This window comes from Mytilus galloprovincialis, chromosome 1 (genome assembly GCF_965363235.1).
Source record: "Mytilus galloprovincialis chromosome 1, xbMytGall1.hap1.1, whole genome shotgun sequence".
In the NCBI taxonomy this organism is placed as follows: domain Eukaryota; kingdom Metazoa; phylum Mollusca; class Bivalvia; order Mytilida; family Mytilidae; genus Mytilus; species Mytilus galloprovincialis.
The window spans coordinates 60247033-60532758 of record NC_134838.1 but is presented as its reverse complement, the minus strand read 5'-3'; the positions used below and the strand labels follow the sequence as shown (position 1 = coordinate 60532758).

General features: G+C 32.3%; 10 protein-coding genes and 2 long non-coding RNA genes across 12 annotated transcripts; 4 read left to right on the top strand and 8 right to left on the bottom strand.

Annotated features, from left to right (window-relative positions):
* The first annotated feature begins 15467 nt into the window (after positions 1-15467).
* On the top strand, positions 15468-19162 carry LOC143083534 (uncharacterized). The gene is made up of 3 exons (XM_076259815.1): positions 15468-16778; positions 17182-17343; positions 17805-19162. The coding sequence occupies exons 1-3, from the start codon at positions 15536-15538 to the stop codon at positions 19085-19087; spliced, it is 2688 nt and encodes an 895-aa protein (XP_076115930.1). The 5' UTR covers positions 15468-15535; the 3' UTR covers positions 19088-19162.
* A 1347-nt stretch (positions 19163-20509) lies between these two features.
* Positions 20510-22981, bottom strand: LOC143083436 (uncharacterized). The gene is made up of 2 exons (XM_076259731.1): positions 22368-22981; positions 20510-21749 (listed from the first exon to the last, which is right to left on the bottom strand). Exons 1-2 carry the CDS (start codon positions 22804-22806, stop codon positions 21277-21279), a joined length of 912 nt encoding a protein of 303 aa, XP_076115846.1. The 5' UTR covers positions 22807-22981; the 3' UTR covers positions 20510-21276.
* A 20150-nt stretch (positions 22982-43131) lies between these two features.
* LOC143080343 (uncharacterized) lies at positions 43132-215515 on the top strand. Its single transcript, XR_012979700.1, has 3 exons — positions 43132-43303; positions 214453-214540; positions 215357-215515. It is a non-coding gene; the product is annotated as an uncharacterized LOC143080343 (long non-coding RNA).
* LOC143080325 (mycocerosic acid synthase-like) lies at positions 72767-94755 on the bottom strand. Its single transcript, XM_076256112.1, has 8 exons — positions 94512-94755; positions 93009-93169; positions 90979-91182; positions 90331-90512; positions 89718-89892; positions 75518-82441; positions 74602-74763; positions 72767-73593 (listed from the first exon to the last, which is right to left on the bottom strand). Exons 1-8 carry the CDS (start codon positions 94709-94711, stop codon positions 73433-73435), a joined length of 8169 nt encoding a protein of 2722 aa, XP_076112227.1. The 5' UTR covers positions 94712-94755; the 3' UTR covers positions 72767-73432.
* On the top strand, positions 108414-127640 carry LOC143080315 (patched domain-containing protein 3-like). Its single transcript, XM_076256102.1, has 5 exons — positions 108414-108640; positions 109390-109602; positions 117082-117853; positions 121557-121757; positions 123480-127640. Exons 1-5 carry the CDS (start codon positions 108635-108637, stop codon positions 124907-124909), a joined length of 2622 nt encoding a protein of 873 aa, XP_076112217.1. The 5' UTR covers positions 108414-108634; the 3' UTR covers positions 124910-127640.
* Positions 149893-159742, top strand: LOC143080311 (uncharacterized). Its single transcript, XM_076256089.1, has 8 exons — positions 149893-150023; positions 153810-153825; positions 154609-154714; positions 155375-155526; positions 156098-156218; positions 156517-156810; positions 158235-158377; positions 159427-159742. Exons 1-8 carry the CDS (start codon positions 149967-149969, stop codon positions 159690-159692), a joined length of 1155 nt encoding a protein of 384 aa, XP_076112204.1. The 5' UTR covers positions 149893-149966; the 3' UTR covers positions 159693-159742.
* Positions 160852-166478, bottom strand: LOC143080307 (uncharacterized). The gene is made up of 6 exons (XM_076256072.1): positions 165471-166478; positions 164496-164637; positions 163877-164016; positions 162772-162964; positions 162111-162228; positions 160852-161343 (listed from the first exon to the last, which is right to left on the bottom strand). Exons 1-6 carry the CDS (start codon positions 166348-166350, stop codon positions 160981-160983), a joined length of 1836 nt encoding a protein of 611 aa, XP_076112187.1. The 5' UTR covers positions 166351-166478; the 3' UTR covers positions 160852-160980.
* Positions 172342-182587, bottom strand: LOC143080304 (uncharacterized). The gene is made up of 6 exons (XM_076256058.1): positions 181116-182587; positions 176271-176412; positions 175374-175513; positions 174603-174822; positions 174145-174265; positions 172342-172965 (listed from the first exon to the last, which is right to left on the bottom strand). The coding sequence occupies exons 1-6, from the start codon at positions 182494-182496 to the stop codon at positions 172546-172548; spliced, it is 2424 nt and encodes an 807-aa protein (XP_076112173.1). The 5' UTR covers positions 182497-182587; the 3' UTR covers positions 172342-172545.
* On the bottom strand, positions 188251-198797 carry LOC143080337 (uncharacterized). The gene is made up of 5 exons (XM_076256138.1): positions 198659-198797; positions 192905-193024; positions 190655-190814; positions 189861-189951; positions 188251-189257 (listed from the first exon to the last, which is right to left on the bottom strand). Exons 1-5 carry the CDS (start codon positions 198669-198671, stop codon positions 188379-188381), a joined length of 1263 nt encoding a protein of 420 aa, XP_076112253.1. The 5' UTR covers positions 198672-198797; the 3' UTR covers positions 188251-188378.
* Positions 215516-236498: 20983 nt separating the features above from the next.
* On the bottom strand, positions 236499-240193 carry LOC143080328 (tyrosinase-like protein 2). The gene is made up of 3 exons (XM_076256127.1): positions 239819-240193; positions 239144-239256; positions 236499-237567 (listed from the first exon to the last, which is right to left on the bottom strand). The coding sequence occupies exons 1-3, from the start codon at positions 240113-240115 to the stop codon at positions 236703-236705; spliced, it is 1275 nt and encodes a 424-aa protein (XP_076112242.1). The 5' UTR covers positions 240116-240193; the 3' UTR covers positions 236499-236702.
* Positions 240194-245324: 5131 nt separating this feature from the next.
* On the bottom strand, positions 245325-252617 carry LOC143080294 (glutathione S-transferase 3-like). Its single transcript, XM_076256046.1, has 5 exons — positions 252264-252617; positions 250640-250732; positions 249467-249582; positions 247799-247909; positions 245325-245979 (listed from the first exon to the last, which is right to left on the bottom strand). Exons 1-5 carry the CDS (start codon positions 252394-252396, stop codon positions 245812-245814), a joined length of 621 nt encoding a protein of 206 aa, XP_076112161.1. The 5' UTR covers positions 252397-252617; the 3' UTR covers positions 245325-245811.
* Positions 252618-262216: 9599 nt separating this feature from the next.
* On the bottom strand, positions 262217-263892 carry LOC143080290 (uncharacterized). The gene is made up of 2 exons (XR_012979693.1): positions 263757-263892; positions 262217-263219 (listed from the first exon to the last, which is right to left on the bottom strand). It is a non-coding gene; the product is annotated as an uncharacterized LOC143080290 (long non-coding RNA).
* Between the last annotated feature and the right edge of the window lie 21834 nt (positions 263893-285726).

The window sequence follows — 285726 nt, the reverse complement described above, 5'->3', positions numbered from 1 at the left end:
AGTTGAAAAACTATCCAAATGTGATATTCAATTAACAAAAATACCATCATTAGCAAATGGCTATCTACATATAATACATTGTAATATTTACAATGAACCATTTAAAATAATTAGAAAACAGAACCTACAATGTACATGTATACTATAGCTGCTGATTTAAAAAAAATATAATGGATAAATGATTGACTGTGTTACAATAAAACCAAGATACAAATGTAACTCAGTGAAGCTATTTATGAACATTTAAAGAGTTTGTGTTGACTGCAACAAAAATCTAGAATAAGGGATAGTAATCTTGCTGTGTTAACATCCATTTAATTAGCAATTGATCCAAAAGCTAAATGTTTCAGAAAAAAGACCTGGATACTACATGTACAAACATTGTTAATAAATGCCATTTGTAGAGCAGGATCTGCTTACCAATCCGGAGCACCTGAGATCACCTGTTTTGGTGGGGTTCGTGTTGCTCAGTCTTTAGTTTTCTATGTTGTTTCTAGTGTACTTTTATTTGTATGCATGTATTTTTCAGTTTTAGTCATGGAATTGTAAGTTTATTTTCCATTTATGAGTTTGCTGTTCATCTGGTATCTTTAGCCCCAGGGTTTCCCCTGGGTCAATTATTTTTTTCGCCACCTCTTTCGCCAAAACAATATATTTTTCCCCACTTTATTTTTTAATTAGCCACAATATTACAATTTATCTGTTTTGATATGATTGTCTTGAACCTCTTTTTCATAGTTCAGTGAGTGACTATATAGCTACTCGAAGAATTGTTTGCTATGTTGATTCTCTATCATAAGTTATATGTTAGCGATTTTTGTATGTGTGCAACTATATGGTCATAATGCCAATCTAACAGTTCTCATTTGACCTAGTAATCATTGATAATTCACAAAGTTAAGTTTCCTAGTTCAAGTCAGTATCTCAGATATGATAGCAAATTATATTTAATATTTGTACTATATTGTATGGTGAACATATCTGTCTGGTAGGTATAATATAAACACCTGTCATTTATTAATAATTCAACACAACTTGAGGTCCTCTGATGTTCAGTACTTCAGTACTTTGATTTTATTCTCCTACAAATTTAGATTACAAAAAACTACCGTATTAGGGATTTCTTAGTAGAGGGGGGAAATGTTTCCATAAGTTTAGAATTCGCAAAGGGTATGAATCAGTAGCAGCAACCATACAAAACATGTTGGTATACCGTTATTAGTGTTTAGTAGCTACATATCTAGTCTACTGTATGAGTTGAAAAAAGATTAAAAGATCATACAGGAATTTATTTATAATTACCGTTTCCTGGGTTGCCTCAACTTTAGCTACACCAGTGATTTGTGTTGGACTATTGGGGTGTCGGACGAATGTGGTGTCGAACTGAATAGCGGGGCGACTGCCTAAGAAAACTACGACTTCAGTTATATTATCTTGTCTATACGTGGCAAAGAAGACTCGAGTAACTTGTATACTTCCCTTGAATTTGTATCACACACGGGCTATTTTCAAAAAGTCTTTCCATCTTAACTTAAATGCATGTATTATATAAAAAAAAAGATGCGGTATGATTGCCAATGAGACATCTCTACACAGGAGACTAAATGACACATACATTAACAACTCATAGGTCACAACATGAACAAAGCCCATACCTTATAGTCAGCTATAAAAGTGACTCTATCCAAATTTATACTTGACCTGAGTTTTGTGGTAATATGTATATTGTGTATAAGTTTCATAAAATTTGGTTGAGGCAAATTTAAGGTAGAGATCAGAAACGAACAAATCAGCAATCTTTCTATTTGTTAAGGGGCATAACTCTAGAAAATAAAAATGACACCCCCAAAATTCAAACTTGATCTGTATCTTGTGGTAATATGCAATTTGTCCATTTGTGAAGGGGCATACTAGTAACATTGAACGGTTAAAGTGACAACACAAAAATTTTAAATTGATCTATATTTTGTGGTAATTAACATAGAACATGAAATTCATAACATTTGGTTGAGGTTAACTTAGGTTAAGAGAACGGAAACGAAAAATTCAGCAATTTTTCAATTTGTATTGGGACATACATGTAACTCTAGAATAGTTACAGTGACACCACCAAAATGTAATCTTGATCTGTTTGTTATGGTAACTAGATATCATTGAGATGGGAGCCATCTCTGTGGGCCCCGCTGTGAATAATGTGCATTAAAAAATTGTATCTTTACCATAAGACATGGGTTTGTCAACTGAAATCAAAGTTTTTGACCTTGACCTTTGACCTAGGAAGTTGTAAATAAATTATGACACACCCTTTGGTGTTGGTTTATAAACATGTCAAGTATAAACTTTGAAATGATAACGGTTCTCAAGATATAGAGCGGACACGATCTTTACCATAGGACATGGGGTTGTCAACTGAAACCAAAGTTTTTGACCTTGAACTTTGCCCTAGGCAGTCGTTCATAAATTATGACACACCCTCTGGTGTTGGTTCATATACATGTCAAGTATAAACTTTGAAATCATAACGGTTCTCAAGATATAGAGCGGACACGATCTTCACCACAGGACACAGGGTTGTCAACTGAAACCAAAGTTTTTTTACCTTGACCTTTGACCTAGGAAGTTGTACATACATCATGACACGCCCTCTGGTGGTGGTTAATAAACATGTAAAGTATAAAGTATGAAATCATAATGGTTCTCTAGATATGGAGCGGACACAAAGTGTTACGGACGGACGGACGGACAGACTGATCACTATAGGGCGACCCGCCTTTGGCGGGGCCCTAATGAACATTGTGTACAAGTTTCATAACATTTGAATGAGACAAACTAAAGTTAGAGAACGGAAACCAACTTTGGGATCTACGGACGGATGTACAGACGGACAACGATTAAACTGTATGCCCCATCCACTACGGCGGGGAATACAAATGAACAAAAAAAAATATGTAACACATCAACAAACGACAATCACTGAATCACAGACTCCTGACTTGGGACAGGCACATACATACAGAATGTGTCGGGGTTAAACATGTTAACGGGATCCCAACCCTCCCCTAACTTGGACAGTGGTGTAACAGTACAACATAAGAACGAACTATAAAAATCAGCTGAAATAGGCTTAATTATCTCATCAGATGGATACAAATAAAAATACATATAACAAAAACACAGAGTGGACGTGGCCGGGTACTTGTATATCCCTTCAACAAAAAGACACTAAGAACAGATCTTTGAGTACTCGCAGTTACTGACAGCTAGCTCAAAGCCACTAACAACTAATCAAAATAAATCATGCATCTAAGACTAAAAAGTATATTATTATAACCTTATTTGTTCATAGACTTAAAATTAAAAAAATAAAAATTGCTTCACTTTTGTTGCTTTTTGTCGAGCCTGCGACTTTTGTTGAAGATAGCTCGGGATGGTGGACCGAAGTCGGCGGCTTTAACTAACTTCTTAAAAAGCTTATTTCAGATAATATAGATCTAAGCAATAGGTCAAGACGTTATGCTCGATGTTGGTGACGCTATCTGATTTCATGTACCTCTGACCAATAATTGGCTTAAAATATGAAAAATACCGGGGAGATTAACTGGTTTTTTGTGTTTAAATCTTCGGAGCACTTAAAACATTATTTTGACGGTAGCTTATTAGTTTTTATTCACTTTTGTCAATAAGCATTCCAAAAACAATCGAGACAAATGGTATGTTTTTGCGTGTAGACGGGTAGCATACTTATATTGTTTTTGAGGGTTCCTCCTAATTTCGGATACCCACAAGTAAATAAGATATAAAAATTGTATACCATTTGGAAGAGGAACGTTAGGGCTTTGTGATGTCATATTTGTATAAGGTAATCGACGCCATTTTCGAATCGAGTAGATCTTGGAAGAAGCCGTTTCAGCTTGTAGACACTGAAGGAAAAATAGAAGCCCTTTGCGGCATAACAGGTGTGAATCCATGATTGATAGCAAGATTATTTGTCATCGAAGTCCTTATATCAAATATCATAATGTAAAAACAAACTTGGAAAATACTTTATAAACATTGATTCCCAATTTAAAAGAATGAATTCAATGAGAACTTGACATCACAATCAAAAGCAAAGCCCCGAAAAACTCTGTCACAACAACGTTTAAAAAACCATACTCTACTTTAAATTATCAATATCGAGAAAAAATATGTCAAGCATATTATCTAGTCAGAAAATACTACATGTCCGTTAATCTGGATCATCTGAACGGCATTTATTCATATATCTGTTTCTTTTTTAGCATTACATACAATCATATTTTGTATATATGAGTCCCCACAGGGCTCCTGTCACAAAACTTTTAACTTAAATGAGTAACGTTTACATTAGTAATTTCGATGGTTTTTAAAGAAAACGATAAATTAAAAAAAGGATTGTGCATTTCAGAACGGGAAAATGAAGCCAATATAATAAATTCCTAATAAAAGAGAAACGAAAGAAATGCATTTGTTTATATTTTTGTCAATTTATTTCGATTAATGATGCGATGGAAGGGTGTCTACCAAAATGTCACAAAATTTTAAATGGCATCTTCATTTTTTTCCTAAAATACTAAAAACAAGTTGTTACAAATTTTTAGAAATAAGTTAAAACTGTATAATTGTTAAAAAAAAATCAGCGATCATCGGAAATGCTCAAACCGAAGGAACATTTCAATATAAATAGAATACAGATTAATGTACAAATTCTCAAAATAGATTGCATGGTCATATGGTGGTCTACCAAAATGTCACAGCATCGCTAATTTGACGTTATTGACGTTCAAATTACATGTAACTTTTTTTGTGTTATGGCGTTTTTTAAACGTATTTAATTTGTTATAAAAACATCTAAAACTTTAATTCAGAGTATACTTTTTCTTTCAAAATGCTCTTTCTTTCGTGTCATGTTTTGTTATGCTAATGAAACAGAAACTCAACAACAACAAAATTATACATGTATATATAAAATTAATGAATTAATATCTTCAGTGGAGATCATTATTATCGTCTAAACTACAACTAGCATCATACATATGGATATTCGTATCAATTAAAGTATTGAATAAGACGGACACATATCGATATGTAAACAATCAAATACGGAGACATTTTTATACGTACAGCTAATTGGGTATTAATATTTCCAAACATAAGTTGAAATTTCTCCGTTTTATCATTAATATTTTAAAAGAATATATCATGTATCAAATAAAAATCATCGATACTTTATGTTGCCTTACATAGATATTGACGAAGAAACTTTTGGACATTAAATCAACATGTTGGGTATTTAGGTTGGCATGTCAAATATTCACCTCAACATGTCTGATATTTTCAGGTTGACTTGTTAGATAATTATACTGACTTGTCAGATATTGAAGTCGATATAGTAGATAATTGCGTCACCATACTAAACAATGTGACTTAAATACAACAAAAACCGCAACGCAAGCTCTTTAATGCACTGTACTTAATAGTAGAACAATAATACTACTAGAAATAATCTGTATAGTGTCAAAATATAAATAAATAAAGAGATGTGGTGTGGTTGCCAATGAGACATCTATCCACTAGTAGACTTAAGTTCTAATGACGAAGGCACGTGCAGATGCAATTATAGTTCCAGGCGCGGATCCAGAGGGGGGGTTCCGGGGGTTGGAACCCCCTTTTTTTGGACGATCAATGCATTTGAATGGGGACATGTAATTGGAACCCCCCCTTTGTCCTGGGTTAGGAACCCCCCTTTTTTAAAATGGCTGGATCCGCCCCTGAGTTCATTGCATTGGTAGCCTAGCAGAATTCGTAGACGAATTTGGAAATAAAAAAATAATTAGGAACTATTTCGAAAGTTGTCATGGAAAGGGTCCACAGGGCGCCGCTGGTGGACTTTTAAGGTTAAGTTTTTTTTTATACTATAGCAATAGGTCAATTATATTTAATGCTTAGAATGATTGAACATGTAAACTTCTGCTTTGACTGGTTCATCTGAACTTGACATCATGTTCATGGCTCATTGGTCAATGTTTAGTTTTCTTGTTTAAGTTTGTTTCTTAGAAACTATGTAAGCAATATGTCAACTATATTCAGTGTAATGATTGTAAAGTGTACATGTACATTTCTTTGTCAATTTTATGTATTTCTCGTTTGGGTTATCTAACCATGGCCTCTTTCTTGGATCATATTAAGTGTATGTGATAGTTGTAGTAAAGCTTTATATTTAAAGTATTAACATAATATCAACAGTTAGTAAAGAAGGCGAGACATTTCTTCGTGTGCACTCTTGTTTTATATCTGTAAACGTATTATGTTCATGCCTTCATAGTTAAGTACTTTCAATTAAAAATTCAAAAGATAATAATGATGGAACATCCAGTATGATAATTTAAATAGAACATTTTTAAGAAGATGATAGAGCAGACTGGTACCCCTCGAAAAATATTATCAACCTTAACTGACAATGCTTTCTAGGGGTAACAATCTGCTCTATAACCCTCTCAGCTAAGGGGTATTTATATATTACAGTAGCTGGGGTGTAGAAGATAGATTTAACTTATATACAGGATTTCTGTCAATGTCCATTCAAACTTCAATCTAAAAACTAGGGATAATGGATCGTGTGTTTTTCCTCTTATGAAAATATATTGAAATTAACGCAATTACGGCTATTCTATGTGGGTTAATTCTGGGAAACTTATTTTTCTTTATTGAGGGAAATTTAGAGTTAAAATCAGTCAAATTCCAAGAGAGAATTGCTTTTTATAAATACTAGTACTTAATAAATCTCATAGAGAAGTATGGGCCACATTCTTGCAAAATTATAAAATAAAAGTCCTGTCTACTTCTATATATGATAATCTCTAAATTTAGAATAACCTAACGACACTTATTCAACTAACGCTTTTTCAATATCCTTCGTATAACCGCCTTATGTCTTCTACGTCAAAGGAGTGTCTGAATCCAACACTACTATACAGATAAATTGTGTCGCAGGTTTCAGAATATTGATATTTGGCATAAGGTCAGAATTATGAGAGAAACACAAATTCATGCAGACTAGGTAAAATATTTTTTTTATGAGGGGATGGTCGTCATGAAGATTTTGGAAAATAATCTGCTAGCCTAGCCAGAGCTTATAAAATAATCTTTCCGATTACAGAATGAAATGTATATTATTTTCCAAAAATTGCAGGAAATAGTTATTTACAAAATGGAGATAAACTAATCAAGCAACAGGTGAAAAAGAATGTTATGTTCGCAAAAATTCCAAGCACTCTTCCACAGAAATTGAAAATATCGTCGCCTTAATGAGTGAAATCCTCATTCTTTTGAAAATTAAAATTAAATTATAACAGCATCGATTCTATAATTTTCTTGATCTTGTATGCTATTGCAAAAAAGTTTGTTTATTATTATTTTTTCAACAAAAAGTCTGTTTTGAGAAAATACTAAATTCATACAACAGATATATATTGATTGTGTCATAAAAGGATTGCAACTCGAATAAATCGCAAGTGAGGTTAAAAATATTTTGAGTTGTCGGTGCAGTGGTTTTTGATTTGTTTTCATTGTCCAGAACTAAAAAAGAATATATATTTCAGTTTATCTTGTCACTAGAAATATCATTTGCATAAAAGTTATCATTCATAGCTATAACTTTAATCATAATTCACATTTGCTTATACATTACATCATTGGCATCGGAATTATCATGCGAATCCAAAAGACAAAATTTTATCCTAATGTGGTTCCAAAAGAGAAAACAATCATTTACTAAAACGACCGTAACATAATTTGATTGATTGTCTGTTTGCTTAATGCTCAGTGGCAGATATGTGATGGGTATTCAGACCGAGAATATATCAACAAAAGATCCAATACTATTGGTTTTGAATGTGTCGGTCGACAGTGATCGGAAATGATAATGAGACATTTGACTTAGTTTTAAATAACTTGGAAAGAAGAATAGTTTTCCTTGCAATATAACCTTTGGGTTTTCCCGGAATTGAACCGCTTCATTTCTCGCGTAAAGTTCCCTAGCTATCACTAGTCTATCAAATAATCATGAAATATACTTTTAATGTTACGGATAAATGAACAAATAACACTACCAAGACGCAGTGTATTAGTTGTTTGTTTGTAGCAAATTTTATTGGCATAAATTCGAGAAAAAATTATCATCATCGTCCGTTCACATTGTTATGATAAAAATGATACATTCTATGTTTTTAATGTATTATCCATTTGGTTTATAAACCAATTAAAACTTTCGACACTTAAATTACGTCTTATTTGCATACTAACGCATCCGTTAATAGAGCACCCGTTATCACAATGTTAACGCAAACGTTTGTGAATACCACGTTAAATTTTAACGGACGTACCCGTTAACGTCTCCGTTAAGTTAACGGGTCCGTTAATTAACGGATGCTTCGTGAATAAGCAGGTTGAATATTAATTTTCATTAAAATTTCGTAGTTACAGCTGTAACAAAAAACCCACAATGATATTGTTGACAAGGGACATTGGACACGTTGATGAAACAATGAGGGACAATTTGAGTTACATCGAAGATGCACTTTTTATGTTTAACAACTTTTCGGAATCACTGTACTACATTTCTTTCGGAAATACGATTTTATCTAATTCAGGAATAATACTAAATATTATTTTATGCGTTTTATTGTTCCGAGTGCAGCATTTTCAGAGGAAAGTTTTGATTCAAATTTTATGTATTGTTAATGGACTAGGTGCAGCCTGTGCAAATGGACTATTGACATTTTCGAACTTCAAGGAATCAACAGATGGCTATTTTACAGAATTCTATCTATTTTCCAGAATTTTACATAATCCTTGCAAAACATTTATATATATATCTGAAGTACAAGGTATATTTCATTTAATTTCACTTCTTTTGGCGTTGATATACTTGGCATCAATGCTTTATTTTCTATTTATCATGTGCGGTACCGATTTCATATAACCGGTATAAAGTTTGTTTTATTAGCTGGATTTTCGTTCCTAATGATGTGTTTTATTAAGTGCCATAAATTCTCATCTCTTCGCATGACAACTGTCTACTACGATTTTAATTCTGTAAAATGTATTCTGTGTCAATCGCGATATGATTCTCCGATTGTGATGACTAAATATGTAATATCGCTTTACCATGTTCTTATAATAGATCTGTTATTACCCATGAGTCTTTGGGTCCTGATGGTTTTATCAGTAATTATGATTTCCAAAAAACTGTCTTGGAAAGAAGATGTGGCTATCAGTGGGAGAAAAGAAAACTGTTACTACTCACAGAAGTTGATATTATTAGTTTTGACTAGATGGTTTTATCAGTAATTATGATTTCCAAAAAACTGTCTTGGAAAGAAGATGTGGCTATCAGTGGGAGAAAAGAAAACTGTTACTACTCACAGAAGTTGATATTATTAGTTTTGACTAGAACACAGTCACCCGCGAAATCTCGGGCATTCAGAGCGTAGTTTAAAGTATGTAAAGTGTCGTTGGAAGAATTTTGTAAAATATTGAATGAAAGGAGAATTTCAGCAAAAGTATCATAAGTCATAGGTTATTGGGGACAAGAAAATGTTTTTTTTTATCCCTCCTTCTTTATTTCCAAAATTCCGAATTTTTGGTTTTCTATCAATTTCAATATGAACATACATTTAGTATATATTATGACAATTTAAGTAAGGAGCCCCTGGGCCCAGTTTCACGAAGCTGTCTTAGGACTAAGACATGTCTTATGATGGTCTTACGACATATCTTAGTCTTAAGTGGGTTTCACAAAGCGGTCCTAAATTAGGACATCTCTTAAAGTTGGTCATAAAGTTAGGACAACGCGAGAGGTGTCTTATGATGGTCTTGGGATAGTTATACGTTTATTTATATAAATTACACTCATTTTTTATATTAATTTTGAAAAAAAAATATCTTATTATTATCTAATTATCTATTCTCCTGTTCCTGCTTAAAACATATATACATTGACGGATTATCAGGATTTGTCAACAATGAAAATTCGATGTATTGATATAAAAATTGCACGATTTTATCTCTTAACCTTTAATAATCAATAAAGTCGAAATTGAATTCAACTCACTTGTACCAAAGCAATGTCATCATTATATATTTTTTTTTTCTTAATTTTGCATTGAAAATTTCATATTTATAATGATGTATTGTTTAAAGATAATTTATATATAAATTACTTTTATTTTTTTATATTTATTTTGCAAATTATGTCATCATATTAATCAATACGTTTAGAATAATTTATGGTAAGACACTACATTTACATGATTTTTTCCGTAGATCATATTTATATTTGAAAATTTAAAAAACTTGCGACAGGTTTAGGATGTCTTAGCTAAGATGGTCCTAAGACAGCTTCGAGACGAGGTCTGAGATATGTCCTAGGATAGTCATAAGAGGATCATAAGACATGTCCTAAGATATGTCTTATGACATGTCTTAGGATAGCTTCGTGAAACCGGCCCCTGTAATTCAGTGGTTGTCGTTTGTTTTAATTATATCGGTTACATACTTGATTTTCGTTCATTTTTGGTACATAAATAAGGCTGCTAGTTTTCTCGTTTGAATTGATTTACATTGTCATTTCGGGGCCTTTTAAAGCTGAGTATGCGGTATGGGCTTTGATCGTTGTTGAAGGCCGTACGGTGACCTATAGTTGTTAATTTCTGTGTCATTTTGGTCTCTTGTGGAGAGTTGTCTCAACATGGCAAGCATACCACATCTTCTTTTTTTTGTAATTAATGAATTTTGTAAAAGATTAAATGATTGGAAAATTTCAGAAAAGGTATCAAAAATTCACATGAATAATTTTAGCGCTTATCTGTATATTATGAACATTCATTACTATATAAATAAAGTGTATTTACTTTCAATTCTAAGTTTACTAATCGATCCATGGTGGTCATTGATATAGTATACAGACCCTTTATTTAATAAACTATGTGACCGCCATGGATAGTAAACTTGAAAATGATAGCAGATAGAATTCTGAAAATACACTATATTCGTAGAATATGTATGTTCAAAGTATACAGAAAAACGTAAACCGGAAGTCTAATCTGACTTAAAATTTTGTCCAATGACGGGACAATATCCTGATACCTTTTTTCTCGTTATTCTCCCAAAATAACTCAATCTGAATAATCATATGAATGGATGACAAATGCGACTATGCACTGTACTTATAGGACACAGAGGCGTGTTGATTAATGTATTGTGGAAAGAAGAGAAGCGACACACAAAATGAGGTCTTCTCGTTTAATAGTATAGATAATATGTTCAATATGCGAACTGCCTTCACTTCTCATGCAAGGACTACGTGTTCTAGGAAATAACCAAACATTTCCGAGTGACATTTATCCAGATCGGACACTTTCTGTTTTTGTGGATTACAGAACTAATGTTCAATACTCATTCTCTACTTCAATATCAGGGAAGCCATTCCTGGAGGATTGTGGGAAATATGTGTTTTTGTTTTTTATAACTGAAATAACACAAAATGTTATGCTTTTTACTAGTTATATGTCTACTTTTGTACTTTATAGGTTAATATATTGATGATATTAAGTTAAAAATGAAGAAATTTGATTTCGTTTTCAGGTGACAAAATTTTGTTAACTTGAGCAAACAGTTACTGTATATCATAATTTGTCTATTAGTAAGTTGGTTCAAAATTTTTAAAAACTTTTAACTTGTGTTCGTGCTATTTTTTCTAAGATGAAATTACTTAGAAATATTGGTTTTGATGCTGAAAATTGAGTAAAGCCGTGATGGTGTGCCATGGTAGTTTTTGTGCGTGTGTGTGGGTTTTTTTTTCTTCTTACTAGCTTGTTGGTACCTATTTAAAAATTTGACATAACGAGAAAAATAAAGATACAAACATGTTAAAAGAAATCGTTTGAACTAATTATATCATTCATGTTCACAAACAATGGTTCATTTATATAAAAATTGTTATTTCAAATTGAATGAAGTTATGCAACACACAATGAGACAAGACTGTACACGTTTATTAAAACAAACCCATTGAATGTGCCAATTATCTGGGCTGAATTATCCAATTTAATATATAAAATATATCATGATTTTGATGTTTGATGCAATGATTAAAGCAAAATGATCATATAAAAAAAAAAAAAAAAAAAAAAAAAAAAAATATTTTCGCCATGATATTTAATGGCAAACAGTATCAAGTGAGTAACACATGTCATGCAACATCAATGAACCCGATACTATGATTCAACTCATAACATTGACCTCGTAGATTTAATGGTGATTATTGTCCCGATGATGATTGTTATTACCTTTCAAGATTCTCTTTATCTAATCAAATTATAAAATAGAGTTTAAAAAAAAAATCAGTAGATAAGCCTTTCAAGGGTAAGTATTTCTCTCTCTCGCTCTGAGTGGAAAAAAAGAAAATGACTATTTCATGGAGAATAACGTCTTTATCTATACTATAGACCTGGGGCCTTGTCAATGAAAGTATCCTAGGATATGTCCTAAGATATGTCTTAGGACATTATTTAGGATGGTCTTAGGACGTGTCTAAAACATGTCTTAGGATGTAAAACAAAGCTGTCTTAGGACAGTCCTAACTACGATGGTCCTAGGACCATCCTAATACTTATATTTAATTGAAAAATATGTAGAGATTTCTATGTCATAGATTTAATGGTATGTTAGTATCTACTCTTAACGCAAAATAAAAGTTATAGTGTTAACGTAATACTAATAAATACGTTATTAAATATGATAAAAGATATGAATGAATTTGATACGAAAACAAAAGTAAATAGTCACAAAACTTTGTTAAATGCGATATTCGTGCTGCAATTTTAGTACATTAACTAGTTTTGTACTTAGGTGTACTCGATTTCATTACATGTATCGAATCAGAATTAGTTAAAAAAAAAAAAAAAGAAGTCAACGTTTTACCATATTTACATTAAAATTGCACCGTTTTGATTAGTCGCAAAATATGTTGCTTATAATGATAGTATTATTTAGGCTTCAAAATAAACAGCACGAAATAATTTAATGTAATACAATTGAATCTTTAACAAATATTCAAAATATTTTGATTTATTAATTCAATTCTAATAACAGTATGATAGTTTAATATTGTATTAGTATTCTTAGTATTGAGTTTGTGCTATATTTGTTGTTTTTAATACATTTAAGGACATTGTAACCTTTAGGACTATCCTAAGACACCTATTTGTATATCCTAACTTTAGGACCAAATTTAGGACATATCTTATTTTAGGAGACTTTCGTTAACCTGACGTAGGACTAAGACGTGTCCTAAGACCATCCTAGTCCTAGGACAGCTTCGTTGACACGGCCCCTGGAACTGTTCATCATTGTTATCGTTCATTCAATTTCTTACACTTTATTAAAAATGACTAAAATTTCAATTGCATAAATTTTTAAAAATCTTCATTCAAGGATAATAGCTAACGGTTTTATCAAAACGACCGGAAATAGATCTTAGGAGCACTGTCAGGGTGAATTGAAAACGAATTCCTGCCTTGGAAAAACCTAACGGTTAAATAACTAAAGCATACTAGCAAGGAATTGTATATTTAAAAGGAATGGAAACGCGGCTCGAGATCAATCGGGATACCCGCAGCGCACCCGCAGAGCTATAAACCATGTCTGGCTCAGGCGGAAGTATGATGAATAATATAAAAAATCATGACGGAGTTCCATTTCCTGTCATATAAATCGGTCTTTTAATTCACGGGGTCATCTTGCTTGAGACGATATAAATGAGAGAGAAACCCGAAATCAAGAATAAACTTTTATTCCTAGCAAAAGGTAAGGCCTTAGGCATCATTTTTATACCTCATCAAACATACGTTTGTAATATTGTATTGAGTAAATTCTCATTAGAATAGACCTCGGTCTTGAAAATTGAGGGAGTTTCATCCGGATTACAAAACAAAAAATACTGTGTTGTGATTTTTTTCTAAAAACTTGAAAACCACGAAGTGCAAAACAAAACAGTTGATATCATTATGAAGCTGAAACCTTATTCTATCGCTTACGCTCTTTTTGGAGTTTCTTGTAACTTTTAAGAATTTTCTGCGATTTTTCGAAATTTCAGTTTTGAGTTTCAATATTCTGTCAAAATATGTCTATCAATCTGGGAGTGCACTACGATTTCTTTATTATATTGGAAAGTAGAAAGAAAAAAGTGAGAAAATGAGATATCATTTTAAAGAAGGAATATTTTCCTACAGTTTGGTCTAAATTACGAATGCTAAATGTAATTGGTACAATATATATGATTTTATTTCGAAACATGTTGAAAATTTAAAGTTGTGCGTCAACAAATACATCGACACTTTGAATTTTGGTATAAGTTAAATAAGTACTTGAAATAGATGCGACATTGACATATTATTTAAAAGCTTAGTCTTTTTTCTATCGCATAGTGTTGGTTTTATGAAAATGGTGATAAAAACGAATTAGCTATGATTTTTCAAAATCCCATGTCTATAGTTCACATTGACGCCATTTTGTTCAGTCAAGTTCGACACCGACGAAGTTGAAAATAACAGACAAGAAATATAATATACAAGACTTGCGATTGGGATTGATTGTGCCTTTTTATATACGATGTTTATTCATTTATTTGTTTGTCAAATAGATTTTTTAGGTACTAAATCCTTGTTTGGTAATGTAGATTGCCATTATTAAGCGTTGTCGCACCTTCCTTTTTTTCGCAAAGCAGTAGTCTATAAGTCACAAAAGTATTCCTTTCGTATTAAAATAAATCAAATGCGAATGTGGCAAAGTTTTAATCGCTAAGTTATTTCATCTTGCATAATTTAGCATTAATTAACAGGTGAGCTCGGCGTGATTAATTTTTAAAATCTTAAGTATGTAAGACACAAATTAGCTTATCATTGATACATGTATTATTTACCTGCCAATTGGAACATCCCATGCCATTGTTTATTATAGCACCTGTAATCTAAGTTCTTTTATCTAGATAATATACGTCTACTTTTTTTCTACCTTCATATTGATTTTTTTTTTTACTTTTTTCGTTATCAGTCATTTTTCGCAATTGAAAAGTCATTTAGTTACATTTATAAAATTATCATTCTTTTGCATAAAAAATATTTAAAACTCGTGAAATGTCCGATATCATCTCATTGTGACATACCTTCATAAAATATCAAGATGAAAAACTAGAATAAAAAGCTTTTTTATAAGTAACTTTGCAAGTGGTTGTATTGTTATATTTATTTTTGGGGTTATTAACTTATTTTTGTTTTCATGATTTATCACCTACTATACCAGGTTCGTACTGCACAATACAAGTACCATTTCTCTTCAATAAAATATGTATTTCGAATTATTTTCTAAAATATACCAATTATGATTTATTTCTCACCAAGCAAATTGAAACAGCCCCTCAGAAGGATTTTAGTTCATTATTTTATATTACAGAAACATGCCGAAGAAGAAAAAAATATCATTGTCATCTAACAAGAAATATCACTATAGAAAAAACAAGACTGATACTAAACCATTACAAACAGGGCTCCTATACGGTAACGATTCAGCTCATGAAGAACAAGTTTCAACTTCAAAAACCGCAAGTTCTGCTTCACACATTAGCCATGACCATTGCTATTCTAAGCCAGTCCAAGAATACGACAGTGACAAAATGGAAACCGTCGACTTGTCAAACGGAAGTCAAAATGAAGAGATACCTGAGCAAATTGAAATTTTTGATGTTGATCATGTGGAAGAAATCTTAACGGCATTTCAACAATTGAAAAAAAATGTTGAACGCTTGTACTGGGGCAGTTTCGAAGTAAGAGTTTCTCAAGATACAATACGTTTTTATGAGTTATATGAGTCAAATTTCACATCTGTTAAACTTTCAGTCGAACTGCTAGATGACTTTGTACCCAGAGTACATGTACATAATAAACTGCTACCGAATGACCATGACATATGGAAATCTATGCCTCATACTTTGCAATCTGTTGAACAAATTGAAGGCTTTCTGCAAAATTTAAGCAAATATGAGGTATGCCCAGGCAATTTTGACCCAGAATTTCAAGATATTACACCTGTATGCTCTGGGATAACGCATCCAAAATCGCTTGAGATTGCTGCTTTACGAGAATCCGACATTGGTGCTTCACATGAAACTTTCAGATATACCTCAACAATAAGATCTGTTAATTGTCAACTTCTTTGCTTAAAATCATCTAACCAATGTCCGCCAAGATGCAAAGCATGCGGTATGTTTCGAGGTAACTTACGGAGAATCATATCGAGACGGGAGCAATTAAAAAACCGTAAAAGCACACAGATTCTTGTTTCTAGGAAGCCACTTTCTTGTATGTCCAAGACTGAATTAAAAGAAAAATGTCAAGGATACAAATTGCAATGCAACAGACTTAAATTGCGCGTTGAAAAACTAAAATCACAGTTGAGAACAGAAATAAATACTGTTGGCGAGGAACTTCAAGAAAAGGACAATTCAGATTTTGTCGATATGATTAATGAATGTGACAATGAAATCATAAAAGCATATCCAGACGAGAATAGCTTCCAACGATTGTTTTGGGAAGAGCAGAAAAAATACAACAAACTCTGTGACAAACGGCAGATGAAATGGCACCCAATGATTATAAAGTGGTGTTTGTTCCTACGACACAAGTCAGCAACAACTTATACAGGTACTATGAAGTAAATTTGTATAGTCACTTGAGAAAAAAGGTTTTGAAATTTAATTTACAAAGTACACAAACATTTTTTACATTCTACGGTTTACGTATTTAGCACTTTGATTTCGATCTATTAATCTATGTTGACATGTCAGCTAAGCCTGTCACATCAATGAATTATTGTTAAATGAAATATACCTGATAAATTTAATTTACACCAAGCATATACTACGCTTATAAATGATACATGTATAGACTTTTTACATTTAATTGGAAGTATCCCCCCTTTTTTCAAAACCCTGGAACAGCACTTCTTTTATTGTATATACTTTTAACCGACGGACTGGCGTTGTTTTTTTCTATGGTTTCTATATACCGGTTATCATATTTTTCTTGTATTTCTTATTTTGCACAGCTCTTAAAGACATGGGATTTATCAATCTTCCCAGCACAAGAACACTGTACGACTATTCTCATTACGTCAAGAGTGGATGTGGATTTTTACCTGATGTTACAAAACAGCTGATGAAAGAGGTGCAGGACAAAAAACTAACTGAAAACTGGCAGACCTTTGTTGGTAAGCAAACCATATTTAGATTGATTCTATGCAGGGGAATGGCCTAGTAATTGTTTGTTTTGTAAGTGTTTAGGTATTTATTGTAATGGGGTTAATTTTCTAATTGATTGTCAGTTCTCTACCCTTATTGTACATGTAATAATATTAATATCATATATGTATCTTTCAAACTTATTAAATTATGTCCTGGATTCTTCTTAGTCATGTTAATTTATTCCTTTATTTTATTAATTTACGATATCTAAGTCACTAGGTTATAAATTCATAATGATATGAAATTCCTCATGGTTCACATGTACTTTTATGAGAAACATCATTACATGACACAATTGTTTACTTTTCACACCACTCTGACATTCTTTTTTTAAAATAAATATATGAGACAGTAATCCAACAACACCAACTCCAAAATAATAACCTTACCAGTTCATACTCCAATATTATTTTTTCATTTTCTACAGGACTATTGTTTGATGAGATAAGAATAAAGTCAGACTTGGTGTACAACAAACATACAGGAGAACTTATTGGATTTATGAATCTGGATGAAGTTGGAAATGCTATTGTTGACTTAGAAAGACAGATGAAAAATGCAAAAGGACACACACTAGCAAGATATGTATTGGTCATATATGTCCGTGGAGTAGCTACAAATCTGAAGTTCCCTCTTGCCCATTTTGCCACAGGGGGTATAACAGCAGACATCTTATATCCCCTCATATGGGAAGCACTTGAAATTTTGGAAGTAACTGTTGGCTTAAAAGTGTTGTTTATTACATGTGATGGAGCCTCACCAAATAGGAAGTATTTCAAACTACATCACCCGCCAGTTAATGTAAATGATGCAACTGTTTATTGCACTGAAAATCCATATGCTTTGGATGAAAACAGATACTTGCATTTTATATCAGATGTGCCACATTTGCTTAAAACTTCAAGAAATTGTTTCGCTAACTCAAATTCCCACAGGAAAACCAGAAAGCTGTGGTTCAACACAGACATAAGTTGGATGCATATTGTTGATCTTTATGAAGAGTGTATGCAAGGAATATACAACTTTTGTCCGAAGCTTACACGTGCACATATAGACCTGACTCCCTTTGGCTGTATGAAAGTTAAATTAGCAGCGCAAGTTTTGAGTGATACCGTTGCTCTTGCATTGTGCCATACACGGGGAGACGGAGTTGGTGGAACTGTTAGGTTCATCCGCAATATGAACAAATTTTTTGACTGTTTGAACTCCAGACATCTTTATGAAGGCCAAAATAAAAGAAATTCAAATCTCAAACCATATACCTGTCAAAATGACGAACGATTGAGGTGGCTATCTGAAGACTTTTTAACATACTTTGAAGAATGGAGATTTGCAGTAGAAACCCGACAAGGTAATTTTACTAAACAACAGAGGTCTGCAATGATGATATCATATCAAACTTTAGAAGGCATCAAGATTAGTGTGAAATCTATTGTTTCTTGCATCAAATACATGTTAAGTTTGGGTACACCGTTCATCTTAACAGAAGTTTTCAATCAGGATATTCTTGAACAACATTTTGGACACCATCGTGGGCGCTGTGGGTCAAACACAAATCCAACCCTTGCAGAATTGGATAATAACATGATTCATCTACGAGTCATAGGTTCACAGGCCATTTCTTCTATTTCAGGTAATACAATAAAAAGACAAAATGACAGAATTGTTGATGGTACACCATTGCCAAAGCGTAAGCTTCCGAGAGTTTAAAATGGTTGTAAACTATATTGGCATTGTATGTACAATACATGTATGATAAAGAACATTGAATTTATATCTGTTAATTTTCACACTGAAATGTTTTAATTATTATCATAAAGTTAATGAGGTAATTGTTACACTTTTTAATGTGAATGATTTATACATGTTATATGTATTTAAAACAGAAATAATAGAAATATTTGATACAATATAAATTAATAAAATTTAATATTTTTTAACTAGGCAAGATTTGTTTCATTTGATCTTGATATTAAAACACACAGTTCAAAAATTGCTACCCCAGTATAGACTCAAAGTTGCAAATGTTTCTAACTTTTGGTCACTTGATGCTTCATCCTAGGCCTGTGTCAGTTACTATGTGTACAAAAAAAAACAGAACTTTACATAGGACAACAACTCACCAAAAGACAAAGATAAAATAATACATCCCGAACTAGTTGCATTGTAACACCTTCTTCAAGAAATATTTCGGCATAGCATAACATTTTTTTGTACTTCTGATACATGTATGTATGTTGTTGATTGAACATGTTGAAGGGTCTATTTGGTTATGTTTTTTTTGTTTCAATAAATACAAATAAAAACTATGAGATGTTGTATGGCAAATGTATGGTTGTCAATGAAACAATAAAACACACAAGTTCAAACAATGAATTTATATACAACGTACATACTGATACATGACATATAAAAAAGAAGATGTGGTATGATTGCCAATGAGACAACTACATGTATCCACAAAAGACCAAAATGACACAAACATTTACAATATAGGTCACCGTACGGCCTTCAACAATGAGCAAAGCCCATACCGCAAAGTCAGCTATAAAAGACCCCAATAAGACAATGTAAAACAATTCAAACTAGAAAACTAACGGCCTTATTTAAGTAAAAATAATGAACGAAAAACAAATGTGTAACACATAAACAAACGACAACCACTGAATTACAGGCTACTGACTTGGGACAGGCACATACATTAATAATGTGGCAGGGTTTAACATGTTAGAGGGATCATGTTACATGTATATCAATTGTATATATACAACTCGTCTAAACATCAACCAAACAATGTAAGATCTGTAAATTTGCTTTCACAAATTTTTTATTCTTCCCTCGCTGGGATTCGAACCCATGCTATAAAATCATTTACACTATTTACTACGTCACTGTTTGGTCTTCAACAATGAGAAAAACCCATACCTTATAGCAATTTTAGTTATACAATGAACCTGAAAAATTTCAAACCAAATATAAAGAAGGGATAGAATGGTAACACCAAGTCAACTGTACACATGTAATGAAAGCTAGATCAGAGCCAACCACAACTGTAAACATTGTGTAAATGTAAAAAAAAACATCTTTATATGTAAAAATGAAAAACTTAGCATGGTAATAAAAGTAAAATAGTTTTGACAACATAGAATTTTAATCAACTATATAAACATACATGTCAAAGATGTACCAAAGAGACACAAATTGACACATTATCAATAAAATGACATTACACAGCAATGACTCAGTGACATTGTCCATAATACATTTACATGTATATTGCAAAGTTTAAACATGTTATAATATATTATAGTTCCAAGACATTCACAGATTTTTCCTTCAATACCTTTCGTAGTGATTTCTCCCCTCTGTTTGATCCCTGCTCTTGCTCATACTTAGCTTTCACATGTTTCAAAAGTGCAAAAGAGCGAATAGTGAGAAACAAATTGATTATAAGCTCAAGAACAAACAGTTTTACAAAGTCTTCTGATTCTGCACAAAGACTATCCCAATAGTAGTGAACCATGAAGGAAGCACTGATATGTTCAGTCATTACACTTTTACTAAGTGAATTGAATGACAGTTTTTTCATGTTAATATTCTTTCTCATTATTATTTCCATCTCTTTAATTAATAAAAAGAAATCATCTGCTGGGTATATAAGTCCACCTCTATTAATCTTCTCTAACCAGTTGGAGTGTCTCACAACATATTGTTTGGAACAAGAATTGTTTGTCTTAATTAAGGACTTCAACAAAGCAATGGCATTCTTGTATTTATCATTTTTATACCTGGAACATTTTTTTTTCAAAGCAAAGAGAATATATCCAGCCACTAAATATAACACCTTGCTATCATTATCACTCAACTGCAAGGATTCAGGTTTTCCTTCAGAATTATCCTCATCTTGAAGTTGTGTTATCTTTTTCTCGATAATTTCTTTTCAAAACCTCTACAGAAAATTGTCTGATAAAACACGATATAAAAAGTTTAGTGAATCTTTTGAAACCGTCAACAATACATTCTGCATCATCCAAAACTGACTGAAATGATGATAGAAAAGACGCGTCCATTCTAATTTCATCAAAACTTTTAAAAAGTGTCTCTCTCACCCCTCCATTCAAAAGTGATTTTACTGAAGTAGCCTTGATGAACTCTGCAAGATATCTGTCTTTAAGGATTGGAGATAACACGGCTATAATGTTACTGTTTTCTGCAACACATTTAGCTACTGCCACAACTTGGTTTCCATAAGCTGAACCTTTGATAGATAGATGTTTATTATTTTGCATTTCCTGGAGAGTATGATGAATGACTGTTGACATATTTTCCCACACTTCCTCTGTCGATATATCTGCATGTACATGTTTAGCCCCTGTAAAAAAATAATGAAAAACATTTGTCAATTAAATGTACAACTTGAATATAAAAATATGAAAACGCATAACATTTTCTAGCAACAACAAGTTGAACGAGGAAATGAAAATAAATCAAATATAAATCTAGAAAGACAAAGAAGATATTTCTTGGTAGCATTAATAAAAGACACAATGTTTACATGTACTTAAATTTATTTCATTAAATATAATATAAAAAACATTTAAAAGTTGTAAAAACATGTAATAGTCCTCGTGGTTTTAGAAAACAAAAAATATTTCTTTAGATACTGCAAGGCTAGATAATATTTTTTTATTGTTTGATGATTGCTTTACACCGCATAAAGCCATAAGCACAATAAGGCTAAAACCAAGCGTTCTAAAATATAATAGCAAGAGGATTACTTCTTCTTTAGGTTTCATAGTGATCCTTCAATTATTGAAGATTATTCGCCGGGTGTTGACTATAAGATTTATAATTTACTGATTTGTCCATTCGACAAGTTCTAAATTACAGTCATAATCAAAACATTGTAATACTATAACCAATGGTATGCACTTTATCTGCAATGTTTTATGAAAATATCATTTGTGAGAACTAGAAGTAAAAATATTACCATGTGATATTATAGACGTAGTGATCAGTCCATTATCATCTTCGGTCCCTTTGGCCTTGTTATGAACGGGTTTATCTCGGTCATTATGTACATTTTTTTCATGGCGAGTACGACCTGAAAGAGTTTTGTAAACTTTGACACAGTATGAGCATGTATATGAGTTACTGCCAACTTTCTTTTCCTTCTCTTTCTGTTCCGTTGCGATAGACTTTTCTTCATCAATGACACCATGTTCATTGACATTGTGACTTTCTTCGTCGGAATAAGCATCAACACTGTGTAGGTTTTCACATTGAGTTTCGTCATCATTGAAATGTTCATTCTCCTCCATTTCGAAAGCTAAATCGTCAAACAAATCATCTCCGTCAAATACAAAGTCTTCTATAGCTACAAAGTCATTTGGCACAGTTTTCTTTTTTCTAATCCTGGAGGAAGCCATCGCCGTGAATTATTTAATTACCTTCTTTATCGGAGAGCGCTTATAAAGTGAGATAACTAGTGTCAGATTAAATGACCACGTTCGATAACTCCTACCAGATAAGTAATGAGCCAGTAAGAGCGACGGGGTGTAATCAACACCCAGTCAAAGCAAGAGATGCATCATAATATTTTCTTTGAAGTCGGCCGCGTTTCCATTCCAAGGAATTGTATATTTAAAAGGAATGGAAACGCGGCCGACTTCAAAGAAAATATTATGATGCATCTCTTGCTTTGACCGGGTGTTAATTACACCCCATCGCTCTAACTGGCTCATTACTTATCTGGTAGAAGTTATCGAACGTGGTCATTTAATCTGACACTAGTTATCTAACTTGACAATGATATTTTTTTCTTCTTAGGCATGTTTCTGTAATAAAAAATAATGACTAAAACATCATTCTAAGGGGCATTCTGTTTCAATTTGCTTCTTGGCGTAAAATAAATCATATTATTGTTATTTTTAAAGATAATTCGAAATATAAGTGATAAATCATGAAACGAAAAATAAATTAATCCAAGAAAAAAAAATATAACAATACAACCACATGCAAAGTTAGTAATAAAAAACTTATTATTCAATTTTTTTTTATCGTATTATTTCATGAAGGTATGTCATAATCAGATGATATAGGACATTTTACGAGTGTTAAAAAGTTTTCATGCAAAATAAAGAACATTTTAAAAATGTAACTAAATGACTGTTAAAGAAAGAAGTTAATAAATTATTACGAAGGAAGGAAAATTTTAACAACTGCAGTATATTATCTAGATAAAAAAAACTCAGATTACAGGTGTTATAGTAAACAACGGCATGCAGGATGTTCCAATTTGCAGGTATAATATATCATGTATCAATGATAAGCTAATTTGTCTCTGGTCTTACATACTTTTAAGATGTTAAAAATTAATAATGTCGAGCTCACCTGTTAATTAATGCTAAATTAGGCAGAGATGCAATAAATTTTCTAATTAGAAACAGTTCAAACTTTCCCACATTCGCATTTTATTTATTTAAACACCAAAGGAAAACTTTTGCGGCCTATAGACTACTGCTCTGGGAGAAAAAGGAAGGAACAGTTTTGCAGTTTCATATGGTAATTTGCGGCAACGCTTTATAATGGCAAACTGCAGTGGCGGATCCAGGGGGGGGGGGGGGGTTCCGGGGGTGCGCACCCCCCCTTTATTTTTGCCGATCAATGCATTTGTATCGGGACATATGTTTTGCACCCCCCCCCCCTTTGCCTTGGGTGCCCTGGGTTAGCACCCCCCTTTCGAAAATTCCTGCATCCGCCCCTGAACTGCATTCTAAATAACGATTTAGTATCTAAAGCAGCATTTGACAAAAAAACTTGAAATGCATAACATCGTACATGGTATATTAAGGCACAATAAATCCCAATCGTGTGTCTTTTATATATATCTTGTCTGTTATTTCAAACAAAATGGCGTCAATGTGAAATATAAACATGGGATTTTGAAAAATCATAGCTAATTCGTTTTTATCACCATTTTCATAAAACCAACACTATGCGATAGAAAAAAGACTAAGCTTTTAAATTATATGTCAATGTCACATCTATTTCAAGTAGTTATTTAACTTATACCAAAATACAAAGTGTCGATGTATTTGTTGACGGACAACTTCAAATTTTCAACATGTTTCGAAATAAAATCATATATATTGTACCAATTACATTTAGCATTCGTAATTTAGATCAAACTGTAGAAAAATATTCCTTCTTTAAAATGATATCTCATTTTCTCACTTTTTTCTTTCTACTTTCCAATATAATAAAGAAATCGTAGTGCACTCCCAGATTGATAGACATATTTTGACAGAATATTGAAACTCAAAACTGAAATTTCGAAAAATCGTAGAAAATTCTTAAAAGTTACAAGAAACTTCAAAAAGAGCCTAAGCGATAGAATAAGGTTTCAGCTTCATAATGATATCAACTGTTTTGTTTTGCACTTCGCAGTTTTCAAGTTTTTAGAAAAAAATCAAAACACAGTATTTTTTTGTTTAGTAATCCGGATGAAACTCCCTCAATTTTCAAGACCGAGGTCTATTCTAATGAGAATTTACTCAATACAATATCACAAACGTATGTTTGATGAGGCATTAAAATGATACCTAAGGCCTTACTTTTTGCTAGGAATAAAAGTTTATTCTTGATTTCGGGTTTCTCTCTCATTTATATCGTCTCAAGCAAGATGACCCCGTGAATTAAAAGACCGATTTATATGACAGGAAATGGAACTCCGTCATGATTTTTTATATTATTCATCATACTTCCGCCTGAGCCAGACATGGTTTATAACTCTGCGGGTGCGCTGTTGGTATCCCGATTGATCTCGAACCGCGTTTCCATTCCTTTTAAATATACAATTCCTTGATACTAGACATGATGATAAATAAATTTTCTGCAAATAAAATGTATGCATTTTTTTACAAAAGTCGGGTCACAGGGGAAAACAAAGATCCTTGCGTTGCTGATGAAAATAAATAAACAATCCACGAAAATAATCCTTTTGCCTTACCCACTGGAAAATCAAATGATCGTTCTCTTAATGAACTTTTCAAATCGCCGACCAGTTTTAACAAGACGACAGACACAGTTTACTCATCTAGTCAAAGGGAGGCAAATCAAATCAAAATCTTAACATTAAAGTGTCACAACCACCCGAGAATTCTACGACGAAAACGTGAGAGAAATATTATATCACAATAATCATATTTTTCATAAAAAAAAAAAGTAACGACTGCAAAATATTGGAAAATGAACATTGGTCCTGTGACTAGCAGAATTAGGAGTTCAATGAAAATTACAATTTATTTTGCCTCTTTAATAAATTGAAATAAACACGAAGAACCTGCAGAACTTTTACAGTAAAGGTTGCAGTCTTGTAATTGACTGCTCCATAGGCTTAGTTACATGTTAAACAGCTGATCTTTGAAATAAAAAAAATAGAAATGCTAGAGTTGGGCGCTAATATTCGCCGTGGACACAATTTCGCCGTTTTATGATTTTGAGGTGTAAAAACTTCAAAGGATGGTTGAAATGGAAGAAATATGCCGTTTAATTATATTTTTATAACAAATATGATTATTTTTGAAAATGAGACTAAATTTCGGCACTTACGGCAAAGGACCGAAAAATGAACAACGATTTTCAGCCAATTTCCTGAATGAAAAAAAAAAACATTTCAAAGACGCATTCCTTGGTAATTCTTTGACTGATTGCCCTAAATTTCAGTTTTTTTTACACCTTTCAAATGTCTGCTATTCGTCTATAATGAAATTGATTTGATAAATATTGTTTAAAGCTGCAGTTATTTGGTTTTAAATAGATATGTAAAAACGGCTAATATGTGTCCCCCGTTGACAAAAAAATTAGGAAATTTCAAACACCCTTTAATCCAACTTTTCAGGTGATTTTACTCAAAACAAACACGTTTTCAAGCTAAGAATATTTTGTATTTGAAGTTATCTTCATATAGAAATATCAGTATACTTCAAAAACATAAAGACCTGAACATAAACTGAAGAAATATGGAATGATATGGTGAAAATGATCACCCCACTCTACATATAAAAAAAAATTCATGTTCATATCATGTACGTACGAATGTGACATTGTGATTTAATCGAGAGAAAAAAGTGGGTCTTGCCACGAAGAATAAAAAGTTACGTAACCCTGAAGTCAAAACATTATTTTTCTACTTTCTGTTTGCTGTTTTTAATAGGCCGCACCACTTCCAATAAACATGATATCCTTCCACTTTCCTGGATTGATATCCCCCAAAAGATGCAAGATTTTTTTCAATATAAAAAAAAAGATGTGGTATGATTGCTAATGAGACAACTATCCACAAAAGACCAAAATGACACAGACACTAACAAAAAGTCTGTATATGAGTTCAGAAAAAAATCAGAAAAAGGCACTATTTTGTTTCCCTCCATATGTTTTGAGAGTAATACAAGACTGTTACCTTAAGTATTATGAACATGGAAAGTAGCCTTTATTTGAACATGGTAAGTATCCTTTATTTAAACTATATGCAATGATTGATAAAAGACTTCTTTACTATATGATTCTTTTGCAAACTAACGAATATTGCAAACTAAGAAAATGTGTGTCTGGCATAATAATAACAAACTACCCAAATATTATTTTAGGACTTAATTGCCTTTTGTAGTTTCGTTGCTGCCTCTTCTTTTTAACAATTAAACGTAATATCTACTTTGTGTCACCTGTTCGCGTAGGGTATTACTAGTACTTGAAATGGATATTAACAGTCTTAAATGCCCTTAAATTCGATTTTATGCTGATTTTTTATGCGTGTATATCAAAAAAGAAATCGATTTGTTTTTAAAACTATGAATCTGATTTTCTTATATGTTATCTACCAAACTTGTGAGTTCTGAGAAGTTCTGCGCCAAATATAGATATCTGTTAACGTCTAAGTTCTGTAACAGACATATAACTGTACGTAATCTTCTTGCATTTACATCCAGCAAATGATGAGGTATGATATTTCAAATCTTCGTTGCCTGGTTGATAGATTTGATATATAATTTACATGACGGGTGCCACATGTGAAGCAGGATCTGCTTACCCTTACGGAGCACCTGATAACACCCCCAGTTTTTGGTAGGGTTCGTGTTGTTTAGTCTTTAGTTTTCTATATTGTGTCGTGCACTATTATTTGTCTGTCTTTTTTATATTTTAGCCATGGCGTTGTCAGTGTATTTTCAATCTATGAGTTTGACTGTTCCTCTGGTATCTTTCGTCCCTCTTTTACACACGTGGCTATTGTTGAAAACCGTATGTTGACCACGTTGATGACATACATTTTTACTTGTGTATACTAGCAACCTTGTATTTATGTTTTAATTACATGTATCAACACCGTATGAGTTGTTTTTTTTTATTTATTTGTAATGATTTGTCCACGTATGAATCTATCTAAACATAAAATATTAAACCATCAAATAAGCTTGACTGAAGCACATGTTTACGATTGACATACAACACGCAATAACTGATAATTTGAAAGCCACGAGACCTGAATTATCAAATAATATTATTTAATCATTGTACAGCCTGCATATAGTTCAAGTCTTTGAAGGTCAAGTGGTCTTCGTCAAATACTCAAGTATACTCATTATGTGTAAATTTGTGTTACTTCGTTTTTTGATTGAGTTAAGCTTTCTAATTGATATTTTATAGTGTGTGTTTCTATGTTGTGGTGTTATACTATTGTTTCAGAAAAGGGAGAAGGTTTGGCACCATTAAAACGTTTAATCCCGTTTGAATATGTCCTAAGTAAAGAATCTGATGTTCAGTGGTTGTCGTCTGTTTATGAGGTACATAGGTGTTTCTCGTTTTTCGTTTTTATATAGATAAGACCGTTGGTTTTCCCGTTTGAATGGTTTTACACTAGTAATTTTGGGGCCCTTAAAAGCTTGCTGTTCGTTGTTAGCCAAGGCTCTGCGTTGAATATATCGTACCTTGGCCTATATCATTACTTTACTTTCACAAAGTTTATATAACCATTGGGGTCCTCTTTGTTCAGCTCTTGCAAGTCTCTCATACTTTTGATTTTGCCATTTGATTAGTGACTTTACGTTTTAAATTTTTTATCAGAGTTCAGTATTTTTGTGATTAGTATTTATACTGCCCACACAGTGGTCGCCTTTTCAGCCACTGCATTATCTAGATTTTCGGCGCCCATTGCTGCCTACCCCTTATTGTTTGTTTTCTACGCTCTCTTCAAGCTCCATCACAACTATTAACCTGTCTATCTAAGCTCTAACTACCTTGCCAAACAATCCAACTGCTTTATTTCCATATAGATATTTTAAATGCATAATTTTACTCAGACTTTCTGTGAACTACTGAATCTAACTAGATAAACGGGGATCGTGTCCATTGGACACAGATAATGTCCATCCTTGTATATATAACGTTATAAAGAGTCATTACTCAAGAACGGCAAAAGTGAAACTGCCCAAATTCGCTCTTGATCGGTGTTTTGTGGTATTGCGTTTCATAAAATTTGGTTGAGGCAAAATAAATTTAGAGGACGGAAACTAATTGTTGGGACGTACGTATACGTACTTACAGACGGACAAGGGACACACTTAATGCCTCCTCCGCTGCAACGGTTGATATATAAAAAAAACTCAGATGTTACTGAAATTGTACATACCCAACCAATACCTGACTCTCACTTCGACCCCTATACGATCAGGTTGATCTGGTCTTGCAGAGATCAGGCTGAGATCGAGTATAGTTGATTTGTTTTAGCTAGTCGAGTAAAGATCGTGTAGAGATCGTGAATTGGTCGGAATTATCGAATATGTATTCAATTAGATGTCGGGTTTGAGTCGTGATGAAGTCGTGAATGGTCGTGTAAAGGTCGTGTACAGTCAGTCGGGTAGAAGTCGTAAACAGGCCCGATCAAGAATTTGGTCACGCTTGGTCGTGGAAATTTGGACAATCGGAAACATCGAGTTGATCTGATCGGCAGTGTGAACCTAGCTTTAGGCACTATATTACTTTCAAATCTCAACAGTGTTGTCACCAAGATAAAAATGATTCCCCCATTGTTAAACTCTTTTATTCCCTAATACCTCAGTCCCACGAGCGCACTAAGTGTGAAAAAAATTTTGATGATCGTAGTACGATCGTGTAGATCGCAGTAAGGTCGTATCACGGTCGTGGTAAGGTCTTCAAGATCATGATGAGCTTGGCCAACTTTGAACATGTGCAAAACAATCGTGGTGCGATCGTGGCGAAATCAGGTCGTAGTAGAAGCGTAGTGAGAGCGCACTTAGGTCGTAGTGAGATTGCAAAAGTCTCTGTACCATCGTAGCGAAAGCGTGGTTCTATTAGGAGATACTGCACTACGATCTCACAGCGACGTTGTTACGACCTCACTACGACCATTACGTTCTCACCGCGACCCAACTACGCTTCCACTACGACGATGCCACGTTTACATCACGCTGTTCAAGACCAAAGTACGATTCTAGCACTAGCAGGGGCTGGCGTCCTCATCACGCTCTTCTTATGGCCTGACTACGTTCATACTACGACCATCATTCTCATTGTCATTTTCACATAAAATATGTTATATATCTCCAGGTTTTGTTTGTCGGTATGTAGTTCTTGTCCATTTTCTCTAACGGCTCTGCCATGCTTCTCGTTTATATAGATTGGACCGTTAGTTTTCCCGTTTAAATGGTTTTACACTAGTAATTTTTGGGGCCCTTTATAGCTTGCTGTTTGTTGTGAGCCAAGGCTCCGTGTTGAAGGTCGTACCTTGGCCTATAATGGTTTACTTTTATAAATTGTTTCTTGGATGGAGTGTTGTCTCATTGGCACTCATACCACATCCTAATATATCTATTGACACATCTGTGTCATCTCTGCTATCGTTCACTAAAATATCGCCATTTGAGCTTTATGGACCAGCAAAAGGTTGTAATTTAGGTTGGATTGGTCGGTCCGAAATCTCTGCTTGATAAGTATTCGTTACTATCAGGGCTCCCTCTGCATCTACATCAACCCATACCACCATGCCCACGTGTTCTAGAAGGTTTTCGTGGCATGACTGTATTGTTTCCGAGAAATCTATGTATTAAGCAGAAATAGAAAGAATGGAATTGTATGAAACACCATGTTGACGTTATTACTGATTATCAAGATCGCGGTATGAACGTAGTATAATCGTGGTAAGAACGTACTATTATCACATTAGAAGCGTGGTAAGATCGTGTTGCAATCGGATAACTCATGGTATGGTCGTTGTGAGAACGTCATGAGCGTCATAAGCGTAGAGAGGTCGCAGAATAAGCGCGATGAGAACGTGGTATAATCGTAGCGGGATCGCTGTAGAAGCGTAATGAGGATGTAGTAGCATCGTGAAAGCAACGAAAATTTACATTTTCAATCCACTCATACCGCGACCTCACCACGATCTGAATTTATTTTAGATCGCGGTGAGCGTCAGTGCGATAGTGGTCCAGTAGGACTGGGGCTTTACATTATTTCATGCATCTAATAATTACTATATGTTTTATTGAGTATTGTCTTAACTTCTACAGTAATACATAAACTCATCATAGATACAAGGATTAAAATTTTGTACATGAACAGGTTGCACGTTTCGTCTACAAAAGACTCACCCGTGACGCTCGAATAAAAAAAAAAGTTGAAAAGGACAAATAAAGTACGAAGTTGAAGAGCATTGAGGACCAACAAATAATAAAATTTGATTAGAAATGATGTTGAGCATATTAACAAATTTAAAAAAAAACATATTGTGATTGTGAACACTTTACAACTCAAGTAGATAAAAAAAAAAATTCGAAAATTCCTTAATTGTAAGCTTTTAAAGAAGTTTTGATCGTTTCCAATGTGTTCCATTACTTTCAAATCGATGCTGCTTCGTCTTTGTTATACGTTTTGAAAACATGTTGTCTGTCATTGGCTTTTATAACTTTAACTGCCATCCCTGAAATATAACATGACTATAAATTTAAAGACACAATGATAAATAAAAAATTAGGTATACCCGAATGCTTTACACGTACATGTATCTATTCATATTAATTGATACACAATTCATGTTTTTCCCTTTTTTTACACATTAATTCACGTGTTATTGTGTATTTCTTTAAAACACAAAAGTCATATACTGTAACATTGGTTTGAATTAACTCTTTTTTATTTTTATTTTTAATAACATTTTCAAATCGTTAAACTTTGGAAGTTCAATTTTCAGTGCGCCCTCTCTCCCTGTTTCTTTATTATTTGAACATTTGTGCAATATTTTTCATCTAGATACTACAATATAGTGTTCGTGATAATATTCCTAATCTGCATGTGTATTCGCTAAAAAAAATATATAGTAAATTTGATTAATTAGCGTGAAAAGCATTCCATTCTTACAAGGCTGTTTTGCTATACTAGTACTTTTTGTTTTGGATTATCAGATGAAATTCATTACCTGCATTTATCGGTAACTAGTAAATATACTCTCAAACTTAACTTCCAGATTGGTTTTCACACGGTTACCATTTTATTATTTTATATTATGAAAAAGTACATATTAATAAACACTTACACTTTTAAAACCGTGAACAAACTAAGATGCTCTTAAAGAATAAACTCTCAACATAGAGTATTATCAAAGGGTTATTAGTAGCGTAAAAGTTTTTATTGAATATGTATACCGAACATTTATTTAGTAAATTATGTGTTCTTACCTTCATATATAATGTCGATGTTTTCATATTTGACACTTTGCTGCGCATGACCTTCTTCAACGGATGCATTGATATGCACATTTTTCATCCCCTTTGGAAGTTTCTGCAGCTTGAGAATACATGTAGCTGGACATATTGCTTTTATTTGTTTTATACATGTAGTAACAGTGTCCATGTTAAGGTCAAGTAACAGTAAATGAACGCCGTCTAGCGGATTCCGCGAAATATTGCGACGTTTTGTACGAATTACGTCCCTTTGACCAGATTTTGCAATGTTAAAATTGCACCCGGCGACTTTTCGATGGGACAACGTCAACGGTAAATTTGACGGAAAGTATGTTACTTCTAGGAGAATGAACTTGTTTTTCTAAAATTAAAAATTGAAAATGAATATGAAAACAGTCCTGAAGACGATCTTCAAAATGAAAATCAGGACGTAGGGTGGTAGAGTTTGTATATCTGCCGACCAGTAAAAACAAGTGTGAAAACTATTGCTCACTACTATTTCTACATAATTGTGATGAGAAAAAACAGTGGTCTCGGAAGTATTCTTAGATATGTAGTATGTCAAAACTGTCCTTTCAAAAACCCTATATTCACTGGGAAAAGACATCGTCTAGCAGAAAATAAGCAGAAGGGGTGCAAGTTTGGGACATTAATACTAAAGTTAAAACTTAGTATTGTACGGTAAGACTATAATATCTCCCATATTTTGAAAATTATCACACCAGTCGGAACAAGAAAAAATATTTTCAAATTAGAGAAAAGGAAATGAACCACATAAACTAATACTGGTCATAAATTCGCTGCTGCTGTCAGTCAGTCATAGATGGCACTAAACTAAACACAAATAAGCAAAAATGATGTTTCACGATCATTAATCCATCGCTACATTTTGTAATCTAACGTTGTTTTTTTGTTTTTGTAATGGTGCTTTCTTTCACGTCCGCAATTTCGATGTTAAAAATAGAACACAAATCTTTAAATAGATACATGTATAAATAGTATATGGTTTGAAGATTTATACAGGGCTTAGTATCCTAATAGTATTGATTCGTATGGTTGTCTCCTCAAAGGAAATTGTTATATATATATGGGTAAAAATTAACCGAATTAATAAAATGTACCCTAGCTGAAAGTAGCATCTCAAATATACAATAGAACTGTTCTCAATTCTATTTCACTGATAAAACTTGAAGGTTGAGAACGAGATTATATCGATCACCTCTATATCATAGTACTACTATATATACCGACTGAAAAATATGCACAGTGTCACAGTGCCTAAAGTTAAATGTAAACCCCGTAAGTAGTCAGTACTTCAATAAGACAGCAACCAGACAACAACACAAGGCCAAAAGAAAATTAAAAAGGAAAAGACATCTTATGATATGCATTTGACGGGGGTGGGGGGTTGCAGGGGTCCTGATCCCGAAATCCCGGACTTAAAAACATGAAATCCCGAGGTCCTGAATTTATAGAAATTTCAAGCCCGCCATACCGAAATTCGAAAAAAGAATAGCCGGATCCGTAAAGGACCAATCCCGAAATCCCGTGCTGAAAAACACCCGATCCCGGAGTCCCGTTTAAGGTCGAGATCCCCCTCATTTGTGTAGATGGACTAAATAACAAAACACAATATTACCAGTCATGTCTCAGCCTGTGTGCGATTGTTTTTTTTTTTTTTTGTTTTTTTTTCGGTTGGGGGGGGGGGGGGGGAGGGGGGTTGTAGACATATCAAACATAAATATGTACATCTGTTTTTATGCCATATGTCTCAACCTCCGTTAATTTGGTTTCCTCGGAAATGTTTTTACACGATGTATTTTCTGGAAAATACACTGTACTACAAAGACTACAAATGTCTTGAGAGAAAGCGAAATTCAGAGAGAGAACCACAATAATTTATTGTCACATATAATTAGATCTCAAAGGGAGTTGCAGAATAAGAAATACTGGCGAATGTCAAAATTGAACAAAAAAGTTTGCAAAATTATAAAGAATGACAACGGAAAATAAAATAATTATTTAATATAATAGTGTAGACCATGTACAGAATTTTACAAAATCTTTAATTGAAGATTTTACAGAATAAGCGTTATATCTAAAGATAAAGAACATTTAGGTCCACACTTCATATGGACCCTTAAAAATCGTTGGATTATCTCGGTGTTGCTGGTCAGTAATGAATAAAAAATCACTGGTCAATTTAAAGGTTGTTGTAAGTAATATAATATATTCTTATTTTCCTGTTCCCCTTGTGTAACTTCCAGTTTTATTCAAGTTTACATTCATCAAAGCCTTAGTTTAATTTAGTTTCCTGTCATTACTACCCCCCCCTGTATATGTCGCATGTTGTGTATCATGTACTGATACTATATATACTTCGAGCATACATATGTACACTTATGGAACAATAACCATTTAGTAAACTTTTTAAAACGTTTTTGTAGACTTATATACAATAAATTTTATACAGAACAAAAAAGATATTAACAAAGATGTCAGTTTGTCTGCGTGTTTTACTTGTTAACTTGAAGATGTATAAATAACCACACGACACTCTTTCAAGAATTTGTAGAATCATTGATATAATGTTTGTTTATATATGCGATGTTAAGCAGCAGTATATGGACAGAACACGTTCTGTCGTGATATAGTACCAAAACACAAGCTTTTACATGTTCCGCTGCTAAAAAAAAGTAATGTTGTTTTTTTTTTCAAAAGTGGCCAAATCATATATCGGAACGGAGAAAAAGTGTAAACAGATGACTTACAAGATAGTCTAAGAGATTTATGAATTGGTTACCCAAAAATGAGAAAGTTCAACTACAATGTATTTCTCATTAGAGCAAATATTAATAAAGATCAAAACCACATGCAAACAGACAGCAAAGTACGTTCTAGGATTCAAACTGTAGATGTTTTGCGGAATAACTATAAAGGGGGACTGACGGACGGAAGGACGGGCGGCCAGACGGAATGACGGACGGACAGACGTACAGGGGTAGTTGAGGGGGCATAAAAAAAATATAGCTTCAATTACATCTTTTAAAATGTATTGCGTCAACTTGTAGACAGTAACCCTGATGATTTCTTTTTTTAAGATTTTACCATTTTTGCGTTCATGTACTTACTAACATTTATTGTAAATAAAAGATTTTTTGGCTGGAATTTCCGATAATATTGATTTTATTAATGCCATGTGTGTAGAAGGCATTTCTTTGTTTAAGTATATCAACATGAGGTCAAGGACTACATCATGTTCAATGCATGATCGTCTAATTACATTATCTGATTGGTCAGTTCTTAAAATCGGTAATTAATATCAAATTTCTACATGTGCTTGGACATGCGGTCATTCGCCTTTGTTTTGGGAGAAAGAAAAGATCGTGTTGAATTTATCTGAAAAACCGAATAAACTGTAGAAAGGCATTCATCGAAGAATCCACAGATTAGAAGGTAAAAGCGAACCTTAACTATTATTTTATATTTTTTAATAACTTAATTTTTAATTTATTATTATTTATTTTTGAATTGTTTGTTGCTTTTGAACCATGGTCCGGCGTGCCTTAATTTTTGGTAATTCTTATATTCGTCGTTTAGAAACTTTTACTCATGAAAACTGTGATCGAGGTTGGTTAAATTTAGGTTTAGACGAAACCGACATCCAGGTGGAATTTTTTGGTTTGGGGGGAGGGACTCTTCGCCCCGGTAATAAATGTGTTCAAAAGCAACAATATATGCATATAATTGAAGAATACATGCCACATTCGGTTTTTCTTCAGGTTGGAGGCAACGATTTGTCCTCTGAAAATGAGCCCGTGAAAATAGCAAGAGATATCAGTGTTTTTGCCGATTACATAATAAATTGCTATCATGTTAACCACGTGGTTATTGGTCAACTTCTCCCGAGGTATTCCGAAAGACCGGAAGCTTATTATAACAACAAGGTTTACATTGTAAACAAAGAACTTAGTCATTTAGTAAAAGAAAGAGACAATGCGACTTTCTGGCATCATAGGGGGTTGTGGAAGAACACCCCAGATTTATTATTAAAAGATAAAGTTCATCTTAATGATGAAGGTATGGAAATATACGCTAGAAGTGTCCGTGCTGCTGTTGGTAGCCTTTCACGAACATGTAATGTCGAGCAAACATGCGTTGCAAATTACCGTTTATGATTGTTATAAACTTATTGTCCCTATTTGGACATATGAAGAAAAGAAGCATACACTACAATTATGTAGTTATCTATGAATTATTTGCATATTATTACTCTATCACCTTTTGTAACGATTTATAATCTAAATTATCTCTGAGTGGTTGTGCTTAGTATGCACGTGGTTGTGCTTATATGCACATGTTCCAACAGCAAATGACATTGCTGATGCTTTATTCCGAAAGTTTGAAAGTTCCGGCGTGCAACTGGTAAAAGACAATACAGCAGTTCCAATTAATGACTTAACTGGTATGTTGTCGTCATCATCCACACAACCAGAAAATTCATCAAATAATGACTCTCAGGGACAAATGTTAGCTGTCTTCCAACCGCCATTGTCTTCAGATCCTAATATTAACACGTCTTCTGATGGTGAGCTGTTAAACTCTAACTCGTATGCCGAGAATCCTTATGCTTGTGACATGTTGAGACATTCTATACCTTTAGACTATCATGTCAGCAGTAAGGTTAAATCTGATGTTTGGTGTGATAACTATGTAAATTTTGCTTTATTATTACCTTCTAACATTGATGATACATGTAATGAATCAACATTATTTGAGAATTTGAATATAACAATTTCAAATAGGAAGTCTAACAAAGAGCTTTTGTCCATTCACCAATGGACAAATGCTTTTGACATATTTATGTCTATATATCTTGAAAAGAATTTGAGGTCGGCTAGAGCATTGATTAAATATGGTTTTAATGTACGGTCATTATGCAAGTCCTTGGGTTTCCAAGCCGCTAAAGTATATGATGAGAAATTTAGAAAGATAAGAAAAATTTTAGGGTTACAATGGGATCAAATCAATGATGAACTTTGGAATTTTGGATCCTCTATGCTCTTCAACTTTGTATTGTTTGGCTTTTTAACTATTTTGATATGAGCGTCACTGATGAGTCTTATGTAGACGAAACGCGCGTCTGGCGTACTAAATTATAATCCTGGTACTTTTGATAACTATTTGGCGATCTGCTGCTTTATATGAAAGACAATCTGATTTTTCAGGTCAAAATAAGAAGTCGTATGCTAAAACCTCAAACTCAGCCCCAAATTCTTTTCAAAGGAGGGCCCAGCATCAGTATCAATTCCCAAATGGCTATTGCTGGGCCTTCTGTAAATCAGGGGAATGCACAGCAAAGTTTTGTAAACTCAAACACCAATGTGTACACTGCAGCAAGAAACACTGTACCCTTACATGTCCAGAGCAAAAAGGAAAACAGGCAAACTTTGTCAAAACTTCCAACACCAATAAAGGTTGAAAATTTGGAACATTTTTTAGTAGGTTATGAAACCCAGTTGAAAGATAAATTGATTCATGGTTTTTCTTTTGGATTTTCAATTAATTCTTGTTTTTCTACATCTCTTAATAAGAAGATTTTCCCTCCAAATCATAAAAGTGCAAGGGAAAATTATCATGTTGTGCAATCGAAACTGAATAAAGAGATTGAAGCAGGCAGAGTTAAGGGTCCATTTACAAAGCCCCCTTTCCCTCTTTTTGTATGCTCCCCTTTGGGTTTAGTTCCAAAAAAGGAACCCAATTCTTATCGATTAATACATGATTTGTCGTATCCTAAGGGTGACTCTGTAAACTCTGGTATTTCCCCAGAATTTTCGGCAGTACAATACCAAAACATTGAAACAGTCATAGATTTAGTCCAATCTTATGAATCAAACTGTCTAATGTCCAAAACCGATATTGAGCATGCATTTCGCTTAATTCCAATAGCTAAAAAAGATCTTCATCTGTTAGGTTTTCATTGGGACAAACAGTTTTATTATGATGTATCCCTCCCCATGGGGGCTTCGTCCTCGTGTCAGCTATTTGAGGCTTTTTCTACAGCCCTCCACTGGATTTTAAATGCTAAATTTCAAATATATGGGGTATCACACCTGTTAGATGATTTTTTCTTTGTCGGAAAAGCTGGCTCAAATGAATGTTATAGTGCATTACAAACTTTTCTTTGTCTTGCTGATAAATTGGGGGTACCCATCAAATCAGAAAAAACACAACTCCCTACTACTTGCATTACTATCTACGGTATTGAAATTGATTCTACTCAGATGGTAGCTCGATTACCTATGGAGAAAATAGAAAAAAATTTGCAATTATTAAGTAAATACAAATGTAAACGCAGTATCTCACTCAGAGAATTGCAATCCTTATTGGGTCTTTTAAATTTTGCATGTGGAGTTATCATACCTGGGAGAGCCTTTTTACGTAGGCTTTTTGATCTGACTATAGGTCATACATCTCCTCATTATAGAATCAATCTGAATTCTGATGCAAGATTAGATCTTAAGTTATGGTACAGTTTTATTGAAAATTACAATGGTAAATCTTGTTTTTTATTCAAAGAATGGGTTTCATCAGATTTTTTAAAACTGTTTTCTGATGCTGCAGGTACTTATGGTGGTTTTGCTGCAGTTTTTGGCAGCAAATGGTTTTCAGGGAAATGGCCACCGGAGTTAATTGATTTACACATTACAGTGAAAGAACTTTTCCCGATTGTGTTAGCTATTGATATATGGGGCCCTCTATTAGCAAATCATAAAATACTGTTTTTAACAGATAATTCAGCTGTTGCTGAAATTATAAATAAGACATCATCTCGGGAAAAGAATATTATGAGACTGATCTGAAGATTAGTGTTAGCTGCATTAAAGTACAATATCTATTTTAGAGCCAAACATATTCCTGGGAAAACAAACGTTATTTGTGACTTGTTGTCTCGTTTTTCATTTCAGGTAGCTCATCAGATTGCTCCTTGGTTAAGTCCAACTCCTGTGGCCATTCCACCTCAATTTTTGCATCTATGACTGATAAGCTTGTTAGTGCATCATTATCTGCTGCTACTCAGTCATCATATAATAGAATGCTAAGTGTGTATTCAAATTTTTGTCAGAAATATTTTCCAGGAGTTAATGTACTTCCATCTACTCATGTCATGGTTGCTCATTTTATTTCACATTTATTTATTCAAAATTATCAACCATCTACAATTGCGTCTTACATATCAGCCATCAGTTTTATGCATAAAATTAAGTTCTTACAGGATCCAACAGACACATTTTTTATTAAAAAAATGTTAAAAGGTACAAAACAGTTGAGACATTCTGTTGATACACGGCTGCCAATAACCTATGACATTCTTGTAAAATTGGTTAAGGCTTTACCAAAAGTAATAGTAGGCATTTATAATCAAGTTTTGTTAAAAGCTATGATGTCTACAGCTTATTTTTGTTTCTTAAGGATTGGAGAAATTGCAGTTAAAACTGAGTCTGAAATCTATAGAGTAATTCAAAGGGAAGATATAAAGTTTGAAAGCGTAAATGGTCATGTGAGCAATATGACAATTACTATGAAGTTCTACAAACATAGTAATCTACAGAGTAAGACATTATCAATAGCTAGACGTCCTGAAAATTATTTATGTCCTGTTAAAGCTATTGAGGAATATCTAAGGTTACAAAATTGTCCACATGGTCCTTTATTTCGATTTAAATGTGGAAAACCTGTTTCGGGTTTTTATTTCAATTCTTCACTAAAAAGTTTGCTTAATTTCGTAGGATTAGACACTAATTTTTATAAAGGCCACAGTTTCCGAATTGGAGCTGCGACATCTGCAGCTGCCAGAGGTGTGCCGTTAGCCTGGGTAGATGGAAGTCGAACGCTTTTCAACATTATATTCGACTTGATAATTTTCACACTTAGATTTAATATAATCTCAGTCGCTTATTAAGTACTTTGGTAGAGGTCAACATGGCTTGCTTTACCTTATTGTGATTTTTTGTATTTACTTTTAGAGAGGTCAACATGGTTTGCTCTGCAAATTTAAGTTTTTTTTTTTTTTTTATTTCAGTCATTTACTATATGTAATGGTATTTATTGGGTTGGTAGAGGTCAACATGGCTTGCTTTACCTTTCCTTACAAGTTTAATTATCAATGATTATTTTGTATACTTATATATCATTTCTTTTTTGTTTTGTTTTGTTTATAATATGTGTTATTATTTTTGTAGAGGTCAACATGGTTTGCTCTACACTTTTACTGAAATGCTAAAGTTAAAAAGAGTATATTTTATTCAATTTTGGGTGTTTTTTATTGAGGTCAACATGGCTTGCTCAATTTTCTAATTCTGGAGTTCCTAAGTTGAATACAGAGTCCTCGGTTGGGGATCCCTCTTGGGATTTGTGGCACTTTTTCAACCCCACCTTTGCTTATTAAAGTCATTGTCATTTATGCAGTACTATTATAATTGTTAAGATGTAAGTTGCATTTTAAATTAATTTCTGAATAAATGACATTTTACTCATTTTGTATTTTATTAACAGCAAACATAGCTCAGACTCTTTGATCTTGGTCATTTATACAAGGTTTTCTCGTTGTTATCTGTGTCAAGGAACATTAGCTGACAAAATAACATTTATTGTAAATAAAAGATTTTTTGGCTGGAATTTCCGATAATATTGATTTTATTAATGCCATGTGTGTAGAAGGCATGATTTCTTTGTTTAAGTATATCAACATGAGGTCAAGGACTACATCATGTTCAATGCATGATCGTCTAATTACATTATCTGATTGGTCAGTTCTTAAAATCGGTAATTAATATCAAATTTCTACATGTGCTTGGACATGCGGTCATTCGCCTTTGTTTTGGGAGAAAGAAAAGATCGTGTTGAATTTATCTGAAAACCCTCCCATTTCCCTCCCTTTTAAGTGTTATTATATAGGACATTTATTTTTTTCTTTAAACATGAATTAATTACAATATTCATGTATACTTGTTTATATAATTTGTATATACATATGTTGGTGAGTTAATTTTTCAACTCACTTTTATTTTTGTCATTTTTATGATGTTTATTTTGTTACGGTGTGGCACTTTTTCAACCCCACCTTTGCTTATTAAAGTCATTGTCATTTATGCAGTACTATTATAATTGTTAAGATGTAAGTTGCATTTTAAATTAATTTCTGAATAAATGACATTTTACTCATTTTGTATTTTATTAACAGCAAACATAGCTCAGACTCTTTGATCTTGGTCATTTATACAAGGTTTTCTCGTTGTTATCTGTGTCAAGGAACATTAGCTGACAAAAAACGTATTTTTGTCTGAATTAGTAATTGTTTTAGATATGTATATTGATAATGAACATACATGTATCACATTTTTTACAACGTATAATTTCTTTTTAAAATGTTCCATAAAAGAGGGTCTGATTGGGGTTTACGGAATACAGAATAATGGGTAAAAATTGCAGAATAAAATGCAAAAAAGAAAAAAAAGAAAAAGAAAAAGTTTATAATGAGGTGCTAAAATATAAAGAATAAAGAATATTGGTAATACTAAATAAAAATTTATGATAATTATCCAGACTCTTATGATAAAAAGAATCTATCAATACGAAACACATAATCATCGTGCATAATCAACACGAAGAACGTTGGAAATTATTAGCATGATAACTTGACGTTATATAATAAAAAATACGACGTCACGAATTTTGATGTTTTTTTTTTTGTCAAAATGTTGGGTTTGCGTCGCTTCTACAGGGAAAACGAAGTCGGAGACCATATTTTTTTTAATATCATCTAATTCGTAAGACAAAGAGGAAAAAAATATTAAAATTTAAAAAAAAATTCTATGGAGCGGTTCTTATACCAGAAACCGAAAATTGTAGAAGAAAAATATAGATTTAACCTATATATTCAATGTACACTCTCGGACCAATTTAAAAATGGATTTTTCTTGAAAACGAAGTCGGTGACATATACTTTTTTTACATTTTCTGATGTATATTTTCAATATCTAATTGAGTTCTAAGTTTTAAAAAAATCTATGGACTAGTTTATTTACTGATCCTTGACCTTAATCCTTGCCCAGTCGCCAAATTCGTCATCTATTTTTTTTTCCATTTTGTATCAAAGAGAAATTACTGTGTCATTTTACATTACAAATAGGGAACCCATTATCAGCAGTAGAAAAGATTCCAGGCCATTTGAAGGATTTCATATCTGATGAATTCGTGTGTTTTAAATATGGCTTGAAGTATCCTTCCCTCAAAGCCAATACTTCCAAGAGCGCGCACCATATAAAAGGAATTCAGGAAAATCTCTTGTCCAGAAACATTCGATCGATTTTAATTTTTCTGGTTGCAGTATAACATTTTTAGATTCAAATCTTCTTTGAGCACATCTATTGTTGCGACATGTTGAATCATCATCTTTAATTATATAAATATTAAATTATTAATAACACTGTTTTCAGTTTAAAAACTGCACGTACAATGAGAACAAAACCCTCTATGACTATAATAGTCAACAATATCATAACGTTAACGATGGGAGATCCAACCAAAGCGAGATGAACCAACTTCTCAGTAGACTTATTGAACTTGCACGATAATTCAGTTATAAATCATTAAAGAGAAAAAAGCCATATAGTACAGTACATTTAGCCATACTATAGTGTATTAATGTACGTTTTTTGATTGAGTTACGCCTGCCAATTGATATTTTATCGTGTTTTTTTCTATGTCGTGATGTTATGCTATTGTTTCAGAAAAAGGGAAAAGGTTTTCATCCATTAAAATGTTTAATCCCGCTGCAAATGTTTGTACCTGTCCTCAAGTCAGGAATCTGATGTACAGTAGTTGTCGTTTGTTTATGTATTAGATAAAATACAAAGGTAACAAAGAAACAGGCCGGTAACAACCGTTGCCGGATAGTTTTTCTGCACGAGTAGTCAGGTCAAGGTCCGAGGCGATAGCCGAGGACCTTGACCTGACTACAAGTGTAGAAAAACTATTCGGCTGGTTGTAACCGGCCTGTTTCTTTTGTTACTTTTGTTTTTTATCTGACTTGTACGACGTTTCAAGTAATAATACTTTAAGCAAGACTAAACATTTGAGAAACTTGGATAGCCATAAAGCAGTAAATGTAAGTTATAGTATAAACACATTTTTTTTTCTTCATTTCCCTTCAACCAAGATTTTTTCTCAAAAAAAATCAGGAATCTAAAAATTTAATAAAAAAAAAGAACCATTTCAAGTAAAAGATAAATGTTGTAGTACACATTTAAGTCTTTTTAAAATGCAACTTCGTAAAAAAGTAATATATTAAGGAATATTTTAGTTGTAAGTAAGATAACGTTTGATTTTTATGAATACAACGGAAAGCGGGGAGGTGGAGGGGGGATGCTAATTCATATTAAAATACACAGGCTGTGATCTTTATTTTTGATGAAAAATTCAGGATGAGCCATTCAATCCCCTCATTCCCCCTTAAAAAAAATCGTAAAAATCGCGCGTTTGTTGCCAAATACATGAATTTAACATGCAGTGGTGGGGGTCCCGGGGGTTGGAACAACCCTTTTTTTGAAGATCAATGCATTTAAATGAGGACATAAAGTTGGACCCCCCCCCCCCTGTTTTGTTCTGGATTTAGACATGGATCCGCCACTGATATAAATTCGATAACAATATAAAGTTATCAAAAGAATGAATTTCCTACTTCATTAGTGAATGAAATATTTATGAAAAAAATGGATTTTGTCTTAATATTATATATATTCAGGAATATACTTTGATTTTTTTTTTTAAATTCATGCTCGTCTCTAGATCTACAAGTGTTGATCGGGATTAAACACGTGTTACTATATGATCCAATCGCAGCTTACCGCCCAAAATTGATGACATAAGTTGAATGATTTTCTTCTAGATTTGCTTCTTATTTGGACGTGTATTACATGAACACTTTTTGTTTATAGGATCAATCGTGCATTGGTGAGTTGATAGGGATTTTATCTTTTGATATTAGATTTGATTTTTATTTACTTATTTCCTGTATAATTTTTATTGAAATGTTCACGTCAGTATCATCCTTTCTTTACTTTCAGCATTGTCCAAAATACAATTCATGTCCATATATAAAAGAAAACATTTATTGACCGAATATTTTGCTTCATAAAGGGGGCGGTATGTTCTTTTTTTAGTATATTAACTATTTACTTTTCAACGCCATCACCAAAATGTTTTTGTATAAATTAGCACCAGGGGCGGATCCAGTCATTTTAAAAAGGGAGGTTCCAACTATATGTCCCCATTCAAATGCATTGATCGGCCAACAAAAAAGTTGGGTTCCAACCCCCCAACCCCCCAACCCCCCCCCCCCCCCTGGATTCGCCAATGAGCACTATTAACGGTATTTGAAAAATCAGGAATCATTCAAAACATTAATTTGTCATCTGCTTGACCATAATAATTTTTTTCTCATAAAATTTGGGATCAAAATATCTATTTTAGGAGAAAACCATACCCCCCACTATTGAAGTTAAAGAGTGTACTGATGTGAATAGTATTTAACTGGAAATGTTTGAAAAAAGATATTAATGCTAACGTAAATATTTTGTTCAATAAAAAGACAGGAAATAAGTCGATGAACCAAAAAGTTCAAATCTAATTGAAAGTTAAAGTGCCCATGAACTCACTGATCATGCACGAGTGATTCTATTCATAAAAAGTGTCCGTGTAACAACTAAAAAGAGTCCGTGTATCGTCTAAAAAGAGTCCGTGTAACACCCGTTAATGTACTGTTTTTCTATAGCTCTGCGGGGGGCAAAGTCGTACAAGTAATTTATACGTGTTCCTCGTTTCTCGTTTTTTAAAATTTTATATAGATTAGACCGTTGGTTTTCCCGTTTGAATGGTTTTACACTAGTAATTTTGGGTCCCTTTATAGCTTGTTGTTCGGTGTGAGCAAATGCTCCGTGTTGAAGGCCGTACATTGACCTATAATGGTTTACTTTTTTTTAATTGTTATTTGGATGGAGAGTTGTCTCATTGGCACTCACACCACATCTTCCTATATCTATTAAGTTATACTTTGATTATGGCCAATTGGAATAATAAGAATTTATTATAGTTGTTATTACTTTTATTTTTGTACAAAAATCAATCACAATAGTATGTTTCATTTTATTTAAGTTGCTTGAAAATGTCATTAATAACATATATATTGTATTATACACTTTTTAAAAGTATATGGTTACTATATAGTTTAGGCACTATTACATACATATTGCTAACAATGTTTATAAAACATGAAATTAGCATACATTTCAAGAAACAAAAATTTAGAATTTCTACCCTTGTTCCATGTTTGAATCTCATTTTAGTGTTTCAAGTTAAAGTAAAAGAAACCAAAAAGATCTTAATAGTAATAATGATTGAGTTATTTCCCTTTCCCCATGTCCTTTGTAAATAGATAGATTTTTGACTTGCTATATGAATATTGCCTATTGGAATATTCATGGTTTAAATGAAGATAAATTTCAGGATGATTTGTTTAATGAAAATGTTTGTAAATATGATATAGTTTGTTTTGCAGAAACAATGTTGAGAGAGTCTCCAGGAAATCTTCCAGGTTTTACATCTTCCTATATAGTTAAGCCTATTAAGGCAAAACAAAAGGGGGAGACCATCAGGTGGCATGCTTATATTTATATAAGCCAAATTTAAAAATGTAATTTCTGAAATAAAACAGAACAACTTCTCAATATGGTTGAAAATAGATGGAACTTTTCTCAATTTGGAGAGAAATATTTTTCTTTGTTTTACCTACATCAAACCATATATTAATAGGGATATTTCTGAACTGATATTCACAAAAATAGAAAATGATATTTCTTTTTTCTTATCGAAAGGTGAAGTGATTTTAAGTGGTGATTTTAACGCACGCACAGGAGGGTTAAATGACTTTATTCAAAATGATGGTGTCAATGTCAATTTTACAGACTGTCCAGTACCGGAAGATTATACACCTGGTTTACCCTTAGAAAGGAATCAATTAGATAAAAAAAAAAACCAATTTACATGGGAATTTACTAGTAAATATCTGTAAGTCCTCTCAAATGAGAATTGTGAATGGAAGATTCCTTGGTGATTCACTTGGCTACTTTACATTTATAATAGTAATACTAGTAGTAAGAGCACAGTAGATTATATGTTGACATAACAGAATTTATTTTATAACATCAAACTTTATGGTAAAACCACCTACTGAATTATTAGAAGAAAACAGTGTAGAAGACATTCTATCTTTAAAAAAACTAATTGATGATAATAATTTTAATGATATTGACTTCTTTCTGACCAACACTAATGAAATATATTTAGAAGCTGCAAAAAAATCAGTTTCATTTAAAGCAAATTTAAAAAAAAATCATAATGCAAAGACATACAAAAAGGCAAAACCTAAAAAAGTATGGATGTCAAAATGATTGCTTACTCCGTTGAACATCCGTTAGTCGTCCGTTCTGTACGGTACTCGTCCGTTTCGTTTCCGTTTTGTATCTGTTACTTGTCCGTTATACATCCGTTGGAGGTCTGGAAGATAAATTCACCAACGGACTTCTACCGGACGTTTAACGAATAAAACGGATGAGAAACGGACTTCTACCGGACGTATAACGTGATCACAGATCTAATTTATTATCTTTAAATCAAGGTGGTTTTAGAAAAAATTACAGAACTGTAGATCATGTCTTTATAATAAAACCAATAATAAACTAAGGGTGCAATCAACAGTTTTTTTCTATGACGTCATAGTTTGAGGGACCATGTATAAGTGACCATTAGTGGTGGACTGATTAATAAAGATACTTGTATAAAACTAGATATCACTGGAATCAGAATGTTCTCTAGTTTATAATGGAATAAAAAAAAAGTGTACTTTTAATGGTATAAAAAAGTTTTATCCAGAGAAACTGGGAAAAACATTGCCTAATATAAGCTTAAAAAACCTGAAATCAGGTCATGTGCACACCCCTGAAGACATGATACCTGCACATTTTTCATAATCAAAATTGTATGAATTTCATAGATTTTTACCCGGTCTTTCAAAAAATTCATGCTTCAGGGTACGTTCGCCTGCTCCGAAAAGAGCTACAGTGGCTGCAAATAAGTTTTCAATTTTCACTGCCAAAAAAACAGACTGTTTACAGTGTTGTCTCCCCTCAAAACATGTATATTTAATCTAATTTTTTAAATTAGTTTAATCATTCAACCTGCTTTAGTTGAAGTTAATTAACATAATTATCTTTACAACCAAATACAAAAAACATGATACTTTTTCACCAATTAGGTTGATAAAAAGGGACTTCCCTCCATGTCTATTTATAGTTGGGGAATAACCCCTAGCTTTTTATACGAAACTGTTTATAGCACCCTAATATTTGTTTAAATGTAAAAAGAAACTATATGTGTGTTTTGTAGATTTTAAAAAGGCTTTTGACAGTGTCTGGAGATCAGCTCTATTCTTAAAATTACAAAATAAAGGAATACAAGGCAAATTTTATAATATACTGTATGACATGTACTCTAATACCTTATATTCATGTAAATATGTTTACTAAGCCTTTACTTGCTTGTCAGGGAGCCAAACAAGGAGACGGTTTAAGTCCAACTTTATTTAATATATTTGTTGATGACATAGGGAAATACTTCGATACAAACTTAACTAGTGCAGTTAATTTAAACGGTCAAAAAGTGAACCATTTATTGTATGCTGATGATTTATTATTGATATCGGAATCTGCAGATTGTCTCCAGAACTCTCTTGATTCTTTACAAAAATGTAGTACTGAATGGAAACTGGACGTGAACCTTAAGAAAACAAAAATTATAATTTTCTCTAAAAATAAAGTAAATAAAGAAAACTTTTACTTTTATTACAGTTCTAATGCAATTGAAATTGTTGATTGTTATAAATACTTAGGAGTTGATTTTCATAGCTCTGGAAAATTTATACAGGCAGTGGCAAGCCTCTCAGATAAAGCTAAAAAAGCATATTTTGCATTGAAGTCAAAACTACCATATTATAGTGAAAATTTGTCTGTTAAGACATGGCTCCAGCTTTTTAATTCAATGATAATTCCTATTTTAACGTATGGATCAGAAGTATGGATATCAAAATTCAAAACCAAATTTTGAAGCATTAGACAAAAGTAAATTAGAAAAAAACACAAAAATTTAAAAACATACTTGGGGTTCATGGAAAGTCTTCCAATCTAGCAGTGCGGTGTGAATTGGACACTTTACAGATTAGCATTTAATGTTATCAACTTATGTATAAATACTATGTGCGTCTCAGTGATATTGGTGAACGGTCTGGTGGTCCGCATGAAATTCTCAAGGCTGCTTTTGAAGTGGACAAAACTCTTATAAAAAGAGAAAATTCATGGTCTAATAAACTATCTGAATTAATGAAATATATTGGAATACCCTTAAACAAGCACTATAATAGTAATTTCAAATTTGGTGACTATGTGGAACGCATCTATCCAATCGAGCTAGAGATAAAGGATACCACAGATACAGTTAAGTCGGCCTCATATCTTGACCAACATCTAGAAATTGACAATGAGGGTCGGTTGAAAACAAAACTTTACGACAAAAGAGATGATTTCAGCTTTCCAATTGTGAACTTTCCATTTCTAAGTAGCAACATTCCAGCAGAACCTGCATACGGGGTATATATCTCCCAATTGATACGATATTCCCGTGCTTGCATTTCCTATCATGATTTTCTTGATAGAGGGTTGCTGCTCACAAGGAAGCTATTAAACCAAGAGTTCCAAATTGTGAAGTTGAAATCATCCCATCGTAAATTTTATGAACGCCATCACGAGTTGGTTGACCGTTATTGAATAACCGTTTAACAAATGATATCGGATATGTTCCTTACGTCGTAACTACAATCCCCTTCCCTTTTATGAATGTGACCTACCGAATTAGACTATTTACCGGATTTGTTATCACATAAGCAACACGACGGGTGCCACATGTGGAGCAGGATCTGCTTACCCTTCCGGAGCACCTGAGATCACCCCTAGTTTTTGGGGGGTTCGTGTTGTTTATTCTTTAGTTTTCTATGTTGTGACGTGTGCTGTGTTTTGTTTGTCTTTTTCGTTTTAGCCATGGCGTTGTCAGTTTGTTTTAGATTTATGAGTTTGACTGTCCATTTGGTATCTTTCGTCCCTCTTTTTCAAACAGAAACTAGAAGATTTCTACAAAAATAAAATTATATTTGAACTATCTAAGATAAAAGATGGAAACTGTGGTAAACTTTTATTTTTTAATAAAATTGATACTAAATTTAAACAACAAGAATATTTAAACTAAATATTCCTAAATATCTTAGAAAAAAAACTTACTAAATTAAGAATAAGTGCACACTCATTAGCAATAGAAACTGGTAGGTATGCAAGACCAAAAGTACTCTCTAATGAGAGATTTTGTAAATTTTGCACAGGAAAAATTGAAAATGAGATACATTTCTTAATTGAATGTCCGCAATATAACAAAATTGGATCTAAATATAAAGTTAATGATATTAATTCAAATAATTTGGATGAAAACTTTACCAAAATGTTAAATCCTATGTCTGAAAAAGAATTAAAATCTATTTGTATGTATATTGAAGTCAAGAAGCTCTTGATTTGCGAGACCACCATACCGTTTCATCAGGTAATAATCTTTCACAGTAGTTCGTGCATATACATATATATCTTATATTGTGTGTATTAAGTAAATTTATGAAAATCTATAATAATACTGATGTATAAGTTTATGGTATCAATATCAGTTTATAATGTAATGACTTATGACTTGTTGTAACATGCATCTTTATTTCATTTATATGTTGTTTTATTATTATAATTGTCTATATTTGGATCACGCCTCTATTGTGCTCTTTCCAATAAAATATTGAATTGAATTGAATTGAAAAAAAGGTGCCTGCCGAATTGTTTTTAAGTGGGTATAATCATTCATTACAGTCAGCTCACGTCTATTTGCTTCTTGCTCTAAGACAGCTACGATTGGAATTTTACAAATGAAATATTTATAGATATTATTAATTAATGGCATTCCTTTCATTGAGTATATTCCAAGGTCAACAAAAAAAGTCATTTCATGTATGTCCGAAAGTTCAATGGCAAAGGCATCTGCTACTATCTACCCCAGAGCTTCAGCGGTTTTGGCATGTTTTTTTTTCTTTCTGGAAGTTTTAAAATCTCATCTACATCAACATTTATCTTATTACTTCTTGATTACGGTCATCGAAATTCACGATAGAAATTTTGTCACTTACACCTGGTGTTTTATCAATTATACAACTCTTAGACAAGAATGACCTTAATGCTTTTACCAATTTACCAAGCCGTGGTTCGCTCATAATTTCATCATCGTTAATTATACAAATTTCACTGTTAGCAAGGCTACATGTATGTCTCAAAACCCTTTCTTTTTTTGACTTATTAATAAAATTTGATAAAGCAATTATCTTAGAATTGACGTCACAAAGTTTTGAAATGCACTTAGATATGCAGGTCATATTGTCTACAAACAGACCTATTTGGCAATCTTCGTTCAGGTCACATTTGTCCGGGAAATCGACAACATTTAGGAAAAACACTTCCTTGTATTGAGCCATTTTAAGGAATGATTTTAAAATATGAATATCTAAACCTAAGCTTTCGTCATATAGTATCCCTATCGGACTTTTTTCTTTTAATTCTTCTAAAACAGAGAGGTATAATATGCATTCGTGTATCAATCCAGGCCTGTATTGGTTATTGAATTCTTCCAATGGTATAAGGCACGATTTTGGAACACATACAGAATTTGAAACAATACTTGGAAAACAGCCGACAAATTTGATTCGGATTGAATATTTGAAGGTTCCTGATTGATAGCAGAATAGCTATTGGTTTTGGTCTTTGAAGCAATTTTACCAAAATATTCGGTGGCAATTATTGGATGGCCATTATACCCCTTGTATTTTTCCATGGATCTTGATCATCAATTGCCATAGTTGTTGTAATAGGACTCATGTGAGGGATAACAATCGCCCTTTTTACATTAATAATTTCATGTCTTGCCTCATCAATCTTTCTTTGAGTGACATTTTCAACAAAGAGTGGATCTTCCATGGTTTTAAAATCTTTTGATCTTAATTCAAGCTGTTGTTGTGTGTTGTACAAACTCATTCGATATCCTTGCAAATTGGCGGTTAACAATCTTACAATCTGATTCATGTATATGCCGTGGTCAAAACATTTAATTTCGGGTGTGTTAGCCATTTTCCCTTGAATTCTCAATTATCAGAGGCAAACGTTAAGCCAGTCCTTCTTCGACAAGCTATATCAAAAGCAATAAATCCAGACAAAAATAATATTTTTATCGAAATTGGTCCAAAGCCAATTCTTCGTGCACACCTGAAAACAATCACTTGACATGAATATCAATAATGTGGTCTTTTTTCTAAATTTCCTGTTTACAAAATTTTGAATTTTTCAAAAAAACTAAGGATTTTCTTATCCCAGACATAGATTACCTTAGCCGTATTTGGCATAACTTTTTGGAATTTTGGATCCTCAATGCTCTTCAACTTTGTACTTGTTTGGTATGAGCGTCACTGATGAGTCTTATGTAGACGAAACGCGCGTCCGGCGTACTAAATTATAATCCTGGTACCTTTGATATAACTATTGAGAAGATTAGAAGACCAATAGGCGGCTGATCCCATTTCAGGTCCATTAATTTGTTGACCCGATAGTGTTGATATAATTGGAACTTCGGGTGTTTTCCCATGCAGATTTTTAAGTTCAGACTTGAGCTGTTTGCTTGCGTCTGTCATATGATAACTATGATACGCACATGTGACATCTAACTCTTTTAGCAAAACAGATGAATACTCACTGTTCGATGACATAATTTCTTTCAAATCATTAATGGAATTTTCGTCCCCGGAAACAACACACGTTTCTTTGCTACTGTACACGGCGATTGCAAGTTTGGTGCCGTATGTACTACATATTTCTTCGAGTTTCTCAGTGTTAACATGACCTACTATTAGCATTTACCCGCCGGCTGCCTTTGATGAAAGGAAAGATCTAAAATAGGTTGCCTGGACAGCTTCCGATAACGTAAGACATCCAAATGCATATGCAGCAGCTTCTCCAACTGACTGTCCTACAATAAGATCCAATAATTAGGGTCATGCCTTTATCTTGCCACATATCCAAGATCCCCATTTGGCAGGTTAATATGGCCAGAGGGCCAAGAAAAGGATCTCTTAGAAAAGTACTTGTGGTGTCAATAGATGTCAACTGTTCTTTAATAGTTATCCCACGATGACGCGGTGTGTCAGTGTAAGATCACCCCGATGGCCGGAGGCCAGAGGGTGATCTAACACTGACACACCAAGTCCGAGTGGGATAACTATTTTACATCCCAGCTGTTTTAGATTAGACGAAAAACCATTTACAATTCATAAAATCTAGTTTAGAACGCCACACAACCATTATAATATACTTTATACATTACTATATGATTTATACCCTTTTTGACCCCCGAACACGATGAGTAGATATCAAACAATGTCTACTCGTCCCACTGGCCAATCGGCCCAACCTATATCGCCACTTTATGAAAAAAATCGCCCCACTTTTGTTTACCGACTCGCCCCACTTTTGAAAAAGTGTATAATCAAACTTAACAATCACTGACAACTCACTTATTAACGAAAAGGGTTTAAACCCCACTGAATAAAGGTCTGCCAACTCGCTCCACTTATAAAAAACATCTTGCTTCCTTTAAGTATGTTAAATTACTGATGGTTCGTATCCGGACGTCCTGGTGTAGTGGATGTGTCGTGGCTTGATATGCTAAAGGTCTTGAGTTCGAATCCCAGCATATACACTGGATTTTTTCTACGTGAATTTTGATAGATAGTCGTTTCCGTGTAATTGCCCGTGTAATTGTATATTTAATTATAAGTTTTATAGTGGATTTGACATTCCCGCCAAAATGTTACAGAACAAAGGAAAGCATGCATAACAAAGAAACTCAAACTAGGGTGATCCGGCTCAGATCACCCGTTAGAACAAAGGAGTTGGGATGTAATCGAGGTCATTAGTACTATGGGTAACTACCGCAAGTCTATATCGATAAGTATTAGATAAAATACAAAGGTAACAAAGAAACAGGCCGGTAACAACCGTTGCCGGATAGTTTTTCTGCACGAGTAGTCAGGTCAAGGTCCGAGGCGAAAGCCGAGGACCTTGACCTGACTACAAGTGCAGAAAAACTATTCGGCTGGTTGTTACCGGTCTGTTTCTTTTGTTACTTTTGTTTTTTATCTGACTTGTACGACGTTTCAAGAAAGTAATAAAACATTTTGCAAGACCAAACATTTGAGAAACTTAGATAGCCATAAAGCAGTAAATGTAAGTTATATTATAAACACATTTTTTTTTTCATTTCCATTCAACCGAGATTTTTTTTTTCAAGAAAAAAATCAGGAATCTAATGAATCGATAAAAAAAGAACCATTTCAAGTAAAAGATGAATGATGTTCACATTTAAGACTTTTTAGAATGCAACTTCGTAAAAAGTAGTATATTAAAGAAATATTTTAGTGGTAAGTAGGATAACGTTTGATTTTTATGGATGAAACGGAAAGCAGGGGGGGGGGGGGGGGGGCTAATTCATTTTAAAATAAACAGGCTGTGATCTTTATTTTGGATGAAAAAATGCAGGATGTGCCATTCCATCCCGCCCACCCCCACCCCCTTAAAAAAATCGTAAAAATCGCGCGTTTGTTGCCAAATACACGAATTTAGTATTCAGTGGTGAGGGGGCCCGGAGGTTGGAACAACCCTTTTTTTATGATCAATGCATTTAAATGGGGACATAAAGTTGGAGCCCCCCCCCCCCCCTGGTTTGTCCTGGATTTGGACCTGGATCCGCCACTGATATAAATTCGATAACAATATAAATGTATCAAAAGAATGAATTTCCTACTTCATTACTGAATGAAATGTTTATGAAAAAATGGATTTTGTTTTAATATTTTATAAATTCAGGCATATACTTTAATTTTTTTTTTTAATTCATGCTCGTCTCTAGATCTGCAAGTGTTGATCGGGATTAAACACGTGTTACATTATGATCCAATCGCAGCTTACCGCCCAAAATTGATGACATAAGTTGAATGATTTTCTTCCAGAGTTGCTGCTTATTTGGACGTGTATTACATGAACACTTTTTGTTTATAGGGTCAATCGTGCATTGGTGAGTTGATAGGGATTTTATCATTTGATAAGATTTTATTTTTATTTACTTATTTCCTGTCTTATTTTTATTGAAATATACACGTCAGTATCATCATTTCTTTACTTTCAGCATTGTCCAAAATACTATTCATGTCCTGATATATTGAAGAAAACATTTATTGACCGAATATTTTGCTTCATAAAGGGGGTGGTATGTTCTTTTTTGAATATATTAACTATTTACTTTTCAACGCCATCACCCAAATGTTTTTGTTTAAATTAGCACTATTTAAGGTATTCGGAAAATCAGGAAGCATGCAAAACATTAATTTGTCATCTGCTTGACCATAATATTTTTTTTTCATAAAATTTTTGATCAAAATATCTTTTTTAGGAGAAAACCATACCCCCCTTTTGAAGTTAAATGTCTAATCCCTTAGCGTACTGATATGAATAGTATTTTACTGGAAATGTTTGAAAAAAGATATTGATGCTAACGTAAATATTTCGTTCAAGAAAAAGACGGGAAATAAGTCGGTGAACCAAAAAGTTCAAATCTAATTGAAAGTTAAAGTGCCCATGAACTCACTGATCATGCACGAGTGATTCTATTCATAAAAAGTGTCCGTGTAACAACTAAAAAGAGTCCGTGTATCATCTAAAAACAGTCCGTGTAACACCCGTTAATGTACTGTTTTTCTATAGCTCTGCGGGGGGCAAAGTCGTACAATGACTTCTTTTCATCAGAGAGGTGAATGACAATTCATGTATATTATAGCTTTCGGTTTTGATTTTTTGTATATAATGTTTAACTGTATACGTTAAGGCTTCCTGGGATGCAGCAGATATAGCTATTATACAATCTACTGTGATTGGTTTGCAAGTATTACTACCAATTGTTATGCATGTTATGGGGACTGAAACTCGCACCCATGCGTAGGAACTTTTAAAATTTTTTGTTTTAAATATGTACTTCTTTCTACTATGTTCATGATTTTCTTTCAGACCGGGCATGAGTAAGTGGTGTTACACCTAATCTTTTTTTTTATGCTGGCAATAAAAACATTTTGTGACCATAGGAGAGTGGTATGTTATAATTCGGATTGGGTTGGTGTTATTTGCATAGTATATCGTTAATCACAAAACCATGATAGTTATGTTAGTTATGACCAAAGGAATATTTTTAAGACGTTGACAACGAGTGCTTAAAATATTTGCACGTATAATTTAGAATTATTTAATTTTGGATGTAACGCGTCTTCTTATTGGCTGACGTTATTTTGTTATGAGCCCATAGACATAATTTAGTCATGTGACCGTGACGTCATCAACGTTTTTTCATGGTTTTCTACGGTTTAAAATGGAATTTAGAATTAAATTATAAGAAATGACTGTAATATTTTTTCTGTCTATGTAGAAATAACATTAAAAATTTGGTGCACACTGAATAACGCAAATTTTTAATGTTATTTCTACATAGACAGAAAAAATATTACAGTCATTCCTTCATTGTAAAAGTTATGTTGTTCAAATCTTATGTCCTTTTTTGTATCAATGATGTAGAGCAACAACAAAAAACCGAAAAGAAATATTATCTGTTTTTTAAAGCCCTTGAAATATTACAAATTCATGTTCTCGCAATGTTACAAGGCCAGAAAGTTTTATACGAAATATAATTATCGGCCTAGCCAAGATCAGATGTGCATTTCATATTGGGTCTATGTTATAGGCTTGTAAAGACAAGAAGATAAACTTTACATAAGTAATACATCTTTGAACTAAAGAAGAGAATGTAGGGCTTCACAATGAATATCAAATATCATGTATAGGTGTTACCGTTTTGAAAAAAAAACACTAAAATACACGCTGAAAATGGGCAAAATTTCACGTTATGTTGTTTCATTTAAAATTTCGCTGTTTTTATCAATTGATAGTTAATAAGTGAACTTAATTTGAACTACATTATTGGTTCATTGCTGTAGACAATTTATTCATCGTTCTTTTACTGTTTGTTGCAACAAAAAATCTTCAGTGGTTACAAAGTTATGATAAAAAGTTGAATACTATGCGCTTGTTATGAAATTTTGTACTTTTGTTTTTAGCTTGCTCAGTGTAGTGATAAAAGAGAAAAATAAATCAAATTTATGCTATTATGTGTTTTGTTTTCTCTTCTAGTATATACATTATCAAAAACTACCTCATTTATCAAAATTGCAGTACCCTAGCTGGAGATATATGCCATCAAAGTTGGATATACAAATAAAGTGAAAAAATGTCTTGTCCGTAGACATGCATTCCCTAGTAAACTGGAAGCATAATTACATTAATGTTGCACTGCTAAGTTCCTGTTCTTTTGTAGATATGAAAACACTACTAACATTTTTTTCTACCATCTATTAATAGAGGAAAAAATTCAAAAATATATGTCAGAATGTCTTGTCCGTAGACACATGTCTTGTCCGTAGACATGTCTTTTTATCAATATTGCTTGGCTTTATGGGTCTTAATTAGTCCTATGTGTTGTTTAAACTTAGAAATATCTTATTTTTAAAAAATAAATGGTAATTTAAGTGTTCTCAATTTTTGTAAAATTACTTTACAGGAGTGGATTTTAAAAAGTGTCAGATTATCAGCCATAAAAAGCATACCTTATTTTACTTCAATATTGTTTATTCCAGTTGCTGCATACCTTAAAAGATAAACTAAATCAAATGAAGAAAAAGTATTTCTCTCTCTCTAACTTTATCTTTTGCATTTCAGTATTAACAGCAGATGAGGAAGTGTCTACGGACAAGACACTTGTTCATAACAAGTATTAAATTTAATTACTTGTCTGCTATGGAACTTAAATCTTATTTATAGGTGATGAAAGTTATCTATTCAAATTAAAACTCAGTATTTTCAACATAAATATAGTCACAATTAATTCTTACAGATTTTTTTTAACTGAAATTGTCTTGTCCGTAGACATTACCACAATATATTTGTATCCAATTTCCTTGAGCTCAGCCTAATTTGATAGGTAAAATGTATGTTATTTTTTCAAGAGAACACATTTAAGGAATGACTGTAATATTTTTTCTGTCTATGAAGAAATAACATAAAAAATGTGGTGCACACTGAATAACGCGCGTAGCGGGTTATTTAACAGTGTGCACCACATTTTTTATGTTATTTCGAATAGACAGAAAAAATATTACAGTCATTTCTTATAATTTAATCCTAAATTCCATTTTAAACCGTAGAAAACCATGAAAAAACGTTGATGACGTCACGGTCACATGACTAAATTATGTCTATGGGCTCATAACAAAATAACGTCAGCCAATCAGAAGACGTGTTACATCCAAAATTAAATTATTCAGCTATGTCAAAATTGAGTTTTGATAATAGTTTGATTGTTTTAAACAGTCAGATATATGGATTTCAGTTAAAAGAAGGTGTCTTCCTTTTGGCTTAATCAATAAATTATTGAGATATGTAAAGAATTATGGATACATTTTTATATTTTCCAAAATTAAAAAACACCGCTTAAAACTTAATTAGTAACTTTTAATCTTAACTTTAACAATCATCTTTGAAAGCATTTAATTGAATATCAATAAAATGTCTTGTCTTTGTCATTTACCAAAAATCTGTCACTGGTGACCATGTCTTGAAGGCAACCATTAAAGAAAATTATACAGTTTTTAAACACCATTTATTTAATAAAAATATTAAATATTTCTTTCAAAAACTGCATGTAATTTAATTTATATAAATGCTTCCAGTGTTAGCCTAACGATGGCAATTTTTCATAATTTAAACCATTTTTGAACCAAAATATCAAAAGAGTTTTTCCCTGAGGTGATACTCATTTTTGACTTCATGTGAAACACAAAATGCACATCTGATTGTGGCTAGGCCGTCTGATAAGCCTAAGGATTATTGACACCTATTGCACTTTTGTTAAAGTTCGATTTTTTTTTTTGATATTTTTATAACTTTTAATTTACACAGAAAATTTAATTTGTGTAATGTCAATTTTGCCCAAGGAATATGAAATCTGATTTATATTGTTGCATTATAAACAATTGTTTAATAATTCCATTACCAAACATTATATTCTAGATCTGTCAATGTTTTTTATTTAATTCAATGGTTACTATGATGAATATGAATTCCTGGGACAAACATGTCGTAATTATATGTCAAATGTATATAATTATGATAAGGATTATTGACACCTATTGCACTTTTGTTAAAGTTCAATTTTTTTTAATATTTTTATAACTTTTATTCTCATTTATCCAACTTTTCTAAAATATAGGTAGTACAGGTAAAAAAAAAGTTGGATAGATGAGATCAAAGGTAATCAAGAACAAAGGGTTTTCCAATAAGAGTTTGGTTGAATGACAGGTGAAAAATAAGACTGAAAATTATACCGGGATTAAATTTTCTGTAGTATTATTTAGCATAGCATGTTAAAATCACGGTGGGTATGGTTGTCCTGCGAGAGAACGTTCTGTGCTGGTGATTTGGTCCTGTCAGGTGCTGGTGGGTCCTGATTCTGTGCTGGTGGGTTTGTTTACATTGTATCAGGACGGCAATAAAACGACTGTTTTGTTGCTTAATTTTTCTCTGATGCGTCATAAGTACCATGCAAAGTATATTACAACAATATTATATTGCAAAAGTCGTGCAAGTTCCTTAAACGGAATTGTCCTGACGCTGTGCTGGTGATAAGAAAAACGGTCCTGGTTCTGTGCTCCTATGTCCTGGTTCTGTGCCTTTATATTTTAGTTAAAGTCATATGAAACGAGTGACCGGTGAAAAATAATGCTCTTCCAATTCTTGAACCAATGCATACAAACATCATAAACTTAGTCTTTTGTTCAAGAATTTTTTATTTTTTTCACATAAATTTCGTATAATCGTCATTTTTTTTTCAATCGGTCAGTGTTGTTGTGAAAATATGGCAGGTAATTATAGTTCGTGTTTTAAGCCGAAGTTTAACGATTGTCACTTGTTTGTCAACAATTAACAAAATATAAGCAAACAAGCATGGAACATGAGCACGTGTTTAACATGTAAATTCAGATAATAGTTTATTTTAAGGACATCCATGCGTATTGCGATCACCGGATTTTTTCGAGATGGGTCACACTGAGGTCACTTTGCATACGGAAAATATGTCGGAGGAATTGCTTCCTGGAAGGAAGCAATTAAAATAAAGTAAACTTCTTCTAAATATGAATGAATTAAAGAATTTTCTTCAGAAAAAAGTTTATGTACATAAGTTTTATAATGAAAACTATTCATGGAGTTAAAAAAAACATATGCATTATTTTTTTTAATTTGAGGTTTCTTATGACTTTAAAAGTGGCATATATTTCAAGATCATTAATACTGTTATTGACTAATTAACTGTTGTCTGCTTTCTTGAAATTGACATTGTTGTGAATCTGTTTACTGTTATTATGAGAGAAAAAATACCCCAATTTTTTAATTTTTTTTTTAAATTAACTGTAATCTTATTCATTGGCACCTGTGTTAATGGAACCCTTCTTGCCCCCTTTTAAGATAAGAAAATATGTTTACGATTTTCGGGATTACGATCATTTTGCAAGATCACCAAAATACGTTGTAATGTATACAATACTTAAATAAAGTAGATGATGTGGTATGTTTGTTGCCAATGGACAAATTTCCATAAGAAACCAAAGGAAGTATGTGTTAACAACCATACGTCATCGTACGACCTTCAACAATAACCCATAAAATAAAAATGTAAAAGGTTTTGCATAAAAATGGAGAGCAAAAATATAGAACAAAGGACTTTTTGAGCGTTTGAATCATATGTCTTTAGCAGCTTCAAACACATTTGTTTGTGAACAATTTAGTGCTGACTATAAGAATGACAATAGTATTGCGGGTTTGTTTGTTTGTTTTTTTTTGGGGGGGGGGGATAAGTTAGAGCGAGGTTACAGTGAAAGTTTTAAGCATGGAATAGTTTCTCGTAAGATTTAAAAGTTGTATTTTAAAAGAAAAATGTATCTTATAGCTATTAAGAATCACTTGCTGTATCTGTAAGATTTTTTCAACATATTTTTTTTGTCTGAACGGTTATCAGGTATTTTTTTCGAAAGTTCGATAGAACACTAAAAAAAATTCACTATTTTATGAAAGGGCAGACTAGAATATGTCAGAGAATGAAGACGAGATAACCTTTGTACAGAGATTTTTGTTATGTTTAGCATAGGATCAACACAAGGGTACATTATCCTTAAAGATCTATTTAAAAGTATTTGAAACTACCGTTTGCTTTGTTAATTGTGCCTTCAATGTCAAATATTTAAAATATCTTGTAGCTTCATACTACAAATTGTGTATAAAACAAGTATATAAGTTTAAAAAAGAAATTCTTAGATTAAACACCTACATTTAACTTTAACAGGTCATAACAGTTTAAAACAATACAAATCTACACACACACACAAACTGGCTTACTTTCAACTGGTTATCAATTTGTATTTGTCCAATCAAATCCCAGTATGTATATTGAAACTCCGCCTACCTATTGTTTGAAAACATCCAAGCAAACATAGCAAGCAAGTCAATCAAAGTTTTTTTTTACATGCTTTTATAGAAGAGCTGTACTATATAATGCAAAGAAGCGTTTAAGTCTTTCGCCAAAAAAATGCTATCACTTTCTTTTTGTCCTATGTAAACTTCCGTACCATTTCCTTCCATTCATGATCATTAAATTGAACTGTAAAATATTTCTTGGTACATTCTTAATTCCTTCATAAGTCTTATGTAAACATAATTATGACAATAACTGTTGTTAGTACAAGCTTCACTGCACACTTTTAAAGTTCTGCTTCATCAAACATTAAAATGTGAACTTAAGTTTTGAGACTTTTTTGATCGACACGATTGGAATTTTTGTATATGAGAACATGGTTTATCTATTAGTTGAAAATGCGGCTTTGAACTAGCTTTCAGCATTCGTTGTTCAATAATGTGTGTCATTATTTTATGTGATAAATTGTTGTGTTGGTACACCACTGTAACAATGAAGGAGGAAATGAGGAGGGTTGCATACTGAACTATTAGTTCGGTCAAGAAAGACAACCCGTACTAAAAAAGGGGAGGTAACTCAATTTTCTTATAAAGGGAAACGAGTTTATCAGTATTTCCGAGGAGGCTGTTAATTTTTGCACGCCAACTTGTGTACATAAATAATTAAATGTCGGATCACAACGTGTTTTGAATGTTTGATGATCGATGTCCACGCTTAATTCCAATAGTATAATAATTTGTCATCTTAATAGAAAACCGAGTTTAGAATCAAATTAGGATTATTACGGTTTATATATAATAATTTCAATTAGTTTTTATTATACGAGATGCGTAATTATTGTGTAACATAATTCTTTCTTATCTTTGAACATTTTTCTAAACATGCAAATTCTGTTAAGAAAATAAAAAGTATTTGATTTCATAAGACAAATATAAAAACAAAAAAAGAAATAAATCTGCCCACCTAAAACATTGTATTTTGCCATGTCTGGTTGAACTTTTCATAACTTTTCAAGTGAGTCTTCCTGGTTAATCACCACTCTTCGCTACTATACTGTTTATTTTATTTTATTTCATATTTTCATCTCATCTTGTAATGTGTGTTTGTGTTATGTTATATAACTTTTGATGAACTTCTTTGTACCATTGTAACTTTATGGTGTTTGAGAAATAAAGAATCTTGAAATCTTGAATCTTGGTTGAAGGACTTACTATTAACGAATTTGGTGAAAAGTTTGTTTCTTTCTTCATCTTTGATCAGCAAGATGGCGAAATGCATCTATAAAATCTATTAAATTTTGCAAATTTAAAATAGAGAATGATTTAAAACAAAATCGAGTTCACTTCTTCGATACATGAGGTAAAAATAAATAAAAAGTATTATGTAATCAAATTATGTTGAATATCTATTTCCAGTTTATGATCTTTTACATGTTTTATATGTAAAGATAGTAAGGTAAACATAAATAAACAGAATTAACACCTTTATGTTACTGCTTCGTAAACGATGATGTCCTACTGATTTTATGGTCATCATACTGATACTTTATATATTCCTTAGTTTAGAAGACACCTTTAACCAATTAATTGTATGGCGTGTTATAACTTTGGATATTGATAAGGGTAAATACAGAAAAACGCTTTGAACGCATCACAATCTTTAAGTGATATTGTCAATGTTATATAAATACATTAATCTAAAAGTTTTCATTAAGATTTTTTTTTCTAATTTCATTTTACATTTAGCAGACAAGTACAAATTAATTCGAAAGACTGTGTCATGACTAAACAATTGCGGAAATTATAGTCAGCTATAAAAGGCCCCGAAATGACAATGTAAAACAATTCAAACGAGAAAACTAACGGCCTTATTTATTTAAAAAAGCTAGCTTGGTTAAAACAAAGCAACATGCATGTCGGTGAAAAGTGAACCATAATTATTTCTGATGAGATTGCATGCAATTGGTCTCAGTTGAAAAAAACGTCAACCTAACATAACATACATTTTGTCAATAGATGTAAACCTCCATGCTGCGAGATTTTCTGATTTTAGTCGTTGTGTATTCAAGTAACAAGCCATTGTGTGATTTTTAAGAATTAAACTTTTCCAAATATATTACAGTTTTGAATATTTTTTTAATTTATTTTCATATTCGATTTAATGATTATTTCATAATAATGTTTATTTCTAAAGGAATATATGTAACGTATCTCAACTATGACAAAGTATTAAGTGAACACGGGGTATTTACCAAAATACATGTAGCTAACTTAGCCAAATCAAAAACTCCTCAAAGATAAAACTCTGAAAGTGTTCAACTTAAAATGATAAGAAAAGTGTGAAAAATTAATAATATTTATACACGCATCACTCCCTGTAGAGAACAATCAAAGATACTTGAATCACACAAATCAGTATTGGTATCCCGGGGTGTGTAGGTTTATGAAGTACATGTAGTTATTAAAAAGTTAATTAGTAAATATTTCTGTTAAATCATATTTCAAACTTTATCATACTACTGAGTATTGGGATGTTTAATATGTGGGTTTTTTTTTTCAGGGAAGATAAATCATTATTGTTAGCAGAGACATATACTACAAGAGACATATGTCACTGTATTTAGTTAGCTTACGGTTATGGAAAAATTATGAAATAATAATTATTGAAATTTTAATAATTTAAAAAATCATAGCCATTTTTTTTGTTAAAAATATAACTGGTGCAACCAAAGAACCTTATCCAATCGATGTTTATGGATGGTCACGATATATGCAATAACGATGAAGCTTATTATTTTATTCAATTAAAATCCGCAGGAAGATTTTAATTTCGACATGCATCCGTTACACCAGTCTTTTCTCGGAAGCTTCCAGCAAATTTATTTTTGTCATTGTAATGAAAAATATATTGAGATTGTTAATTGTTGGAAGTTCACTTTTGAACATAATGATTCCTTTGTTTACTTTATCCCCTATCATGATTGAAAAGGGGAAAATACACAAAAACGTATACCTTGTGTATTGCAAGTATTTCTACTTTAATGTCACATGCAGAGTAAACATGTATATCTTCAAAATCATATTGTATATCAGAATCTTAAAAGATATAATAATACTAATTCATAAAAGTATAAGTCTTTTTCCGATGACTTCGTATCCAAGCGTGTAAAATTCTCTTTTCCATGACAATTTTTAATTTTCAACCATAAAAAGACGGGAGAATTACAAAAGTTAATTTTTAGACAAAAATACCATTTTATTTCCCTGTCTTTGGAGATTATTAAAATATCCACGCGAAAATAATAAAATAACGAATACTATTTGTTATTGAAGCAAATAGATGTCAGGGGTTCGCAAAACAATGCCTTCTCTGTATACATTAAAAGGGCTACTTTGCTATTTATGGTAGCAAATTTTAAATCAAAAGTGACGGATGTTTAGAATATCATATTTTCATAAAATTTACATCATTAAACAGTTCAAGCCTTAAAGAAACTATATTTAACCACGCGAAGAAGAAATTCAAATGTTAACATAAAGTAATACGGGTATAAAAACTATTTGCCCATTCAAATCTATAGTAAAAGTAATCGCTGTATATGGACAATTACTAGCGCATGCGCATTAAAGACCGAACGAATTCTTGTACATGGTTGGGTGGAAGTGTGTGGGGGGGGGGGGGGGGGGTATGCGGAGCGCTAACAAACATGTCTATGCGGCATGGGGTTTGATCATTGTTGAAGCATCAATGTAAGGGGCATTTAATATCTTTATAAAACTATTCTTATTTTAGATACTATATATTGTTATCTGATATTGGACGAAAGATGTTGCCCTTTTATATAATTATGTAATACAAGTTACGATCATTTTAAAAAAACATATTAAACAGCCAAATGGATGCACAAGAGCTAAAATAGGAGTCATAGATCCTATTGACAACAATTATCTGCCCAATTTTATTGATTTTGTAACATTTGTTTCAAATATGACCAACTTCTTATCCAAAATCACCAGCACCGTATCAGGACCCACCAGCACAATGACAGGACCCACCAGCACAGTATCAGGACATGAATAAATTGAGAAAATGCTAAATTTTAATAAATTGCAATGTTTTTTTCACAAAATAGTTTTGTCGTGTGGATTGCGGTATAGAAAGCGGACTCTTTGAGCATTTTTGTTTTATTTTTTCAGTTCTAGATTTTCTGAAAATGAGCATTTTTGTGTTACGCTTACTGAAACAGTTTAGAGGGTCAACTTTTTAATGGTTTACATATGAACCCATAAGAAACAAAATTGAAAAATCTCAACTGTTTTCTTTCATTTTTTATGAGTGAAAACGTCAAAAAGCATCATTTTCGTCATTGTTTACATTTTTCATTGATCACCAGCACCCGTCAGGACCGAATCACCAGCACAGAACGTTCTCTCGCAGGACAACCATACCCACCGTGAAAATGTGCAACTGACATTTAGTTAATGTAATGTAAATCATTTGAAAGTATTTTTAAGTTATTTAATCGTTAACTAAAATGTGAATTGGATAGAAAAATATCAGTTGCACTTTTATTCATGAAGGGATTTGTCAATGAGATGGAGCTTTTTTTGTGTATTAGATCCTCTTCGTTCATTTTTTTCTGTTCTTCTGACCAAATGATCCAAAATAGGACAAAATATAAGTTGATTACGTATTACCAGTGGCGTAGCTAGGTCTCTTCTACGTGTACGCCCGAACCTCGGTGAGGGGTTCTGATGGTCCCAAGCTGATCTTTTTCATAGCATTCACCCCGGAAATTTTAACGAGTTATTGAGAAAGAAACAACATTCCTATAATTAAAAACGTTGTTAAGGTGCAATATGAGAGTTCATTAAGGGTTTTGCAATAGCTGAATCCGGCAGTTATCGGTTCTTTACAGCATTTAAAAAATCAAGTATTTTCTTTCGCTAATCTTTCTTGACCTGCAATGTTTACTTTTGCCAAAGTTTCATGACAATCAACATTATCAATAAAGGTTTTAAAAAAATCATATAACAAAAAAACAAAAAAAAAAACAGACTGTTTGTTAATTTCTGTCAATATAATACTGATTTGTTTTTGCTTCAGACATTAATCATAAAAAAGCTTCTGCACAAACTTTAATAAAATTTGATGTAGTTTTGATAAAGAAACGATGCGTTACAAACTAACCCCTCTTTGTACCCACAAGTTAATTGCAGTTTTAATTTTTAACACTTGGGTGGTGAAAAATGTTTAGAATTTTGCATTGATGAGCAAATATGCTTTGAATCAGCACCACAAATAAAAGTTAACAGGTCTAAAAAAGTAATAAACACATCATATATACTCAATAAAATGTTACTATAAAATTATTATTGATTTGTGGGTTTCTTCTGTATAAAAGATGAAACATTTATTTATTATTCAAAATATTATTTGAAATATACTAAATTTTATTCAAAAATAAAATGTAACAAGTTTACTATAGCCTATTTTATATATATATTTTTTTAAATAATATAAAAACATACAGGAACAAATTTACTGTCATATTTTAGAAAGACACCTTATTATTAGTAAACAAACAACCCAATAATTAACAAAAATAAAAAGTTGGCTAAATGAGAATACCTTATTTTAAAAAGTTGGATAAATGAGAAGACACCCTTTTAATTAACACAGAAAATTTCATTTGTGTAATGTCAATTTTGCCCAAGGAATATGGAATCTGATTTATATTGTTGCATTATAAACAATTGTTTAATAATTCCAGTACCAAACATTATATTCTAGATGTGTCAATGTTTTTTTATTTAATTGAATGGTTATGAATATGAATTCCTGGGACAAACATGTCGTAATTATATGTCTAATGTATTTCTAAAAAAATATTTATTTATATACCATGCATACCAATGTACCTAAAGAATCTGCCTTGTCTGATCAAAAGTAGACTTGTGCGTGTTGTCTGAAATGGTTTTATTTTTATAACTATATGAAATATCAGTATATTCATCGGAGCGTAAATGAATACTCAACTGGGAAATCCTTTTAAAACCTTGTACGTCTAATTGAAATATTAATTATATAACCTACAACAGAAAAGTAAATCATCATTGTTACCAAGCACCTGAATGCTCCTGTAAATTTGTATGGTTCGTCATCCCGGCTTTTATCAGGATTCTGCAGGTGAGCATTAGATTGGTATCAGAGCATCACATTTTTTGCCATATTTGCAATGCAGATGCAATGGACAGACACCCACATTTAAAAGTTTTCTATATATTTACATAAGCACGCACACATCTTAGTTCCTTGAAACCTTACATTTTATTTGTATATAAGCTTGAATGAATTTTCAAGAAAATAAAATCATAAATCCATGAAATTCTAAAGAATTATTGAAAAAATAACTGGTTTCTGCCACCTTAAGCCTTAACATGATTTTAAAATATCACGAAAATGTGCTTTTTTAAGAGTTCTACAGGTGTGTGGTATTATATTTATTTTATTCATAGTCAATGTATAGGTCTGTTTGCAAGCAAATAACTTTTACATGGATTATAAGGAAATATCAAATATCAAGACAGATAACTCTGTATCCCAATACAAACAATGATATTCAATTGATTAATTTTGAAATGATTATGTTCACCAAAAAATGATTTTATATCATAAATAATATAGAAATAGCAATTAAAAAGAGAAAAAAAAAGTAAAAACAAGCCTCAGCATAGTACAAGAAAAAACTGATCATATTACCTGTTATAATGATTTATTTCTTATGATATGGACATTTTCTTCTTTATTTACTTTTTAACAATGAATATATGCATTCTTCTTTTTTTATAGCTCTACTACATAGTTGATACAATAGGACAGGCTACAAAAATAAGAAAACTGGCCTCTCTCATCACCAATAGTGTGGCAGTTCTAAAATTTCAACATGCGGCCTACACAGCTAGCTCATGTGGAGAAGAGATATTGAGACTGATTGCGAATAAATGTACACTTAGTTAAGTGCATCATGGATCTACAAAGTGAAATATATGTACCAAAAATATAAGTTTATTTATAACTTAGCCTTTTTCAGCACTGCAGTCAATAGAACAATGATAGTGACAAGAATTGAGACTATTTAATACCTCAAACAATGGGAAAATACTTCTTGAGATCAGTTGTAAGTGGTTTTATATCATGCATGAAACAATAAACTAAAGTAGTTTTAAACTCTGTTGAATAATTCATACACCGTACCAGAAAACTCACACAATAAAAGTTATTAAATATGAACACAATCATTTTTTTCTATTTTTTTTTTTTTTTTTTTGCATTCAAAGTAGTATGACGGCAAAAGACACAAATATTGCTTTAATAAATTTGGTCTTACAAAACCTATTATCATGATTATTTTTTTTGTGCTGTAACCATATGAAATGAATGTATTTTTAATGGTAAATGACTGGGGTAAAATTTTAATGTCTGGATTTATTTTTCTTCCTCAAAAGTGGAGGACAAGACAAAAATTTGAGAAATTCCACTGTCTCCCTTCCCCGTATGAAGAAAATGACCTGACCCTTTATTAACATCTTTGATTTCTTTGTCTCACCTATCCACTTATTAGGAAAGGAAATTTAAATTGAAGGAAGATTTATAATATGTAACCCCTCAACTGGGATTTGTTATTTTTTGTTTAGTGTTTGTATTTAAAGATGTCAACCTAAATATATTTGTTTTACAAATAATCTTATTATCTTGCATAGGAACAACATAGAGTTTTACTTTCTATCTTTATTTGATCCATCCAAACTATAATGATTTCCCGATTAATTCTGAAACAAAAGAGAAAAAACCCACAGCGACAAACATAAACAAATATATAACAATTAATCTTCTTTGATTCAAATAGAGGTAGGGGTTGCTTGAGTTTTCAAAAAAATGTTGAATCCAACAAAATGCTTCTGTGGCTGTCCCATGGTGAAGTCAGGAACCTTAATCTTTGTCGATTGTCATGAGTTACTAGTATGTTTTACTTCGTTCTTTTGTTATTTAAAATTTAGGATTTTTTGGTCAAACGGAAGACCTTTGATCAACATTGTTTTATTAATTCAAAAAGAGAGTTGAAGAATATCAAAGGAATAAGTCGATAACAAACTGCCAATGCCATGTGAAAAAAAAATCAAAAACAAACAACAGTCTCCAAGACACATAAACAACTTAGGGTACCTTGTCAAAAACCGGTGGTGAGCTCAGGTGCCACTGATGTGGAAAGTAGATCCTACTATATACGTGGCACTAAAAACTAAAGCATTGGTAATACGAGTGTTTTCCCCGGTCACTCCCCATGGTAGGTGGTGGTGTAACTGTGTTTAACTACCAGGGGTATGACACTGTGTCAACATAGGTCAGCTGATAGCCATTGTGTACATGTAGTCACCAGTGGCGGATCCAGCCATTTTAAAAAGGGGGGTTCCCAACCCAGGACAAAGGGGGACTATATGTCCCCATTCAAATGCATTGATCGACCAAAAAAAGGGGGGTTCCAACCCCCTCCCCCCCTGGATCCGCCACTGGTCACCCTGGCGCCTCAACAAAATATTATAGAATACTTTGTTGCCAAAGTAATGCCACAAAGTAAAAAATGTAAATGTAAATACAAGCTTAAGGTGGTGTAATAAAATGTATGTGTGATTAGAATATTGTTTTTTTATGAGTTGAAAAGGTTTTAAATGAAAAACAGAGGATGGAACCTCTATAGGACTCTATACAAATGTATAATATACAGAAAGTCTGTAGTATTTTAATTTTGGTATTAACAACAGACAAAGAGAGACAACTCTAGACCAATTTTTAATCACTTCGTGTTAAAGGAAGGACTTCGACATAGTTTAGAAAATACGTCAACAACTCTTGATCGTTGTTCTTCATCTCATTTTTATTCATTCAGTATTAATATAGGGTCTTCTTCTATGAGTATTGCAATTAATGAAAATTACTAGTAATACAGATAAAATATTTTACAAGAAGTTAATATACTTCATAATCGTTTGGAAAGTTTCAACAATTGTGCATTTGCAATACCGATGGCCATTTTTAAATATGAAGTGTGCGGCAAATGATTTTAAACAAAACAATAAATCTAAAAAAGAAAGAAAGATCAACACTAACAATAATTATCACAAACACCAAATAACAATATCAGATCTTTTAATTATTAAAACTATAAATAATACAATGTATTAAAAATAATATCGTATCATTTATCTGCATAAAAAGTATAATTATATTATGTTTCAAAATTGTTTCTATGAAAATTGATGTTTACAACCATGTAAGCATTTTACATTAAAATAAGAACAATTTTAAGTATAAATAAATAAACCAAGAATGACATATTTATACTAATTTAACAACAATTTTGTAAGATGGTTTCCGACTGCCTATTTTAAATCGAAATGAAAAAAAAAGGGAGAAATCTAACTCTGAATTTGATCTTTTCATAGAGAAATAGGGGGGAAAAATACAACAGTTAATTGTGTAGATACTAGTCTTTTTCGAGGTTAAAACTATCCGCGGACTAAAATATGCCCCCACCTCTACGGATCGATCTATACAAACCTTTAGGTAATATCTTCGACCTTTGGCAGACTATAAATGTGAGAACAGTTATCCTCTTTACATGCATTTATCATAACTTTGTCCAGCTCTTGAGGTTGTGATTTAGGTATCAGGGGCGGATGCAGGAATTTTCGAAAGGGGGTGCTAACCCAGGGCAAAAGGGGGGGGGGGGTGCAAAGGGGTGCAAAACATATGTCCCGATACAAATGCATTGATCGGCAAAAATAAAGGGGGGTGCGCACCCCCGGAACCCCCCCCCCCCTGGATCCGCCACTGGGTATCTACATTTCTGTATTCGTTAATATTTTTCTCTATTCTTTTTTCGCCATTATTCTCCATGCTTTATCCCCCAACTCTAATTCTCTGCACTTTATATTTCAGCGCCCTTTTTTTTCTCTTTTCTTTATTTTTTGACTCATTTTTGAACTTTTTTGTAAACCTCAACCAGAGTAGACGAAACCCCCTTACTTATCTGCAACAAATGACAAAGTTTCCTTATTGACTGACATTCTCCTGAATTTATTGCATAAGAATGTTTTTATTTCTATTTCTCTATATTAAACTTTTAGAAAATATTTAGTTTAAACAGTAAGATAATATTAATTATATCGCATAGAACTAATGTAACCAAGATGCAGTCATGTTCACGAGGGTCTGGATGGGGTTTAAAGAGTAAAGAATAACGTAGAGGATAAATGTATTAACACTTCATACGAAATAAAAAACAGCCAATAGTACACATACATGTACGTACATGCGCCAACAGTAAGATCTTTTACAATACAATTTCTTATGTTTCATATAAGTGTAAATAAAATACAATAAACATGCTACCAAATACGAGCGGGGAATGATATTCTGTAATGAACACAAAATGTGAAACACAGCTTGTACATGTACCATGGAAGAATTATAGTGTCAATAATATGCATGTTTCTATGCATGAATAATGTAAAAATAAGAATTGCATGGCATGATTGCCAATGAAACAACTCTTCACCAGAGACAAAATGACATAGTTTTCTACTATAATAGGTCACTATATGGCCTTCGACGATGTGCAAACCCATATCACATCTAGTAATCTATAAAATCCGTAATGGCAAATGTAAAATAATTCAAACGCGAAAACTAACGGCTTGATTTATGTACAAAACAATGAACGAAAAACAAATCTGATATACAGCAACAAGCGACAACTAACGAATTACAGGCCTAACTCCTGACTATCGACACGTACATATATACATAGTATGGAGGGTTAATTAAACATGTGTGTTGGTGCAAGACCATCTCACTAATGGGCTGACCTAAAGTATTTACAAAATATATGATTGATTTGTGTATATAGTCAACAGGTGTATCTAAATAAAATTAAATAACATGTTTACCATAAATATATATCTACAAAAATGACATTTACGTGAAACATAAAAAAAAACACGTTGTTTCTTCACTAAGAAATGCAAACATTTGTTTTCAACACATTAGAAAAACATCAGCAACAACTACCCTTTTTGTAAAGAAATTCTATAATTGTCGCTTGCTGAATAAGGTATGTTACAAGGAATAAGATATTCTAATTATGTAATTCTCTCACACTCAATATGCACGATTAATTTGTTAAAAGAAAAACTAGAAAAACTAAAGAAATCATTATTTAAAAAAAAAAACCTTGTGTTTCCGGCATTAAATTGAAATATTTTTGAAAAATAACTTGGGTTAAACTGACGTTCATTATCAAATTACGGACATCAGTTAAACCCAAGTGAGAAATAAGCGCAAATTATTGATATAGAAAAATGCTTGGAAAGGATGTCAGGACATCACGAGTTTGCTAGTGAAAAAAGTAAGCCTATAATTACTTTTGAAACTGTGTACTGGCTGTAGCTGAAAGACAGTTATGACATGGTTTCTAACTGACTTGAACCAGGGGCGGATGCAGGAATTTTCGAAAGGGGGGGTGCTAACCCAGGGCACCCAGGGCAAAGGGGGGGGGGGTGCAAAACATATGTCCTGATACAAATGCATTGATCGGCAAAAATAAAGGGGGGGTGCGCACCCCCGGACCCCCCCCCCCCCTGGATCCGCCACTGCTTGAACACAATTCTAGTTGATAATTGGGAATGGGAGGCAGGTTGAAACAAGTTACTATCTTCTACCCTTTTAGGTTTACTACCTTCATAAAGTGCTAACATTTGATGGGACTTGCATGTTTATGCCAAAACCTAATGATTTAAATAACAAGAATGTGTCCTCAGTACACGAATGCCCCACTCGCACTATCATTTTCTATGTTCAGTGGACCGTGAAATTGGGGTAAAATCTCTAATTTGGCATTAAAATTAGAAAGATCATATCATAGGGAACATGTGTACCAAGTTTGAAGTCGATTGGACTTCAACTTCATCAAAAACTACCTCGACCAAAAACTTTAACCTAAAGCGGGACAGACGGACGAACGAACGAACGAACGGACGGACGGACGAACGAACGAACGAACGGACACACAGACCAGAAAACATAATGCCCCTCTACTATCGTAGGTGGGGCATAAAAATTATACATCTAAATTTGTAAAATATGTTGTATGAAATAAAGCACTGTCAACAAGATTCCGTGATATCAGATAGAACAGAAATCACAATCATAAACTTCTGTATAAGTTGTAAGGCTACATTTGTAAGTTTTTTTTTCCAGGATGTTCCATAGAATTTAAAACAAATAGTTTGCGTACAATGCAAATTATGATCCTTGCCATGAATTACTAGTCCACCAATTGCTGACTGGATGATTGCGAGCTACCGGAAGATCTGTCATCGCTTCTAATTTGTTCCATAAATTTCCAAAACAATTCTGCCTCATCTTTATCAGAAGTCTTGAAATTATACTGTCTGGTGTTGGTTTGTATAACTATAACGGCCATCCCTAAAAATAAATATACGACTACAATTTTAAAGAACACAAGTCGTCAACATGGCATGCATGCGATTATCAAGTATAATTTATCCAGTTGCTATTGTAATATTATGTAGGAAGCAAGAGTCATTAAAATGAAACTAAAACTTTATAAGTATTATTTCGGTGCGTTCGAAGCGTTTTTCTGAATTTTTAAGACAGCGACACTAATACAAAAAGATTGGAAAGCCAGTGATGTATAAAATACTTGATTATTTGAGTTTCGACATGACCAAAATGACGTATTCGATCTCCGGACGTCTCTTATAAAATCATAACAAACGATTTTAATATATAGTGTTCAATATAAAAAAAGAAGATGTGGTATGATTGCCAATGAGACAACTGTCCACAAGAGACCAAAATGACACAGACATTAACAACAATAGGTCACCGTACGGCCTTCAAGCATGAGCAAAGCCCACACCACAAAATCAGCTATAAAAGGCCCCGACATGACAATTTAAAACAATGTTTTTTTTTTAAACTGCTGTGTAGTATTTGTTTCTACTTTTACTTGTTATATGCTTCTTTCTTTTCATCTTCAACCTACATGTATGTGTTTAATAGACCTTGGTATCTACTAATCTCACCTAATCATTTTCAATCATTATTTCCAAATGCTTCTTATTCATGTATTTGGTTTTGATGTTATATTATTATTCTCGTGGGATTTTGTCTATGTGTGTTACATTTTAGTGTTATGTCGTTGTTCTCCTCTTATATTTAATGCGTTTCCCTCGGTTTTAGTTTGTTATCCCGATTTTGTTTTTTGTCCATGGATTTATGAGTTTTGAACAGCGGTATACTACTGTTGCCTTTATTTATCAATACTTAAATATAAAGAGTACAAATATCTTCTCCGTTTGAATATGTATTGCGATTGCCATTTTACAAATTTGATAATTGCAGAAGTAATTAGACATGACAACTAAATAAATGTTTAAATGTAAATCACAGTAAAGAGATGAAGAATACCGTTCAACCAGGAACATTTTGCACTTCGAATTGACATTGCTGAAACTTCTTTGGTTCTTCTTCCAGCATTCCACTGTAATATTTTTTTATCAATACCACTGTCCTTGATTCTCAGTAATACTGGATGATGCCAGCCATAAGATGTTTCCTTTTGAAACATTCCTATAAAATTAAGCATAAACAGCAATTTATCATGATTTCAGAATCAATAGCATTCAGGTATTTTTTTCAAACGCATACACTAAAACGTGGATAACAAATGATAGGAATCAAACCAATTAAAAGACGACATTATTTATCTAATACTATGTTTTCATTTTGAGAATTAACCATTATGTTTTAAGACAGCAACATATTCGTATCATATAATGCCCGCATTCCGTTATGAATTATGGTTATCTAGTTTACATGCACCAATGGCTTATGTTAATGTCATACATTATCGCTCTTTTTTATCACCTATTACTACTTTTTATTTAGATAATAACAGTAATTACATAAGAAACTGCCGAAGCGAGTGACATGTAAAGTACACATTTTGTTCATTTAGAGTTTTGTCCCATTGAATGCATTGCGTGCTGTATCGACCACATTTTTCATATGACGTTTGTTAGATTATAGTTTGTGTATACAGTAAACAGCATCATTCTAAAGAGAGTTTCACAATGAAACCATTGTTTAATTAAAGATATAGAATAACTTTTAATTTGACGGTTCTGTTTTTTAAATAAATTTTCCGTTTTCGTCTAAGTTGTAACTTAACACCAATTATTTAAATTATAAAAAAAAATCATAAATTGTGTACCATTGATCCATATCAGCGTTTGAAAAAAAATGTTATTCGGAAACATTTTCATTACATATAACTACTAGTACCTAGCTACCTAATATCAGTTAATATCAAAATTTTCTTTACCTTCATATACAATGTCGTTGTTTTTGTATTCAGTACTTTGCTGAGCATGCCCTCTTTCAACGATAGTAACGGTACGACCATTTACTGTTCCATTTGGAGGATGGTTTGAAAGAGCGGGAAATTTGGATTTAATTTGTGTTAAAGTAACAGTTTCAACTGCAATAACGGCTTCTGTAATTTCCTGTAACCCTTCAAGTATTTTTGTTGATGTGGACATCTGGACAAATTTTGGATTTGCGTGCAGGATAAGCAAAATTGGTTGATCCGATCCTCGATCTTGAATATGCAATTTTGTGAAAAATCTTGATTCGAAATTTATGATGGAATTTACCTTCATCTTTGATTCTGGCGAATGATCATCAAAATCAGTTTGATCTACAGCAACTCCGTGCATAAAAGCATTTACACTCCCAGGTGTATTTGTAAACATGTCTTCCATATATTTCGGAGACATGAGGCCCAGCTGTGTTGATTTCCTAATGACATCAACGTTTTGCCGAAGAAAACTAGAAACTTCCTGGTTGTCGTTCTGAAACTGTGCAATAAATGGAACACAGTTTTCCAATCCTCCACAAATATTGTTCCTATCTATGAAATGCTTGATGTCAACATACGAGGCAACTGATACAACTTCATTATCAGAAGCTAAGTGCAGAAAAATCTGGTATATGGTAATAAAGAACTCCTGGATGCTTATTCTATTTTTCCTGAGGAACTCACGTACTGATATCGACGTTTTTAGTGTACACTGACTTGATGTTACTGTTATATCAATATCGCTTCCTGTGTCAGTGATTTGGTCACTGATCACGATTGGTTTGATATTGTGAGATAAAAGACTTGGCCAAAAACTATCTAATTCACCTTTAAATCGTTCAAATGCGTCATCTAATTCCCTTGCAGTTGCGTTGTCGTGAAAGTGATTGTCAGCAGACACTGTGTCATTTTCGAATAGAGATAAGAACTCCATTGTCAATTGTAAAGCCGATTTCTGATCAAAGAATATTCGATCGCAAAGGATTATCATATAGGAACATTCTTCTGTTTTATCTAATAAAATTTTCAGTATTCTTCCCTCGAACACAACGCTTTTATTTGTCAATTTAACTCCAGGGTCTTTCGGGAAACGGGCATCTCGAAATCGTCGATCAAATTCATGTTCCGGTTGCATGGTTTCAATGGTATGCACGAGTGCCTTGTTAGAAGTTTCAAACTCTTGTTCTTGAAAGACAACGTCCCACGCAATACGAACTGTTGATTCGCCATCTTGCATATAGATGGAATCCAAAAATTCATATACAGTTTTGAGTTTCAAAAAAGCTTGCTGTATTGTTTTGAAGTCGATAGATTCATTCAATATGGCCACTTTTACTTGTAAATAATTGTAGTTGGTTAGACTTCTTGTCTGACATTCGTACATTTCTTTTTCGATGAAATTCAAATCAATACATCTTTCTCTGAAGTAATTCTTCATATCTAGTATTTTATCTACTGGTACTATTCCACATGCATCAAAGGGAACCGAAAATGCTTGAACAATTATCTCAGCAATTTTGTCGATGTTTGCATCTTGATCTAAAACAGCTATAACTGGGATTTTACAACTTAAATATAGATATATGTTATTTATCAATGACATTGCTTTCATGGAATCTATTCCGAGATCAACAAATAAAGTTTTCTCATCTGTTCCTAATAGTTCTATTGCAAAGGCATCTGCTACAATCATTTTCAAAGCTTCAACAATTTTTCCAAAGCGCTTTTCTTGTGGAAGTTTCAATATCTCGTCTACATCAATATCTATATGTTGATGGCTTGGTTTTGATGTAAATATATCTACTAAGTTTAATTCTGTTAATAACGGTTGTAACTTGGACGTTAAATGAAGCATATCAGGCGATAGGCGGATAATTGTCTCCCATTCGAAAATACCATAGACAATCTGAGTAAAATTTTTACAGAGAGTGTGAATCAAACATTCCATAATCTCCTCTGGGTTCAAACTTTGGTACCCTTGAGAATTCAGATACCGCTCAACGTGTTCGGATGCAGTTAATATACCTAGATGTAACGCGCCCCAATTGATTGTTTGTCCACATAGGTCCATTGATCTTCGATAAAAAGCAAATGTATCCATAAAAGCATTGCCGGCTCCATAATTAGTCTGTCCAGTGTTCCCAAAGACGGATGTTATAGATGAATGCATAACAAAATAATCAAGTTTCATATCACGTGTGAGATTGTGAAGATTTAGTGTTCCCAAAACTTTTGGCTTAAGAACCTTTTCAAACTTCGTATCTGTCATATGAACGATTATTGCATCGTCAACTACAGCTGCCCCATGAAAAATACCTTTTAGAGGATGTGATGGAAACTCAGCTTTGTATATGTCCAAAGCTTGTTTTAATGATTCATAATCTGCTACATCTCCTTTAAGTGATATAATATTACAATCATGTTTCTCCTTCAGTGATTGAATTTCTGAAAGCTTTTCCACTGTGGGTGTGCTTCTCGCAACAATTGCGATACATCCGCCGCCCATTCTTGCTATCAGATTTACAATTTCCCATCCAAGACCACTTAGTCCGCCAGTTATTAAGTAACCGGCTGATCTATGGAAGATTCTGTGTTTGTCAATTTTCACTGCAACATCGAATGCATTGATAGCATTTTCATCGTGATAACTGCAATCGAAATTTACAACAGATTTTTTTTTATGTCCAGCAGGTAAACTTTTTATACAATTCTTAGATAATAATATTTGCAATGCTTTAACCAATTTCCCAAGTCGTGGTTCACTCAAAATTTCGTCATAATTAATTATACAAATGTCAATATCAGCAAGCCGCTGTCTCAATGCTCTTTCTTTTGCCTTATCAATAAATTGTGATACAGCAATTATCCTAGAGGCGACGACACTCAATTTTGTGGTGCATTTTGCTAGACAAGTCATTTTTTCTACAAAAAGAACTAATTGACACTGACCACCAAAGCTACATTTTTCTAAAAAGTCGAAAACATCCAAGCAGAAGACTACTTTGTATTTAGATGCATTAAGAATTGATGTTAATATGCTAATATCTATACATAGGCTTTTATCATAAATAATTCCTACCGGACTCTTTTGTTTCAAGACTTCTAAAATTGAAAGATACAATACGCATTCATGCATCAGTCCAGGCCTGTAATGATTGTTGAATGCTACTTTTGGTATCAGACACGATTTTGGGACAAATACCGTGTTGGAAACAGTATTTGGAAAACAGCTGACAAAGCTCGTGTTCTGTGAATCTGATTTAGCTGGATAAATCCTAGATGAATGAAGACAGTTTAATGAATGGCTATTTGTTTTGTACTTTGAAGTAATTTTACCAGAATATTCGGTGGCAATAACAGAGTGTCCATCTTCCCTTGCATATTTCCACGGATCTGGATCATCAATTGCCATAGTTGTAGTGACGGGGCTCATCTTTGGGATAATTACAGCATTTTCTATCTGCATTAATTCATGTTTCGTCTCATCAAACATCATGCTTGTGTTTTTTTCAACAAAAAACAAACTTTCCATGTTTTTGAAATCGTTTGATCTCAGTTCGAGCTGTTGATACTGATTGTAACGATTTATTCGATGTCCATACGAATCATCGCTTAATCGTACTATCTGATTCATGTATATAACGCCTCCAGAACATTGGAACTCAGGTGTGTAATTCAACTGACCATCTTTTCCAGAATTCATTACAATTAGGGGCAAAAGTGTTACATTTAACGCATCGGTAAGATCGACTAATTTTAGGTTCGAGTACGTTCTTTCCCGTACAAGACATCTGCACATTCCCCAAAGTTCAGATCCGGTAACGTTATACAAAACCCCTTCTTGTCCTCCACAATGCGGTTGAGTATTTTCTGTAATGACATAAATTGGAATGTCTATTGATTCTGCAACAAACTTCTGGAGCATTTTGAGTAGAACCAAGCATGACACTTTAATGCAGTGGTAAATTGTATTGGTATCTAAATCATGAGTGATATTATTAAACCCTGGAAAATATACTATGCAAGAAATACTATTCCATTTCATTTGCTTCCCATCTAATGCTGTTTGCAGTTGTTGCAACAATTCGTTAGAGTCAAAAACTTTATCTGTTGCTACATCTAAAAGAACTGCCAAACTCGTACTATCGGCAAACATGGATTTTGATTTATCGTATGATGCTGAAGTTAAAAACACAAACAAAGTGTATTCAAGGCATTCTTCCGCCCTATCGAGGTTCTCTTCTTGAACCGGTAACCAGCGAATTTCGTACGTCTTTTCAGATATAGAAGAAATATTAACGCCTGGTGCAATATTCTTCACTTCGTAATTTTCTATTGTTGCTACTACCTCACCATTTTCAGTAAGCAGAAGAATATTCAGGAAGGTGTGTCGAACGGTTGACTCCGTCAACTTTCCATAAACAAACATTTTCTTTTGAGGAGGTTTTCGCACTGTTAAAGCACCTATTTTAATTGGGATGGGACGAGAAACGTCAGCAGCATTTTTTTCATACTTTTCAAGTGTTGCTATCCATAAAAGGGATAGGGTTTGTAGTATGCCATCTAATATACATGGATGTAAATGCATGGTTTGCATTTCACTCGCTACCTCATTTGGAACTTTCATTTCTGCAAAATATTCTGAATCAGACCTCCACGATTCGCCGATTACAGACAACATTTGTCCGTATTCAAACCCCAGGTCTCTTAAGGTATCATAGAACAACTTCTCACTGACATTTATATGACAGACTTGTTTTATTTCGTCAATGTTAACATGAACTAGATCGGAGGTTTTCGTTTCAAAATATCTTCCTTTGCAAATAATTTGTTTTTTTCTCCTAATATCAAAAGTACAGTTTTTTGTTGATACGTCTACTTCTAATTCCACAGGCAAGTTTTGACCAACACCAATAGGTTTCATAAAGTGTAAACCAATAGATGTTTCTGTCAGTGGATAAGTACTATGCCTCTTTGATACTGCAAGACCGATCTCAGCATGAATTGCCCCAGGTACAATGTGCTGTTTATCTAGTACATGATCATAAATATAGGACGTCTTTTCTTTCGATAATGTTACCTTAAATCCGTCCGACAAAGGTTGTTTTGTCACAAAAGGATGTGTACTGCCCTTACTTACATTAGCTTGTAGAGATGCCCTTACGTTATTTGATATTAATAGCTTTCCAGATCTATGAAATTGATATCGTGGAACATCGGTAAAGCATTGTTGCAACGTACATAGTTTATCAAGTTTCAAGAAGACATTATGCATGTACAATTCACTTATTGCTTTCATAAATGTCTTATGTTCGTCCGGATTATTACTTGAAGGAATTGCCATGGCAGTATCGTCAGTGATTTTTTTCAGATGTGCACGAAGAATTGGCTTTGGACCAATTTCGATAAAAATATTATTTTTGTCTGGATTTATTGCTTTTGATATAGCTTGTCGAAGGAGGACTGGCTTGAGAAGATTTGAAGACCAATAGGCGGATGATCCCATTTCAGGTCCATTAATTTGTTGACCCGATACTGTTGATATAATTGGAACTTCGGGTGTTTTCCCATGCAGATTTTTAAGTTCAGACTTGAGCTGTTTGCTGGCGTCAGTCATATGATAACTATGATACGCACATGTGACATCTAACTCTTTTAGCAAAACAGATGAATACTCACTGTTCGATGACATAATTTCTTTCAAATCATTGATTGAATTTTCGTCCCCGGATACAACACACGTTTCTTTACTACTGTACACGGCGATTGCCAGTTTGTTCCCGTATGTACTACATATTTCTTCGAGTTTCTCAGTGTTAATATGACCAACTATTAGCATTTTTCCGCCGGCTGCCTTTGAGGAAAGGAAAGATCTATAATAGGTTACCTGGACAGCCTCCGATAACGTAAGACATCCAGATGCATATGCAGCAGCAACTTCTCCAACTGACTGTCCTACAATAAGATCCGGGGTCACGCCCTTATCTTGCCACATATCCCAGATACCAATTTGACAGGTGAATATCGCCAAAGGGCCAAGAAAAGGATCTCTAAGAAAGGTACTTGATGGATTTGTCAATGTGTCAAGTATACTAATTTTTGTATATTTTATCAATTCTTGGTCGATTTTCATGACAGTGTCCTTGAATATTTTACTTTTATTGAGGAAACCCTGACACATTCCTACCCACACTGTACCAACACCACAAAATAAAAAAATCAATTGCACAGGTTTAATTTTCTTTGAGATTTCGTCTGCTGTGGTGTTAATGGCTGTCAACTGTTCTTCGAGGTCATTAGTACTATGGGTAACTACCGCAAGTCTATATCGATAATGACTTCTTTTCATCAGAGAGGTGAATGACAATTCTTGTATATTATAGCTTTCGGTTTTGATTTTTTGTATATAATGTTTAACTGTATACGTTAAGGCTTCCTGGGATGCAGCAGATATAGCTATTATAAAATCTACCGTGATTGGTTTGCAAGTACTACTACCATCTTTTATGGGGACTGTCTTGGCTAACTGTTTTATTACTGCATGACTGTTAGTTCCTCCAAATCCAAACGAATTTATGCATGATATTCGTGTTCCATCATTGCGTGCTTTCCATATTCTTATCTCTGTCGAAACCTCTAAAGGAATTAAATCAAAGTCGATGTTAGGATTAGCATTTTCCTTCGAATAATGTAATGATGACACAATTTTGGCATGTTTCATCATTAAGAGAATTTTGATTAGACCTGCGGTTCCCGCTGATGATTCTAAATGTCCAATATTTGTCTTTACAGAGCCGATAGGAATTTTTCTGTCTTTAGACAGAAACGGAGAGAAAAATTCTGCCAAAGCATTTGTCTCTGTTGGATCACCGATCGGAGTCCCTGTTCCTGAAAAAAATCAACTTATGACGTTAACGGTAGGCCTTTTTTTTTAAAGATTATTTGACATTTTGTCATATATGGGAACCCTTTTAAGCGCATTACTGAGTTATCAATTGTCACAAGGCGGACATAACAGGTGAGAATTACTCACTAAAAATCCTGAACTAAATCTGATAGGAGATGTTGTGATGTAGTGTTGTTTAGGAAAATAATATGCGCACACACATAAATGGCTAATACGTTAGATAATAAAACATTTTGACTGCGAAATGTTGAACCAAATCATGTAAGAAACAAAGAAAATATTAGTCGTACATGTCGTAGTGGGTCATTAGTTAAAATTAGTACGTTAAAATGGTTTTGTTTTCTTTAATAGCACAGACTAAACTTTTATGAAATATTAAAGAAATAAATTAACAAAATATTACATAATATTAATTCGCATAAAAAAGAACAACTCGACATTTTTGAATTTAGAAAATTACTATCTTTCTTAACTATAGTTTGTGTTTATTAAGCAAAATGGTATATATTCAAACTTGAAAAAAAACTGAACAGTGTTCTAAATTTATAACATATAAGACTAGGAAAACATGAAAATGTATTGTAAAATATCAGCTGCATCTCGAATATGAAACTCATTTTGAACAATACCAGTATTTTTCTTAGAAAATCCGCGATGTATAGTTGAAAACGACACTTAGTATATATTTTCTACGTTCTGCATTGAACTATTGTCTGAACAAATTGGTTGTACGTTTGATTGTGAAGGTTACAATTCGCAACCAAATATGGTCAGAAAAAGATCGTTAAATCCGATGCGTCATGTACAGAAAGTATCACGCTCTTTACATTTGTACGATAGAAACCCTTGCAACAAATCCTTCGGGGGTTCGTGAGTGGCCTGTTGTAATGCTAAAGCTTTCTCCCTACCCAATTAACTTTAATTTCACAATGATAGTCTAAATTAATCCTTTTCAGCCACGCTGGACCCCTATTATATGTTTGTATATTTAATTTAATCTCGTCCTAATCATTTATGATTTTTTTTACATTCGACGTTAAGCCATCAACAATCATTCAATTTATAACCGTTTATGACAGCATGACTTTAAACTAACATATAATACGTTGATTATTTTAGCTAACAGTTTGCACGAAATATAGTTCACCAAACCCTGCCACATTATCATTCCATCGAGACGATTGATCATTTCTTGTTCTCCTTTACTAGTATACCGAGTATTTTTAAGTTGCGGAAAAACAGCAGCTATCAATCATTAAGTCTCTGTTTTTAACAAACCGGGAACCAAACAAAGTGACGCTCGCATTCGAGGCAAGTACAATACTGAGAGACAACTGAGCTGGTTACACGCGTTACCGAGAGACCCTTAAAGGTGGTTACAGTTGTTTCAAAAAGAGAATTATAAACGAGTAATACATGTAAGTATATGAGAGGTGAGACATATAATTGACCCATTTATCATCTTCCTTCCTATAAGAGGGTGCAAATGGAGGTTTACAGAATAGAGAAGAATAGGCAAAATATATAAAGAATAAAAAAACAACGGACCAAAAAATAAAGAATAGAGGATGAGGTGATAAATTATAACTATAGGCTCTTAAGAGTCTGTCGCTCGCCTTGGTCTATGAGCATATTAAAATAAGGACACTCTCCAACCTTCTAGATGACAATAGACTTCATGACAAAAATCTCTCTTTTAAAATCTTCTTTTACTGGTTATTAAATCTGTTTAGTTTCTTTGACTTATCAATATTTATATCATTATTTTCATAAAGGCATTACAGAAAAAATATGTCTCTCTTAATATCTTAGGTTTTCATGATAATAAGTAAAAATGAAAGAAAAAAATGATAAAATTTGTAATTTATGGGCAATAACTCCTAAAATGATTTGTTCAACAGTTTTTACGTATATATATATATATATCATGCATATAGACAATTGTAGATGTCATTTCTCTGAACATGTTTTCTCCTTTCAGATTACTCTCTCTTGATGCCACACCAATTTAATTCCTTGTTCGACGCACCCGCCCGCAAGCATTTTTTTTCAAAATATATATATTTTTTAATTTTTTTTAATATTCCCGCTTCCCGCATCCGGAAATGTATTCGTGTCTATTTCTTGCATCATATTTTTATAAACATTAAAAAGATAAAAAGCGATCACAAGAGCGTTTTAGTCAATGTATGTATGTACTGGTAAATGCCTCTGTTATCCGAAGAACCCCTCAAAAGCTGCGAGGGTACAGTGGCATCCATGAACACTCCCTATCGGGATAAATGGAGATATGTCACTAACGTATATTTATAAGACAATTATTTTTACAAGAACAATCAATCCCCACCCAACACAAAGGGAGTGCTAGGACACCGGGAAGTCTGTTTTAATGGTGGAGAAAGCCAAAATACTCGGGGAAAACTACCGGGCCATTCGGTGGAAACAGACAAACAGAGAAATATCAGAAGATTGATCTTCAGGTCAAAGTAGGGGGCAACTTTGACCAACCGAGGCCAGAGACCAGAGATGTGTGTGAGAGGGTGAAAATTGCCCTTCTGATGTACAGATATTTTTTTAGCACCCCGAGTGAGAATCGAACTCAGCACTGTAGCCATTGGTCTTAACCACTAGACCACTAACTCACACATATGTCAAATGCAGCCCTTTAAACTGTTTCATGCATTAGGAGGCCTGGGAAGTGTTGCCTGCAACTGCAATATCGTTTGCCGGCGGAACAAAACTATTCATACCCGCTGCATGTTTATGCACATGTCCTGAGTCAGGACCCTGTTGTTCAGTATTTGTTGTTTTTTGCCAATTTTGGCGTAGTTCATAAGTATTTCTACGTTGGTATACATATTGGGTCGTTGGTTTTTCTGTTTGAATTGTTTAACATTTGATGTCCTTTACAGCATGTTGGTTAGTGCGGACAAAAGCCCCATGTTGAACAGTATAACACAAAAAATGGAATGTACAAACATTTACAAATAGCCCCACCCCCACCCCCAACCCCCCTACCCCCAATGCTAGGTATAGGTCATGTCTTACCCTTGGAACGAGCAAAGATATCCATCGCATGGCAATTCATTGGAGACCAAATAAAGCAGTTGAAATAATTATTCAATTATTCAGTTCATGATATGAATTATGATGCCTCAGAAACTAATATTTAGAGAACAACAAAAGGGGAAGGGAGTACATATATGTTACTTCCTAGAAACATATCCTGACCCCCAATTTGATGAAAAACAAGTTCTGAATCGAAATTTCCCCCTTACCTTATATTGTTAAATATTGAAAAATATAATTTGATTGAAAAAAGCATTGAAAAATTTAATAAAATTGACCGCGCTTTGCATGAAAAAAATCAGTCTCAGACAAAAAATCTCCTACATTGAAGTTAAATGATTGCCTAATACAAGAAGTCATAAATAATAAATAATACAGGTTTATCATATTGCAAATACAAAAACTATGAATTCAAGGGAAATAATAAGAATTCCTAGACATTTGAAAATAGCTACACGTTAACAAAAAATGTGGTAAAGTTTCTTCTGTTTCATTTCACAATTTGCATATAGACCGTTCTCAATTATTTATAAACTTGGCTCTAACTGTTTGTAGAATGTAACTTACATTCTACAAACAGTTAGAACCAAGTTTATAAATAATTGAGAACGGTCTATATGCAAATTGTGAAATTACATTCTACGAACAGTTAGAGCCAAGTTTATAAATAATTGAGAACGGTCTATATGCAAATTGTGAAATGAAACAGAAGAAACTTTACCACATTTTTTGTCAACGTGTAAAAGTCTAGAAGATATCAGAAAACCGATTTCGGAAGATTTAATTAATTCCTATAGTGAAGAGTTAGCTGTTTTTAATATGAAAGATGAACAATTTGACATTTTACAACAGATTATAGATCCTTTTGTTTACATGGCAATGTTAAGAAATGAAAAAGTTTTTAAAGTGATACAGAACATTATAAAGTGTAGACGATTATGTTTCAATCTCCATTGTGAAAGGTATAGACTGTTGCAGGTAGATGAAATAAAGAAAAAGGAGAGAAAGTAGATAATAACTTTATATGAACCCTAAGTGACGATTGGTCATAATTGTCTACTCTTAAACAGTGATGTCTTTAGATAAATATTTTAGATTTTAAAGTATTTAATGAGTTGATGCTGCTTCTATTGACATTAAGCCCAATTTGATCGTCAATAATATGATGTGCAATGTAAATAGTGTACAGTGATATTGGTGGAAGATATTAATATTCATGTTGTGAACTCCATTACTAGTCTCGGAAGAGGTGTTCCTACATTAGCAGAATATAAATTACAGATTACAGATAAATGTGCTTCAATTAAAAGTAGGCATTACATGTCTTGGTGAACAGGGAAAAAAGCACTTGGCCGTTGATGAACTTAATAAAGAAATGTCAAAACACAAATGGTAAATCAAGTTTTATAGCATCTTGTTTTGATTAATATGGTTATAACCTATGATCTATGTTTACAAAAAAATCGCTCTCCTTTAATTTTCAAGCATGGCCTCAAAAATTTTTTAACTTATTTTATTTTTATCAAAATTTTCAATCGCTCGCTCGCCCCAATTTTTTTGGGGGAAATCCATAGAACCAGGAATTAATTTGGTGTGGCCTTATAACGGTTCATAAAATTATAGACAAAACTTGCATTTTAACCCTATGTTCTTTTTTTTAGCTATGTTAGTTGGAAGGACGGGTTTACGGAAGCATAGATAGTTGTTCTCACGCTTCACTATTTAGAATACATAAGTGAAATACTAAAACTGTGAAGAGATCTATAGATCTACAAGTTTTTGCATTCGTCTCGATCCGAGTTTCTTAACCTGTAAATACACCGTTATCAAGCTGCTCAGATTATACACATGATCTGTTCAACAGAAATCAAAACTCTACAACCCTTCTGAATAATTTCTCGAACGTGCGTCTTTTTTCTAAATCAAGTCTAGATATAAAAACAAATTTATGTAACAAAAATGCAATGTTTAATTAATACTTTCATGTTTCTATTGAAATTTGTATAGGAACGGTGACAGAAAGCTGTTAATTTTGTGTCATTTGGTCTATCGTGGGGAGTTGATTCATTGGCAATCATATCATATCATCTTTATTTCATATGCCAGTCTTTTTGAAAAAAGAGTAGGAAACTTTATTTGATAATCTTTGCATGTTCCTATGTTCCTAGAAACACCAACATCTAAATAGAACACAAGCACTTGTCTCAGAATTTGTTTTCCTATATATACTTTAGTATATACCAATTAAAATATATACCTTAATATAAGGTATATACGATTTTGTTTTCTGATACATATGCCTGTGCAATAGAACTATTCATGTGGTCCTGTCTTGAAAAAATGCAATATAAAATTGATAAATGAAACCCCCTTTTTCTCATATATTCGATCGTTCACGGAAGCATTATATAGATTATACATTCATGGTTCATTCTAAGACACCAAATCCCAGGTACCAATCGAAATAGAGAAAATAGTCTCAAAAACTGTCTCAAATAAAAGCGGAGGAGGATGGGTTAATGAAACCTGTTAAAAGAGTTTTAAGTAGGCATTAGATATTTGTCACTGGACGTCAGAAAAACGATGAATTAATACACGAAATGCGCCAGTTTAGGTTACGCAATCTTTTGATTTATCACTATTATGAGAAGATCATACTATAGGTAGAGAAATTCCTAATTTTTTTATATCAAATTGACAATTTGTTACATCAAATTATTAATTTGTTACATCAAATTATTAATTTGTTTATCAAATTAATATTTTTTTTATATCAAATAAACAATCAGTTAAATCAAATTAATAATTTGTCATATGAATGAATATTCTGGTAAAATAATTTGTTATATATAATTGGTTATCCGTTATATCAAATTGATAAACTGTTATATCCAATTGTAATATGTTATACATGTATCAAATTAATAATTTGTTTAAATCAAATTGGAAAAAGCAAATAAGTATGGCCCTCAAAGGTTTCCGTAGGGGTAATTATCTGACCTATTTTTGTAAACTAGATATTATTATGGCTGTGGCCAAGTTTTGTTAAATTTGTCTCAATAGTTCTAGAAGAGAAAATTTGTGTAGAAGATAACACAAATATACAAAAATTTGTTAAAAAATAGACTATGAAAGCCAAGTACCGATTATCAGGTTGTCTGCATGTTGATATCGTAAAATATCAGCTGCGAGACATAATATGAAGCTTTTTGTCGAGTAAGCGCAGCGAACGAGATCAAAAAGCCTTCGTATTATGTGGAGCAGCTGATATTTTACAATATTAATATGCCGATAACCTGATAATCGATTTATCGGGCTGTATTTGCGTCTTTTGGAAGTATTGTCTTAGTTTCACCAGCAACCGGAACGTGACTTGATAAGTTCGGGTCAAACTTATCAACGTCGGTTCAAACATTATGACGTCGCTGATATGTCCGGGTCAAAGTTATTAAGGCCAGGTCAACGTATTTGACGTCACAAAGCCGTGATATGGAGTTTTATTAAGAGCTGAGCAGATTGATATAGACAGTTGGACGACCGATAATAACTACTTATCGGGTCAATTGACATTTTGGTCACAGTGACTCATTTGTAGATCTTACTTTGCCGAACAATTTTGCTGTTTACAGTTTATCTCTAGTCTATCTATTATAATATTCAAGATAATAACCGAAAACTGCAAAATGTCCTTGAAATTACTGATTAAAGAGCAGCAATCCAACAACTGGTTGTATGATGCATTTGAAAATTTCAGGACAGATAGATCTTGACCTTATGAACATTTTCACACCCATGTCAGATTTGTTTCAGAGATATAAGTAAAACACTGCATTTTACCCAATTGTTCTATTTTAAGCCATGGTAGCAATCCTAGTTGATAGGCGGGGTGATCGGATACATTTTATAAACTAGGTACCCTTAGAATGATTTAGACCAAGTTTGGTTCAATTTGGTGTAGTTTTAGAGGAGAAGATATTTTTAAAAGTTAACGACGACGACTGACGACAGGTGATGAGAAAAACTCACTTGGCCCTTTTTTGTCAAGTCAGCAAACACATAGAGAATAATGAGGTGCTAAAATACAAAAACAATATCATAAAAAATTTAAGAATACAGAAATTAAGGCCCCGTCATCTAGACCCTCCTGTTTAATTGCAAAAAAGTTCACAGTAAGTGATTCTACTTTACCATGCGACTCGATGTACTGTATGTCTGCGGGAGAGATACCATGCAAAGAATACAATCTTTCCATCAACTCGATCTGTTGTTTCCCAGATGGGGCTGTGATTGGCGTATTTTCTTTTCCATCTTGGTTACAACCAGACATAATAACAGCCCAAATTTTATCACCATCCTTTTTTGCCTTGAAAAATATAAACTTAAGTATAAGATAAAATTAAACTTATTGTCGAGGCAATATATTACATGGTAATAGTCATAATTAGGAACATTGTGAGAATGATTTTATTTAACGTTGACTTACATCGTCAATTACAAATCTAATGTTATGTACATTAACGATTACATTTCTATGTCAAAGCAGTCCTACTCTTCGCAAGTTTGTAACCAGTTAACTACTATTCATCTCTAATTTCTGCTTTGCTGTTTGCAAAAGTGAGTATGTTTAAATAATATACCTTTTTTTTATCCAATTGGAATTTTTAAGAAGTTAGCTGCGCATATCCATAGAAAAGAACATGACAAAATTTCATGATGCTAGTATGTACCTAACCGCCCAAATTTTACTATTTCTCACTATAAATTGAACCATTTATTGAATGAAAAAAGCGGTAATATTTACTTGTTTCAGGCTTTTTAGAACCACCATCCCACAGCCTTCTCCACGTGCATATCCATCAGCATCCTTAGAAAAAGTATGACTTTTTCCAGTTTTAGACGTCATCCCAGCTTTAATTAACGGGATATAATTGATAGGCGTAATCATGCTGTTTACACCACCGCAAATCGCCATTGAACAATCCCCTAAAAATTTACAACAGTTTTTTTTATTGTTTCACTGCTTCAACGCCTGTGATCTTGGTCTCTGCTTGGAGTTCAACGCATGTGTACAGGGATTCAAATCCTAGATCTCATTATAAACATTAGTCAAATGCAGATATTGAAAGGAAACAAACATTTTTTAAACATAATACCGAACGGATTACATTAGTTAAGTTGACCACATACAATTTTAGATTCTGATTTATATGCCTTTTTCTTTATGATATTACTTTCAGAAGAGTAATGTTATGAGATTCTGATAACAAAAATATAAACATTAATTGAGCAAATCATAAAAATGATAGGTATTACAGAAAAACGTGTCGTGAGTATGTAATACGATAACTTCGTTTGTAGTGCTCTATTTTGTATTTGGCATGTTCGAATAGTGATTGATTATTTCATAATGCGTATAGATTTCTAATATAAACTAGTTAGATGTAATTACCTGATCTAATAGCTTGAGAGCCTAAGTGAATAGCGACTAATGCAGAAGAACATGCAGTGTCGATCGTCAATGATGGACCTCTAATGTCGAAGAAATAGGATAAACGATTCGAAATAATGCTAGATGACATTCCAGTTACAAGGAAATTGTTAAATTCATGTAGGGATTCGTTCAATCCTAGTGACAAATCTCTGTTCATGCATCCTTTAAAGTACAATAAGTTGCGTATTTATTGTGTACAAATAATTTATTTTAAATTCTAGACTCATAACAGAAATGTGAAAAATCAGAAGCATGTTTTATTTTGTCTAACTGTTTTTTTTTTTTTTTTTTTTTTTTTTTTTTTTTTTTTTAATGGCATTGAGTAATGAATATAGCCTTGCAATGGATTGATCTGGATTAAGGATAGAAATTTGGACTTCTTCTTCCAAGATTTTTAGGTGAATCGCCATTAAGTTATATACATGTAACCTGCATGTTCAGGTAAACGAATTCACCTCTATATAAAGCATAGGTTGTGCCATACAAGGCCATGTTTAGTTGTGATGCAAGGATATTATGATCTTCCTCCTCACTGTCTAAAGGGAGTTATCAGATCTTTAAAATCTGATGAATTAATGCTACATTTTTGTACAGGAGCTAACCATTATTAAAATCTGGAAAATCGACCACGAAAAAACAAATACAAATGCATCGACAGGGTAAGCGTCGTCTGCTATGGGCGCATCACCCTTTTTTGTGTATATCTGCCTCGGCATGTAAGGTACTCTAATAAGCAGAAAGTTGTCAGTAAATCTATTCATGCTAGTATGACTTTGTATATTTTGGGAACAAAAGAAGATGTTCAAGTATGTGCGAAACCCAATATTGGTCGAATGTTAAGTTTTTAACTTTAAACTTATTAACAAAGCTGAATGCGTTGGAAGCGATAAGATTTCACGCCAAACCATGTATTTGAAAATTGATCTGGAAATATTTGATCCTGTAATCCAAATTTTGTACAAAATGACAAAAAAAAATGTCTAGTTCGGTCCCTGTGAAAAATAATAATTCAGTAGAAACTATTTTTATTTATCAAAACTCTTAGAATGCAAGCTTTTAAATTCAGTAATTATCATACTAATTAAAACTGCTCTGTTGGTTGATAATTGCCCAATTTTGTTTTTTAATATTTCATACTATAAAATATTTTTTACAAAATGCATAATTATTTTTTTGGAATATATAAAATGCAAGAATGTTTAAAGCATTCAGCCGTTTTACAAATAACATAAATGTAGAAAATGCCTGTAGCATATATTTATTTGCAGATTTAACTTGTGTAATAACGTGTGATGCAAAAATGTTTCTTTTACATAAGACGTGGGGTTGTCAACTGAAACCAAATCTTTTTACCTTGACCTTGGACCTAGGAAGTTGTGCATACATTTTTACATGTCCTCTTGTGTTGGTTAATATGACTGGCAAGTATAAATGAAATCATAACGGTTCTCAAAATAAAGAGTGGACACAATGTGTTACGACAGACAGACGGACTGATCACTATAGGGCGATACGCCATTCGTCGGGATCCTTATTATGAATATAATATGTACTTTCAGCCTAATCATGAATATAATATGTGTTTCTCACCTTCACTAGTAATCCAACAAATGGATCTTTTGCAGAGTTGTCACCTGTTTAGACGTACACATATATATATAAAGTACCCAGAAAATCCACCTATAATTATTCACCTTTTACCCGAAGACTGTTGTAAAACATGAAAGTACTAGTGAATATCAAATAATATATGCATTATCCGGAAATATTGGACTTTTTTATTTAGATATATTTATCTATACTCAAGACTTTTAACAATTCGAGATATATATATATATATATATACAAATATCTAAATATATAATCCATCTAAATAGTGTAGTGAATCAGTTGGAACAGGTACTGATTTGAATTTCTGAGCACTTGAATTCACTTTGGCGTTTAATGGGGTTTACGTGACATCAATTTAAAAATCTGGGGTAACTTACCAATGTAGACACCAGTATTCGTTCCTTTGATCTTTTCTCTAGTAAAACCTCCATCTTCCAACGCAGAATATGTAACCTCAAGGGCAAGACATTGTTGTGGATCCATCCATCCAGCCTCTGAATCACTGATTCCAAAGAGTTTATTGTCCCATTTATCATAACTAGCAAAACAAGAACAATCGGGTGATGTTTGGAAACTCAAAGTCATTGCAGAATAAAGAACGTGTACGTTTTGATCTATTTCTTGAAATAAATATATGACTTGCATGAATCATTTGTAGAATTCAGATTTCAATTTTTCAAGAAAAGACATGAATATATAAATCAACTGTAGTATACCGGTGTTAAAACGTCCTCATTTGATTATGAGAAAACAAATCTGGGTAATAAACTAAAACCGTGGAAATCACATCAACTAAAAGAGGGAAAAAGGAACAGCAGGAAAGCTAAAATGCAACAAAAAAAACACCAATATACATAGAAACGACCTATATGATAACAACTACCATATGCTTGACCTGGTGCACATTTTAAGAAGACATGGTGGGTTGGACCTAGTGGAATGGCTAGCCAAAACCTCCCGTTTTTTGATAATGTTAAAATAAAATATCTCTGAAATGACAGCACTACGTGACAGAAATACAGCACCAACACATGCAAACACATTTATCACAAAGAAACGCATACACAAATAATATAATAGTCGACACAAAATGCAAACCATAGAACAACAATGTACATATTTCATCAACGACAGACATGGTATCAATACCAGTCACACGCTTACGTAACGAACATGCAATCTCGAACTTTATACAAATATTGACAGTACTATACTTTCAAACCACAGTACACACATGTGCACAAAGAATGAAATAATGAAATAATATGTAGATAATTCCGGCATGGTGCACATGCCACGATAGGAATTTTACAAGTACTATATTTTAAAGAATGTTACAAGTATTATACAAGATCATTTAGTTATTAAAAATTATAATAGAAAAACAGACAGACAAAAGCAAATCGAGAGGATCTGCTATTGAATATGTTGCCTTTGTATAATTAATCTATATTCGTTAACGGATTTCCATGTGTTTTTAGTGTTGATTTGCATTTTGTCAGTTCAGCTTGTATAAAAACACATACAAGCTTCTAGTACCTGCATTTAAGCTTAGACAAGTTGATAAGAAGTTAAATGCCAATTTCATGTTCTCAATCAACAAAAGTATATAGAACTTCAAGGAATATTCAAAAAATGGGATTTCCATAAACATTAACAAACTCAAACGCTATCAATCAACAGAACAAGTGAAAAACAACTGTTATTTTCCTGACATATCAACAACTACTGATGTGATTCCTGACTGAAACAGAAGGATACACAAATTTTTTTCTGTCAAGTTGGATATCGTGTTCTTACTTTCTTTTCTCTTTCATTAAAATATTTTTAAAATTTTTTAGAAAGTCAAAGCAATATTTGATTACTGCTATTTTACATACTCTTGTATCAAACCACTTTTAGAAGCTTGTTCTTTCCATTTATCGTCTAAGTCCGGAATATCAATGATATCAACATTCCACCTCTCCTTGGGGACATCCAGTACGTGGTCTTCTCCATTTTTCAATACTTCCCAGAATTCATCTATATCTTTACCACCAGGGAAGCGACAAGCTATTCCTACTATAGCAATTTCTTCCATCTTGGAAAATTGCTAAAATAAAAGTATTAACATTTAAAAAGGTGAAATGCGGGACTCAAAAAGTCATATTGGTTAAATTATCATTTTTTGTGAAGTTATAAAGTATGTTCACAAATTTGTTTATTTTATCATTAAAAGATTTGATACGGATATTTTTGAATAGATAAACAATACTTTGTTTTACTCACCCTGCATTAAAAGATTGATGAGATCAATACATCTTTTACATTTTGCTTGTTAAAACTAAAAATCACTGAGTTTCTCTTTAAATGTGACTTAACAGAGAAGGAGTTACCTTCGTGTGCACTGAATTCCAACCAATAGAAAAGTTCCTGATGTAGTACTTCGAAAAATACTCAGTACATTTGTTCGGTTCATTAACTAGTTGGTAATTGTACAATACATATTTTTTAATTAGATTTTTAAAATGCTATTACGTTTTTGGTTTTCTCTGGTTCTCTTTACATTTAACAAGAAAGACTGTTACTTGCTTAAAAATGCATGACTAATTATTGAATTCGCGATTTTAATATTACATATGTTACTTTTTATATATATGTCATGAAGTTAATTCATGGGAAAACATGACTAGTCAGACATTAACCTCCTTGGTATTAAATGGTATATAAACACGAATAATGCATGCAAACAGTAGTAGGTAACGCTTAGTAAGTAATATACTCAACCGGTCTTGATACGTTTAGAACCGTTTGAGAGAGTTCATTTGGTTCTCCCGGTTAAGTGCAAAATTAATCCTGGTATCTATGATGAGTTTATTTATAACCATTGGGTCGATGCCAATGCTGGTGAAGTTTCATTTCCCCGAGGGTATCACCAGCCCAGTAGTCAGCACTTCTGTGCTGACTAGAATTATCATTGATATGGTCATATTTATAAATCAACTGTTTACAAAACTTCTGAATTTTTGAAATACTAAGGGTTTTCTACCTTAGGAATAGATTACATTAGCTGTATTTGGCAAGACTTTTAGGAATTTTTGTCATCAATACTCTTCAATTTTGGGATTCGAGCGTCACTAGTGAGTCTTTTGTAGTCTGGCGTAAATACAAAATTAATCCTGGTATCAATGATGAGTTTATTTTATGATATGAATATGCAAAATAAAAATTGCTAGCAAATTTTAAAAAAATACACAAGTATGTTGACAACAAAGAGAAGTTCTGTAAAAGACAACCACAGTTCTAGATATTAGTAGTTACCAATGTAAACCTTCAAAAAATAATTTGTCAAATTGCTTTTTCAATCTTTTATATTTCCTTTGGACAAAAAGTTATAAATTCTTCCTTTCAAAAGTATAATGATTGTTAATTTATATAAGAATAGTTATAAGTTATGTAAATCTGTATACAAGAAAGAAAGTTCATAAGTTTTTTATCCAATATAATAATGTGAGGGTTTCTTCAAGAAGACGATAGGTACCAACGAATTTTTTATTATAGGTAATGAAGATCAAAACAAAGAAAAAATCCTTTATCAAAGTAGACTTGGATTTGTATATAATGTTTAAAAACCTTTTTAATCATATAGCTTCTAATGTTTTCAATACTAATACATCTTTGACTTTCAAATGTTTTCCGTTTCCGAATCCTGGTGAAAGAGAATCCCTAAGGGCGAAGTGTTATTTCCAATTATATTCCCTTTTCAATATTCAGGGTGTTGCTTCTAACAAGAATATTATGTTTTAATGTTAACACTATTTAGCTTAATTTCTCATCTACACGCTTTATAAGTTTGTTCACCAGCAAACAAGAATTAATCAAGACAGAACTTATCTTATTCTACAGTAAACAAAATACACTTTAAGCTCATCCATGAAGGTGAAACTAATATTTTCAGCTTTGAAAGTCAAAAAAAGCTTTTAATTTTTTTAATATTTTTGGCTTTATAAATATTTTGATATGAGCGTCACGGATAAGTCTTATGCAGACGAAACGCGCGTATGGGGTACTAAATTATGATCCTGGTACCTTTGATAACTATTTAAACAGGTTTAAACTAATCTAAGTGAATTTCAAATCGCCAATCCTTCCAACGGTTTTTTTAGATACTAAAGAGATAGATTCTATTTTATATGATTGCCAATTTCTAAACACGGAATCGTTTTGCAAGCCAATTAAACACATTTGCATGGCAGCTGGCCAGTTGTTTCTTGCTGGAACTGAAATCCCTAACAAAATTATAATTCCTAGAAATCGAAAACATCAAAAACCGTTACTCAGTTAACTTTCATTACAAAGATTTAAACTATCATTTAAAAAAAATGTAACAGAAACAAAAAGATTGAAAAGTTGGTTCAACGAAAAAAATGTGTCGAGCCTGCAAGATTTATTTCACAAAAGCAAGAGAGAGATTTTTTTTTAAATTTGGACAGAAGCTTGATCATCAACAAAATACAGATTCAGAGCAAAATTTTGTAAATAGTTACTTTCATTTTTCCGAATTTTACTGATACATGGATATTTTTCATAGTCAAAATTCAGATTTAGTCAGAGGTTCAAGTTTTTTAGTAATCAATTTCTTTGTCTAATCTTCATGAAATTTTAATAAAATTTTGACAGAAGCTTGAATTTGACCACACATCTATGTCCAACCAAAAATGAATACCGATAAAGCTAAACTAAAATTATAACTTATCGATTACCTTTGCCATATACTTTGAATGTTGACTTCAACTCCGATTATATTTCATGGGGAAGCAAGTCTTTCAGTTATTCAAGTAAAATCATAGACGTCTACGTTTCTCAAGAAGATTCCTTTCCCAGATGGATCTAATACTCACGACACTTTATAAAGACTGAGCGAATATCCACGAAAACGATCTCAATAAGTAGGGTGACCTAGTGAGGAAAAGTAGCACATTTACAGACTTATAATAAACTTTCATGTATAATTTATTGTTTATTTCAATAAAAGTAATAGATCTATTGCTCAGTTGATTAAATAGTTAAAGAATGTGTCCAATTCGTCAAAATCTCCTATTACGTAAAATGTCAACTTCTTTTCTTACTCATGATTTTGTATAATAAATATATTTTAACTTATTATTTGTGGCCTGATATAGTACTTTATTGAAGTATTTGCACAGGCATTTCGCTAAGCGGGTACTCGGTGTACCGAAACTTAAAAGTATTCACAATCAAGTACAACTTCATGTATACATGTTAAGTAATAGTTATCCTATGAGGACGTGGTGTGCCAGTGAAAGATCACCCTCATGACCGGAGGCCAGAGGGTGATCTAACACTAGCACACAAAGTCCGAATGGGCTAACTATTTTACATCCCAGCTGTTTTAGATTAGACGAAAAATCAATTACCATTCATAAAATCTAGTTTAGAACGCCACACAACCATTATAATATATTTTATATATTACTTCATAATGTATACCCTTTATGACCCCCGAACTCGATGATTAGATACAAAACAATGTCAACTTGCCCAAATGGCCAATCGGCCCACACTCGATCGCCACTTTATAAAATATCTCGACACTTGTTTACCGACTCGCCCCACTTTTGAAAAAGTGTAAAATTAAATTGAACAGTCAGCCTGACAACTCACTTATTTAAGAAAAGAGTTAAAGCCCCACTGAAAAAAAATCTGCCAACTGGCCCCACTTGTGAAAATATTATGCTTCCTTTAAGTATATTAAATTACTGAGAGTTGATATCCAGTCGTCCTGGTGTAGTGGTATGTGTCATGGGTTGATATCTTTTCCCTGTAATTAATTTGAAGTTTTATAGTAGATTTGACATTCCCGAGCCAAAATGAATATTATATATTATATGTTATAACACAAACTAAATTTAAACACATTAACCACTCAGATCTGTATATCTTTTCATATATAATGTCATGTGCATTGTAATGATAAAAATAAAATATTCGTAAATAATGAGAAAGATGGTTAATATCATTTCCATACTTTTGATATATTTTTATTATTTTTTCAATCATTTGAATTATTCAAAATAAGATTTAAAAAGTGTTAACTTATGAAAATCATAAGGGCATCTTAGTAAGGTTTCTTAGGACAGCTTTGATTTACATTCTATGACATATCATATGATAGTCGTAAGATGGTTAAGAAATTTGTCATATCTTATGACATATCTAATGACACTTTTATCTTAAAAGAACATTCGTAATATGCTTTCTGTTATTATATAAATTGTTGGTACACGTTATTTTAACGATTTCAAATAAAGTCTGACCAAATTTATCCGTTATTGAAAAGTTTTCGTAAAAGTTGAACACTTAAAAATATTTTGCATTTAATAGAGTACTTTTCAATTCATTTTTATAATTAGTTTTGCACTAAATGTAAACAAAATTCGACTTTAATATTTTATAACTTATTTAAACAACAGTTTTAAATTCATTTGTTTTATAAGCATTTTGACTTGTTCATCGAAACAAAATATACACTCTATTTCCTTAGAATATTCAATTTGTATCAGACTTTTGACAAAGGATTTTATAGATTTACCTGTCAATAACCAAGGAACGAAAAAACAGATTTTATTTGTCTGTTTCTGAAAAATTAATAAAACAATGTCGTAGTTGTAACATATTCTCTAATAATAGATGTTAGCCCATTGATATGTTTACAGTATTCACGGCAATAAAAATGTGTCCTGATACGTCGAATATAGCCATTCAAAAATATGATCAGCAGCTCTACGATATTATGCAGCAGATGAAATGGTCAAGACCTGCTTTTTTTTTTAAATCTCATATATATTCTTGAGTCCTGACAACGATGAAGCTATTGTGTGTGCAAGAATTTTGGTTGTGAAGCTTAATACTACAAACTGCTCAGAGTCTGAATTGACCAGTTTTTGTGCTCGACCAGTAAAATCGAGCACACATTTTACTCGACTAGTCTCGACATTGTCTCGACTGTACTCAACTTTACTTAATTAGTCTGATTCAGTACTTGATGATCTTTTTGTAGTCTGAATTGGTCTTGACCAAGGCTCGACCTGTCTCGACCTGTCTTGACTAGTCTCGACTCAGTCTCAACCAGTCTCGACCTGTCTCGACTAGTCTTGACCTTCAAATTTAGTTTTGACTGGTGTAAATCAGCCCATCTTACTAGTTTAAATATTGATCTTACAAAATTCAAGCTTATTAGGTAGTTTGATTTATTGCTTTGAAATGAAAGAATTTAATTTTACAATATGTAAAAATAAAAATTATTATATAAAAGTTCAGATAGGCATCTTTAATTCTTTTTATAACTTTTTCAAATCAACATGGATTTTCGTCAAACTATGCAACTATCTCAGATATATATCAAGCTTACCAAATCCCATTTCATTTAGTTTTTTGTTGTATTGCTTTTAATTTAAGAATTAAAGTAATCTTGGTAAAAATAAAAGCAGGTCTTGACCATTTGAATTTAAGAATTAATGTAATGTAAAAAGCTAGGATTTGCAATTCGGACAAAATAGAGATAGTACACTTTAATTTTTTTAATAACTTTTTCAAATCAACTTGGATTTTCATCAAACTATTCAACTATCTTAGATATATATCAAGCTTACTGAATCCAATTTCATTTAGTTTTTTGTTGTATTGCTGTAAAATTTAAGAATTAAAGTAATCTTGGTAAAAAAAAGATAGGATTTGCAATTTCGGACAAAATAGAGATAGCACTTTAGTTTTTTGTTGTATTGCTGTAAAATTTAAGAATTAAAGTAATATTGGTAAAAAAAGCTAGGATTTGCAATTCGGACAAAATAGAGATAGTACACTTTAATTTTTTTAATAACTTTTTTAAATCAACTTGGATTTTCATCAAACTATGCAGTTATCTTAGATATATATTAAACTTACTGAATCCCAGGTTATTTTTTTTTTTTTTGTATTGCTGTTAAGAATTAAATTAATCTAGGTAAAAAAGCTAGAATTTGCAGTTCGAACAAAATAGAAATAGTACACTTTAAGTTTTTTAATAATTTTTTTTCAAATCAACTAGGATTTTATTCAAACTATATAGCTACCTTGGTGATGTATTAATCTTACTAAATCCTAGTTTGTTATGAAGTTTGGTGTATTGCTGTCAAATTAAAGAATAAATTTAATCTAGGTAAAAGAAAGCTAGGATTTGCAGTTTTGACAAAATAGAGATAGTACACTTTAATTTTTTTCATAACTTTTTCAAATAAACTCTACAACTATCTTTGCGATATATTGGTCTTACTAAATCATAGGTTGTTATTTAGTTTGGTGTATTTCTGTCAAATTTAAGAATTAAATTAATCTACATGTAGGTCAAAAAGCTACGATATTAGAAATATATCTTTCCTCATATATAAATGATATTAAATTTTTGTTTTAACAAAAAAACAGGTGTTTTTTTTAAGATTTCATAACTTTTTGAAATCAGCTTAAACAAAAAACACCTTTTTTTTTGTTAAAATCATGAACTTTTATGCCAATCCTTGATAACCTTTTAAAAAAAGAAATATGTTCCAAAGTTACAGTAAAAATTTATTTTAATAAAATCTTAAAATATTTTTTTGTCAAATTTAATAACACGGTACTATACATGATTTAATAACATCAGAACACTTGAGTTTTACAGGTAAAAAGAAAGCCCTACTTTTCTTAAACTCGTGTATTACTTTTATAGTGAATTAAAAAAGCCTTGTGATTTAGATTTAATAGAATGTTACTTTGAATAAATTTTATTTAGAATTTAAAACTCTCTGGTAGATGTGATCTTTTTAATAAGTTTGCCCCAAATAGAAGGTATTGCTTCATAAATCACCACAAATCAGAAGAACTACTTTAATAATTTCTTTAATGTTTATCCTTTTTTGATATATTTATATAATATATATCAAAAGGAATAAAAAATTAAAGGAATTATATACTTTTTCCAAAATTCTGAGGAAAGATATATTTCTAATATCGTAGCATTTTGACATAGATTAATTAAATTCTTAAATTTGACAGAAATACACCTAACTAAAAAACAACTTACAATTCAGTAAGATATTTAATAAGATTAATATTGAAAGATAGTTGTAGAGTTTGATGAAAATGTAAGTTGATTTGAAAAAGTTATGAAAAAAATTAAAATGTACTAGCTCTATTTTGTCAAAACTGCAAATCCTAGCTTTTTTTACCTAGATTAAATTCATTCTTAAATTTGACAGCAATACACCAAACTTCATAACAACCTGGGATTTAGTAAGATTAATACATCACCAAGGTAGCTATACAGTTTGAATAAAACCCAAGTTGATTTGAAAAAGTTATTTAAAAGCTTAAAGTGTACTATCTCTATTTTGTTCGAACTGCAAACTCTATCTTTTTTGACATAGATTAATTTAATTCTTAAATTTAACAGAAATACAACAAAAAAACAAAATAACCTGGAATTCAGTACGTTTAATATATATCTAAGATAACTGCATAGTTTGATGAATATCCAAGTTGATTTGAAAAAGTTATCAAAAATAATTAAAGTGTACTATCTCTATTTTGTCCGAATTGCAAATCCTAGCTTTTTTTTTACCAAGATTACTTTAATTCTTAAATTTTACAGCAATACAACAAAAAACTAAATGACATGGGATTCAGTAAGCTTGATATATATCTAAGATAGCTGCATAGTTTGATGAAAATCCAAGTTGAATTTAAAAAGTTATAAAAAAAAATAAAGTGTACTATCTTTATTTTGTTCGAACTGCAAATTCTAGCTTTTTTGACCTAGATTAATTTAATTCTTGAATTTTACAGCAATACAACAACAAAACTAAATGAAATGGGATTCAGTAAGCTTAATATATATCTAAGATAGTTGCATAGTTTGATGAAAATCCAAGTTGATTTGAAAAAGTTATAAAAAAAATTAAAGTGTACTATCTCTATTTTGTCCGAAATTGCAAATCCTAGCTTTTTTTTACCAAGATTACTTTAATTCTTAAATTTTACAGCAATACAACAAAAAACTAAATGAAATGGGATTCAGTAAGCTTGATATATATCTAAGATAGCTGCATAGTTTGATGAAAATCCATGTTGATTTGAAAAAGTTATAACAAAAATCAAAGTGTACTATCTCTATTTTGTCCTAAATTGCAAATCCTAGCTTTTTTTTTACCAAAATTACTTTAATTCTTAAATTTTACAGCAATAAAAAAAACCTAAATTAAATGGCATTCAGTAAGCTTGATATATATCTAAGATAGCTGCATAGTTTGATGAAAAATGTTATAGAAAAAATTAAAGATGCCTATCTGAACTTTTATATAATAATTTTTATTTTTACATATTGTAAAATCAAATTCTTTCATTTCACAGCAATAAATCAAACTACCTAATAAGCTTGAATTTTGTAAGATTAATATTTAATTTAGTTAGATGGGCTGGTTTACACCAGTCAAAACTAAATTTGAAGGTCAAGACTAGTCGTGACAGGTCGAGACTGGTTGAGACTGAGTCGAGACTGGTTGAGACTGAGTCGAGACTGGTTGAGACTGAGTCGAGACTGGTTGAGACTGAGTCGAGGCTAGTCGAGCCTTGGTCAAGACCATTTCAGACTACACAAAGATCATCAAGTACTGAATCAGACTAATTAAGTGAAGTCGAGACCTATCGAGTACACTTAAGTACAGTTAAGTACAGTCGAGACAATGTCGAGACTAGTCGAGTAAAATGTGTGCTCGATTTTACTGGTCGAGCACAAAAACTGGTCAATTCAGACTCTGAGCAGTTTGTAGTGTAATGATCACATAAAAAACAGCCTCATAGGCTTCCTGATAGCCTCATGCATTTATTTTGAACCATCGTTCCAATTGGATTGGTGGGATGTCAAGCCAGGGGTCTATACTTTGCTACTTTCAGTATGCACATAGCTAGGCTCTTGGTTTAGGCATGGATCAAAAAATTTAATTTTTTAGCTGAATTTTTCACCTGTCAGGGCTCTACTGTACGTTCTTAAAATTGCATAATTTAGGCAATTTATTTTTTAATTAATTTAGGTAGTGTTTTTCGATTTGGTTATTTTAATTAGTATTTTTGTAAGTTTTAATGAGTAGCCCCCTACATTCCACCATGATTTGAATGAAATGCAGGTTAAGCTTGCCACCAGTAAAGATGTGAGTCTAGTCAGGTTGCCTCCCTGTGAAGTAGCACTGAAATAGCATGTTGTATGTGCTTCTTTTCAAACTAAAAATAAAATTGTTTGCTTTATAAGTAAACACTTCTGCCCAATTCGCATTCAGAGTAGAAGGCTCCAAGTAAAAACAATATTTCTTATTTATTGCAGAAGTTGAATGTCACCAGGCAAAGTAACTACTTATTAATTTTTATGAAAATCGACGTTTTTTAATTTAGTCGTTTTCGAGATGATTTAATGTTAACCGATTATTTAGGGTGGCTGTATCTGAAATTTAAACATAAATTGCTACATCTAACTCTCAGTTTTAAAAATATTGGAGAAGTGAAATAAACTTTTCTGTGATCACTAACTTCACAATATGCGAAATTGTTACCGCTTTTATTTTTGACGAGATTGCTATTTCAAAAGTTCTTATTTTGACAATTCCAATGATATATAATAGAGCAATTTAGTATGTTTGACGATTAAATAAAAACAACTATTAAAGCTGGTCACCGTACGAAATATTCAAATTACCTTTTAATCAGGAAAATCTATTTGTTATTTTAAGATGCAGGATTGGTCAATTAGAAAACCGCAATAGAATCTTTTAAATAACTTAAGTAAAAACAAAAGTGTATCTTGCGATTTAATTTTCATATCATTCTTCAACATACTTGTTTGTGTATCATCTTATTATTTTATACATAATGTTGAATAGAATAATAGATAAAGTATAATATTGGATGTGTTTGGCTGTTTTGAATAGAGCACCACAAAACATATACAAAAACTCTATACAATAGATTTTGTGCGCTATTTAGAAATACAGAAAATACCATTCAATGAAACAATCATATGATCAGGTCCTTTGATCTACTTTTAGAAACAGGAATTGAGGTACGGCATTGTTTGATATCATTCTGCTTAACCATTTGTTTTTTGTTCTTTCTCGTACAATTATTGATAAGACAGATTAAAAGACTAAATTTCATATACCTGTGTTGCAAACACTGATACCATTTTATTTTTATAGGTGTTTTAGAAAATAAAACTTTGCAAAACTAAACCAACTCTGATTCAGTCCAAAATTTAACTTTTCTAAAATGCAAAAAGCTTGCGTTCACCTAAAAAATAAAAATATTTTAACAATTTAACGATTCCATGCGCTCGAAGCACTTTTCTGGTTGTAACTTAAAACAGGAATGTTCAGAGCAAATTTCTTGAAAGCAAAGAATTATAAGAACAGAAAAAGTCGAAGAGCTGGAAGTTATCCCCAGTTTTTCGTGGGGTTCGTGCTGCTAAGTCGTTATTTTTCTATGTTTTGTTTTATGTACTATTGTTTGTCCGTTTGTCTTATTCTTTATTATCCATGACGTATTTTATGTTCGATTCATGAATTTGCAGGACACACTCTGATATATTTCGCCCTTCTTTTACACTTCACGTTCTGATATACAGATGATATTCTTCTTCAATAAAATAACTTTGTTGACGACGTTGACAGTATCTTTTTCCCGAAGAACTTTGAATTATTTAAATAATCGTTCCATTAAACGTCGATTTGTATTTTATATTACATCTATAAATTGAAAACACATATGATCTAAACTTGTCAAGAGAAGAATGTATGTCATTTTACATTCCATTTTTGTGTGAAGCAACAATCACAGTATGTCTCACATTATCAAAGATTTGTTAAACGTGTCACAACTAGAATTCCATCCTCCTTTTGTAATCCCCAAGGTTGACTGGGGAATAGAAATCTGGTCACTTAGTCTTCTCCTGAACGGCAGTAAAACGCTTGGCGAAATAGGGTGTCCGTTTGGCTGTGCGGTATGTATCAAGTGCGCAATCGCGTCTGGTCAGAATGCGGACGTTAAATCCGATGCCTCATGTAAAGAGAGTGCAACGCTCTTTGCACGTTACGAACCCTTGCAACAACTCTTTGTGGGTTGTGTAGGTGACCTGTTGCAAGACAAAATTGTTTTACCTATCCAATATACCCTCATTTTCCAGTGGCAGTTCAAATTTCCCCAACCATCATCCCTGATGGCCTCTATTGAAACCTGTTCTAATTATTGTGAACTTGTTCTCGTCCTGAATATGCATGAAATATTTGCCGCTGGACGTTAAGCAATCAACAATCAATCAATCATTCTTTTTGTGTTTTATTTTATTGATGGTATCTTTTTTATGGCACTGATCCTTTATATCAGCTATCTGTTTGTAAGTGATTTGTTTTGTATTGTTTATGTCCCCATTTGTATCCCACTGATTAAGATATAGAAAAGGGTGAAATAGTGTTTTCAATTGTCCGAAATAAGAGCCTCTCCAGTTGTTGTCTTTTGTTTTAAAAAAGAAACACTTTTAAAAGTAACTGTCTTTAAAATAACTAGTGCTATGACAATATTTTGATGGTGTTCGTTTAAATTTATTCAAATCTGTCCTTGCCTGGTGTTGACTTCGAACTAATCATGAAGTTTAAACATGGTATAAACTTGTCATGCAAGTTCTTCATAGACAAATCATATTTACGTAGAATATTCGATGAGGTAATTGAATATTGTCTCAGGTGAACTTGGCAATCCTTAAGTTTTAAGAAGTATCATGATTGACTTTAAAAAAAAAATATTTTTGGTGTATTTACTGCACTAAACTTACGTGATAAGTATCCGATGCACTACTGATAATTATGATAACTAGTGTATTTCTGATTTATATTGAGATTATTGCGGAAGCGATTAACAAAAGATTTTTTTTAAAAACCGGAATACTAAGGGGAAGGGTTGGGATCCCGCTAACATGTTTAACCCCGCCACATTCTGTATGTATGTGCTTGTCGCAATTCAAGAGCATGTACTTCAGTGGTTGTCGTTCGTTAATATGTTTCATATTTGTTTTTCGTTCATTTGTTGTTCATAAATAAGGCCGTTAGTTTTCTCATTTGAATTGTTTTACATTGTCATTTAGGGGTCTTCTATAGCTGACTATGCTCATTGTTGAAGGCCGTACGGATGTCTGTGTCATTTCGGTCTCTTGAGGAGAGTTGTCTCATTGGCAATCATACCGCATCTTCTTTTTTATAAGCTCTAAGTAGAAAACAAAGTAAATATATATATAAAAAGAATATGTTTCATTTGTTAATTTTTTATTGATAATTCCGTTCGATTTCAAATGGGTTATGAAATATTTCTTTGTTATGTTTTTATTTCTTAAGGTTTAAAGTTTTATCTAGAAAGTAAAAACGATATAATGTGGTCTGTCATCTAGAAAGCAGATTCAATTCTTATAGAATTTTTTAATTTATCAAAATAAATATAGTTATTTCTGTTGATGATAAGATCAATAGCCAACATTAAGGTTTCAGTATTTTTTGAAAAAATTGCAAACCTATGAATTGTTTCTGATCGACACAGCCTAAAAATTTCCCGTAGAATGTACGCTTGCAGAGCCGTTTGTCAATACTAGACGATATAAGGCATTATCTACCGTACCTAATTGTCTTTGAAAGAAATTGAGAAATCTAAGAATTTAAGAAAAACATTGTCAATCGAGAAGGTGCAATTTAGAATCCCATTCAGAAAAGACAAAATCACCTTACTTGTGATATCATTTATCTATATCTCTGTCAGTCCATTTTGAAATAAAAATTTAAAAAAATAAAATATCCAAAAAAACGAGCTCTGAAGAATATTCAAACCGGAAATATCTTTATCAAACTGTTAAGTAAAAAAGTTCAAACCTACTAATAAATGGAAAACAACTGCAATATTCCTGACAACAGTATGTCAGCAAATCAGACGGAAACAATTTGTATATATAGCACAAATGAAGTTACAGTAGTCAACACTGTATTAAAATCTTAATCACCTTAAAAACAAACAAATACGTCAAAAGAGAATAAAAAACCGGCATGCAGACAAAGATGAAAGACAGTAATAATACATTGTAATGCAGTTTTATACGTTATATTATTATGGTAAGGATTATTAACACTTATTGCACTTTTCTTACTGAAAAGTCAGATTTTTTTGGGGTTCTTTTTAATGTATTTTAACTAACATAGAAAAATTAATGTGTGTAATGTAAGTTTTTCCAAAAGAATATGGAACCTGATTTTGTTTGTTGCATTTTTTATTTAATGATGATAAACAATTGTTTTATAATTCTAGACCCAATAATTATATTCTAGATATGTCAATGGGTTTTTTTAATCAATGGTTTTGCATATAAATTCCTGGAACCAACTTTTCGTAAATACATGTCTGATGTAGTTCTATAAAATATCTATTTTTATACCAATGCACCTAATGAATCTTCCTTGACTGATTAAACGTAGACGTGTGCGTGGAGTCTGAAAATATTTTATTTTTTAAACTATATGAAATATCAGTATATTCATTGGAGCATAAATAATAACTCATTGATGGGAAATCCTTTTAAACGTTTATACGCAAATTTAATTATATGACATACAACAGTCTAGTAAATCATCATTGTTAACAAGCACCCGAATGTTCCTGCAAGTATTATTTATCCGTGTAATATAGAGTATATGTGTACTCTTTTCTAAAAATAACACAGCTGTAATGGAAAAACCAGCTCAAATAGAAAAAAAATGTTAACTGATATATTAACATGATTAATATATTCAACCTCCTGTCTTATTCCTGAGATTCAACACACGTGACAATGATAACTACCCAATAAAACAGCATGTATTTAGCAATTGCTGGTATTTAGTACTTGCTGGTATTTAGTACAATTTCATGAACAGACATGAAGGTAAGAACTTTTATGTTTGATGCGTATTTTCTTGATTTTGACTTGTCAATAATACAAATTTTCTACTACGATAACTTGTTTGCACTTAAACCGCACATTTAATATACATGCTATAATTTAGCAAAATATACCGGTATCCTACAATATTGTTCTAAGGTACTTGAATCTAAATCTATGAGAGGTTAACCTATTGACGGAAAACAAAATACTATTTCTTTAGCACGGTTTAAACACCTACAACTGTTCATGTTGTAATTATAGACAAATTTCAATGCGGAATATTTTGATTTTACCAATGTATATCATAGTTTTAGATATATATATATATATATATATACATTTATAGTCGAAATCCGGATCTGGTGTACAAAAACATATTAACACCTTATGTTTGTGGCATAACATCGTGGCCACAAGTTAATAGTTTTATGTTTAGTATTAATTTATATTAAGATCCATGTTTTTACAGCTTTTATTTGGCAATCGCCAATGGCAGTCAGCAGGGTTAAAGAAAATCAGTTGTTCGACCTGTTAGTCAAATGCGTGTTGTTTAAATATTCTTCTTCACTTTTTTGGTCTTTTGGAAAATGTTGTTTGTGCTGTTTTTAGACCCTTCTACAACGAAATTTGTTTTACATACACACGTAAAAAAATTGGGGTTTTTATCCAACGCAATCATAGGTTTGAACGCAGTTTTCAATTTAGACTCGTATATATATTATATATATAAAAGATTGTGCCTTTTTCAGATGTTTTACAAATTGCAGCAAAAAGTGGAGAACTGGTTCGGTCATGTTTTTGAAACATATGGACGTTTCGTTGCAAGAAATCCATTAAAGATTATACTGTTGGTAGTTTTCATTAATATTGGATTAGGATTCGGACTACTGCGCCTAGAACAAGAATCAGGAATTGAACAATATACTCCAACAGATAGCACTGCTAGCAAAAACAGAGATCAGGTAGGCGCGGTTCATATAATTAATTATTGAAATGTTTAAATCGTTTATTTGAAAGTAAATAAGCCAAATATATTAACTCCATATACCTTTGATCCTACTATATTGAAACATATTATAAAAAAAATAAAGGTATTTGAAATCATAATCTCCTAAATATAAGGGAAAAGTAGGAACCCATATTTGCGTGAAAAAAAATACGGATGTACTTATGAAATGAAATAATAATAAAAAAAAACACAGTTATATACAATAGAAATAATAAAGTCAATAAATGTCTCTTCAGTGATACTTGAGACCAGCCAAATATGAAACTAGAGGTTGTTATTCTATCACATGATATAACAATCACAAAAATAAGAAAAAAATATTATGATCGACCATATCTTCATTATACAATTTCCATCAATATACATAAAGCCATTTATTCATCTAAAATTGTCAGACGCATTTGTCTGTTCAAAGTTTTACTTTCATATTAATACGCTGATATAAATTATCTTTTAGCATCTGTACAAATTAAAATTGTATGCTGTTTTTTGGAATATTTATTCGAAATGAAAGCGATTCACGATCTGATTTTGCATGAAGCACGACAGCAAGTTAGTTCTAAATTAATATCTAACATCATTCAATCCTTTACATAACCATGTCACCCATCCCCTCTTATCAATAAAAAATCCAAAATGTTTGCATTAAAACAAATTATTTGTTATACATCATACACTATTCAGAATTGTGTGTATCTCTCTCACACATAGATTAGCATCCTTTTCTGGTTTCGGTTGACTTTTCAATCCTGTTAAGTTTTATCATCTTTTAAAGTTAAAAAAAGGTAAGGACTTTATAACATTTTGGGTTTGAGAATTTATACTTTTGAAGATGAATTAATCACAGAAATGCGCATATGGTGCTGTGGAAGCTGTATCGTAAAAGTTGTTAATTCTGGTCAAGTATTTTAACATATATATTGACTTTTACATACAAGTCTACTTTTTTTATATATATTGAATCTTATAATTTTACGAACAACATGAATATCAATTTTATGGTCACTTTTCTTCACCTAAGACGTATTTGGTACAACTGTTTTGAATTTTGGCCCTCAATGCTCTTCAACTTTGTACTTGTTTGGCATTATTACTATTTTGATCTGAGTGTCACCGATGAGTCTTATGTAGACAGACGAGCATCTGACGTTTTAAATAATAATTCAGGTACTTTGATAACTAATTATATATACCATGTATGCAATAATCTACTGGTATAGAAATGTGTGTACCGTTTATTCCATTGTTAACTATTTTAAAACTCTTAGGCTTTGATTACAACATACCTTTCATATTTGTCACGTTGAAAAAGTAAGAATTTATTCAGAAACCAAGTTCCTAATTACCTCAGGCATATGACTTTAGATGCATTTGAATATTATGTAGGTCACTATCAGTTTTGCTGCTTTCGCTTATTCCAAATTATGGCTCATCGATGCTTTATAAGCCTGGTACCTATAATGAGTTTATTTCGGTATTTGTATCATCTTCCAGAAATTCATTTTGAAATCAATAAAATTTACTTTAAACTATAATTTGAAGCAATCCAGTTTTCTTGTTGGGACGTATAACTGCTTATCGGCAATAAAGCTCATCAAAGACTTAATTAACAATTAGTGTTCTTTTTTTATTTATGAACGTTGAAAGATAAAATTTGTTGATATAAATTTAAAGATTAATATTAGTCTTTTGTCTTTTGTCTTTCAATATTCGTGTAGGTAATCTCGAGTAAACAGCTATTTATGTGTTTATAAATTAAGAAAAACATGTTCTCAATTTACTTTTCACTACAGTGAAATTTTTTTAGACAATGCTGTACATTATAATGTATTAAAATGTTTGAGCTAGAACGTTCTTGTGACAAAATAAACACAGACTGAAATAAATTTTCTATAAGAGCATCTGCTACATTTTTCACAATGTTATATAATGATTGATGTCTGTAATTCTGTTTTGCATACGCTAAATTTGATGTCTGCAAAATGTGTATAGAACTCGCCAACACTCCTCAGCAAAAAATCTATTTAACCAAATATAGATTGGATTTTTTTTAAAAATAACACAATTGATTTTTATTGTTTCTGTTCATGCAATAAAACGATGAACTACCCATCCTGTATCACTATTTTTTCATTGAATGTTTTGTTATCATCCAAACAATCTAACTGCGTTGGTACTTGCTTTCAATTTAATATATGAATTTAATATACAAGCAAAAACAAGTTATGCAATAATCAAATGCGAAAGAATCAAAGCCTAAATTCCTAAAGCTTAAAAACTGTTCCATTATTTTTCAACGAATACAATAAAATTAAAGTTTTAACATAATTCATAATTAGTCGGAACGTAATTGTATTAATTGTGACTATATTGTGATGATTCACAAAACAGCATAGTAAGAAATGAAAGTTGTATATAGGCGATTTAGTTTTTTTATAGTAGTAAATCTGTGATCCCATGATACAAATTTAACCTTTTAATTTTTGTTGTCTACAAATATAGTCCCTATTGGTGGCATTGTTTTTCTTGCCAATATTTGTCATAAACCTTTTAAACATATTTTGTTTCTTGTGTAATGCGTAGAATAGGTAGTAGGTTCGTAAACATACAGTGTTTAAGTATTTAGGTAGCACTATGAGATAAATTTAGTCCATTTAAAAAGTATATTTTACGTAAAAACTAATGAAGTTTTATGAAAGATGTAGCACACCATATTATGAAAATAACATTGGGAAAGAGCAGGGTCGATAATTGTATTATCAAATTTTGTAGGCCTTTTTGGATATTTAGCTTTTTAGCTAGTTTATGTTCTTACACGTCCTCAGTCCTTATAGAAATTCTGTACAAATGATTCATTTTGATATGATATGACCACAATAAGAAACTTAAACCGTAATCATATGTTAGCCTAAGTGGCATGCTAACTATTTATCTTGCAGGTTTTGATGTTCATATTTCTGGGGTCAAGTTTTTAATTCATTTGAGAATTTTTCGTCTAGAGAAAAGTAGATTATCTCAGACAAAATGTATTAAATGTTTAACATGTCCCTATCTAACCGCTTGTTTAAAATAAGTAAAATGTGTACAGGTAAGTTCTTAAAAGTTAGTTTTTCATTCAAATTTCACTAAATATTTAGAAAAATCACTGTACACTGATTGATTTACTTCTGTTATTCCATACACCACATTTATTTTCTATTGTAAGGTAGTTATTGGTTCACTTATATGCATATTGAGGTTAAAATTACGTTTTCAACTAAAAGATGAAAAAACTTAAAATATTTGAATGCAAGAGCCTTATTGCAATTTTGTTATTTCCTATAGGTTCTGTTTGCATTTCTATATGTAACTATGTGTTATGGTCTAAATTGGCCAAAAGGTATATGGACTAGGACAGTTTATACTCATGATATTTGTAATTTTTCATTTTATTTAAAAAAAAAAAAAACAACATTGAATACTTTTTTAATGAGCGCTCATTGACTATAGTCCTTTATTTCAGTGTATTCACTTGCAAATATTTGTCATACAGCTTTCAATTTATTTCTTCATGTGTGATGCATCAAATAGCAAGCAGGGGGTATACATTACACTTCTAAAACATTTGGTCATGAATTTTTAATGTAAAGTAGTTTGAAAAATGTACAAAAGAGTTGCACTGCGAAGTAATTATATGTTATGGGATCATTACATTCTTTGGCAAATTGTTACGAACATGTCACTGTTGTTTGGTCAACAGGTATGATTAGCCGATTCAATCATTGACAAACTGACATCATATTTATAAAAAAATATTACACATGCTTGTGGTCTGTCAAAAGACTGATAACATAAAATTTATTTTGATTTATTTAACTTTACGCAGGGTTAAATATTCACTGTTACTTATTTGCTGCGAACAAAGCGATAATATGATTGTATTTCTGCGCTGTCCATTTCAGGAGGCTCTGTCTTTTGTAAGTCTTTCAGGATTTAAAATTTTGTTCATTTATATATTTCGGAGCTTTCGAACTAGTACACATTTTTGTTTAGAGGCCAGCTGAAGCACGTCTCCGGGTGCGGGATTTTTTTGCTGTGGTGATGACCCATTTGTGGACTTTGGAATTTTTCTGCTCTTTAGTCCGATTCTTGTCTCTTTGACACATTCCATATTAAAGCCATTTCCATTTTTGTATATATATGTTCGTTTGTTTGTGCTTAACGCTAAGTTCAGCGACCCTGACTTTATCATATAGGTCTGTCTTATTGGTTGACAAAGCTGGCATGCCCCTCGAAAAATTACAAAACTGCGGAAGAAAAACTGTTAAAAAAATATAATATTAAGATATCGTTACGAGCAGGACCTTATTTGATAAGCTAGTTTTCACTGAAGATAATCTATTCGACCACTGAGTTGCATGACAATTTGACGATACGATTATCAAACTTATCAGTATGCAATAAAACTTATGATGTATAGAAGTATCAGTTTGTGAAAATATTAACATTTAAACGAAATACGTATAAACCAATTCATTTCTACACATTTATTAAAGGGGCACTAGTTACGAAATATATGAAAAACCTAATATAATATTTTTTTTGCTCAATCAGTAATGAAATACAAATAGTAAAAAAGATTCCTTTTTAGTAGCCAATAATGTTCAATTTTGTCAAAATAAGCAAAATAACATTGATTATGACTTATTCACTTGCATAATCAAGTGATTGACTGATTCGATCCACAAATAAACATTTTAATACAGGTAAAAACGACTCAATATACACGAAACGAAGCTACGTGTTTTCATGCCTTTAATTTAGACTTTTAATAGTTTGGATAAATGTTTTACAAATCAAATATGAGAATTTTATTAGAATTTGTGAACATGAATTTGACAGCTAGTGCCCCTTTTAAGGAAATGAAAAATAAAAAAGTTTCGAATTTTTATTATCAAACGGAAACTTCGGTCAAAGTTCGTTAACACTATAAAACTAGTTCAGAAATGAGACACTAAACATTACTCATTATAAGTAACATTTTTTAAACATTGCACATTGTTTATTATGCTTACACTTTGAATGTCGTCAAATGGTAGTATGTCATAAGGAAAGGACGCATCGGTTTGATATCAAACAAATTTGCACAAAAAAAAAATAATAAAAATAAAGTTGAATACCGGTTAAACGCTATTTAAATCTAATGGATTATCAGAAACGCTCAGTATGAAATAGTTCAGTACCATGGATGTATAAGCATTGAAACACACAAGGAGCTATAAAGACGAAATCAAACTTAAACAATGTTGAACATGTTGAATATACATATTTAAATTAAGTCACTATAAATTAGATAAATATAAGTAAGAACATTTTAAAGATGCCAACGAATGTAAAATAAAATTGAAAAATTCTTACAGATGAATGAAAACGAGAACGTTAAAACAGAATATGTATAATTATGCATTATTAATAACAATAGCTCCCTTTACAAGTCAAACAGATTTGAAATGTTAATACTACAGCTTTTGGATGGTGTAAACTTCCCACTAACACCATACACCATTACACCATATACCATACACCATTACACCATACACATTGTACCATTACACCATACACGTTACACTTTTGCACCATACACGTTACACTTTTGCACCATACACCTTACACATTACACCATACACCATTCCCCATTCTATCTACACCATCCGAAATTACCCATTATGCAATTAAATTTCAGATATTAAAATTATTTTTATTGTTTATGTTTACAATCCGAAAAATAAAAATAAAAAAAAAACTTCGTTTTCAACCAAAGAAATGTTTACAATATTCATTCACGCCATTCCCAAACGCACGTTACACAATCACACCATTGCACCATATGCCATACACCATAACACCATACACGTTTTTTTGGGAAGTTTACACCATCCAAGGGCTGTAATAACTAACTTTATTTGATTTTTATACTTGTAGGGAGTAATTTCTTTTCAGGACGATAGGTCTTTCTTTTAAGACACAACACGGACGATACCGAATTTCAATTAAATGTTCTTCGATGCATACAATAATTACCTCTATCAAGTCATCATTCACCCCTACTAGAATGCAAACTACAGTAAATTGTTTCTAAAAATATTATTTATTTGGTAGTGTTTGTGTGTGTTTTGCCAATTTTCATCTTTAATGATCGTTCACAGGTTAAGGCAGAAACTATCCTCTCCTCCATTTATTAGAAACAAATACTAGTAGCAAAGTAGCAAAAAAACTTTGGAACACTAGGGCTAACCAAACCCAAGACAAACATAATATAATTTGCTCTTAAATCAATTTATCGCCATGATAGATGTATTTCTCGGACTATATGGGTATTTTGACCATACGTGTATATATATATATATAGTCATGACCATTTACTTATATACTCAGATGGTCTAAGCATACGTGTGTGGTCCGGTTGTCATTATGGCAAACGCTCAAAAAGTATTCCATAGGTTAAAAATTTCTGATAACAAAAGTTTGACTTATTCTATCATATTGTAATCCTTCATTGATTCATGAAATAAAATGAACTTTACTTACCAGTGTGAATTATAGTTCAAAGGTTTTTACATTTTTTATACCTATTAAATTACAAAACAAATCTCATTTTCTATAGGTTGCACTGTAAACACAACCGTTTCTCAAACCATGCCTCTTTTGGGGAGCAATATGATATTAATAGATAATTTGATTTGTTGACATACTGTTTCCCAGATATGATCTCTATGTTTCATGTCATAGAGACATAACATTGTACTGTTACCAGTATAAACATATACTATTGCGGTAAAACATGAATTCTGAATTAGGCAAAAAGGAAAGTTATGGGTAGTACGCAATTTTAGCATAAGTTTAAACTCTATCAAGTTCAGGGCATATATATCTTGAAAATATGCCACACAGCCCCATGTTTTGACCTTTGAATAAAATAGAAGTGCATATCAACTTTCTAGTCTAAGATATAATTTTTCAAGAAACTTCATAGTAAAAGTGGTATAGTTTTTGCCGTAAAGGAAGTCCCTTTGAGAATTGCATTGTCTATATTTACAGAAATGCAACCTATAGTGAAAAAAAATGAAGAAATAGCAGTGGGATGGGCTATAATAGTCTATACTGATTGTTGATTTGTATTGTCAGACAAAAGAGAGAACGTTATCATAATAAATGAGTGCATTTCAAATTAAAAAATAAATTCTGCTTTCCTGTGGTGAAAATGTTATTTATAAAACAGGATCCATACAAAAGCATCCACGTTTGTATAGATATCAATTGACTTGTATTTAATATACACTGAAACAATTCAATTGTTACATTTTGTAAATTGTTTTTGCAATAATAGGACACTGAAAATTGATTAAAGTGCACCGTGATTACTAATACTTTTTTGCCAACTTTGTGATTACAGATTCGTGAACTGTTTACCATTGATACTGCGGTAAATTACTACCAGCAAAGTCTTCCTGATTTAGGCTTGTTTGCATCAGTGATTATTGAGCGGAAAGATGGAGGAAATATTCTCGATTCTTCTTTATGGGCTGATTTGACTGCATTATACGACTTCATAAATACCACAACTGCACATGATTCAACTATTGGGTCATTTACTTACGTTGATATCTGTGCAAAAAGATCATCGGCTTGTGTTGTGGAAGGAGATTTGATCTTTAGTACTTCCTTTCTAGCGGACATGGGCTCTGGGACAATCTCCTTTCCAACTTACATTTACCAAGGTCAAACAGTCTATATTAATAGAATAATCGGTGGGGCACAGGTTTTAAACAACATGACAACTTCAGCAAAAGCGTTAAAACTGACTTTTAACGTTGAAAGTGAACGAAGCAGCTTATCAAGATTATGGGAATTAGCGTTTTTGAAAAAAATCTCTACATATTCAAATAACCAACTGAAAATCAAGTATGCATATTCAGACAGCTTAACAGAAGAACTTAGTAAAAACGTTACAGGCGACATTGTATTCTTTTCCATTACATTTACACTAATGATAATGTTTTCAAGCCTAACGCTTATGGGAGGAAACTGCGTAACGAACAGATACAACCTAGGATTTGCCGGAATATTGGGCACTGGTTTAGCTATTGTTGGATCATTTGGACTTGTTAGTCTGTGTGGTGCCAAGTTTGTCGATATTGTTGGTGCCATGCCTTTCCTGATTCTAGGTAAGCATAGAGAAAAAGTAAGTAAGGAGTATAGGCTATGGTCTTGACAAAACAAGATCAAATAATTATAATGTATTTTGTCTAAAACATTATATTGATTGGATATTGTACACTTATTCGTTTTTAGTTGTCGGTTTAATTTTATTCGTTAAAATCAGCCAAACGCATCACTGAGAATTGACTAGCATGACAATATTTAAATCGTGTATTCAGCAAAACATTCTATTTATACATGATTATCTATGATATGACATCAAAAAGACAAATTTTCCTTTGAATATTACACATATTATAGTTTCCAGTGTATATTAACTTGTGTCGTTATTTTGTTACATATATCAAGCAGTTAAAATTTAATGTCAATCAAAAGACCATATTATGAAGATTATAGCCTCTTTTTCATATCGATTTAATAATTTTGAATTTGGTGTATCAATAATGATGTATAGAACTCACCGATTCCATTGAGAACACATTGTTAAATATTTAATGTACATTGTCGCATGTTCTCATTTGCATATATCATTTTTAAAGCATATCTTCCAATTCGTAGAGTCCTTATATCTTTTATGTCTAGTACATATAGACAATAACCTTTTCGTGTAACTCTCCAATTTCTATTTTATCTAATGTTGCGTTTATGTCAAGAGATTAACAAACAAATCAACCGACTGCACAACAGTAAATTTATGCGATTTTAAAGGGCAAAACTATGATTGAAATTCCGTATGTATACAATCTCCTTATGTTTTGCATGTAGTTTATTAATCAATAAAAAACGCAATGAAAGTATGTTTATGTATCAACCTGACCAACATGTTATCAAAGATCAATAACCTGCTTACCATTCAAAGCATATAATTCTTTTTAGCTCACCTGGCCCGAAAGGCCAAGTGAGCTTTTCTCATCACTTTGCGTCCGTCGTCCGTCGTCGTCCGGCGTCGTCTGTTAACTTTTACAAAAATCTTCTCCTCTGAAACTACTGGGCCAAATTAAACCAAACTTGGCCACAATCATCATTGGGGTATCTAGTTTAAAAAATGTGTCCGGTGACCCGTCCAATCAACCAAGATGGCCGCCATGGCTAAAAATAGAACATAGGGGTAAAATGTAGATTTTGGCTTATAACTCTAAAACCAAAGCATTTAGAGCAAATCTGACATGGGGTCAAATAATCTGTTAGGTGAAGATCTATCTGCCCTGAAATTTTCTGACAAATCGGACAACTCGTTGTTGGGTTGCTGCCCCTGAATTAGTAATTTTAAGGAAATTTTGCAGTTTTTGCTCATTATCTTGAATATTATTATAGATCGACATAAAATGTAAACAGCAATAATGTTCAGCAAAGTAAGATCTACAAATAAGTCAACATGACCAAAATTGTCAGTTGACCCATAAAGGAGTTATTGCCCTTGATAGTCAATTTTTAACCATTTTTCTAAAATTTTAGTATTCTTTTAAAAAATCTTCTCCTCTGAAACTGTTGGGCCAAATTTAACCAAACTTTGCCACAATCATCATTTGGGTATTTTGTTTTAAAAATGTGTGGTAAGATGTAGTAAGAAGAATGTCCAGTAAAGTAAGATCTACAAACACATCATGATCACCAAAACACAATTTTGTCATAAATTTATCTGTGTCCATCGTTTGATATGCACATAGACGAAGGTGAGCGACACAGGCTCTTCAGAGCCTCTAGTTTCATAAATCTTAGTAATCTTTTACAAAAATCTTCTCCTCTGAAACTACTGGGCCAAATTAAACCAAACTTGGCCACAATCATCATTGGGGTATCTAGTTTAAAAAAATGTGTGGCGTGACCCGGCCAACCAACCAAGATGGCCCCCATGGCTAAAAATAGAACATAGGGGTAAAATGCAGTTTTTGGCTTATAACTCAAAAACCAAAGCATTTAGAGCAAATCTGATGTGGGTAGATTTGTTTATCAGGTCAAGATCTTTCTGCCCTCGAATTTTCAGATGAATCCGACAACTCGTTGTTGGGTTGCTGCCCTAAATTGGTAATTTTAGGGACTTTTTGCTGTTTTTGGTTATTATCTTGAATATTATTATAGATAGAGATAAACTGTAAACAGCAATAATGTTCAGTAAAGTTAGATTTACAAATAAGTCAACATGACCAAAATGGTCAGTTGACCCCTTTAGGAGTTATTGACCTTTATAGTCAATTTTTAACCATTTTTCGTAAATCTTCGAAGTCTTTTACAAAAATCTTCTCCTCTGAAACTACTGAGTCAAATTAATTCAAACTTTGCCACAATCATCTAATTGAAAAAAATGTGTCCGGTGACCCGGCCATCCAACCAAAATGGCTGCCACGGCTAAAAATAGAACATAGGGGTAAAATGCAGTTTTTGGCTTATAACTCAAAAACCGAAGCATTTAGAGAAAATCTGACAGGGTTAAATTGCCTATCAGGTCAAGATCTATCTGCCCTGATATTTGACAACCCGTTGTTAAGTTACTGCCCTGAGTTGGTAATTTTAAGGAAATTTTGCTGTTTTTTGTTATTATCTTGAATATTATTATAGATAGAGATAAACTTTAAACAGCAATAATGTTCAGCAAAATAAGATCTACAAATAAGTTTCATGACCAAAATAGTCAATTGACCCCCTAAGGAGTTATTGCCCTTTATAGTTTATTTTTAGCATTTTTCATAAAATTTTTATAAATTTTTAGAAAATATTTTCCACTGTAATTACTGGGCCAAGTTCATTATAGATAGAGATAATTGTAGCAACAAGAATGTTCAGTAAAGTAAGATCTACAAACACATCACCATCACCAAAACACAATTATGTCATAGTTTCATAGTTTTTCATAGTTTCATAGTTTATTAAAGAAAACTCAGCCGCAGAAGACTGCGTAACAGGAGCATATTATACACAATTTACACAACATATTTCATAATACATACAGTATACATTTTTAAATTATACATCTTCAGAAATTAATCTTTGTTTATTGCATTTTTAAATCAGACAAGCATCTTTTCTACCTTTTGAATAAAAATTGACAGCTTAGACAGCACATTATTATTACAACATTTAAGCATGCCCAGTGCTTTTTTAACATTTGAATATTTTAAATAATATGGAGGTATGAACTTCCCCCTTAAATCTTTAACTTCATAATTGGTACATATACATATATAGTGGTACACATCCCCAAGACCAGCTTTACAAAGTAGACAAATTCTCTCATTTCGTGGTACATTTCTCCATCTTCCTGTTTCAATGGGAAACTTTGTATTACATATATATATATTACAAATATCATGAATTAATCTGTGTCCATTGTTTAATATGCACATAAACCAAGGTGAGCGACACAGGCTCTTGAGAGCCTCTAGTTTGGTTTATACATTTTATTGACTACACCTTTGTGAGTTTCCTATTAAGTTTATTTATTTATATTACAGACAATTCTGTATAAACGGTCTTTGTTTTACCGAGAGTTCTAATATGGTTAATAGAAATTATTTTACAACACCAGACGCAAACTTCGACAACTAATATATCTTACTGATGCTCGAGCCATAAACATTTTAGAGTCCACACCTAAAATAGTTGTTCAAAGGTGTTGATTACGTTAGATCTTGTTTCATTATGTAATGTGTATGACCTATTGGCACTATGAAAAAATAATTGCTTACTATGAAAAACATATTTATCAACTAGGTATAGGAGTAGATGATATGTTTATCCTCTTATCTGGACTTGCGGATACATCAAGTAAAGACTCAGTTGAGGATAGAATTGGTAAAACCATGCGCACAAGTGGAATATCTGTTACAATTACATCAGTTACCGACGTAATTGCCTTTTGTGCTGGTGCTGCATCTGTTTTTCCAAGTGTGAGAAATTTTTCTTGGTATACCGGTATGTATAAAATATCAAAAATATAAATTTTCAGAAAAGAAAAAAGATGGGACATTTGAACAAATCAACAGTAGAAGAATAAAGGGTGACACGTCTGTATAAAAAAGTTTGATTTACTTAAAATCTTTTCTGTTATTGATACAGTTGATTTTAATGAAGGATAGAAACACAGGATATATTTTTGTTAATGCTCATCGGACTGTATAACCGACTAGATTTAATCTATTCATATATAAAAGTAAGTTTTTGTTTGTTTTGCAGGCATTAAGCTCATATGAAGACATAGTCAAACACAATATTAATCAGTCTTTTTTTAAGATTATTATTTTCGGAATTTGATATTTACTCTTTAAAGTTAATTTTAACGATAAGCATGGTTCTCCAATTTACCAATCCATAACGAACACGATTTGTATGTGAAAGTTTTTGAATTATTCTTTTTTTATTAAATGTTTGAACATAAATGTATGTTATGACTTTGGTGGAGGAATGATAATGAAAGACATAGTTTTTACTCATCTTTGAATTAAGACGATATTGTTTTTTACAGACTTTAGTTGGCCTTTACACCCTTCAAACGAATTATTAATTACAAAACTGTTTTTGCTCGGATTTGTCACAGGTCTGAATGTCTTAATAATTAGAACTTTTTTATAGTAAAAAACAAGGAGTCTGAACTGAAATTGATATTCATTTTCGAAAGTGGTTTTTTTTTGAACTTGGAAACCCCTTCTTGTGGTTGTTTAATATCGGATAGAAAATTGTTTAACGACAGATTATGAAACGTCCATGATATGTGTTCGTGATGTGTAAATGTGTTATGGCTAGCCAACCCTTATGCTTGAATATCAATGTTAAAAATACCTCTTAAATGACAACACTAAGTGACAGGAATAGAGTACAAACAAACGCAAGAACACTCAGCACAGAGAAATACATAAAGAAGTAATACAATAGTACATTACAACATATAAACCGCAGAATAACAACGTACACCTCTCATGAATGACATGAATGAAATTGACTATTTTTATCGTGTTTATAAAAAGTTGATTTGAACAAATGATTGAGTGTAGATAATTCAAAAATGTTTTCTCAAAATTTTCTGAAAAAAGTGGGAAATCCACAGTAAGGGACGGTTACCCTGATGCAGCCATTCTCTGTTTTCTATTAGATGTCACCAGGTTTTGTTTTTGGCCGTTATTGTCTTCTTAATTAATAAATGATTTTTTAACACTGAGGCATAAATCTACAATCAATTAGGGAAAATATTAAAATTATTCGACTAATAAAAGACAGAGGTGTTATCAACTGCAGTGGAACAAACCCATTGTAAGCCAAACAATGATAGCATTTAAAAGGTACGAGCAAAATAACATAACTATAAATGTTTGATATAGGATTATCTATGTGATAACTTTATGTTTAGTTGAAATATAATCGAGATTTAAATTAAAAACTTAAGCCTAAAAACAGTATAGATACGGAATTGGCAATGCAATACCTTCTTTACTAGTTCCTATTCACTATTGCATGTTCCATGTCAAAAATTAATCGCTTATTGTTGGATAACAAAATTTGCAAAGCATTTTGTTCTCTTTACAGAACCAAGCATCAATGTTCATATATATTGAAATTTAAAATATAAATAAGTTAAGGTGTTGTCTTGAAGAGTATCAGTTCCAATGTGCTGTTCCGATATCTGTATTTTTTTATTTTCAGGATGTGCCATTCTTTTTTGTTATCTAAATTATATGACATATTACATCGGTTGTATGACAATAAACGAAAAGCGAGTGGCAAAAAATATCCATTTTTGTACATGTATGCCAACGAAAACAAGGACAGACATGGAAGCGTCAAAGCAAAGCAAATGCAAGATATTTTGCTGCGCTGGTTCACCTCATAAATCCAGAGATGAAATTGAAGGGCCAATTGAAAAATATCCGAAAAGGCTTGTAAAGCGAATTGTTCTATTTAAACCAACACAGATAGTCATATGTGTAATTTTTGCCGTGTACATTGGATTTTCAGTCTGGGGAACTACAGGCTTTCAAGAAGGCCTCGATATAAGAGACCTTGTTGGAAAGGATTCATATTATTACGACTTTTATGATGCAGACCAGAATATGTTTAGCCAGAGTCTAATTGTCTCCCTCAATATTCAATCTGAGATAAATTATCGATTAGAATCAACGTTCAATCAACTAGTTTCTTTAGTGACAAACGTTCAAAAAGACAGTCAAGTTTTTGATGACTTTCTTTTGTCTTGGATACATGCATACAGGTCGTCTGCTGTATTTGACCAAACGTCAGATGCATTGTTCATTAGTGGCCTTCAAAGCTTTCTTTCAACTGCACAAGGTAATGTATTCGTGAATGATGTGATGTTTGATACATCAAATAAAATTGTAGGATCGAGAATACATATAATGACAGACAGCATTACGTCCTCAAACAGTCAGGCAGACTTAATGGTTAGAATAAGGGAATCAGTGGAATTATCTTCACTCCCTGTTTTTGCGTATTCCCCAGGTTTTATCTTTTTTGAACAGTATGTTCAAATTTTACCTCAGACACTTCAGACACTTGGTATTTGTGTTGGAGTTGTATTTATTGTGACCGCCATTTTTATGCCTTTGCCATTTATGATAGTTTTAGTGACAGTCACGGTTGTTATGATTATGGTAGGTGTTATTGGATTTATCAAATTCTGGGATTTAACCTTGAGTTCGGTCACTATGATTCATATCATAATGTGTGTTGGATTTTGTATTGACTTCAGCACTCATATGTGTCATGCTTTCGTTCAGGCTGAAGGAAACAGAAACGTTCGCGTTGCACAGGCGTTGGACATGGCAGGAGGGCCAATTTTTAATGGAGCTATTTCAACAGTCATTGGGGTTCTAATGCTAGCATTTTCCTCGTCATATGTCTTTTTCTCTTTTTTTAAGATAATGCTTTTGGTAATGGTGTTTGGTTTGATTCATTCTGTTTTTCTTCTGCCTCTTATACTAGCATACATTGGTCCCCAATATAAAGTAGTAAAAAGTGATGTTTATCCGGTAAAGGAAATTACATTCGATGGAAAACAAAATAAGTTGGAACACACATTGCCAGAACCAAAACCAGACTATCCAGGAGCAGAGTGACGGCGGGTACAATTTCAAAATGTCTTCATCGATACAACACAACACCCGATAACTTATCGATGATTCATTTTCATGATATTTTATTGTTCTTAATCTATTATATATATATTGAAAAGACCAGCATTTCAAAAGTGTCGCAAAGGCAAGTGTTAGTGGCAGGTGAAATAATTTTGCATTGTTACTTCAATAGATTCAGCAGTGTATTACGCATTACATTATGGTAAATGCGGCACGTTTTGTTTAATTGGATGCCATATTCATTATTCAATAATGATTCAAACAGCCTTAATTTTGTACTGAATAATATTTCAAAATACCAAATGAAATAAACAAGCAGATAGGGATTTCATATTTAAAGGTAAGCTTGATGAAGGATTTATTTCTTGATTTATGACGTTGTTTAAATATTTTCTTCTCTTGGGTAAATCTATTTCCTTTAATGTTGGTGTATAAAAAGTAAAATCACAAAAATACTGAACTCCAAGGAAAATTCAAAAAGGAAAATCCCAAATCAAATGGCAAAATCAAAAGTTCAAACACATCAAACGAATGGATAACAACTGTCATATTCCTGACTTGGTACAGGCATTTTCTTGTGTAGAAAATCGTGGATTGAACCTGGTTTTATAGCTAGCTAAACCTCTCACTTGCATGACAGTCGCATCAAATCCCACCCATATTATCACCGATGCGTGAACAAAACAAACAGACACAATAGGTAAAAATGTCAAAAATAGGGGTACAGCAGTCTCCATTGTGTTATCATCTTAATTTCTATATAAACAACAAATGTAACGAAGAAGCACAAAAAGGTATGCATCAAAATTAACATCCTCATTTTGCTTATATTATTAAATGCTTTGTTCTTATCGGTACGTTTGGGTCATATATTAAGTGCAATAGAGTTTCATTTTTGCTTCAGCTAGCAGTCTAGTTCGTCCTTGATAAATTATCATTTTTGAAATATTTTCATATTTGATATTAAACGCAAATTATATCTAAAGATGTCTGTTTGTCTTTGTTTTATGTTTTCGCTTTTAATTTTTCATTTAATCATTTACTTTTATTAATTGATCAATAAAAATAAGTTAAATACATTACTTGTCTACAATGTCTAAGTAAGCGTCACTCTTTCCATTCCTGATGTGATACTCATAAATCTAAGATTTTTACTCGCAGTCAATTGATGATATAGTTTACAACTAAACATTTCAAATTGAAAATATTCGATCTGCAGATGTATACAAGTCATCAAAAAGTTAAAGGACATATATTTAGATAAAAAAAAATCACTTTTTTTATAATCTGAAAACTCCGTTTGGTTTTCCGTACTAGTTCTTGTTCGAGCAGGAATATTAATGTTTTGTTAGCTTTTAGAGGTGTCTTCTGTCAACTGCTGGAGTGTGCTGTCTGTGGAAATGATTCATGCATCACCTCATTTAATTTTGTAAATTTGCTCTGTTCAAATCACAACTATATGTCATTTGGTTTCGAGCCGTAGTACAATTAAAAGCCAAATGCTCATAGAAAAAATGAAGGGCTTTCAACATTAAATTTCGAAATAATTGAGACGATGCTACTTTTGAATAACTCAAATTTGATAATTGATATGAATAAATCATAAGTATCTTCATATTGATTTAAAATGTATATGGTCTCTTTTTACTATTGCCCGCCAATTAACCAGATTATTTTCTTTACCCAGTAACGAAAATTGCACGTCCAGTGTCTAATGAAAGCTTTATTATACTGTTACAACCAAAATATAAGTTCAATACACTTTTGTCCAACACAGGGGGTTATTTTGCGACTTATAGGGGTAATTTCCGGTCTATAATGATAGGGTTACATATGTCTATCAAAATAATATATGGTTTTATGTGCTTTTACTTTATAAATGTTCAAACATGGATACTTCCGGTTGACCTTTTTGAAGGTCATATATAACCCTACATTTTGCAAACGACCATTTGGCCTTATCAAGTACCATATTGTAAGAATTATCTATTAACCTTAAATTCTAACATTTCAAGGACTATTTCTACAAGAAAGTGCTCTTTTGACGGAATGTGCAATTTTGTTGTCTCAGAAACCCAAGCGTTTAACACCATTTATAATATTTATCTACTTTGTATTAAAGCTAAGATGTACTCACAACGGGCAAAATTTAGAACATGACCTTGACCTTTGAATTTGATAATTTGTTATTTAAGGCAGACCAAGGACCTCACATAAAGATAACCTAGGTCTCTATCACCAACGGTCCATGAGTTTATATATCACTAGAGTTTACAAAAGAAAAAGTAATTCTCAGTATCGAGTCTCAGCATCAGTTTGGTTGAAAATGACCAAAGAGTCCTGATGATCGAAAGAACAATTTAAAAAATTAATTCGTCGATTTTATTTTTTACGGTTGCGAAGGATATGCATGCAAGAAAGAGAATACTCGTATAAAAAAAGTGTTCTGTGAGTTTCAAAACCGCAATATCTTTTCCATATCATATGCAACGTTTTGCGAAACCACTGTACACCACAAGTAAAAAATACACAGGCGAAACAAGAACACACACAGCTGGTCTTTCCACTGATAACGATGCAAAACTACTTTGAAATTCGTGACAAGTATTTACGACTTAGCGTTTCATCTTTTAAACTCTTAATTGTTATTGTATTTTATATCTGTGATAAATATAAGATGTTTTATTTTATTAAATTATTGAATGTTTCTTCATTAGTATTTGAGTTTGTTGCTTTTACTTGCCAATTTTATTATTAAGGGTACTATCGTTGGTCTTCATGGAATAAAATGCAAGTTGAACCCATGTTCATTATAAAACAACACAATACACTTGACTTAATAGAAGAATGCGTGTCGCAAACCATTTCCCGAGTTTTAATGGGGTAAAAACGCGAGCCTGGCATAACAAATTATATGTTGAGTTCAAACAACCACTGTGTTAATGCTATTGCTTGTTGTCCTCTCGTTACTAAGGATATCACCAGCACAGTAATGAGAACATTGTGATTACATGAAAATGCATCTATATTGTCACTTCACTTTAATGTTCTGTTCATAAATTTTGAATGTTTGAAACGATTCAGGCGCTTAGGTAAATTGAAAAAAGGTGAAGTATAATATGAAAACAGACAAAATAAAGGGAACGCCGGGAAAGGAAAACATCTGTTGTACATTTGACTTTGTATAAGCATTTTCAGACAATTATAAGTGTAATCTGGTTTTACAGCTAGCTAAGCATCACACTTGTGTTACACTTAACTATTATTTTTTATAAGTTCGTTATATAGACAAAAACGTAAATAAACCAAAAAAGACATTTTGAATGTGACATTAAGTCGAAAACGTTTTTATAATGGCACCTAAATATATCTTATTTTATAAACTGATAGGCTGGTTTATGCGTAAAAAAAAATATAAATAGAATCCAAAGCCAATCTGTTTTACTATTGTACAGTTTTATACCAAAAGGCATAGTGCTTAATGTTCGGTTATGTATATGAATTTATAAGTAAACCACTAAATTAATCTTGTTGATTATTGAAGATCACTGATACAGTAACAGAATTTGCGTATCAAAATAGTTTAAATTTTGAATAGTTATCAAAGGTACAAGGATTATAATTTTATACGCCAGGCGTGCGTTTCGTCTACATAAGATTCATCAGTGACGCTCAGATCAAAAATGTTGCAAAGCCAAACAAGTACAAAGTTAAAGAGCATTGAGGACCCTAAATTCCAAAAAAGTTGTGTCAAATACGGCCAATTTAATTTATTTCTGGGATAAGAAAATACTTAGTTGTTTTAAAAAATTTAAGTTTTGTAACAGGAAATTTATAAAAGAGACCATATAATTGATATTCATGTCAATAACCGCAGTGCTGACTACTGGGCTTGTGATACCATCGGCGACGAAACGTCCACCAGCAGTGGCATCAACCCAGTGGTATAAATAGTCATCAAAGGTACCAGGATTATAGTTTGATACGCCAGACGCGCACTTCGTCTCCATGAGACTCATCAGTGATGCTCAGATCAAAAAAGTTGCAAAGCCAAACAAGTACAAAGTTAAAGAGCATAGAGGACCCTAAATTTCCAAAACGTTGCGCCAAATACGGCTATTTTATTTTTTTTTAAATTGATACTTGTTTATTCCAAATATTTCCTGTTTACAATTTCCTCAGTTGCCCAGGATGCAAACTGTGGATTCCCGTTTACATTTAAACCAACTGTCCGGGAAGCAGGAGGCTGAAAAAGTGCACTGTATTATCAGAAAGAAATAGTATACATGTAATAATACTTATATTCTTTTATATGACAATGAGTGAAAAAAGAAATATCTTTCTAGAATGTAATACTAGTGATAAATAATATAACATTATAACATAAACGAGTGCACCTATAAACCAGATTCACATAACATTATAACATAATCGAGTGCATCTTTAAACCATGGATTACCGTAATCAATATAAACATGATAAATTAAAGAGATATAAAAAAACAGACTATATAACATCGTGACTGTTATCTCCTGCAAGGTATGTACTTATAGTATAAAATTAATTAATGTGTAACAGGGTACATATTTCAGATGTGTTATCATGTATGATTTCCAAAGATTCAAAATATATGTAGAGGACATTTTGATCCCATCATATTTGATTTTGTTTCTTATTTTCCACATGGACCACTTTGTCAAAATAAAAAAAGAGATTTACATATAACGTTTGGTTCGATTGACCACTGCTATCTCCCAAAAGCATAAAATGTTTTAAATTTTCATCATCTAATTGAACATTCCATAATGTAAAAATATCTTTGATTTTACTAATGATTGATTTTGTTGTATTGCAATCGAAAAATAAATGTTGCAGATTTTCAGTATTATTAGCTGTTTAGAAAATATGACATTTTCCGTTTGACAATTGCATTTTTTTAAGTCTACTTTCCGTATATATGATATTGTGAATGCATTTCAATTGAAATTCTTTCATTTTATTGGTGATATTAACTTTTTTCAAATTGCTCCAATTAAATTCGTGGCCATAAAATTCTTGCCATTTAAGTTAATATTTTGGATATATATTCTTATTAATCATGTCTCGAATATATTTGAGTTTTAATTCTTTAGGTTTGATTTTTTTTTCCATTCCTGTCTAATATTACCATTTCATCAGAAAGTTTCAACTCTATGTTTGTTTTTTCATTAATTTCATTATCAATTTCTAAAATTTGTAGGAAGTCAATTGGTATTGAACTTTTATCTCTTGAAAATTCCGATATACAGTTTCGTTTTTCTACAAGTTTTTCAAATATAGAACAACACCTGTAAAATGTGTTGGTTTCTTCATTCCATATGTCTTTGATATACTTCATGTTACTTTTTAGAAAGGAAGAAAAAAACAATGGCTTATTTTTAAATGAAATTTTTGAATTACCAAATAGTCTCATATTAAGTACCTCGTTCTTAGTTTTGGGATTTTCTCCAATTTTTAGAAAATTAGACCATGTATAAATCATTTTCTGATAAAATAAAGGAATATGTTTAAGATTTAGTCCTTTAATATTTGAACATTTACATGAAAAATACTGATCATTATACTTGTTGTGAAATTGTCGAAGCCAATACTTGCCAATCGTATTCCAGCTTTCTAACGGTTCATGGAGAATCCGATAAAGAGACTTTATTTGCTTACTTCTAATGAATAAGTCTATACTTATCATGCCCATTCCGCCCTTTGTCATGTCAAGACAACAAACCTGTCTTTCTATTTGGTTAACTTTCCCATCCCATGTAAATTCCAAATAATATTATTTATTTCTTTTGAATATTTTTCAAGAATTCCTCGCATTTCAATTTCATAACTACACATGGGCAATATGATTTTTTTTTACTATTAAGGTTTTACCACTAAATGAAAGTTTCCTGCTTTTCCAAACGTGGACACAGTTTTTAATCTTTTCTGTTATACTTTGCCATATAGCATCATTATCAATTTCATATCCGTGATTTACTCCGAGGGTTTTTACATTACCTGTAATCCATTTAATTTTATTAAATTTTAGTTTTTTTCCTTTTAAGAGATCCTATAAGTAAACCTTTGGTTTTATCAAAATTAATTTTAGATCCCGAAGCTTTTTCATATAGCGTTAGGACATCAAAAGATTTTTCTACTGATTTATCATTTTTATTAAAAAGCTAAGTGTCATCAGCAAACATGCATAATTTAGTTTCTATACTTTTGCCCCCTCGCCAGGTATTTGAATCCCTTCAATTTCCTTGTTACCTCGTATTGCAAATGCCATTGGTCCTGCTTGCAAAATAAAGGCAACAGTAGTATACCGCTGTTCAAAACTCATAAATTTATGGACAAAAACAAAATCGGGGTAACAAACTAAAACTGAGGGAAACGCATTAAATATTAGAGGGGAACAACGACACAACATTAAAATGTAACACACACATCAACGGACTAAGCATTAGACAACATCCGATGAGAATAACCAATATAACATCAAAACCAAATACATGAATTTGGGATAGAAAAGTACCGTGACACGTCTTATAGTAATGTGAATTCACACTCAAAAGTAGGAGAAAACAAACGACACAACGGAAAAATTGCAAAATATATATAAGTGGTGCTATTGGACAGCCCTGTCTGGCCGAACGTGTTATCGAAAAATATTTTGAAACATGTCCATTTGTTTTTATACAAATAATAGCATCATAGAGTAACATTTTGATCCATTGTCTAAATTTCCCCCAAAAATTTAACTTTTCTAATACAAAATCCACCCATTCCCATTCAACTCTATCAAAGGCTTTTTGTTGATAAAGAAATATTATTATTCCATCTTCGTCTTCGTTGTCAATATAGTCTATTATATCTTGAATTAATCTGTTAGCATCACTAATGTTTCTTCCTTTAACAAATCCTTTTTGATCTGGATGTATTATTTTCGGTAAGACTTTTTTCAGTCTCATTGCAAGAAGTTTTGCTATGATTTTATAATCGGTGTTAAGTAATGTAAGAGGTCTCCAATTTTTAATATTTTCTCTTTTCACCACCCTTATGTAATAACGTAAGAACCCCTTTATGTTGTGATTTACTTAAAGCATTTTTATCAAATATTTCTTGAAGGAGTGTGAAAAAAAATCATTTTTTTTTTATATCCAAATACAAAATGTAAAATTCAGATATAATGCCATCCTCACCTGGCGATTTGTTAGTCTTGAGATCTTTGAGCACTTTTTCTAATTCTTCCATATTTATATTATTATCAACCATCTCCTTTTCGTCCGAACTTACCTTATTTTCAATAAATTGGCAAAGCTTTTCACCGCTATGTTTGTCCCACCCTTCAGCAGTAAAAAGAGTGGAATAAAATTGTACTTGTTCTTTTAATATCGAATCTATATCATATTTATACTCATCCGTTTTTGTTTTTATACGATTCCATAACTTTTTTTGACCATTTTTCTTTTCTAAACTAAAAAAATATTTCGTAGATTTTTCACCTTCTCCTGACCATTTAATTTTTGCCCTAATTTAGGCAGATTCTGTCAAATTTGTATAGATATCCTTAATTTCGCTTTCAATTTCGGTTATTCTAGAATTGGTGATACTTGTTTTTTCCTCTACTAATTTTTAAAATGCTTCAAGTTGTTTTCCAAGTTTTTTAATATGATTGTCATTATATACTCTATTTAGTGTTTTACTAACATCAATTGTTAAAAAATTTATTTTACTTTTGGTAATATCCCACCATTCTTGTATATCATTATATTTGTCTTTACTATTTTCCCATCCTTCCCAAAAGATTTTAAAAGCATTTGAAAGCTGTTCAGATTTAATTGTATTTAAATTCATAATCCATATACCAGGCCCTCTTTCTATATCATCTAGCTTAATTTTTGATATAACTATTTCGGGATCACTAAATGGGAAATGAGATATACGAGTGTTAAATATTTTACTATTCAAAGATTTGCTGCAGAAAATAAAATCCATACGAGACTTTGAGTTTCCTCTCTGAAACGTATAACGTTTTGTATCTGGAAATACATCATCTAATTCATATCTCAATAAAAGATTTTTTCAATTCGATTGTACCGACGTCATTAGTTTGATGTGATGGCATTCTTTCTATTTTTTGTTTAAGTACAACTAAAATCTCCTAATAATACGGTGTGGTGTTCAACGCTATCATCGTCATACACTTTATTTAAGTTACGCAAATTTTCTTAAAAAGTCTTTCTATCGGAACCGTTGCTCGGTGTATATACATTAATAATATGATATACAGCATTATCTTTTTTTATGTCACACATTTGACATCTTCCGTTTTCATCGTGATTAATAAAAGTTACAGTTTCGGAAAAATTCTTTTGCATTTAAGGAATCCCACGCCCCTTGATTCAGAAGTTCCGCAATTCCAGACTGATTCACCTCCCCCAATTTTTTTCAAGTCATTACCCCAGTTATCAATATCAGATTTTGAACAATGTGTTTCTTGAAGACAAATAATATCAAACTTTTTGAAAACTAACCAATTAAAAATCATATCTCGTTTTTTTATTGTTTCATAAACCATTTACGTTTATAGAAGCAATTGATAAAGCAATATTAAGTTCGAAAAGTTTTTTTTTTCTTTCTTTCGTCATTTAAATGTTTCACTTGAATGCTTTGAACCTGATTATGTCTATTCGGTAAAATAAACTTAACGGATCGTTTATGTGTATGCCTTTGTGTAAACAAATCAGGTAAACCTTTAATTATTAAGCGTCGTTTAAAAACCGTATAAGGTGTAATAAACATATACTTATCCATGTTCTCCTTATATTACATTATTAAACGTCGTTTAAAAACCGTAAAAGATCTAATAAACAGATTCTTATTCATCTTCTCCATATATAACATTACAGTTTGGTATAGCTTAGCAATTTTGGCACTTTTTGCAGTGTAAATATATAGGCATACAAACGAAATATTTCTAAATAAATTATACATACGAAAAATATGATTAAAAAAGTGGATATAATATTTACAGTGATACATTTGTGTGTTTTTGTTTGTTTTTGTTTGTTTTGTTTTTTTTTTAATTTGTTTTTTCTTTTCTTGATACTTTAGATGTCCGGTCTGAAGATGTTGGAGTAGTTTTGTCACTTCTGTTGCGTTTTCGATCAATCGGAGTGTTTGATATGGTGAAGTTTGTATTTGGACTATTTAGAAACTCACAAAGTTTACTGTTAATTCTTTGTGCGCCTTCTGTGCTGACGTGTACCCCGCTACTGTCATTTTTATCAAACAACGATCTGATTACAGCTCCGTGTTTATAAAATTGATCATTTATATCAACAAATTCTACAGATTGTTCTTCATGAAACTATTTACATTTTTGGTTGTTTCATTTATTATTTGAAACTGAGCGCCGTTGCCTTTACGCGGTATGATATTACAAAAACCTATCTGTGCCTCTGGAAAACTAGACTTTACACGATTGACAGCGCTTGTTACAAGAAGTTTTATTTGATCAGAGTCACTTTTATTTCTACTTATGTCGTTTGTACCTAGACAGATAACAACCTTTTCGATATCTTTTTTTCAGTTTTTTGAAAAGCTAGATCAATGTTTTGTTCAATTTTGTCGAAGGATTCTCCAGATATTGAAGCGTTTACTACCAAATCGTCGATATGTCCGAGCCTAATGCAATTAGATGCTCCAAGGAGAACAGACACTGTCTCTCGTTCACAATTCGTGTTGTCTGATGAGATGGATTCTTTGTCGCCTTCGTCAGTGTGAATGTTTTTTTGTATTGTCTTGTCTTCCCTCTAATATTTCAGGACCATAATTGCCCAATTCCTTTTTTTTCTGTTTCCTGTTTGTACTGTTCACAGTCTCGTCTCGCGTGACCTTTGACGTTACAGTAAGAGCAGTATCCTTCACTAGTACAGGCGTTTGCTACCTATACCACAACAATTGTAACATCTCTTTTGATTCATGAAACTTGGTTTGTCCTTACGTCTGTATGAAGAATGACCTGTCATATGACAATAAATACATGGAGTGCGATTGTTATCAGCAAAAAGTCTTACTTCAAAACGACCAAAAGATGTTCTATTTGGAAGCACTGAATCACATTCCAGAATATCAATATACCGAGACCCATTTTCGATGTTTGTGCCTTTGATGACGCATCGTTTTATTGGAACCACTTTACCAAATCTAAACATCTGAGTACAAATATATAAGTTTTCTTGTTCGTAAGGTGCGTCTTTTATCGTTACATGAGTAATTAAACTCTCTACTTCATAAAATTTAATAGATCTGTCTGTAAGTGCGATGCCTTGAGCAGCTAGCCTGTCTTTAGTTTCAGTTTTTTTTAGGGTTACTATGCAGTCTTTTTCAGTCATTTGAATTGATAACACATCCTCAATATCAATTACTTTACCTATTTCTGACAATGAACATCATGGGATATCCCTTTGAGTCCCTTGGTGAAAAAATGTATAGATAACTGTCTGTTTTTCTTCGACATTTTTGTGAGCTCCGTTCAAGATGTCAATAAATAGATATGTATATATATATATATATCACAAATACTTGATTGTTTTGAAATTAAGTTTGCGAAATTTACTCACATATCCATCATTAAGTATATACCATAAGAATATTTTAAAAATTGGCACCAGAAAGTTTAGATATAAGGAATTTATAACACTTTTCCAATGAGCACAAAATAACTCACTCATCCATTTTCAAGGGGACATAACCATCCGGCTAATTTAATCTATTCCTGGGATAAGAAAATACTTAGTTTTTTTTTTAAATTGAAAGTTTTGTAACAGGAAATTTATAAAAGATATAATATAATTGATATTCATGTCAATAACCGAGGTGCTGACTACTGGGCTGGTGATTCCCTCGGCGACGAAACGTCCACCAGAAGTGGCATCGACCCAGTGGTGTAAATAATTATCAAAGGTACCAGGATTATAATTGTATACGCCAGACGCGCGTTTTTTCTACATAAGACTCATCAGTGACGCTCAGATCAAATAAGTTGCAAAGCCAAACAAGTACAAAGTTGAAGAGCAGTCCCTAAATTTCACAAAAAGTTGTGCCAAATACGGCTAAGTAAATATATTCATGGGATAAGAAAATACTTAGTTTTTTGAAAAATTTAAAGTTTTGTAACAGGAAAGGTTTGATCGAAATATTTTAATTTTTTTTTAAACCAGGCAAAGGTGTCTGATGTCCCCATCGTATGAATGAATGAAATTCCACAAACATTATGTTTGGCAAATATTAGAGTACAACATTAAAAGGTTGTGTCTTTATGCCCCTATCGTAATTACGATTTATTCAATAAAGCAGTACAGGACAATAAATTGTTGTAGCTCATGAAGCTTTTCCTTTCAAATTTTAAAACAAGTTAACAAAACGAACAATAGAAATAGAGTAAATATTGATTATCTCAAAATTGATATTGTGTATAGGTGAAAAAACGTAAAATCATATTCCTGACTTGGTACAAGCATTTTCAAATGTAAAAAATGGTGGATTGGATGTGTTTTAATATCGATAAACCTCTCACATGTACGACAGGCGCATAAAATGCAATTATATTGACAATGAAGCGTGAACAAACTGACACAAATGGGGGTACAACAACCACATGAACCCCATCAAAAACTGGGGGTGATTTCAGGTGCTCCGGAAGGGTACGCAGATCCTACTCCACATGTAGCACCTGTCGTGTTGCTCATGTTAATGCAAAGCCGGTAAATAGTCTAATTCGGTAGGTCACATTCTTGAAAAGGGAATGGGATTGTAGTTACGACATAAAGAACATATCCGATATCATTTGTATACCAGATTTTCCATAACGTCAACCAACTCATGATGGCTTCCGTAAAATTTACGAAGTGATGATTTCAACTTCAACATTTGGAACTCTTGGTTTAAAAATGAAAAGGTCATTATTTGGAAGCTAAAATCACCTCTCTTGTCGTAAAACGTTTTGTTTTCAACCGACCCTAAAAGTCAATTGCTAGATATAAGTCATGATCAAATGGAAATTAAAAGCTCAAACACATCAAACAAATGGATAACAACTGTCATATTCCTCACTTGCATTTTAGTACAGGCATTTTCTAATGTAGAAAATAGTGGATTGAACCTGGTTTTATAGCGCTTTCCTTTCACGTGTATGACAGGCGCATCAAATTCCATTATATTTACGTCGATGCGTGAACAGACATAATAGTTAAAATTGTCAAAATATGGGTACAGCAGTCATCACTGTTTCACAATCTCAAAACAAACAAATATTTATTTAGCAAAGAAGCACAAAAAACATCAATTAAATTTAAAAACCACATTCATCGCTTCGCGTGTTTGACGTCAGGAAATGTAAACATAACACAAAGAAATAGAAACTTTTTTGGTGTACCTTACAGTCAAGAACGTTACTCCTATTGGTGAAAGAAAAACTCGTGAATGAATTATATTTATCAGATGAAAATGTTAAACAAAGGATTTTTGCTGTCACGAATAATACAAACTACTGTAATTAATTCAAATAATAAAACATCGCGCCTTGCTGCTCTATCTCAAAATTTATTTTACAGTGCAGTGTACGAAACAAATAATATCAAAATTATAGAAAACCTACCAAACTATAACTCAAAATATTAAAAATTCTATGTTGAGGCGATCTATAACTGAGGTTGACAGCTACAGACATATTTCTTTACTTTTTTAACTGGACCAAATTACTACTTTACATAAAAATGTATTCCCCCACTTAATATTTCATGCATGAACTAAATTTAAAAAGTGTATTAAAAATATTTGCAAGTCATACACTCTCCACACTAGGGACTTTGTGTGTAAAAAAACAAAAATTAAAGGATGACTTGTGCTCGCACAAGATAAGCATTTTATATCTCAACACTGACGGAGGAGCCGTATTCACCAATGCATAATTTCACAAAGCTGAAAAGTTTAAACATCGCGTCAATTTTGGAAGTTCAGATAAAAATCAAAATGGTGATAATATAACTGTACAATATATAACCTAAGGTTAACCTTTCTAACAGTATGCATAGATACATGTTCTTCTATCTTTCAAAATAGAATTAAAAACACTTTATCAATTTATAAATGTAGCGGATTATGAGTTAAAACAAATTTTTAAAATAAAAATGAGCAAAAAATCATTGCATTGAAGACCTGTTGGTGACCTTCTGCTGTTGTCTGCTCTATGGTCTATTCCCCATTTCCATTCTCAATTTTAAAGTAAACTCATTCTTTACCAAAACAATTTCTGTTCTTATATTACCGCTGAGAGACCTTTAAAAATCCCTTTGGTATATTCAGGCTCTTTTCACAATAATTTTCTTAATACAAAACACAATTCCAGCTTCTTTTTGGTGTCAGTTCCAGGATCAAAGATTTTATTAAACAAAGTTTTTCTTTTACAAGGTATGTGTAGTCACTTTTTTTTTTTTTTTACATAAAACACTTGAAAGCTATTCCTTTTTAAATGTATTGGTATTTTCAATGATGATACTGAGGTGAACAGTAGAGATTTACAAAGTATAATTCTAGTGCAAGAGAAAATCAGAAAAAAATTGAATCAAAGACAAATCGGATCAAAACATCTCGGACCAATTTAAAACAATTCAGAGCACCTTTAAAGACATCTCGGACAAAGTTGAGACACTGTTCAGACCAGTGATATACATGTATAGAACTGAATTTAAATCGAACATTTAAAAGTAATGTCCCCACGAATTTCTTTGAAATATTATCAAAAAAACTTAGAATGTCTTTTAAGTACACGTTTGTCTGTGAATCATATTTAAGATATAATGCAATCAAAACAATCTTTTTAATAAAATAAAATAGTTATATTTTATCAAATAAGATAATATAAAAATCATTCTTGACTCCTCTTGAATATTAGTCAAACGTAACTTATAACGAGGTAATTATGTTTCCATTTCATTAGAAATGAATTAATATTGCAGTGTTTCTTTTAAGTTGCACATTATATTTATTGATCAACACGTCATTATTTTGATATTAATGTAGTCAGTAAGGGGTTTGAGGTTTCTTTAAATATTCGTTTAAACTAGAACAGATGGTAGGGTATGGAATAATCCCTTTCATAGGCATTCAGTTGGAAAAATTCATTTGAAATTGTCTAGGAGTTATGTCTACCTCATAAATATTTTGGTGATTGAAACAAGTCATCATTTGCAAAATCATGCTATTTCGTCGGTTACATATACTTGTAAAAAGACCGTGGAAAAAATATCATTTTATAAAAAAAAAATCACAAAAATACTGAACTCCAAGAAAAATTCACAAACGAAAGTCCCTAATCAAATGGCAAAATCTATTCTCAATTTTTTTTTATGACCATAGTTTCCGGTACAGGGTTAGACTTAATTATACATGTTATTTAACTTTTATCGGCTCTTATTCATTTCAGCAAATTATCTATCTATGTAGGATTTTTCTGTACAAAGGGAGTTAACTGGGATTCACTTTGTATCAAATTCTCCAGGCTTTACTAGATGTAAATGAAAATTTAGTTCAATACCAATTTTTACAGTTAGGGATGACATCAAAAGTTCAATGAAGGATAAAAAACTTAATTCACATAGTTTTTTCACTGACCCCCCCCCCCCCCCCCAAACCACCACCACCACCACCACCCCCTCTCTTAACTTAATTTGGGAAAAATTGATTTACCAATAGTGATATATGTAAAAATCGATTTTAGATATACAAAACTTGCAGAATTTTAACTCCCCCCACCCCAAACTATTTGATTTAAGTTTTTTTATCCTACATCGGTCTTTTGATGTCGTCCCTTACTGTGTAATATTTATGATGAAAGAACTTCAATGTTTTAAACTGTAAAATGTTCAAATAAGTTTTCGTTAAACTGCTATATATATAGTTCACATTGACCGGAAGCAAACAAGGCCAAACATTTACATTACATGTAAACTCTAGGAATATAGAACGGAATTCAAAAGTCTACACAATTCCTTTTTATAAATAAAAGAAGAAGGGAATCATGACTGTCATACTATACAAATCTACAATCATTAAACTAATTTCATAGTTATGAATATAGATTAATCTTCGTACGAAAGTTCGTCTTTCAAATATTTCACAGACGCTCTAAAACTACAAGGCAATATTAACTAAAGGATTAAACTTGCTCTATGGTCGGGTTGTTGTCTCTTTGGCACATTCCCCATTTCCATTCTCAATTTTAAAGTAAACTCATTCTTTACCAAAACAATTTCTGTTCTTATATTACCGCTGAGAGACCTTTAAAAATCCCTTTGGTATATTCAGGCTCTTTTCACAATAATTTTCTTAATACAAAACACAATTCCAGCTTCTTTTTGGTGTCAGTTCCAGGATCAAAGATTTTATTAAACAAAAGTTTTTATTTTACAAGGTATGTGTAGTCACTTTTTTTTTTACATAAAACACTTTAAAGCTATTCCTTTTTAAATGTATTGGTATTTTCAATGATGATACTGAGGTGAACAGTAGAGATTTACAAACTATAATTCCAGTGCAAGAGAAAATCAGAAAAAAATCGAATCAAAGACAAATCGGACCAAAACATCTCGGACCAATTTAAAACAATTCAGAGCACCTTTAAAGACATCTCGGACAAAGTTGAGACACTGTTCAGACCAGTGATATACATGTATAGATGGTAGGGTATGGAATAATCCCTTTCATAGGCATTCAGTTGGAAAAATTCATTTGAAATTGTCTAGGAGTTATGTCTACCTCATAAATATTTTGGTGATTGAAACAAGTCATCATTTGCAAAATCATGCTATTTCGTCGGTTACATATACTTGTAAAAAGACCGTGGAAAAAATATCATTTTATAAAAAAAAAAATCACAAAAATACTGAACTCCGAGAAAAATTCACAAACGAAAGTCCCTAATCAAATGGCAAAATCTATTCTGAATTTTTTTTTTTATGACCACAGTTTCCGGTACAGGGTAAGACTTAATTATACATGTTATTTAACTTTTATCGGCTCTTATTCATTTCAGCAAATTATCTATCTATGTAGGATTTTTCTGTGCAAAGGGAGTTAACTGGGATTCACTTTGTATCAAATTCTCCAGGCTTTACTAGATGTAAATGAAAATTTAGTTCAATACCAATTTTTACAGTTAGGGATGACATCAAAAGTTCAATGAAGGATAAAAAACTTAATTCACATAGTTTTTTCACTGACCCCCCGTCCCCCCCCCCCCCCCCACCACCCCCTCTCTTAACTTAATTTGGGAAAAATTGATTTACCAATAGGGATATATGTAAAAATCGATTTTAGATATACAAAACTTGCAGAATTTTAACTCCCCCCACCCCAAACTATTTGATTTAAGTTTTTTTTATCCTACATCGGTCTTTTGATGTCGTCCCTTACTGTGTAATATTTATGATGAAAGAACTTCAATGTTTTAAACTGTAAAATATTCAAATAAGTTTTCGTTAAACTGCTATATATATAGTTCACATTGACCAGAAGCAAACAAGGCCAAACACTTACATTACATGTAAACCCTAGGAATATAAAACGGAATTCAAAAGTCTACACAATTCCTTTTTATAAATAAAAGAAGAAGGGAATCATGACTGTCATATTATACAAATCTACAATCATTAAACTAATTTCATAGTTATGAATATAGATTAATCTTCGTACGAAAGTTCTTCTTTCAAATATTTCACAGACGCTCTAAAACTACAAGGCAATATTAACTAAAGGATTAAACTTGCTCTATGGTCGGGTTGTTGTCTCTTTGTCACATTCCCCATTTCTATTCTCAATTTTAAAGTAAACTCATTCTTTACCAAAACAATTTCTGTTCTTATATTACCGCTGAGAGACCTTTGAAAATCCCTTTGGTATATTCAGGCTCTTTTCACAATAATTTTCTTAATACAAAACACAATTCCAGCTTCTTTTTGGTGTCAGTTCCAGGATCAAAGATTTTATTAAACAAAGTTTTTCTTTTACAAGGTATGTGTAGTCACTTTTTTTTTTACATAAAACACTTTAAAGCTATTCCTTTTTAAATGTATTGGTATTTTCAATGATGATACTGAGGTGAACAGTAGAGATTTACAAAGTATAATTCTAGTGCAAGAGAAAATCAGAAAAAAATCGGATCAAAGACAAATCGGACCAAAACATCTCGGACCAATTTAAAACAATTCAGAGCACCTTTAAAGACATCTAGGACAAAGTTGAGACACTGTTCAGACCAGTGATATACATGTATAGATGGTAGGGTATGGAATAATCCCTTTCATAGGCATTCAGTTGGAAAAATTCATTTGAAATTGTCTAGGACAAAGGGAATCATGACTGTCATACTATACAAATCTACAATCATTAAACTAATTTCATAGTTATGAATATAGATTAATCTTCGTACGAAAGTTCGTCTTTCAAATATTTCACAGACGCTCTAAAACTACAAGGCAATATTAACTAAAGGATTAAACTTGCTCTATGGTCGGGTTGTTGTCTCTTTGGCACATTCCCCATTTCCATTCTCAATTTTAAAGTAAACTCATTCTTTACCAAAACAATTTCTGTTCTTATATTACCGCTGAGAGACCTTTGAAAATCCCTTTGGTATATTCAGGCTCTTTTCACAATAATTTTCTTAATACAAAACACAATTCCAGCTTTTTTTTGGTGTCAGTTCCAGGATCAAAGATTTTATTAAACAAAGTTTTTCTTTTACAAGGTATGTGTAGTCACTTTTTTTTTTTTTTTACATAAAACACTTTAAAGCTATTCCTTTTTAAATGTATTGATATTTTCAATGATGATACTGAGGTGAACAGTAGAGATTTACAAAGTATAATTCTAGTGCAAGAGAAAATCAGAAAAAAATCGGATCAAAGACAAATCGGACCAAAACATCTCGGACCAATTTAAAACTATTCAGAGCACCTTTAAAGACATTTCGGACAAAGTTGAGACAGTGTTCAGACCAGTGATATACATGTATAGAACTGAATTTAAATCGAACATTTAAAAGTATTGTCCCCACGAATTTCTTTGAAATATTATAAAAAAAACTTAGAATGTCTTTTAAGTACACGTTTGTCTGTGAAACATATTTAAGATATAATGCAATCAAAACAATCTTTTTAATAAAATGAAATAGTCATATTTTATCAAATAAGATTATATAAAAATCATTCTTGACTCCTCTTGAATATTAGTCAAACGTAACTTATAACGAGGTAATTATTGTTCCATTTCATTAGAAATGAATTAATATTGCAGTGTTTTCTTTTAAGTTGCACATTATATTTATTGATCAACACGTCATTATTTTGATATTAATGTAGTCAGTAAGGGGTTTGCGGCTTCGTTAAATATTCGTTTAAACTAGAACAGATAGTAGGGTATGGAATAATCCCTTTCATAGGCATTCAGTTGGAAAAATTCATTTGAAATTGTCTAGGAGTTATGTCTACCTCATAAATATTTTGGTGATTGAAACAAGTCATCATTTGCAAAATCATGCTATTTCGTCGGTTACATATACTTGTAAAAAGACCGTGGAAAAAATATCATTTTATAAAAAAAAAATTAAAAAAATACTGAACTCCGAGAAAAATTCACAAGCGAAAGTCCCTAATCAAATGGCAAAATCTATTCTGAATTTTTTTTTTTATGACCATAGTTTCCGGTACAGGGTAAGACTTAATTATACATTTTATTTAACTTTTATCGGCTCTTATTCATTTCAGCAAATTATCTATCTATGTAGGATTTTTCTGTGCAAAGGGAGTTAACTGGGATTCACTTTGTATCAAATTCTCCAGGCTTTACTAGATGTAAATGAAAATTTAGTTCAATACCAATTTTTACAGTTAGGGATGACATCAAAAGTTCAATGAAGGATAAAAAACTTAATTCACATAGTTTTTTCACTGACCCCCCACCACCACCACCCCCTCTCTTAACTTAATTTGGGAAAAATTGATTTACCAATAGGGATATATGTAAAAATCGAATTTAGATATACAAAACTTGCAGAATTTTAAATGTCCCCACCCCCAAACTATTTGATTTAAGTTTTTTTTATCCTACATCGGTCTTTTGATGTCGTCCCTTACTGTGTAATATTTATGATGAAGGAACTTCAATGTTTTAAACTGTAAAATATTCAAATAAGTTTTCGTTAAACTGCTATATATATAGTTCACATTGACCAGAAGCAAACAAGGCCAAACATTTACATTACATGTAAACCCTAGGAATATAAAACGGAATTCAAAAGTCTACACAATTCCTTTTTATAAATAAAAGAAGAAGGGAATCATGACTGTCATACTATACAAATCTACAATCATTAAACTAATTTCATAGTTATGAATATAGATTAATCTTCGTACGAAAGTTCGTCTTTCAAATATTTCACAGACGCTCTAAAACTACAAGGCAATATTAACTAAAGGATTAAACTTGCTCTATGGTCGGGTTGTTGTCTCTTTGGCACATTCCCCATTTCCATTCTCAATTTTAAAGTAAACTCATTCTTTACCAAAACGATTTCTGTTCTTATATTACCGCTGAGAGACCTTTGAAAATCCCTTTGGTATATTCAGGCTCTTTTCACAATAATTTTCTTAATACAAAACACAATTCCAGCTTCTTTTTGGTGTCAGTTCCAGGATCAAAGATTTTATTAAACAAAGTTTTTCTTTTACAAGGTATGTGTAGTCACCTTTTTTTTTTTTTTTTACATAAAACACTTTAAAGCTATTCCTTTTTAAATGTATTGGTATTTTCAATGATGATACTGAGGTGAACAGTAGATATTTACAAAGTATAATTCTAGTGCAAGAGAAAATCAGAAAAAAATCGGATCAAAGACAAATCGGACCAAAACATCTCGGACCAATTTAAAACAATTCAGAGCACCTTTAAAGACATCTCGGACAAAGTTGAGACACTGTTCAGACCAGTGATATACATGTATAGATGGTAGGGTATGGAATAATCCCTTTCATAGGCATTCAGTTGGAAAAATTCATTTGAAATTGTCTAGGAGTTATGTCTACCTCATAAATATTTTGGTGATTGAAACAAGTCATCATTTGCAAAATCATGCTATTTCGTCGGTTACATATACTTGTAAAAAGACCGTGGAAAAAATAACATTTTATAAAAAAAAAAATAAAAAAAATACTGAACTCCGAGAAAAATTCACAAACGAAAGTCCCTAATCAAATGGCAAAATCTATTCTGAATTTTTTTTTTATGACCATAGTTTCCGGTACAGGGTAAGACTTAATTATACATGTTATTTAACTTTTATCGGCTCTTATTCATTTCAGCAAATTATCTATCTATGTAGGATTTTTCTGTGCAAAGGGAGTTAACTGGGATTCACTTTGTATCAAATTCTCCAGGCTTTACTAGATGTAAATGAAAATTTAGTTCAATACCAATTTTTACAGTTAGGGATGACATCAAAAGTTCAATGAAGGATAAAAAAACTTAATTCACATAGTTTTTTCACTGACAACCCCACCACCACCACCCCCTCTCTTAACTTAATTTGGGAAAAATTGATTTACCAATAGGGATATATGTAAAAATCGATTTTAGATATACAAAACTTGCAGAATTTTAACTGCCCCCACCCCCAAACTATTTGATTTAAGTTTTTTTTATCCTACATCGGTCTTTTGATGTCGTCCCTTACTGTGTAATATTTATGATGAAGGAACTACAATGTTTTAAACTGTAAAATATTCAAATAAGTTTTCGTTAAACTGCTATATATATAGTTCACATTGACCAGAAGCAAACAAGGCCAAACATTTACATTACATGTAAACCCTAGGAATATAAAACGGAATTCAAAAGTCTACACAATTCCTTTTTATAAATAAAAGAAGAAGGGAATCATGACTGTCATACTATACAAATCTACAATCATTAAACTAATTTCATAGTTATGAATATAGATTAATCTTCGTACGAAAGTTCGTCTTTCAAATATTTCACAGACACTCTAAAACTACAAGGCAATATTAACTAAAGGATTAAACTTCTAAAATGAATATCAAATTAAATTACCAGCAAACGAAACCGGTTCAACTTATGAAACTGAACTTTCGGCTAGCAGTCTGGACTTTCTTATCTTTTAAGCTTTCTTTCTCTTTTGAGAGGTGGTGGAGGATCAGTTTCAAATTTTGTTATAGTTTCTTAAATATTGTGTATTCATTTTGTCAATTTTGATTACGGAAACGAATTAGCGCCACACAACTTTTTTTTTAATATTTCTTCCTAGTATGTTTGCGAACTATAACTCAAACCTTTGCGCTATAACCTTTGTGTTATAACGCAAACATCTTGATTTCAATTATTCATTAAGTTGTGTATATGTTCCGGACCATATGAGTATTTGGACCATACGCGTATGGTCATGACCATATGGGTATATACTCATATGGTCCGACCATACGCGTATGGTCCGACGGTACGCGTATGGTCGGGGTAATTAACACTCTGTTACAGTTTACTTTTAATACTTCTAAACTCTTCATATGGTATGACCGTTCATTAAAAAGACGCTATCATATAGGTAATTTTATTATTATATAATAATAAAACGATTAGCTAAATACAAACAAGAAGTTTCACAAAGTTAATTTTACTTACTTGTCAAAACTATAATAAACGCATTTTATACCGATGGTCATTACCGATTAGTTATAACGAGGGAATGGCAATATGACGACTTAAAAAAATAAATTCCAAAAATTTCGTAATGAACTGTTACACAAAAAGTCACTTGAAAGTAACATAGTTTATTCAAGTTATCTTGTGAGTATGGTGTATTGCAGTCATGCTACGATATTTGAGATCTAAAGCTTCTTAAAAACACAAAAGAAATGTCACCGTCGACATATTGGATTGGCCCAAGACCTCGGTACCACTGTACGCAGCTACAAAAAGGCAAGCTTTTCACTCGCAAACAAAAGGTGTAAATGAAAAGGATCGAGCACAACCAAGACTTGCAAATGCAAAAAAACTATGATACCGGTTGGGAGTAAATGTCACCCCAAGTCTACATGCAAGAATGTAATTAGCGATGTAAACCAACTATGGCATCAATATTTAATTTTTACGTAGTATTTGAATTATAAAAATAATACATTGTCATGTAACCATCATTGTTTTTTTAGATTAAGTTTTTGTATTATTGAAACTTTTATAATGTAATTTTAAAAAAAAACATACCTATATGGTCCAAATACTCATACGGTCCGGTCTGTTAATAACCAAACGAGTATTATACTCATATGGTCCGACCATACGCGTACGGCGGGACCATACGCGTATGGTTGGACCATATGAGTATACGCATATGGTCATGACCATACGCGTATGGTCCAAATACTCATATGGTCCGGAACATATATATGTCCATCTGTCATTAATTTCGGTTGTGATTTACTGGAAAAGAACCATAAATACAAGGCTAAAAATCAGTATGATATACATGTATATGCATAGGAAAAAGGGAATACATCCTTTTTCACATGTGTGTTGTTGTGCGTATATATCAAGATATATCTAGGTCAATTAAAAAAATATGATAACAGTACATGTATTAATAAAATGAACAGTATTTTCAGTTACATTAATTACTAGTAAACAAAATTTGTAAAAAAATTCAAATGAAGAATCAATGCAACATTAAAATTTCTATTTCTAACCTTCAAGGGCTAGTTTGAGCAGTCTCAGGTTTATGCCGTTGCGTTTATTGTCGTCATAACTTTGATAATAATTATTGTGTTTGTCATATGAAGCACTTTGGTGATTTTTTTCTTTTTTATAAAAATTATTGTGTTTGTCATAAGAAGCACTTTGGTGATTTTTTTCTTTTTTATAAAAATTATTGTGATTGTCATAAGAAGCACTTTGGTGATTTTTTTCTTTTTTATAAAAATTATTGTGATTGTCATAAGAAGCACTTTGGTGATTTTTTTCTTTTTTATAATAAGTATTGTGATTGTCATAAAAAGCACTTTGGTGATTTTTTTCTTTTTTATAAAAATTATTGTGATTGTCATAAGAAGCACTTTGGTGATTTTTTTCTTTTTTATAAAAATTATTGTGATTGTCATAAGAAGCACTTTGGTGATTTTTTTCTTTTTTATAATAAGTATTGTGATTGTCATAAGAAGCACTTTGATGATTTTTTTCTTTTTTATAAAAATTATTGTGATTGTCATAAGAAGCACTTTGGTGATTTTTTTTCTTTTTTATAAAAATTATTGTGTTTGTCATAAGAAGCACTTTGATGATTTTCTTCATCATATCGATTTGGACGTTTGTAGAAGTTTCTTTACGGAACTGTTGGTTCATTGAGGCACGTTCTATAGGAAATTGATGGTTTTCAAAGTTCTGTTGATCGTTAATTACTCCAAGCAGTGGGTTTACTTCGTGTTTTAAGTTTCTTACATATAGTGGACTACCATTATCATGGTTTAAATGGATGCCATCTGTGAAGTGAAATTGTTTGAAATTTCATGTTTGACAAATTTTAAACCATATTCAGTGAATGGATCTGAAAGAATGTGGTTACATTTTGTTCTTTTTGATTCATAAGTTTTGCTTGAATTTGCGTTTCTGTAAAATATAGGCAATATAGCATTTGTTATGATGTTGCTCCTTGGAATGAGTCTCTGTGTAACTGATATAAGTCTTTCTGTGTGTTTAGCCACATATTCAGTGTACTATATACTAGGTCGTTTGATCCAACTTGGATAGCTATATTGTCGGCTTTAAGCTTTCCTTACACGCAAACATAGGAAGAAACATTAAAAATAAAGTTGTGTGGCGTTAATACGCTTCCGTATTGGACACCGAAAGAATTTACTTCGTTTAAGTCAAAGCAGAACTGATTTTTTGTCTTTCCAAAAACCACTGATATACAAAAAAGAAGCGAAAAAATACCAAAGGTACATTCAAAGTCATAAATCGAAAATAAACTGACAACCACATATTAACAAAAAAAAGGAAAAGGTCAACAGTACTAGTATCCCAAAACCGCGATTGATCTCACGGGTGTCAGGAAGGTAGGTAGATCCTGCTCCACATCAGGTACTCGTGTGCAATATGTTTATATTATGTGCAATTTTCGCATAAGCATAAAAACAATAAGAAAACACAAAATTTAAGGTATTTTAGTTTACCGATTTTTAACTGAATAAAACAAAAATAAAACTCATATTTATAAATTCCGATCAAGTTGAAAAGATTTCCACTATATACATTATCATATATAACACATCTCCTTTTGTTTCTTAATTTAATATCATATAAGCTCAAGATTTCAAGAACGTGACAGTATGGCAACTAAAGAAGTATACTGTAAGAAATGGTGGCAACAAAGATTGAAACAACAAAATAGGTGCCAAACTGCCACAATGCCTCGAATTCTGTCGCTCGTCAAGAAATATCATCATTCAAATCTGCAAGGATGAGCATGTGTAATTACTTTATTTGAATGTCCGGTGCGGACGCGTGACACGTGTGGTATTTATCGTTCGCCATGGGTTTGTGCAGTTGACGTATATAACATGAATTAGAGGAAAAAAGGGAAATGATCATGACCTCCTTATTAAATAAATCCATTTAAATAATATATGTTCAAAGAGAATATCTTTCCCTAAAATGACATGCAACATTTATTTATTTTGCATTCTTTCTTTTTTGGAATTTTAAAACTAATTTTGTAATGTTGAATGTATCCAGTAATTTTCTTTAAATACAAAAATCTAACTTAACTATCAACCTTCATTCATTCACGAATAAGATCTTCAGATAAGAACATTGTATAATAAATACTTACTTAGATAAACCACGAATCTTTGATTGGCATCTCACAGAGGACACCATTTATTTAACACCAGAAATGAGACCAGACTATCTAACGATTATTTCTGTATTGTTCTACCTTAATTATGTTACGGTAAGGCATCTTTCTTATTTATTTACATATTCTTTCAATAAAATGAAAAAGATGATGTATGATTGCTCAAATTCATGTATTTGGTTTTGATGTTATATTGGTTATTCTCATTGGATTTTGTCTAATGCTTGGTCCGTTGCTGTGTGTGTTACATTTTAATGTTGTGTCGTTGTTCTTCTCTTATATTTAATGCGTTTCCCTCAGTTTTAGTTTATTACCCCGATTTTGTTTTTTTGTCCATAGATTTACGATTTTTGAACAGCGGTATACATGTACTACTGTTGCCTTTATTGCTCATGTGACAACTATCCTATTGGACTAGAGTCCAAATTATGCCGATTTATTCAAGTCGCCTTAAACAATTTCAATCGGCAATTAATTCAATAACCAAAATGTCTAACTGGCAATGGTCATTCTCTGTATTATTAATTCGATTCGGTTTGTCAACTGGCGTCGTAAATACCATGATTGCTCAATTAAACAGATGTCAATAGATACTAGAAAGTAAGCAAATAAAGATTAACTGTTTGGTACTTTATTATTCTATGGACTTAGATCGCTGCAATCTCAAATAAAAAATAAAAGATGTAATGTACACACCTATGAGACAGTAACCGGACTACACAGAAACAACCACAAAAAACCAATATACGATTTACACAATAGACATCTAATTTTGCTTGATAGGTGATTTAAGGAACAGACATAAGTAGGAGAAAAATATAAGTAATAGGACAATGTGATCATCACTGATGTTAGGTATTATACAAAGCCAAAGACATACAGAGCTTGGCATTCAGTTTTAATCATACAAAAGTGCAATGGAAAGACACCACAAATTCATCGTCAAATTGTTTTAAATGTTTAATTCTTTAATTTCATACGGTCACAAACTTTTTTAGTCTTAAGGTGGACGTACAGATGTACCTAACACCTTGACTGAAATAAATTTGACTCGTTTAATTTTCACAAAATACTTCCTTTGACCCTTTGACAAAAATATGAAAATTTTAAAAACTTTGAACCACCGATTTTCTCGGAAAAATTTCATTGTATATATAGCAGTTTGACAAACTCTAATTTTGATAATTGAGAAGCCTAATATTTCCTTAACTATACAACGGAATTAAAACGTTTATGCATGTCAAAGCAACACCTTATGATGACTTGTACTGAAAAAAGGAACCAATGATTACCTTTAATTGCATATAAGATAGTTCTATGTATCGGAAATTCGTAAGAGAGAGAGAGAGAGAAAAAAGTAAAAGAAAGTTTGAAAAGTCATATAATTCTGTAAATTGTAATGATGACGTGAGTATTGATGATGATTGATGAGAGAGAGAGAGAGAGAGAGAGAGAGAGAGAGAGAGAGAGAGAGAGAGAGAGAGAGAAAGAGGGAGAGAGAGAGAAAAGTAAAAGAAAGTTTGAAAAGTCATATAATTCTGTAAATTGTAATGATGACGTGAGTATTCAGTTAGTGGTTGTCGTCTTTTGTTGTGTAACACATTTGTGTTTTCTTCATTATTTTGTACAAAAATCAGGTCGTTAGTTTTTCTAGTTCAAATTAAATTGTTTAACATTTTTAATAGTGGGGCTTTTAAAGTTGGCTTATGGGGTATGGGCTTTGCTCATCGTTGAAGACCGTAAGGTGACCTATAGTTGTTAATTTTCGTGTCTTTTGGTCTACTAGTCTTAAGAGTTGTCTTATTGACAATCATACCACATCTTCTTTTTTTTTATGGAAAACTGGTTGGTGACGAGTCCTGTTGACTGCACTTTATGGCAAAAACACTGGGAATATTGGAAAAACAATCTTTTAATATTGATTTTTAGAAAGGCTGATCTGGCAGAATTCTAAACAGCGGCCTCGTTATCATATAAGGGAGTTCTTGGGTTCATGTGAAACTGACGTTGATAATGCAAAGAATGTTGTATTAATATCCTCTAACTTTCCCAGTAAAATTGCAAAGACTTGTGAAAAAAATATCTTTATCAACAAGTTCGTGTAGAGTGGAAAATGTAAATGAGTTTATTCTAAATTGTATTACTGAAAAATTATTACACCAGGGTTTTCGATATCACAAACTAGTCAAAACATTTACTAAATTTTATCATCGGTACAAGGACATCATTCGTAAATATAATTCAACATGCTGACATCTTGTACGTTCAGGTACTTCACATCAAATTTTTATGGTAAATATTCTTTACAAAGAACAAAAACGTCGGCATTCACTTCAAAAGCTTATAAAACATTTAAACAGACTCATTAAGAAAGGATATAGATAGTTTTTACGATACTGTTGTCAGGTCATTCAAGTTTGCATAGTTTGGCTTTAATATTGATTCACTTATATGATCTTTGCATCGGAAATAAACACATGTATTCTACAACCTGTTAATGGCATGATATGTAGACGAAACGCGCGTCTGACGTACTAAATTATAATCCTGGTACCTTTGATAACTATTATGTTCTTCTCATGTATTGTATGATGGTATAATACTAAACCCCTTACGGGAGGGATTTTACTTGATATTCATATGATGAAGACATAATCTTTTAATCAGTTCAATTTAGGTCTGGAGCTGTCATGTCAGTAACTGCAAGTAGTCCTTTGTTAAATTATGTATCATTGTCATTTTGTTTAGTTTCTTTTGTTACCTATTCGGCCATCGGACTCGGACAATTCTTACCTGAGTTTTACTGTGCGCATTGTTGTGTGTTTGTTTTTTCTATATTGGAGGTATAGAAGGAGGGTTGAGATCTCAAAAAACATGTTTAACCCCACCGCATTGTTGCACCTGTTCCAAGTCAGGAACCTCTGGCCTTTGTTAGTGATTTTGTGATTTTGTTTTTTTTTAGTTTCTTGTGAATACTCCGGAGATTAGTATGACGTCCATTATCACTGAACTAGTACACATTTTTGTTTAGCGGTCAGCTGAAACACACTTTCGGCTGCGGAAGTTTCTCGCTGAATTGAAAACCCATTGGTAATCTTCGGCTGTTTTCTGCTCTTTGGTCGGGTTGTTGTCTCTTTGACACATTCCCCATTTCCATTCTCAATTTTTTTTTTTTATTATTTCTAAATTTAACAACTTCATAGAGAAAATGTAATTAAAAATACAGTATAAAAAAAGTTTTTTTTACAAATAACGTAAAATTGTAGACATATTTCATAAATCAGAAATATTATATTTTTAAAATAAAAAGTGTATTAATCTAATGAGTTAAAAAAAACATTTTTTTATACTTTTTAAAATCAATATTAAATGTGCAATAATAAATTCTTGTTTATTTAGTAAAACAAACAATAGTAACCTGGTTTATCTAAGAACATTTCACTTCATGAAATAATGTCGGACAATCAGAACTTTTCATGTGGGACAATCAGAACTCTAAAATATTAATAAGTGGGACAATCGAGAATAAACCGTTTTTATTGGCGGAGGCAACTGAGGTGCCCGGAGAAAACCAATGCATTTCTGAGCGAGTCGCTGACTAAAGAGTTTAACATAAACGAGTTGGTCTTATAATATGAACACTAAAGGGTTTTAGAAAATGTTTGCTTCGTTACAAATTATGTCATATCGTAGTAGTTGGTTTACAGTTATTGGTTTGACCCAGCAAGGGTTGAACTCACGACCGTCTTTCAATCGAGGCTAGAATGGAAATACATGTAATAACAACATAGTTGCATCCTTTTATCAGAAATATAAGATTTGATCGTATACATGTACTGCTACATGTATATGTTAGACTGATCACGTTTTGCATTTTTCCAGAAAGAAGTAACTGCTAGTAAGTATCTTTGCCATCGACTCTTTCGTAATGTTTTACCTTTACATCCCAATTTAAAAAGTTCTTATTTTATGATATCATTAAACATTAAACTTATCAAGGCACGATGCTATCATTTTGTTTTAATTTACATATTTTTTTCTGAACAGAAAGTTATATCGGTATCAATATATGAGGTAACTAGTTGTAATCACCGTTTGCACACGAAGACTATCGTCATACAAAATGTGTTTCTGTCAATATAACTACAAAAACGCATTCAATATTATAAACATTAAATTGGACTGCATTGCAAATGCTTCAATACATCTTTGTATACATTTTCAACTGTTGCTTAATTCACAGTCTCAATTTAAACATGTTGAATTATTGAAAACACGAAGATTTTACCCCTTAGCAATAAATCCGTGTTTTTGATTGGGTGGAAAGTTGTCTCATTGACACCCATATCACATCTTCTTGTATATCTATTGGCATAAAATTATTTTTTTAACGTATTTCAACTTCAGTTCGTATCTTGCATTCCAGCTACTTTAATGACCTGACAACTGATGAGTTTTGTGTAGGGGAAACGCGGGTCTGGCTTGACATTCAGTTAAGACATACATGTATTTGATTTAGATCAGTAACACTGAGCTTATTGGATTTGTAATGTTATTAATCATGTTTTCAAATCTTATATGAAACATGTACAGTCAGACTGAGTATAATAGCTTTTTACATCACACTTACCAATAAAGCAAGAACATGTACCATGATAACATGGTGTCTTATATTTTACAGTCGACGCATGCTCGCACATAAGTAAAGTTTCCAAATATTCAACCAACTGTATTGGTATTCTTGCTGTACTGAATAATACCGTACACACACATACGGATGTTTGTCAGTAAGTGTAATGTTCAATTAGAAAAATATGTATTGTTTACTTACACGACAACTGGAAAAGATACCGTAACATGTAAATGTATGCAAAAAGTGAGTGTGCGTTCGCACGTGGATATGTGTTAATTCACTCCATTTTATGACTGATTTATACAATTTAGACCATATGTTGTTTGTTATTCATTTTTGTGCACTTAAAATGTATAATTTGATTCAAACTAACTGTTTAACGTAGGAACAATTCCAAACAAAATCAACTTGAGAAAGATTTGCGGCTGTTCTTTTAAAGTCATGCACACGCTGCATATTAACTTTATAGATGGAAACACTGACATAAATTAAGATGAGATCTTTGGAAGAGAGGCATACTGCATACTTGTAAGATATACAGTAACTACGAGTACTCTCAGATTTGCACTTCGTGTCTTTTTGTTGTAGGGATGTATAAGTACTGTGCCTCGTCCACTCTGTATTTTTGTTAGATGTATTTGTTTAGTATTTATTTCAGCCCTTTACCCCATCTTCTTATTTTAATGTAGTCAGGATGTCAGCACTGGCATGGTTTATATAACATTCATATACATCCATTATTAGACGAAAGGAACAAACAAAAAACTGTTCGGTAAAGTGGAAGACTCGTGATAATGTATTTTTATTTCATCAGGATATACAATGAAGTAGGTAGATGTATTCAATTACTTGCTGTTAAAAATGGCGAAACCTGTGACATGCAGAGTCTTCATACCACATTTACCAAGTTGGCGACATATTATACCGATGATTGGTTGACTGCACTGGACACGCAATCGTGTCAATGTAAGTATATTATCAAATCTTTTACTATCGTTAATAAAAAAAAAATATAAGACCTAAGGAGTCTGTGCCACTTATTGTAATTTTGCATAAAAATAAATTATTGCAATGCAGTAAGAATAAAAGAGCGGTGTGAACCAACATCGAGACTCATTTTGGTTCGTCTAATTTTCTATCTAAACATAGACATTTATGGTATTAAAAAAATAGGGAAAAACCAAAAGCACTTAAACTAGTAGGCGATTAGGGGGTATACCAACATATGTAACGAGTTGGTTGACGATTGCACTAATTTGGCTTTTTTTTATATCTTGTTTTGCTGACCAATTTTGCTTTAGCAAAATGTAATTATCGGTGAATTTCATTATCCAATGACAGCAAGAGATGCGAAAGATACAAAATGAACAATCAAACTCAAAAGTCGAAAATAAACTGACAACGCCATTGGTAAAATGAAAAGGACAAACAGACAATTGCAAACAATAGTACACAAAACACAACATAGAAAACTAAAGACAGAGAAACACAAACCCCACCAAATATAACACTTATATTATATGATCTTGTTTTACAGTAGAAGAAGTTACTGAATCGTTGTGTACATCTCCTGATCGTCTTGGGCTGATATCTGCCATTGGTTGTTTTCCTCCTATCATTGGAGGATCCCTTACACATTCCAACTATTATATTTGTTCGTAAGTTTATTCTTTCTCTGCGTGTATATTATTATTACGATGATTATTATTATTATCAGACAGTCAACGGAATACATTTTTGTGATGCCTCCACTCAAAACAATTTATCCGTCAGGACATACATGCAGCTTTTATATCTTAGTTAGTAAGACTTTGTTAGCAAAGAAACTTTGTTTTGAGAATACGCCTGGTTCTTTTCCAAATAAGTCGGATGGTTTGGGTGGTCAAATGTATTATCTAGTATTTTCGGACCTTTTTAGAACGTTTATACATAATAAAAATTGTTGGGAAATTTCAGATTAGTTTCCAGTTTAGAAGTATGCACAGATCAATTCACAAACATGTTGGGCGAAAGCCACTGTGAAGATGGTAAAATTAAAGATGGTCTCCAGTCTTCGACAGCAAAACAGTGGATCCAGGATAACTACCCGAAAGTCAACTTGGATGAATGTTTCAAAGTGTACCAACCGGGTCAACCTGGCGGCGATTCAGAGTGTAAAGATTTTATATACATCTCAAAACATACACAAGACGCAATGGGAATTATGTATCTTAACAATATTACGGTCGTGAGCCAAGCTGTATACTGCAAGTATGTTTGTTAACAATAATTTATATGTACAACTTGTTATTTTGAACATACTTTTTGTGCATGTTGTTATGTACAGAATTTCCGTACAAGTTGTTATTTTGGATAGATTTTTGGACTAGTTGTTATTTTGTACAGATAATATGTAGATATTGTTTTTTGAACAGATTGTTTGTACAAGTTGTTTTTTTCACAGATTATTGGTATAAGTTGTTTATGTGTACAGATTTTTTGTATCAGTCAGAATGGAACAACCCTCTTAACTTATTGGACGAAAAAAGAATATATACACATAACAGAGATGTGGTATGATTGCCAATTGTACAAAAATCAGCCAAAAACGAATCAAAGTTGATGTCAGCAACCCTTCTCACTTTGATTCAGCTAATCACTGTCATTTTTTCATAACTTAATGGCATAACCTTATGCATTGTACGTCTAGTTCTTCTGAAGACAATATAGAATATATATTTTGAAAGTTTAGAAATAGGTATATCTGGCGGAGATTTATTTCCCCGAGGGTATCACCAGCCCAGTAGTCAGCACTTTTTGTGCTGACATGAATTATCATTGAAATGGTTATATTTATAAATTAACTGTTTACAAAATTTAGAATTTTTGAAATACTAAGGCTTTTCTACCTCAGGCATACATTACCTTAGCTGGATTTGGCAAAACTTTTAGGAATTTTGGTCCTCAATGCTCTTCAACTTCGTACTTTATTTGGCCTTTTTTTTTTTTTTTTTTTTTTTTTTTTAACTTTTTTGGATTCGAGCGTCACTGATGAGTCTTTTGTAGACGAAACGCGCGTCTGGCGTATATACAAAATTTAGTACTGGTATCTGTGATGAGCTTATATATTATGGATGAAAATATACCTTGCGTCAAACTGCGAGCAAGTTTGTTTAGAACATTATAGAGTGCATTTTGAAACTTTAGAAACAGGTATATGAACAATTTTTTTCATGCGTTAAACGACGACAATGTTTTTTTAGAACATTATAGAACATATATGGGACTTTAGAAACAGGTATTGATGTACAATTTGTTTCATGCGTTAAACGACGACAATGTTTTTTTAGAACATTATAAAACATATATGGGCCTTTAGAAACAGAATTATTGACCTTATGCGTAAAACTGAAGCCAAGTTTTATAAGAACATTATAGGATGTATTTTAGAACTTTAAAAACCAGTAATGATGAACAAAATAATTAAAATATTACCTCATTTGTCGTGTTACAGCTTCGGGTAAAAGAATGGTATGTAATATATATATAATATGCAATCGCCATTTTTTTTTATTGTTAAAAATTAAAATGTTTAAAAAAGAGGAAAATTGTGTATCCTTTGGGGTGCAGAACAAATAATATCATTATAAGGTTAATGTGAAATCCGACTTGATAAATATAGATCTGTATTTCAGAAATTTTTACTACGCAATGCACATGCTTCAGCACGAAATGAGCAAAGCTGGTCATATGTGCACTGTGCCCGAACTGCAGCCGGAATTTTCTAAGATTCTGGGTTACCAAGGAGTTAAACCGTCCACGCTGTCGGCATGTCAAGGTTAGTAACATTGAGACTTTCTAGGTTATTTTCACTAAACATTAGGCAAATACAAGTAAATATAGCTCAGCTTTTAACTGTCTTTGTCGTGATATACATGAAGTATTGTAATTCACAAATAACACAACGACGGTTTATTAGGTCTTTCCACTTTTCCGTGGAAAGACCTATTGGTTTTCTTCTGATTATTTGTTTTTCATCCGCCTGATTTTTTTCCTTCGCTGTTTTTTTGTTTGTTTCGCAAGATGTTGCTTAGATGTTTGGAATATGATATCGAACAGTTTATACGCTTTTGAAACTGACCCTGCTTAGCCGAATACTTTCCAAGTATCAACGGTCAAGTTCATGTTCAAAATTTTGATTTTGGTTTGTTATCTCTTATCAGAAATCATATAAGATAACGACAAAATGTTTTCACAAAATTGTTAGTTACGACATGTCGTAATGCATAAATCTTAGTCGAAAGGGTACGTATACATTTGATGCGAGTTTTCCCCCTTTTTATATCTACTATCAATCGTATGGTAATGAACAATTTTAATTCAAATTGTTATGTGTTTTTTTTTTTTTTTTGTTTAACTGCTGCAAATCGAATTACACATTCAAAGAAGTCCCTCATATCTGGAATACAATTTATTAAAGGTTGCGTAAATTTACGATACATAAATATGACGAATGCTAATTGTTCAGCAAAAATATATGTCTACTCGATTGCATACCATCATATATTAGTATCGGTTGCGCAAATCTAAAGACATTTACATACGGGAAAAACCTTTATCTGAATCTGAGACGTTTTCAAAAGCATGCATACACCAACAAAGTGCGCATGCATGTGGCCTTTAGTGTTCAATTGTATATATTTGCATGTGTGTCTTGTACTACAGATCTGTACAAATATTACGCGTATTCTATTGAATAAATGCAGCCAAATTGCCTTTTCTTTAGGATATTTATTTTGTTATATTTCCTTGGTATTAAAATGTTTTTTTACTATTCTGCCTTTTTGATCATCTCTACTATTTAACGTTGTTTGTATATTTTTATAGGTCAAATGCAGAAAACGACCGCCGACTTCTGTCAGGATGAAGCTGGGGTACTACAAGTCATGGCACGTGAACCTTATTGCAGACCATACCTCGAGAATATGAAAGATCCCAAAAATGACAAGTGCATGATGGCGAGACAGTTTGCCCTTTGTTCAGAGACCCGATTACAATACGCTGGTTTTGACTGCAGTAAAACAATCCTCAGCACAACTAACATCGGCCAATATGTGCAGACCAACTATGGGATTTCACTTTCATCCTGCTAATTAGTTGTTTAATTCATTTAAAATTTGAAATAAATTACAAACTTATGGTATATTATTGTTTTCAATTAAAATACAATCTCATTGTGACAACTTGCAGAATCAAAAGTCAAAAGCACAAATCAAAACATAAATTTTTATAACATAAAAACACTAAGAAAAAACCTTGGTCAACGTTAAAATTTCCTATTCTAAAATCTAACTTTAAAGAATATAAGTCAGATTTGTGTGAAATTCAAGAACAAAGCATAATTATCGTTTTCGCCATAAAATCGGAGACATATATATATTGTATATTTTTCCCTGATAAAACTAAACAGGGATTTAATCGCAGATTTCATTAACTTGGTTGGAATTTCAAACATAAGAATGTGAACTTAATCATTTCAAGATATTATGAGGAAGATGGTCAACGAAAATAAACCTAGTACGTCAGAACACATGGAAAATAGGAAGTTCTTACATAATACAGTTATGCATCGCCGCCCACTTTTTTTATCAGAAGGTTGTGTTAATCATATTTTTAAATGACCTACTGTTGACATAGAAATGGAACACAACCATGGATTTGGCTATTATGTTTATGTTCGGTCATGAAAATCTGCAGCTATATCGGTTCTACTATTACTACCTCCTTTTATTACAAATACTTGGTGTTGAGCGTTCCTCAAGGTAAAACAAGACAAATTCTTCGAACGCAAGAAAATCATATAAAGTGTTTTCTTTCTTCAAGCTATATTTTTTTTATTTTGATCTAAATCTAATACAAGTATAAACTCGGCCACCTCTACATTTCTGGAAGTTTATCAATGAAAAATTCAAAAATTTGCATTGGAATGAAAGGACTGATCAAAATAACTACAGAAAGTTGTTTACACCATGGTTTTGTTTTGGGTAAAACTGTTTTTTGTATTTCAATGACGAATGAGACACTTGCTAGGGAACTTTGAATTTTCCCAATATTATGAAATTCTAAAACCATTAAGGAATCATTGAGCTTGATTCTGACAGCTGTTTTTATGTTTAATCCATAATAAGGCTCTATTTAAAAACCATTAACAAACGTTTCAATTATAATATGTATCACGTACAAGGGTACGGATGCAATAAATGAAACACGAACTGCTTTGAAAATTCCCGAGAAACTGAAATAAAAATGTAATTCAAATCATAAACATGTTTTAATCATAACAAAAATATGTAAAATAATTTACAAATGCAATCTATTTAAATATAAATAAATATTCCATAAATATGTAAGTTATTGGAAGCAGTGTGCCACTTCACACTCTTATTCATCCTCCTTTTCTAATACAAAATACATGTGATATTCTTCTTTTGGATTTTTCTCTTTTTGTTTCGGCGTACTTGCTATTTCTTCCGGTGTAATATATTCTCCCTCTTCTGTCTTTAATTTGGCATATGACTGACCGTTCTCGTCCGTTTGTAGATCTAAATACCCGAAGTTTGAAACACCTTTATCATTATCGTTTATTCGGTTATCCTCGGGTAAACTCGAAGTTGGAGATAAGTAGTAATGATTTCCTGTTTTAAATCCCTCCTCACTCGGGGCACTCGGTAGTTTCCTTGATATGCGTGACTCGTCTATACAATGATTTTTCTTTTTGTTTGGTAAATTTATTGAAGGGACCATCTAGAAAATAAACAAAGGCTGAGTATAAAAATGGCGTCCATTTAAAATATACATAAATGATACAACTTATTCATTACAGCTTGTATCCCTTGTTACATGAAATCGTTTTCAAACCCTTACTAATATATAAATTATACTGATTATCATATGATAAAATGGTCCATCCGTGATCGACAGTTGCAAATGTACCCAGAATTGTCGAAATATGTAGGGTGATTATAGATATAACTGTGATCCGATGGGGAAACACAAAGGAGTTACCAGAGTCGAATAAAGAACAGACAACGCCAAGGCAAAAATAAGAAGAGGCAAATAGGCTAACTGCATTCCAAAAACACTACACAGTGGTAATGTACATGACGTCTTTTTGGTGTTGTTAAACAAAGGATTAACATACTTCATGGTAACAAACAAACAAAACAAAATGGGTCCATAGTACACGGATGCCCATGGCACCCGTACTATAATTTTTTTCATGTTAATTGGACAGTGAAATTGGGGTCAAAACTCTAATTTGGGACTAAAATGAGAAAGATAATAGCATAGGGAAGATGTGCACTAAGTTTCAAAAACTACCTTAACCAAAATCTTTAACCTAAAGCTTGACAGACGGACGGACGAACGAACAGACGGTACGACGAACGAACAGAACGAACGAACGATGCACAGACCGAATAACTAATGCGCCTAAGTGGGGCATAAAAAGAAAAGACAATTTTCCCTATGAATTTGTTCATGTATTCTATTTTATGAGCCATACAACTTACTTTATCAACGTCTATTTCTTCATAAGCACTAGATCTCCGTCGATTGTGGGAAACTGATTTATACCTCAAAGATGGGTCCGATTCGAAACTTGATTCTTGACTGTCAGAATTACGTTTTCTGCAACAACAAAATATGAATTCAAAGCATACTTATCTATATAGTAATATTGGTTGGAGATACTTGTCTATGAATATTTTCTAGAAAATCAAATCAAAAAGTTTTGCATAAAGAAAACTTTATAAAAATTAATGATAAACGTAGGATAATTAGAATTCTCTATAGCTGACTTTCGAGGGGAAAAATAATATAATGTTTTCGTGTACATTACTTCAGAATCATTTGATATAACGATTGAACATGTTTTAAGTAGAGCTATTTTTCCCTGCACAAATGTTAAACATGCTCCAGCGCCCATTACACATTCATGATACGTCTGTGTGGTTAGAATAGTTGATACTGAAGTAGTTAAGTTTCTTCTCCTTGCGCTTTTACAGGGTTAACATAAATATAGATAGATTATTAGAGAACATTTTGGAATGTGTGATTAAATAGTTTTTAACGTTGTTTTTTTTTAATTTGTTTTACTTTTAATAATACCCAAACCAAGAATAAATATAAATGCTTTAAAATAAACCAAAACTGAGTGAATAGTATACCTACTTGATTTTGCATTGTTTTCTACAATATATCACAATAAGCAGGATTATAGACAATACAATCAACCCAGCTATGGCACCTCCTACAAACGGTAATAGTGATCCCGGGATTGGACCGAATCCTTTGCTTTTAAGATTGTTATGGTTTGTTGGTGTAGTAGGTTTTCTATTTTGAGGGACAGTGGAAATATGTGGATCTGAAAAAGCAAAATAATATGCTTGAAATCCATGGTGAATGACATTAAATTCTACATTTAGATGAAAATATGCAGAATGCACAAATATCAAACAATCATGTCTGCAGTTAAGTTATTGCAAAAAATCTTTTCATATCTTTTCAATCAGTCATATCTTTTCAATCAGGTGGTGTTTTGTTGTTGATTTTTTTGTTGATTTTTTTTTCTGATCCATGTATAATATACATGTATTAAAGGCGCAACCCGTCCCTTCGAAATAGCGACTTGAAATCAGATATCACATTTTGAGAGAGCGCATGCTGCCTCTTCTGTTGGTAGGCCATATACATAATAATCAATTTATCATATGGTTGTTTAATAATCTTCACCTACTGTAATTGTTTGTCAGTTTAAGGGTTACTTAGCAAATTGTTGATCATTTCTTTGGTTACTTATTACTTGTGTTCCTGTATCAACCATTTATTTTTATTTTCAACATCAAATACAAAAAAGTCATGGTACATTTCATGTAAAACAGGACGTTTAGCGTTTAAGCAATTCTCAAGCAGTTTTATGTATACACATTTGGAAACCAAGAACTTAAATAAAGAATACTATTTATTTTAAAGAGAAAATGCACGTTTACCGCTGTTTTCCATCTCGAGAGTGTTTTTAACATTATGTTATATTCTCGAGGTTTTTCTATATTGTCTGTATTGGACCTTTCTTGTATTCATGCAGTATACATTTTGTATTTTCAAAGTATGGACAATTGTAATTGAACTATTAGTTTTTTATCGATATAGGGCTGAATTACATGTACCAATAAAAGGGACACAAATGTAGCAAGCTAATTAGTATTTCCATAATCTTATTAATTGTTACTTCCCCTTATATGTTTCCTGGAGCTGAATACAAAATAACTATATATACCTTTAGGACAAATATTCTGATAAAACTGTTTGACTTTTCCCATCTGTGGCGACATTTTTCTGTTCATTAAAGTAGTAACTGGTTTACAGTTATCTCTATCCAGTACTCTTTCTAAACAATGCATGGAATCGTCTATATCTCTACAAAATAGAGAAAATTAAATTAAAAATTTTAAAAAGTTAAAAAATAAAGTAACATTATTTCTCTTGAAATGTGAATTTAAAACAATATATATGAAAATAAGTACATGTAAAAATATATATCTGTATAATATTCACTATAACGTTGTACAGTAACAAAAAAAACAGTCACAGGTTATAGTCCCAGTAGAGACTAATATATATAATACCAGTGCTACATGTACATGTTGTATTGTAGTAAACATAATAATAGTTGTAAATCAAGAGACAAATGATTGATTGTCGTTTGCTTGACGTCCAATGGCAAATAGTTCATGCATATTCAGAATGACAGAGGGAGAGACAAAAATCATAACTGAGGTACAAGGTGAAAAAGTGCTGACTGATCATACTGTTGTGGCTGTGTATACTTTTTCTTTAAAAAAGATAAAAACAAAAATTTAAAATGAACAAAAATTTAATATGCTTAAATATCTTACTGGCAAATATGGCGTCTATCAGTAGGACTGAAATGATGTCTTCCTCGGTGGAACAATGTTTCGTCCAGATATTGTGGAAGATTGTCAAAACAATTTAATGTCCTCATACAGCATCGCAAGCCAACGTTTGCATTGCCAATATCTGAATAATAATTATTATGATACATTTAAATATAATTACTTATATTCTAATAAAATGAAAGTTCATCAGTTGAAGAATTCATTTTCAAACTGCAACCAATAAACTTTTTTGCCTTTCTTAATTCTAGCTCTTTCGAGACAAATAAAGACTTCAACTTTCCTGAATATTTTCGTTATTTTCATTCATTTATATAAAAAAAGGTTTTTTTAATAAAACTAATGAAAACTAATGTTTAAAATGATGTATAAAATATTGTTCGAAATTTTTTTTTCTTTAGTTGAAAAAAATAGAGTAATTAATTTATAATAAATATATATAACTTATGGTATATTGTTTTTGTTTTGTTTTGTTTGTATTATTATAAATGCATCATGATTTCATAGAAACTTTATTAATTTCTAAATAAAATCTTGTAAGCCTCAGTTTGTATATCCCCGACATCATAACACATGTTAGATCATTATTGTCAATATTTACATTATATGAACATAATAATGATCTTCGTTTTTTTCGTCTCAATTTTCATATTTCTGAAATTATTAAATAGTAATATAAAAAAAGGAGAAGGAGGGTGATTATTATACAAATTACAAAAAAGTATGATATCTAATATAATTATGTTAAACAAAAATTTGTTGTTTGTTAATTTTTTTTTTTTTTTTAATTATTTTATTTGTAACAATGAGAATTAAAAGCAAAAACTTGAATAATTGTTTTTCTTTACAATATTCAAAATTTTGATTTTACATAACGGAATAGCAGACACTTCTGAATGTCAAGCACAAAAAGTCATTTTACCGCTCATGTATACAATAAGGTTTAAATCAACTTACTCAATCTAAATCCTGCACAAAATCGTCGCCTTTCTATATTTCTTTTCCTAACGTCTGCTCTTACAGAAGGAAACATCATCAGATCCATCTGGGGAATTACTAAATTGGAGTCAAAAGCTAAAGAAGTTTCATTAATTTGTACAGAATTGTCTGGTGATAAGGAATCTTTATCACCATGTGTGGCTGGCACAAGTTCTTCATCCTTTTCAGGAGCAGAATTCGTGTCATTTTCATCAGTTCTGTTTTGAATCGCAATTTCAGTAACAGTAGCCGTTTCTTCGGAACTATAACCAACTGTGGTAAAATGCGGATTCTGACTAGTTCCCGTTTTTGTTGTTGTTTCTTTCGGTGCAATGCTTACCGACACAGGACTAGTAGCAGTAGTAAATGTTGTCGAAGATACTGTTGTTCTATTTAATCCAGCTAAACTTTGGATTTCTGGAGTTGTTGTTGTTGTTGGTTTTCTCGGTTTAAAAGGCCGAAATTGACCACTGTAATCTCTAACCATTTCAGGCGTTAATATTTTTAGTCTTTTATGTCCACTGTTATTTATAGTCATTGCGCTTGAGCCCACCATTTCACTTTGGATTTGTTTTCTATGTAATTCTGGTGGATTTACTAATGATCCCGAGGTCAAATGTGAATCTGTAATTCCAAATGACACAGCAGAATTTAGAATAGGTCTTCTAGAAAATCCATCACTACCGATTTTTTTTCCCAAATTTGTTCCAAATGTATTCTTTCTTTCCCTTCTTTTCCTGTGCTTGACCAATGTCAATAAGTTAGAAATAGTTTTTGCATGAATGTCGGAGTTGCTTGTACCCGAGCGAACGTTAATCGATGAATTACTTACAGTTGTCAATCTTAATTGATCCGACATGTTGATGTTCCGAACTTCCGGAATGGTCGCCACTTTTTGAAACTACCTAGTTGCCGTCTGTGTTGATAGGCTCTTTACATTTAATATTATCCTCAAAGACATAACTTCTTGTAAGAAAAATTACATATCTTTAACGTATTTGTATATATAAATATATGTAAAAGTTGTATAGTCCTCTCTATGAAATATTCGACAAAGTTTTTTTTAGAGTACATATATTTTGTGGATAAGAATTGTCAATCGTATACTAACATGTCACAGATCTGTCATTATTTCACGCTTGATTTGGCCTGTCAAACTTAATATTTCTATATAAGTACACGTATGTAGGTATTATGATAATAAAATGACAAAAAAAGTCGTGATTTTATATCTATATATAATGTTATGATGGTCTTTTGTTTTTGTTGGAAAGATAATTTTTGTCTTAATATCTTAAAATTGTGACTGAATGAAATTGTAATTCTTTTAATACTTGTTCAAGTTTGATTGTTGTTTTTTTCTCATAGAATAATTGCAATAAAATGTTTACACTTTAAAAAAGACACAATTAATATGCTGTGAGAACGGATGTTTCATTTTCGCATATCAAGGGCGTTGTTGTCTATTTCAATTGGAAGTTTACTCGCATACCTCTTAAAGCTGAAAGGCATGCTTTTTTATCATGAAATTAAATATTTCAATTAATTTATTTCAGTGGATTTTGCATCTGTTCCTCTACAACGTTTTAAAAAAAAATTATGATGTGTGTAGTTGTCCGCTGGCGATTGTCAATTTCAAGTGCGATAACTCTGTTTTGGGAGATTTCTAAAATGGTTTATATAATGCATATCACAAACCCGTGATCACAAATCTACATTTTGAGGGATATATACTTTTATTTTTAACTAAATATGTTTTCTCTTCTAGACTTAAGGACAAGTTTAAATATTCCAAAAAACGTTAATTTTTTTTTTCACTGTTTGTTCAACCTTGAAAAATAAATGTTTTTTGAATATAGACGTGCAAAAAAGTTTCTAATAAATATCACTGAAGGCGGTGTTGATCATGTATTCAGTGTGTGAATTAAAAAAATATATATATTTGATTGATAATTACGAAACTCAAGCATCAACAATAATCTGGCATAAATTCATTAAATTAACAAATTATTTGTGAATAAAAAGTATTATGTGGTAACTATTATCATAATCTTATGATCACGGATGCTAGTATGATGCTTGGCCAAATTTACATTTATGATCGGACTCATTATATGTTTATGTTCCAAAACAAACGTAAGAATTAAAAAAAAAAAAATACAATAATTTAAAAAACAAATCCTTGAGACTTACTAGCCCTTTTCTAAAAATTAAATGGTCAGTTATCAATGTAAATATACTTAAAATGACGAATCATGGAAACATTATATACCATTTCTTGGCACCGTTTTCTTGACCTGAAAATAAAAAATTCCCACGACAGACTTCAACAAAGTGTAAAAATTTGTCCTTTGAAGAGATTGTTTTTCAAAAATAATTACGGAAATATTAGAAGTATATTTCCTCCCTGCATTGGGATACCGGTAATCATAATATATTTGTTTCTATTTATACAAATAAATGTGCAAATGAATATTTAATGGAAAATTAATTATAAATAAATTAATTACACATATAAAACATACCCAAACACTATAATTATTTTACTCTTTTATTTATCCTTTTCAATTAAATTAGGACTAGCCTAGATCCGACTCTAACAGTACTACCCGAGAACAAATTTGGAAAGTTCTATCCTAGATCAGATCCAGATAGTTCTACAGTAGCACTGTTTTTGGAAAATTCTATTCTTAAATGGGTTCTGATAATTCTACCATGATATAACTTAAAGGGAGTTAACTCTTTAAAAATAACCTAACCTTTTTAACTAAATACTTGCAGACAAGAGAAATCAACGATCAACGATCAAAATTCGTGTTTTTACAAACTGCTATAAAATTTGAAGCCCTCTTAAGCTTTTTGAAGTTATTCCATCTGCTGTCTTTCGGATATCCATTCAAACACAATTTCCAAAGTTCAACGGAAAAGTGCAAAATTGTTTAAAATTTGCATCAAAAATTCAAAATAAACATTCAAATGATATTAATATTATTTATTCCTTAAGGAAATGTTGAATACCATACAAGCATACATTTTAACTCTCTTTCTATTTTGTTTAATTGGTGATCATATTTAAGAAAACAAGAAACATACACACTTCCCAACGAACATCACATTTAACAACTAAACCTATATGGAAAATGTAATAGCATATTTTAATAAAAACAATTTTCGTTGTCCATATTCTTCTCGTCATTGCTTTATAAAGGCTTTTGCGAGCTGCATAGAAAATCCCCAAATGTATACAAAAATCATGGACACCCATTAAAAGGTTTATAGATACAATATTTTTAATTTATTGGAATGATTCATTGCGATATACAAACCAATTTAAATGAAATCAGCAGTGCGACGGGTAGGAATAACTTTCAGTGGGACCACGTGTTTTTATTTTATTTCTGTTATTTTTTAAGACATCTCGGTTCTCTCTGTGTTTTTATATACTGACCGATTGGTTGTAAAGTAATGTCTTACGATTAGACAAATGAATTCGTGGTAAATGTTGCTAATGATCACTACAACTATAGGACTCGTCATAGAATTTAAACAGAAGTAAAACGGCGGATGTGACTAGTGCAGCATTAAGGGCATACGATACAGTTACAGGGGAGGTAATGACGTTGCTAACGTAAAATGTTATTTTCGCGACGTCAAACTATGACATATCGGGAAAAGATGCATTTTTCGACTGATTTTTATCATTCAAACTGATTTAATTTGAAAACGAGTGCATGGACCCCTATTTTCCAAAACGGCAATTTGTTTCATTTTGCAAGGAGATTATGTGACCCAAATTTTATAAAACTGTAAATAGAGGATTTTTTTAAATTTTGATAAACATGCAGCAAAAAATGACGTTTGTTCCTCTTATCATGAACATTTGATAAATATGAGTTATTTCTGAATAAAAATTGCATGATTTTTAATGATACTTATAAAATACAGAAATTACCGATTATTGAACAAAAAACCATTTGTGTTTATCTTTTAAAACAAAAAAGTTATGTCTTTCTTTCGAAAAAGAAAATACGGACATAAATCTGAATTCTGAGCAAATATACAAAATTTCGACCTCATTTTACTCAAAAAGTAGCACATGGAGGTATATTTTTTATTACATATTTGATTTAATCAGGTAAAAAATAGCCTATATGCAAATTTTCATCAACTTGTAAATACAGGTTCAAAACTGTATCGTATGCCCTTAAATACTTATCGTACGTAGATGAGAAGGCTGAGTAAACTCCCTGTTTTGATGCTTTTTTGTGTATTCATTTTGTAATTATTTTCATGTTGCTTGTCTTTTTAACGCTTTTGTTTTGGTCGTCGTGTTTTGCTTTTTGTCATTTTTCAGTTTTGATTATGTAGTATTTATATTTGTGATGCTTCTTATTTTCCACCATTTACCAAGGATATAAAGCCGAATTAAGTTAACAACTCAAGACCAAATTGCAGAAGATACCATGGTGCAATCCGAACAAGAAGTCGAAGAAAAACAAACAAAACTGTTGCAAATAAAACGACGAAAAAAAACGAACAGTTTACAAAAACCACACGGAAAACTAAAGATTGAGCAACACGAACCCTTGCAAGAAACAAGCTAAGTGTTCTGTAATTGTAAAATACCCTTCTTACACGAACTTGTATATAGATATAGGAAGATGTGGTGTGAGTGCCAATGAGACAACTCTCCATACAAATAACAATTTAAAAAGTAAACCATTATAGGTTAAAGTACGGCCTTCAACACGGAGCCTTGGCTCACACCGAACATAGTTTGTTTTAACATATTTTATTTGCTCAAAGCAAATAGGAAACAAGTAAAATATTCTAGTTAATGACCGTGCAGTGACATATATCTGTTAAATTCTGTGTCATTCGGTCTCTCTTGTGGAGAGTTGTCTCATTGGCAATCATCACATCTATACTTTGTTAATGTTATGAAGTTTTCTCCATAACTTGTTACAAGTCTCAAACTACTTTTACTTTGTTTCTATATGAATTATGCAGAAGAACCGAGTTAAAATGTGTGCCACTTGCATACAAACAGTTAAGGGGCCAAACCCGCGCCCGTTTCCGGGTGCCAGAGGCGGATTTAGAGGGGGCCCAGGGGGCCCGGGGGAAAAAAAATTTGGTTGCTTATATAGGGAATCACTGAAGCGTGACTGGAGCGGGCCCCCTCTTAGGTCAGTCAGTGGGCCCCCACTTATGAAAATTTCTGGATCCGCCACTGGGTGCGGGTTTTTTTTAATTGCTGTGTGGTTGAAGAGCCATTGGTGGCCTCAGGCTGATTTTTTGCTCTTTGGTCGGTTTGTTGTTTCTTTAACAAATTCCCCATTTCTATTCTCAATTTTATCGTTTAGAATAGTATTTGCAACTGCAAATTATTCCTTAAATGTACATGTATAGTGTTCCAGAAATAATAACAAATCATACAATAACAACCAACAGATGTTTTTCGATTTTTATTAATTTCGTTTGTTACGGTAGTTTGAAGTGACACTTTTCGATACGCATGCGTAGCCTTACAGAAGTTTCTAATCAATTACACGCAAGACGTTCAAATATACGTCATTGCATATATCTTTATTATATTTAAATTTAATCATCGCTACACTTTATAAAAAGCAAAACATCGACAGTCCGAAGAATGATGAATGATGTAAGATGTTTCGTTAGTTAGGGTCCGAACCTGTTTAGAAATTTATTTGCAACTGTAAATTATTTCTAAATTCTTTCTTCAATTTAATATATAACTATATACTTGTAAAAAATGATGCCATCGCAACAACATTTTTATTTTCGATTTTCATTGATTTCTTCTCTGTTACACGCATGCCTATCCTCACAGAAATTTCTCTGACCATCAAATATAACTTCTTGCATATATAGCTTGATTTTATTTGAGTTTCATCCTTGTTACACTTAAAACGGAAACAAAGACGGTTCCAGGATCATGATATTAGATTCTTCATTAGTTAGGTTTCGAAACCCACTGCTTTTACTATTTCGCCCCCCGATATGTTTAAATCATCCGGTTTATAGCTATCGTTGCAATACTGCTAAAAATATGTAATACATTTTTCATAAACGGAAATTGATAGAAATTGATATCACAACCGATAAAAAACAACTATAATTATGAACGAAAAAAATAAAAATAAAAATGAAATAGCGTTCTATCAAAACATCTCGGATTTATTCCTTCCTCTGAAAAGGTAAAGGCGTTTGGCATCCTGTTTGTCGCATTTCGTGCAATAGTACTAAAATAGGTCATAATTTGTTTCATAAAAGGAAATTATAACAATTTATACAAAAATAGAAAATAGTTGACGTTCACAAACATAATTTTGTCTGTAAAATATCTTTATACATGCGAAAATGAGGTCCATGTCCATCAAAGCTAAGGTTACTTACTACATTATCATTTATAACTATTTCTTATATTTATAATTCTTCACTATCTGAATAAGATATATTGGTTTTTGTGTTTGCTTAAACCAATATGAGTGTATTTTGAAAATAAAATTATTAGTATATCAATAAAAAAAAATGAAGGACTATCAAAACATAAATAAAGGATTAGACTATAATGCTATTGAGCACTTCAAATGCAGTGATATACTTTTCAAAAATGAGTAATCAAACATTTTTGTAAAGTTATATCTTTTATTATCTAACCATCGTCACCATAAACAAATTAGGAAACCCGCAACAACGCTTAATAAAAAAAGCTTTATGCGCAGGTCTGTAGCTTTTGATACCACAGTTAAGCACCAAGCAAAGGTAATACATGTACATGTATATAAAATACTTAGCGAACTGTTTACGTAAAAGTATCACTTTTTTATCCAACTTTTAACTACATGTATCATTATGTGCCAGTCTTTTATGCTACTCCAGAACGGTTCATCCTCCGAAACCTGCTCTTGACATCGTTAATATCGATTTTAGAACATTTATATTTATCACAGAATTACCTTAAATAACTACTAATATGTACAACTCTATCATAATCTACAAAGAGACAGTCAAAAAATATCTTCAAGATTCACTAATCCAGGACTTTATCATATTCTTCATTTTCCTTTTCAAGAACAAAGTACATGTGACCTTGCTCGTCTGGTTTCTTTTTCTTGTTTGGAGTACTTTCTATTTCGTCTGCTTGAATGTACTCGTCTTCCGGTTCCGGTTCAAGTTTAGCATATGACTGACCACTATCTCCAAGTTCAGAGTTCAGTTCGATATACCCATGCGTGGACGTGTTTTCGTCTTCTATATTCGGTTTCAGTTCATCGGCTGGTAGGATTGACTCTGGTGAAAGGTAACCATGGTTATCAAGCTCTAATTGTCGAATGCTAGGAGCGCTTTGATATTTCCTAGAAAAACTGCTTGTATTCGAATGATTCGAGAGATTGGTGATGTCTGTGGAACACGAATGTCCATCAATATTATAACTCACAGACGATATCATCTGAAAGATTCAATAGGATTGTAAACAATCATTGTATAATCAAAGATATGAAATTTAAAAATTAAGTTTTGCAATAAAAATCACGGGATTTTGCGTGACCAAGAATAAATGTGTAGTACAAATAAACTTCTGATTCACGTATATATATTTAATTCAGAAACCAATATATCACAAGTCTTTTGAGCCATATATACTCCATATTCCAGATAGTCAGGCTGGTTTGAAAAATATATGTGTCCGTGCAAAATAATCGTCAGCTCTACCATAATTGGTAAATTCCCTTGCTTTCATGTCAAAATGGTTGGAAACATTACGGAAAACTCGTCTATTTATACTGGTGATTTTTTAGCACAAGAAGAAAATTAACGCAACCTCCAATTCTTAATTATGCTTAACATCGATCTTATATAATAACAATAAACTTGGAAAATTGCGGAAATATACTAAACTTGTATTTTTTTTTTATTAGTTGTTAGTGGCTTTGAACTAGCTGTGAGTACTTAGTGTCTTTTTGTTGTTGGGATATACCAATACCCAGCTATGTACATTCTGTCTTTTTGTAAAATGTTTTCTATTTGTATCCATCTGATGAATTAAGCCTTCTTCAACAGAATTTTATAGTTCGTTTTTATTCTGTACTGTAACACCACTGTCCCAGGTTAGAGGAAGGGTTGGGATCCTGCTAACATGTTTAACCCCGTCACATAATGTTTGTATATGCTTGACCTAAGTCAGGAGCCTGTAATTGAGTGGTTGTCGTTTGTTTTTCGTTCATTTTTGGTGCAGAAATGAAACTTTTGATGAAAGGGAGATACATTTAGACCATTTTGAGCCAAAATTCACTTGTCTAAGAGTTTGCATTAAAAATTCAGGATTAATTCGCTACATAGTACACTACTTTAAGATTTCCAGAAAACCAGGAGTTATTCTGGTAGTACCTGTGTTTTCAAGATCAAAAATTTCTTATAAGACTTTAAACATTGGTTGAAAATTGGCATGTAGAAAGGTGATACATGTGCAATTCATGATATACCTGGTTTCCTTGAAGTAAACTTAAGGTAAAATATTTAGAAAGCTGTGAAAATTGCAAAATTTGGTTTGAACAGATAGGGATTTTCAATTGGTGGTCTGACACCTTTTAATATGTTATTGTATTCTTTTCACCTTGACTGTACTTACACTTTTCTCATCAATTTCAGCATACACATCTGACTTCCGTCTGTTATAACTGACAGTTTTATACCTGGAAGACTGGGTAGATTCACGTCCGGGATCATTTCTCTGTTCTTTGTTTCTTTTCCTGTAAACATTTAGAGAAACATTAAATACTTTTCATTGAAATTGAATACATAAAACTAGTATGAAAATTTTGTGCTCTCATCTTATACATGGACGTAGCTATTGAAACTGGTGCATAAAAAAACAGGTTTCCACAGATTATGTAGTACGTGTTAAGTTTTCCATGATGAAACTCGTTTCAATTTTTTTCTCCAAATACATTATAAATTAAGTCTTTTTTTTTTTGGTAGCCTTTGACGAACCTTTGGGATTATTTCCACAAATACAATTAACATCGGCATATTTTCATTTGAATTAAATGAAAATAAGCGGGAGCAAATCAAGAAAAAAAATCGTACCTTTTGTTAACCCGCTTTCTGCAATAGATAGCAAATAGGACGATGATAACAAGAGCAAACACACCCATGATGGCACCTCCAATGTACGGAGCGTAAGAGTTTGTGTGACTGTGATACTGTTCTGATCCTGTTCCTGTTCCTCCAGGCACAGTGGGTGGGACATGTGGGTGTGGGTGTGGTTTTTGTGAAGGGTTTCCTCCTGTTGGTGTTATCGCAGTCCCTACAAAGGAATACACAGTTAATATATATTTTTTTAAATCGGCTAATTAAAATAGTATCTTGCAACTAATAACAATGTCAGACAAGTGTTTGACACAGGATTTTATTTGTTTTTTCTCGTGATGGGAGACATCATTTTATCAAGACAAAAATTTACTTCTGAAACTGTGTTATATAACCTTTAACACTGTTTTCCTATAGCTTGTCCATTTTACATTTAATTCCTGAATTTAATCTCACGAATGCGTTTTCCATCTTAAAATATGTTCAATATTCATCATTTTCTACAACTTTTACCTATCTAAATGCATTCAAAGTATTTTTCCATTTGTTAAGGAGAAAATTATTTAACTGTAAAAGGTGGGAACTATGTTTTTTTTGTCCGAGTCAGAATTTTTTTTTTAATTTTTTCTACGCTATCAATCAAGTTATTTATTTCAAAATTTAACATTATAAGGTACGGGGAAATGTTGTTGTAGGAAAAAACTATAACACCCCCATTTCCTCTTGAAGTAAAATGGTCGATCCCTTAATGATATCAAATTTACACACCTCTGTTACAATGATTGTAATAAAATAACTTGACTTTGTCCAACTGTGGCTTGATCTTGCCTTCCATAATTGGGTTGACATCTTGACAGACAGTTCTACGGAACACTTCACCCTGACAAATTAAAGCTTCGTCAATATGGCTGAAATATAAATAAAACATATGATTTTGATGTCAATTATTTCTGAAATAACCTCCAACAAGTATTAATAAGCTGGAGAGGAAAAATTTGGCTATGGTTTTTTTGGAAAAAAAAGTTTGTTTCCAGTTTTTGGAAAAAAAAATAATTTGTTTTTGATTCTGAGAAAAAAAAATGTTTGTTTCACCCTCAGCTGCCACTATATGTAATGCTAAAATTGAAAGAAAAAAATTGTTTTCGACTTGTGAAAAAAATAGATTGTTTTTCGCCATAGCCCCCCCCCCCCCCCCCCCCAGAAAATAAAATGGTTGCTGCCTTAGATCTAGTCACTGATGGAGAGTTGTCTCAAAGGTAATCATACTACACCTGCTTATTTTTGTATTTATATATATCTGACAATTTTAGAACAAAAAAGGCGTTGATGGAAACAGCACAATTCTCTGAAAGAAAATTCACTTGTCAACATTGTAGATTTAAAGCAATATATAAACATGTAACTGATGAGAGAAAATGACAAACAGGAACATCATTTGTATCCTTTCTTTTTGAAATGCATTAGTTTTGGAATAACAGCTCATTGAGCTTTGATAGAGTTGCCGCTGTAAATTTTGATTTGACACATTCGCAAATATCTGTTACGCTTCGCAAGTTAGGTAAAACTGTATTTACGACCGTCAGATCGGCAAACTAATATTTCGAAAAACTAAATATAAGTCCAAATCGAAAGTGACATTTTGGGAAGAGCTTTATATACACTTACTGACAAACATGGAGTCTTTCTGCTTCTTTATAATGACGTTGGCCATTGTGGAAAACTGTCTCATCTAGATCATCTGGTAGGTCATCAAAACAATTCAAAGTTTTCTTGCAACATTGAAATCCTTTCTTGGCAGTCCCGAAATCTGCAAATACAGAAAAGATACGTTACAAAATGTGTTTCCATGGCAACATTGTCTTCAATAGATAACAACAACATTTAATGAATGGCTATTATTTATTTTGAATTTATTGAACCATAAAACTAATTTTTGACTCTTCACATTGCATAATCCGCGAAGCGGATTATGTAAAATGTGAAGAGTCAAAAATTAGTTTTATGGTTCAATAAAATCAAAATAAATTATTGCCATTCATTATAAATAAATTTCTATCAAAAATAAGGCTCAAAGAACTTTTTATATTATATATATTAACAATAACAACGTACACACATGTTGGCGTATGAATACACAACGTCAGAGTGGGCGTGTCGCCATAAAAATTGACAACATTGAAAATAAAACTAATAATTTTAACCAATCAGAAGACAGTAAATACACCAAATTTATTTATAGTAACATACATATCTATGAAACAACTTTTCTTGGTCGGATTTTAGGAAATGCCATTTTTTATGAACATTATAAATTTTAAAAAATATGCCGGACTCAAAGTTCTTTAAAAACGATGCTTAAATAAGTTTTTATGAAATACATTTAATTCATTTTAATTTTAATATATATTTGCACCAAATGTATTTTTTTTTTTAGAATTTTATTTATCTTACAGAACCCCGAAACTACATTATCTTTTGAAGATAAACGCAAAGTCTACATAATTTTTGGACTTATCATTATATATATTAAACATCATTTATGTCGCATATATATCATTGGTAAACTGAATTTATAAAATGCATGTAAATAAGTGTATAATAACATAGCCAAAGGCCTTATTTTCTAGTCATAGTTCTAAAATATATGTAGGACTCAAATCTATGGTGGGTTCCAAATCTATGGCAGATTCCTAATTTATGGTAAATGTGACGTCATGCCATCCCAAATCTATGGCAAGTTTTGTAATTTCCTAATCTATGGTGGATTTATGTTGTTTCAAAATATATGGCAAGTTTTGTGCAAAAGGAAAATAATGTAATACATTGTTTACCAATGACTTGTCATAAGCAAGTGGAAAAAATACGACAACAGGAGCATGTCTATAAATATTTGTGAAATAAACATTCCATAATGGTCAACCAAAATAACATCATAAATGATAAAAGCATATGCCTTAATACAGACTTCAAGATTAAAATGATGTGCTCTGTGAAAAATAAACATCCTTTAATCTGTGCATGGTACCAGCTGTTTAACGAATTCATTAAACAAACTAATAAAACAAAGACAGAATAATAACAAACCAGGAGGCCGCTAATTATAAAAAATAAAATTAAAAAAGTAACGGCCAAGAAAATTAAACAGTTTGAATTTTCAAATAATATTTATTTCAGCGATATCGTTAATACATCTTTTTTTTATTTGCTGACGATTTAAATCAAATTTGTATCTGGTAATTTTATATATCATAGTAACTTTGCCAGCCGTATACAGTAAACTACTACAAACTAGATATAGGAAGATGTGGTATGAGTGCCAATGAGACAACTGTCCATCAAAGTTACAATTTATAAGTAAACCAGTATAGGTCAAGGTTCGGCCTTCAACACGGAGCCTTTGCTCACACTGAACAGCAAACTCTAAAGGGCTCTAAAAATCCTTTTTTCTAAAATATGCGTTACTTAAAATAGCAGTGCCATAATTCATCGCCGGACTCAGCCAGTACAGCGCATTTGGTCCATCTTCGGGATAATATGTCACATCTTCCTTTAAACCACCCGCAAATTGTTACCAGGGAAATATCTTTATCTTGAATGGTGTTCAAATCTATGGGTTTCGCCATCGTTATCTGTGGCGAAAATGTAATATGGCAGTATATTCAATTGTGACGTTATACGGTACCCTTTCCACAAGATCTGCCATAGATTTGGAGTAAACAAAAATCTGCCATAGATTTTAGTTGTTTGGCGTTTGTAACGTCACATTTGCCATAGATTAGGAATCTGCCACAGATTTGGAACCCGCCATAGATTTGAGTCCTACATATATATAATAATTATTGTTGACTATTCTTCTATTGTTTAGTTTTATTACATTACAGTGTTTTTCATTGAAATAAGAGCAATTGGTTTATTTAAAAAATAATCTTAATAAGACTAGATTAAATTGATAAAAAATATGAAACACATATTTTCTTTAATATTTTCTACAAAACGTTCTCTTTGTTTGGGTTTAAAAACCGTTTCCGATTCAACCAATGTGACATTTTTAACGTTTTCATGACATAATCACTAAATTGCAATAAATCGTGAAAACGTGAAAAATACAAATAGAGCTAAAATTTGAATTAGCAAACCATTTAATTGTGAGCGTATATACAAAAGACAAACAAAAGACTGCAAAGATTTACTGGTCTACCCCAAAAGTTGAAAATACATCAATAAATCGTATCTTACTAATAATAACTCTCTGTAATCGCTTATTTTTTTGTGCTAGATCGCTGCGTGGGAGCGACAAGAAAAAATGAGCGACTGCTGTAATTAAATTTCAAATAGATAAAAATAAATCCACAGATTTGTTTCAAAACATTAAATTATAAAAACAAAAAACATACGCCTTGGTTCGTCCCCGCAAATATCATCATTTGGTTTCATATTTCTCTTGCGCAGCGTACGTAACCTATCCATAATATTATATGGGCGAAATTTAGTAACGAAATCATAACACAAGGAAAAGACCCCGAAGACAGTACAATTGTCCAGAAGCTATAATTCAGACACGAACGTTGAGATTTTGTTGGTCCTATTACATAAATCACACTTCGTGAGCTTGTCAACATATACAAGTAGTGTGTAGCTAGTTTTGTAATTAATGGATATGTAAACTTTGAAGGCGAATAACTAATTACTATGACGCGTTAACTTAAAACGACCTTAAAATTTTAAGTTTGAATTTAAAAAAAATAACTATACAGGATGAAAATAGTTTGGTTACACTCATAAAACCAAACTCACCAATTCTAGCACAAAACAATTTTATTTCCTTCTTTCGTTGCTTTCTCTCCGCCTCAGACGTTCTAAAAATCGAAAAATCATTATCGTTTGTTGCAGCGTTTTGCGCCTTTTTAATTTCATCGTCTGAAAGAATGGTTTCCGGTGTTGTTGTATCCGAATCACTATCATCATTATTCAAAGTTTCATTAGTTTTCACAGTATTAGGGTCGAAACTGGTTCCTTTTGGAATTATTGTTGTTACTATTGTATTTGTTGTTACAGATGGTTCTGTAGTGTCGTTAGGGGCCAATTTTGATGACTCAGTCTGCTTTGTTTTTGTAGACACAGCCAATGTTGTTGTCAATGTTTCATTTGATGCTTTTGTATTGTCTATATTTTGATCATCAATACCATTTGTTGCATTGTTTGTTATTGTCCCATTCAAAATATTAGATCCTGTTGAGCTTTGTATTAGTTTTGTTGTTTCCTTCACTGGTTGTGTTGTCGGTTTACTAGTTGAGGATCCATTTAGCACCTGTTGTCCAAGTTTATGAATTTGTTTAACTTTATCGTTCATTCTATCCAGCATCTTTCTTATTTCGTCCGGTGATATTATTGGCTTATTATTAAACATAGCTTTCGGTTGAAGCACATCAGCAGATTTTAAATTCATTTTCTATGTTCGGTATAAAAAAAGCGTGTAGAAGGATGTGTCTCTTAAAGGTTCACGGAGTCTAAATAAGTATATTCCAATTATATGTTATGTATTCCGAAACTCCATAAATGTTGTTCTGTTTATTGTACACAATACACTACAATAACTGCTTAATTACCGTCGAACCAATCACGCAATAGATTGGTCATCATTAGCGTACAAAAGTGTCAACGTCAAAGTTATTACTGCATGTGTCATACCTCGCAAAGATGACCATTTTGCAACGGTTTCACGATATGTACATATTATAATTATTGAAAGATGCTTTTACTTAAATTTAGCTTATAAGCAAAAAGCTATTAAAAGAAGATAATATCCATTTAGCGCTGAATATTTCGAGGATAGGATGTTGTAACATAGAAACCCTTGTGAATTCAGATTATTAGCTTATGACGTATCTTGTGGAAGGAAATAACTAAATGACATTTTTCATGTCCCGAAATCCATCAAATTACGGTTCACTTGTCACAGACTTCGTAACCACCTAACACTATATATGACGTACAAATCTACCTAAACACCACAAACAAAGTCAAACGCGAATACCTAACCGCTTACTGCTTCCAATAGGTATGATCTCTCTCAGAACGTCATTCGTTGAAGACAAAAAAAAAAAAAAAAATCCCCAAAACAACAATAAACACAAACAAAAGCACCAGTATATTAATGAGAAGGAAAATACCTTCGATTAATCATATCTATTTTCGGATTTTTTTATTTTTGTTTTTCACCATTGTTATAGTTTAGTTTTAAACTAAATTTTGAATTGCCAAAGATAAATAAAAATCCGTTTTCTTCGAATACTTTACCCTAGTTGATGTTTCATAACGAGTTTTTACACAACAGAAGATGTATATTACTAGTTGTTCATTATAGACAATACATATGCAAATCTTTTTAATGACCTGTCCATCCATCGCCCTTCTAACATAAAATGAATAGATAACAGTATCTAGTATATATATAAACATTTGTACATATGCATATATACAATATACAATTATGCTGAAAAACTCACTTACCAATATTAGAACAGAATCTTCTTCTCTCTTGCTTTCTTCTCCTTTTATCTGCTCTCTTAGATGGGAATATAATAATATCAATATCATCCGCTTTAGTTGAATTTGAGTTTTTATTTTCTTGGATAAACACTGAACCAGAACCAGAATGTGCTTCTTTTGGCATATTGTTCATTGTTGTATTACTAGATTCCTTTATATCTTTTTCCTCATCCGGGACTTTCGTGTCTACATTTTTTGCAGTGAATGTTGAAGAAGTGTTATTAATAGTACTTCCTAATTGTTGTGAGACAGTAGAAGGTAAACTAGTTATCGTTTCGACATTTGTCGTTTGTTTTGTTACGTTTGTTGTTTTTATTTTAGGCAGTGTTTTCATTTCTGTTGTTGTTTCGATAGTTGTCCATTTTTTGGTTACATTTGTTGTTGTTATTTCCGGTTGTTTTTCTACTTCCGTTGATTTGATCGTTGTGAGTTCTGGAATTGTAATTGCAGCATCTACTGATGATTTCACAGTGGTGACTTCTCGTGCTTTTGATACAGAAGCTTTTTCCTTAATGTTTTCATTTCCTGGTTGTGGAAATGCACTGATGTGTTGCGTTCTTTCTGTTGTCGAAATAGCTTTTGGCTTTGCTGTTTGATTATCAACCCCTGGTAACAATGTTGAAAATGCTTTTGTTGTTCTTTCTTTTGCGTGTGTACTTTCTGTTGTTGGCTTATTGCTTTCTCGTGTGGTAAACTCAAAAATTGTTGGACTAACTCGAGGTTCACTCAGAACGTTTGTCATCAATTCATCCGTTCCTGCTATTGAATCAGTAGTTGTTGTGGACTTTAAAGTAGACAGTAACATGTTAGGTTTAGTTGAAGTCACAATAGACAATGGAATTGGTTTCGATAATTTTGCTTCCGGGCTATTTTTTCTAGCTTCTAATGCATTTTTAATTAAATTCTTCACATATTCCTGTGAAATAATGTGTATTCCATCTTTTTTATTTATCTTCACATTTTTCACATTATCCGCAAATTCTTTAGGAGGAAGATTTGCACTTGGTACTTCCGAGATAGTGTCATTTCCTGAATTCTGTGACCCCAAAAAGGAAATGTTTCCATCCGGTGAATGCTTAATAGTTGTAAAACTGACATCAATTTCTGTGTTATCGAGTTTGCCATTTTTTCGTAATTGTTTCTCTTCTTTTTTTCTTTCAGCTTTTTCTAATTTCTTTTCTTTTCTGTCTTTCTTCTTTTGTTCCTTACGTTTTAACTTTTCTTCCTTCCTTATTTTTAATTCATCTGCATAACTTTTAACCTTTTCCGTTTGAAGATCATTTCTCACTGTGGTTGTTTCGTCAATTCCACGAGGTTCAATAAAGTCTATTGCAATGTCCATGTTCACAACACCAAACACTCAATTCTAAATTCCAGTACGAATAGAAAAATAAAAACACTTGTTCAAATTCTCCTTACGTACGACATATATTTTTAATTAATCATGTGTTTCATCATTACAAATTTGATACTAAATAATCTGATTATGACATATCTCTTAAAATCAAATTACTAACTGTCATTTTCATGTCCCCTGATCCATCAAGCTTCACGGTTGACTAATCATACATTCGTATACCTGTGTTACAAATAAACATGTAACTTTATATACATACACCTACACGTCTAGTTGTAATTAATCTTTCTGATCTAGTAATGTAGATCTTCTATATATTAAGTTTTTTTTTAAATATACAGTTTAACTCAAAGCGAAAATGGTAATAGATAATTTTGCTTACATTACAGTTTATCAGAAACCGCTTGATATTATTTTTGTCGTTGTCGTCCATAAAAAAGGGGAAGATACCAAACACAATTATTCTTATTTAAAAAAATAATCATTTGGTGTACTTTTTCATTCAATATAAAAGAAAACTTTCGGTATATGTTTGCGTGTTTGGATGATGTCTAATACAATTTAATCCCAATATCTTTGTATCCATATAAAAGGTAATAGTTTTTTGTAATTTAAACAGTTTTTAAAATTATGACCGAAGATCAAGCAAGGTTGTCTATTTCTCCAACTACTATTATTGGATACATACAGGTGTATGAACTGGAGAAACTATACAAAGAAACAATCGGGTAAACTGAATTTAAAGCATACATCAGTATATGTATTTATATTAATATTATGTTGCAGTTTATTTAATAAGTCCATACGTTGTATCAGAAATTCATTACTAGATATACATGTAGGAAGATGTGGTGTGAGTGCCAATGAGACAACTCTCCATCAAAATAACAATTTTAAAAAAAGTAAACCATTCTGAAACTAGTCTGGTTGTATCTATATTTATTCTCCTGTACGCACCAATTTAATAAAGTGGATTTTTTCATATTTAAATTATTTCAATGTTTAGTAATTTTTTTTTCAAATTTCATATTTTAGTTAAGTAAGCCCTCATACATGATAATCATTACTATACACGCTTTTAGCCCGTGCAGCTTCTGTTCAAAAGCGACTTCAGTGTTTTTAGGTACATATACTTTTTTCAAAGTGTCATGTTTTTATCTTTTTTAATCATAATCATAATTAATCATCAGAACATTTCTTTGTCTATCAAAGGATACACCATAAATATAGCTGGATTTCTTAAATCCGAAAGTTAAACTCGAGTTGAAGATGAGCTCCCGTTTGGCTGTGCATGTAAAAATACACAGCAAAGTCCAGACGGACAGAGTATTTTAAATACGACGTCACTTTTACTCTGCATGGTTAGTATACGTTTAGGACCCCTTTAAATTGCTTCTGAGAAAAAAACCTACAAAAGATGAAGGTTGGATTTCTCATGTTGTCTTACGGTATAATTTTTTAATTCAATTTAAATTGATGAATATGATTTAAAAATTATTCGTTCTACATGTATTTAATTGTTACATACCTATCTATATATAATATCTTTCTGTTAATAACATAATAAGTAATTAATTTTATTGTTTTCATATTCTTATATAATGTTGTTGTGGTTTTCATTGTTGTTGCTTTTTTTTTTTTTATTAAATATTTGTTGTGATGGATATGTCTTTTACACAAAGTTTGTGAACACAAAAGGAAGGTTGGGATTGATTTTGGGAGTTGAGATACCAACAGTTTAGGAATTAGGGGCCTAAAAGGGGCCCAAATAAGCATCTTCTTGGTTTTCGCACCATAACTTTTATGTAAAGCATGTTAAGGACAAAGAAAAATATATATAAAATTGATTTTTTTTTAAAGTCGAAATTTTGACAAACAACATTCTACAAAACACTTGAAGTAGGAACCATTGACTCAATAGCTTTCAAAAGCAATAATTTGTATTTGGCTTTTAGGAATTCGGTCCTCAATGCTCTTCAACTTCGTACTTTATTTAGCCTTTTTCACTTTTTTGGATTCGAGCGTCACTGATGAGTCTTTTGTAGACGAAACGCGCGTATGGCGTATATACAAAATTTAGTCCTGGTATCTATGATGAGTTTATTTACCCTCTATGAAGGAAATCAGCATAGAAAACACAAATTCTAATAAAGCATATGAGCTGGTACATATGCACTTCACAGGCAGGATCCGAAGGAATGTTGATTCATAGAAACAGGAAAATCTTCATAGAAAAAAATGGAGAGTTCAAAATTGGAACTTGTAAAAATGGTTTCCATTTCCAACATGAATTATTTTTTATTAAAATTTACTAAATATTTCATGTGTGTACCATATATTAATTTCCTCATTGGGTAATAAGGATGTGCACATCCTAAAAAATGCCATCAGTTTTTAGAACTATATCCTGCAGATTGTTGGTATTTGATTGTTGTTATATTTGTACAGCCATCTGTTCATAGGAAAATATGTTTTTGATAATCATATAGTTTCTTAAGTTTATTTTTGATAATTAATTCGTCTTGTTTTACAGATATGGCATTTTCTCCTATGTGTACAATAAAAAGGGCGACGCACGGTATGCATGCCAATGAGAAAACCATGTAACAAATTCAAAGACTAAGGGACATGGATGTTAACTACAGGCCTTCAACAATGAATACAACCTAACAGTAAAATCTATTTTATAAAAGGAATATCACAAACTAATTATTTATAAGGAAAATTACTTAAGAGCTCGTAAATGTCGAAACGATACATCTAAACTTACTAAACACCTTATTTGAATGCTGTATTTATACATAACTTATATTGATTTTACTATTTATAGTTAATAGTCAACGTAATTTATACGATATATTTGGTTTACAGTTTGATTCAAAAGAAACACTTACATAGCTAGATAATACAATTAATTATCTAATTACTACCACAATTTGATATTGATAAGTATTTTGATTTTCATTGTTATTTATAAATGTTATATCAGTATTACAAATATAATCTTGAATTATATCCTAATTCTATCTTATTATTGGGAAATTGTTTTAGAAATTCAAATGTGACGTCACTTTGTGCGTTGTAGTTAGTCACTACACGGTTTATTCATGTACATGTATATCTATTATATAGTCATTTTATAAAATTTACTCTTTGCAAAAGTATATATTATTCTAAATAATAAGGATGTTCTTATCCAAGGCAGAAAAACCTAGCCGTATTTGGCACAACTTTTTGGAACTTTTGGTCCTCAGAGCTCTTCAACTTTGTACTTGTTTTGGCTTTCGAACTTTTTTCATCTGAACGTCACTGGTTAGTCTTGTGTGTACGAAACGCGCGTTTTAAACCTGGTACCTTTTGTTAGCTATTATTCGTGTGTATCTCTGTCCTATATGTTCTCCCATTTATTTTAATGTATTCCTGTCATGTAATGTTGTCATTTTAATGTTATATTTAACATTGCCTTAAAAGCGGGAGGTTTGGTATGCCACAAAACCAGGTTCAATCCACCATTATTTTTCTTAAAATGTCTTGTACCAAGTCAGGAAAATGACCATTGTTATATTATAGTTCGTTTCTTTGTGTGTTACATTTTGATATTGTGTTTCTGTTGTGTAGTAGTTCTCCTCTTATATGCGTTTCCCTCAGTTTTAGTTTGTAACCTAAATTTGTTTTTTTCTCAATCGATTTATGATTTTCGAACAGCGGTATACTACTGTTGCCTTTATTTACTACATGTACTGTAACATTTAATAACACTTATGGTTCTATATCCTGTCGATATGCTTGCATTACACAAAATCATGATCTCAAACTGCCTGACTAGTAATCTTGTACCCGATCGGTGTGTATAAATAACTGTATGTTTCTGTATTTTACAATAACATTGTAGAGGAAACTCTGACAGTATTTGAAAGTCTTCTTTGTTCGTACATGAGTCAGACATTGATAGAAATTACCCTCACAATGTGTTTTTTATTACCTGATTGACATGTCAAACAGTTTTCCTGTCAAAAAAGAAGGCAATTCTATTGGCCGCAATGGTCAATCCATCATTACCAATCATTGTATTTGTGGGATTTGCATGATCGACCATTAGATTTGTAGGTTTTTTTCCCCAACTATACCGGAAGACGATTACATCCTCGTACTTTGCTTCATGATAGATAGTTGTCTCCTCTTCTCCTCATCATTATATTTAAGTCTGAACCAAAAGTATCGACGTATTCAGGTCAACATTACGTAATTTTAGATGCGGTATATTATTTTTGTGTATTGCTGTATATTTTTTTGTCGTATGTCATTCTTGCAATTTGTTAGGATTTCTTCAAGATTAGTCATAGAGTTTCCTCCTAATATGGTTAATTTTAAATGCCTCGTGATCGATAGAAAAACATCTAAAAACAGAGATTTAAATTAGATGAATTTGACTTTTTATGCTTAGTTTCCTTTGGTCAATTAACCCTTCAAGTGTTTCGGTACTTAATGCGTCCTTGACTTTTCTAAAATTATTTGTTTTGAATTTTCCTAATTAAGGTAAAACCAGAAAGGCGCTTCGGACACATGTATGGTGTCTGTAAACGTTTAGACTGGTCTATATATATACAACTCGGCTAAACATCAACCCAAGAATGTTAGATCTGTAAATTTGCTTTCGCAAATGTTTTGTTCTTCCCTCGCCGGGATTCGAACCCATGCTACCGAGATATCGTGACACCAAATCGCCTGCATTGTAGCTGTCCAGCTAGACCACATGATCACATTGGCTTCATAAAAAAAATGAAGCTGTCGGTGGCCGGGTGTTACCTTTCCACGTCAGTTTTAATCTAGCGTCGTACTACAGTATATGATATATAAGGCATGGAGATGTTATATATATATACCCGTATGATACAAGGATTAGACAACAAGCCTGCGTTAGCAATATAAATTTATTATCACCTTAGCTCAACACGTCATATGTATAAATGTTTATGTACAACTCTTACATATTTTCAACTCAATTGTTTTTAAAATTGTTAAAGTTCAAGTTAGCAAAAAGATAAACACCCCCTTCTTAGACAAACACAGCTTTAAGATATAGATCCGATCAGTCTGAATGGTACTTGCTGGGCAGAGAAGCAGAATATAAATTCAAAATCGAGTATCAAAGCAAAAACATTGGCACAACAACTTTAATAAAGCACAAGCTGTTAACAACTCTTATTGAAATGTTATTACTACTGCCGAAACACGTATTTCGCAATTAACTTTCTATCATAAATGTGTGATGCCGGTATTTTACAGGGACTACCGGGATACAATGTGTACTACCTATATATATATATAGACCATTTTTTTCTTTCTCCTGTGTCCATATTTCACCCTTCCAATATTTTATTTTCCTCATTTTGACCCTTTTGGACCTAATTTTGCTGTCTCCTGTGTCCATATTTCACCCTTTCTATATTAAATCTTCCTCATTTTGACCTTATATATATATATTTTTTTTTTGACACAAAAAAAAAACCAAAAAGAATGAAAAAATATAATCCAAATGATAAATAGGAAATATGAAATGTCAAAAAATAACACAAAGAGTCATTATTCGATTTATACTACCTAGTAAGTGTTTTCCATTTGTAACATATAAAAATAAAATACATTGAAGAGTAGGCATAACCTGCATTACAATATTGTGTCGTATCTCACTGCGATAGAATTATTTTGTGTAAATTATAAAAAAATTTAAAAACACAATCAATTTTGAGTAAATTTTATTTTATATCGCATTAAGCAATATTGATCAATATAAGTAAAACTAAAAAGGCATAATAATGTTTTTATATAAATATTATATATATAGTAAACTGATGATTCGTCGAATTTTAATTTTCAAGTTCTTTTTTTCGACAAAGTTTTGCATGTTCTGGCAGTACTTGCATATATGAATGTCGATCACCTTTTACTGGCTCTATATAATCTGAATTTTCAGATTGATCTTTTTTGTCGGAATCCTTTTCAAGAATGTAATAGTCATTTTTAGGTCCACCACTCTCACAAATTCCACTGTCAGCCTCGTCTTCAATTACAGATCTTGATGACGATTCTGCGTAAGGCGTCATTTCCGATTGCTCATTTTTACTTTCTGCCATTTCAGCTGATTGTAACAACCTTCGGTTTTCCGAACTACTTTCTGACATTTCAGTTGATGTTAACAACCTTTGATTTTCCGAACTACTTTTTTCTTCTTCCTTTGCGAGTACCATATATTCACCGGGTGAAATGGGCTCTTTTGGAGTAGAATTGTCATCTTCCTTAGCTAAAGTAAAATATTCTCCATCTGGAAGTCCAATAGGAGGCCGATTATTCTGTATATCCATCATTTTACTGGCTCTAAGTGATTCGTATATCCCGTGACTGTCACGTGATTCCCCAAATTTCTCCGAATCCAAGGGATTATATATATTACTACGCCTTTTCACCTCCCCTCCTATTTCTGTATACTCATCAATAGACTGTGAAAGTTTTGCACCGGCCGCCTGTTTATAATTTGGTAATGTCTTTGAGTTTGAGTTTGGAATTGGAGGTAGAGGTTTATTTGAGGCTTGATTCAAGGTTTTAGATGTATTGCCTGAAGATGAATTGGAATCATCACTGACCAAACGTTTAAAGGTGTAATTTACTGCGTTGGACACCCCGGGTAAGCGTTTCCGGTCTTTTTTATACGGCAGTTGGACATCGTGTCGATTGTAGTGGGGATTGTCCTGAAAAGATATAAAAACAAGAAATAATAATAAGAATTCATTTGGACTTATATGATCTTATATCGAAAAAAAAACCGAGAAATTCAAATAAAAAAAATACTTTACAATACCATGTTCTACTTTAAATTTTGGATTACTCGGAAAACAAATTTAGAACAAATAAAATATCCCCTGTACTTCAGGTACTTCATTGTCCTTACAAAATATTTTTTGATCTGATTTTATTTTACGTGAGTTGTTAATCAAATTCACCATTGCTGAATCTGAAGAATAGTGGTTAATTTAATGAATCTGGCAAAATTAAAATAAAGTTTATGACGTCGTTGATCAGTTGCCCGATGGGTAAGACGTTCTGTATAACTTACAAGCCAATCATCACAATGCTCTTGTTTACTCTTTTGGAAATATTTCCCAAAATACATAGGATTCTGACAGGCGAATCGAAAGATTCTGTTCATGATTTATTTTTAACACGATAAAATGTCTAGCATTATTTTTTATTAACTTCAATATGCTTTTGCTGATGTGCACTTTCGTATAAAGGAACTTTATTCTTTATTCCAATTGAATTACCCCCCCCCCTTTTTCCCAATTACTACTTACAATACACAATTCTTCATACGTTGTACCATCAGAATCATTTACATTTGTCAATGTCGTCGCCACCACTCTATAATCTTCCTCTATCACCCGTCTGTTATTAAACAAAAATAAAATCCAGTAAAAAATAAGCTTATTTCGATTTACGTATGTACATACATTTATTTAGCACACTTATCCTTTTAAGAGTTAGCATGAGTAATGCTTTAACTTGCTCTCATGCCTTGGCCGTTTATGACTGTTTTTAAGATATGCGTTTTGCTCATCGTTGAATATAAAAATGGAAAAATATGATTTGACAGCTAATGAGAGAACTATCCATGATAACCAAATTCATATATGCTAACAATTGCAGGACTCTATTCAGTCTTTAACAATGAGCTAAACTCATATCTGAAAAACAGTTATAAACGGCCAAGGCATGAGCGCAAGTAAAACATTCAAACTTGAAAACCCATTATCCTGATATATATAACTTTGAACAAAAAAAAGCCAATTCGTCAGGTAGCAACTAACTACAACCACATGATTACATGTGCCTGGCTGAGGACAGGCACGTACATACTTTTGCAGGGTTAAACACAACCCTCATCTAGCATGTGACAGTGGTGTTATACCACAAAATAAGAATTAACTGCAAAGACTAGGTGAAAATAACTTTACGTATGAGATCGGTAGATTTTTAAAAGACAAAAGAAGAAGTCACGCAAATTATGTATTTTTTTATGGTTTAAAATCGCCGATAAACTTATGCTAAAAATGTGTAAATGTAAGTATTGATATAAAAGAAAAAATACCTTTTATGCTTCTCGGCATTTCTTGATCGGCATAGTACTAAAATAATGACAATACATAACACAACAAATCCCCCAGTCCCGGCGCCGACATAAACTGCTAAGTTCCCTCCTAAAAGTCCAAGTGACTCACCAAGACCATTTCTTGGTGGAGGGTTTGGATCTAAAAAGATAATCGAAATTGCATGCTATACTTCAGAGCTTCTGTATTGGTTTCCATTGAACTTATACAGAAAATGTCATTTGTAAACAGAGAGTCTGATGACATTTGATTGGAACAAGCAGAACACACGGGCCCTCCAACATTATTCTCAAAAAGTGTGGAAAACTAAGGATATTTTAGGCTAGTTGATATAGCGAGTGAACATATACAGAAATAATTGGCACTAACATTCAGACTTCGGACTCGAACCCAGTCGAGAAGAATTTTGATCAAAATCAAATACATTTTCAAAATGTGTTACCTATACTGGTTGAATAACAAAATACCCCCACCCCACACTACCCCAACCTGATACAACAAAAATCTGACCCCCACACTACCCCAACCTGATACAACAAAAATCTGAATAAACAAAAAAATAGACAATATAAAATAAATTCAAACGAGAGAGAAAACTTTATAGATATAATAAAAGTCATATGAAACGAATGACTGGTGAAAAATAATGTTTATCCAATTATTAAACCAATGCATGTATATATAAAAGCTCATTAATTGCCGTGTTTTGAAGCCGTAGTTTACCGATTGTCATCTTATTGTAGACAATCAGCAAAGAAGCATGGATATTGAGCACGTGTATAACATGTACCATCAAAAGATTATTTAAATGACGGATCCATGCGTATTGCAATCACCGGATTTTAACAAGAAGGGTCAGGCTAAGGTCACTTGCATACGGAAAATATCTCGGCGAATTGCTTCCTGGAAGCAAGCAATTAAAAAAAGTAAAATTCTTCTAAATGAGGACACATTAAAGAATATTCTAAAAAAAAAAAGTATATGTACATGAGTTTTAAAATGAAAAATATCCATTTAGTTATAAAAAAAACATATGCACCATTTTGTTTTAATTTGCGGTTTCATATGACTTTAAAGGAACATGTACCTATATAAAAAAGTAGATGTTATATGATTGTCTATGAGACAACTTTTCACGAGAGACCACATGACACAGAAATTAAAAATTTTAGGTCGTACGGCCTTTAACAATGAACAAAGCCCATACCGCAAGTCAGCTATAAAAGGCACCTACGACTAGTTTCCTAAAAAATATGACCTTTTTGATGATTTTCAGGGTTTCAATGCTATTTAACCTCAATAAAATTTTGCGTACAGCCTGTTTGACGTAATAAATTATAATTATCTTAGATGCTCATTAAAAAATAACAAAATTAGAGTTGGCAGGAAATGGCAACAGCATTTATTAACAATTATGCTATATCTATACTATGTACTTTTATATGAAATGCAATTTGTGATATGAACTGAAATTCACCGATAGAAATGCATATGTTTCTTTGAAAATGATGTATGATGATCGGCAAATATGTTATAGCAAGTATAGTATATTCTATAGCTGTCTTTTTCTGCTTACTATTTGTCGATAAAACTATGCTCCATATTAATGTTATATTATATTACACTGAGTACACATGTGAAATGTGCCATTCAAACTTCCGATAAAACCAAGATCCATATTAATGTCATTTTATATTACCCTGAGTACACATGTTAACTTTGCCATTCGGACACTCGATAAAACCAAGCTCCATATTAATGTCATTTTATATTATCCTGAGTACACATGTTAACTTTGCCATTCGGACATTCGATATAACCAAGCTCCATATAAATGTCATTTTATATTACCCTGAGTACATGTGTAATGTTGCCATTCGAATATGAAATAAAACCATGCTCCATATCATTGGTATATTCTGTATATTACCCTGAGTACACATATTAACTTTGCAATTCGGATATTCGATAAAACCAAGCTCCGTATAAATGTCATTTTATATTACCCTGAGTACACATGTTAACTTTGTCATTCAAACATTCAAAAAAAAACATGCTCCCGGGCCCCGTATCAATGTAATTTATATTACACTGAGTACGAATGTTATATTTGCCATTCCAGACCTTTCGATAAAACCATGCTTCATAAGTTCATATTAACCATCAATGTAGCAATCAAATTAATACAATAGATATGTTGATTATGTATTTTAGTATGACACTATATATACCTGTAGTGATAAAGGGAATTGCAGTTGTTCTTTTAATGGTTGACGGGTTCCCATTTGCATCTCGAAACTTTGCCAGACAGTGGTTGAATGCACAGTCTTCTCGGGATTGGTCAAAACATCCTAAAAATAGTTACAATCTGTCGATTAGTAATAGTTCAAAAAAGAATGCCATATGACTATACAAAGCGTCCAAATTAAATGTATATGTAAACTTTTACCTAAAAAATATAGTAAAAACCTGTAAAGGTACTCTTTTGAACAGGAAAACGACATTTGATTTGGGGTTCAAAATTCATAGGTACTACATTGTACGGGGCAGCCCTGTTATTACGACTCCCTATATGTCCGACACCCCAAGGGAAAAGCAGAGTGTGATATGCGAAGACATGTTCTCGTTCAAAAATTTGGTACCTTAATAGCTGGTATAACTATGAGTTGCTCTTTTGCGCGTTGAAATTTAAACGGGTGAAGCCTCCGCGGGAGTCAATTTTTTTTGCAAAGTTTCCATCCTGCTTTTTTTTTTTACCCAAAACACCTGTCCTGCCTATTGTTTTCAAATTCCATCATAGAACCCCCCCCCCCCCCCCCTTTCCCCTCAATAAAAATCATATGGTAGCTCACATGATTAATTCTCTAGCTATATGACAATAGAAAACAATAACCTTCTGCTTTTTGTCACGACAACTCACTTATAGGATAAATTTAATAGTAATTCAGAGTAGCTAATTATTTTGTTTGGACATTTTAAAAACTATTTGTAATTAAAGAGATTTGATGTTTAACTTCCGGATGTTTTCGTTCACATCCTTCGCAAATGAGTATTTAGTAGTATTTTAAAAGATGAAACACTTGAAATACAACATGATTACTATAAGATTAATCATACATACAAGAGGAAATTATTTAAATTGTTTTAAGGGTTGACCTGATACTATAATATTTGTAATGGAAAAAAGGCGCAGTGTGGCCGGTAGTGCGGTAACATCTTATAGTTGAATCAAGTACAGTAACACCAATGACTGAATTTTGTAAATGCATTGATCCATTTAAGAAAGTTAAAATATAAAAATAATCAAAACAAAACAATGAAAAAATACAACTAAATAATTAGTTGTTATTAAACTAAACAAATATGTGGCTAGTATTACACTAAAGTATAAGCCTATTATCAGACACTAGTACAATAAGCCTAGTAATATACAAAAGTACCACTTAAACAAACAGTAACATATAACATAATATCAAGAAAATATATCAAGCGTCCCCTGTCCAAAGTTTAGAATCTAATGACTTTTTTACATAATAAGAAAAAGAACCCAAAAAAGGTTTGGTTGACATAAACTAGACAGCAGCTGACACCCTCCAACCCCTAATTATTGTAAACCAAGAATGTCTCCATAGTACACGGATGCCCCTTTCGCTCTTTCATTTTCTATGTTCAGTGGACCTTGAAAATGGGATAAAAACCTTGATTTGACATTGAAATTAGAAATATCATATCATAGGGAACATGTGTACTAAGTTTCAAGTTGTTTGGACTTCAACTTCATCAAAAACTACCTTGACCAAATTCTTGAACCTGAACGGGACAGACGGTTGAACGAATGGACAAACGGACGGACGCACAGACCAGAAAACATAATACCCCTCTACTATCGTAGGTGGGACATAAAAGTACATCTACATTTCAACATATCGGGTCTATACGATACGTCAATTGAACAAGGTTGTGTTTTTCTTTGACGATTTCTTTACACAGGAACAGGATGTATATAACATTTAAACTATTTACAGGATTAAAGGCCTCATTATGAATAAAAACAATAAAAGCGCTGTTCCTTGTTTTAGGAATGTTTCTTTGCTGTGCGTGTACTGATTTTGTTTCATGGATGAATACCCCGTGTCCTTTGTTTTTTCAATAATACAATCAAAAAAAGAAATAGTCAAATTCATGCAGACACTTTTAAATCGTTAAATATTTTGTTTCTCATACACGGCCGACACTCGGCTAACCGAGAGATTGGTCGGTTAATCTATATTGAGTATGCGGCTATATGGGCGACTGGTCTGTTAATCGGGTTGGTTATACGTCTGTTAAGAGTAAAACTCTTAATTTAATGTTAAACTCTATTAAATATACAGATTTTTGGCATGTTATAAGAACCAAATCAAAAACAAAGAAAAGTGTCTGACAAAATGATGTCTATCATAGAATATTTTGCACTTGTAAAAACATTTCTTAGTCTGTGCAGTTTTCAGTAAAACTAAAAGGCGTCGCGCAAGTATGTAGTATTTATGCTTATACGCATAGCATTTTTTTAAATAAAAGGCGAAACAAACAAATTTAGATATCATTTAAAGGACAAAAAATAATACTGTGGTTCTAAAATATAAATTGACATTAGTCAATATTTCATAATTGTAAAATAACGTGAATAATACCACGTTTTAGTGAAAATTATGGGAATAAAGTCTGTTAATGGGTTGGACAATTGAAATTGTGTCAGTTAAGAGTTTTTTAGCCACGACAATAATTTTGCTACCTTTATATTTTCCCCTTGAAAAATTTAAGAATGAGATGTTCCTGAGTAAACAAAAATGACAATACGGTGCCACAGAATCCTAGAAAGAGCATTTTATTTTGACTTTCTTTGAATTTTATTGAAGGGTGTGTCACTTCAATATAACGTAATATGGATTGGCATCTGGAATATGCATGAGTTTTTTATTGACGTTTTCAATCAGCCTTAATTTTTGTGTCTGTTCGAAGTAGCACGTTCTCAATTCCGACTGAAAGAGTCTTTCTAATACATCACAGGGTACATATAACGTGTTCTCGTTCACATATGAACATGATATTTGTCACTGGACGTTAAACCCTAATTCGTCAGCATCATCCAATTGGTTCCTTTCTTCTATTACTTAATAATATGTTGTTTACAAATCACTCTAAAGAAGTAAACGGAAAGGAGCGAATGCAGCTACATTTATTTATTTTAAGTTTCAATTCATTTTATTCCGTTTAGTTCCTTTCTACAGAAGTGCAGAGGAGAACTACAGTTGTCTATGGTGGCCGGTGAAGTCCATTTCGGATTTTCGCGATTTCGCCTTTTATATTCTATAGGGCAAAAACGCGAAATCGAAAACGAGAAATCGGTTTCGCATTTTCGCGTTTTCGACTTCGCAATTTCGAGTTTTCGCCATATAGAATATGTAAGGTGAAAACTCTAAAGCGCTAAAACGCAAAATGGCATTAACCTGCCACCATAGTTGTCCGCATGTAAACTTCTAGAATTTGTCACCAATATAAGTACATCGCAATCCGTTACTGTTTCAACAGCCATCGGTGTTTCATGTGTGTATTCTTAAACAAGTATTATTTTTCTCTCGTTTTTAGCAATGTATCACTCTCTACTGTCCTTATATATTATTCTATATTCTGCGTTTCCATCCAGATTCTCGTGTATATCATGACGGTCCGGATTGGGGTATTGTTTATTTCTGTATTCTTTAAATTGTTATGTCATTTTTTTCTACATTTTATTTATCTTAATCATTATTCTTTCTTTATTTTTCATATTTTGTCATCCCAATATATTTTACTTACTGATATTTAGTTTCATTACGACGTTTATCTCTGATTTATATACTGATTACCAATGTAGATGACAAATTTGTGTCATTCATGACAATTAAACAGAATCAACATGATATATGCGATCATTCTTGGATGAAATTAATATTACTTTAATATTACACTTTTTGAAACCATTTTTATCAATTTTCAATTTCATGTGTTGTTTCCGTATATGTTATGTTTCATTGCTCATGTGTTGTTTTCGTATATTTTAGCCGCTCGTCGTGAGCCTGCTCATTTGATCCAATAACACCCCATATAGCAATAAAATTATTCTTTTATTGCCATTCATAACTCTTAACAGACCAATTAACAGACCGGGTTTTATACATCCGACCCATTAACTGACCAGGTTTTAAATAAAGATTGATTTATGTCACCGAAATACAGATTTTCGTGTAGATTTTTCACACAATGATATCAATATGGTTAACAAACATAATGCCTTTCTTTATTCGATGTTCAAAATATTGAATGCAAGTAAATTTAACTAATGTGTCATTTTGTGTACATTTTATGTGTGTAAAATGTGTATAAATTTGTTGATGAGTAACCCGCCTTTTCATTTTATAGATCGTACATCGAAGCTAGAAAAATAATAATTACACCACTGAATTCAGTACATTGAATTGTTTTGTTAGACATGAATACTTTTTATGATGAAAATATATTTAGAAAGTTATACAATGAAACATGCTGAACTTTCAATGATTTTCTCGATAACACCTGATTAACAGACTTTAGCCAACCCGATTAACAGACCAACCGCCGATATAGCCGCATACTCAATATAGATTAACCGACCAATCTCTCGGTTAGCCGAGTGTCGGCCGTGTCATAGGAATATTTAAACTGTGATAATTGTATACGTAGGCAGTTACTCTTTGATAGCTATTGAAATGGGTAGATACAGAAACATTCCCAGAGCACAAAGATTGTGTAAAGTTGAGTCCTATATGACGAATTTCATTTCTATTTGTATTGTGACTTTAACATAGCATTTCGTTCTTGTCTGCATATTTAAAAGACTATGTACCATTATTTGAATGTACTGATGTATTTAATAAACACACTTTAAATCGCACCTGAACTTATTTGTCATATATTGAAGTCGTCATGAAACAGTCTTTAGAACTAAGTGAGGGTGTCACACCCCTGTCAGACAAGTTAATGTTTGTTATTTTTTGCATCAATTTGTAAATTAAACTTTTCTTAAAAATATGTTTTATTGTTATTGAATGTATTTAACTGTATCATTGTTTGTATTGCTTGACCTTTATTATAAATTCTTCCTTAATTTTGAATAAGATTTAATGATTGTTATTTTTTGCATCAATTTGTAAATTAAACTAAATTTCTTAAAAATATGTTCTATTGTTATTGAATGTATTTAACTGTATCATTGTTTGTTTGTATTGCTTGACCTTTATTATAAATAAGATTTTCCGTAACAATAGGCTACAAATAGATAATTCCATTATTGGTTGACCTTGAGATACAATTCAAAGAAATACGTAAGGGTCTGCGTGGGGGTTTGTTTTATAAAACCTACTTTTTGAATTTATTGTAAGTTTGTTAAAATCATAAACATGTATAAAGTTCTTGCTACTGGATGTTAAGCAAACCCGAATCTATCAATGTCTCGATGGTTTTATAAATAAAAAACAGCATGATAAAAATTCATGAACCTTTTGCTACTGGATTGAGTGCATATTTAGGGCGAGTCAAAATGATTCTTATTCCATGCAATAGGTTGATTTGTTGTTTTTGACACCTTGCAAGCAGAAGGGAAAGAGCGAACAGCCTGTACATTGGAAATAATTATTTGAAACTGTAAATTTAAACAAAAAGCTAACTATAACAAACAAACATACAAATAGTTTATGCTCTTCAAATATAACCATGTTTTGTTTCTTTAAGCGAAACAAAGAGAATAAAATATTGTATAACCGATATATATTGAACTGCGTTCATTTTACATCAAACTCTGTCAACAATATCAAAAACAGGAAATATATATATCTCTGACCTAAAAACGTGTTTAGTTAATTTAGCATATTCCCTTACTGGAACACGGGAAGTAGTATTTGTAAATTGAAATAAACTGTATATCTTACCGCTTCTCCCCATCTAAATCCGTATTTCTCTTTTGTAAACAACCATTACAGAACACACAAAAACGCTTTACATTCAAAACAGCATTGAAGTTTAATCTTAGTCAACGTATTTCCGTCCGGAAGTAGGCCCTACAGTCGATTGCTTTATATGTGCATTTATAAACGAGAGTGATGGGGGTTCGGGTTATGTGTATATAGAATTTTAAAGTTTACTTTGTGGACACGAATTACTAATTCACATAATGTATTATTATTATCAAAAGTAGTTGCTGTACTAGTAATATAGTCATTAAGGCATTTGTTTCCTGGAACGGGTTTTCATGTTTACATATTTGTAATTTCGAGGCCTTTTATGGATGATTGGTACTGCTAATTGCTAAAGGCTGTACTGTGACCTACATTGTATGTGACTGTTTCCTTCTTTGTCATCTGGTCCCCGGTAGAGATTTGTCTTATTGGGTATCATAACGAGGGTGGTTTTAACGACATTGACTACCAAGGCAGTCATGCTACATCTTTCTATTTTTATACCTAATTGATCATTAACTGTGAAATTAATCAACAACAGTGTATATTTTTTTTGCATTTCGTTTCATCTATGTTTTTTTCAAATATTGGTACTTTTTTTTGTCAGTAAAAAATATTGTAGTTATCAATTTTACTTGTTTTATTAAGACGCACTTATTTTGCCACACCTACATGTATAGTGAATTTATCTGAGACAGAACATATTTTTTTTTACAGTTTCTGTATCATAAGCGTATTTTACAAGCATTACAAATCACATACCAGTAGATTCCAATTTTTTAAATGGCGGCCGCCCTTAGTTGCATGCTGCCGGTAAACGGTAAAATTTACTCCCTAAAATATAAGACGTTGACAAATCAAAATTGCGTTTACAAATTAATTGGATTAAAATACTTGTAACAGCTTGAACTACAATGAATTCTTGTGCATTTTAAGTGATTAACAAACTGGGTCATCGATTGGTAAATGCTCTCGTGATCTGATTGGAAGGTTCGAACAATTGTAAGTATCAAAGGATTGTGAACGAAGATATTAACTTTCGTTTCCGCAATCAGGCACACTTTTTAATTGTTTAGTGTACATGTTACTTGTACAAACTTTCAAAAGAATGAAAGTTGTATACAAGTATCATACAATGGTACAATGTATTTTACTAAGTATGTCGTCCGATTTTGATTTCTTTTCGAGATCGGTATGGACAATGAAAGAGAAAATACACTTAAAGTACGCACGAAGCACTTTTTATGATTTAATAGTAGCCTTATAAGGAACACTTACACTCAAAAAAGAAAGTCAATGGTGTTTAACTATATAATATGCAATTTATTACATGTATGTAAGGCGCTTTGTAACAAAACGGGACCTTTTGAAACTGAATAAAAATATGACAAAAAAAATAAAAAAAATTGCCGTTTTTACATGTTTTTAAGATATTGATAAGTCGGGAATCTGTCTTAAAAAGGACCAATTTTATATCTTTGATATTGTCACGCGAAACTGTGAAACTGATAAGTTTAGTAAAGATCATAATTGAATAATTTGAATATTATAGCTCTATATTGATTGTTAATATTCACTTCATTTAAAATGAGCTCTGGTTGATATGAAAAAGAAGATGAGGTATGATTGCCAATAAAACAACTCTCCACAAGAGTTCAAATGACACAGAAATTAACAACTATAGGTCACCATAGTTGTTTCATTGGCATCTCCTCATTGTTATACTGGTATAAAATAAATTCAGGGAAATTGTGTGTATTCTATGCCAATTATCTCGCGATTATTACATGTATGATACACCAAACTACCGCTTATCCATGTAAACATTTAAGATAGTAGTCCTTTGTTAATTTGTGTATCATTGCCATTTTACTTAGTTTCCTTTTCTAACATCGGCCTCTGACTTCTTCAAACTGATTTTTGCCGTGCGTAAAGGTGTGTATTTGTTTATTGTACTTTGGCTAGAGGCTAGGTATAGGGAATATTTTAGATCTCACAAAATATATTTAACCCCTCGGCTGTCCCAAGTCAAGAGCCTCTGGCTTTTGTAAGTCTTGTATGTTTTTTTTTTTTAATTTTAATCCATTTAATGTGACGTCCATTTTCACTTAACTAGTACACATTTTTGTTAAGGGGCAAGATGAAGCCCGTCTCTGGGTGCGACATCTTCTCACTGTGTTGAGACTCATTGGTGGCATTAGGCTGTGTTCCGCTCTTTCGTCGGGTTGCTGTCTCTGACATATTCCAAATTTTCATTCTCAATTTTATGTATAAGAACAGTCAGAAGTAAATGTACATGCTTTGATTAAGTGTATATGTAATATAAGTACACTTGAGATTTTTGCCTACGATATCCGCTTTACTTATAATTGATTTGACTTTCTTTATAAAGAATGTCTATGCAAACCGAAAACCACCACTCAGTGAATGAACAAGTATTTCTTTTACTCATATATTTTACAATGAGATTGATAAAAAAATATGTAATTTTTAAATAATCTGTTGATAAATCGCGTTAGTGAACGGTTTTATTCGAAGAGTAGATAGAACGCAAAAAAAGTCAAAAACAAAGAGTACTGTACTTTCAGAATAGGGACTTTCCCCCTGTATTTCGAAAGTACCGAATCAATGATGAAATATTGGTACGTGATAGCACTCTCAATTCATCATTTCCACTACTCAGACAGCTATATTTAGAACCAAAATCATGATAATCTTAAGCCCCAGTCCCACTAGACCACGATCGTACCACGCTCACAACGATCTAAAATAAATTCAGATCGTGGCGAGGTCGCGGTAAGAGCGGCATGAAAATGTATATTGTCGTTGCCTCCACGATGCTACTACGTCCTCATTACGCTTCTACAACGACACCGCTATACGATTATAGCACGTTATCACCGCGCTTATTCTGCGACCTCACTACGCTTATCAAGATCTTTCTAAGCTCATCACGTTCTCACTACGACCAAACCACGAGTTATCCGATTGTAACACGATCTTACCACGCTTCTACTGCGATTATAGCACGTTCTTTTTACGATTATACTACGTTCACACCACAATCTTACTACGTTTACAGCAATAACGTCAACATCGTGTTCCATATCAATACGATTCCATTCTTTCTATTTCTGATTAATACGTAGATTTCTCGGAAATACACAGTCATGCCACCAAACTATACAAAAACACGTGGGAGTGGTAGTAGGGTTATAGAGGCAGAGGGAGCTTTGATAGTAACGAATCCTGATCCAGCAGCGATGTCGGACCGAACAATCCAATCTGAATCACAACCTATTGCTGGTCCATCAAGCTCAAATGACGATGTGTAAGTGAACGACAGCAGGGATATGACACAGATGTGTAAAGCATGGTCGAGCCGTTAGAGAAACGTGATGGTCGAAGTGATCGAGGTCGTAATAACATCGCTGTGAGATCGTAGCACAGTCTCTCCGAATCGAATCACGCTTTCACTACGCTCTCGCTACGATGGTACAGCAACATTTGTGATCTTAGCACGACCTTACTGCGTTCTCACTACGCTTCTAATACGACCGCACCACGATTGTTTTGAACATGTTCAAAGTTGGCCACGCTCATCAGGATCTTGAAGACCTCACCACGATTCTAAAATAAATTCAGATCGTGGCGAGGTTGTGGTATGAGCGGCATGAAAATGTATATTGTCGTTGCCTCCACGATGCTACTACGTCATCATTACGCTTATTCTGCGCTTATCATATTTCTAACATGTTAACCATAGTAAGACGATATGATTTAGAAAACGATGATATAGAATCAATGTGGATCGAAATTATTTTTGTTCATCAAAAACCTATATTACTTGGTAACATTTATAGACCACCAAATAGTAATGCAGAGTGGGTTACACAATTTGAATCAATGTTAACAAATGTCGATATTGAAGATAAGGAAATGATTATTTTGGGTGACTTTAATATTATTTTGGCGTCGAGAAAAATTCCAGCTAAATGGTCACATTTGAAAAACATTTTTAACTTGTCTCAAATAGTCTCAGTTCCCACTCGAGTCACACAAACATCTTCCACTTTGGTAGACCATATTTCGAGTGGACTGTATTAGCGGTGTGCAGAAATAACGCAAAGGACTTTTTAGTGCACTAGGAAGTAAGTTTTTGCATTAAGGACATTAAAACTATGTTATTAGACCCCAAAGACCATGGATGTAAGAGGATATGAGTAAATACCTCACATTTATAAGGTTTGGTGTCAATAGATGTTGTAATTTTGAAGTTAAATGACATTTTAATCAGCGCGTACCACTGCGGCACGTGACCAACGGCTTATTGCAAATTCGGAATTTCCCAATCATCATGTTCAATCAACCTGAGACTACTATAGTAGTCTCAGAATCAACCTTATCCAAAAACAATTGTCTCCTGATCGTTTCAAATTGATTAATTAATGGTTGTTGTTGAATAAACTAACGGTTTAGCGTGGTATAATTTCAAGTTGGTGAAAAAGAGAATATAAATCATAACTGTCTTCTATGAAAGATAACTTTATTACTGATGTCAAGCAAGGACGTATGTTAGTTATCGGTCCTTGTGTCAAGATCCTTAGTGCACTTTTTTGTTCTTAGTGCACTAAGGAGGTCCTTTGTAGTATTCCTACGGACCCCTGTATTGGTAGCCTGGTATAAGGCCAATTTTCTGTCCCTCCTTTTTCAGTGGCAGTCGGTATTACGGGCTATCTCAATTACATGCAAGATCTACAGGCTATCGTATTTATTGTTAATTTTGTTATTTTTTTACTTCCTGAACATATACTAATTTTTTTTAGCACTGTTTAGGCGCACCCGACATTAAAATCAGTATTTTACAATAGGGACTGAGTATCTACAACATTCACTTGTCTCTTGAAGGATCAATATTGAATTTGTTCCATCCGCACCAAACAAGTATATTATCGATGTTATTTGTTAAATGTTTGAGTTTGGCAATATACAACAGGCAGAAGATCTGAATTTGTAAATTGGTATTTTGATATCACCAGCTGATTAGGACGTGTCTCTCTGAAATTTTCTGATAAACTTACACACACATAATCTGCCTTTTAATCGTAAGGTTATGAGATCTATAGGAATATAGAGCTATAGGCCTAATTGCATGCAAGTCTTTACAAATTATATATTTTGGTATGCTATAGTTGATTTTTTATACTATTAGACTACTCTGTAACAGATCCCGGCACTTTTAACTGTTTCTTGACGCGTGCAAAAAAAATGCAGTACCGGGTTACAGGTGCTTATTGACAAATTATCATCTTTCGATTAAATGATCTTAAATCTATATGGTCGTAAATTTTAAAGTTATAAAATCTAAATGTTAAGTGATCTAAAATATTCATTACTAATGAGTATTTTCGATTTTTTCTGTGAAATAAGTCTAAGGTCGTCTAAGAGTATATATATACATGTGTATTTGGCTACTGTCTGCATAGTAGAAGGGGGGGGGGGGGCTTCTCCCTTCTCCCACCCCTCTTCTCCTTTCTCCTACCCCGTTCTCCTTTCTCCCATTAGAATAAAACATCTCCTTTTGAGATATTTTTTCTTGAAATATTAGATCATTTTTTAAAAGGGGAGATATTTTATTTTTTCTCCTTTCTCCAACTTTTTCTCCTTTCTCCCAGCCTTCCTCTCCTTTCTCCTACCCCCTTTCTCCCTGTCTCCCTTACCCCTGTCCTCCCCCTCATAGTAAACTATTTATGTACCTATAAGGAGGGTCTGAGCGGGGCGTGGGATTGCCGAGGCGGATTTTTTTTGTAAGCGTGACACATGCAATGTAAGTCAAATTATTGTGCCGTAAAAACGGGAAATGAAGTTTAGCGGGACACAGGAAATTACAAAAATATCAGAATTGCTTAATTACATAGTGTAAGCGGGATGCGGGAATCTAAAAAAAAATAGTAACTAAGCGGGCTCATGGTTTCTTTTTCAAGAATCAACGCTTATCCATTGTATCTATATCACAGAACCTCCAATGAGACCCCCATTAGTTGTGGCTTATTTTGGTCTTTGAAGTTAGTTTCTTTCCTCTACATTACTTGATCGTTTTTGTAAAACAACAGCACTCTAGTATACTCGAGGTCAGACCGTCTGACAATACTTTACCAAGAAATCAAGGACAAAATATTCAAAAAGTAGGCTTAGAAAATTTAAATATTGGGATGCACACATACTATAACCTGTCAGCACAGACAATTAAATTTTTGTTAACGCGTCAAACTCGTTTCTTCCACAGTGCGACAATCTTTACAATGTTGATGGTTGTGAAAACCTAGTCCAAATAATTATGACGTCTTGTAAGGCTATTTTATTTCTAGGACGCTTTCCTCCGACGAAGCCGAAGTCTTACATTTAAAATCAAACTGAAAATAAAATTGAAAATGGAAATGGGGAATGTGTCAAACAGGTCAGGAATAACCACCAATTGGTGGATTATACCTCAATTGACGTATAATCCAGGTATATTGGTATAGACCAATTGATGTATAATGCAAGTTTTTTGTAATTAAATGCTAGTGTGAGATAGGAGCATGATTTTGCAACTTGCAACCTATTTCATGACCCTTATTGAGTCCTCCGAAAGTTTCAGTTTTGTCAAAGCCTGTTGCATCTCTTGAGAATGCATGTGTACAACAATTCTTTTGTTGAAACATTTGTACTATTGACCATGATTAACTTTTGATAATGAAAGTCAAGTATTAACAAAGAGTTCCATTCACCTGTGGAGTTGTACTCATGATCACATGACTGCAGACAGTAATGATGTCCATTGAAAGGTGATTACAGGTAAATTTGCCAATCAAGAATTGACAAGATAACAATAGAAGAAACTTCAAATACAATTATTGATTAAATGCAATATGTTATGTTACTATACTAAACTAGGAATGTTTGACAAGTTTTCATACCATAATATGGTTTTAAGAAAACAATGCTCCATTTTGGTGGAATAATTTGTTTTGAAAAACAAAGAATTATACACCAATTGGTCTTTACCATTATATATGTCAATTGGTGGATTATACGTCAATTGAGGTATAATCCACCAATTGGTGGTTATTCCTGACCTGTCAAAGAGATAACAACCTGACCAAAGAGCAGACACCAGCCAAAGGTCACCAATGGGTCTTCAATGCAACGAGAAAATCCCTCAACCTGATGCTGGGGTGGATCCAGCCATTTAAAGGAGGGGTTCCTATCCCAGGACAAATTAGGAGGGGGTGGGGTGTTCCAACCACATGTCCCCATTCAAATGCATTGATCGTCCAAAAAAAAGGGGGGGGTCCAACCCTTGGACCTCCTGGATCCGTGCCTGTAAGACATGCTTTAGCTTGCCATTATACAAAAATGTATACTAGTTGAGTGATAATGGACGTCATACTAAACCATGCTAAACTCCTCAATATGAAAAAAAGAAACTAAAATAAAAATCATACAAAGGTCACAAAGGCCATAACTTTTGGCTCCTGACTTGGGAAAAGTGCAAAATGCAGTGGGGTTAAAACCCATTACTGTAAATTCCTGAAATTACAATTATATAAATCATCTCGCATCTTTGTGCATTTCTTAAAATTGGTCATATTAATAAATGCATGCAATATTTGATTGCATGATTATCATGATTATACTCGCACAATTAACACATGTAGTTCTCAAAACTTAGAGGTGTCTATGCTATTTATGACAACATTTTAATCATTGACAAGTATTTACAAAATATGTTTAGTACATTCACAGTAACAGACATAGATCATACAAGAAAATAAGCTCTTCAAAGCTCTGTCAGATCCCGGCACTTTTAACTGTTTCTTGACGCGTTAAAAAAAAATGCAGTATCTTTGTGCATTACATATAGGCTTTTAGAAGTCAATCTTGTGCATGATTATCATGATTATACTCGCACAATTAACACATCAGGTTCTCGAAACTTAGAGGTGTCTATGCTATTTATGACAACATTTTAATCAAGTATTTACAAAATATGTTTAGTACTCTTATGATTTTTAGGTTTTTAAGCATAAATATAGTGGATCAGGATCTGCCAACTCTCACTGACTGACTGAGCACATGAATTCAACACTAGTTTTTTGGTGATGTTGGTGTTGCTTAGTGTTCTGTTTTTTTTCTCACTTTTCTGCATCTTATGTTTTGCCTTGGCATTACCAGTTTATATCAAAATCTGTACTTACCTGTCTGAAAAACATTTGCAATTACCCCTTGGTAACCCCTTGCAATCGCTAACTTTTAAATTATCTCCCTTTCACGATCTCCCGAATAGAAGATCACTTTACCTTCAGCGAAAATGGCTACAGCCTGATCGCATTTGATTTGAAAAGCAATCGTTATTATTATATTAGGAAGGAATAGACATCGAGTGATTTGGAAGCGATGGAAGACAAGTATAAGAACTGTGGTAAGTGTAGCTCACGTATGAACGTGTTAGATACGCACGATGAATGCTATAGACATCGTATTTGTCACAAGGCTTTTCCGTGCAATATTTGCCGGGAATGGGATGACGAGAAGCGATCGCTAGTTGATAAAATGTTGGAGAAAACCAGGTCAAAGCTTTCTTTTTCTTCAAGTGCCGTTAACCCTTCTGTGCAGGAGGCAGGCAGGAAACTTGAAAGGCAAAGCTGAGTGAATTGGTGTCGCCGGCAAAGCATGACAAACTATCAAAAGTTCGAACTGATCATAGTGCAGATGATCGTGAACCTCAAAGTACGGGAGTAGATTTTGAAGCAGTTGAATTTAACAAATTTATAGCAGATCAAGTGCAAATGCAATTGAAAAAGTTGTTACCACAGGTACAGACACAAGGCCTTATTGCAAGTGATGCAATGCATGCTTCCATTGACTCGAAATGTGAAATTTCGGAGAGTCAATCTTTGTCTAGGCCAAGGGCCCACTATAGTAAATTTATGCCATCTGATGATCAGATTTCTGTTGTTTCCCATGAAATCGAGGATGAAATAAGTATGGGTGGTTCAGCTATTTCTGATGAAAATAATAATGATGCCCACTCTCAGTCACATTCTCATGAAAAAGACTTTTCTCTGTTTAGTGAAGGAGCACCAGGATCTACTGATCCAATTCAATGGAATAATTTTCTCCATAAATTGACAACTAAATTAAAAATAGATTGTTCAGAGGAAACTGAAACAGATTCAGTCAGAACTTCCTATTTGCCTTCAAGACTCAATTCTGGCAATTCAATAAGATCAGCTCATTTGAAATTGCCTTTAGAAGGTACCACAGTTGAAGTTTTTAAGAATGTGGAAAAGGAGGCCATGTCTGGAAGACTCAAAAATAGGTCCGTTCGTCTAAGAGATGATAAGGCCTTTATGGTGTCGAAAAAAAATTTCACAGAATTTTGTTCCCCTCCAAGGCTTGATGATAACATAGAGGAGGGTTTGTCATCTACTATGGGAAATAAGAAAAAAGGTTTTGTAGACCGTAAAAAGTTTTCACACTCTTTACCTTCCTTCCATAAGGAAATGGATGCTGAATTTAAGAAGGTTGACAATTCAGCTAGAACTAAAGTGTTTCATATGGCTCTTTGATAGCAAGCTATATTGATGTTGCTGATTCAGAGGAAGACAGGGTAGAAACATGTTCAGCTTTAGTAACATGTTTCAAATCTATGGCAGATATGACTTCACGTATAGTTGCTAACTCTGTTATAAACAGAAGGAAAATTTTCTTAAAAAATGTTGATTTCACTAGCAAAGCCACATCAGCAAAATTGTTGAATTTACCTTTGAATGGCGCACAACTTTTTGGTGGTAAATATTTTGATACTTTGCATTCCTCAGCTGAAAATATAAGAGATGCTAAAGAAACACAAAACGTTTATCGTTCTTCATTTGTTCCTGGAGGGCAAAAGTTTGATGAAGGATCTAGAAAAAGAAAATCTCAAGAAACTTCTAATGTATCCTACAACAAACCTGCAAAAACATCAAGATATGATAAGCAGGATTTTAATGACCGTCGTGGCACTGACACTTCGTCTAATTTTCGTGCCTTGCCAGCAAAACAAGGAGGAAAAGGATCTTTTTTATGGAAAAACTCCTCCCAGAAAAATTTCAAGAAATAAACAATTATTTGTCTGCGGTAAGTCTCCAGGTAGGAGCACGGTTGTTACATTACCACAGTCAGTGGTTTCAGATAACTCAAGACAAGTTAGTACTTCAGATAGTGAAGAACGGTTTGATTTTAGATTTCATAAGTCCTCCAGCTTTTACAGGAGTAAAAGAGACAGTTGTACCCAGAGTAGGTACAAAAAGATCTTCTTTATTAGAAGAGGTAAACTACAACAAACCTGCAAAAACATCAAGATATGATAAGCAGGATTTTAATGACCGTCGTGGCACTGACACTTCGTCTAATTTTCGTGCCTTGCCAGCAAAACAAGGAGGAAAAGGATCTTTTTTATGGAAAAATTCCTCCCAGAACAATTTCAAGAAATAAACAATTATTTGTCTGCGGTAAGTCTTCAGGTAGGAGCACGGTTGTTACATTACCACAGTCAGTGGTTTCAGATAACTCAAGACAAGTTAGTACTTCAGATAGTGAAGAACGGTTTGATTTTAGATTTCATAAGTCCTCCAGCTTTTACAGGAGTAAAAGAGACAGTTGTACCCAGAGTAGGTACAAAAAGATCTTCTTTATTAGAAGAGGTAAATTCTTTGTTAGAAAAACATGCTATAGAGCCTGTCCCGACAAGTACAGAAGATCAGGGTTATTACAGTACAATATTCATGGTACCAAAAAGGCAAGGAGGTCTCAGACCAATTCTAAATTTAAAACCACTAAACCAGTTTGTCATACCTCATCACTTCAAAATGGAAACCCTCCGATCGATTCTAAAAAGTCTGAAAATTGGGGACTGGGCAGTAAAACTGGATTTGCAAGATGCATATTTCCATATACCCATTCACAAACATTACAGAAAATTTCTACGCTTCAGCATTTTGGGAAAAAAGTATCAATACCGAGCTCAACCATTCGGTCTACGATCGGCTCCAAGGATTTTCACAAAAGTGATGGCAGTAGTAGGTGCGTTTCTGAGAAAACAAATGATTCACATATTTATGTACCTGGACGATTGGATGTTAAAAAACAGCAGCAAAGTAAAGCTGACAAAACAATTACAGTACACTCAAGAATTGTTAAAAAATCTGGGTTTGATAATCAATGTGAAAAAATCTTGTTTAATTCCGACTCAAACAATAGAGTATCTAGGAGCAGTGATTCACTTAAAAGAAGGTCTGGTGTTTCCGTCTCTAGAGAGATTCAAAAATATAAGTCAGATGATTCAAATATTCCTAAATTCACAAACAGTAGAGGCACGTGTAATGTTGAGACTACTTGGTCTAATGGCTTCATGCATAGATTTAGTTCCATGGGCCCGACTGCACATAAGACCATTTCAGCTTTATCTTCTAGCTTAGTGGAGACCAGCTCTACACAGTTTAAATCATTTGATTCCACTGTATCAACCTCTCCAGGAACATCTATTCTGGTGGCTAAACCGAAGAAATTTTTTCAAGGGAGTGCTATTAGAACAGGAATCTGCTCAGGTGACTCTAGTGACAGATGCGTCATAGTCGGGATGGGGAGCTCATATAAACAATTATCAGATAGCAGGTGTTTGGTCGCCTCAGTACAAAGTAAAACACATCAATTGGCTAGAACTCAAAGCTGTGCAGTTAGCACTGCAAACATTTCTGATAAAAGTACAATTCAAAAGTGTGCTAGTGAGATCAGACAATGCAACTGTCGTCAGTTATCTGAACAAACACGGAGGTACACGATCCCCAGACCTTTGTTACTTGGCATGGGATCTTTTGAAATGGTGTATAAATCACAATGTCAAAATCCAAGCTGTTCATATTCCGGGAAAAAAGAATATTATAGCAGATACCCTGTCAAGGGGGAAAATGACCATTCGTTTGACAGAATGGGCATTAAATATGACAATAGTGAATTTGTTGTTCCTTCAGGTAGGAACACCAGTAATAGATCTGTTTGCGACTTCAATGAACAAGAAGCTGCCAGTGTTTTGCTTTCCTTGGTCGGAAGAAACAGCAGTGTCAATAGATGCACTGTCAATGAAATGGACAAATCTATTTGCTTATGCATTCCCGCCACCGATCATTCTAAACAGAGTACTAGTATTACAAAAAATACAGAAAGAGGACTGTGTAATTTTACTGATAGCGCCAATGTGGCCGAGACAGTCGTGGTACAGTCAACTTCTCAACCTGTTAATAGACTTTCCAATACAACTGCCTGTCCAACAAAATCTATTAAGTCAAAATGGAATTTTTCATCCAAATCCAAGTGTTCTAAATCTTGTAGCTTGGAAAGTGTCAAAAGATCTTACACTGCAAAAGGATTTTCACCAAAAATTGCTTCAATTATTTCCAATGCACGAAAACAATCAACACAGACAGTTTATAATGCAAGAATCAAGTTATTTGACAGCTGGTGTCAAGAACGGAGTATCAATCCCAGTACGGCAACTGTGCCAGAAATAGCTGAATTTCTTATGTTTTTACATACTGTAAAGAATTGTAAGCCAAGCACTTTAGCTGGTTACAAGTCAGCAATAGCTTTAATACATTCATCTAAAGATAGAATTTCTATTAACATGGATTTGCGTAATTTAATTAAAGGATTGTACAACATTAATCCACCAATAAGGCAGTTGGCGCCAAATTGGGATTTGCCGTTGGTTTTGCAAGTGTTAACAAAGACACCTTTTGAACCACTAGAAGAAGCAGAATTGAAATATTTAACCTTAAAGACAGTTTTTCTTTTGGCATTAGCTTCTGCTGCAAGAGTCAGTGAATTACACAGTTTCACTATTAATGACAAACATTTCAGGAAAGAGCAAAGAGGTATACGGTTGTTGCCAAATATGCAATTTCTTGCTAAAACTCAAACTTTGAATAAACCATGGGAACCAGTATTCATTCCCAAATTTGAAAACTATGCTACAGATCCAAACGATTTACTGCTGTGCCCTTGTAGAGCACTACTAGCGTATATTAAAAGAACTGAAGTTTTGCGCAAATCACAAAGACTCTTTGTAACATATCAAAAGAATCATCATGTAGAGGCTTCTAAGAATTCCATTGCACGATGGATTGTGAACACGGTTAAATATGCATATGAACATGCAGATACAGACACACTTCAGTTTGTGAGAGCTCATGATACAAGAAAGCTCTCAACTTCTTGGGCTTTATTCAATGGACTTTCCTCTCAAGAAATTTTAAGAGCAGCTCATTGGTCAAATGAGACAACATTCACCTCATATTACTTGAAAGATGTACCAGATTTGGAATCTCGGTTTGCAAAAGCTGCAATTTTGCATACAGCTAACAGAAGACAGAAGAAGTATTAAGGTAGATATTTTTTATTTACTAGTTACTTTCTTCCTCTTACCCACCACCTTTGGGTTTATGCTGCAAATTCTTTGCAAATGTTTTTCAGACAGGTAAGTACAGATTTTGATATAAACTATGGTTTTTTAAAGTAAAAACCTTGTTTATGATAAATCTGTACTTACCTGTCTGACCCTACCCACCTCCCCACCTGAGGAAGTTAAGTTTTATATAATGTATATAGTTATTTCCGCCTCAGGTAAAGTGATCTTCTATTCGGGAGATCGTGAAAGGGAGATAATTTAAAAGTTAGCGATTGCAAGGGGTTACCAAGGGGTAATTGCAAATGTTTTTCAGACAGGTAAGTACAGATTTATCATAAACAAGGTTTTTACTTTAAAAAACCATAGTTTCTCTTTGTTTTTTTTTGTTATGTTAAATAACAAGAGAGAAAAGACAAACAAAATATGTTAAAAAATTGGCTTGGTTCAGTAGATATTAAGGACAGAGATAACAAATAGCTAAATAAGAAAAAGAAAATTCAATTTCTACAGTCAATTGTCTGATAAATCTAGAAGATAGCCTGATTTGCTCTAATTCTCCTGAATTTTAGCAGGTACTTTATTCCAACTTTTTAAATTCAAACAAACCATGTCTTAGATAGTCTTGGAATTAGAATACATTAATCATAAAATTTTCATAATACTTTGGTGAATTATCTATTGATATAATTAAGCTCCTTTTTAATTTTTAAAGATTTTAAATTTTGTAATTTAAAGTAAGGGATTTTATTCATAAAAGGGGGGATTTTTCCAGTATACTATTAATAATGCTTTGAGCAATTTTCATGAAACTTGGTGAATTATTTTTATATAAAATAATCATGATAATTTTCCTTTCAATTTAAAAAAAAATCTGATTTTGTCATTGTACTATTGGGATTTGGATAGTCTCAAGAATTAATGCTTTCACCAATTTTTATGAAACTTTGGTGAATTGTTTTTATATCTTGACATACACTCCCTTTTCATTTTCATGACCCATAGTGGAGGGGGCATTAAGTTTAACACTTGATCGTCTGTCCGTCTGTCCCAAAGTTGTGTTTTGTTCTCTTACAGTACTTTAGTTTGCCTCAACCAAATATAATTAAAATTTTACAAAAGCTTGTTATCACAATACTTAGATCAAGTTTAAATTTTGGTGATGTCAGGGTTACTGTACTAGAGTTATGCCCCTTTACAAATGGGGAAAAATGCTGAATTTTTGGTTTCCTATTCTCTAAACTTTAGTTTGTCTCAACCAAATGTTATGAAACTTAATACACAATGCTTATCACCACAAAATACAGATTAAGTTTGAATTTTGGAAGTGTCTCTTTTACTATTCTAGAGTTATGTTCTTTAAAAATGGAAAAATGATAAATTTTTCAATTCCGGTCTCTAACTTAAAAGTTTACCTCAACCAAATTTTATTAAACTTTAATACAATAGTTTTTACCACAAAATCAGATCAATTTCAAATTTTGGTAGTAAAACTTTAACCGTTCTTCAGTTATGTTCCTTTAAAACTTTGAATAATAATAATGCAAGCTGGAGTATCATCCCCTATTTATCATGTATATTTTTGTATAAGATGCAGAGTTAACAGTGGCGGATCCAAGAATTTTCATAAGTGAGGGCCCACTGACTGACCTAAAAGGGGGCCCGCTCCAGTCACGCTTCAGTGATTCCCTATATAAGCAACCAAATTTTTTCCTAAAAAGGGGGGCCCCGGCCCCCTGGGCCCTCCCCCTAAATCCGCCTCTGGTTAAGGAACTTTTAGTTGTTGGAATGTTATTTAGAATCTGTCCATTTTCAAACTTTGGAAGGTTTTAGAAATGTATTTGTTAAAATATCACAGCCTTAAACTTATAGTCACTTAATTGAGATATATCTCTAAATGGAGCCAAATTATCTTCATATTTTATGTCAATGAATACCACTGTGTGTGCATGTCCTTTTTTTTTGGGAGGGGGGGGGGTCTTATTTGCGCAGTGCTCATAGTTTTTGTAGTCGATCATTACAATTCGTTTAAAGCATAAAGACCAGCTAAAAGGGCAACAAGCTTATCAAGCTCTCATGGTACAGATTGTTATTAAACACACATTAATATTTAATATACATCATGTACATTGTCTTTATTTGTTTTTGTTGTTGTTACATTATGTCACAAACTGTAAAGTTTATATGGCAATAAAACTTTGAATTTGAATTTGATTAAACAGCAAAAAAATTATTGATGCAAGATGTCCTTCAATAATAACTTTTACTCTTTTATGTATAGGACAAGAACTATAGAAGATACAGAGAAATTATAAACAGCAGAAATAATAGACAATTTAAAATTTGCAGAAGCCAACTAAACCTAAATGGTAAGGCCACTTTTATTTTTAAAAAAGTTATTGAACTTGAAAGATGATTATCATGATTACTATAAAAATTAAAAGATGTGGTATATTAAATATGAAAACTATTGATCATGGCTTTGAGAAAGCAATTGTAGGTCTGTGACGACCTTCAATAATGAGAAAATCCATACCCTATAGTCAAAGAAGGCAGCTATAAAAGACCCTCAGATGAAAAAATGAAACAATCCAAACTGTTAAACTAATTGCCTAGTTTATAACAAAATAAATTACAAAAAATACATATGAACGGTATGAAACAACAACAACATCCACTAAATTTTAGTGTCAGACTAAACTGACAAAAACTACAGGCTCCGAACTTTGGACAGGCACAATAGGAATATGGCAAGGTTATATAAAAATAAGATGTGGCATGATTGCCAATAAGACAACTCTTCACCATACAACCAATGATGTAAATTTCCTGCAAACACAGACTGCACTACTGTAAACCAACTAATTTTTCGCGAATACTTTATTTTGCGTCTTATACGTTCTAGTCTACATCGCAGCTATTTATTTTTTCGCGATTTTCAATTTTACTTAATGAATTTTAATAAGGAAAGATACATATGAAAAACATTCGCGACGATTTATATGCCTCAACTTGAAAGATTGATAAATGCACAAAATCAACTAATATAAGAACTATAGATAAAAGCATTCACAAGTAAGAAAGGAAATATTTTCAAAATGTTAATAAACATGACAAAATAAACTTTTATTGCTGTTTCTCTCTCCATTTATAACATTTTATTTGTTTATTTTGTGTATTTATAGGTGATCAGACATCTTGGTTTTCATGATCAATAGGTCATTACTGAAGAGGAAACTTAAAGTTGAAATTTATCTACATAGTGTGCAATTGGATTAATTTGAACTGGAATGTGTGCTTTCCTGCAAAAAAGAAATAGGAAATTCCATCATAATTACATGATAATGGCCATCAACAAAATGGAGTTCTATCATAAATACACAATACACTATTGTTTAAAAGCAACAACATATTATATATATTAGTCGAAAGAAAGGAGAAATGCAGAAAAAATACTATTTTGTTGTTGAAAAAAGGAACACCAGTTTTATCCACTCATTTACATCGCTCCCTCATATCAAGTAAACGGAAGAAGATCATTGAAGAACAATTTGCAAAAATATTTTCTCTTAGAATTGAAGGAAAATGTTTAGTGAATGGAATAATGTATTCACTGAATTCTTACGTAGTGGATTGAATAACTGTACACAAGCTGAAATAGAAGAAAATTTTAATTTAAAATAACAGGAAAAGTGTTTATTTTATTATTTAATCTGCAAATATAAACAAATTCTTTTGAACACCACAAATGGTATGACTTTCAAATTGGTTGCTTATTAATGTATTGCATTGAAACAATTACAAAGAAAACAGAATCCTTTGCTACAATTTTTTTTTATAAATCAAAGTTAAAGTTATATAAAATGTATGAACAATACCTAGACCTAAACATGCAGACTGTATTAGTTTTCAATGTCATCAAAATGTTGAGTCAAACATTTATTAAAGTTTTAAATATCATTTTTATCAATTATTCAGTCTTGTAAAAATTATATTCATACTGTTTCATTGCTGTTTGTATACATGGTATAGTGAAGAAATGTTTAACGAGTAAAAATAATGGAAAACATTTCCTTAAGGGAAATTTGATGTTCAGAAATTTCCTTAGAGGAAATTTTTAAGAACAATGATTTCCTTAGAGGAAAGGACAAGGTATGATAAGAGGCGTTTTTGGCCCCCTTCCCAAATAAGTTTATATATACATCATTGAAAGCCTTAGTGTAGAAACTATTTAAAACTATGATTTTTTTATGTTCCGGTGAAAGGAAGGTTGCCTAGCAACGGTTTAAATAAATAGCCAAATTATCACATATGCATTGCTTTCTCATTACACATTAGCATAATTCAAAATAATATTGTTTGTTTAACACTAACTTGAGTTTGAAAATGAAAAGTCACTTCAATTTCAGTTTTAAAAAAATGCTTAGCAACAACCTAACAACAAAATTTTTGCTTAGCAACGGTTCAAAAATTTGTAATTTCGGCCATGAGGTATAAATATAGCAGTATTTAAAGATTTAGCTACTGTAAATGATTTTTCTTTCATATATATGTTGTCTGAGTCATCATTATTTTTTTTCAAGAAAATGAAATTGACCATAGCAACCTAAAAGTTGCTTAGCAACAGCCGAAAAAGATAGAAATTAAATTGAACTACAAAAAAAAACCTTTTGATTTTTAATTGTACAAATTAGAGTAAAATCAGGTTAGATTGGTTAATACATGCAAGAATAACTAGCAGTAAAAAATGAAAGCAAGTCAATTGTATATCATGCTGATAAAAAGATTAGCAACCAATAGAATGCTTAGCAACGGTTAAATAATGTTTTTTTGTAAACCGAAGTAGGTTTTTGGCCTTATTATTATATCTTGATGATGTAAATATTAAATCATATGCTGTTACATAAAACAGGGTTGACATCTCAAAAAAAAAATGTTTAACCCCGCTGCATTTTTGCGCATGTCCCAAGTCAGGAGCCTCTGATGATTACCGATACATTAAAAAACGCAAATGGATTAAAACTACTACTGAAGATACAGTATCAGATTTATACAGTATGTAAAGCAAATATGCATAGCCTGTACAATGTCATTGTTTGCCACTTAAAAAATCGTACACTGTGAACTTTTTACACTTAACACAATATTTTAAAGACCAAAATGCTAAAAACAAAGTTCAAAGTTTTCGATGTGGTCAGGGTTAAAGACGTTAAAAACTCATTAAGATATGTAGACGAAAGAGGCATAAACATCTTCAAGCTCTCTAAAAATTAATTATTTCTACGATATATATCTTGAAATTAGCACATTGATCGCCGGTGTATAGTATCATGCGCAATCATACTACATCTCCTTATCTTATCCAAACTGTTATGCTTTTTTAATGAAACAGTTGTTGGTAAGTAGTATTTCATGAAACCCCAAAACATTCGAATTTAATTAGAAACGTAGATATACTTTATTAAAGGGTCTCGGTGGCCGAGTTGTCTAAGAAGTTACCTCTGTAATCACTATAGCCAGTCAACACTGAGGTAATGAGTTCGATCCCCGCACGTGCGGGTGCACTCGTTTTCAACCTTAATCTATCCTTTCAATGTTGATCTATTTATTATTTTCATTCTGAATGTATTCACTTGCAGGACTGAATGTCCAGCCAAAAGGTTTCAAATTTCAAGATTTACAGCCAATTTCATTGAGTGTGAAGCCAAAGGTAAAATCTTTGGTAAGCTTGCTTGTTAACTGAACCGTGAAGTCATTATTATGTCAGGTTTACCACCCTCCTTTCGAAGTAGCATAGTCCATCAGACAGATAGATTGGTAATCTGCTAAACCTGTATATTCTTAAAGGAGGGTAGTTAACCTGACCTATGACTTTATGGTTCATCAAACAAGCAAGCTAACTAAAAATATTACCTTTGACTTCACACTCAATGAAATCGGCTGTAGTATTCACCAAGTTCAACCTTTCCGGTATTGAATAAATATTTGAAGTTACTAAAAAATCTATTTATTGCATCAGGGACATTAAACTGTGGTACTAGTGGTGCAAGTTGTGCCTTCAATAGCAAGTGAGAGGGAAAACAAGTTCAACTACCGTTTTTGTAGAATATTCAACAACTACCCTAATTGTTTTTTAAGTAGCAAGAAATATTGACTAAGTCCAAAAATCTGTCATTTTTAGAATATTTGAAGAATAATAAAAATCCGATGGCAATACATGCTTCAGTTATGTGTACAATAAACCTATTAGGTATTAAAGCTGTATCTAAAAAACTGTAGGAGGCTAACCGACTCTTTATATATATAGCTGGTACCAAAAATACCGGACATTTAAAGAAAATTTTATAAAAAAATCAAAACCGTGTAGACATACACACCTCTATTATAAATAAAAAGCTTTTTATGTCAAAAACTGAAGGAGATAGCTAGACGTATATGTCCGGACAGAAACAGACGGACAGATCTAAATTAACGAACGTGCTCGACATTTTGTCCAGTGAGGGGAAGGGCGGAATGTGAAATAGAATTAAGAGGACATAGTTTACATGTACATTAAACAGCTAGGTAAGAAGTACCAGTGGACTCCAGGAATCGGTATAGGTTTGGCATGCAATTTTGTCACTTACATAGAACTCCAGACAAAACAAAATACACATTCGAAATGGCAAACAAATACACATTAGTGTACCAGACATTTAAAGAAAATGTTATAAAAAATTCAAGACCGTGTAGATATACACACCTCTATCATAAGTAAATAGCTTTTTCAAAATAGCTAGACGTATATGTGCAAACAACAACAACAAATGGAAGTTTTTAACGACCTTGAATGGCTATACAGCCCTTGCACGGTCGGCCCTGGCTTTCGCCTTTTTGGGCATTAATTAATTTAATTTTTACCATGTGGTAGTTGACATAATTTATGTGTGCAAACAGAAATAGACAGACGGATATGATACATAAATTTATTTTTCTGTAGATGGTTAAAAAGAAAACTTCAAAGTTCAAATTTTTAGACATGAGCCCCAACGTAGACCACCATGATATTTTATTATGTGAAAGATACATAAGAGTACAGTTGATGTTTGAAAATTTCAAGATGGTCTACGTTGGCGCTGATGTCAAATTTTGTCTCCGAACATGACGAAATTGTAGATTTTTTACTCTTTTCGTCGTTTAGGGCTTTTCAAGGTCTCAGTTTGAACATATTTGAGTACATAACACCTAAAAATAAGGTTCTACATGGACGATCAGATACTGCAGTTCATTACACAGGCGTGATGGCTTTCAATTTCAAAGTTTGAAAATTCTGGAAAAAGGGGGGCCAGAAACGGCCCTTATCATACCTTGTCCTTTGTTGTCTTGAATTTTCCCTCAAGGAAAAGTGTTTGTCAAATATTTCCTCACAAGAAAAAGCATTTCCTCCAAGGAAAATTTGAAGCTACAAATTTCCTCACAGGAAAAAGAATTTTCTCAAAGGAAAATTTGAAGCCACAAATTTCCTCAAAGGAAAAAGAATTTCCTCAAAGGAAATAGAATTTCCTCTAAGGAAGTAGAATTTCCTCAAAGGAAATATTTATGCAGCAAATTCCCTAAGGGAAATCTTTTTCCCTTGAGGAAAAATCTTTTTCCTTTAGGGAAATTTGATTTCCCTTGAGGAAAACTACTTTTCCTTTGAGGAAATTGTTGAAAAAAGGGGCATAACTTTTTCAACAGTGGTGCTAGAGCCAAAAATTTTTAGGACAAATATCAGAGAACCAATACCAACCAAGTTATCAACTTCATTTTGACTTAACTCCAAAAATTAAGGTGACAACCTTTGCACTCAGCGGAATTGCAAACTTGTCCCGGAGACGCTACACTTGAATGTTTCTATAATAATCTTCATTAGCAATGATTTTGGACATAACTTTTGAATATCAATTAAACTGACAACCATATATTTTTGAGAAGGCTTACTATAATAGTAAACTATGGATTTTCTTAGCCCAGGCATAGATTACCATTGCCGTATTTGGCAGAACTTTTTGGAATTTTGGGTCCTCACTGCTCTTCAACATTATACTTGTTTGGCTTTCTAACCATTTTGATCTGAGCGTCATTGACGAGTCTTGTTTAGACGAAGCGCTCATTTGGCGTATTAAATTATAAGCCTGGTACCTTGGATAACTATTATCAAGATTAAACCACTGATTTTATCACTATACAAGTACTGTAACCTAGTAAAATATTTTAGGGTATTTTTCCCTTCTATGTTTATTTTTTATTTTCTCTTTGAAACAGCCATGTTGATGGTACCACTTACACCTTTTGTGTAATTTTATGAAAAGTTTAGCAAAGATAATTGCAGGGTTCGTTAAAGGGGTGCTTGGAAAAACTAAATGAATTTTTTATGTCCTTTATGAGGTTCAACTCCGTACTTGATTCAAGTGTCACTGGTGCATCCTTTTGTAAATAAACGCACATCTGCATTTCAAAATATTATTATAAGCATGGTATTATTGGTGTGTTTTTTTTCAACCCCTGCGGCGATGGATTTTACTAAAAGACTGCGGATTTTCTTTTTTTTGAATTTGGCTTTTATAACATTTTTTTCTCGAGTCCCTTATAAGTCCTTTTGGGCCCTAAATGATTTTACCTTCGTACTTAAATTGGCTTTTTAACTCTTTTATTCGACAGTCACTGACATATATTTTGTTCATGAAACGTGCGTCTGGCTTACAAAATTGTTATTTAAAGCCTGGTATCTTTGATTACTGTTTTTTTTTTTCATTTTCATGTGACTTGATTTGTCTTCGATTTAAGTATCTTCTCTAGTATTGTGCTTTATAGACATCGACTCGTGATGTTTTATTGTCACCTAAAACAGGTGTAAAACTAATCGATGGTATCAGGCTTATAATTTGGTACATCAGAGGAGCGTTTAATCTATATAAATTAGACTCATCAGTGGTGCTCTACTCAATACAAATGTAAAGCCAACTCAAATATAAGTTAAAGGAGCATTTCCAACCAAAACGTTCTATAATGTTGTGCCAAAGACATATATGCCTTGAGTATAAACCTATTAGTGATTCGATTAATTCGGTATTTTGTAAACAGTCAATTTACAGATATCAGCAGTGGTAACAACCCAGATGTTGTCATGTCTTATTACAAAAACTAGGCTTCTAATTTGTTACGCCATACGGAGGTTTCGTCTTTTAAATAAATTAGATGTGTATGATATGCAAAATATTTTTTTCGTTCGTTACGAACCAAAAAAAAATAGTTACAATTTTATTAGAGACAGTAATGCCACAAAAAGAGAAAAGTTCGTTCAACAAATTAATCATCTGACTGCTGTACCCGTATTTTGACTATTTTATTTATTATGTCTTTTTAGTTCACGCATCATTATAAATATAACGGAAGGTTTAGCTCTTTAAAACCAGGTTAAATTCACCATTTTCTACATTAGAAAATGCCTGTACAAAGTCAGGAATATGACAGTTCTTGTCCATTCGTTTTTGATGTGTTTTGTAATTTGATTTTGCCATGTGATTATTGACTTTCCGATTGAATTTTTCTCTGAGTTCAGTATTTTTGTGATTTTACTTTTTACAGAAAATTCAGAAAAAACAATTTGACGTAACATATTGGACTCGTGTGTAGCTTCTACGTGAATTTATCTTTACTATATAACATAAGAGAACAATGATTAGGCATTTATGATATAAATGATTATAAACAAGAATGTGTCCAAAGTACACGGATGCCCCACTCGCATTATCATTTTTCATGTTCAATGGACCGTGAAATTTGGTTAAAAAATCTAATTTGGCCTTAAAAGTAAAGAGATCAACCAATAGGGAACATGTGTACTAAGTTTCTAGTTGATTTGACTTTAACTTCATCAAAAACTACCTTGACCAAAAACTTTAACCTGAAACTCACACTTTTAATTTCAATGTTCAGTGGACCATAAAAGTGGGTTCAAAAGTCTAATTTTGTTTTAAAATAAGAAAGATCATATCATATGAAACATGTGTACTAAGTTTCAAGTAGATTGGACTTCAGCTTCATCAAAAACTACCTTGACCAAAAACTTTAACCTGAAGTGGGACGAACTGACGGACAGACGAACGGACGGACGGAAGGACGGAAGGACGCACAGACCAGAAAACATAATGCCTCTCTACTATCGTAGGTGGGGCATAAAAAGTATTTAACAATCTTCTGAACTTTTAAAATGCAAATAAAGGAACAACATCATGGGCCTTTCCGCCTTATGAGTCCCTTATCACAAAAACAAATTTCAATTATTTTTTTCTTCTTGACGATCTCTGCCCAGTGTTTGAAATTTATTTGATACCGAGCACGCAAAATAAGCATTTGAAAATCACGATGCACGTAAAATTAAATAAGCAAAACACGTTTGATACGGTGCTTTTTGTCCGCAATTTGCTTTTTGTCCGCTTTTGCTTTTTGTCCGATTATTTTGCTTTTTGTCCGTTGCTTTTTGTCCGTTTCGCTTTTTGTCCGATAATTTCGCTTTTTGTCCGTTTCGCTTTTTGTCCGATAATTTCGCTTTTTGTCCGTTTTGCTTTTTGTCCGATAATTTTGCTTTTTGTCCGACACTTTTGCTTTTTGTCCGTTGCTTTTTGTCCGTTTTGCTTTTTTAGCTCACCTGGACCAGAGGGTTAAGTGAGCTTTTTTCATCACTTGGCATCCGTCGTCGTCGATAACTTTCAGAAAATCAGAAACTAATGGCAAAATTAAAGCAAATATGGCCACAATCATCCTTAGGGTATGTAGTTTCAAAAAGGTATCCGTTGACCCCGCCCAAAAATCAAGATGGCCGCCTTGTCTATAAATAGAACATTGTGGTAAAATGTAGATTTTAGCTTATATCTCTGTTACAAAAGCATTTAGTTCTGGGATAAAAATATTCATCAAGTCATAATCTATATGCCCGAGATTTTTTAGTTACATTGGACAACGCGTTTTGGGGTTGCTGCCCCTGATAATTTAATTTTAAGGTAAATTAGCATTTTTTAGTTTTAATTTGAGGGAAGTTTTATTTTAAAGTCGTTATAACGAGTAAGCTTACTTGTTATAACGACTTAACTAACAACACAGCTAACTTGCTTTAACGACTCAACTAACTCGCTTAAGAATTTGCTCATACTTTGCCAAAACGTAGTATCTATAGATATATGTTGAAAAATATAATAAAAATGATAGGTCACCGCGCATTTTCTCAAGCTACAGGACGTGACAAAATGACACATTTTGTATGGATTATACAGGAAAAAACACCATTTTGTGATTAGAAACTAAACAAAATGATAGAATTGTTAAATACTTAAGGGAAAGGAAGATAGCTTTCAGACAATGCCTTGAGAATACCAAAAGAAAAGATAGGGTCACCGTACATTTTTTCTGGCTAAAATACAAAATAGGAAAATTCCATGTAGAATCCTTCAGAAAATGCACTGTTTTGGAGTTACTTCCCCTTAAAATACCAATTCAAATTTTTTTTAAACAACCAAAAATAATCAATCTTTGCAAAAATATTAATATTTATAAGTTATATTCTTATAAATTGGTTCTTTCAAATGAAAATTCACATTAAATATCTGCATTCCTGCATCAAATTTTGCTAGCTTGATAGAAAATCTGGACCTTTGGTTCTCTGTTTTTTACAATCCAAGATGGATGAAGACACCCATACCACCTTAAACGACTTAACTAACTCGTTTAAACCACTTGACTAACTTGTTTACTTAAAAACTACCTATTGTAAATACACAAATTTTTATGTGATGTTTGATAATAATATAATGATTAAAATTGTTGCTATTAGATAATAAATAAAATTGAGAATGGAAATAGGGAATGAGTCAAAGCGACAACAACCCGACTATAGAGCAGACAAAAGCCGAGGGCCACCAATGGGTCTTCAATGTAGCGAGAAACTCTCGCACGCGGAGGCGTCCTTCAGCTGGCCCCTTAACAAATATGCATACTAGTTCAGTGATAATGGACGTCATACTAAACTCTGAATTATACACAAGAAACTAAAATTAAAAAGCATACCAGACTAACAAAGGCCAGGGGCTCCTGACTTGAGACAGGCACAAAATTGCGGCAGGGTCAAACATGTTTTTTTGAGATCTCAACCCTACCCCTATACCTCTAGCCAATGTAGAAAACAAACGCACAACAATACGCACAGTAAAACTCAGCTTAAGATGTCCGAGTCCGATATCAGAATATGAAACAAAAGAAAATTAAGAAAAATGACAATAATACATAAATATTTAAAGACTACTAGCAGTGACTGACATGCCAGCCAACTGATTGAAAGATTGTCTTCATCATATGAATATCAGGCACAATCCCTTCTGTTTAGTGCTATACCATCATGAAACATATGAGAAGAACATAACCCATGTCATGCCAACAACTGCTTTAAGAATAAATGTGTTTAAATCCGATGAAAAAACCATTTTTGTGCTTTGTAAAGATATTACCATAAAAGATTGGATGTGAAATACCTAAACGTATAAGATATCTGCATTTAAGAATTGAATGCTTCTTTTTGTAACTTCATTGGGGTGTAAAAGCGTTGACCGAAGTACATTTTGTATGAAGCGCAGAAGCGCTTCATTCTAAAAATGTGCAAACAGTCAACGCTTTTACAACCCTATGAAGTTACAAAAAGAAGCACATAATACTTATAATTACATTTTTTTTTAGCTAGGATCATAAAAACACGATTTTTATCAAGTTTTTATTTAATTTACCTGTGCACTTTGTTGTGGGACCTCGTGTCATCATGAATTGTAAATTTTATTGTGTAATAATTACATTAGATGTATGTTTCATTATAATACGTTATTCTGATTGGCTAATTGCACATCACATGTTATTCCGTAAGCAGTTGCATGAGACAATAACATTTCATTCATGATGACACGAGGTTCCACAATAAAGTGCACAGGTGAATTAAAAAAATTAAATTCATGAAAATCGTGTTTTTATAATCCTAGCTAAAAAATGTAATTATAAGTATTGAATGCTTCTTTTTGTAACTTTATAGGGTTGTAAAAGCGTTGACCGTGCGTACATTTTTAGAATGAAACGCTTCCGCGCTTCATACAAAATGTACTTCGGTCAACGCTTTTACACCCCAATAAATTTACAAAAAGAAGCATTCAATTCTTAAATGAAATTGATTAAGGAATAACGCGAGATTGCAGTGTAGCCAATCAGAATAACGTATTATAATGAAACATACATCTAATGTAATTATGTTGAGTTATATTTACGAATTATTTCCTTGTACCGATGATAAAATTTAGTAAATGTTTTGACTAGTTGTGATATCGAAAACCCTGGTGAAATAATTTTTCAGTAATACATAAATTTCTCTCGCTAAAATCTAATACGTTGTTACATACACGAGCGAATCGTACAAGTTGAGATAAGTTGTCCAATTGACATAGTTCTTTTGTTTGTTGCTACTAAAAAATGACCGAAAAGAGTTTGAACATATGTTTTGGCATTCTGACTTTTTAAATGCCCAATTAATTAGGGATGTGATTTTTTTTCTTAATAAGAATATGAGGCAAAGTGGTATATAGGGTAGAAAAATCATAACTTTGAACAGGTTCAAAATCACCAATATATGCATGCAATTTATCGAGTACTTCCAACGAGTTTTTGACACTCCAAAAGTAATTAATTCCACTGTTTTCAAAGGCCTTATTTGAACAATTTATTATCAGGATTTTGATTGTACCAAGTAGAATAGACAATTTAGTAGTGGAACAATGGCTTGAAGATGAAATAAATCTATACTTGTAAGGTGTTTTGTGTAGCTTCGGAAGCCAGTACATAGTTGGGACTTTCATTGTATTTGGTTCTGCTTGTAAAGATGTAGCTAAAAGTTTGTGTTTGTTACAGATGTCTTTTTCTGAAAATGAAGCCAGTTGGAATGTTGGTGAATTCGTGATTTCCTTTTTGCAGAACCTAAATGTAAAACTAACGTCAAACAATAATGATATTATTAGCAGCTATATCAGCCGGGACAAAAACAAATTCCTTGGCTAGTTCATTTAGTGTAAGCATGGATTTCTGGCGAAAACATTTATAACGGCCGAATTTAGAGTTTTGTCTTGGTTAATAGAAGAAATGTTCATGATAAAACTGAAACGCATTCGGGAAAACGCACAAACGCATAAAGATGATTATGCAAGACAATAACTTATATCCCAAAAAAACCCAACAGGAATATATATGAGCTACCACCAATGAAGTTTGTAAAATACTATATGTAATACTTAATGCTTTATGTATTGTTCTGTTTATCCTTTTTTTTTGTTATAAAGACTAAAATTGCACAAAAATAATGGAATTATCCTTTAACGAAAACATCTCTTGAAAAGCTATTCATTGATGGCTAAATGCTATTTATTTCTGAAATCTAAATTTTGTTTCGCTGTTCTGAGCAGAGGCGGATTTAGGGGGGCAGGGGGCCCGCCCCCCCTTTTATGGGAAAAAATTGGTTGCTTAAATAGGGTATCACTGAAGCATGACCGGAGCGGGCCCCCTCTTAGGCAGTCAACGGATCCGCCACTGCTGAGTGTTCAAGATGTTACATGCAGCTAAAATATTGGTGAAACAATTGCAAAAAAATACTGGTCTGTGTAAAATGTACGCAAAAGTAAATGAAAGAAAGCCGCTGGAAAGCACTCCTGCTCTCAGCTAAGCACAATTAAAAAATGACAGCTAACATGAAGTGAGTGCCAATATAAGAGCGAGTCCAACACTTGCTTTTTCAAAACCAAAATCTATATTTAAAATGATAATCTATAAAAAAAAAAAAAAAAAAAAAAAAAAAAAAAAAAAAAAGGAATATGAAAATATACAATTCAAACAATAGATCGATATCAAACAAAAGTGTTTCATTGTCATTTTTCGGCTACAATTGGTATATGAAACATCCAATGTCGAATTATCAACATTGAGTCCTAACAAAGAATGTTTCTGTCATGTTGTGCAACGAAATCTCTACAGCACATGGTACATGTAGTGACACCACTAAATGTTTAAAAGGATCCCGCGAAAAGTCTGACTTTGGTCCATGAAGGTCGCAAATTGTCTGTGTGACAATCGCTGACGGCTTTTGGTACACATAAGATATTTTATTTTGTTGGTTAACAGATATTCTTTTTTTACGCCGGACAGCCATTAAAACATCAACAAGGAAAGGTTGCCATGCTCTTTGTTAATTTCCATTAAACTGATATAGCCTCAAAGGTTTTACCATGAACACCAATGGATACTCGTGTCAATTTGAAAGCCATGCGGAATCAATATCGGAGATGTTTAAGACAAATGCATCGATCCTGCTGGGCGTTTGTTGCTTTATATCTCCCTTGACACGGCCTATCATTATAAGGTCCCTTTTGAGGATTTGTGGATTATTTGGTATACTGTAGAGGGTAATTATACAGTCTATAAGCAATTGCATCCTTGGAAAAGCCTCCTTAAATTACGCCCCAAATTGTTTGTCATTAGTTGTTAGAAAGACCTGTCATATAGTCTGCTGTTTATTGAAGTGTTTTTACAATAAGGTCGTGACATTTATGACAAAAGCTAAACTTTACATGTCGAAAGTAAAAGCAAGAAAAAAAGTCATACTTGAGTTAGAAAACGTTCGAACTCGAATTACGTCCGTTCAAATAACCCTGTCCTTCACATCTGTTCCATAAATCTATCAAGCGAAAAGTATTCGACATTAGTCTTAACAGTCATTTTTAACCAACTATGCATAGTTCTAATAATAATAATAAACTAGAGGCTCTAAATAGCCTTTGTGATCACCTGGGTCTATGTGCATATTTATGGCACGCGGGAACCACATTAATGAGATAATCACAAATTATCGGCGACAATGATAGATTATCGGTCGACCATTATAGATGTACGGCGTAAAGTATACTTTACGGTTGTAAATGCATTTACGAAATTATCGTCGACAATCTATCATTTATATCTAACATAAATGCATTAACGATCGACAATCTATGATAGATCAAAGCGAGAACAATATTATTTGATAAGAACAGTTTAACGGCGATTCGTAAATACATTTACGCCCTGTTTTCAGTGCAATTCATATGTACCCAACCTTCTACTTGTGATATTGAACCTTGTGGTACAATTTCAGAGCAATCACAATACTTGTACACAAGTTATTGTCCTGAAACTAGAAAAATGCTTGTTTTGGGCCCCTAATTCCTAAACGGTTGGGACCATCACCCCCAAAAACAATCCCAACCTTCCTTTTGTTGTATTGAACCTTCCATACACATAAACTAAAGTTATTGTTCGGAAACCAAATGTCTTCGGACACAATACGACCCCAATTTTTTTTTTGCGGTCGTATACAAATGACTATAGAACAATATCACAATGGCGGGATGTATAAGTACCGATCAACGCCAAAAGATTATTACTAAAATTGACTACACGCTATATTTCCATCAACTGCAAAGGACTGCATATTTATTTATAGCAGCTCAAAAACAGGGTCCAGAGAGGGATGGCAGACATGAGATCCATTAAAACTGAGGGAAAATAGAAACGAAAAAAGTACATATAAATAAGAAGATGTTGTATGAGTGCCAATGAGACAACCCTCCATCCAAGTCACAATGTATAAAAAGTTAACAATTATAGGTCAGAGTACGGTCTTCAACAAGTAGCCTTGGCTCCAACGAACAGCAAACAAAAGGGCCCCAAAATGACTAGTGTAAAACAATTCAAACAGGAAAACCAACGGTTTAATCTATATATATAAACGAGAAACGAAAAATACCTATGAACCACACCAACGCACGACAACCACTGAACAACAAGCTCCTGATTATCTATAACATCTCAGAAAACTTCACTCAATATATTATAAAACAAATGTTTTAAAGATGATTGGTATGTAATCTTAAAATTTACCCAAATTATGTTTTAATAAAATAACGTGTTTCTCGGACAATGTACCTCATGCATGTTAAAGAGCGGGTATTGGAAAGTTTCAACTGCGAGAATAAACACACTTGGATAGTTCTGTCATCGGCAATCGTACCTCATCTCTTACTATACATTTTGGATAAATGAAATTTTAAGACTGCATTTTTTTGTTTTTTTGTTTGTGTTTGTTTGTGTGTGAGTGTGTGTGTAAAGGGGGGGGGGAGATATCATGCTTATACAAAGCATGAATTGCAAATAAGTGTGATTTTGTTATACCCCTTACTATTCTGAATCTGAGAAACATTTAACAAAATTGCAACATAATACAACTCCGGATTTCCATTTTAAATCGAATGTGAAAATATGTCAGCTGTGCAAACGTTCTAAATTTTGAAACACCTGCGATGTACATTTACCAAGGACAAGCATATGATACTGATGTCGTGATTAATTATACGTAAACATAATATCATTTTACAGCATTAACAATACAATATATTTATAGTTCTCTTTAAGGTAGCACAATACAAAGATTTTTTTACTTCCAATCACTAACCTTTAAAATGCTTTAACTTTCTTATGGGTGCATAGAAAATAATAAAAGAGGTATATATAGATAGATAAAAGATTAATCTTTTAAATGGTTGCAATATTTGTATTATGCAATCATTATGTAATGATCCATTATTATGTAATTAGTGGCAAAATCTGGGTCAGTTCACTTGAATGAATTTAGCTCTATCATCTCTTTAACTATACAGAAAATTTTAACGAAATCTTAATCAACACATCATGGGCTTCAAAAGGGTGTCTCAAATTGTCTTTATGGTATTCCATTCTCTCATAAATCTTTAATTAGTGTAAACATCCTAACCACATAAAAGAAGGTAATGTTTGATTAGGTGTAAAATTTGTTCTATACATTCTATCTGAAATCTGAGACACCCTTTTGTAGATAATGGCCATAGGAACAACATATAATAAAATCAACCCTCTAGGGATACCTATGCAGCAGCTAATTTCATTTGAAAGTGGAAAGTTGGTGAAAAATATTTTAGACACAGTTAACATTATAATTGGTTACATAATTGTTGCATAATACTAACATTGCATTAATTTGAAAGAGTAATCTGTTAGCTATCCAAAACTACCACTTTTATAAATTTTCAAGCATTATTAAGAAAGTTACATCATTTTAAAACTTGGGAGTTGGAGTTGTAAAATCTTTGTATTGTGCTACCTTAAATGGGCAAAAATATATAAATCACCATAAACCTTAAAAATGTCAAATCATTAACTTTCTTATTATGTTACATTTGTAAGTGCATTGATAGGGTAGTTGCAATTATTATCCATTGTGAAAGGAAAGATATGCGATCTGTCGTGCAAAATGCAAGACAGTTTTAATTGAATTGTCCTCTTGTTTCAAATCATTTTATGATATACTATACTCTATAAGCTATTAAGTTGTGAAACTCCTTTCTTTCGTCCTGTTTTTGGATGTTAAGTACCTGAACGTGTAAGATGTCTGCATGTTGATTTATATTTACATATGATGTCCTTGTATCTATGATGAAATTTAGTAAATGTTTTGACTAGTTTGTGATATCGAAAACCCTTATTAGGAATGGATTGAGAAACAGACAGGAAGATGGACAGATACATTTACCAAAAAAATAATACCCTTCTATCGGAGCATACAACTTAGCCTCACAAGATGTTATAATTGTTTGGACAAGCAAGATTAAAGCACTTGAACTAAAAATTGAAAACCACATTGACTAGACCCAGCCCCTACTATCGAAAGTAGAAAAAAGTTGACCGCCACTCAAAAATCGATTTTACAATCGGCAAGCATTTCCGGTTTTAATTCAAGTTATCGAATTTATGACTCGTGTTTTAATTCACTTGGTCGAGGTTAACTATCATTATCGAAACAATTCACATTATCGACCGTTAATGCATTATCAAAAAAGTAACCATCATTATCTGAGCGCGAGTCACATTAACATTGTACACAAAAATATAATTCATGACAAAATATGTTTTGTTGATCTTGTATTGCTGATCATGTGCTGTTTAGATTCCTTCTATCTTGTTTAGTTTTGCTCAAAACACAAAAGAGGATAAAAAAAAATCCTCATTTAAGTGCAATTACTTCTATAAAGATTTACAGTCTACTTAACTTACAACATTTGACTTGTTAGTAGATCTTGACTTGCTGATCATTTTTGTGATTTAAAGTGTATTTTAATCTATAATAATTTCTATAATATATGACAAAACTTAAAAAAAGATAGATGGAAATCTTCTTTAAGATGGTATGGAAGTTTAGATTTAAAATGATAGAATTTGCAAAGACGTAGTATATATGAAATGTGAAATGTGAAATGTTCATGATATGTCACAGAGTATTTTTCGCAAGCTACAGGGTTGTGACAAAATGACACAATTTGTATGACCGCGCTGAAGTACGTCCATTATTCATTTTCCATTATTCAAAATTCAATGATGAATAATGAAATAGTTCATTAATCACTATTCAACGTTAAGTGATGAATAATGAATAATGAACTAGTTTTTATTTCAGTATTCAAGTTGAGAAGTGAATAATGAAATAGAATAATATTTTTTGACTGTGACACTATATCCCGTATTACAAAATTCGTAATTTTGATCTTACAAATATTCAAATTAATATCGGACAAAAAAATCAAAACATTCTTTGAAATTTTTAACTTTGTTTATTCATCTAGTTTCGGAGGAAAAACTAGAGGGTTTCCCTAACTATTTTTAACAGAAATTTCTTGGTTTAATGTATGGACGACCTGAATACCATAATTATATAAAAATTCAAATACTTTACGTTGTCTTTTATTATTTTCACTGGACCTTTGCTAATTCTCATCCCTTGATTATAGATGTGACATGCTACATGTAATTGTACAGCAATGACCATTAGAGGGGTTACGGAGGACCAAAATGCCAAAATATGCGTAAAAATAAAGGAATAGTCATTTTTGAATAATGAAATGGATATTTGAATTTTGGAATAGGCTTCTTCGGCCCTTAAGTCTTATTACAGATATACCTTATACCTCATTCGAAAGCTTATTAATAGAGGAGCAAAAGGTTTATAGTCATAGTGTTCCTCGTCGCCTATTAGAGGAGAAACGAAGGACCTCAATATCGAAATACATGTGACTATAAAGACATAGCTTATTTTGAATAATGAAATGGACTGCTGCGACCAGTCAGCCTCTAATTCAAGAAACCTTAATACATCATTTGAAACCTAATTGATAGAGTAACAAAACTGTTTTAACAACGTGTATATTGGCACCTCTAATGGTCATTGCGGGACATACTATTTATAATCATTTTACTCCTCTTTGTATAGCTATATGCTATATACCTCTTGTTTCTCTGTTGGTACGCTTTTGAATGACGTATAATGTAGCAATACACAGTAAGGAATTTGGTTTCGTATTTTGGCCCCAGTGGACATGAAAGTTATAGTGCAATAAAATTCATTTTTAGACAGCTGAGTACTAATTTAGCCTTCAAAGACGGTTAATAAGCACATGAAGATTGTTTTTACATGTTTTATGGCCTATTTTAAAACTGTTTGCCTCTCCGTAATTTGATAGCTAGACTGGCTTATAGCATAGCTCCGGAAATTAATGTAAATAAATGTTTACAAACGCCTTTTTTCTACACGAAGTTTTTGACGCACTTTTACAAAAAAATGAGATGAAAAACATATGATTTTAATTTGAATTCTTGATAGATACATGTGTATATGTTAACAGTGAAAACAGGTATTACTTCAAGCGATTGAAATTCTACTTCTGGCCAAAATTTGGGGAAATATGTGCCATCTACTCCACCGCCCCCAACTTTTGTAATATTTGATAACAAATAAAAGCAGATTGTTGCTATGAATACACAAAAAAAGAGAAATTTCATTTTACCATTTTAACTATTTATATAAAATCTATGGAAGATTCTCATTACATGCATATGCAAATATATGACACAAATAGTAAGCTTTATTTGCAAGAAAGCAATTTGAAGGGGACGATAAAATTTATGAGGATACATTTAAATATTGTTTTATTAACTTTTTATTGCTACATAATGTATATTTGTAATAAGTGGCTGAAGGGTCGTAGCAGTCCATTCCATTATACGCGTATTTTGGCATTTATAAGTCCTCCGTAACCCCTCTAATGGTCAATGCGGAACATACTGTTATAACCATTATATTCCTTTTTGTATAGCTATAGGCTATATACATGTTTACCAATTGTTTCTCTGTTGGTACGCTTTTGAATGACGTATAAGATAGCAATATGTTAAGTTTTCGAATGAGTCATAAGGTATATCTATTATTAGGGACTGAAGGGACGCAGCAGTCCATTCCATTATTCAATATATATATCCATTTCATTATTCAAAATTGACTATTTCTTAATTTCACGCGTATTTTGGCATTTAAGTCCTCTGTAACCCCTCTAATGGTTATTGCGGCACAATCGACATGTAATATCTAAAATCAGAGGATTAAGAACAGCAAAGATCTTGTGAAAATAAAAAAAGACAAATGTTTTGTATTTTAATTTATATATATTTTGGTATTCAGGTCGTCCATACATTAAACCAAGGAATTCCTGTTAAAAATAGTTAGGAAAACCTTATCCTCCGAAACTAAATAAATAAATTAAAATATCATTATTTCACATAGTGTTTTAATTTATTTCTTACAAAATTGTATATTAATTTGAAAATAGTTAGATCATACGAAAATGACGAACTATGAAATACGAGATATAGTGGCCCAGTCAAAAAATATTATTCTATTTCATTATTCACTTTTCAATTTGAATACTGAAATTTATAACTATTTCATTTTCATTATTCAACACTTAACGTTGAATAGTGAATAATAAACTATTTCATTATTCATTATTGAATTTTGAAGAATGGAAAATGAATAATGGACGTAGTACTTCAGCGCGGTATTTGTATGGATTATACGGGAGGAAACAGCATTATGTGATCAGAAGCTAATCTGAATTATAGAATTGAAAACAAAATGCGAGAAGATAGCTTTAAGAAAATGCTTTGAGAATATCAATAGATACAATAGGGTCACCGTGCGTTTTTTTCCTGCTAAAATTTAAGATAGCAAAAGTTCATATAGATTCTTTCAGAAAATGCACTATGTCCCCTAAAAATGCCATTTTAAAAACATTAAAAATCAAACAAATAAAATCTACGTTTGTAAAATATTAATATTTATCAGTTGAATTTTATTACAATGATAACGACCTTAGGTTTTCTTGTTATTTACAATCCAAGAATGCGAAAGACACAACATTTAAAGGGCAATAACTCCAATAAGTAGTAGCCTTCATGTTGTCTTTATTGTAGACTCTAGATATAAGGCAAAATACGCCCCCAAAAATGGTCAAAACCATCATCAATGGACATTATCTGTATTAATTAACGATTTCGATCATGTTGTCTCATTTGTAGAACTGATCTTGCTGATCACCATTAATAGGTTTTGCTGTATCTATTATAATTTTTAAGATAGTAGGCAAAAATGTTTGTTATTTTAGGGCAATTAATCCTATATTAAAATGAGAAACGAGTCCATGGGACAGAGATAATGCCCCGGCTTGCATATTTCTTTAGAAAGGGACATAACTTGATAACGACAAAAGTGACACTACCCACATTTGTACTTGATCTAACTTCTGTTGTAATAAGTATTGTGTATAAATTTCGTAAAATTTGCTAGAAGCCGTTAGTTTTCTCGTTTGAATTGTTTTACGTTGTCATTTCGAGGCCTTTTATAGCTGACTATGCGGTATGGGCTTTGCTAATTGTTGAAGGTCGTACGGGGACCTATTGTTGTTTATATCTGTGTCATTCAGTCTCATGTGGAGAGTTGTCTCATTGGCAATCATACCACATCTTCTTTTTTTATATTAAGTTAAGAAACACAAACGACAAAAATCAGTATTTTCCCTATTTATAATATAGGGCATAAGAGGAAAAGGAGGCCATCAAAATGCATACTTGACCTGTGTTTTGTGGTATACTCATTGCATATAAGCTTCATGCCATGTTTTTAAAAGGCAAACTGCAGTTAAAGAACGGATATAAAAAGTTCAGCAGTTTTTTCCATTTCCAATCTCTAGAGCAGTAAAAGTGACGCCATCAAAATTCAAACTTGATCTGGGATATGTGGTAATAAGCATTGCGTTTAAGTTCCATAACTTTGGGTTGGGGCGAACTATAGTTAAAGAATGGAAACCAATTATGGACGTCATCTGACAGTTTTGACAATTGGTAGAGCTCAACATCCTGCTGTTGTCAGATTTTCTCTCTTTTTAATGGTTTTCAAAATAATAGACAAAACTTTAATTTTACCCCGTATGTTCTATTTCAGTCATGCTGGCCATCTTGGTTGGTAGGCGAGGTACTCAGGCACATTTCTTTTTGAATAAGATACCATAATGAGGATTTTTCGAAGTTCAAAATAAAACATGCAAAAATATACACGTTTTTATATCGGACATAAAGCAAAATAAGCGGACAAAAAGCAAAACGGACCAAAAGCAACGGACAAAAAGCTAAAGTATCGGACAAAAAGCAAAATTATCGGACAAAAAGCAAAACGGACAAAAAGCAACGGACAAAAAGCAAAAGTGTCGGACAAAAAGCAAAATTATCGGACAAAAGGCAAAACGGACAAAAAGCAACGGACAAAAAGCAAAAGTGTCGGACAAAAAGCAAAATAATCGGACAAAAAGCAAAAGCGGACAAAAAGCAAATTGCGGACAAAAAGCATCGTATCACACGTTCAACGAGGCGCCTGTCTTGCATGACTGAACGTCAAATAAAAAAGTAAAAAAGTTGAACGTGAAATAAAAAACGGCGATCAAGTTGCACGAAAATAACCCATTACCACCCTCTTTCAAAGAAGCATTACCAACCAAAACGTTCCACAATATTGTGCCAAAGACAACATATATCTTGGGTATAAAACTGTCAGTGGTTCGATTCATTCGATATTTTGTAATTGAAACAGTCAATTTACAGAAACTAAACGTATCAATTCTATTTCATGTCAACACATAGAACTATAATAACTACCTGACTGATATGACGATACACTAGGGAGTAGCTAGTTCACCAGCAGAGGTAACAACCCATGTCTAATTGCAAATACTAGGCTTATAATTTGGTACTCCAGACAGAGGATTCGACTTTTAAAAATAATTAAATGTGTATGATTGCAAAATTCTAAGTTTTTTTTACACAAAACTTTTGCATCAAAATATTCTTTTCGTTCGTTACGAACAAAAGATATAGTAACAATTTTACAAAGAGAGACATATTACAATGCCATAAAAAGAGAAAAGTTCGTTCTCCAAATAAAATCTATTTTCTGATTATTACAGAAAAATTCAGTAAACAATGTGACGTAACATATTATAAACTTGAGTAGCCACTACGGGAAAGACTTGTCTTTGGCCTGAGTATTAATGAAACAATGATTAGGCATAATAGTATTCCGCCGATGATTATGCCTACTATGGTACCCCAAGGTGACCTATTTTCCTCCTCAGATTCCGTCGGAACAATACCAATGCATCTGTTGAGTTTATCATTACAGGTTATATATTTAGACTTGCCACAGTCTGGACATTTTGGCGACTCTTCATATTCATACAAGATTCCAACATAGTCACTCCGATACCCATCCTTGTTCTCCATCCAAGGAAAACAAGCCATAACGTTGGTGGCATTGTGGAAGGCTGTCAAGTTATACTTGTCAGTTTCAGAGGTTTTCCCCAAAGACGGATAATATTCCGGGTTCTCTCCAAGTCGCTCTTGCTTTTGTCTAAATTTTTCCCACACGTAGTCTATGAAAGCATGGTGTAAAATGAATGTCGGGTCTCTAGCTGAACTGTTCAGAATGTCCATCGTCCCTCCGATCCATTCGTGAGGAAGGTTATGTTGACCTTCTATTGTTAGTAATTGTTCCGCTTTCCCCAAGTGATCTATAACATCTGCAACATGGCGTACTTTATTATCGTTTTCAATCATGTTGATTATATCAGGGGATGGCAATTCGGTATGATCAATTCGACTTACTTTACGTTGTAATGGACAATTATTTATATCTATCCAATGTTTAAAAGGACCAGAATCAACAATTCCATCGCCATTTCCTAGAAATTTATCGGTGAAAATAACAGTGTCCCTTGAGTCAGTAATATTTTGATTATCGAGTACAGAATCCCAATAAGGTAATGTTACAGAGTTATCTTGTTCTCGAATTGCTGTCTCAAACCTGTAAAAATAAATTGTTAAAAAGAAATACATTTAGAGATGTGAAGCGACTTAAGATCCTTAACGTGGCTATTTTTATTCTCATAACGCAACAAGTTTTTTGTGCGTTTATATGGTTTTTCTTTCTTTATAGAAATAGAATTCATAAAGATTGACCTATAACCATACACCGACCAATGACACCAGTACCAGTGGTTCATCTGACACGGATTTCAAATACAGGATAGGTAAGGTAAGTACATATATGGCATTAAAAGTGATCGAGTATGTACGACTAAAATATATGTAAAAGCAGGTAGTCCAAAAAGCCATCCACCGACTCCGCCCTAAACAATAGTTATGAATATTAATAAGTTTTATTATGTTTGATATAAGGGTCATAGTTTCATTGGTTTCCGAATGATACCTTATTGTTTATATCAAATATATTTGAACCTCGTTAGTACTTGTCCTTTTATCATTAATTAAAGGGTTTAATAAGCATTAATAAGCAAAAGCAAACATTGGTCAACTCGTAGTAAGAATAATATTTCCGAGAAAAGTGTCATGTTTTCCGGTTTAAATGTGAACAAACACGTTAAACCTCAAACTCAGCGTGTCGGTCAACATTAAAAAGTTCTCGTGAATATGCATTAAATTTTTCGTTGGACGTCATACAGACATCTGTGATCATCATCACCACCGTCTGGTTAAATTCTCAATCACAATAAATACACATCCGTTTACTTTAATATTCGTGAATAAAATAGATTGGTGAAACATATTTTCGATAGTCTGGTAAACAAATTAAAAAACGGTTGGATAACTCTTTTCTTATAGAGAATGGAAATGGGAATTGTTACCATGATTTGTTCCTCAATTTAGTTTTTTTGGGGAATGTGTCAAAGCGACACCAACCCGAACATAGAGCAGACAACAGCCGACATTACCTCTTATTAACGCACAATGAATTATTTCTGAAAAAATAAGTCACATATAACAAGATTGTCGTATTCTCATTTCTGTTTTCTGCTGAATGTTAAATGTAAGTATTATAGCACTTAGTCATGAACCCCCTTCCGTTGTGTCTATTGTATATACTTTGTTACTTTTTTCGCTGTTCATTTCAGCCCAGTAGTCAGCAATTCTGTGTTGACAAGAATAATCATTGATATGGTCATAATTATAAATTATCTGTTTACTAAACTTTAAATAATTGAAATTTTAGGATTTTCTAATTCAGGAATAGATAACCTTATATGTATTTGGCAAAACTTTTAGGAAGTTTTGGTTCTCAATGCTCTTCAACTTCATATTTATTTGGCATTTTAACATTTTTGATTTGAGCACAAGTGCTAGATTTCAATCCTGGTATCTATGATTAGTACATTTGAATAAATAGAAACATACATGTTTTCAAACTGAATTTCCTCATCAAATACATATATTAGTAGCTAGTGATTTTATTTAAGTGAGTTCAGATAGGGAATTATATGAGTAAAGGAAATTCAACGTTGTCTCAAAAAACAATACATACATATTTTGACAACATTGCATACCTTTATGAATAAAATAAAAAAAAAAAATTTTGAACTTACAGCAAAAGGTAGATCCGGTGCCATCCAAGGAAATTAGAACCACGATGGGCTGAACATAACGTACGATTACTGTGAATCAACGCCAGGGTGTCAAATTTATTTGGTTTAACTGTCTAAAAATATAATTAGAAAATAGTTGCATAAAAACATAAAAGACAACAATGTATAAATACTTTATAAATAAAAATAAAAACAATTAAATAACTGTATTTCCCAATGATAGGTCAGAAATTGCAGATCAACAAAATTATAAAACAAATACTGTGGATTCATTTATTTTGGTGGGTACAAAATTTCGTGGATTATGGAAAACTTACATGTTCATGGATATTCAAATTCGTGGTTTTGCCGAAGTCTATATACAAGCCTAAAGCAAATTTGACTTCTTTCAACATTTAAATTCGTGATTCACCTGTACCACAGAAATCCACGAAAATTGATATCCAACAAACATTAATGAATCCACAGTATACCGTCATAAATACTTGGTTTTTATTTTGTTGCAATTATTTTTTCACGTGAGTTTATCAAATTATTTTTTTGGGATGTTCAAGAACTTCAAATGATTCCCGCCTTTTTTTTTTTTTTTTTTTTTTTAAAGAAACAATAAAGTTCACAACTAAATTATCAACGTTCTTGTAAAAAGTATTTTACTTAATGTTAAAGAAGACATACCGTGTCATTTTTCAATTTATTAAGAGCACTGAAAAAAGTTTCACGTTCCTCTTCAGTCAGTGTGCGTATTTCACGACGTTTTCGAATTGGTGTTGACCGGTCTTCAAGAGCAGCTTTCCAAAGTGAATACACCCAATCCTGTTGTTCTTTAGTTAATGAACAAAAATACACATCTGCCAAGTCCTGATTACAATCGGCAAAATTGATTTCACTCAACATTATACAATGAATGTCTTCGCCTTTTAAAACTGTCTGATTTAAAAGAGCAAACAGAAAGAAAAAAAGAACATGAAACATAATGAACTGCTAAGTTGAAACTTTCTAGTGGAAAAACCGAGACGGTGGCCTTATATAACACAGATAATCTATCATTTGTATATGAAAATAAGGAATTGGAATGTTGTTTTTCACTCGTTCCGTTCCGTTGGTTGATAACGATTTTTTTTTGTCATCGTTTGTTTGTTCTCTTTTTGAATGCGTACTTTTGTTAAATATCTATCAATACTATTTTTTTTGTTCAGAAAATGTGTGTTTAAAAATTTATAATTGATTTTAAGTAAGAATAAATTGAAAATATTTGACGACAAGGAAGTAAGCCTGAAATAGTTATGATGACATATCAACATATGATATTAAACTATAACATGTATATATAATCTTTGACCTTCTTTATCTCCAGTCAGTTCAAACAATTAATTCTCAACATTTTACTACAAACTGATTAGCGAGAAACTTAATTTAAAACAATTGTTGGAATTTTCAACTATCCCATTTGTTTTATCTGTCTTCCGCATTATATATATTTAATATGCGTCTGAACTAGTGACAACTGTACAACAGATTTTTCCATCGGATCACCAGCAGTTATAGTGATACATAGCTGTGTACATTATAGCATGTACTGTATTACGACGCTAGATTAAAAAAAAAGGTAACACCCGGCCACCGAAAGCTTTATTGAGGGAAGCCTAGATGGTCGAGTGGTCTATCGCGTCGGATACAGTGCAGGCGATTTGGTGTCACGATATCTCAGTAGCATGAGTTCGAATCCTGGCGAGGTATTATAAGCAAAAGCAAATTTACAGATGATGTTTAGACGAATTATATACACCAAGCGCTTACCCTCATGTACAGCGCTCAATATAGCCTAAGGCCGCAACTACCATTGAGACAAGCTAGGCAATTACATCACTAAAATTTCGACACTGATTTTATTTTGTGTGTATTTTCTTTTATTGTAAACTAATTTAATACAAAATATAGTCATTTGTTGTTCTGTTTCAACCTTTTTAAAATTTGTATAACTTGTCATCATTCCTTTCAAATTATTCTTCCCAAATATAACTTAGAATCTCAACGGGTGATGTAAGTTCCTCGATTACATTAACGTAGTAACGGTAATCATCATGGATCTCTGGTTAAAACAGGCCCTTGCATATAAAGGAAAAGCGATACTGAAGGTGAAGTAGGAATAATTATACCCCCGCTTTAAAAAAGGGGGGGTATACTGTTTTATCTCTGTCTGTCCGTCCGTCCGTCAGTCCGTCCGTCAGTCAGTCCGTCCCATGAAACTTTCGTCACATTTTTCTCAGGAACTACACATCCACCCTTTCTGTAATTTGGTATCAACATTTATATATGTCAGCCATACCGTGTGATGCGTTTTCAGATTCATCACTTGACAACTTCCTGTTTACCGAACACTTGTCTGATTTTACACATGATAGCCAAGTTGAAAATTTTCGTCACATTTTTCTCAGGAACTACAATACAAGGATTTCTGAAATTTGGTTTCAGGATTTATATAAGTCAGGTATACCGTGTGATGCGTTTTCAGATTCATCACTCGACAACTTCCTGTTTACCGAACACTTGTATGATTTTACACATGATAACCAAGTTAAAAATTTTCGTCACATTTTTCTCAGGAACTACAATACAAGGATTTCTGAAATTTGGTTTCAGGATTTTTATAAGTCAGCTATACCGTGTGATGCGTTTTCAGATTCATCACTCGACAACTTCCTGTTTACCGAACACTTCCATATTTTTACACTATTAATATTATCCACTTGCGGCGGGGGTATCATCAGTGAGCAGTAGCTCGCAGTTTCACTTGTTCTAGTTGTTAGTGAACACAATAAGTTTAAAGAAAAAGTCGGTATTGAATATTAATTCATTTGAACTTATAAAATACTATAAATAGGCTGAGAAATCAAATACCCCAGCATTGCACGGGAGCAGTCCTGTTTGCTTATTTGTTTCTCCGTTTCATTAATTTTATTCACTCTTTACAGATAAACAAATTTTTTTAAATATAATTTAAAAAAAATAAATGTTTAAAAAGAAACGGAACGTATTAAAGTAAATCATTAGTTCGCGTAAGGTCAATTAATATGTCATTGAAATGCGACTACAATTTCAATACACATTCTGAGGTCACCCTTGTTCATATGTTTTAAACACTCGTCAATACACAAACGTAGTCGCTACGATATTGAACGCAGCCCTGTTACTGGTATTAAACTGATAACCGTAAATGGAATTACGACTATCCCAATATGGCGACGGCAGATATATAGGTAAAATCTTTACAGTCATTTTTCTCAAATGTAACATGTTTTTGTCAAAAGTTACTCAGCTGCAAGGTTTTTCTATACCATTACATCATATTTGAATCGTAACGGTGCACTGGAATTGTCTAAGCACTTTGGAAACTGTCGTTGAAAAATTCGGGATGATAATCGTACATCTCTGAAATTTTTCTTGTTTGATAATGGTAATTTCTGATGGGTTTTTATTTTTGACTTGTGATATTAAGGGGAGGTATCTCCTTGCACAAATCGGCAAAAAAAAACACCGCTTCGTGTCGAAAATAACTTGACGTTTCAAAATTGGCTAGATATTCATATCGAGTGTTTGTCTTAACGAGATACTTCATTAGATTTAAATTCAGCCCATCATTTTGACCCTCGAAAATATTTAATAGATTTTTCGATCAGGAGACTTGACAACTTTCACACAAACTTCAAAATTGAAGATAATAAAGAATGAAGGACTTTGATTTAATGTGTAAGTTTTTACGAGTTAAATCTATGAATATTCATGATTATTTGGATCAATAAGTTTTTATTACGACAGTGGTATTTAGTGAGTAAACATGAGGTTTGTTTTAATCCGTAGTTTCACTGAATTTTCACGGTCACGTGACTCTATTGTTGTTGATAGACTTTGGGTCAAACCGTTACCTGCTTTCCAACTGTATAGAGTGACGTCTTTTTCTCACTTCATAACACAACGCAAACTACAATTATACGATCACGAGAGGGGTTAAACACGTTTTTTTGATATCTCAACCCTCCCTTATATACCTCTAGCCGATGTAGAATAAACTCTGTGTATTTATTATATCTCTTTCTATTTGTATCAATCTGATGAGTTAAGCCTTTTTGAACTGATTTTAATAGTTCGTTCTTATGTTGTATTGTTACACCACTGTCCCATGTTAGTGGATGGTTGATATCCCGCTAACAATCAAAACCCCGACATAATATGTATGAATGTGCCTGTCCGAAATCAGGGGCCTGTAATTCAATGTTACATATTTGTTTTTCGTTCATTTTTCGTACATTTATCAGGCCGTTAGTTTTACATTTTTGATTCCATGGCCTTTTACAGCTGATTACGCGATATGGGATATGCTCATTGTTGAAAGCCGTACGGAGACCTATAATAGTTGTTAATTTCTGTGCCATTTGGTCTCTTGTGGAGAGTTGTCTCATTGGCAATCATATCACATCTTCTGCATTTTATATTAACACACAGCAATACACACAGTTAAAAAGGAGTCCGAGTCAAATGTTAGAAAAGTTAATAAAAGAAACCAAACAAACTGTTCAAAGGGAGATAACCAACACATTTTTTGTTACCAATTTGTAAATATTGAAAGCGGCTTGTCTCGCGATATGATATTTTAGCGCTGGAGAGACATTAGGCGGAAACAACCAATCAATTAACCACGACAAAAGGAAACACTTTTCCGATTCAAACTTAAAACATATAATTTTGTTTTACTTTTTATTTTACATTTTATAAACATACTTACAATGCAATTCGTCTTCTGATTTTTTTCAAACGTTTTTCTGCTTATTTTTTTCTTTCTTAAATTCTAATCAAAATTTTTCATTTTTATGTAAATTGCTTATGCGCTAGTGAAAACATAAAATATTATGGCTAAAACAAAATATTGAACAGGGTTGTCAGATGAAACATAAAGTTATAAATGATTGTTCTAGTACTTATGCACATATGATGTTATTGTCAGGATAAATCTGCATGCCACAACGAGAAATCTGATCACCGACTTTTGATTATCAATGAATCCTATAATGCACCTTACTTTTGTCGCTCCGTGCAAAACTTGAATAAAGGTCGCCGTGTTTTGTCTGGAGCCTTTTGTTCAGTGGTTATCGTTTATAGATGTAGTTCATATATGTTTATCGTTTATTGTTTTATATATAGATAAGAGCGTTGGTTTTATAGCTATTTAAACCTCTCAATTGTTTGACAGTCGCATTAAATGCATATCATATTGACAACGATATGAAAACAAAACAAACAGAAAAACCGGTAATAGGTAAAAATGTCTAAAGCCAAGGCACCGTGTTGAAGGCCGCACTTTTACCTACAACTTTTTATACATTGTGGCTTGGATTGAGAGTTGTGTCATTGGCACTCATACCACAACTACTTATTTATATTTTCACACCAAATCTGGGCGCTGATTGGACACCATAACATTGACTTTTGTAATTGTGTATTTTGCAATTGTGTTCGGTGACTGATTGTAAAGTGCTGATTTGACCAATATAAAAGGCGCTTTCAAATAGATTTATCAGTGTGTTCTATTGTTGTGCTATAGCAGTGCTGTCCAATATTTGAGATATGTTTTGCTATACATGTTTGCCCGTTCTCTTGTCCTGGTTTAGTTGTCGTTTGTAGCAGTCTGTCATTATTTTTTTTCGTTTAAGGACAGTTAAGGTATTAGCATAATTCATCCATTTTGTTTTCCCTACTACAATGTACATTGCTATTTTTGTTAAGCTGTGAATTGTGCAGTGTAAGTGGTATAGGGCGTATTTTTTGCTTAAGACTGCTATCTGAAGATATTTTCATCCTGATCTTTTTGTCTTTTAGAGGATCCACTAATGGTTAAGCAATCATAAATCAATCAATCTCTTGGATGAAAGTGTTTCAATGGCAACCATACCACGACTTATTTTTCATTGTATGGGAAACATCAAAATTCTGGCAAATGTACGTGGGAGAAAATATATTTCTTGTTATTGTTCGATTATTACAGTCTGAAATTCATAAGTATGGCGAATTAAAAATTCTTTGCCAATGTGGTATTTTATATATTATTTATCGAAATGTTTGTGAAAATTCTTAATTAACAGTTGAAGTTATGGTTGGACGAAGGGAGGTAATTCAAAACAAATATTCATTACAGTTCCTATTTATTTATTTATTTTATATTACCGGATGTCTGTAGTGGTATACTTAAAACTTCTCACCACTTTTAACACTCAACACACTCTCATACATATACTGGCCAATTTAAGCTATAATTTCTTTTACATAATTGTCCATATCTTGTACAATTAAAAACAAAACTACATATTTAATATAAATTTCAGTCAATTGATTGTCAATGATAACAAAATTAAAAAAAAATTCTATAAACAGAGAATGTTACTCCTCGAAACAAAACTATTTCCCAAAAAAATCATGGTTTTAGATTTGTTTTGCCATATATACCTCGAACTCCATTACACTTTTTTTTATATGTCAATGTCGCACACTTTAAAACCGTCAGTTGCATAATACATGTAATAATGGAGGGGCTTTTTTCAAAAGCCAGAACCAAATAATGACGATCAAGAGTTGTCAATGACTTCTTTTAGTAACCTCTTCATTGATTTTTTTTTAAATTACATATCCGTTTTTGGTCTTGTTTCTAACCATTCTTTTATCCTCGGAGAGTTTGATACTCTTTCACGGTGAGCTTTTAACTTTTCTGAATGGTCCAATGCTGTTGGTAATATTAGTCCGACAACAACTTCCATCACGTCCAATATGGCTAAATCTCCAACGGTTAACTGTAAAAAATATATACAAGTTTAATAAATAAGGTTAAAATGTATATCAACAATGTTTGTATGTTTTTCTATTGTAGCCGCGCGAACATGTTACATATACTTTCCATGATGGTAAATATAACTTGCATAGTTAATTGTTTAATCAAATGCCGTAACTATTTATACAAGATTTTTCAATTGTGCCGATATGTAAAAGTTACTATCATTTAATTATAACTGCAACGATAGTCTTGTGGCAGTAGCTCCTCGTACGCATGTTCGCAGTAAGTTGCCCGGGGATTTATATAATATGCAATAAATAGAGGACGAATGGACATAACAGGAGATGTTAGCCTCAGTGTCGATATTCAATACATCACATTTTACCTATTATGTCTGTTTGTTTTGTTCACACATCGTTGTCAATATAATGGAATTTGATGCGACTATCATACAAGTGAGAGGTTTAGCTACCTTTAAAACCAGGTTTTGCGACTTTCATACAAGTGAGAGGCTAGCTACCTTTAAAACCAGGTTTAATCAGTATACCATTTTCTGCATAAGAAAAAGCCTGTACCAAGTCAGGAATATGACAAGTGTTATTCGTTCGCTTGATGAGTTTGAGCTTTTGATTTTGCCATTTGATTAGGGATTTTCCTTTTTGAATTTTCCTTGGAGTTCAGTATTTTTGTAATTTTACTTTTCACAAACAATAGCCTTCGCGCTGTGGGAAGGATAAATTAGGTCCTAGTACCCCTCCGACATAGAACCAACATTTACAACTTTTGTACAGCCATGAATGTAAAAAAAAGAGTCACTCAGCTAGAACGATCATCACAGATACGAACTTTATTTTCGATGTAATACTATTAATGTTAATAACACAAGGATTATTCTTTGTTTGATAGTTTGATATTTTAACTTCCAATGACGAATATTTCATTCATGTTCAGGACAAGAAAACATAAGAAAAATATCTTATAAGTAAGAAAAACAATTACTGTGTTGTTCAATAAAATAAAAATCCGTTGTCGTGTGACTCAGAAATGTTGATTGTTCTGACTTCCTCCGGGAAAAGATAAAGTACAATTAAATTTAACTTTACAAAATAACAAAATGATCTTTAACATGAGCAACAATTTGATAAAGAGAGAGGTTTTTGAAGTATTTGACAATAAATCAGCCACTGGAGGCAAGTGCGTAGATTGTATGAATGTATTCGTGTCAGCCACTTGGATAGTAATCTTGAAATGCAACGAGTGTTTTTTAGTCTTATCTGAAGCTTATCAATGGGGCCATGTCATACACACGCTGGGACTGCCTATATATATATGCATGCATGTAAGTCTGTCCACTGGACAGTAATCTAACAATGCATCAAGTGTGTTACAGTCACGTCGAAAGCTTATCAATTGGGCCCTGGTATGAACACGCTGGGACTGCCTACAGGTCAGACTGTCAATTGGACACTAATCTAAAAATGCAGCGTTTGTGTTATAATCTTAATGAACGCTTATCAAGTGGACAGTGGCATAAACACGCTCGGACTGTCTAACGTAAATTCAAGTCTGTCATTTGAGCAGTCGCCTATTATTAAGTAAGCTATGGAGCTAAACTAATGCATGTCTTCAGTGGAACAGATACCAGAACATGCGCGGAGGATTGCATGTCTTTCTACAATATTGACTATCTGTACTTTAAATACGATAGAGGACGAATTTCATTTTATTTTGCAGTGTGCTTGTTATATTGTTATATTAATCCATATTGCAGTAATTGCAAAAAGTATCTAAGATTTCATTTGAAGTACAGTTGTGTATTCCTATTGTTATTCACATACCGCAGAGCCAACAAAAAATCCACCGCCATCATTATTTTCACATAGCACATTCTCCATTTGGTTAATAAAATTGGGAACTGTCTGTTCTTTGATATTTTTAAAAAGTTCTGCCTGAAATATAATTGACAGATAAAATACAGAGCATAACACAAAGGCCTATAGAGAGCATGATATACTATATGTAATGGTACAATGTGTTTATACTATAACAATCTGAAAAAAATCAATATCCCCTTGAGATATCTTATTTTTAAAAGAAAATTCAATTTGTAGTAGATCTACATAAAATGATTTTTGTGAACATTTTACTTAATTAAAATCCCTTTTCTCTGAAACGACAAACACGAATTTTTTTTCAAAATCAAAAAGGAGCTTTCTTTTGTCAATCCTAAGAAAAGATTTTTAATATGTTTTAGGAAATGAATCCAGGCATATTAGAGTAACTAAGCAAAATGTTTGGGAAACATTTATTACTTTAAAGCACCAAAATAACTAAGCCAAACTTTTCAAAATTCGAAGAATCATGGCTTCAATTAATCATAATGGTGTGTCAAAATTCCATGAGAATTAGAGAAAATTTAAATTATCGTACGAAGTGTTGACGGACGGACGGACTATGTATACTATATTTCGTCTCAGCTTCGAGGGTTGTATAAAAATTTAATAAAATAATAATAGATACAAAGTCTATCCTTTTCCTTTTAAGAAAAAAATGTTTATAAATGACATTATATTTAACGCGTAGGCCAACATTTCAATGAGTTATCATTATATTCTTTAAATAATGTCTGATAATAGTTTAAAGTTAGGAATTATAATAAGGATTCACCATCAAAGGAGGGTGTTTGGTTTCAACAATAAATCGGCAAAAGGATCATACTAGTATTTATATTAATAATCTCACTATATATACAACGTACAGGTATAATGGATGTCACTTGGGGTTTTTTTTACAATAAAAGGAAATAAAAACTAACATGAATTTCATAAAATATTCAAAAAAAAATCGATGTCCTTCTGTTCATAAAAATAACACTGATTAATTTCGGGCGTCCGAAGCGCTTTTCTTTGTAAGGACCACTCAAACCAAGCCAACGATGTATAAAACAGAAATACACGAAGAGCTGTGTAACCAACAGGAACCTACATCACAGTACAAAAATGCATAAAAAGCCCAGTTGAAACAGTCTTGAATCGTCAAATCGATACAATTTTGAAAGCAGAATGCGTCAAACAGAACTACAGACCGGACGGACGTTGCAGGGTACTTACAGATCACCACAAGAAGAAAGACACTAAATACAGATTGAGTGTACTCGAAATTACTGACAGCTAGTTCAAAGTCAATAACAACTAATAAACAAAAAATCTACATCTAGCTAAGACCAAAATATCAACCAGTACACATCCAATATCCAACGGATTTAGTGTGAAGACGTAGAGAAAAAAACACGAGTTTGTGTAATCCAAAGATACAGGTATCTATAGATTGTAGATCAATGAATGTCTGTCAGTCTTGATTTGTCTGATCACCTTGACCTTATAACCATGGATCATTGAAAATATCAAGTTTATTTCATACTTGTAGTAAAACTCTATAGGAACAGAAGTTAGTAAAGCAGACGAGATATATATACGTGTGTACTTTTGTTTTCAATATGAGTTTACCTTTTTTGCATCGTCTTGCTCAAAATGGGCCCGGACAAGCGTATTTCTAAAATCATTAACGGTTTCTATGACAATGTCATTCGTGGTCATTTCTTCATTTGTTTTACCATACAAATCTGAAAATAGTTGTTTCAATACTAGATACATATTTAATGTTTTGTCTATCATCATGGATAAACGAGAGCTGTATGTGTATGTATCAAATATATGACATTTTAATGTATTAAATATATATATAAAACATAATTACATGACAACTTTTCAGTCAAACAGATTATAAAATATGCCAATTGCAAAGAGATTATCAAATCCCGTAAGTTGTAAAAAACGGAACCCGGAAAATGTAAAAAAGACGAACAAACAAATGAACCACGTGACAGAAAACAAAAGATTGAACAACAAGATCCAGTTACTATAGAAAGATTAATACGTACTTATTAGTAAAATAAATTGGCTTTTCATTTAGATACCCAAACATCTTTTTAATGGATTTTTTTTTTTGAATTTAGAAAATTAACTCCGCATTAATAAAACTACCTCTCTAAATCATTCAATTAATTTGAAGTATTCTTTTCTTTAAGCATGAAGTCTACTTTCAAATTCTTGAGTCGCACTGGAAATTTAAACATATTTTTTCTATAATTTCACGGATCGTAACAACATAACAACTGCAGTTCGTGTCGTGGGCGTCTATATTGTTCTGCGTGTATACAACAATCTGAATTCACACATTTACACTTAAAACCTAGATACATATCTTTTCGTCGTTTTGGTGCACCTTTATATAACACAAACATGCAAGTTTGATTATCTATACAGATACATGATACTGTTGCTAAATACAAAATATACTTTTAAAAGTACTCAATTATACATGATATATATTGCACAACACCACACCCCATCGATTATGACGTTTAATCCACTCAAACTTTAATAAATACGTCAAGTTAAAAAAAAAATTGTCTACCGATAGTAAGTGTGTTGTATGTCCTCTAACGACTACCTACAGAACTATGAAATTGTAATATTACGAATGTAAAATGGTCCTAATAAAAAAATAAGGAGATGCATGTGGTATGATTGCCAATGAGACCGGATCCTTAACTTTAAATGTAGCTCTCTGTTCAGAACCGATATTATATTCAAGAAAAGTCTTATAAAGTTATATACCTAATTTCCTAGCGAGGTACCTGTTTATTGCTCCACTCTGAGGTAGAATTTTACCATTTACAGTCAACACAGGTAATGTTCCTTGTGGCATATCTGAAATTAAACATTTGGTATATTTATAGATCATTTGCTCAATTTCGAACTTTTGAATAAATCAAGTAATTGGCAAAAAGGGGGTTTAGGAAATACAGAAAGGTTATTCGGCTTGGAGACGGGGTTTTTTTTTGGGGGGGGGGGGGGGGGGAGGGATATGCATTTTAAACTGGATGAAATGTGATGTCTATTCCAATATTGTTTTGCTGGTAAATTTCATATCGAAACATATAAATAGCCATAAATGACCGCAGGTGTGTTTTATTTTTCGGAGTAAATACAAGTTTTAAACGTCTTTCCTTGCGTGTGAGCTTTCCGATCGACTTGTCCATTTTAACATGTTGCAAGCATGTACCAGTGATACAGAAGAAAGTGGTTACCCTTTCGGATCACCAGAGTTCACCTCATATTGCTTATATTTACATTTGTTTGTAGTTCTTTTTCGTTTTGCCATTTTGCTGTTTGTCTTTTTTCAACATACAATGTTTTGGGACACAGTTATCGTCCTTAGATTTTCTTTGTCTACACACATATATTTAGTCCTTAATGTGGACAGTATACAAAATGCAACAAAATAAAAACCTTCAAATTAAATAAATATTCTTTTTATATGTTATCATGCATAAACTAGTTAGTTATAGAATGAAATTACATAATTTGGTTCAAGTACGACTTACTTTAATTACTACGAAACAAAAGTGTTTTTGACAAATTGAAAAAAAATATATATAGTGTACGTTGATATCATAGACGATCGTACTTCTAGATTTCTCATCTATAATGTATTTTTCATTTTGATTGCGTGATAAACGAACATTTGATACTTGTAAATGGACGTAAGTAAACCTAAGGATCAATTTCAGAATAAAATTATATAAAACACAGTAGGCATTTGTTAATTTAAAACATTTAGATAAATATAACCAATGACCATAAGTATCGTTATGACTTGTGGATAATCATAACACACATTTATTACATAATATTATGAATGCATAGATTTGCTTTATCAATTTAAAATGAAAATAAAAAATCTAAACGCTTAACTACATAATGAAATGTAAAAATCACTAAACATTCGGGAAACATTTGTTTATTTGAACATTAAAATGAAAAGGTACATTTATTTTTTTGCATTGTCATAGACAAATTTTAAAACTCAAATTATGAAGGTAGTTTTGTTATTTAAAAAATTAAAATACAAATCCTACACATAATGCTACTGGTACATGTTATAATAATTATATCAGATTGACTAATTTAAAACTTCCTTCTAATGTTGTCTGCCTCAACGGGACATAAAATGTAAATGTTTTTTAAACTAAAATCTTTTTACAAAATTTCCTTCTTGGTATTCATATAAAAAATGCAAATAAGTAATACACGCCTGTCACCCTTTTCATAGATAATTGATATTCATGCGACCATACAAAAGATGGTTAAATATGTATTTAGATGTATATCTCGCAGCTATGAAGCTTTTATGAAAAAAGGTAAAAAAAATATATAAAATATTAATATAACTACTTACTTTGTTTCAATTTCTGCCAATCCTCTCTAGTCACTCTTTCATCTTCAAATTCTTGTCCAGCAGCCACGAGAAGAAGGCGAGTTAATTCTCCTCTCCCCCTCCCGTTAAAGTAAGTTATCTTGTACGTCGACATCACTCCCTGCCGACTTGACTATTAATATTTATAAAGTGTGCTGATTGTTAAAATCTTTATCGTTGGATTTTCATCGTCTTAATGCTTAACAACGAAATACTTATTGAGCAATCTACGGTGTGCAAACAAGATAAGTCGGAGTGACCACTACACCCTAAATAGTTGGTCAAAATAAACACTTGTAAGTAAATGAATCATTTTTATGACACGCTATTTAACTTGTCGGATCTAATACGTCACATTGAGTATGTATTGCAGCTGAAACATATACTACAAATAAAAATAAACTCTTACGTTTTACACCTACATGTACAAAAAAATTATATGTACTTTTCGACTAGATTTACCGTAAAAATTCGGAACACCTTATGAGGCGTGTATTGTATTCAGTACACTCATACATGTACATAAATTGATGATTGGTTTGGTGAGGTGCCACTGTCTTCTAAATTTTGTGCTTTGACAAAGTTTAATTTTTTGCTTAATTTTAAACAAAATGAATTTATTCTAAACAATGAAAATAATACGTTACATTGAAACGAATATTTTTTTTTAATTAGTTGTATGCTTTTATTCCTACATATGTTTAAACATATTTATTTATAGTGGATTGGAAAACAAGTTTTGCAACTCATATTAATTCCTTTCCACTTTGCGGATGCGAGTGCTGCCTTGTAGCGGCATTCGCCTGCTCTTTTTCGAAATCTACAAGGATGCCTTTTACGTGCAAGAGATATGGCTCTCTCTTAACACGGGCCAGCCATTTATCGTCACCTTCCGACGGACTATCATCGTTTCCTCAAGACCATATTCGCAGATGGTGTCAAGGGAGAGCCGAAAATTCAGTCCTGAAATTTTCATTCCGGAACGGGAATCGAACCAGGAACCTTTTGTGTTAGTAGTCCGATGCGCTAACCAGTACACCACGGCTCTCTAATAAAAGTTGTAATCGTTCCACCTAATGTGTGTCAGTTCAGGGGGAAAAGGGGGCGTCATACATCGATAAAAGGAACCTGCCCATATTTATAAATAAAATAATTAGATGTCGAGTCTTGTACTGTTAAAATATGCAACAGAATGAATTCAATGACTTACTTGAACGGGCTCTTTACAGATATTTTTGCTTACTGCTTCATTCATATACATCCGACTTAGTACTATTAAAGAGTTTAGAAGACTTTATATATACATGCTAAAATAAGCTGCCAATAACGGAACTCAAGATATGACGAGTCTGTCAAGACAGCAAATGTTAATGACATGTTTTTCTCAAAGCTGGAATGTAGACTAAACAGTTATCTTGGTACAGTATAGGCTGCCGTAAACATAATTGGGCATATTGTACCAACCATGATGATTTTACCAGGAAGACCATGCAGGTTTATTAGAGATGGACCAGGTCCTCAAGTTGTTTTATGGAGCAGCAAGCACATCCACCAGGTTTGGTGACAGCTGGCAACTTTCTAATATCTCCACAGGCATGCACGAAGCTCATTTTTTCTATAATTTTAGTTAGATTCTATTGCCATGTAGATTTGAGTTTTACATGCCCTACATCTATATATTACAAACCTGGGTTAGAAGGCTTATTTAGACAGACAAAAACCGAGTGAAAAAACTATTCATTATGCAATTCGCAAAAAAATCCACTGAAAACTTTAGGTTGACTAACTCGAACTCCACGGAAAATTGGAATTCAGATGCTTAAGAAAGGAAACCAACATCTTCGCATTTATTTGCATAAAAAATAAAATTCGTCAAATTAATTTAAAACTTTGAATCATTTTGAGTTGTAGAAAAGGTTTAAACAGATATTTGTTATGGCTCTTCAAGTAGTTTATAAGGGAGCATACAGCCGCCTTGATCAATTTTACTTTAATATCAAATTTTATTTTATACGGTCAATTTGAACTTTGTCTTATTAATTCGTGAAAAGATAAGTGTAATAATTTAAAAGATGATCCTGTAGTGAAACCGCATCCGTAACTATAATTGACAAGACAGCTGGAAGTGAAATTTAAAACCGACCTTCCGTTCCTCTCTATCATATATTTCAAACCGGATGATTATTTACATATTGATAAGTATGACTTTTACTACTCGTATATGTAGTACATAGTACTTTTATTTTTTCAAACATAAAAAAGAAAATCGAGATTATGAGATATATAAGTATAACGATCAGATGAGCAATACAAGTATATTGTTTATGGAAAACGGTACTATTTATTCTGCCATAGGCGAAAATGTTAACATTTTCTAAATTTACCCCTTTTAAGATAAAAACCTTGATAAAACAGTTATATGTTGTGTTAGTACTTTATTACTCAGTTTTACAAATTAAAGCCAAATAGTATCATGAACAACTTCAAACGGAGCTTGTTTATGGTGGGGTGGTTATCCATGCCCACCGTCATTTTGCACCAAATTTATGAAATTTTGCAAGTCTTTTCGAATAGTTCTCTAGAAAATATTTCAATAGGTTTTAAAATTTATATTGTAAATATACACACTGCAGTTATTCATAGATAAATAAAAAATATATTGTACCCTTACATCCAATCACAGCGCTCCTAATTTGACTTCCTTCACCTGCCTTGGGTACACAAAAGGCCAACCTAATGCTGGGAAAATTAAATACTACCGTTTTCCCTATAACTTCTCTGTTTGATTTATTTTTTTATATGATGAAAAGGTAAACACGGAAAACTTTAAATGAGAACGTTAGCTATCATAAAAGCTAGAGGTAAACAAAGTGACCGAATTTAAATTTTTGAGACGTGTGCATGATACACTTATAGGTCTGTAAATAAAAAGTAAATGCTATTGGTCGTTTAAAAATTAAAATTATTTGATAAAATTATAAATGTTTCTGATATTGTTGATGAAGATGACAATTGATAATTTTTTGAAATTTGAAAATTTCTCTTTTAAAACCTTTCATAGAAATAATTAATTATAGATATAGATATTATAAATACTAAGTTTGTTTCCGAAAATTGTTCAATAAGACCTAGAAAATATTAATAATATATTATATTGAAAGTGGTTTAACTTAAAATCCTATATCCGTAATATTATTTTAAAATACTCTTCACCAATGCATATGTGTACAAAGACTACAACAAATGTAACTGTAGGAGTAGGTCCGGTAAGGGCCGATTTTGGCCTCAAATTTCAGGTTCATTTAATGAAAGATTTTGGACACTTTTTAAACACTTCAGTGTCTATTTTAATTGATTAAATTAGTTTATGTGAAAGATTTTAACTTATTAAGTCATTAAGAATGCTCCAATTCAAGCTCAAATATGAAAATTCTATCAAATATGCAAAAAAAACGTCACTTTTTTTTATTGTTTTTGTCAAAAATGAAAGTGGCCGCATCCGTGTTCATCCTCAACCTTTATATATGTTATGTATTATCATCAAATACAACTTACATTTCAATATTATGAATGAACACGAATGCGGCCACTTTCATGTGAGACAGAAACTGTCTAAAATTTAGCTAAAATGTGAAAATTGTGAAGATTTCAGTAATTTAGCATGACTTAATGATGTAAGAACTCGATATATGTGCATTGTATTGTCAAAAACTGCCCATATCTGTGTAGAAGAAGCATTCTACTTTCCAATAAATAGATAAAAGATTACATTTTCACAATTTTGTAAAACTGCTATATTTTGGGGCCAAAAAGGAGTCTTACTGAACCTAATCCTTTGTTGATTCGGTAAAACCAAACCTATTTGTACAGATATTTTATGCATATTTAGGAGGAACAAATATTATAATGAATCCTATAATTATAGGTAGATTATTTCAAAAGACGAGGCGGAATATACCAAAGAATCAATAAAAATTCACAAGTTGATAAAAAAAATCATGATCAAAGTGGTAAGACCGCGACGAAAAGGAAATTGTGAACGCGCCACTAGAAAAAGATGGTATTTCGAAAAAGGGTAGAAGTTTCTGATGGATTTTGTAAGATTCTTATAATTGAAGCGATTTTGGCCCTTTTCTAGACGAAACATTGGTTTCATGCCCTATTCTCACCAGACGGAAGTCTTAGGATAAAACTAATATGTAACTACATATTAAATAACTTTGAATAAATTGTTTAGAAATCATTTAATAGCTCATTATGTAAAACATAAATAAACACTCAGACTTTTATTCGTTTACAAGTGACTTGGACCAGTTCATACACCAATAAATTCCTTTAAAAAGGCGTTTAATCCTATAGAAGTGTTTATATATGTTTTACATAATGAGCTAATGATTTGTAAACGTTTAGTCCTTATAATTCTTTAAAATTGGAGATGGGGAATATATTTATCCACACTCTATCACACGTAAATTGGTTATTTATATCATTGAAAAAATCGGAAAAATTTAAAGAGGCTCGCGGGTACAAAAATTTCGGCAAAACAATTTACATTTGTTTTTTTCATTATAAATTTAATTTATTACACTATTAGTTATAACTTCATGACATAGTACAACATTCAACTGGAAAAATCGATTCGGTTTTGCCCCAGATGACTTTTAAAATGTTTATATCATTGAAAAACTTCAAATTATCTCCCTTTAGTGCACAAATGCCATTATTTTGGCATTAAAATTGAAATATCTTTTTTAACTCGTTGGTGACCTATACTTTTTATTATTGTTTTCAAATAAGCTGTACATAAACTAAATATTTGTCAAATTTTAGCAATTTCTGTAATTTAGTTCTTTTTTTATTTTGATATTACCTCTGTTTCTCCTATTAGTTCAACAGAAAAAAAGGACATTACCAAAAAAATGTATGCTTCTTTCGGTGGCAGACTGTGAGCTTAAATGAACGGTTACCCCATTTTTTATTTCATTTTTTGTATTGAGGATATTTTTTTATGATAAATTCATTTATAAAAAAATATAGCGAAATCTTATATTAGGAAAAAAAATAATTTACACCCGCGAGCCCCCTTGCACAGTTATTTTTTTATTTCAAATTTTAATAATTACCTTTATTAGATGTTATCGCTATTTTGCGCATTTTTCTTTTGATCTTTTTTTTTGTAATAATTTTCATATCATGCTTCTCGCTTGAGATGGAAAAATTGTCGCTAGAAACTAAGGAGGCCACGTGGCGTTGCTAACGAAATTGACATTAAAACTTACAACATCGTCATAGGTCAAATAGCGATAAACAGATAATCATTGGTCATCTCGATTGCTTTTCTCACTTTCGCTGTACCAGCTCAAGCGAGAAAATAAATCTCGTTGAGATGATCAACGATAATCTATAATTACATTATCATATGGTACAAAAGTTTTTATCAGATTATTTTTACTACTGAGTCAATGCCGAACCATGCATTTAGGATGGGGAGTCACCCTTCAAGACCCCTCTGGATAAGCCGTTACAAATAACAAAGAATTTCGGTCATGAAACATACATTATGCCGTAATCTAAATATATGACGACTATCTCACAGTACGTAATATATTTTTTTTTTAAATGAGATTTATTCTGGTTAACGCGGGATAATCCGATGTAGAATTATGAAAATTCGACATTGACCGACAAATGAACAAATGCATTCAATACTAATGTTGTACACGTGACTTCGCAAGCATAAAATCCTCTACCAAAAGATAAAATTTAGTGGAGTAATACAGAGCATGTGCAGAACGGAGAAGTGATAAGTGACTCACAAGAACATGTTAGATTAGTCTGAAATATGATGACATTTATGTACGTTTGTGGAAATAAAGATTATCGACAGTTTGTAGGCATTCATATTGTCAACAGTTAAACCTCTTTTACAGCAGACTTGTGTTTGTACCGTTATGAATCACTCTTACCATGGTCAAACTAAGTTAACCCGTCTAAATTGGATTTAATTGAGAAACCCAACAACACTTATCTTAATCTTGATGAAACATTTTTCTTGGATAATCAAGACTGATTTTCTTGATATGCTGCCGAAATTTACCCAAATGAACTCACTTCAAATTGAATAAATCAAATAACTTCTTATCCTAGATTTAGATATTTCAGTTTAAAACGGGAAACTCCAATACAAAAGGGCAGATTTTTCTTTCTCTATTGTTAACTTTTCTTTTTTGGACAATGATGTTTCTTTGGCACCATCTTACGATGGTATATCACAACTCGTTCGCTGTAGTGACGTTTTACATCTCATTGAAGGTGTATAACTGGTAAATTATTAAGTCAGATATTTCGTTGCCACAAATTGCTTAAAACTTTTACTTAATTGTTCCATAGATATACACATTTCGTTTGGAGGTTTTGTTGTACCTGTCGAAACTTTTTTTCTAAAGGAATCGCACATCCTAATTTTTACGGACTCCGAGATGTTTTTTACTTAACCTGGAAAAAATACGATCCGGGTAAATTTATAGATCAATGAAATAAATCTGCTCTGAAAGGTTGCCAATTCAACACTATAATTAAAATTATGAATATTGGTCCGTGAACACAATTATTACGTAGTGCATTTCTTTTAGAACATAAATGAAAATTAAAAAAATCCCACCTGCGCTTTCTCAATGAAATTTTTACAGTGTGAAGTACTACATTTGGGAAAATTATATCAAAATTATAGAAAACTTCATCGGCTCTAACTCAAAATATGGACAATTCTATGTTTAGGGCGTCTTGAAATCTTTTGACAGCTTCCGAAGTGCTAATTTTCAACCTTTTTCAGCTGGACCAAATCACTACTTTCCTTTAAAATTCTGGACCCAATTTTTTTTTACAGTGTAGTTTCACCCCCCCCCCCCTTTTACTTGTAATTTGAGGCATAAAAAAATGGAGAAATAAATTTGGAAGAGGTATAAAAAGCATTGGCAAGAAACCCACTGTCAACACTAGGGACACTAAATCCAATGGACGTTGGATGTTTACCGATTGATGTTTTAGTCTCAGATGAATAATTGTTTTAATCAGTTGTTATTGGCTTTGAACGAACTAGCTGTCTGTCACTGCCATGTCTACTCTGTAGTTTTGTTATAAAAATGTCTGCTTTGTGTCCAACTAATTAATTATACGAGCTTCAGGTGTTTAGGGGATTTTAACGTTTGTTCACCACTGTCCCTGGTTAAGTGAGGGTTACCTTTGCGCGCCTTCAAACTAGTTTAACGTCGCCACATTCTGTGTGTGCATGTCCAAAGTCAAGAGCTTGTTATTCAGTGGTTTTCGTTTACTGCGGTTCTATCATATTTGTTTTTCGTTTATCATTTTGTACATAAATCAATTCACTAGCTTTCTAATTTGAGTTGTTTTACATTTACCATTGCAGGGCCTTTTATTGCTGGTATCCTATAGTTGGCAATTTCAGTGTCATCCGGTCTGTTGTGGTTAGTTGTCTCGTTCGCAATCATACCACATCTTCTTATTTTTATATGATTGTTGCAAATGCACTAAATGTCATACTATATCGTTTCTAAACAATGATACTTTCAGAACGACATCGATATCACACGGATATAAGATTGAGAGAAAACAAAATCATGTTTATTGCGATAATGTAATTATTAGTAAGATCGTACTTTTTAAATCAGTTTTGATCATGCCCAAATCAAAATGAATGTTGTTATCAATCATTTTATACATGTAGTGATAATAAAGAGGCCAGTTGAAATCCGCCACTGGGTGCTGGATTCTCTCGCTGTGTTGAAGACCATTTGGTGGTCTAGGGAGATGTTCTGCTCTATGATCGGGTTATTCTCTGTTTGACACATTCCATATTTCCATTCTCAATTTCATTAAGGATCTGAACCCAAACCCGTTGATAATTTTGGATTTTATCAGAAGTATAAAATGTAATCGGTTGTATTTTTAATCTTATATCATGTCATATTTCTAAATACTAAACAACCAAAGAGCTCAATTTAGTGATGAAATAACGTCTATACCCTATGTTTACCATCTACAGTAAATTCATTACTTATATATGAGAAGAAACATCAGTTTGATTGTACAAGATACAAAATACTCAGCAATGTCTGGTTAGAATGGCGAGGGTTGATACATGCCGCTAGTAGAATAGCAATATGAAACTTTGCAATAACTATTTTAGGGGCTCTTGGTGATACAAAATTGCTGCTCCTATCATACATAATTCTTTGCAGTAGGTGTCCAGATTCATTTTGCTATTTTAAAATTTTCACATCATGTTATAGGTGAAGAAAATCAGTGAAACCATGGCTGTAAGATCATACTAGACAAAATAATTCTATAATTTCTTTTTAAAATATCATGATCTACTTTTTGGACAATATAATTTGTCGCAAAACCTCCAGTGATCGCCGCAAAATGCAGGAAATGTCAAATAGTATTCGGATGTTCCCAAGTCAGTGTGTTGTCACATACAGGAAAGTATGAACTGAATAAATTTTATTTCATCTACGTTATACTTATACTAGGTGCAATCACACTAAAACTTTATGACACATAATGATACAATGATTTTTTGAACTTCATTGTTTTAAGATAAATAAATTATTCGATATGAGTAAATGAAGGAAGTATAGTATTCGTTAATAAAAATTACTCTTCACAAAAATAAAGCTGCCAGTTACTGCGAGTACTCTCTGACCTACGATAGTAGAGGAGCATTATATTTTCTAATCTGTGCGTCAGTTCGTCCGTCTGTCCCGCTTCAGGTTAAAGTGTTTTGTCAAGGTGGTTTTTGATGAAGTTGAAGTCTTATCAACTTCAAACTTGGTACACATGTTCCCTGTGATATAATCTTTCTAATTAGAGTTTTTACCCCAATTTCATGGTCCACTGAATAAATAAAATGATATTGCGAGTGGGGCATCCGTGCACTATTATAGAAACATTCTTGTTGTCAGATTTTTTTCTGCTTTGTATCAATCTGATGATTTGATATTAGATAAGGAGATTTGATATGATTGCCAATATGACAACTATCCAACAAAGTTCAAATTACGTGGATTAAGCCCTTTTCAACTGATGTTTATAGTTTGTTCTTCTGTTGTACTGTTAAACCAAAATTACAGGTTCGGGATATGCCAACAAACTCGCTAACACCGCCACATTCTGTATACGTGTTTGTCCCAAATTAGTAACGTGTCATTCAGTGGTTCAGTTGCTGTAAAACTCATCTGTTTTTCGTTCAGTTCATTGTTTTGTATAGAACTATGATCAGATCGCTAGTTTTCTTGAAGTTTTAATTGTTTAACTTTTTTTATTTCGAGGCCTTTTTTAGTTTTTGGTATGGGCTTTGATAATTGTTGAAGGCCATACGGTGACCTGTAGTTGTGTATTTCTATTTCATTATTTTGATCTCTGGTGGAGAGCTGTTTTGTCACCAATCATAATACATCTTCTGATTTAAAAAAAAACACACTCATTCAAACAGTTAATGTGAACTATTTTTTTTTTGTTATGCATATTGAATTTCAATTCGTGCTTTCCGTAATATTTCTCTTAAAGCTATTAAATCTTAATCTCTTGTCAGTGATATAGTACAATGTTAAAACTAAGAATTATAACATGGACAGCGGTGTAACAGTACAACATAAGAACGAACTATAACAATAAGTGGAAAAAGGCTTAACTCATCAGATGAATACAAATGCTACACGAAGTGGACCTTGTCAGTTACTTGTATATCCCAACAACATAAAGACACTACTGAGAGTACAACAGATAGAATAAAATCATATATATTATATTTAAGACAATGTCAAGTTGTTTTTTTCATGCTTTAAAATGTAATATATTTGGTTGCTAGAGTTCACTTGATTGCCCATTCGTATTATTCAATAAACACCTGCGTATTAAGTATTTTTACATATTTTTATTTAAAGAGAAGCTCCTTATATTTATATTTGCATACATTTTTGATAGAGTTATTTATATTAATTAAAGACTATCTGAACTCTCAGTAAGAGAAGGTATAAATAATTGCATAGCAATCATATGAATAAAGACATTCGAAAACATTGTAAAAAACATTCAAAACTGATATACATCAAAGTCCTCGGAAGCAAAAATTATAAACATGTCCTTGGAAGGATGGAATACTATTGTGTCCGGCTTATTCACTTTCTCAAATTTCTCAAGAAGAACTCTGTGTTTTCGACGATTTTTCGAAATTTGAAAAAGCTTTTTTGAATCGTAGCTTGTTGCATATACATTGTCGTTGCGATCTAGAGCAATAGAGGATATGCTGGTCAAAGCGGGATTTGCGAAATTAAACACTTCGTTTCCATCGGAGAGTTTCCGGCCACTAACTTCACCATGGTCAGTTATAAGGTAAAACCTCTTCAGTTTGGTTGACACCACCAACTCTGATTTACAATTAGATTTCTTAAATGATTGCACTTCTTTTCCTTCTAGGTCCAGGATCTTTACGGCTTCACTGCAACACGTGACAAGCTGATCATTGTAGGTTTGGATTGAAACAGTTCCATTAGCGACATCATATGTTTCAAGAATGTTGAAGTCATCACCATCAATTTCACATTTCAAAAGTTTGTTTTTGAACATCAGGACATATATCTTTTGATTTGATCCTATTGTGATGTCATATGGCGCATCAGGGAGTTTGAATTCTTGGATGTAAAAGAAGTCATCTTCAAAAAGAAGCAGACGACAATTTGCCTTATCAGAAACAAGAAGTTTCCCGTCAGGTAGGAATACTGCGCCATAAAATCTCGTTCTTTCTTTTTTGACAGATGTAAGGTGCTTTACAGTAGCCTCCATCAAATCGACGTCGCTTGAAGCCATATTGCCAAGTTGGAATGGGGTGGTATGTGATTGGCGTATGGTATGGTTAATCTACAAATTTCAAAGATAAAAAATAACCATTAATTTTATTCATATGTAATTGTTGCTTCTCTGATAATTAAGTTCACATTGTAACGGGAAAATGTTTTAAAAGATTGATCGTCAATTTTACAATAATTGTATACAATTCATGTTTTTGAAATATTAATTTTATTGCCAAAGTAAAAGATAAACATGCACTTCATGAAGTACCTGTTAAAGGGAAATTTTCTTTTAATTCGAGCGACAATTTTGTTTGTATCTGACACCACATGTATGTAATGCAAAAATAGCAATACAGCTTATATAATATACAATTTTTATTTATTTTTTTTTTATTTATAAAAATTACTTGTATTTTAAATAATTTAATGATCCGATCAATCAGTCACATGAACATTTAAACGATAATAACGATTTTACAAAAAAGAAAAAAGAAACGTGGAAAAATTAAATCATTTAAAAAAACAACTAATAAAATTCAAATTAAAGAAAAGAAGCTTCATACTGTCTCATTATAAAGCAGAACAATAAAAAAAAACATCTTACCAGAATATCTCTACTACATATGTGGCATAACAGATACTTAATCTTGATTTATATACATTGTGCGTTTCTTACATTAACCAATCATGAGTGTTAGACTTTCCTATATTCCGGTTGTTTACTAACATGTCTAGTTAGTTTAAAACATGCATAGTTAATGTTTGTTTGTAAATATTTTTAGCAATCGGAAGGGTATCTACCAAAAATGACGTGGTGTATACGTACATGCACAAATGGGATTGCAAGAAAAACTGCGACTTATTTTTCTTCAGTAACACAAGTTTAGGAATGAATCAAATATAATAAAATTAATTAAAATGACTTAATATTCAATTTGTTACTACCACGCCTAATTATAATTCAAATTGATGGTATCTAAATAGCAAATCATTATTGAAATTGGAAGTAATATTTCTTAAGATTTACAGAAAATCTGTTCATCATGAAAGAATAATATTTGCAGATTTTGAGTTTATTTCAACATTAATTTATATCAGTGACAATAAAAAAAAATATTTGAAAATTGACAACCCTAAACTAACATATTGATTGCAATGTCAAATGCTATCTTCTTTTCAAGTTCAAGATGGTCGTTTTCTAGGTGATTGTCAGCTTATTGTGCCCCATAAAACTGCATGCTCTTTATAGTTTTTGGCCAGAAAAGTTTTTAGACTACTATTTTTACAATAATCAGTATAAAATTAAACTCACAAAAGACTCATCCATGGCGCTATATTGAAACAGTTATGCACCTCTTAAGGATGTACTTAGGTGAGGTTTTGGAATTCCTGTCAAATGTTCGGAATCCTTGGCGTTTTTCCTTAAACTACAATGTAAAATATTTTGCCCCATAACACCCATATATTTTTTCATATAAGACTTAATAGCTCATGAAAGGTCATTTGCCAAAATTTTAGAAGATTCTTGATTTTCTTTATATTGTTTTGAAATGGAATATCATACTTTGTTATAAATTTATACACACCTCTTTGAAGATTTTAAAAGAATTACCATATTAAAACAGCACCTTTCTATTCTGGTTTTTGTTGTTGTCATTGTTGTTTTCTTTAATTTGTTGCTTTTGTTTAATTGTTCCCTTTTGTTTCAATTTTTGTTGTGGACGAAAAAAGTCAGGACGACAATTTAGGTAAAAAAAAGTCAGGATAAACTAAAAAAAAAAGGCAGGACCGAACAGAGTGAAAAATAAAAAGGCAGGACAGAGATTACAGCTAAAAAAAAATGCAGGACATATTTTTCATCCTAGCCCCCCATAAAAATCAAATGGTAGCTCCCTTAGAACATCAACATTTCTTTGTAATATGTATAACACTGAAAAATCTTTGCCAACAATATAGAAATGAAACTCTCTGATTAACTACGACAGTTTCTAAAAGTGAAAAGCTAGTAGTACTATAACTGGTCAAACAAATAATTCGAACTGCTGAAGAGAACCAAAAGCATTTCAACCACTCCTGATTTGGTAGGTGTTTGTATCAGCTAAGATATACAGGAGCATAGTACCGTGCTTAACGCGACAAGCTGCTAAAACAATCAACTTCTTTATAGGCTGACTAAGTTCAAATTAAAGATCAGGTTCATGCCATAGCAATGAAATAATTTTGTTTGACAAGCTTCAAGTTTTCTTTTTTTCTCTTTGCATTAGTATGACGTTTTCAAGGGAAGCTTATACAGTCATATATGTTGGCTTTATACGGAAATGAAATATAACTTTGCGTGCTTCGGCCAATTAAAATTACGAAATTGTGTGAAATATCGTTGCAATTTAGATATTTCGTCTTAAAATAATACGTTCCGACCATAAACGTTAACAGTCAAATGGACATTTTAACGAAACTGTGTTGCTTTACAAACTTTATGAACTATACTACATGTACAAATGAAAGGGGCTTTGTTGCATTTAATTGAAACAAACCAAAATTTTACATTGTTATTTAATCATCAAAAAAGACAAAATAATTTAACTAAAATTTCCTCACGAATAACTGTCATACTAGAGATTGGAACGTGATTTGTAAGATCAACTCTTCAAACCTATTTACCAATCCTGAGTGTTACTATTGGTTGTTTTAAGACATGCCCTTTTATGAAGTATCAATATTAGTAAACAAATAATTAAATCATACACAAAAACAAAAATAAAATTCAATTTTCTTGTTTATCAGAAATGTATGAATACCAAGAGATGTGGTATATTCGTTATGTTAATATAAATAACAAGATTGCAAGGAAACTGCTACACGTCGTTGATTTTCTCGAGTGACATAAGTTTTGGATACATTACTGATAGATTTTCAAAGGAACTTTGATGTATTTGTGTCCCTTTTTATACCTTAATACATCCTGTAAGAAAGATGCGTGGTTCGTCTTCAGGTGAATCCTCCTTCCTCGACTGGTTCGATGCTGTCCACTACAACCTCTAGAAATGCGCCGACTGGGGTGATCAAGTTCCACCCAAAACACTTGGCTATCCATCCCTTAGACTGCCTCTATACTTTACTGCTTCCACTGCTCAGACCTTGCCCTCCACAACCTCATTGATATATTTGCCTCTTTGAACAAGTTACCAATGAGATTACTTCTTTCCCCTCCATCGATACCAAGTGCTCTTAATGCCTTCCACATAGACTCTGCTTCTCACTTCCACACTGAAAATCTAAATTAGTCACGATGACTATTCAGTTAGTCAAATATCAGCCGAAAGGTAGTCAAAAGCATATATGACTACCCACCAAGTCATTATGACTATCTGCATGGTCAATTGACTATGTTAGTGGTCACACCACCACGTGGTGTAGAGTATCGGTTTTCACGCGCACTCTTTCGCGTTCCCTTTGTTCCATAGATTGTGTAGATGTAAACAACCCAGAAGGCACGGAAACTGTTATTTTGTCAAATAAACCAATTGTTTAAAGTAAGTATGTTGTATATGTGTTTTAATTCTAACTTACAAAAATTGAATTTAAGAAAAAGAAGTGTATAAATGAAAGTAATATCGGTACATGTTTACGTAACGACAATAAAAAAGGGGGGATATGTATACGGGATATCAATTTTGATACACATACAACGTATTGTCGATTGAAAAGAGTATTTAGCGATATCTTTTTTTTCACCTGAGCAAAAACTGTTAAAAATAAACACTGCAATCGATATTCACAACAATGAATTAAAAACTCAGGGTGGCTGTCAAGATCCTGGTGCTTACATTACAATGCTGTGATATAGGATGGGTGGCTGTCAAGATCCTGGTGCTTACATTACAATGCTGTGATATAGGATGGGTGGCTGTCAAGATCCCGGTGCTTACATTACAATGGTGTGTTATAAGATGGGTGGCTGTCAAGATCCTGGTGCTTATATTACAATGTTGTGTTATAAGATGGGTGGCTGTCAAGATCCCGGTGCTTATATCACAATGTTGTGGTATAAGATGGGTGGCTGGCAAGATCCCGGTGCTTACATTACAATGTTGTGGTATAAGATGGGTGGCTGGCAAGATCCCGGTGCTTACATGACAATGTTGTGGTATAAGATGGGTGGCTGTCAAGATTCTGGTGCTTACATTAAAATGTTGTGGTATAAGATGGGTGGCTGTCAGATCCTGGTGCTTACATTACAATGTTACAATGTTGTGATATAGGATGGGTGGCTGTCGAGATCCCGGTGCTTACATTAAAAATTATTGGTATAAGATGAGTGATTAAATCACTAGATCAAAGATTTTAAAATTAGTTTTTTTTTTTAAACTTTTAACATGACTGATATACTTGTTTATTGTTATATTTTAGCTTCTAAAATGATACAATTATATTTTTCAGCAAACGAAGAAATTGCTATTTGTATGAACACAGCTGAGAGATTTTTTACCATAGAGAATACCACACTGACACATGCAGAGTTGATACCGACAAAATATCTAAAATAAACACTTCAAATTAACAATGAGTTTATAATAAATTTATTTTCTTTATTTGATTTTTAGACTTTAATATATGTCACTGAGTAATGGTTACACATGGAAACTTAAGATATTGGAAGGTTTTGAACATTGAGCACTTTGTGGTCCTATACTATTGTCATTGTTAGTATTGCTGCTGTGGTATTTTTAATGATATTATATTCCAGATGTATTTGTCAATCCTATGGAATAGAAACAACAAAAAGTATAATAACAGAAGAAATGAACCATAACAGAACGAAACGGAATGAAACGCACACAAATTAAATGGTAGAACAAAAAACACAACACAAATTAAAATAACAGTCTAACAGTCGTGACTATTCACAGTAATCATGTTGACTAACCAACATGGTCACTTCCGACTATTTCAATCAGTCATATGGACTGCATTCAATTGTCAAACTGACAAATGTGCATAGTCAATTGAACAATCCAATTCGTCATAACGAGTATGACATATAGTCATTTTGACTTCCTAACATAGTCATAATGACCACCCTACTCAGTCAAATGTGACTAACCATCTAGTCAAACGACTAAGAGCATAGTCAAAATGATTAAAGTGCATTGTCATCTAGAGGACAGTCAAAATGACTAATTAAATTGGTCAAATTGACTAATTTAGATTTTCAGTGCACTGGAAATAACCAAACCCTCCATGCATTGTCTCTACATTCTGCAAGTAAATCTTGATACTGTAATTATTTTTTTTGTTAGCACCTTCTATTTGTTCTTCCAATGGCACTGTTAGTTCGAGCAGGATTGCCTGTATTCCCTTGTAGCTTGAAAAAACTTTTAAATAATTTTTATTGTTCATCATTATTTAATTTTTGATATTGGTTTGTACTATTATAACTCATAAAACTTTTCAATAATTTTTAATTTTCATCATTATATCATTACATTAAAATAATTTTAAAAAAAATGTTGTCATTGAAAGAACCTGGGTAAAATTGTAGTGGCGAGCTATAATATGGCAGCACAATATTCCGACATATTGCCTGCAAAGTACAGAATGTACTCATACACGTAACTGATTACAGTAGGTACAACATGCTATGAAAACAAAGAACACTTTTCCTGGCGGAGACAAAAACCCACAACCCTCTGTTGAAGTTAAATGGTTGCTACCTTATTTCTAAACATTTTCTTTAACACACGAATCGAATAATTATTTTTTTTGAAGGAGCAAATTTCAACAAGTTTACATTCTTTTCGAATTGGAAAAATTAGAAATGCCAATATATATCTTTATTTTTTCGCCATTTACAAAGTAAATATTGCATAAAAATGTATTGACTTGTGTTCAATCAACAGTTTACACAAACCGCAACAGAGAAAATCGTAGACTGAACAAAATGAACCCCACCGAAAACTGGGTGATGATCTGAATCCCTCCGGAAGTGTGAGCATATCTTGCTTCACATGAGGCATCCGTCTTGATTTGCTCGTACATTGTACGAAATGTACTTTAAAAGGTCACTTCACATACCAAGCAAAAAATATAATTACAACATGGAAAAATGCCGACGGAATCATTTACTATCATTTGAGGCAAAATGAGAGGTACTACTCAAAATGCTTAGTATAGTTTGTTCACCAATAACTATCTCACCAGTCTTGCAAGAATCAATCGATTATTAAGAAAGCAGTAAACCACAAAAAAGCTGCAACGGTGTAGAGCAATGAAAAAATTATAACTAAAAATCGCGCGTCTTGTATTCACTAGTCACTATGTATAGACTAATGATGGATTGAATATGAAGTCATTTGAAGAGGGGACCAAAATTGCCCCTTATCATACCTTGCCATTACACATTTTATTTTATAGTGTTATTAGGAGGAGGATGGAAAGTTGAAAGAAATACGGTACTTATTTAAACCAGTTTAGTTTAAACATATTTATTTACATTGGATTGGGAAAACAAGTTTTGCAACTTATATTAATCTCTTTCCATTTTGCGGGTGCGAGCTCTGCCTTGGAGTGGAATTGGCCTGCTCTTTTTCGAAATCTACAAGGATGTCTTTTACGTGCAAGAGATATGGCTCTCTCTTAACACGGGTCAGCCATTTATTGTCCCCTTCCGACGGACTATCATTTAAACCAGACACATGCTCGTGTATTTATCTCAGAGAATGCACTTCTTGGTGAAATATTCTGCTTTAAAAGATGAAGGTGTGAATTTTCTTCGAGGATTTAAGGAGTATCAGATCTTTAAAATTATTTTTCAAATGTAATTACATCGAAAACATAGGCAAATTTGGCTCACAAGAATTTCACATGAATCTCACGTGATGATTTTCATGTGAATTGATTGCTTGTTTTTTGCGTTCAATGCCACTTTCAACACACTTTTGCTATTTTGTGGATGTCAGTTTTTATTGGCGGAGTATGCCGGAGTGCCCGGAGAGAACAACGGACCATCGGGAGGAAAACTGACAATCTTAGTCAATTAAGATTGATGTCGAGTGCAACCTACCCCTTGCTGTGTTGACTGGATAGTGATACAGTAGTTCGACTACTAAGGCCACGCGGCCACCGATGCCCAACGTGATTTGTTCTTTCCAATAATATATAAATAACACATAGCTGAGAGGGTGATAGAGTAGATTGTTACCCCGAGAAAACATTGTCAACTGAGGCGAAGCCAAGGTTGACAATGTCTTTAAGAGGGGTAACAATCTGCTCTATCACCATCTCAGATATGTGTTATCTAATTTATTATACTGAATGTTCTGTTATTACTGTCGATTAAAAGTAAAATTCAAAGTAATAAACTATGAGATCTTGTACATAACCATCCGTATTTAATAAAGCGCACACTTGATCAAACGTCTCCGTGAAGGGTAATAGAGTATTTGCCATAGGATAGACGCACACTTGATTAAGCGTCTCTGTGAAGGGTGATAGAGTATTTGTCATAGGATAGAGTCGTATTTAATAAAGCGCACACTTGATCAAGCGTCTCCATGAAGGGTAATAGAGTAAATTGACACCCTCGTATTAGCCAATCAAAATCTGGCATTTTGACATGAAGTATAATAAATTGGTTTATTTTACTATATAGTTAGAAATCGAATGGTTACGTTTTTTCTTTGTCATTTGAATAACAAAACAAACTTTTCAAAATTCCACAAATTTTAAAGTTAAATAAAATGAAAAAGTATAAGACGTTTACATTTCGAAATTTCATAGCAAATTAGTTCTTTACTATTTAAAATTAAAAAGCAAACATGGCTCTATAGTTATACAAATATCTCGTGGTTCTACTATGTACCACTTTAAATCAATACTTTTATATCAGCATTGGATAAAATAATTCAATAGTCTTTCTATTCAAGGCGAAGAATATATGTATTCTATTTTAGTCAGGGAATAGTAGTTCTTATATATGAACTTTGAGTACTCTCAGAATTGTACCTTTTGGTGATTTTTGTGTCATTTTGTCGGGTATAGTATTGCATAGTATTGAATGACGAAATAAGCCTTTTCTAACAGATTTTATAGTTTGCTCATGTTTTGCTGTAACACGAGGGTTTAAGTTTGTTGCAGGGTTTATTGCCCACTGAAATTTTCAACCCTACCACATTCTTTATTTAATTTGCTTCTTCAACGCCAGAAGCCTGTAATTCAATGGTCAATCATGGTTGATGTCTGTCATATTTTTGTTGTTAACTATTTTTCATCACAAAGGCTATATTTCGTTTATATTCTCATCTTTTCGTCTCTTGTGGACGTTTATTTGCAATCAAAATACAACTGTTTGTTATGTTTGTTAAAAAGAATATGTTGCACACCAAACAGCAAGCTATAAAGGACCCCAAAAAGTACTAGACTAAGTGTTAAACCATCGAAACGGGGAAACCAACGGTCTAATCTATGTAAAAACATGAGTAAAGGAGAAACACTTATGAACTCCATTAAGGTGACTTAAGGCAGGTGCAAAAAAACAAAATGACTATAATAAGTTTGTATGACCGTTTAATTATAAGCATCTTAAACTTAATAAATGTGATGCGTCTGACTGTGCGCTGTTCTGGATTCAGACATGTGCTTTCATCAAAGAGGCGCAAAACCGAATATTTTAAAGGAAGTGTCAGGACTAAAACAACAAAAAGGGGTTAGACTGGTTGATAGACATAATGGTCAAATTACAAAAGTATTCGAAATTGCTATAATTTTATTTCTCGAAGCATAATCAGTTTAAACAAACAAACAAAAATAAAACAAAACAATAATTGAACAGAGTATACAGTTGTCCTTTGATTGAATGCTTTTTTTTCTACATAGAAATATAAAATGACAAGTTATCCAAATAACATTATATCTATTAATAATTTTATTTTGGATGTAACGCGTCTTCTGATTGGCTGACGTTATTTTGTTATGAGCCGATAGACATAATTTAGTCATGTGACCGTGACGTCATCAACGTTTTTTCATGGTTTTCTACGGTTTAAAATGGAATTTAGAATTAAATTATAAGAAATGACTGTAATATTTTTTCTGTCTATTCGAAATAACATAAAAAATGTGGTGCACACTGTTAAATAACCCGCTACGTTATTCAGTGTGCACCAAATTTTTTCTGTTATTTCTTCATAGACAGAAAAAATATTACAGTCATTCCTTAAATAAACATTTCTAAAATACATATTGTATTTGAAAAAATTCAATGTCTAAAAATGTGTTGAATTGGTATGCTAAGAGTAACATGAGAGATATTAAAATTGATAGACATCAAAGTCATCAGATTGGCCAAAAATTACAAACAAGTTCTTTGATTGATGAAACAATATACTTGCTGGCTTCGTGACTTTGTTAAATTTTTCAACAAGAACTCTGTGCTTTCGACGATTCTTTGAAATTTGAACAAGATTTTTAGAACTAAATCCGGTAGCATATACGTTATCTTGGCAATCAAGAGCTATGCCAGACACGCTGCTTAAAGAGTCATCTTTAAAATTGAATACTTCGTTACCATCGGACAACTTTCTTCCAATAACTTCACTATTATCTGTTTTGTGGTAAAATCGTTTTTGTTTGGTCGACACCGCCATTGGGGTTTCGAAACCAGATCTTTTAAATGAATGAACTTCTTTTCCATCGGAGTCTAAAATTTTGAATGCTCCACTGCAGCAGGCGACCAGCTGATCATTGAAGGCGTCGAGGTAGTAGGTTCCTGCAGGAGCATCGTATGTTTGAAGGATGTTTAAGTCATCGCCATCAATTTCACACTTTAATAGTTTATTTTTGAACATAGTGACATATATCTTCTGATCCGAACCTATTGTAATATCATATGGCTTGTCCGGAAGTTTGAATTCTTGTTGGTAAAAGAAATCGTCTGCAAATAATAGCAGACGACAGTTATCCTTATCTGATACAAGAAGTTCTCCATCGGGCAGAAATACTGCTCCACCAAACTTCGCTCTTTCTTTCTTGACGGATATAACATGATTTACAGGAGCTTCCATGAAATCGACGTCGCTTGATGCCATATTGGACTATAATTGTCGAACTACAATTAAAAAAAAACATGAAATGTTAAGCTATAATTTTATCTTAATGAATTCTTAATGACTGGGCACTTCCTATGCAGTAACAATATTTAAAAAATTGACAAATTAGCTAATATTATTAAGAATTGAATGCTTTTTTTTATCTTTTTTTGCGGAGGACGCACATTTTGTATGAAGCATAAAACTCGAAGCGCTTTATGCTAAAAGATATGTGCACGATCAACGCTTTTGCAACCACATAAAAATACGTAAAGACGAATTCAATTCTTTTAATGACATTTATATGCGGCAACGTGAAAAAACGACATATATACATGTATGTATATATACATATTATGATTGCCGTTTATTTTTCTATACATTGTTTTGACGTTGTCTGCTGTATTTTTGTATTTTTTTTTAATTTTATTTGGGAAAAAAGTATAAAAGGTATTGCAATAAAACTTGGTCATTTCTTTTAAAAAATAAGGTCATAATATTGTTATAAACATGAAAATTTTTACCAAAGTGCATAAAGAGCGATCTGTGATTTTTGTTGTACGGATTGCAACCATTTACTTTAATCTCTTTACTGCTTTAAGAAAAAAAATATCATATCGCAATCGCTGGTTTAGATTTTAAAACCACTTGCTGTCATTACTAATTAATTTAAGTCTTCACTTGCAATCGAAGGTGATTTTTATTGGATGTCGAAAAAATAGAAATTCACTAAAAAACGGAAACATTTATTTATTTTCAAGATACATATTTGAAAAAGAAGTATTTAATTCTTCACAGACAAATATTATTTTCAATTCTCAATAATTAATTTAAAAAACATATTAAATTCTATTAAATTTTAAACGATCTGTCGAAAAAAGAGTACTTACTTGTTGTTTAACAATATCTACCAGAAATGTTTACTTTGAGTATACTACAGTGGTCTTCTTTTATACAAATTACGACTTCCTCATTCTAACCGATCCCGAGGTTTCTCCTCAAAACTAGTATACTCCCTGTGATATCTTTCCGGCTATTGAAAGGCGTTTCTCTCTCTGAAGTATTCATTTAAATAAACAAATAAATATACGTAATGTGGTTACAAAATTAATACAACTACTAAAATTTAGAGTACAGGGTAAGCTGTTATCAGTAAACGAAAAGATTATTAAGGAAATAATGTTATCATTGAAGATCCAAAATCTTCCGGTTTTTGTTTTTAAATTTCACCAACGGGAAGCCCCTTGAGGAAATGACCAAGGAAAGGTTAATAAATTACCATTGCTTTCTCAAGTGTTAAGAAATGTTATTAAGTTCACTGCTGGTTTCATTAGTTTATAAGAATAAAAACTGCAAGTTGGATTTGATAAATAATTAATATTAGTGTACATGTTTTAGAATTAAAATTATTTTAAAGAGTCTTGATTATTTGCTTGTTCCCCAAACATATGGCCAGGAAAATGATGGCCATTGTTATATCATAGTTCGTTTCTGTTTGTGTTACATTTTAATGTTGTGTCGTAGTTACGTCAGTTTTAGTTTGTAACCCGGATTTTTTTTTCTCAATCGATTTATATATTTCGAACGGCGGTATTCTACTGTTGCCTTTATTTGTATGTCATATATCGTTGGAAAAAAGTTAGATCTGATGCAAATACTAAACTTATGCAACCTAGTGTTTAATGGATCGGGTAAATGGATTATTTTACGAATTTGTTCTTTTTTCTTTTTTTTTGTATTATCTTTAAAAATCGAAAATAGAGGCGAAGGATACAAAGTGGACATTCAAACTAATAGGTTGAAAATAAGCTGACAACACAATGCCTTAATAAAAAGAAAACAACATGATACAAAACACAGCATAGAAAACTAAAGATTGAGCAAAGTTAGATTTACCAAAGTCTAAACACAATACAACACAAGAACACACATGATCCGGTATTAATGATTATAAGAATTAAGATGTTTGCTTTATCCTACATATTGGTCTTTTGCTGTTCACCCTAAAACCAAAAAGTCTTAAATTACAATGAAGCTATATATATTGTCGAAAAATATAGCAAAATATAATTGCGTTTAGAGAAAGAAAGAGTCAGAGAAACGCTCAGAATGCACGAGTTTGTGTCATTTTTTTTTCACAGCTTCTGGAAGCCTTGAGCGACCGCCAGACCCCTTGCCATTTTTTTTTTATTTTCACCTCGCTCTCGCTTCGCTCGTCTAATATATTTTGCCTTACTTTTAAAAGAAGCTAGTTACGGCCTTGATTGGATTTAATATTGACAATCATGAAGCATTAGCACTGAATTGAATACATTTTAATCCGATTAAAATCAACTTATTTACAAATGGGGTTTTTGTTTTAACTAAATCAGTTACGCATGGAGCGTCACTACTCTATCTCCTTCACACTCCTTAAGGGCATACGATACAGTTACAGGGAATGTAATGACGTTGCTAACGTAAAATGTTATTTTCGCGACGTCAAACTATGACATATCGGGAAAAGATGCATTTTTCGACTGATTTTTATCATTCAAACTGATTTAATTTGAAAACGAGTGCATGGACCCCTATTTTTTAAAACAGCAATTTGTTTCATTTTGCAAGGAGATTATGTGACCCAAATTTTATAAAACTGTAAATAGCGCAATTTTTTTAATTTTGATAAACATGCAGCAAAAAATGACGTTTTTTCCTCTATTCATGAACATTTGATAAATATAGAGTTATTTCGGAATAAAAATTACATAATTTTCAATGATACTTATAAAGTACAGAAATTACCGATTATTTAACAAAAAACAATTTGTGTTTATCTTTTAAAGCAAAAAAGTTACGTCATTCTTTCGAAAAAGAAAATACGGACACAAATCTGAATTTTGAGCAAATATACAAAATTTCGACCTCATTTTACTCAAAAAGTAGCACATGAAGGTATATTTTTTATGACATATTTGATTTGATCAGGTAAAAAATAGCCTATATGCAAATTTTCATCAACTTGTAAATACAGGTTCAAAACTATATCGTATGCCCTTAAAAGGTCATTTCAACTTCTGTCGATTAAAGACGACCTTTGTGATAACAATATTCGAAAGCTTAACTTTGGTTTGCGTACCGGTAAACTTTACAAAGAAAAATTGAACATGTCCAAACCTGGAAACTGTAATTACCATAACATAAAACAAACAGAGTGGAAGTGATCGGGTACATCCCAACAACAAAAAGACACAAGCAGGTAAAGATCTGAGAGTAAAATTGAGAATGGAAATGGGGAATGTGCCAAAGAGACAACAACCCGACCATAGAAAAAAAACAACAGCAGAAGGTCACCAACAGGTCTTCAATGTAGCGAGAAATTCCCGCACCCGGAGGCGTCCTTCAGCTGGTCCCTAAACAAATATATACTAGTTCAGTGATAATGAACGCCATACTAATTTCCAAATTGTACACAAGAAACTAAAATTAAAATAATACAAGACTAACAAAGACCAGAGGCTCCTGACTGGGGACAGGCGCAAAAATGCGGCGGGGTTAAACATGTTTGTGAGATCTCAACCCTCCCCCTATACCTCTAGCCAATGTAGAAAAGTAAACGCATAACAATACGCACTCATAATTGTTTTTTGTTAGTGAATTATATAATAAAGGAGCAAAGACGCGTCCAGAATGTGAACCAGCTTACAATAATTTAAGTTATGTAAAATTGATAAATCTGTTCGGCTAAAAATGTCAAACGCTATCAGTATTAATTACCCGAAAAAGCTAGGGTATATCAGGGTAGGACTGATGGCTGACTAAATAGTAGAATGGGGCTGAATATTGAAATACTACTTTTTGATAAATATTCCTAAAGTAATGAACTAGAGTTCACACTTTGAATACTTTGAATACATTTGAAGTCTTCCTGTCATTAATCCCGCAATCCTTTATTTTTTAAGACCTTAAGTGAATTACAAAATTTCTATCTCAGTACCTGCGCATATATGAAATACTTGCCATTGATTTTTGAACCAAGTAAAATCAATATCACACATAGATTCATATATAAAAAAATCAACAGATGATGAACCATTTCTTAGTTGGTTAGTTGGCGTTTTCATCCACCACCAGACAGATTTATTCAAATACAAAATGCATTGAATTATATCAATTAGAATAAAAAAAAATAACATCCTTTTATTCAACGAGTTTATTTCACTTGTAGGTAACAAATCCGAAGTATTTTAGGGTCTAAATTAATACTAAAAATTGAATATTTTACAAACAAATTTACAAATATATATTGCATTGTTGATAACAGTTTTGAAACAATTATCCGTGGCAAAGTATTGTAAAAGATATTCAAAATTTTGCATTGAAAGACATATCCTTATAATAACTTTTACTGACATGTATCTGAAAAACTAAAAGAAGCTTTGCTTTCGGAGTTCAGTGTGGCGTACAGATCAAAGAACAACTATATATTATACGTCTTTTTTCTGCTATTTGGTCGGATTGTTGTCTCTTCGGCAATTTCCTGTTTTCACTTTATTAGTTTTGGTAAAGTATGTTATTCTGCTTTATTGTTGTGGTACATGTGCATACCTGTAACAATTTACCCGAGTAGCTGCTATGACCCATTATTAGGTGAAATATCTTTTTAAGAAATGTCATAATGTTGTGGTTAGACCTTCAAAGTATACCTTAGAAGCTATCATACTTCTTATTTTGTTAATGATGAAGACTCTTAGGAAATAGTCTGGAAGATATTCAGGGAAATTAAGTTCTACCGTTTTCAGAAGAAGATACCAACATAATATTATCTTAACATGGCCATATTAAATAGATTGTAATTCATAACATATAATGAAGTTGCTCATATTTTAGTCCATATTTTGAAATGAATGTATAAGTGGTTGTGCAGGATGTATGAATACGTAGCCATGTCTGGTCACAAAAGGGACGAGTCAGGGGTCTCGGGAAGACAGAGTTTCACGCTTACTGCACGTTAAGAACTTTTGCAACTACTCTTTTGTCGGTCCATGTGTGGTCTGTTTGCTGATGCAAGGGAGAAAAATTATGTCTCTATTCCTTATACACATGTACTGTCCCTATTCCTTATAGCTGGTGCATGGCTGTTGAAATTCCTGTACTTTTCCCCAAACGATCCCTAAAATACCTTTTGAATCTATTGATATTTTGTTCTCATCTTGAATGTATTTGAAGTATTTGCCACTGTACATGAAACAAAATGCAATATATTTTCATCTTGACTCAAGAGTGAAAGGATTAGTATAACGGAACATGACAGCGACGTTACAACAAACATGATTTGAAATAAAAATCACAAAAACATATTCAGACACGCATCATATTAATTAATTATGCACATAATTTGATTATCATATTTACTGCAAATTTTAACTCAAAGGCGTCGAAAAGAAAGACACACAGCTTAGCTTCAAGTTATGATTTTTGTTCTTTAATCTATTATTACTACCTGAAATCTTGAAGTCATCATGGTCTATGCAGAGGATTCATATGGAAAGATAGATTGAAACTTGGTTTTCTTTAATTGTATCATGTTTAAAAAAATGGTAGAAAGGGTGGAGACATGTACAGTTCTTCCCCTTGACCCACAAACCGACCAATGGTAGCCTTACTTAATACTTGATGCACTTCTAAAAGAAGAAACTGGTATGTGCTTATGTCATTTGGTCAAATAGTAAACATGTAAAAATAAAAAATAAAAAAAAAATAAAAAAATCTAAAAAAAATCGTTTTTCAATGTTCTGTGCTAACTAGTTCAGTTTTCCATGCATATTCCCTGTGCGAACTAAGATTTGTATGAACAATGATCATACGCTATTAAAAATAGTTAATTTTTGAAATCTTTCTGCTCATTCTGTGTATGACGTGTGCTGTGGTATTTATATTACTAAGTCTTTAAGTATTTTTAATGGTAAATTGAAATGTTGGCAGACAAAATATACATATTCATGAATACCATGCAGATGATTGGGGTCAAAGGTCAAACATATAAATACAAACTTTGGTCCTATTATATTTCTATCATCTATATATTTCAAATAATACATGCTTTTTGTGCATTTATTTCACTTTAAAAGATCTAACAGAGTCCCTATTACTAGTCAATAAATTTCATCTTTCTATAAGTAAAGTAAGTAAGTAAGTAATGACTTTATTTACAGAGGGTGACTCAATTAGCTTTCGCTAATCTACCTTGAGGCCCTCACAAAGAACAAACAGTACAAATATTACAAAGCTTACAGTTTCTAACATATTATGCAAATGCACTATTCATACTAACTATAAAATGTCTGTTACAGTAGAACAAGAGAAAAATAAATTCATTGATATATATACACATAACATTCAAATCATTAGAATATTTGAGTAAGTTGTTATAAATCATTTATAGACAAGAAATCAGCACATTTTTGTTTAAAAGTGTCCAGGTTTTCACAACATTTTATTTCATTTGGTAGTTTATTCCAAAGTATAGATGAGCTTTATGCAAAAGATTTCTTCATTGAATTTGTGTTCGGTCGTACAACAGCTAAATTATTATTACAGCTATATCATTTGGTGCTCCGTGTTTAAAATGGTTTTTATATGATTATTCCGGTTATTTTAGGTACGTACAGCTACAGAGTTCTTATTTCTTTAAATGAAGGTCTATCTTTTAAGCAGAATCCTTTAATTACCAGGCTATATTTTACAGAGTTTAGTTACGTCATGCATTATACCATTTCAAAATGGCCGCCCAGAGCCGTGATTTTGATTTTCTGAGTCCCTAGCTATAAATGTTTCTTATGACCTCAACTAAAACTCTGCAAAATTTGATGCTTTTATCACAAATCGACTGGACTATTTCCCATGGATAAGAATGTGACATCACCGAATTAGACTATTAAATCACCTAATATTCACTTACAAAAGAAACACGACGAGTGATATGTAGAACAAAACCTGCTTACCCTTACGGGCCACTTGAGATTACACCTAGTTTTTTAAGGGTTCGTGTTGGTCAGTATTCTGCTTTCTATTTTGTTGTTTGTCTTTTTGTTGTGTTTATATATTTTTTTCTGCATGTCTTTGTCAATTTGTCTTCGACATTTGTCACATTTACTTCCTGTTATCACATTTTTTTAAATAAAAGACATGAACATGTAGCAAGTCTATAAGCAAAAACAAAGCAACACAACTCGCATGTAATATAAGATACATATATTTACAAACAAGTTAAAGAAAGATGTTACTCTGAGTCTTAAAAAGGCAATTATTGTGTTACGGTGGCTGTTCCAATGACGTATACCATACAAATATATCTTTTAATGCATAGAATGTCAGCATGGTTTAATCTATGAGATAGTCGTTAGCAGCGGGTGATATTTTATTCCAAGGAAAATTCCAAACGGAAAGTCCCTTATCAAATGGCAAAAATTAAAAGCTAAAACACATCAAATGAATAGAAAACTTCTTCCTTATTAAAGACTTGATATCGGCATTTCCTTATATAGAAAATGGTGGTTTTAAATCTGCATGTACACATGCTGCTGTAAAGTGTATCCATTAATGAAATTACTTGATACATCAATAATTCTAATTCGTTCAATTCATGTATTTACTTTTCATAAAAAAAACCTATCAAATTGACAGCTTTCAGAAATTTGGCTTTAGAAAATTATTGTAAATCAATTCCTCATTTCAAATATATATTTTTCATGAAAAACCATTTTGAGTTTTAAAATAGATCTTAAATGTCTAGAGGTTTGGTTTTATAAAGTAATTGTAGTTCATTATTCTCGTTGTTACGTATACATGACGATCTGGTTGTTATAACTGAAATATTTAACATAAACCAGCAGAGAATAATTAAGCCTAAAATTCTATATTTTGTTATATAGATATGGTTTTTAAGAACATACGACGATAGCATCCATAAAAGACAGAATTATTCCTTTTTAGAGCAAACGCTAGGCTCTTTTTGCGTTAAAAAACTGACAAAAAGCCTTACAAGAACTCTGAGTATTCCTTTGTTTATCCGTTAGATTCATTCGTCATCCTTACCAAATATTCTTTCATTTTCAGTGGTTGCCATAATTTCATGTCCATCGACCCAGTCGAACTGCCTGTCAGAACCTACCTAATGTATTCATGGTTCATGCCCTCGTCCTGAAAATTCATGGAATATTTGCGAGTGGAAGTTAACCAAGAAAAAATAAATCAAGCTAAATGGGAGAAGGTTGGTTAAGGAATAGCATCGATTAAAAGTGAGCGTGGACATAAGTTTTTAATAAATGTTTTTTCGTACTAACACAGTTATGTAAGTATACAAATGCTATTGTCATCCGAATTCAACTAGCTTTTATAAACCGGGAGCAATAGCAGACCCCTTTTCGTATTTGTTTTCTAATGTTTTAATTTGGTATTTAGTGCAGATCTGAAAGGTCAATTGTTTTTAAAAAGGTTTGTTCGTGCTTCATGTAATTTTGACGAGTCTGGTATTCCGCTAGATTATAAATTTTTGAAATTCACAGCTTTAGAGTTTTGTCAAACGCAGAAGATACAATTGAGGCAAGTCGAAAAGACAATGCGTGCAGTGATAATTCCGTGCATTTTGCAAGATTAAGAACACTTCAGCAACTCTTTTAAGGACAATTAAGGATATATTGTACCATTCAGTTAGGGAGCTACCATTTGATTTTTATGGGGGGGGGGGGGGGGGGGGCTAGGATGAAAAATTTTGTCCTGCATTTTTTTTTTTTAGCTGTAATCTCTGTCCTGCCTTTTTATTTTTCACTCTGTTCGGTCTTGCCTTTTTTTTTTTAGTTTATCCTGACTTTTTTTTACCTAAATTGTTGTCCTGACTTTTTTTTTGCAAGTGTCTCATCCTGCCTTTTTTTTTACTCAAAATTCCTGTCCTGCCTATTTTTTTCAAATTTCATCCTAGCCCCCCCCCCCCCCCCCCCCCCCCCCTCATAAAAATCAAATGGTAGCTCCCTTAATTTTAATGTTCTTTGATTTATCTATTTGTATCAAAAGTTTGTATATGGTAGGTATAACAAATCAAATGAAACACTTTGCCAAATAGCATTGATTTTCGGAATACCGATTGATACATAAGGTCTATGAATAGCATTCAGGTTCAATAGAATAAAAACAAACAAACAAACAAAAACTCAGCCTGTTTTTAATCATACAACAATGAGGGAAAACAAAACAAAACAGTTGTCAATCCAAAGAACACGTAACATCATCATACAAACAATAAAAGATGCAATACTTGTAAAAAATACATTGTATACAATTGTATAACATACACTTTTATTGCAAAGATATAAAGATTCCCAATATAATAGAGCTGATTATCATAAGGGTAACATTGAATGTAGTCAAGTATTGCAAAATTCGATCTACTGCTTTTGCAACATCTTTCCATGTGATATTAGAAAGTGTGTTTTCCAATTTGTCGCCAGAATGTCCTTTATTCAATTTAGTTTCATTTTCATTTTTACAGTTTGCTTTTTCATCCTTTCTTATGTCAAACTGAAGTGTCTCCTTTGTTTTAAGCGCTGTTTTATTTTCCTTTTTAAGAAAAGCGGTTGCAATTTTTTGCAATATCTTTGGAACTTCTTTGTCACCGCAACGAAAATGAAAATAAAATGTTATGATTATACCGAATGCTAGAGAACAACTATATATGAATTGACTTAATACAAATATGTTAAAAACAGAAAGAGAATTATTTGTTGAAGGTAATATATCCAAAACAGTTGTCAAAAAGACAACTAACATTAAAAGCAAACTTGTTCCAAAGGAGAGTCTCTCACCTGATTCAATAGGAACTAAAAATGACAATCCGTTAAGAATAGTAATGATCACTACAGGAAAAAGCAAATTTACCATCAGAAAAGTAGGTTTTCGAGATAAGATTATAATAAAATCTAGTCCAGAAACAGGCGTGCCTGAGGAATTTCTTACATTCGAGGATATCGACCATTCTGAATTTGAGTACGTGTAATCACTCATTATTGTTGACATCGTTGTATGTAGTTTAATATCCTGAATTAGGCTACCGGCAATAACAGTCACATTGCATTTGTGTGTATCCATAGGATAAAAAGTAACATCGGTATGACACGTGGTTTTCAAGACCGATGTACACGCTAACATTGCCCAACCATTTTGGTAATACGTCACGGTAGATGATACACTGCCTGCTGTACTGACCAGCTGGCAGATTGAATATGTGTTGGCTTGGTTCCGAAGGGATATTACTGGAATCCACACATCATGAAATCTTAGTCGCGTGTAAGCGATATTTGATAAACCAGATGATTCCCATTTCATCCTAATTATTTCATCCATCCAATATAAAATAAATGATCCACTGAATGACATAATTCCAGATATAACATCAAAATCAATGACGGAATTCAAATAGAAATTTACATATACTGTAACCAGATCACTTTGATTAATGCGAGGTGTAATAATTTTGGAATAGTTCGACAACAAAACCTTGTGCAACTCTTGCACTCCTGAATATTCTACGGATGTTGTCATGTATGCCATCGAAACACACATACATAAATGGAAGATCCTTAAATATACCATATTAAATGATATGTCCTTAATGTTTTTCAAAAAAAAAAGAAACGATTCGTGAATGATCCATGTCTGGTTAAAGGGTTATCATATGAACGAGTTTAGAAATAACAGTTATCTGGTTGAAGAGTTGTTGCCATCCATTGGCGGTTTGACAGTCGTAAATGCAGAAGTAATAGCGACGCGTAGCGTAGGTAGCCAATGAAAGAAATTGTTTCGTACAAATAGCATTAGAATAAGTATGTAAATCACTGTAAGGTTTTGTGTTAAAAAAATGATCAATCCGTTATTAAATAACCCAATACAAATATGATACCATAAAGCACTTAAATTTATAGACATTTCAGTATTTGTATTTTCTGATAAACACAAAACAATGTGTTTGTTTTGTTTTAACCTTAATGTACGCTACTATATGATGATATTGTATCAATATATTCTTTTATTAATACCATTAACTTATTTTTGAAACAACTGTTTTAAATGCTTTTTTGCAATCTCAAGGGTCAAGTAATTGCTCTTATCATACCTTCGTTTTAAATTTAAAATCAAACCCATTAAGACACAACGATTATTGATTTAATAAAACTGTCAATTTATTAACCTATACACTGTATAGCAAATCAAAGAGCAAATTAGCAATAAGCAAACAGAATCTTGTATGGTCTCTTTGCACCTGTATTTCTGAATGAACAAATCAAATGTCATTTTATACATGTATACTATTGACGAAAGTAATCTCCCTTGCGATTGGAAAACATGCAAAAACCCTATTTGTCATTTTTGAGTTTGGGGACCTTTATCCGTCAGATTAAAGACATGAGTTTCTGTGTAATTGACATGAAACGTTATGCTGTTGTTGGAAAAGTTCAATCATTTCTTGTCTTCTTTCAGTTCAATTTATTGTTTCTTTTATACTTATGACAAGTTGAAGAGAATATGGTGTTATCTTTAGCTTGAAAAAAGGCTTCTGAATTTGGTGACATGGACCTTTTATAAATGGCATTGTTTTATAACTTGTAAAATGAATTACAACTGACAGACGTTAAAAGAATTTTGTAATTTTTGTTTTTCTTATCACTTTGTGTTTGCCGTCCGTCGTCGTCATCGTCAGTAAAAAAAAATTAAAATCTGCCCCTCTGACATGTTTACTTGGCCTAATTTAAACGAAACTACAATCATCTTTTGGATATTTAGTTTAAAATAATAAAACGCTAATAAATAACTAAAAGGTAGATTAAATGCATAAATACTAACAAATTAGGTTTTAGTGTAACATTTTAAATGTTAGTGTAATTTTATTTTATTCTTCAGTCGTTCGATTATTTGACGCGGCTATACTGTATTATTTCAACAGTTATTGTAAAGCTTAGTAAGGCTCTGTCATTTTGACCAATACAATTTAAAAGGAAATGTAAAATTTAGATATGATTCGTAAGTGTTTCTCGTTTCTCGTTTTTATAAAGATTAGACCGTTAGTTTACCTGTTTGAATGGTTTAACACTAGTCATGTTTGGGACCCTTTATAGCTTGCTGTTCGATGTTAGCTAAGGCTCTGCGTTGGAGGACATTCTTTGACCTATATCGACTTACTTTTGAAAATTGTGACTTGGATGGACAGTTGTCTCATTGGCACTCATTCTAAATCTTCTTATATTTATGTAAGTCATTTTGAGTTGGCATAGGACTTTCTCGGCATACTCAAAGAGTATGTGAGTGCATGAGGGTTTTAAAATCTAATGAACAATTAGCATGTAATGTGAGTGCAAAATCCTCTCACTGTCAATCTTCTGGATATATAGATATAGTAAGATGTAGTATTAGTGTCAATGAGACAACTCGCCATTCAAATCACAATTTATAAAAGTAAAC

What these genes read in the sequence shown, in the direction of transcription:
- LOC143083534 (XM_076259815.1), top strand. Translation starts at nt 15,536, where the DNA reads ATGCCGAAGAAGAAAAAAATATCATTGTCATCTAACAAGAAATATCAC. An exon ending in GTCAGCAACAACTTATACAG is followed by an intron (nt 16,779 to 17,181) that starts GTACTATGAAGT and finishes TATTTTGCACAG; the next exon opens with CTCTTAAAGACATGGGATTT. An exon ending in AAACTGGCAGACCTTTGTTG is followed by an intron (nt 17,344 to 17,804) that starts GTAAGCAAACCA and finishes CATTTTCTACAG; the next exon opens with GACTATTGTTTGATGAGATA.
- LOC143083436 (XM_076259731.1), bottom strand. Translation starts at nt 22,806, where the DNA reads ATGGCTTCCTCCAGGATTAGAAAAAAGAAAACTGTGCCAAATGACTTT. An exon ending in TACGTCTATAATATCACATG is followed by an intron (nt 21,750 to 22,367) that starts GTAATATTTTTA and finishes ATTTTTTTACAG; the next exon opens with GGGCTAAACATGTACATGCA.
- LOC143080325 (XM_076256112.1), bottom strand. Translation starts at nt 94,711, where the DNA reads ATGGAAGAAATTGCTATAGTAGGAATAGCTTGTCGCTTCCCTGGTGGT. An exon ending in AAAAGTGGTTTGATACAAGA is followed by an intron (nt 93,170 to 94,511) that starts GTATGTAAAATA and finishes TTGTTTTGCTAG; the next exon opens with TTATGATAAATGGGACAATA. An exon ending in TTCTAAAAAGCCTGAAACAA is followed by an intron (nt 89,893 to 90,330) that starts GTAAATATTACC and finishes ATATTTTTCAAG; the next exon opens with GCAAAAAAGGATGGTGATAA.
- LOC143080315 (XM_076256102.1), top strand. An exon ending in CATGCCTTTCCTGATTCTAG is followed by an intron (nt 117,854 to 121,556) that starts GTAAGCATAGAG and finishes TTTATCAACTAG; the next exon opens with GTATAGGAGTAGATGATATG. An exon ending in AAATTTTTCTTGGTATACCG is followed by an intron (nt 121,758 to 123,479) that starts GTATGTATAAAA and finishes TTTTATTTTCAG; the next exon opens with GATGTGCCATTCTTTTTTGT.
- LOC143080311 (XM_076256089.1), top strand. Translation starts at nt 149,967, where the DNA reads ATGAGACCAGACTATCTAACGATTATTTCTGTATTGTTCTACCTTAAT. An exon ending in TCCAACTATTATATTTGTTC is followed by an intron (nt 156,219 to 156,516) that starts GTAAGTTTATTC and finishes GGGAAATTTCAG; the next exon opens with ATTAGTTTCCAGTTTAGAAG. An exon ending in AGCCAAGCTGTATACTGCAA is followed by an intron (nt 156,811 to 158,234) that starts GTATGTTTGTTA and finishes TCTGTATTTCAG; the next exon opens with AAATTTTTACTACGCAATGC.
- LOC143080307 (XM_076256072.1), bottom strand. Translation starts at nt 166,350, where the DNA reads ATGTCGGATCAATTAAGATTGACAACTGTAAGTAATTCATCGATTAAC. An exon ending in GATAGACGCCATATTTGCCA is followed by an intron (nt 164,017 to 164,495) that starts GTAAGATATTTA and finishes TCTATTTTGTAG; the next exon opens with AGATATAGACGATTCCATGC. An exon ending in AAGAAATAGACGTTGATAAA is followed by an intron (nt 161,344 to 162,110) that starts GTAAGTTGTATG and finishes TTTATTTTCTAG; the next exon opens with ATGGTCCCTTCAATAAATTT.
- LOC143080304 (XM_076256058.1), bottom strand. Translation starts at nt 182,496, where the DNA reads ATGGACATTGCAATAGACTTTATTGAACCTCGTGGAATTGACGAAACA. An exon ending in TTACAATCATTGTAACAGAG is followed by an intron (nt 174,823 to 175,373) that starts GTGTGTAAATTT and finishes ATTCCTTTGTAG; the next exon opens with GGACTGCGATAACACCAACA. An exon ending in AGAAAGCGGGTTAACAAAAG is followed by an intron (nt 174,266 to 174,602) that starts GTACGATTTTTT and finishes AAATGTTTACAG; the next exon opens with GAAAAGAAACAAAGAACAGA.
- LOC143080337 (XM_076256138.1), bottom strand. An exon ending in AATTCCCTTTATCACTACAG is followed by an intron (nt 190,815 to 192,904) that starts GTATATATAGTG and finishes TTATCTTTTTAG; the next exon opens with ATCCAAACCCTCCACCAAGA. An exon ending in CGTATGAAGAATTGTGTATT is followed by an intron (nt 189,258 to 189,860) that starts GTAAGTAGTAAT and finishes ATATCTTTTCAG; the next exon opens with GACAATCCCCACTACAATCG.
- LOC143080328 (XM_076256127.1), bottom strand. Translation starts at nt 240,115, where the DNA reads ATGTTTCATGTTCTTTTTTTCTTTCTGTTTGCTCTTTTAAATCAGACA. An exon ending in ATAAATTGAAAAATGACACG is followed by an intron (nt 239,257 to 239,818) that starts GTATGTCTTCTT and finishes TTATATTTTTAG; the next exon opens with ACAGTTAAACCAAATAAATT. An exon ending in CACCGGATCTACCTTTTGCT is followed by an intron (nt 237,568 to 239,143) that starts GTAAGTTCAAAA and finishes TTATTTTTACAG; the next exon opens with GTTTGAGACAGCAATTCGAG.
- LOC143080294 (XM_076256046.1), bottom strand. Translation starts at nt 252,396, where the DNA reads ATGTCGACGTACAAGATAACTTACTTTAACGGGAGGGGGAGAGGAGAA. An exon ending in TTGGCAGAAATTGAAACAAA is followed by an intron (nt 250,733 to 252,263) that starts GTAAGTAGTTAT and finishes GTTTAATTTCAG; the next exon opens with ATATGCCACAAGGAACATTA. An exon ending in GATTTTTTGTTGGCTCTGCG is followed by an intron (nt 245,980 to 247,798) that starts GTATGTGAATAA and finishes TATTTTTTACAG; the next exon opens with TTAACCGTTGGAGATTTAGC.